Below are 254451 nucleotides of genomic sequence, written 5' to 3' on the forward strand. Positions count from 1 at the left end.
ACGAAAACGACAATGGTTATCACCCATTGAAAAGGGGTAATCGATCTCCAAACTGTGACTACACTCGAAAAAAACGTTATGCTCTGTTTTTCTTTTATCTTTTTTTGTAGGATACGAAGGGTTTCGTCTATCATAAAGGGTTAAACCAAAACGAAAGAATGTGGAGAGGTCGTCAGTTTGAAGTATTGCTCAAAAATATGTAAAAAAGAAACAAAAACAGCGCCGACCATTGGTCAGTCGTAAAAAAGAGTTGCTCTTATACGATAATGCCATGACCATATATTGCCAAATTCTCTCAAGAAACTATTACAGCACTAAATATGGAAGAGTTTTGCCTTATCCTGCTTATTCTTCTGATCTGTCTATCATCTTTTTAGATCGTTGAAACATTATTTCGAGGGAAAATAGAAAAATTATACTGTTTCTTAACTTGGAAATCTAAAGAATTTTATGATCCAGGGATCAATAATTTACCAAATAAATTGGATTTTTGTGATCAAGTATTAGGGAAATTTTTTATCTTGGTTAAGTATATCAATTAACACCAAAGAAGCATCTATTTATTTCCCTTCTTGAAATGCGACAGGAGTTTCTTTCCTTGTGTGTGTGTAATATTATGGTGTTAATGGCGATATCCCATGCTAGGGCACTGCCGATACTTCGGCTGAGACCAATAAAAGATATACATATATATGCGCACACACACACATATATATATATATATATATATATATATATATATATATATATATTACATCGCAATCATAGGCGTTCCAATGGAATAGAAAAGATTATTACGTTGCCAAAAATCGTAATTTCGCCGTATGTGGATGTTTTAAACATCGCAGATTACCATTTCGAAAAAAAGAGGGGATATTTTTGCTCTCCCTTCTTTCTGTAATGTTTCAATTTTGAATTTTTTTCTCTCTATTTGTTTTAAAATGTTAACAATATGTTCGAAAAATCGTAGTTTCAGATATTTAAAACACAAATCCGAAAAAAAAATCTTCACAAGAAAGTCAAAGCTGAAAAATTACGAATGTGAGGGGAGCGAAAATACCTTCCACCGCCCCCACTTTTTTTTTCTCGTCTTGTCTGATTATCTACAAAGACTGAAACACACACACCCGAAGAAATTTCTAGTTTTTTGGTAGATTAGATAGGTTACTACTCTGTTCTGTAGGAACACACACACACACTCTATAGTTGTTCCCGGTTTCATTTCAGAAATATATTTTTACAACTATGGTAATATCAGGAAACATGGGTTACAAGCAGTAATTTATTTTTTTATCGAATTTCGTGGTGCTTGTACAATATACAAAATAGCCACGCATATCAGGGTCTGGCATCCACGACATTGTGGTTTTAAACATTATTTAAATAGTTGAAGGAGGCAATTATCGATAAAAGCTCGCCAGTTTATCAATAAACATTTGTTTGCACGGTAAATGAAATTATGACAATCGAAGAACAAATAATCTTAATGACACTCTCTCTTTCTCTCTTCTTCATCCTCTCTATTTCTTCTTCATTCTCTCCCCCTCTCTCCTTCCCTCTTCTCTTCTCTCTATCACTCTCTTTCTCTCTTCTCCCCATCTCTCTCTTTCTCTCTTCTCCCCATCATCTCTTCTTCCTTCTCTGCCCCCTCTCTCCATTCTCTCTTCTTCCTCCTCTCTATTTCTCTCTTCTCCCTATCATCTCTTTTCTTCCTCCTCTCTATTTCTCTCTTCTTCCTCCTCTCTATTTCTCTCTTCTTCCTTCTCTCCTTTCCTCTTCTCTTCTCTCTATCATTCACACACACAAACCCAGTTGTCTTCCTTCCTTCATGTCTATTTCCTTCTATTTATTAGACACAATTACATGATGTTATGTAACTGAATAAACGAGATGATGCTATAAATATACACCATCCACATTGAATTAGAATAAATGCTGGTGCTAACGTTTATTTCTGCTGCAACACTTCATATTTACTCATAAGGATAATAATAATAATAATAATAATAATAATAATATGCGCATTAAGCAACCAAATTTACAGTGAAATAGAATTATGAAGACCTAATATTCGTTGATGAAGTATATGAAAAATGAGTGTGTGCTCTAGAAGAATAATAGTTTATGTGCTCGAAAAATGTCTTTATGTGTTTATTATGATTGCCAATGGTTTTTAAGAAATTAAATAATAGTTTATTGCAAAGATAAGCAAAATCCTAAAAAGAATATAACGTGATGGTCATGTAACACGGTCCCACGTTGCATAAATTTAATGATTTGGTATTTTATTTATCATTACATCTGACTGGGGACAATTGTGAAAAATGCAATTTCTTGAACAAAAAATTCTTTAACAGAAGATAAACCACCCAATTCCTTGCCGTTTATCCTTATCCTCAAGGTATTGAAGGCTTATTCCGAAAGTCCATCCATCAGAAGATATTAATTACACTCGCCTTACAAGACAATAGTGAAAATTAATTTAAATGATTTCATTTTATTAAGTTGCATAAAACTATTTAATAAATAAACAAGATTAATTAACGATTATAAAATAATGAGAAACCGTTGTTGGACTTTTAGAAATCTTTTAATGATAATTTTTGTTTTATTGTATTCAGGTACAGGTACACTTATAACTCGTCGAAATTTATTAATATTTATTTATGAAGATGATAAAACCAACCACCATGCAAATATCCTCTTCGTATATGTATATAAGTATGTAAAAATACATGTGCGTGCGTGCCTGTATGTATGTACGTATGCATACATGTTATGCATGTGTGTATGTATCTATGTATTATGTGTGCGTGTATGACTTGTACGTTTTCAATGGATCTGCAAAACGTTTGCGCAGCGGGTTTAGTGAAGCATTATTAAACCTTAAACTTCAATTACATAACGAATCTTACATACCATCAATATATTGCTAAACAACTTATTCAGAAAAAGTATCGGTTGATACGATATATTTTTTCTCTCGCTAAGATGGCGCAATTAACAGATACATTCATACATACATATATATGTGTGTGTGTGTGTGTGTGTATGTATATATATATATATATATATATATATATATGTGTGTATGTTTTTTCATGTATATATATATATACACATACATATATAGGTATTATGTATGTGTATATCATGTATATATATATATATATATATATATATATATATATATTATATATACATACATATGTATGGAGTTATATATACATGTATATATATATGTGTGTGTGTATGAGTATATACCGGTATATATATATATATATAATACTGTAATACAAGAATAATAGTACTTCCTAAAAGAGACCGACTTAACATTATGGAAGAGATATATGTTGTGGGTGACGATCATTGCGTACAAAATATCTAAGTATATTATGAAATATAAAACGTGATATGTGCGCGCGCGCGCATGTACTTATAAGCGCGTGAGCGCGCGTGTGTGACCTCCGATCAAGAAAGACAGTGGTTGAGGATAGTTATATATATATATGTGTGTATGTGTAATGAGTATATACATGTATATATATATATCTATATATATAATACTGTAATACAGAATAATCTAGTTACTTCCTAAAAGAGACCGACTTAACATTATGGAAGAGATATATGTTGTGGGTGACGATCATTGCGTACAAAATATCTAAGATATATTATGAAATATAAAACGTGATATGTGCGCGCGCGCGCATGTACTTATAAGCGCGTGAGCGCGCGTGTGTGACCTCCGATCAAGAAAGACAGTGGTTGAGGATAATTACTAAAGGAAAATTAAAATATCCTTAATTCTAGAGTGCAGTCAACTCAGCAACATTATGTTTTTGCTGCTGCAGCCTAAAGGTGAAGTCGCACTGATAAAAAGAATTTTCTATACTTGAAATGGCAGCCAAAGTTTCCTGAAATTATAGCCTTCCATCGAAAAGGAAAGATGGTTTTATTTATAGTATATAATAATGTAACCTTGGTTGATGTTTGTGAGAAAAACTATTGTTACGGCTGGAAAACGTCTTTGATTTATTCTATCAAAAAGTATCTAGGTGTGGCGGGGGTTCACATAACTAGTCAAAACCTATCTCATATCATACCCGATCGTCTTTAAAAAGGAAGACTGACATAGACATACTTATATATAGGTGAAGAAAAAAATAAAACAGAACAGATGGTTATGGGTAGGACATATCTGGTGCCACGGTGAAGCTATTCGTTCATTCAGTCGTGTTACACGAACTACTCTAAAGCACCTACCACCATAAGTTCTGTTCGTGAGCAGTAATTTATTTAAACAATTATATTCTCATTCAGCAATTCTAAGCTTAGTTGTTGTTGTTTAACCCGAGGCCAGCTCTGACTGGGAAAACTTGTGATCTTTCTTTTAGATAGAGTGTATTTAGGACCGATTTATCTAATGCGTCCCTTCTTTTAAGACCGCAGTGAGAGATTAGAAGCTTTGATTACTATTTCTAGCAGGGTGAATGACCTCCGTTGTCTTTCCTTGTAAGCTACCATACAGACGAAACTATCCGGCAATTCTGGCAAATAGAAAGAAAAAATAAAATAAAGGCTGATAAAGAAATACTTTTCATTAATAATTCGAGAAGAAAAGTAATTATTTTTATAAGCGGCAGTACTGGAGCAGAAACAAAGACATTATTTTACAAAACAACTGAACAGTATTATAAGGTATGACGAAAATAACATCCATCCATCTATCTCTCAGTCAGGTGAGAAGAAAGTGCTTCTGCCTTTTGGAGATTCGGTCCGATTGCCTCTGCAAAGTCAATTAAGGAACCGGGTAATTGGTGTGAAACAGGGCAACGGATTAGATGTGTGTTTGTGTATGTATACACACACACGCATGCATATATATATAGTGAATATATATATATATAGGTGTGTGTATATGTATATATAAATTTTTACACACAATATATATATATATATATATATATATAATATATATATATATAATACACACACATACGTGTGTGTTAAGGAAGCACTTACAAGGTGAAGAAATATTTACATGTATTTCACCATAAAGCAAATAAAGCTATGATGTCATTTTTATAACCCGTATCTACGTATTTAATCAGCTATATTTATTTTGAATACAATAAAGTTTATTAAATATCGAGTTACATACGTAATCCCATTTCGTTGATAAGCATGTTAACAATGTAATATATAAAGCTACGTTTTAATCTTTTATTTTCTCCCTCCAAACATAGAAGCCATGTTGTTCCGGGTTTAATGAAAAGCCAAGGCTAAACGTTTTAGGTTTTGTCTGGGATTTACTTTTATTCCCACAACGGGTCAGATTCGAACAATTATTTTTTAATTATAAAGCAATCTTCACAGTTCGCTAAAATATTTCACAAAATGTTTTCAGTTGAAAAATGTCCAATAATCATTTAAGATATAATAAATCTTATTTTTAAAAAATTGCTTGAAATATTGGACAGTGTTACATTGCAACATCTAATATCGTGTAGAAATTATGCATTCACATATTTTCTTTTACTTATTCCAGTCACTAAACTACGACCATGCTGGGGCACTGCTTTAAAAAATTTTTAGCCGAATAAATCGACTCTTGTGCTTAATATTTGAAGTCTAGAACTTATTCTATCGGTCTCGGATCTTTTCCTTTTGAACGGCAGTTTGTAACATAATTTCTCGGTAACTAAAAAGTTTTAAACTTCGTATACTGGTAGAATGTGTTTGTAAAACATCATTTTCTCTTGGTTTTATTGAGAAAATTCTATAGTTTGTAAGATATTTCGTCTGAAAATCCGAGCATTTCGGCAATTTTAACCAATCGATTACCTCCATTCAACTAAAATCATTTGCTGCGTCTAAAACTGAGACAACATCCTGTAACTAACCCTAAACCTCCCCCTAACCCTAACCCTAAATTTTTTTTATTCTTAATTGTTGAATTAATTTAATTGTTATGCGTGTAAAAAAAAAACTAAAGCAATGGAAAATAATTTAAACAATTAACAAACAAAATAATTCTATAATTTTATACACACGCTTTCCGTATACGTGTAACAATTAAATTAAATTAACAATTAAGAAGAAAAAAAATTTAGGGTTAGGGGGGAGGTTTAGGGTTAGTTACAGGATGTTGTCTCGGTTTTAGACGCAGCAAATGATTTTAGCTAAAATTCGAAAAATTAAACTACGTTAAACAAACAAATTACAATTTTCCCAAGAAAGCCAAGAGAAAAAAATGTTTTATTTTGACACATTCTACCAGTATACGAGGTTTTAAAGTGTTTAGTTAACTAGAAATTGTCTGCCGTTCAAAAGGAAAAGATCCTCGGTCTCTTTTGCTAAGTTACGAGGACATAAACACACCAGTTATCAAACGGTGGCGGGGCAGATGCACACACATATATACATATATTGGTGCATGGTTGAGTGGTTAGGGTGTGTTGCATTCACGATTGCGAGATCGTAGTTTCGATTCCCAGACCGGGCATTGAGTTGTGTTCTCGAGCAAAGTATTTCATTTTACGTTGCTCTGCCATCATTTTGTCATCTGACATGTGGCACACAGTGCATCTGTACCGGTAATGTCAATTTGATGGAGGTAGTGAGATTATGTGAACACAAACATTCGATCACTATAAGCAAATCATCTGTGTAGTTGTTCGATCCCTCAAGCGTCATCTAACAACGGGAGAGTCCATGATATATATATATATACAACGGGCTTCTTTCAGTTTCTGTCTACCAAATTCACTCAAAAGGCTTTTTAGCATAGACTTGAGTGAAATTCCTCTCCTCTCTATTATATATATACATACGAATGTAGTGGAGAACAGCTAGCCTTTGGCCGCATTTTGGACCCTGTTATGTCCACTACTGTGATTGGTTGGTATTGGTGCAATTTGTCTCTTACTCTATTGTGCACCAATATGTAACCCAACCACTCACAGCCTTCAAATAAGGTCATGTGTGACAGCCTGTTTATACCCAGCTTTGAGCCTATAATTTCTTATAAAACTTCAGCTTTTACATCATCTCGATGTCTTTGGTTCCAGACCTTTTAAGGTCTAGCCACTGACCACACAAGACACAGCCAGTTCCAGTGAAAACACAACAGCAACCACGTTGAGACTTACGAACTTCGTCCAACAACATTCAGCAACCTCAATCTCCGCTGCTACCATTTGTCCTAACATCAACATCTCTCTACATATACAACTCAACAAGCAACACATCCAGGTTACAACACCGCACTGTTCGTGATCTGGCAATGTTTCTACAGCTGGATGCCTTTCCTAACATCAACCATTCTGAGTGTGTAGTGGGTTCTTTTTATGTGCCACTGGCACATGAACCACTCAGGGGGTAATGACATTGACCACATTTGGATGGTGCTATTTACATGTCACCGGCACAGGAGGCAATGGCATCAACCACCTTAGTTACCAGCATAGGTAGGAGCTCCCTGAACTTTGCCCAGGCCATTCTTATTCTAGCAGCTACGCTCTCAGAGCATCCACACACAATACAGACTTGGTTGCCTCGGCAGCAGAAACTATTAACAACTTCTAGATTTTCCCCCTGGCACGTGATGGAATCTGTTTTTTGTACATCTTTGGTGTTTATTGTCCCTGTGCATCTGCCACACACAAAGACTATCTTCCCGGTTAACCTTCCTTTGATATTGCTGCACCTCTTATGAGTCCATAACTTACACCAGACATCTTATGGAATTTCTAGCCACACCTTTTCTACAGATCAAGCAGGGCCATTTACCTGACGGGGTTTGTGATTTGTCTACCTTCCTATTTACTAGGACTTTGGTTTTTGCTAGGTTGACTCTAAGGCTCTTTGATTCTAGACCATGCTTCCACACCCTAAACTTTGTCTCTAGTTCTGGTAATGACTTGGCTATTAGAGCAAGGTCATTGACATAGACAAGCTCCCAGGGGCAGCCTGTCTTGAATTCCTCTGTCATTGCCTGGAGGACTATGATGAACGAGAGGGGGCTGAGGACTAATCTTTGGTGAACCCCTACTTCTACCCAGAATTCTTCACTATATTCATTGCTAACCTTCACCTTACTGACAGCATCCCTGTACATGGCTTGTACTGCTCTCACCAATCACTCATCTATCCCCAGTTTCCACATTGACAACTAGATAAGGGTTCAGGAGTCCTTGTCAAAGGCTTTCTCCAAGTCAACAAAAGCCAAGTACAGAGGTTTATCTTTGGCAAGATATTTCTCCTGCAGTTACCTTACCAGAAATATGGCATCAGTGGTGCTTCTGCCTGGCACAAAACCAAACTGTATCTCATCTAGGCTAACTCTCTCCCTAATTAATTGGGCTATGACTCTCTCTGTAACTTCCATTACCTGATCCAATAATTTGTCACCTCTGTAATTATTTCTTTCTAAGGCATCACCTTTACCTTTGTAGCAGTTGACTATGGTGCTGCTACACCAGTCATTGTGTCTGACTCCTTTGTGAACCAACTGATTTACAATACAGGTGACTAGGCCATAACCCACACCGATGGATATTTTAAGCATCTTAGCGGTGATTCCTGATGGGCCAGGTGTTTTCCCTGTCATCATATCCTTAATTGCTTTATCTACCAAGGTACTGTCAATTTGGGTAGCTGGTCCCTTAATTGGGTCAACCTCTGGCAGACTCTCCTCCTCCCATTCATTCTCCACACAGGAAATCAACTTTCTCAAATGCCCCGGAGGCTCCTTAGAGGTAATAAATACTTTCTGTTAATTAGATGTGGAGGAAGATGCTCTGAAAGTACTATAGTTTCCAGAATAAGAATAAGTTCTGGGAACTCTTTCTTCTACTGGCAAGAAAAGGTCTGTCTGTCTCTTTCTCTCTCTCTCTCTCTCTGATCAAAAGGCAGATTGTATGATGCCTGTGTATGAACAGCAATATTTCATAGTAGTGAAATGTGAGCCCTGAACACAGAGGACATGTGAAGACTAGAGAAGAAGAAAGCTAGTATGCTCTGTTAGATATACAATGTTAGTATGCATGTATGACAAAATGTATGTTGAGAGAAAAACTAGGCATAAGAGGCATCAGACGTAGTGTGCAAGAGAGGAGACTGTGCCATAAGTGGTGCATATGGATGAGACTGTAGCATTAAAAGAAGTGGTGGTCAGTTAAAATGGATGAAACTTCTGGTAGAGGGAGACAGAGGAATACATGAGATGAATTAGTGAAGGCTGACCTCAAGATGTTGAGTCACACATAGGAGATGACACACAAGACAAAGGTGATCAGGGATTCAAGTGCTCAAGAAAGCCCAACCATTGCTGCATAAAATGAGATCCTAAAAGCATTTTGTTCATGCTTATACATGGTGGGCCCTGCCCTTACACCCATTTTACCCCATGAAGCACTACTACTATATCTCACCCCCATTAACATTCATCCCTCTATCATTCCTGTATGTATGGCACTTCTCAGCTATAGTTATCACTTGAGAGTGGGATTGGTAAATATTACATTTCTCCCATCATTATTTGTGTTGCTGGTTACTTCCTTTGCCTTTCTCTTGAATCACTGCCATCTCTCATTGTCAATATCATTCCTTTTCCAATTAATTTCAACAATCACTTCCTTTCTGTGTCTTCAGTTCTCCCCTACTTCTCTCTTTCTCTCTCTCTCCTTTGCCATACTTCATCTTAACCCCTCTCATATCTGCCATTGTTCTTAAAGCCCTCAGATCTTACAAGTAACAAATGAGTCAAAACACTCTTTGTTGTAAGGACGCAAATTACTGTAAAACTGGTGAATGTTAGATTAGCTTGATGCACTGAACTCAACTCCATGCAGAGATAAAGCTTAGAAACAGAAGGGAAGTGAAAAGGAGGAAGAGGAGTGGCCCCTCTACAGTATTTAAGGCTCAACATCTATTGTAATAAATGCCAAAATGAATTTCTGTGTCAGTATGTCACACTTTGACCCCTTCTCTCGCTATTCAATGACACTTCTACTATTGCTCATGTTGGGGTGAGAGTAATAGTAGGAATAGAGACGGTGAGGGCAGTAGTAGACTGAATGTTGTGATGGTAATGGAGCAATAGTAATAGTATGAGCTGTAGTTGTGATAGAGGCGGAGGCGACAGTGATGATGATGGTGGTGGTGGTAGCCGAGGTGGTCAGGGATGACAGTGATAGTAAATGATGTGAAAGACAGTGGTGATGGTGGTGGAGGGGAAGTTGGCCAAGTCAAAAGTATTGATGGTGGTGGTACAGGTGATGATGATGATTAAAAACAATCAACAGAACGAGAGAAAGAGAGAGAAAGAAAGAAAGAGGTTAGATAGAAAAAAAATTGTACTGACCCCTAAATGGAAGACAAAAAATGTTTATCATGCAGCTTTACAATAAGTTGCAAGTCGACAAATTATATCATTGTTTTGATGAAAATTCTTCATTGCTTGAAAAATATTGGTCAATTTAATAAAATTTAATATGTACTCAATGTACTCTTGAACACTGGGCCTCACAGAGACAATGACAGGAGACTGAGACCTTTGGAGATATGCTGATTGAGAAGACTCAGCAACTAAAGTGAGATTGTAGCCAGTGTTGCATGACCAGCCCATTTAAGAGTACCTCTGATGCATCAGGCAATATGATATGCTTGAGAAGATCTGTTGAGTCAAATAAAACCAAAATTGTAGCTGTGGCCAGTGCCCCCTGACTGGCTCTTGTTCCGGTGACATGCAAAATGCATTATCTGAACATGGTCAATGCCAGTGTCTCCTGATTGGTTCCTGTGCTGATGGCATGTAAAAAGCACCATCTGAAAATGAATGATGCCAGGCCCACCTGACTGACTCATGTGCACGTAAAAGGCACCCGCTACATTGAAGCCTGATACAAGTGCTGGCTCTCCAGACCATGCCAGCATGAAAACAGACGTTAAATGATGATGATGATGATAATTGACTCGCTCATGTTCTTTAGGTACACAAATGGTGCATAAAATCTTGAGAATGACATCATCATCATCATCATTGTTTAACGTCCGTTTTCCATGCTGGCAAGGGTTAAACGATTTGACTGAGGGCTGGCGAACCAGATGGCTGCACCAGGCTCCAATCTTGATCTGGCAGAGTTTCTACAGCTGGATGCCCTTCCACGCCGAGAGTGTAGTGGGTGCTTTTTAAGTGCCACCAGCACAGGGGCCAGTCAGGCGGTACTGGCAATGACCTCACTCGAATCTTTTTACACATGCCACCAGCACAGGTGCCAAATTCCCCATAATAACTGGAATTTGCATTATTGATAAAAACATACATCTTCCTTTTTTTATACGCTTAATCATTAAATTTACAGTGGAACTCCAAGGCTGAGAGTTTCATGCAACAGCACGTTCCTTAAAAACCAATATGCTGTTTTATTTTAGAGTGATTGATGACCTGCTATAGGATACGTAAATTTGGAAATATACCAAGGAAGTATACTATGGGTCATTTAATAAAAATTAAATTATAATTATGGTATACTCTTTTACTTGTTTCAGTCATTTGACTGCGGCCATGCTGGAGCACCGCCTTTAGTCGAGCAAATCGACCCCGGGACTTATTCTTTGTAAGCCCAGTACTTATTCTATCGGTCTCTTTTGCCGAACCGCTAAGTGACGGGGACGTAAACACACCAGCATCGGTTGTCAAGCAATGCTAGAGGGACAAACACAGACACACAAACATATACATACACACATATATATACATATATACGACAGGCTTCTTTCAGTTTCCGTCTACCAAATCCACTCACAAGGCATTGGTCGGCCCGAGGCTACAGCAGAAGACACTTGCCCAAGATGCCCCGCAGTGGGACTGAACCCAGAACCATGTGGTTGGTAGGCAAGCTACTTACCACACAGCCACTCCTGCGCCTATGTATACCATATTTTTGGATATTATTCGTGGTGTATTGCTTTTACTGTAGTAGTTGTAGCGATATATTTAATTGGAACAGTTTTTGTTATAAATTTTTATTTAGAAAACACCCAAATGAGTAATGCAAAAACTAATAAACAGTTTACTTGAAAATACATTTAAGGATAATATTCATTACAATATTAACTAACAGAGTGTTTTTTCAGTTATAGCTAACTACTGTCATTTATTCCCTCTTCTCTTCCTCTCCCTTCATGTTTCTCTCTTACCGTGTATGTGAGTAATGTCACTTTACTCATTGCCTGCATCCAAACCTAGTAAGGGCATTCATTCTGCGCCTTTCATGTAAATTCTGTATCTCTTTTAATCAACCAATCGACCAACGTTTCTATCAGCTATTATTAAATGAAAATGCCTGGAGAAATGACTGAAGATTAGGCAACATATGGTAGAATAGTATGTCTTTCTTCTTTTTTGCTTTTTCCTTAAAAACTAGAAAATGGGGCAGGTAAAACATTTTCCCTAAACTGTTTCTGTCAACTTGCACTATAAAAAGTTGATAGAAATGAAGAAGAGGTTTGCTGATTTGAAAACCGATGTCATTGAATTAAAATACTGGACTCAGTTATTTTGCAATGGGACACGACTGATGATAGAGAAAATGATGTCAGAGGTTATCGAGGCTACCATTCTTTCTGAATGTGGATAAAATTATGACATCTTCATTCCAAGAATTCCTCTTACTCCATCAGGCACGGAAATCCCATTTACGTTCATAAGACTGCAATTCCCTCTTCGTGTCAGTTTTGCCATGTCCTTTAACAAATCTCAGGGTCAAACCCTCTCTGTGACTGGTCTTCTCTTGGAAGAGCCCTGCTTCTCGCATGGACAACTGTATGTTGGCTGCTCAAGAGTGGGATGTAATTTATATCATTATATGATTGAACACCACGCATCCATTTCCAAGTAAGTTTTATCTTAATAATTCTGATGCATACTCTACAACTCTCTCTATTCTCCCTCTATTATTCATCATTCTTTCTGTTTTTCTTCTCCTACCCCTTCACTGTTCTCTTTCTCTCTCTCCCTCCCTCTCTCTCTCTCTTTCTCACTCTTCCTCCTTGACTCTCTCGTTGCTCACACGTGACCAGTGGCTATCTTCCTTTTTCCTCTTGCTTTACAAGAGATAAGACATGCTTTTGCCTGTCTCCTGTCAAAGCTTGTTTCTCCAGCGTTCACCATTTCACCTCGTTATGGCTTAACAGCCTTTACCATTTCTTTTTACTGTTTTGTTCTTACTGTCCTGTTTTAGTTACCACTTTAACCCTTCGCAAATCCCAAATTTTATTTAATTTGCTTTGCGGGAACGACTGTTTTAACGAAGTCGCGTCTAATCTCAACGTACGAAATGTGGAGTAGATGATACAGAGGACAACTGATGAAGGGATTGTTCTTTATGTTGCCTGTCTCGTTTCTCTGTTTGTTTCTTTTGTTGTTCGAAAAAAATTCGTTTTCCATGTTTTTGTTTTTTTTATGTTCTCATTTTTCATTTTGTCCACGTTTTTTGACGTCCTGTACCCATATATGCATATACATATATTATTTATGTTGTTGTTGTTATTATCATTATTATTTTTATTATTATTATTATTTTACATACATATATACGTGCCAGGGGCACGTAAAAAGCACTCACTACACTCACGGAGTGGTTGGCGTTAGGAAGGGCATCCAGCCATAGAAACATTGCCAGATCAGACTGGGCCTGGTGCAGCCTTCTGGCTTCCCAGACCCCAGTTGAACCGTCCAACCCATGCTAGCATGGAAAGCGGATGCTAAATGATGATGATGATATACATACATATATACATATATATATATATATGTGTGTGTGTGTGTGTGTATAATATATATATATATATATATATATATAAATACAAAATGGGACAAGAACACAAAACATCCGGTCAGCTAGGTGATACAAAAAGGGACAACAAAACATTCAGATAGACGATACAAAGAAAACAAGGACGGGTCATTCGAAGCCCTCTATGCTCAGTCAAGCACCAGATTATCCTCGCAATTTCGGCTGATTATTCTTGAGATTGCTCCAATCTGGCCAGCCCCAAGGAAAAACTAAGCTAAGAGCATTAGATTTCTTGGAAGAAAGCAGCGAATGTATACAAAAACAAGGACGGAAAAAACGGACAAAGTTCCACAAATATAAATACAATAATAAATGCAATAAAACTAATAACAGGACATAACAACAGGTGTCTTTCGACTAAGGACGAATTGAATTAAGCTGGCGTGTATGGAAATAATGCCTTACAGCAGAGATACAAAAATTTCACAAACACAGGGAAGAATATCGATGTTGCACAGATGGCGGTCAGACCAAGAAAGAAAGAACAGGCTAGGCTGACCGGCGGTCACGTGGAAAGAGAGAGAAGTAGAAGCAGAGGGACAGAAGAATTAAGGAGGGGCACAGTGAAGTGAAAAGTGGAGGGAAAGTGAGTACTTGCTGACTAATGTTGGTATGTTTACGTCCCCATGAATTAGCAGCTTCACAAAAGAGACCGATAGAACGAGTACTTGGGGTCAATGCTACTCAATTCCTTTATGTGAAGCCTACAAGATTTAGTATGTGTGTTACATGGTTTTGATTCAGTAATTATCGACCACCTTTAATTCTATTCAATGTTAGACTTGTAGTGAATCTAGCATGCATGAAGTAGATTTGAATCCACCATAGCCAAATTTAAATTAACACTGCAACAGAACAATGGTTTTTCTCTGACAGCAGTTTTACATTTTCCAGATGCCTTTAGCTAGACCGAAATAATGTCTTCACCACTTGACCCTTTCTAACCTCTTCTACTTCACCAAAAGCTAGAATAGAGATAACAAGACCACCAACTAAATCTATTGTTCTCAATGATATATCTATCCTTCTGGATAATTATATAAACAAGCACACCCCAAGCAAAAATCAGTTCGTCACAGTCATGACGACTCAACGGAGTTAGTCACAGTTGGTGACGACTCAACGAGGTCTGAGGGAGAAAGCAACTGTGAGACAACACCCTACAATTCTCTCTAGCTCTAATTCTGTTCTCTTACAACATCATTCTATCTGTCTCAGCAATTACTACTAAACAGTGAAGAGAATCCAAACTCAAACTTTACTTCGCATGCTTTTGGATTTATCATAACCTGCCCGTCGAGGCAAGCTAATTGTAACATAACAGTAAATAAATACTTTCTTAAAACATCGTGCATTGTTCATCTTTCACATCCTACAGTTTACCGTAATAACAACAAATTTTTATCGTCCCACCAGCTGACTCAGACAAATCAATAATAATGTTTACCAATAAATTTCTGCCGTTACAGACTCTTTGAGGTGTTTCATGTATGATGCTAATAATGTCTTGAAACCTTTGTTATTGGGGTGAATAAATGAATTCTTGTGTCCCCTATATCTTAAAATCAATAGTACTGCCTATATAAATTTTCCTATGTCACGTAGGACTTACTGATCTAACTTCGCATATATACATACACACACACATATATATATAAACATATATATATGCCCAGTTAACTTATAAAATGAAGAAATGGAGGTAATAATTATATGCCGTGATGCTGTACCAGACTGGCTCTCATGGCTCCTGATCTTAACTGATTGAAAGTGTTATCATGTACATGTTTTGCCTAAGTGTAAAAGATGAACTACAGCAAATATTCTACTAAAAACTGCAGTTTTTCTTGACCTTAAGCAGTTGAGCATGTCCCTTCGTGGATGACAATATGTGCATCTCTGATCATGAGCAGGAGTAGTGGGGGAACATCATATCCATGCACTGAGAGGAATTCTTTGGGGTTTGAATAATTCACCTATGGAAATATTGATGTTTCATTCACCATCCTTAAACAACCCTTATTCAGGGATCTTTTGAATAATTTTCTCGACCCGAAGAAAATTGTAACTGGGCCCCGTCTACAAGGTCACGCGATGTTTATCTCGATATGAGGTCACTATGTTGCGCACATATGGTTGTAATGCATGTGCCTGGCGTATCCTTATCAGATTGGAGATTCGTGTATTTGTACCCCAGCGTTTCTTTGATGGCACGTGCTACTCTCTCACTCGATAATAACAATAATAGAAGGGCCATTATTGATGCTAGTATATTTTGAGGAGTTTCTTTTACCGACGAATTGTTAGTCTCTAATTATTTGACTCGTTCAAATTATTGATAAGCCTACAAATTGTAGAGACTTTTATTATAGTAATTTAGTCCTTCACAATTCCAAAATCTATTAATAAATCGCTTCATTTACATTAACGATGCACTTAATAACCAATTATTGCACAAGCTAATTCTGTACTTCCCTAACAGAAAACTTACGAGAATCAAATTAGTTGATTTCGAACATGTGAAGGGAAAATAACTAATCGAAATTTTACATATTTTTAACGAAAACTGAAAATAATTATATATGAAATATGGAAGGAATTGTATAGTACTCAAAGAAAAACGCAGATCATAAACAATATATTAAATAGTGCACTAAATGAAAGAAATTACTTCATTTATATGAATGGTAGTTTTTTTTTTATATACACAAAATGTTGATTCTAGTATTTTAGTTTTATACACGGCCAGTGTCACTGTTTAAACAATGATAAAGTTTTAATAAAATCCTAATTGAATATAAATAAATTGGCGATGTCCACTATTTATTAATTTTAACATATGGAACAGTATATACGAGATTTAAAGTTCATGAAGTCTTAAACTTGAAAACAGTGCAAATATGCTTTATTATTTCATATATAAGGCATTTTTGCCAATGATTTATTCCCAAATGGAGTTTAATGCAAATGTGTATTGCAGTCTATTTTCTGCGCAGTTTAAATGAATGGTAAGAAAGCAAACAAAGATTAAATTCTAGAAAAGATTCCTAATTTATATGAACAAGAGTAAACCGAGCCAGTCAAATAACTCAATAGTCCACTGAAATCCCACTTTTAAGATAATAATAATACAAAGTGCATCATTAATTCATTAATTCGCGATTCACAAATATATTTCTTTATTACCCACAAGGGGCTAAACACAGAGGACAAACGGATCAAGTCGATTATATCGACTCCAGTGCGTAACTGGTACTTATTTAATCGAACCCAAAAGGATGAAAGGCAAAGTCGACCTCGGCGGAATTTGAACTCAGAACTTAACGGCAGACGAAATACCACTAAGCAATTCGCCCGGCGTGCTAACCTTTCTGCCAGCTCAAATAATTATAATGGAATTTTCCTTATAAAACCGGAAATAAAAACAAAAACAATAATGTAATTGAAGCTAGAACTTCTTTCGACATGGAATTGTTTTTGTAGTTACACCGTTTCCGGTTCTTTCCACGTGGTGTTTGATGTGGGAATTATGTCGGCCAGCAAAATCTTCACGGGTTTCCGTGCTTTGGGTTATGTCAGCAATCATGTACCATTAGTAACCAGATACCAGGAGAAGGTGAAAGAACATTATGTCATAACCTGTGTCGGCAAGGCTTTTCATACATATAATGTAAGTGTTTTCATATATTTTCTTCCGTCCCAAATAAGATCTGTTTGACGAACCTCCTAAACTTTTCTCGAATCCTTTGATAATTTGAGTAAATAAACTCCAAGAAATAATCTGTTATTCTTATGTGTTTGCAACAAAAGTCACCATTTCGTGTACTCTTATTGTTAACATTCATTTCTTAGGGTTAGGGTTGGGGGAAAAGGGTTTCTTTTTTCGTCAGAAATGTAAATAAACGCACGTTTATAATTGGCAGCTATGGTACTTGTACCGAAAGCGGTCCCTACATTGTTACTTGACCTGCTCGAAATAGTAGCCAAACCGCGCTCAAATTACGATCGACCGTCTTCAAGCAAAATACATTGGAAGTGATATCAAAGACGGGAGGATTATATTTGGAAAGCTTTTAGTTAAACCATTGTTCGATTAATATTGATCTGAGCTAAGCAATATCCTATTAAAACCGAAATATGTGTGTTTTAATTTAGTTTTTCTTAATACTGTATTACTTTTTCTCCGTAAAGTAACTTTGTTTTAAAAACGCAAAAAAACAATTTTATTGCGTGAATTCTGTTTTGTTGTAACCTTTTCATTTAAATATATTTCCAGTGTTCCAAGCTTGGGATATCTAATATCAGTAAGTACATATATATTTATACATACAGTTATTTTATAATTTTATTTTCACTTTTCTGTTAGTAACGATGGAACGATTGTAAATGGTCTACATTTGTATAATTTTGGATGATATTTAATAGACAAACGGAAGCAAAAGCACCACGAGATAGAAGTAAAGCAACATTTTATTTAAACTGAAACTTCTAACTCAAGTCTGAGCATTTTTCTTTGAATTCCCACCTGAGATAGATATTATTTTATACTCTAGTCTTGACATCTTGTGTAAGCTAAAGTAAGATATTTTTAAAACTCTTTACTTTCGGACCATGCAACACATTAACCTTTCCATTGGTCGCTTATGTAATAATATACACATCATTTTAATTTCTCTTTCGAAATGAAATTTTCCAATAACATTATTAAACATTAGTGATTGTCTGAAGGGACATAACTCTAGATTAATGTTTTGCTGAATCAAGAGGCAATGGAAGTAGATTTTTATCTCCAGGATTGCCCATAACATTTAACAGAGGTAAAAACTGATTAGTGTTTTTTGCAGGCATATTATGGCCAGTGCCCCCTGACTGGCTCCCATGGCGGTGGGACGTAAAGTGCCAAGACTGCCTGACTGGTTGTTCCTGTGCTGGTGGCACGTAAAAAGCAGCCACTACACTCTTGGAGCGGTTGGCGTTAGGAAGGGCATCCAGCTGTAGAAACCTTGCCAGATCAGATTGGATCCTGGTGCAGCCTCCTGGCTTCCCAGACCTCAGTCAAACCGTCCAACCCATGCTAACATGGAAAGCCAACGTTAAACGTTGATGACGATGAGTAGTTCCTCGGAAATAATTTATTAATTTTAGGAGAAGTACTGCTTACAACGGGGATTTACCGTATTTTAACGTGTATCAGGAACCCCCTAATTTTGCGGGTTTAAATTTGGAAAAAAAAAGTTTTGTAAGGGATTATAATACTATCCATGTATAAGAAACTCCCATATTGAGATGAAATCATCGTAGATAGAGCTTTTCGGAGTGACCCCCGCAGCCCACGCTCTGGAGCAGGAGTGAAGAACAGCTTTTTCGAGAGGTTAAACTTTCTGCTCATGATGTTGTGAGCAAGAATGAGATCACCATGCGTCATCGTTTTTCGAGAGAATAAAGGTCGAGTGTCTTCAGCCTTTCTTCATAAGACAAATACTTGAGACCAAGAACCATGCGGGTAGCCAGCTTCTGGACTCTTTCGAGATGATGTATGTCTTTGAGGAGATAAGGAGAAGAGGCTTGAATCCCGTACTCCAATATGGGTCTCACCAGCATGTCATAGAGCGGTAGGAATATGGCTGCTGTGATCATTCCGAATGACTGTCGAATCAAAAACAGAACTCCGCGTGCTTTGTTGGCAGCATGGACGCATTGGGCTGAAGGCGAAAAGGAAGAATCCACCAAGATACCCAGGTCCTTTACTTGGTTGGTCTTCTCCAGCAGCAGGCAACCCGGCTCGAAATCAAGTTGAGTTGCACGAGAGGAGCCAACAGGCAGATGACAGCACTTTGACATGTTCAGACACGGTTCCATTCATTTGACCATCTCCAAACTTGGTGGAGGTATCGACGAAGATCATCTATATCATTGCGAGGAGCGACCAGATCTTTTTGTAGGGTTGGGGCTGGTATTTTTCCTTTTGAAAACTGCTGGACCAGAGGACCATGAGCAATACAGCTCAGAAGCCATTATTTTGTATTCCTTGGCAAGATGTATAACCTTTACTTGACATACTATGGTATCACTGAAAACTGATCCCTGCTTCCTTAACAGTTATTGGTGTTTAGCTCCATATCAATCCTGACAAAAGATCAAATGTGTTCCAGCCATCACAATCTTGTTTAAGTATTGTATATGTAGGATTTCCATGGCTAATGCAGTTTCACACCTCACTTGAAAATTCATTTTTTGTTTTTTGCAAAATTTTTTTTCAGATTCCTACATTTTAGATGTCAGATTACAAATATGCAACCCCGCCCATTTAAAATTTTGGACTTTTTCAAAACTTTTTTCTTTGTTTTTTGATGACAGAGATTCTGGATATTCAAAAAACCACATTTTGAAAGTTTTAAATTCAATGAGCATATAGATATGTGTATAAAGAGATAGATATGAATGTCTTCCTGGGGCTAAAAACAACAGTAACACTGTCTTCTTCTCTAGGACTACCATATTTAGTTGACAAATTTATTTTATGAATAAACCTCAGCATCATCATTGTTTAGCGTCCGCTTTCCATGCTCGCATGGGTTGGATGGTTCAACTGGGGTCTGGGAAGCCAGAAGGCTGCACCAGGCCCAGTCTGATCTGGCAATGTTTCTATGGCTGGATGCCCTTCCTAACGCCAACCACTCCATGAGTGTAGTGGGTGCTTTTTACGTGCCAGACGAGTTTGGCAAACGGCCATGATCGGATGGTGCTTTTTATGTGCCAGGCGAGACTGGCAATGGCCACGAATGGATGGTGCTTTTTACGTGCCACCGGCACGAGGCCAGTCTGGGCGGCACTGGCAACGGCACGTTTGGATGGTTCTCTTACGTGCCACCGGCACTGGTATCTCAGCTGCAATTTCCATTGCTCGATTTCGGTTCCGATTCTCACTTGCCTCAACAGGTCTTCACAAGTAGAATTTTGTGTCCCAAGAAGGGAAGGTATGCATAAGTGGACTGGCTACATCCCGTGTAGAAGGCCACGGGTTATGGTCTCACTTGTCCTGCCAGGTCTTCTCATGCACAGCATACTTCCAAAGGTCTCGGTCTCTAGTCATTTCCTCAGTGAGACCTAAAGTTCGAAGGTCTTGCTTCACCACCTCGTCCCTCTGTTGTGTCTGGGGAGAGTCATTTTCTTTTTGTGCCTTATGATTTAACACACTCACCGGTAACATTTCCACTCATTTCTTATTTTTATTTTCCTAAAATTTTCGTTGCGTCTTGCAACCTTTTCAATAGTCTTAACTCTGTCCGTTCAAAGACAAATAGACAGACAAATAAATGAATGAAAAGTTCAAAATTTAAAATTGGGGGAGGGGGTGAATTTTGAGCCCCTTGTTAAACTTTATAACATTAATTATTAAATATTAATGTGTGTTTCTCATAAAATGGTGTATATTTAATTTACATTCAATTATTATTTACGATTATTTAAGGCAAACACAAGTAAAATGCAAATTCTTTTCACATTAATGTTTTTAATTTCGATTTGCATATGTTCGTCAGTTTGCTACAATCTCTTTAAAGTAAACAAAATCAAAAATTTAAATTGGGGAGAGTGGGGTGAAATAAAAAAATTTTTTTTTTTGCGTATTTGTAATCTCTGATACCTAAAATGTAGGAATCCGAAAAGATTTTTAAAAAAAAATGCATTTTTCAAGGAGAGGTGTGAAACTGCATTAGCCCCGGATTTCCTCACATTTCTAGACAGTAGAGTGATTTGAAGGAATTTTCTCTGTTATTTCTAACACTTTGTGTAACCACATGGGTGTGTTTGCTGGTTTTTACTTTACAGTGTTATGGTCAGTTATAGGTCGAGTCAATGTAGAAAGATGACATGGTCCACCAAATTATCTGATATTGCTAAATCCTTCTCTCCCATAAAAGTAGAAAAACTAAAAGGCGATGGAGACATTAATAGTCTGTAAGGAAAAATTAGTATATAGTTCGAATTTGTTTTAATTAACTGGGCTGTATTTTATGATTTTATGACTTTTTAAAACTTTTCAGGTGACACCCATCCTGATGAGATCTCATGCCTTGCTGCTAATCATCATCAAGTATTTACAGCCTGCCAAAATATTATCTACTGCTTCCTACGGGGACAGCAGGTCAGTCGAAATTAACTAATATACTTTTTAATTCTTTTTAAGATGCAATTTTGGTTTTCACTTCTTTTGTTGATAATATAAAGTTAGAACACTCAGGCGTCAATGTTGATCCTTTACCCGACTACCTTCTCTCCGATGGAATTGGCAAGGAGACATCAACTTGGATTCCTCATTTCTGACTCTTATAACATTTTTGACAAGGATTCAAAGGAAACCACATGATTCACTTTAAATGAAATATGCAACTTCAAAATAGATTTTATTTTCATTTAACAAAAGAATCAAAGCATTTGAATTTCATTCCTTCTAATTTTCTTGTTCAAAAAGTCAACATTTACACAATCAGCAATGAAACCATCTCAATTCATTTTTGATTTTTCTATGTCACATAATTATTTTCAAGTCAAAGTTGTTGCCTTGAAACTAAACTCTGTCCCTAGTAAATAAGAGGCTTTTTTTTCTTTGGAGAGAGAATCTCATCTGAATGATGTAATGATTTGGTTGACATAATGGCTTGGATTCTTTAACCCTTTCGTTACTATATTTCTGACCAAAATACACCCCTTATGTGTTTCAATTAATTTCTAACGTAATCATAAATTTAGTCTGGTTTCATTAAACAACTATAACTTTTTTATTTATTAATATATTAACGTGAATTTTGGAAGATAATTTAATGAAATGTTCTCAACCAATTCTATACTATAATTTTTGTCACAAAGTGACTCTAATTGCAGGTAGATACAATGTAAATTCAACAAAATATAAAATTATTAAAATTTTGTTCAAACATCGCTATAGAAAATGGGTTTTTAGCTAATATTCAATTGGGTATACAACAAAATTTTACGATAGAATTTGTTATTCTGGGTAACTTTCTGATACCCATAATAATATTTATGGCAAAATGGTTTTAATTTCATTTAAGGTTGTGGGAAACCACTTTCTTTCGTTTTGTTTACATTTAGCGTAACGGTTCGTTTTCGCCGTAATGAGTTCAAATAGGCTCATTCGAAAAAGTAAAAAGAAATAGTCTAAGGCTTTACTCTCTTGGGAAAGTCTGTGGCTTGGTCCAGTTTCTTCAGAAAAATCACCGAAAGAAACAGTTTTTAAATTTTCACTCCATTCAGTGCCAATTCATTTTCTTTATCGCTGTTGGAGCTCTCGGATTCACTGTTTTCACTTTCGGAAAATGAAACATCAGATTCATTATCAAATACCACATGCTCTTTTTTTTTCAGTCATAGAGTTAGATTTATGAAGGTCTTCAGTAGAAAATCCTTCGAATTCTGACTCGCTGCTTGATATAATGAAATTCGTATCCATTTTTTGTCAGAATTAAAATTTTGAAAACACAATAGGAACAAATTTCGGAAAAAATCTCCCAAAATTCACGGAATAAAATTACACTTCGTTTTTGTACAAAACTGTAGTTGAACTGTTTACGAAGTATATACGATTTTCACGAATGTACTAAAGAGATTTGCTCTGATATTCTCATTTAACTTTTAATTTTGTTACAATTTTAGTCGCTATAAGTTAACGGTCGTTTTTCGCCCGTAATGATTTCAAATAGTCATTCGAAAAAGTAAAAAGAAAATAGTCTAACGCTTTACTCTCTTGGGAAGTCTGTGGGCTTGGTCCGTTTCTTCAGAAAAATCACCGAAAGAAACAGTTTTTAAATTTTCCACTCCATTCAGTGCCAATTCATTTTCTTTATCGCTGTTGGAGCTCTCGGATTCACTGTTTCACTTTCGGAAAATGAAACATCAGATTCCTTATTCAAATACCACATGCTTTTTTTTTCAGTCATAGAGTTAGATTTATGAAGGTCTTCAGTAGAAAAATCCTTCGAATTCTGACTCGCTGCTTGATATAATGAAATTCGTATCCCATTTTTGTCAGAATTAGAAAATTTTGAAAACCAATAGGAACAAATTCCGAAAAAAAAAATCTCCCAAAATTCACGGAATTAATTACACTTCGATTTTTGTACAAAACTGTAGTTGAACTGTTTACGAAGTAAATACGTATTTTCACGAATGTACTAAAGAGATTTGCTCTGATATTCTCATTTAAATATGAATAGGTAATTCGGGCGGTTTTGGGCGGCTTGGTCACATTAACCAAAATTTTTTCGGGTGGTTTGGTAACGAAAGGGTTAAGGAGAGTACAGGAGGCAGTCAAAAAAGCTAGCTTCTATATATGGCTGAAGCGGGAAGACCCCAGTGACTTTGAGGGGAGGGGATAGTCAATGCCATTAACCCCACTACATGACTGGTACATTATTTTATTGACCCCCCCCCCCAAATGCATGAAAGGCAACATTGACCTCTGGGATTTGAACTCAGTCTGAAGAAATACCACTAAGCATCTTGTCCAATTTGTTAATGATTCTGGCTGCTTGCCACCTTGCTGCAAGTAAATAATGGCTTTTGTTTTAAACCATTCTTCCAAATATAATAGTATTTATTTTTTTTGATTTGACTAATTTTTATTTTTTCTCTTTTTGCTTTAAATATGCCATAGCTTGCTCATCTTTACTATCAGCATCCATTAGTTTAATAAAATACATAAATTGTAGTTAAGATACCCATGCCAGTGATACGTTAAAAGCACCATCCGAACTTGGCGTCCGTGTCAGTGACACGTAAAAGCACCAACTGATCATGGCCGTTTGCCAGCCACATCTGGCCCCTGTGCCGGTGGCACGTAAAAAGCACCCACTACACTCACGGAGTGGTTGGCGTTAGGAAGGGCATCCAGCTGTAGAAGCACTGCCAAATCAGATGAGCCTGGTGCAGTCTCCTGGCTTCCCAGACCCCGGTCAAACCGTCCAACCCATGCTAGCATGGAAAACGGACGTTAAATGATGATGATGATTATGTAGTGTATAGAGGCTAGTGCCATACTTCTCAGACTTTTTGATGTGGCATACCAGCAGTTTTTTTTTCCCAATGTGCCAGGGATCGGCAATATTTCCTAGTAATATCAATTTATACCAGAAACAATATATATATAATGAATATAATAAAAGTTGACAATTTTTAAAATATTTATTTTGTAAACAAGTAATGAAATATTACATAAGCATTTTATAATGTTTCTTTCTTTTCTGGAAACTCGCCGCGTACCGGCAGCTGATGGCTCATGGACTGGCATCGGTCTGCGGACCACCACTTTCAGTAGCACTGGACTAGTATGCTAAAATGTACACTAGACTAGTTTCTTGGTAGCTTCACTTGTATTGAACAATATCTGATGCTTTCAAAATTGCAGATTTGCATTTGAAAACCATCATTATGTATCTGTTATTGATAATAATGATCTAATATTACTGATGCTGATACTAAGATATTAAGTTAAAAGAGTTTGAAAAGAAGAAATGAAAATTGTGAGAAATATTTTCTGAAATTCTTTTCAGGTTATTAGAAAATATATAGGCCACAAAAGTGCTGTTCATATTTTACTGACATTTTCTGCACATTTGATATCTGTTGATGAAGACAGCTTTGTACGAGTTTGGAATATCAAAAATAAGGGTAAGTTGTTTTAAAAAAGAAATAACTGTGTAATTAATAATTTCTACCTGTTACTTTTTTCAGTCTTCAAAGCATTTCTGCTTTGAAGTGTGTTTGTGCATTTATTCATAATTTATTTTGGAAAAAGTTCCTTCAGCTAATGCAATAATTTCAAGACAAAAAAAGAAATGTAACAGGAAATGATTGGAAGCAAATGTATTTAAAAAAAAAAAATTATTGGGACAATAATTAGGATACGGTGCCAGCGTGGCCATGTAGTTAAAAAGCATGCTTCTTAACCATGTGGTTTCTGGTTTAATTCCACTGTATGGTACTTTGGAAAGTGCCTTCAACTCTAGGCTCAGACTCACCAAAGCCTTGTGAATGGATTTAATAGACAGAAACTAGTATATAAATATGTTTGTGCATCTATGTATCTTTTATTCTTGTTTCATTCATTAGAGTGTGGCCATGCTGGATCACCTCCTTCAAGAATTCATACTTAATTTTTTAGAGCCTGGCACTTATTCTATCATTCTCTTTTGTTGAACTGCTAAGTTACACACCAAAACTGGTTGTCAAGTGGTAGCAGGGGACAAACACACACACACAACAGTCTTCTTGCATTTTTTGTCTACCAAATCCACTCACAAGGCTCTGATGGACCTGAGGCTATAATATAAGACACTTGTCTGAGGTGCCAGGCAGTGGGACTGAATCCCAGCATATGTACGTATATATCCCCAGCCCATCCAAAGTACCTTGGATTGCAGAACGACCTGCTGTGCTTACATTGGATCATAGGGCAACCTGCTGTGCTGGAGGAGACCTATTGAGTCAAGTACATCAACATCAAAATAAATATCAAATGGAAATTGTAGTTGTGATGCCGGTGGCACGTAAAAAGCACCATCCGAACATGGCCAATGCCAGCGCCGCCTTGACTGGCTTCTGTGCCGGTGGCACATAAAAAGCACCAACTGATTGTGGCCGATGCCAGCCTCTCCTGGCACCTGTATACATACATGCTTGCATGCATGAGAGAGAGAGTGTGTGTGTGTGATTATTGTAAATGGATCCTTACTATAATGGAGCTTAAGTTAGTAAATCCGTAAACGTAACTGAAACACTACCAGTCCCTTCTCTGTCTGCCTCTCACAATCCTTTCTAAGTAACAAACTCCTCATCTGTCTCTAAATGAATGAAAGAGTGAGTCAGGCAAGAATATTATCTTGTCTGTTTACTGTATTACTGTCTAATAATAATATTTCCACCCTTGTAGAGTGATGTCAGGGTATTTTGACTGGTCTCATTGCTTGATATGAGAGCTTCTACATGGGTGCCCGATCCATTTGCAGATAGCAAGCATATCTCCTTTAAATCTCTCCCTCCTGTCCTAAACATTGTAGTTCCTGATATACTAAAACATGGGATGGACATGACTGAAACACCTTCTGTCTTAGTTCCACTGGATTGAGATGGACCTGGGGCTAAGGAATAACACTTAAGTTTACTTGGACTCAATGAATGAAAGTCACTGTATGGTCCTTTAAATTGGTAAAAATAGCTATTAGCTTGCTCTCTACCACACCTTATTGAATTAGGAAAGGAAACATTGGACAGTGGAGTACTATTTATACAAAATGGCAAGATGAATCGATTGATCTGTCTGTCTCTCTTTTACTTGTTTCAGTCATTTGACTGCGGCCATGCTGGAGCACCACCTTTAATCAAGCAACTCGACCCTGGGACTTGTTCTTTTGTAAGCCCAGTACTTATTCTATCGGTCTCTTTTGCTGAACCGCTAAGTAACGGGGGAGATATACACACCAGCATCGGTTGTCAAGCAATGCTAGTGGGACAAACACACACCCACCACATATATATATATATATATATAAAACATTATGGTGAATTGAAGAAATGGAGCTGAACGCAGATTGAACAGAAATCGTTTATTTCATTTACACGTGTTTCGAAAGGCACAATTACCAAAATCCGATTGAATAATGGGACCATATTGTGTCTTTCTCTTCAGGAAGAAAATAGGAAATCCGTTGGAAAAACAAAAACAGAACAGAGGCGGAGCAAAACAAATGAACTATGCTCCTAAGAGCCCATGGCGAAACTGTTTCGCCATGGGCTCTTAGGAGCATAGTTCGATTTGTTTTTGCTGCCTCTGTTCTGTTTTGTTTTTCCAACGGATTTCCTATTTTCTTCCTGAAGAGAAAGACACAATATGGTCCCATTATTCAATCGGATTTTGGTAATTTGTGCCTTTCAAAACACGTAGAATGAAATAAAACGATTTCTGTTCAATCTGCGTTCAGCTCCATTTCTTCAATTCACCAATAATGTTTTAATTTCAATTATCCGCACCGACGCACGGTTGCAACACCATATGGTTGTACCTCCAACCGTGCTGTTTACTGCTGTGATTTTTGCTACTAAGGTATCGGTTAAACTTTTGATTAATCTACTACAAGATTATTCATCTTTCTATTTCACATAATATATATATACATATATACGACGGGCTTCTTTCAGTTTCTGTCTACCAAATCCACTCACAAGGCTTTGATTGGCCCAAGGCTATAGTAGAAGACACTTGCCCAAGGTGCCACGCAGTGGGACTGAACCCGGAACCATGTGGTTGGTAAACAAGCTACTTACCACACAGCCACTCCTGTCTGTCTATTAAACTAGACAAACATTTCCTAAAAGGCAGTGTTTTTCCTATTAGCTAAAATAGATATCTAAGAACATGTTGCATTGCAGATCTAACCAATTTATAGAAAAACAAACTACAAAATGATGTGCATTTTTTTTTTTTGTCTCCTCCTACAGAACTTTACTTGGAAATGTCTTTTGACAATAAACAATTTCAAGTTACTTCAGTGGTTCATCCTGTCACATACCTTAACAAAGTATTATTTGGAAGTGCACAAGGCACTCTACAACTGTGGAACTTAAAATCAAATAAACTTATTTATACATTCCCTGGGTGGAATTCCAAAGTTACCGTTCTTGAGCAGGTAATATAATTCATTTTTGTTTTTTTTCTTTTTGGGAAAACTTTCCCGAATTGCTAAATAGACTCAGTGTAAAACTGGGCAAACTGCTGTTCGTCTTTGCTTTCTGTTTACGATGTATATTTATTTCTAATACTGCTAGGCCCCTGCAGTTGATGTCATAGCAGTCGGCCTGGAGGATGGTCGCATTATTGTACATAATATCCGTTATGATGAGTCTGTGATGAAGTTTACTCAAACCTGGGCTCCTGTTACCACTATATCCTTCCGATCAGGTAGTTATTATATTTTTATATCCTTCAACTTGAAAAGTAAATACTTTATACCACTTTCACCTTGTGCAGTATTAACATGAGAGATGTTAGTGCAGCTGGTCTTGTCTTCATAATTGTTGATGGTATTATTATTATTATTATTATTATTATTATTCAGGTCACTGCCTGCAATCGAACCCGGAATCTTGGGGTTAGTAGCCTGCACTCTTAACCACTACGCCACAGGCATAGGGTGTAGTGGTTAAGAAGCGTGGGCTACTAACCCCTAGATTCCAGGCAGTGACCTGAATAATAAAAATTCATAATTGTTTGAATGTGTGATGTTTATATGAGTGAATGCTTGTATAACATCAGTAGTTGATGGTGGTGATGATGATGAGTTGATTGAACTGACTTTTGATCCTAGACTTTCCTCTGATTGATCCCGATTCAACAGATCTATGTTATTCCATTTTTTTCCCTTCCACCTACAAGACATTTAGAAATATATTACATGATCCCTTTTTGTAAGATAGAAGGGTGTGTTTTGAGAGAAAGTCGCCTGTTATTTCTTGCAGGTTGAGTGACTGTAGGGAGCCTCCTGCCCCTCACTCAAGCCAATGGTGGTAGTATAAGGTGATGCAGACACACAGACAGATTGAAACTACTTCAGAACAAATCATGTTACCTTTGAAGAGTGATTGGAGATATTTTCTGCTCCACTTGGTTATGAATTCCTTTCCTTACAGATGTATCAGGAATTGAAACTGTATTCCTGACTTTTATTTTAAATAAATTTATTTCTGTCATAAAATCTACAATATTGTCTTGGGGTTCAGTCCCACTCTACAGCACCTTGGGCAGGTGTTTCTACTATATAGCTCCAGGCTGACCAAAGCCTTTTGAATAGGATCAGTAGGAAACTGAAAGAAGCCCATCATATATGTATATGTGTACCCTTGTCTTGACATCATGTGATCATTGTAGGGTGCTAAGAGCACCATTCGAGCGTGATTGTTGCCAGAGTGGCTAACTGGCTTCCGTGCCGGTGGCACATAAAAGGTACCATTCGAGTGTGATTGTTACCAGCGTTGCCTTACTGGCACGTGTAAAATGATTCGTTACCAGCGTTGCCTTACTAGCACCTGTGCTGGTAGCATGTCTAAAAAGATTCATGCGAGATCGTTGCTAGTACCGCCTGACTGGCACCTATGCTGGTGGCACGTAAAAGCACCCACTACACTCTCTGAGTAGTTGGCGTTAGGAAGGGCATCCAGCTGTAGAAACACTGCCAGATCAAGATTGGAGCCTGGTACAGCCATCTGGTTCACCAGCCCTCAGTCAAATCGTCCAACCCATGCTAGCATGGAAAATGGACATTAAGCGATGATGATGATGATTGTAAATGAGCATGTTGTTCAATTCCAGTCTTTTATGGAGAACATGTCTGACCGAGGAGAAACATTTCCAAGTTTGGGAAGCAGATGAGAGTTGGTGCCAGGAATGGCATCAAGCCATAGAAAATTTGTCTCAGCAAAATTTCCAATCCATGGAAAAGTGGATGTAAGACAATGATGGTGATGAAATATGTTAATCTAAGCTTTTTATATATATTGAATAATTTTTTTTAAACATGAAATTTACTTGTTTCTAGATGGTCACCCTATAATGGTCAGTGGTAGTGCATCTGGACATATGGCGGTGTGGGACCTTGAAGAAAACCGTATCAAATGTCAAGTACGTGATGCTCATCGTTCGTCTATAACTGGGATGTATTGCTTGCCTTCTGAACCCTTAATGGTAACCTCTTCAGGTGACAACACTCTCAAGGTATGTTAATTAATGACAATATCTATTCTATAGAAGAGGATGCTGTTTTTATTTAAGCCTTCTGTATTCTCAAATCCCTTTGTTGTGATAGCATTTTGTTTATAATTTATGGTAAAACTAGCACTATGACCCGGCAATGCCAGGTCATAGTGCTAGTGCATGCATATACAGCTGCGTGCGTGCGCACATACACGCGAGTACCGTCCAAATCTCAGACCAATCACATACAACTAGCTGGCATTCAATTGGCGTATCAAGTTTCGGGCATTTTGATTGGGTTTTGGATAGAAAATTCACAAAAAAATCACTTCTATTAATTTTTTAATGGCTTTGCAGGGTGACTGGGGAAATGTAAAGATGTGCACGACCACCCTTGGACGGTTTTGAATGACCATTGAAAGTGCGAGCCCTCTAACTGAAAAATTCTGGATTTGTATAAAGGACACACACACAGACATTTTGCCGTTTATATATAGAGAGATGAGAATACTAATGGATGAATCATTCTGGTAGCAGACAACCAAGAGATTAATGATTAATATCCTGTTATTGGTTCTTTGTTGTTTCTCTAGCCAAGATACATAGTTTCACTCTTAAATTACAAAATTGAAAATATATATTTTAAAAGCTGGAAATTTTGGTAATCCAAAGAAAAAAAAAAGTTACGTGTGTGACCTCTGCTCCATGTATTGAGTGCTACTGAGCGTTGTTATAATGGGTCACTTATTGCTCAGCACTGAAATTATTCTGAACTTTAAAAAGAAGTTTATTGTTGTTGGTTAGCTGTAGGTCAGCCTAGCATATGGAGCAACTATAGAGGCTCCCATCATCATCATCGTTTAATATGTTTTCCATGCTGGCATGGGTTGGACGGTCTGACTGAGGTCTGCAAAGCCAGCAGCTGTACCAGGCTCCTATCTGATCTGGCAATGTTTCTACAGCTGGATGCTCTTCCTAATGCCAACCACTCTGAGAGTGTAGTGGATGCTTTTTATGTACCACCGGCATAGGACCCAGTCTAGTGGGCCTGGCATCGATCACGTTCGGATAGTGCTTTTTACATTCCACCAGCATGGGAGTCACTCAGTGGGTACTGGCATCAGCCACGTTCAGACGGGGCCTTTTACATGCCACCGGCACAGGAGCCAGTCAAGTTGGCCTGGCATTGATCACGTTCGGGTCATCGATCACAAAATCCCTAGAAGCTTGTGAGAGATGAGTTAATTGTGGAATGGGTAGTTATGTAGTTGCAGTCACACATTATAATTTATTGGAACTAGAGCCAGTCCACTTATGCATACCTTTCCTTCCTTCCTCCTTCTTGGGACACAAAATTCTGCTTGCGAACACCTGTTGAGGCAAGTGAAATTGAAATCGATCAAAAATCAATGGAAATTGTAGTTGTGATATCAGTGCCGGTGGCATGTAAAAGAATCATCCGAACATGGCCGTTGCCAGCCCTGCCTTGACTGGCCTCAGTGCCGGTGGCACGTAAAAAGCACCTACCGATCGTGGCCATTGCCAGCCTTGCGTGGCACGTAAAAAGCACCCACTACACTCTCGGAGTGGTTGGGGCTAGGAAGGGCATCCAGCTGTAGAAACACTGCCAGATCAGACTGGAGCCTGGTGCAGCCTCCTGGCTTCCCAGACCCCGGTCGAACCGTCCAACCCATGCTAGCATGGAAAACGGACGTTAAACGATGATGATGATGATGATGAGAGCCTGGATCCAATGGCAAAGTGTTGCTAACATAATCTGGAGATTCTGATCCGGTGAGGAGTACTACAGGGACTTCGACTGCTTTTCTGGAGAAGCTGAACAGCAAACTGTCAATTTGACAGTGCTACTGCTGCTTAGAAAGGAAGTTGTTCATCGTATTCCATACCTATTTTTCTAAGTTGGTGGAATGACCCTTTTGAAAACTTTGCCTGTCCACACATTAACCATTATGTGTTTTGTTCTGTTTTTCCCAGTTGATAGTTTTTCTTTTTTTTCTTTTTCTGGTAGATCTGGATTTTTGATTTGCCTGATGGAAGTCCTCGTTTACTGAGGAAGAGGGAGGGCCATAGTTCACCACCACTCAAAATACGCTATTATGGAGAAAATGGTGAAAATCTACTTAGTGCAGGTAAGAGAGCAGTCACTGATTATATAACCATTTTCCGGTTAGAAGTTAGGATTTTCTTTATGCTACCATTTTTTCATGTTTTTTTTTGCATTTTCTCATATTCCACACCATATTTAAAATTCTTAGTTCAGAATGAAGAGTGGTCTATACCTGAAGAATGTGTTTGGATTTTGAAACACATGAAACTATTAGTAGCGCCCGAAGACGTAGTGTGACCATTAAATAATATTTGACTCTCACCAGATGGAGTGCTCTCTTTGTTGAATTATACCCCAGATCAATACATTAATACACACACACACACACACACACACACACACACAGAGTTCTTACTCTATGCTTTTTGAAATACTGTCTACTAAGTGACCAACTTGGTCACTTAGTCATCAGATGCTGTTACCCTAGAAGTACTCTTGTAGGGTACTTATAGGGTGCCCTACAGTTATTTGAAAGGATCTATTTTAACAATGTCCTTACTGCTGATTTCTCCTACATATCTGCTGCAGACAAAGTTGTTTTCTGCCTGTACATCCAGTGCATCTCCTATGTATCCACATATAGGTACTTTCTGGGGGTACATGTTAAGTTTACTTTCGGTTCTGTTATGCTTCCACATTTGGAATTTCTTCTAATTCTTCGACTGTTCTGCTATGAGAAAAAGATTATCAGCATACTGAAGATCTGAAGGAGAATTAGTCTTAAACTCTTCTGTTACTACCTGGAGAACTGTAAGAAGCAGGAAGCGTTTAAGAACTGAGCCTTGATGGACACCACCTGCACACTAAAATTCCTCATAGAACTTGTTAATTTTCACCTTACTGATAGTGTTTCCTTACATAGTTTGTACATGTCTCACTAGCCATTCTTGTATACCTATTTTTCATAGTGACCACCTGAGTACAAAGTCGGGTACTCTAACAAAGACCTTCTCCAGCTCAATGAATGCTGGGTATAATGGCTTGCACTTCACTAAGAATTTTTGCTTATAGTTGTCTCACTAGAAAGAGAGTATCAATAGTCCTCCATCACAGCATAAACCTGAACTGCATCTCACCTTGACTGGTTCTTCTCCTCATTATTTGTTTCTGTCAATTTCCCTCGTCTGGCACCTGTGTCGGTGGCACATAAAATCACCCACTACACTCTCGGAGTGGTTGGCGTTAGGAAGGGCATCCAGCTGTAGAAACACTGCCAGATCTGACTGGCCTGGTGCAGCCTTCGGGCTCCCCAGACTCCAGTTGAACCGTCCAACCCATGCTAGCATGGAAAGCGGACGTTAAATGAGGATGATGATGATGAGGATGGTTCATTATTTCTAGTTGTATTTTTTGGAGCATTTCCTTAGCATTTAAAGAAATATGGCCACACCAGTCATTAAGAGTGACTCTTTCTTGCACTTCTTGATCAAACATGTGACCAGTGCCTCTTATATTTCACTGGATATTTTCAACACCTCATTAATCATCCCTTATAGTCTAGTTCCTTTTTCTGCTTTCATATCATAAATAGCCATTGCCTGTATGTTATTAATCTCATTAACTCTAAGAGCAAATTTAAACCTGTAACTGAAAGGTACAGTCCTGGGACTAATCGTCCATTTTCAATATTTGTCAGATGTGGAAAAATGTTAAAGCTTTGTAATGTTTTCCTTATTTGCTGTTAAACCTACTTTAATTTTTTTTAAAGGTCTTGACAGTACTTTGCGATCCTTCTCTCTTGTACATGATAAACACAATAAAAGTTTGGGACAAGCATCTTACTATAAGAAAAAATCTAAACGTGAAAAATTAAAAGATAAATATGTAATGCCACCAATCTTTGATTTTGCTGCAGGTAAGTGGAAAGTTTTCATTGGTTCACTTGTATTGAAGTCCAGCTTTCACAAAATCAGATCTGCTAGAAACCTAATCATTATCATCATCATCATTTAACGTCCGCTTTCCATGCTAGCATGGGTTGGACGATTTGACTGAGGTCTGGCGAACCAGACTCCAATCTGATCTGGCAGAGTTTCTACAGCTGGATGCCCTTCCTAATGCCAACCACTCCGAGAGTGTAGTGGGTGCTCTTACGTGCCACCGGCACAGGTGCCGGTAAGGCGACGCTGGTAACGATCACACTTGAATGGTGACTTTTATGTGCTACCGGCATGGAGACCAGATAGCCGCTATGGCAATGATTACGCTCGGATGGTGCCTTTTACGTGCCACTGGCACTCATCTCTTAGGCTTTCACCCTCAAGTTGTTGGCTGAAAGCATTGCTGTTGCTATTGACATGAGCAAGGAACATGGACATTAAATGATGATGATGCTCCCACATGGTTGCTGTTCTCCAGCTAAAATTAGTAAAAGAATCATAATAATGATGTCTTCTGGCATTCATCAAATGCAAACGAGAGCTGAACAACGTCTCAAACCGCTCTGAGTTTGACAGCTGTGCTGTATTATCAAGAACTTGGGCATCTTGCAAATCTTTTGAGTTTCATTTTGCAAAACGGTTTTATGTTAACCCTTCCGCATGCAGGTTCCTCTCTCAAATATAATGCTTATTTACATTTTGAATTGATCTTGTTGTATCTTATGGCTTCATGATTTTCATGATGTGATTGGTTGATTTTAGAATGACATTGTAGGATAGGTGTGAAAGGCTAGATCTAGCCAGTTTGAACATCAAACAGAATATTTGAGCTGGGTATGGTTAGTTTAAATGCTAAAGGCTTCAACATAAATGTACTCTCCTCTCATTCTTTTGATTTAAAAAATTTTCATTTTATTAGTAAAAATTTTTTTATTTCATTCTTTGAAAAAGCTCAGATTAAACCTTGTGAAATTTAATTATTTGTTAATCTTTAGAGGTTCGGCGTGAGAGTGATTGGGATAACATCGTGGCCTGTCATCGAGGAAGCCATTTGGTGACGACATGGAGCTACCTGCGTTCCACCATGGGTGACCGTAAATTTGATGTGTACAAACAAAGGAAAGAAGCCAAAGATGATGGTACAGATATAACAGCCACAGTGAGTTGGTATATTGTTTGTGTTTTCCTTTAGACATGTTGCTATGGTAACCCACATGCAGAATTAAACAAAATAATGTTTCTTTCAAGAGCTTAAACTGTTGTTTACATTATGGGGTTTTTAAATGATAAATTTAATTAACGAAGCCAATTTTTTATTTATTTTTTAGAGTGTAGCAATCACTTCATGTGGTAATTACTGCCTGCTTGGTTATAGTTCTGGCCATGTGGATGTATTCAACATACAGTCTGGAATTTACCGAGGATCATATGGTGAAGAGAAATGTAGGTTTTTATAAACGTTTTACTTGTACACACCTGCATGCACATACACACACATACACACATCAGTAAGACAGTCTGCTGATTCTTGGATAGGTAATGCTTACCTGGTGGGAATTATATAATAATTGAAGTACATGATGATGTAGTGGATGGTTTTTGTAAAATTTGTTGACATTGCAGATAACCTAGGGGGACCAGGCAACAAAATCGATTGTATCTCTGGCTGTATGCTTTGTCTGTAGTCATAATGTTTAACCCTAAACGGCCAAGTTCTAAATATATATATGGAGTGGCTGTGTGGTAAGTAGCTTGCTTACCAACCACATGGTTTTGAGTTCAGTCCCACTGCATGGCACCTTGGGCAAGTGTTTTCTACAATAGCCTTGGGTCAACCAAAGCCTTGTAAGCGAATTTGGTAGACGTAAACTGAAAGAAGCTCATTGTGTGTGTGTGTATATATATATATATGTTTGTGTGTCTGTGTTTGTCCCCGCAACATCACTTGACAACCGGTGCTGGTGTGTTTACATCCCCGTCACTTAGTGGTTTGGCAAGAGAGACCAATAGAATAAGTACTATGCTGATTTGCTTGACTAAAGGCGGTGCTCCAGCATGGCACAGTCAAATGACTGAAACAAATAAATGAATCTCAAGCAAGAATTTATCATTACAAATAGCAGTAAATAATAGCACTGTAAAACTGGTATGTGGTGGTGGTCATGGCCGACTCAAGATACTGACAACTTGGGTAGTCGCCTGGGACACCAAGGAGGCTGTGACAAAGACAAGGAAATTTTCACAACTGTTACCTTGTACATGTTGAAGTTCAGCTTGCCCAGGGTGCCAGCAACCTTAAGGCTGGCCCTGATGGTGGTGGTAGTGGCTAAATCACTTGCAATAATAAATATTATGTAGATGGCAGCCAGGAATAAAATGTAGGTAACAATAGTAGCAGCAATGATAACGAATGGAGATCAAAGCATAAAGTAGATATAATTATACCCAGCTCTGATGATAAAATTCATCATCGTTTAACGTCCGTTTTCCATGCTAGCATGGGTTGGACGGTTTGACCTGGGCCTGGGAAGCCAGGATGGCTGCACCAGGCTCCAGTCTGATCTGGCAGTGTTTCTACAGCTGGATGCCCTTCCTAACACCGACCACTCCGTGAGTGTAGTGGGTACTTTTTACGTTCCACCGGCTCAGAAGCCAGTCAAGGCGGCGCTGGCATTGGCCACGTTCAGATGGTGCTTTTTATGTTCCACCGGCACGGGGATCACAACTACAATTTCCATTTGATTTTCATTTTGATTTTGATGTACTTGACTCAATAGGTCTCCTCAAGCGCAGCATGTCGCCCTATGATCCAAGCTACTTTTGAGTGGGTTGGTTATGCGACACTGGTGTAGGATTCAGCTTTGAACTCATTTTATATGTTGGGTCATCCCAGTCACAGCATATCTCCAGAGGTCTTGGTCTTTTGTCATTACCTCTTTGAGGTCCAATGTTTGAAGGTCATGCTTCACCACCTCATCCCATGTCTTCCTGGGTCTACCTCTACCCCAGATTCCTTCAACTGTTTGGGAGTGGCACTTCTTTCACATAGCTCTCCTCATCCATCTATAGTATATGACCATACTAGTGCAAACGTCTTTTTTGCACACCACATCTGATGCTTCTTATGTCCAACATTTCTCTCAGGGTGCTTACACTATCATGTGCACACTGACATTACACATCCAGTGAATCATGCTAGCTTCATTTCTTTCGAGCCTCAGCAGTCACGGCCCATGTTTCACTGCCATGAAGCATGGCAGTTCACACACATGCATTGTACAATCTACCTTTCACTCTGATCGAGAGGCCCTTTTTTACCAGTAGGGGTAGAAGCTTTCTAAACTTTGCCAAGGCTATTCTTATTCTAGTGGTAACACTCTCTGAGCATCCACCCCACTACTAACTTGGTTACCTTGGTAGCAGAAGCTATCAATTACTTCTAGTTTTTTCCCCTGGAATGTGAGTATTATAAATATCTCCTTGGACAAGAATTTGTTGTTTTGAATACTCATTGTTATCATCATCATTTTGTAAATCTGAGACTACAATTTTTAAGATGAATGGTGTGATTTAAGGATGGTTTGGTTGCTATTTCAAGCAGGTCAAGCAACTTTATAGGAGCTTTCACCTGGTATATAAACTATTCATTTAAAAGGCTGCTACTCTGTTGTAATGGTGGCAGCAGTGGTGGTGACATGTACAAACTGAATGTAAATCTTGCCTCCTGACGGACAAATGTCAGCAAATGAGAAACACCAGTAAGAACTGGTTTGCTTTGATCAGCTGAGTGGGGTTGCTAGATTCCCTTGTTTGAAAATATAAGGACATAGATCATGTCGTATAGCCAGCTGGAGACGATGTCTCCTGGGGCTAAATTACAGCAACATTCGTCCTAAACCTGGACTGCCATGTTATGTTGGCAAACAATCTTTACTCCAGAGTCAATCATGTTTGTTATTTTCTAAATTTGTAGTTTGACTTGTTCCTCATTCTTGCATGCTAAACACAAACTCAACCATGTCTTCTGACATTTTAATTTTCTGTGATATTTTTTCCCTTTGTGTAGGTCATGTCTGTGCCGTGCATGGCATTGCTGTCGATGCCAATAACCAAATCACTGTCACGGCTGGAGCCGATGGAACACTGAAGTTCTGGAAGTTCAAGTCAAAACAACTTTTAAAAGAATTGAAACTCGACAGCTATATTGCCAAAATTTTACTTCATCGTGAAAGGTAAATAAACCACTGTGAGTGTGTATATGTGAGATTATTGAGAGAGGAACTGGAAGCATGGAGACAAGTTGCATGTGAACCGAGAGGTGCATGTCTCATTTGTAACACTTCACATGCAGATACAGGATTATCAACCATCTCGTCCACTCTGCTGAGAGGTTGGTGTTAGGAAGAGCATCCAGCTGTAAAAATCCTGCCAAAACAGCCACAGAAGTGCGGTGCAGGATTCGGCCTGGACGGCTCTTGTGGTACCGTCCCACCCATGCTAGCATGGAACATGGATGTTTAATGATGATGATGCTCCCATATGGCTGCAGTTCTCCAGCTAAGATTAGTAAAAGAATAATAATGATGTCTTCTGGAGTTCATCAAATGCAAGCGAGAGCTGAGTTTGACACCTGTATTATCAAGAACTTGGGCATCTTGTAAGTCTTTTGAGTTTCATTTTGCAGAAAGGTTTTATGTTAACCCTTCAGCATGCAGCTTCCTCTGCATCCCACCCATGCTAGCATGGAACATTGACGTTAAATGATGGTGGTGGCGGGGGCGGTTGTTACTGAAACTGGTTGAGATTTCCTTTTTTATTTATGAATGAAATGCCTCTAAGCATTTTGTCCAGCATGCTTACAATTTCTACCTTGATAATAATAATAATAATAATTCATTATAAGAAAACATTAAAAACTGCAGAATTATTAGTAAGAAAACAAAATATTTAAAAATGTGGTTCAGGGTTCTCATCTTTGGAATAGATTTACGATTGATTTGGTTCCCGTTGAGCTGCAGGAGATCAACATTTTCATCTTTTTTACAGTTGAAATTGTATAAGTTACTCTTTTGTGGATTGTGTTGTAGTTGTTTTAGCTTCAGGGGTTCCAGCTATGGCCATCTCCTTTATTCTTTGTCAGGTTGTGTTCATCCAGAACCATATATAGCGTGTCTTAACACATTTAAGACTTGATAAGATTTAAAGATTTGACTGCTATTTCTAGCTGTTTGGGTGACTATGAAGTGTCTCTCCTTCATTATGTGCTTGTTTGTACAAGATATTTTACTTGATTGTTGATATCTATTTAGTTTTACAGATCTGATGAAACCCTCTAACATCACCACTCACTGTACTTTGGAAATGCAGAAACACCACTTGGCTATTTTCCCTTTTCTACTAATGTCAGACACATTTTGGTGATAAACAAAATGAAAACTTTTTTTTCATGTGTTTGCCCTGCAATAATTTTGAAACTGCATTGATGGAAAAAGTTATTTTATTAAATGATACAAATTAGATATTTTTTTTTCAAATGCAGAATTGCTGCTAGAACAGCAGAAATAGTGGGTAAGTTACCCTTACAAGGCAGGAAAATTTTGTCAACAACCAGCCATGAGACTTGAACCCATATCTCTTAAAGACTGCTGTTCTAATGGCAAATTCTGTGTTTGAAAAACGAATATCATCTAATTTGTATAATTCAGTACACATTTCAATGCTTATAAAAACAAATGTTAGTTTGTTTCTGTTTATAGACATGTGCTAGTGGCACGTAAAAAGCACCATCGAAACGTGGCCGATGCCACTACTCTGTGACTGGCTCCCATGCAGGTGGCGTGTAAAACACACCATCCAAATGTGGTTGATGCTAGGCCCACCTGACTGAATCCTGTGCTGGTGGCACATAAAAAGCACCCACTACACTCTGAGTGGTTGGCATTAGGAAGGGCATCCAGCTGTAGAAACATTGCCAGATCAGATTGGAGTCTGGTGCAGCCTCCTGGCTTGCCAGTCTTCAGTCAACTCATCCAACCCATGCTAGCATGGAAAACGGACATTAAATGATGATGATGATGTAGTTGTTTTATTGTTTAACTTTCTTCTAATTGTGACAGTTCCCTGTTAGCAGTGTCTCTCAACAACCTCTCCGTCTCAATAGTGGATTTACAGACAAAGAATGTGATTCGAGTTTTCTCTGACCACCAACATCAAATAACAGATATGGTGAGTGAAATGTTTCTTATATTTCATATTATTATTATGAATGCTGATATTAAGTTGTAAAAAAGCACTTGTGCTGGTCTACATAAAAGGCACCCAGTACACTCTGTAGAGTGGTTGGCATCAGGAAGGGCATCCAGCCATAGAAACCATGTCAAAATAAACAACTGGAGCCTGGTACAGCTCTCCAGCCATGCCAGCATGGAAAACGGATGCTAAATGAGGATGATTATTATTATTATTATTATTATTATTATTATTATTATTACGAGGGTGAGTCAAAAAGTAATGCCATTTTGTTTAGGACAGGTATAATTACCAACACAGGAACAAAATGAAGCTGGTCCTCTGTGGATCAGATCCCTACTTCTCAACATAGTCATTGTTTCTCTCAATGGCAATGTTCCACCTTCTATCATTATCATTGCACTATCATCTCTTCGGCCCCATGAAAGAGGGTTTGAGAGGCAAACATTATTCCAGTGACGAGGAAGTGAAAACTGTTGTGAAGAAGTGGTTCAAAGAACAGTCAACATTTTACAGGGCAGGGATTCATGCTCTCATTCGAAGGCAGTACATTGCTATTGAGAGGAACGGTGACTATGTTCAGAAGTAGAGATGTAATCTACAGAGGACCAGCTTCATTTTGATGTATGATACATATTCCTGTGTTGGTAATTATACCTGTCCTAAACAAAATGGCATTACTTTTTGACTCACCCTCGTATATTGTTTGCAGGCGTGACAATTTCAATAAGAAGCTCATTTTGCAACATTGTGGTTCTAGTTCAATTCCACTGCATGGCACCATGGCCAGGTGTCTTCTAATTCAGCAGGGTTTCTACAGCTGGATGCCTTTCCTAACACCAATCACTTTATAGAATGGACTGACTGCTTTCTATGTGGAACCAGCATTTATGTGATTTTTTTCTTGCAGACTTTCAGTCCAGATGCTCGATGGTTGATAACATCTTCGATGGATTCACTTGTCCGAACATGGGACCTGCCGTCAGGAAGGTAAGTTTTTAACAAATACTCTTAGACTTAATGAGTAATTGATTGGTTTTTTTTCATTTGCTGAGCTTAATTTCGTCAGTGGAGCGAATCACTTATGATAGACTGGTTGATTTGTTCAAAAGGGTGTTTATCTCTTCTCTCCATTGAAACTAGAGATTTCAATGATGAAGTTGTTTATTTTTAGAATGACACTGTAGGGTGGGTGTGAGAGGCCAGATCTGGCCAGATTGAACATACAACAAGTAAAATATTTGGGTTGGCCATGGTTGGATTGAAACATTAAAGGGTTAAATATACCCTCCTAAGTCATTACACATAGGGACACCTTGTCTGATGCAGAGACTAATGGATATTTCTTTTACCTGATCATTAAAAGCAATTATTTGAACCTTGTGAAGTATCTAACTCTTAACCATTGTAGAGAAGGACATCATCATTTCATGTCCAGATGCATTGGATATTTGAACATTTAATTAAATTCTGAATAATTTGTTTTAATCGTTTTGTTAAGGTTGATTGATTGCTTTGAAGTGGACACACCTGTATCTTCTGTGAGTATGTCACCAACTGGAATATTCTTGGCCACATCCCATATTGATGATATTGGTATCTACCTTTGGTCTAACAAAACACTCTATCAACAGACATCACTCTCTGCATTATCTGACGATTTTGTACCAAAGTTAATCTCGGCACCAACAACTGGATACGCAGCAGAAGGTATTGTCCTCTTGTTAATATTTTAGCTATAAATTAAAATATTTTTATTAACTCCAATTACAGTTTGAACCTTTTTGGCTGTTATTATTTTACATGTTTGCCGTAGAGCACAATATTGGACGGGTGTTGATATTCCATCCTGGAAACGAATCCTGTTCTGCACAGTTGTAACTTCGCAGCATTACCTTATTATTGGTGACTCCTACCTTTTTGAAGACTTAAATGTTTCAGTTCTACAACCATGTAATTTCCCACTCGGCAGGTTAACAAGCCACATTTAATTAGAGATTGTAACTTTTTTTCCTTTCTCTGATGCCCTTGGGAAAGGCACACTCCTCCTGCAGGAAATAGAGCTGATTCTTTGTTCAAGAATGGTCAAACTGTTGTCTTTATTCCACTGACCAGTGCATGGAATGAATATTTATCACAAGAAGTATGTTTCCCAATCATATGGTTTCAGGATCAATCTCACTACGCAGCAACATTGACCAAAGCCTTTTGTCAGTAAATTTGGGAAACAGAAACTGAAAGAAGCCCTGCATGTGTGCGTGTAATGTATGTATATATATTGAAGTGGGTGTGTAGTTGAGAAACTTTCTTCCTAGCCACGTGATCTCCTGTTCAGTCCCACTGCACAGCACCTATAGCTCCAGCCTGACCAAAGCCTTGTCAGTGGATTTGGTTGACAGAAAATGAAAGAAGCCCATCATATCTCTATAACTATGTGTGTGTCTTCTTGTCTTGACATCATTTGGTGGTTGTAAACGAGCTTCACCATCATACAAGTGGTGTTGCTTGTTTCCAGTCATCATCATGATCATCATTTAATGTCCGTTTTCCATGCTAGCATGGGCTGGACGATTCGACTGGGGTCTGGAAAACCAGGAGGCTGCACCGGGCTCCAGTCTGATCTGGCAGTGTTTCTACAGCTGGATGCCCTTCCTAATGCCAACCACTCCATGAGTGTAGTGGGTGCTTTTTATGTGCTACCGGCACAGGTGCCAGGGGAGGCTGGTAGCGACCACAATCAGTTGGTGCTTTTTACGTGCCACCGGCACAGAAGCCAGTCAAGGCGGCGCTGGCATCGGCCACGTACAGAAGGTGCTTTTTACATGCCACTGGCACAGGGATCACAACTACAATTTCCATTTGATGTTGATGTACTTGACTCAATAGGTCTCCTCAAGCACAGCAGTCTTGTGTGAAAAACATATCTGGCTATTGGAAAATATTCCCTTTCTTAGAAACAGGCAGGTCTTGGTAACCATAAGGGCATCTGGCTGATGAAGTATCTGCCTCTCTAATATATTCTTCTAAACCCATCTTAACATGGAGAAACACATGAAGCAAACAACCTTTACATTCTTCTCTTTGATTTTAATATTAATTTTTGTTTCATGTTTTACTTTCATTTTATTATTTTTTTTTATTTAGCTTCTTCACTTCCTGAAGATGAAGAGGAGGAACCCATGGATGATGCTGAATCTCCCTTCAAATCACCTGACCAAATTAGTAATGAACTTGTTACACTCTCATTGATGCCAAACTCTCGTTGGAAGAATTTATTGAACTTGGATGTTATCCGAGTAAGTCCTGCATTTATCTGGTATTATTTGTTTTTTTACTCCCAAGAGTCAGAAAAGCAATCAAAGACTACCCACATTTTCTGCTTGACTGTTGGTAATGACTGGTAGTCATTAGTGGGGGATAAGCTCTATTTGAGGAAAATAAACTATTTTCCTGTTTCTTTTCAAAAGACGTTCTTGATGTGAGGTGGAATATCTCCAACTGGGAATCGAAATAGACTCAGTTTGCATGGCTCTTACGCCTACACTCTGTCCTCCCTAATATATGGTGATGTCCAGTCGTCTTAAATAGGTTTTTGGGTCAGCATTAAAGGCTTCCTGTTTGCCAAGCTTCACTCATTTATAAGTAAAATCTATGAAGTTCAGTTCTTTATTTAACCCTTTCGTTACCGTATTTATTTTGAGATGCTTTGTATTTCTTTCAATTAATTTTAAATATAACAAAGAATTTAGTAAAATAACTTAGTTATCATTAGCCACTGTTAGGAACATAAATTGTGACAAAGGTTTGGTGGAAGATTTTAATTCAAAACTTATGAAAACAAGACATTTGTACTCAAGAGCCAGAGCCGGTTTCAGCCGGGTTGGTAACGAAAGGGTTAAGAGATGAAGAATTATTTACATTTGACGGATATTTGTCCTCATCTTGTTTGTTGTTAACATTTCGACTGATATACCCTCCAGCCTTCATCAGGTGTATTGGAGAAATTTTGAATTTGGGTTCTCATTCCTAAGGTATTTTTCAATGTTATTATTATTATTATTATTATTCCGAGTTCGATTCCAGGCAGTGATCTGAATAGTATTAATAATAATATCGAAAAATACCATAGAAATGAGAACCCAGGTTCGAAATTTCCCCAAGACACCTGATGAAGGCTGGTGGGTATATCAGTTGAAATGTTGTGTTAACAACAAACAAAATGAGGACAAATATCCGTCAAATGTAAATAATGTAAATAATCTATGAAGTTGTTAGAGTCAGGCAAAGTATTGAGCAGCAGAAACCAAAAACGGGATGTATGAGTGAAATGTAGTGATGTTAGCCAGTTAATAGAGCAGAAAGTTTGAATAAGAATTGACATAGACCAAGGTGGTCCGTCTAATGCAGACCAGCATGAAAAATAGACATGAATGATGACAGCTGCTCTGGAATTCTGTTGACCCCTCAGGCAAGAGTTTGTTCCAATCCTGTTTTGCTGGACCACCCCCGACCATTTCAATTGAGAATGTCATTATTTGCATTAACCGTATGCTTGGTTGTGGAACATTCTGTTCTAGAAGATCATGAAAATAATATTGTCATCGTTTAACGTCTGTTTTCCATGCTGGCATGGGTTGGACGGTCTGGCTGGAGACTGGCAAGCCAGGAGGCCGCATCAAGCTCCAATCTGATATCAAAAAACTGTTTAAGGTTAAAAACAGGAAATCTTGCTTCAATTTATCCTTTCTTTGTTTTACATTTGAGTTTTCTTATTTTAAACAAGCAGTGTATCATTATCGAATAATTAATATTTAATTAGAAATGTCTAACAATGTTTATTTTTTAAAATTAGTTTACTTTTATCTTTCATGTCTCTCTTCCTATGAAGAGGTTCAGAGAGCAGGTAGTTGTGGGCCGATGGGGTTCCTTTTGGTAGGGCATGATTATTTCTTTAGTACTGGTTCTGCAAAAACAAATAAATAAAATGCATCCAATGTTCTCTGAAGAGTGGTTGATGCCAGCAGCCAAATGCAGAAGTCACTTAAAGTCCTCTGACCTCTTTGAGTAATCCGGAACCCCTGAATATAGGTTGCCATTAATTGTGATGCCCTATTCAACCCATGCCAGCAGCAAAAGCAGGCCTAAGACACTGACGATGTTATTTCTTTCTTTTTTTTTTTTTCAGTTGAGAAATAAGCCAAAACAACCTCCCAAAAAACCGAAAGCAGCACCGTTTTTCTTACCCACAATTCCTGGCCATGACATCAAATTTGCTGTTGAGAAAGAAAGAGATGAGGAGGTAAGTTTGTTTGGTTTTCCTTCTCCATTTTTTTTTTACAAAGTAAACGATTATGATAATTATTGAAATTTAAATGAGATTTAGTATTTCTTTTGCCTAGATATCCTTGTATTTTCAAGAAATTACGGTTATTTTTGTCAATTTACACATAATTTGACTTGTTATTTTAATATCAATTGTTGGATAATCATAGAAAGTTCTGGCTGTTGAGAGAGAATTGTATTTTTATCCTTCCTTATTGGAACATTTTGTTGTATTTTGTAAAGCCATGATTGTTGTTTTAATATTTATTCACTTCATTTCTTTATTGAAGATATGTGAAGAGCATGGCAACAAAATGATATTTTGAGTTCAGTCATACACACACACATAGCCCGTGCTTCACTTATTAGGTTGTCAAGAAAGTTCTTGTGGTTTTTAACCTTTAAGTTCAGGTGCATTTATCTCGGCTTAAACAAAACTTTATTAATCGAAATAAACACCATCAGAATCAACACACTTTTGCCAACGCGAAACAAGTTTACTTATGCCAATAACGTAGAAATCCTGCGTTCTGGTGATGATGAAGTTGTTGAAGGCGTGTTTGGCATCGGCTTGGGTTTTGAAGCATTTCTCACACAGAAAGTTGTTGAGATGCTCTAAAAATTGTTAGTCGGTAGGCGAGAGGTCTGGTGAGTATGGCAGATGAGGCAGAGTTTCATAGCCCAATTCGTTCAACCTCTGCAGAGTCAGTTGTGCTATGTGCGGCCGAGCATTGTTGTGGATAAGAATTGGTCCTTTTCTATTGACCAATGCTGGCTGTTGTTGTCAGAGTTTCTCATGCATTTCATCCATTTGCTGAGAGTACTTCTCTGCTGTAATGGTTTCGTCTGGATCCAAAAAGCTGTGATGGATGAGACTGGCCGCAGACCACCAAAAATCACCATGACCTTCTTTTGGTGCAACTTTGGCTTCAGGGAGTGCTGTGGAGCTTCAGCGACGTCCAACCACTGAGCTCAGCGTCACGGGTTGTTGTAAATAAACCACTTTTCATTGCAAGTCACAATCTGGTTGAGAAATGGGTTGCTCTTCTTGCGTAAAAGAAGGGAAGACGACACTTCGAAATGGCGTTTTTTTTTCTTTTTGGTTGTCGTTCAATTCGTGCGGCACCCATTTCTCAAGTATGTTAGTTTTTCTAATTTCTTCTGAGTGGTTGTAAATTGTCGTATATGTTACGTCTAATTCAGAAGCAAGCTCTTGAACAGTTGTGCGTGGATTGGCTTCGACTAAGGCTCTTAGTTGATTGTTGCCAACATCCGATAGCTGACCACTACGCTTATCATCACCAAGACTCTCATCACTGCTACGAAATTTCTTGAACCACCATTGTGCTGTACGTTCATTAGTGGTTCCTGGGCCAAACTCATTGCTGGTATTGTGAGCTGTTTCAGCAGCTTTTCGGCTTAGCTTGAACTGGAATAAGAAAATTGTGCAAATTTGCTCTTTGTCCATGTTTTATTCAAGATTCCAGAAAAATATGACCTAATTATTCAAAAAGAAAAAGAGTAACACGATTAGATAGAGCGAAAAACGGGCTTTAAAGTGATATATAAAGTCAAAGTAATTTAACGAAAATTAATTTGAAAATACCAAAATTAAAAATTCTGCGAGAACTTTCTTGACAATCTAATATCTACGCATGCATGCATGACAGTTGAGTTGAGTTTCTCCAAATGGTTGGTGACAACTGATACATTTCCACCATTTTTCGACCTCTGACCTCAGCACTGTGCATCTCTTGCACATTGTTCATACTTCACATTCCTTGTGCTCCCACCTTCTCCACCCCAAAACTCTCAATGCCTCCCTCAATGTCTACCATTCACAACCATTTCCTGCTTTCCCCCTCTCCTTTCCCAAACTCCCTAACTTACTTCACCGTCCACCCTGTTCAGTCCTTTGCATTCATCTTCTTGTAAACCTGAGGGTACACCTAAACACCCCTTCACCACCATCTCTATCACAACGATCCCTTTTCCTGTTCCTCTACCATCACCCAGTATAAAACCACCTTCCTTCGAGGTTTTGGGAGTTACTTGCTGACCTAACCGATGCCAGTGCCACATAAAAACCATTTGGTGCATTCTGCAAAGTGGATGGCATTAGGAAAGGTTCTGGAAACCCTGCCAAAGCAGACACTGGGGCTTCATGTAATCCTCTGACTCCTCGGTTCCTGCCAAGCCATCCAAACCCATGTCAGTATGGAAAACAGACATTAAATGATGCTGGTGGTTGTGTGTGTGTGTATTTGTGATATATTATGAGAGATACCGTAAGATTATTTGTCTGTTTGAATAGTTTCTTCATTTAAAATAATTTTCAGATTAAAAGTTGGGAGTAAAGAAAGAAACCGTTAATTGAATTCCTAGCTCTGGTTCACTTGTGAATGAAAATTCATGAATCAAAAACTTTTTTTTCCCATTACTGTATTTGTTGATATAAAATGTTTTTTTTTCCCCCACAAAAAAATGTATCCCCAAAAAATCACCTGTATCTTATGATGCAAACGTTCCAAAATCTTAATAAGTTTCTGCTTGTTGTTTGTGGTCAACAAGTGTTTGGTTGGTGATGGTTCTGTTGAATGAAGTTTATAACAATGTCTCTACATCTCATGGATTGTCTAGAGATACATGGCAGTGAAGCACGGGCTATGACTGTTGAGGCCATACGTAAGCTTAAAAGAAATGAAGCTAGTACGATCCTCTGGATGTGTAATGCCATCGTGCACACATGACAGAGTGTGAGAGCCTTGGGAGAAATGCTGGACATAAGCATCAGATGTGATGTGCAACAGAGACGACCATGCTGGTATGGTCATGTGGTGCTTATGGATGAGGAGAGCTGTGTGAAGAAGTGTCACTCCCTAACAGTGGAAGGAGACCCAGGAAGACATGGGATGAAGTGGTGAAGCACGAACTTCAAACACTGGGCCTCACAGTGGCCATGACAAGAGACCGAGACCTCTGGAGATATGCTATGATTGAGAAGACCCGGCAAGTAAAGTGAAATCACAGCCGTAGCCTATACCAGTGTCGCATAACCAGTCCATTTAAAAAGTACCTTTGAATCGTTGGGTGACACACTGTGCTTGAGGAGACCCAATGAGTCAAGTAAAATCAAAAATCAAAATAACAATCAGAATCTCAATCAACTCAAAATCAAAAATGGAAATTGTTGTTGTGGCCAACGTCAGTGCCACCTGACTGGTTCTCTGTGCTGGTGGCACGCAATAAGCAACATTCATGTGTCGGTCCTTGCCAGTGGCACATAAAAAGCACCATCTGAATGTGGTCGATGCCAGCACCCTTGCCCCGACTGGATCTTGTGCTGGTAGCATGTAAAAAATACCATCCGAATGTGGCTGATGCCAGTGCTGCCTGACAGGCTCCCATGCCGGTGGAACGTAAAAAGCACCCACTACACTCTCGGAGTGGTTGGCGTTAGGAAGGGCATCGAGCTGTAGAAACCTTACCAGATCAGACTGGAACCTGGTGCAGCCTCCTGGCTTAACAGTCCTCATTTAAACCATCCGGCCCATGCCAGCATGGAAAGCAGACATTAAACGATGAACAACATTCGTATTTCATTAGCAATGCAGTATCAAAGAATAAATGCTCATCTAGTTGGCATTTTGGGGTGGTCAAAGGGGTATTTCTAATCAGTGACCACTGTCCACAGAGCTTATACTCTTTCATCTTTTCTTTTCTATGTGTAGACAACGTCCCGTATATCTGTCGGATTGAAAACGCATTTATCAGAGACGGGAAAACTTTTACAGAATGCAAACAATGAAGATGATTGTAAGTATATTTATATCTTCACCAGTGTTTATTGTATTTTGATGTTTATTATTATTATTTCAAATCCCCTGTCATTTATTGATTATCCATTACTTTGGAATTTAAACTGTAATTTGAGTTTCCCTTTCTGAGCTGAGAAGACAAAACCCTCATTCTGTGTGATTCCTTGTTGTTAATCTCTGCTGGTCTTCCTCTCAAATCATAATCAACAGCTTGGAGCCTGGACAGATTGCAAAACTCTAAACTCGATGTTTTACAGTATCGTGCCTGGTTCCTGACATTAATGAGTTGATTTATTTTATTCTCAGCAATAGAAGGCTAGTGTAGCCAAGAAGAAATGTCGTTTGTGAATTATTTTCTGTTTTACATCTGCAAATCAATAATCTAGACCCAATTATTGCCTTGTTTTGATATGTTTGTCTCTGTTAATTTTGGTTGAACAGATCCGCAGTTTAACATCTTTCCATTCTTATCAGTTATGTGTTATCTCATCTGAGATTTAACTTATTCTGTCACTGTCTCTATTGATGTCAACTTATTGCCTGCTGTTATTCTAGGAATCTTTTTTACATTTTTTCTTGATGTCTGCAAGAGAGGCAGAGATTGAGATTGGTCGATTCAAATGGATGACATTTAACTTGCCAGGTGAAAATCTGCTGTATGCTGACTTGGATGGTGCCTTTGGCAGGTGAAGGTCAGATTTAATGCTGTTTAGTTCCACAGCCAGGATGGTCAAACGTTGTGTTGTACCTTTCTGCAGATCTGCTCAACTGAGGCTAATAGTTGGGGAAGACAAATATTAAACGACCAGACTCCTAACGATTGCCATCATTGCAGGTCAGCCTGTTTGTTGTTCCGTTGACCGTTTGCCATGTTAGACCAATGCCTCTGTTGCAACTCAGTCGTTCACAGCTAAGACAACGAGAAAGAAGCTGCCGCTTGTAAAACGGCAGAAATTTTATATTGATTCATGTGACTGGTATCTATTTTCACATCCTTTGATGTCGGTCAGAATAGTCAAGAGTTCTACAGTTGAATTTTACAATATTGGTCTTGTAGTTCAAGTTTTACCTGTTTTCATTCTCTCATTTTCTTTTACATATTCTCTGGGGTCAGTAATATTTGTACCAAATTAACTGAAGGGAAATAAGTTGAGTGTTTAAGGAGACTGGTTCTTTGATGGAGCAATTTGAATGACTTTTAATATTGAAAGTGTAACGGAAAATTCCGATGACAATGTTTTTTTTTTTTGTTCCAATCAATAAAATGGAAATATTGGGTGTAGTGCTGAGACTGATGATGATAGAATAATCCATCAAGCCAAGTGGAATCATAGTTGTGACAAGATTCTGGTGTCATACCAGTGGCACGTAAAAGGACCCATTGCACCCACAGAGTGGTTGGCATTAGGAAGGGCATCCAGCTGTAGAAACCCTAACAAATCAGACTGGAGTCTGGTGCAGCTCCTCAGCTTACCAGCCCTGGTCAAACCGTCCAACCCATGCCCGTATGGAAAGCAGATGCTAAATGATGATGGTGTCCAACCCATGCCAGCACGGGACATGGATGGATATTAAATGATGATGATAATGAGGGTGTCCGACTCATGCCAGCATGGAATGTGGGTGTGAAATGACGATGGTGGTGGTGATATTTAAATCAGTTCATTTCCAACATATCGTCATTCCTGTGGGATCGGGAGTTGTGGCAATTTGCTGTAATTGAGACGACGCATCAAGCTAAGTAAAATCCCTGTCTTCTATACACACAGGCTTGTCCTTTACAGGTTCCTGTGCGACGTAAAATGCACTCTGCACTGGTGCTGTGTAAACACACCTGTGTCTATGGCCGTAAAAAAACACCCGGCACACTCTGTAGAGTGGTTGGCGTTAGGAAGGGCTTCCAGCCATAGAAACCCTGCCACATCAGACAATTGGAGTGTGGACAGGCTCTCTGGCTGGCTAGCTCCTGTCAAACTGTCCAACCCATGCCAGCATAGCAAGCGGACTTTAAATGATGGGCACGATGATAGAATGTGTGTGTAACTTCAAAAAAGCTGATCAATGGAAATTGAACGAAGGAACAATTTGAACAAAATTTTGAATTACATAAGAACAACACACCAAACACCAACAGGCTTATCCAGCCCATAAAAGCAATATCAGTAAATTACTGGTATTTATGTAGTTATAATAATAAAGGTTTCAAATTTAGGTTCAGGACTTGCAGTTTCGGGAAATGGGGTCAATGTAATTGACCCCTCAACTGATACTTATTTTATCAACCCCAAAAGGATGAAAGGCAAAGTTGACCACAGCAGAATTTGAACTCAGAACATGTCTGCACACTGCCTTAATAATATTAATTTTTTTTTTTTTTTCAGACTTAAAAATATTGGATGCTTTCAAAGAAATGGGACCTTCTGCTATTGACCTAGAAATTCGTGGATTTGGTGTGGAAGATGGTGGTTCAGAGATTCTCATGTACCAGTTTCTCAAGTTTATAGAATATCTTTTAGGCTCCAGAAAGAATTATGAACTTGCACAGTCTTATTTGGGGTTGTTTCTACAGGTAATCCAGTTAATGCTTCTGTTTTCATTGAAGAAAAGAATAATTTATGTTAATCTTATTATGATCTAGAAAAGATTATAGGAAATATTATCATCTATCATCTTTTAGCTGTTTCAGTCATTAGACTACGGCCATGCTGGGGCATCGGCTTGAAGAATTTTTAGTTGAAGGAATTGACCCCAGCACTTTTTATTTTAAGCCCGACACTCATTCTATCAGTTTCTTTTGCAGACTTATACAAGGGCTGATTAAAAAAACCCAACTAATTCTGCTTCTGTTGCACAGAATGAAATTTCATTCCTATATATAAATCCAAAAAAATGGAACAAGAATGCAACAGATGACAATAAAACATCTGGACAGATATGTAAAGACGGACAGGAAAAAAAAAGGATGGGTCATTTACAGCCTTCTCTCCTCATTCAAGTTTCCAGATTATCCTTACAGTTTCAGCCAGTTACACTTGAGGCTGTTCATATCTGGCTGGCCCCCAAAATCTTATCACTGTTTTGCTATGTTAGTATCAGCTAATTTTGTCTGTCTGTGTGTCCAGTTTGACATAAGTTGTTAAATGACAAATGCCAACACAAAAAGAAAAAACTGAAGATTTTCATGGAAATTTATACACACCCACCCAGATGCAGTAAATTGTCACCTGTTTGTGATTATGTGTATATGTGGCCATGTAAGGTGGCGAGCTGGCAGAAATGTTAGCACGTCGGGTGAAATGCGTAGCCGTATTTCGTCTGCCGTTACGTTCTGAGTTCAAATTCCGCCAAGGTCGACTTCGCCTTTCATCCTTTCGGGGTCGATTAAATAAGTACTAGTTGTTACGCACTGGGGGTCGATGTAATCAACTTAATCTGTTTGTCTGTTTGTGTTTAACCCCTTGTGGGTAGTAAAGAAATATATATATGGCCGTGTGGTAAGAAGCTTGCTTCCCAACCACATGGTTCCAGGTTCAGTCCCACTACATGGCATCTTGGGCAAATGTCGTCTACTATTGCCTCTGGCTTACCAAAGCCTTGTGAGTGGATTTGGGAGACGGAAACTGAAAGAAGCCTGTCGTATATATTTGTGTGTGTTTGTCCCCCTACTTGACAATTGGTGTTGGTTTGTTTATGTCCCCCATAAGTTCAGCAAAAGATTTTGATAGAATAAGTACTAGGCTTTAAAATATAATGACTGGAATAGTAGAAGACACTTGCCCAAGGTGCCACGAAGTGGGACTGAACCCAGAGCCATGTGGTTGGTAAGCAAGCTACTTACCACTCAGCCACTCCTTACTCTTGTCTTGGGGATCATTTCTCATAATTGTTTTTCAGTTTAGTTGTATCCAAGTTTCTAGCAATTGTTTTTTTGTGTTGGAACTAATATAATTTAGATGTTTCCGAAGCATGATTATCTGTAAGATTTCTTCGTTCTTTCTTTGCATTCCAGATTCACTTCACCGAAATTGGAACAAATGCTAAACTTTGTGAACTCATAAAACAGCTTCACCAGCAACACGTACAGGTTTGGCATGAATTACAAAGACAATTTGCACAAACGAATTGCTTAATTGACTATTTGCGTGCTGCTAATTACTAGCAGCTGTTTAAACCTCTCAACAGAATAAATATGTTTATATTTTATAATTTTATATGTGAAAAATGTTTATTGATCTTGTGCAGATGTGTAGCTGGAATGGAGCAACTGATAAATTATATGAATATTTGGATTTGTAAAAACCTGCAAAGCATGGGAAAATCATCACGTATATTGTTTGGATTTCTTTACTGGCCTGAGTTGAGAGAAAGTCACGTCCATCGTTCTTCCTCTTGGTGTTTTGTCATCTTTTCAGTACAACTCTAACAGACTGAAATATCCTTTCAGTTCTTGCATTGTGTACTCTTCCTTTCCCAGAAATCCTCTTCACAAACATCACATGGCACTTTTGTTGTTGCTCAACTCTTTCTCATCCTTTGTCCATAGCAGATGAGAGACCTTCAGCTGGTTTACTCTTCACGACCAATTACTTTGTCAGCACACTTGTGCTCCACTTCTCACATAAATTAATATTATGCATGCAAAAGATCATGTCTCACTACCATGTAGCATCATCTTCTACATCATCATCATTTAATGTCCGTTGTCCATGGGTTGGACGGTTTGACCAGGGCTGGGAAGCTAGAAGGCTGCACTAGACTCCATTTTGATTTGGCATGATTTCTACAGCTGGATGCCTTTCCTAATGCCAACCACTCCAAGAGTGTAATGGGTGCTTTTATGTGCCATTTGTGTGACACCAGTATCTGCTACAACTGCAATTTTGCTCGGCTCTATGGGTCTTTTTCTCAAGCACAACATAATGCCAAAGGTCTTGGTTATTGCCTCTATGGGGCCCAACACTCTAAAGGAACTCGACCCCTTTGCCTCCCTGAAGCCCAACGCTCAAAAGGTGCTTTTTATGTGCTACTCACATGGCACCAGCATCAACCATTGACTATGATTTCACTTGGCTTGGCGGGTCTTCCTCTCAAGCACACCATATCGTCAAAGGTCTCAGTCTCTAGTCTTTGCCTCTATGAAGCCCATATCTTACTGGGTCTACCTTTACAACAGGTTTCCTCCAGTTATACACACAAACAGTACTATTAAGCTTGACTTGGCCTGCACCAAAAATGGGCAAGACATACCTATGTTATCTACCTACTTGCATAGCTACACACACACACACACCATCATCTTGAATAGATAGGACAAAATTTTGTTGAGGCAGAATTCTATGGCTGGATGCTCTTCCTGTCACCGACCTTCATGTTTCCAAACAAGGTGACATTTCCTCATTCTTCCTAGTCTATATTTCACCTTTTCAAGAGAAACCCTTTGTTGTCAACACCCTAAACATTTTCTCAAACTACCTGCTACATTTTTGCTATGTCTTGTGTTTGTTAAATTGTCTCATTAACAGAAACTGTCTCGTGGACTTTGTTTCATTGTGCTCTTCCAAAGTCTTTGTTGTGTGTGTGTAACCATTTGTGTATTTTACTGAGTGTTTACACACTGATATAAGGCACGATGCTGTGAAATTGTATATATATATATCTATCAGAGGCAAACAACATTGTTGTAGTGACTCACAAGAACAACAGATGCATTTCCTCTTTCATGGCCTTTGTCAAGGCCGTGTGTCTGATTGTCATCTGCTTAAGCAAAATTCAGACCAATGGTTAAAAAAAAATAAAAACACTTACTGCTATTGTGGAAGTTTTCCAGAGTGTAGAAAAACTCAATGTCTGCAAACGAAACAAATTAAAACGGCCACCTGTGTGTCATGCTAAACACATACACTTCATTAGAGGACATGATGCTGAGGAATAAGATCTCTTCATAGACTTGTTGAAAACACAATATATATATCAGAACTCCAAATAAGATGAGAAATAAAATTAAGTTTTGTAAAAACATTTAACAAATGATAATTTTTATTACAAAAGTTGATATAACTAAAATGAAGCTTTTTTTTTTTTAAGAATATATTTACAGTTTAGTCACTTTGTAAGTTGATTCTATGAGTCACTTTGTAACATGAGAATTTACCAAAAAATCTGTGTACTAAGCAATATTTTTTGAGGAAATATCAACAAAGACTGTTTTAAAAATGGATTCTATCTTTTGATATTCTCTTTTCGGTAAGCGAGAATCCTTCTTAAGAGTTGATTTGTTCTGTAAGTCCTTTCTCCACTGCTGTCCAGTCAATATGACTTGACAAAGAACAGGAACTCAAAGAAGCCACCACATCTATAGGATCCAGTTGTGGGGTGGAAATCACTTCATCGTAATAGTCAGATGCTGAGTTGGAACCTTCATCTGGGAATTCTTGCTCCGAAGTCTAAAATGAGATAACATTGAATTCATCTGTTTAGAAAAGCTTGCAGCTAGAGATTAATTTCAAAGAGACAAAGTTCTTGCAATTTAGATTCAACATATAGAAGACTGAATTCTGCCATAAATATACAACTGAGCTTTGTTTCACAATTCTATATTTAAGAGATGAGGAATTATATACATTATTTACTTTATTTACATTTGACGGATAGTTGTCTTCATCTTGTTTGTTGTTAACACAACGTTTCTGCTGATAGACCCTCCAGCCTTCATCAGGTGTTCAGGGGGAAATTTCAAACCTCGGTTCTCATTCCTAAGGTATTTTTCAATATTATTATTCAGGTCAATGCCTGGAATTGAACTTGGAATCTTGGGGTTAGTAGCCCGCGCTCTTAACCACTAAGCCACATGCCTGTGGGCATATTTCCCCAAGACACTTGAAGGCTGGAGGGTATATCAGCCAAAACATGTTAACAACAAACAAGATGAAGACAAATATCTGTCAAATGTAAATGGTGAGCTTTGTTTTACACATTAACAAGTCCTGTAAATCTGTTGTGTTGTATGGCCAACACTGGAGATCTTTCAGCGATTCGCAATTGGAATACACTGGAAATGTCTCTTATTGCTATTTTCAGTCCCACAAACTAATCAAACGTTTTTTTTTTAATATCAATTTATCTGAAAATATTACTGGTGACCAACTTGTCTCCTATTTAGCTAAAAATATTTATTTCTAATTTGTTTCTTCAAAACTTCAGAGATGGCATTTTACAAATTAGGAATATTTCCATTTACTAATTTTGATAGGATAAACTTATCAAGCCTAGAAAATTCCTTGCATCAATTTTACTCTAGTTTTTGTAGTTATAAAGTGATAGGTAAAATTTCTAGATGCAGTGCTTGCTTATAGCAGACAAATATTCGTCAAGAAGTTAACACAGCAGCAGGGCAGTGGGTGGCTGGTTAATTTTAGAAAGATGCGATTCTAGCAGTGACTCATCCAACCGTTATAATTGTTGTAATATGGTGACAGTATAAGAACTCCTGACGGTTTGTTCTCCTATCAATTTTGTTATGATTTCATTATTGTCCACAAGGGGCTAAACACAGAAAGGACAACACACACATGTGGGGACAATAAACACATGAAAAAATGAGATAATGAAATTATACAATGACAACGGGACGGCCACCCCGGCCCTGCTCTGGGGTGGTTATGTTATTTCACTTATTTCAAAAACGTCATTCACAGTTCTTTCAAATTAAATTGCTACTTACCACTTTCTATGGTTTTTAATCTCTTCAAAGTTCACCACTGGAGTGCCTGGTTTGAAATCCACCTCGGGGCCCCAGTGGGTTTATGTCAGAGGGGAAAGCCTCCTTTAATATTTTATACTTGTCATTTAAGATCTCCATAGATGAACTGAGGAAATGCAGCATTAACCCTTTGAGCCCTGACTCCTGAACCCTTTTTTGACCATATACCTGGCTTTCAGATGCACTCCACCAGTAGGGTGGTGCTATGGTATAGTGAAAAATAAGCCACACACCAGTAAACCTGTGTTACAGGTTCAAAGGGTTAAATGTCCCATTTGAGAACATCAGCATCAGATTTGGACTCACCATCAGCCAGTGGTACCTCTATGAAATAATAAACCAAACTTTTTTTTTGTTCACCAGTGAAATATAAATTGAGAGAAAAAAATATTTGAGTTGTTACAGAATTGCAAGTGAAGTGAAGAATCCCTGAATTGGTAGCTTTATAGGTGATTTGAATCAGTTTCAGATATTTTGTTAGTTTTCCAGGCAAAATATCTTTACTCTACACTGCCTCATTTCACCTTTCGGTAATAATACGACCATCACTCAGATTTGAGGGTGACTTAGTAGTGTGTCCCAAGGTTTTGCTAATTTTTCCATGTAGGTATCTAGTCTGGGGTGCTCTCTGCCTTGATCTGGCTGAACATCTAAGACACAACAGCTAGAGGGAGAGAGCGGCTGCTTCAGAAATTTCAGGTGAGTTTGTAGATACAGCAGGAAAAGAACTTTCCTCAAGGATCCAAAAAACCAGTTCCAACCAGAAACTGAACCGACACCTTTATGGTTGTGAGACCAATGAAAGAATTGGTAACCTACTGATGAAATAATTCCTTTTCTACTTTTATTTGGTCCAATTATAAACATTTTTCTAAGTAGCAAAAACAAGAAAACCCATGTAAACCACGAGATATACTTTATAACCATCCCTAGAGTTACTGCGATGGTAGCAGATATTCCATCACTGGTTTGCCTACCTTAGAATTTGTACAAAAGGTAAATTGTTGAAATCTAAGCCAATAACAAAATCAGTCTTAAAGAAAATCAGGCTCCATTAATTGAACTGAAAATACACCACTGTGATATTTAAGGGTCTGCTAACAGTTGTCTGGGTATACATGGTTACATTATGCTACCTGCTTCGCAATTACATAAAACTCTGTGTTTGATGTGTATTCAAAAATAAATTATAAATATTTAATAATTTTTTCTCTTTTTCTATTAGGTTGGCAACTTAAGTTCCTGCTGTTTTTTTAAATTTTGGAACTTTTTTTTTCTAGTTAATTTTAGTTTATTCTCAGATCATTAAAATGGAATGTCAAGTTAAGAAAAAAGAGCATTTTCAACACCTCCTTGTTTTTGCTTTTAATCAAGGCTCTTAGGCCACAAAAGCTGCTTGCGACATTTGTGCTGTGTATGGAGAGGGTGCCATAGCTGAAAGAACCACCCTGATTGGTATGCCAAGTTCAAAAATGGAAATTTTAACCTCAAAGATGCACATCGTTCTAGCTGTCAAGTTGAGTTCGATGAAGAGCGATTAAACCAACTTTTGCACGAAAATTCTTGTCAAACGACAAGGGAACTGGCAGAGAAAATGGAATGCTCCCACACTGCTATAGTGAAGCATCTTCACTTGATGGGAAAGGTTCAGATGTATGGAGGCATGGGTTCCGCATGCTTTAAGTGACAACAGCAAAGTTCAACGAGTCACAATCTCCGCTGGTTTGCTTGCTCGTCACCGCTCAACTCATGGACACAAGCAATGATTGCTTTACCGAATTGTTATTGGCGACGAAAAATGGTGCCTGTTCATCAATATGTAAAGTGTGAAACAAGATCTTCATCCGCGTAAAACGATGTTGTGCGTATGGTGGAACTGGGAAGGGATTATCCATTACAAATTGCTTGAACGAAATCAAACGGTCAATGCGGAACTCTATGTTCAACAGATGGAACGATTCAACATGGCTATTCAAGAGAAAAGCCCTAATCGGCAGCATGGAGTTCTGCTGCACGACAACGCTCGCCCTCATATTGCAAATATGACCAAGGAAGCCATTCAAACGCATGGCGGGGAAGTGCTGCAACACTTGCCGTACTCTCCTGATTTGGCACCAACGGATTTCCACCTCTTTCGATCTCTTTCAAGTATGCACGGAGTTTCGTTCAATACTGATGCAGAATTGAGAGCTTGGTTGGATCCATTTTTTGAGTTGAAATCAGGTGATTTCTACCAACGAGGTATTGAAAATCTCGTTGAACGTTGGGAAGAAGTTTTAAACAACAAGGGTAAATACATAATTGATTAATTAGCTGTTATTTTTTATTAAACCTTTTAAAAAATGGTGGGAACTTAATTGCCAACCCAATACATCATTTAAGCCCTTACACATTTTTGGGAGACCCCTTATAGAAACAACAAGCCTTTTAACTCTACCTTTTTGTCTTCATAAAGAATGCTTTTGATGCGGTCATCCAAAGACCATTCACTGACATCGGATAAATAGTCATCAGGACTCTGATGGGAATCTCCATATGGATGATGTCGGACAGGGGTCTTGTCCTGCGTCATTTTCATTCTGTGTTGAGTTGGGACTGAAGAATAAAGCAATAATTAATATTAAACCAATCTCATTATGAAAATGTTACTAATTGCAATTCAATATAATAAATATCACACATGCAATTTCACTACATAGAACATTGGCAAAATCTTCAACATTGTTTAGCTTGAGCATGGCTGTGTCATTAAGCTCGCTTTGCAACCCTGTGGATCAGGGTTCAATCCTCCTGCAAGGCGTCTTGGACAAGTACCTTCTACTATATAGCTCTGGGTCAGCCAATACCATGTGAGTGAATTTGGAAACTGGAAGCCTGTCATGTATATGTGTGTGTGTGTGCCTCACCACCACTTAACAAGCAGTTTGTTTACATCCATGTAACTTAGCAGGGAAGAGACTGATAGAATAAGTACATGACTGAAACGAGTAAAAGACAAATGATTCACAAAAAATACCCAGATGCAGTTGATTATGGTATGTTGGTTCCCAGATTCCATTCCATCAGAATATTGCAAATTTAGTTGGCACAACAACCTCCTCGATTGCTTCATGTCTAAATTTTGGATCAATCAATTTCTATTCTTGAAATGAATAATTGTATTTGTCTTTTTTTTTGTGATGCCAATAACTTAATTGTTTCCAAAGGATCAATCACTGGTTTACTGAATATACAATGGCAACGGTGATATGGGATTACTTATGCAACATGGAGAGAACAAATATCACAAAGGACATGTATTAATTTTCTTTGTTGATGTTTACATTTTTTGCTGAAAGATATACAAATACACTAAGTTTCTGCATAATTTCTGTCTACTAAATTCCACTCGCAAGCCATTTCATCCTAACCTTGGGATGTCCAAGAAATATCATTGCAGACATTTGCAACAGTACTGTATGTCATTGTCATTTAGTGTCCGTTGTCCATGCTGGCATGGGCTGGATGGTTTGACCAGGGTTGGTAAGCCGAGGGGCTGCCGCACCAGACTCCAGTTTGATTTGGCAGGGTTTCTATAGACAGCCTACCTAATGCCAACCTTACCAAGTGTGTACAGTGGGATCAAACCTGGAACAACAGAGCCATGTCTGTTCAAAATTTGGACGGTGTTTTTGGAGAAGAGATTATGAGATATGAATACTTCTGCAATATATCAACACTGCCTGTCACGTCCATTTTATGCTGGATTTTCTTTTGTAGTCATGGTCTAATTTTTTTACGTGTATCAGGTCCCTGTATAAACTACTCCATTGATTTACAGCACAGATATCCCTAGTGACTCCCCCACCGTATGGAACAAATATATATTCATTCTGTGCCATGTCACTAGTTCTACACATGTTAATAAGTGTTAGAATGTCCACAATGCCTCCATTTATACATTTTTCCCCTGACCTATTGAGTTGAGTACATCAACATCAAAAAATCAAATGGAAATTGTAGTTGTGATACCTGTGCTGGTGGCACGTTAAAAGCACCATCCGAATATGGCCAATGCCAGTGGCACGTAAAAAGCAGCAACCGATCATGGCTGTTGCCAGCCTCCCCTGACCCTGTGCTGGTGGCATGTAAAAAGCACCCTCTACACTCTCGGAGTGGTTGGCGTTAGGAAGGGCATCCAACTGTAGAAACACTGCCAGATCAGACTGGAGACTGGTGCAGCCTCCTGGCTTCCCGGACCCAGGTCGAACTGTCCAACCCGTGCCAGCATGGAAAGTAGATGTTAAACGATGATGAGATTATATACTTTTGTGTGCTGTACATTTCCTAAAATTCAAAAAAATGTAGTTTGAACCAAAGTAATATGAGGCTTCATTAACAAAAAAAAAAGAAAAGAATGGGAACTGGGAATCTAGTGTGTCGCAGGGGTAGGCAAAATTTTGAAATAGTCCCAGGAGATAATATTGGTTTCCCTGTCTGATATTGGTTGTTGAAAACTGACTGACAAAAAGCTGCAGGCAGACAGACAGGCTTGCCGTTCTTTATTGCTTAAAATTGTTTGTTTCATACAAAATAGCAGAGATATATGTTGGGAAATTTTGCTTCAGACATAGAGATGCACTGCATGAAATAATGGATGAAACCTACTTTGCTGCTGTGGGTGGTGACCATTGAGTGTGGCTTTTTTAAGTGTTACTGTGTTATTTAGAAATCCTGTAAAATAGGAAAGAACAGAAAAAGAAAACCTTGTTAATAACGATTTTGAGAAGGTACAACACAAATTTGATTCACAAAATAGTGTGCGTGTGTATATAAATACAAAATGGGACAAGAATGCTAAACATCCAGAAGACGATACAAAAAACACGGATGGGTCATTCGAAGCCTTTAATCTTCAGTCAAGAACCAGATCATCCTCACAATTTTGGCTGATTAATCTTGAGATTGCTCCAATCTGGCCAGCCCAAAGGAAAAACTAAGCTAAGAGCATTAGATTCCTTGGAAAAAAAAGCATCGAATGTATATATATATATTCTTTTACTTGTTTGTCATTTGACTGCGGCCATGCTGGAGCACTGCCTTTAGTTGAACAAAATGACCTCAGGACTTAGAATAAGTACTAGGCTTACAAAAACTATCGGTTTCTTGTTCCAAACTGCTAATTTACATAAAAACACCAACATTGGTGTCAAGTGATGGTGGTGGGGATAGACATAAATATATAAACAACTTATAAATAAGGGCGAAAGAAAAAAATTTCTATGACAAGAAATAGACTTTAAACCGTCAATAACCACATATAATTCATCACTATAAGCATGCATCTTGAAGCAAGCTGACAGAAATTTCTAAAATCTTCCGTTATTACCGAATCGGTCCAATTTCTGAGTTAAGTATTTAATTTATTTCTTAATGTATTTACCGCTGATGACGAGAAAATTCTTTATGAATTAACTCAGAAATTGTACCAATTCCTTATTAACGGAATCCTTTAGAAATTTCTGTCAGCTTGCTTCGAGAGGCAAGAGTGATGAATTATATGTGGTTATTGACGATTTAAAGTCTATTCTCAGCATATTTGGCATAAGAATTTTTTATTTTGCCCTTATTTATAAGTTTCCCCTTTAAAAGTTATTTTTTAAATATACTGGCCACTGATAAAATTTTTTGAAAATTTTATCCTATATTAGACATATATATGACGAGTTTTCAGTTTTTGTCTACCAAATCAACTCACAAGGCTTTGGTCAGCCTGAGGCTATAGTAGAAGATATTTGCCCAAAGTGCCATGCAGTGGGTCTGAACCTGGAACCATGTAGTTGGGAAACAACCTTCTTACCACACAGCCACTCCTGTGCCTATATATATAAAGTTCATTGAGGTATTAAGCAATTCCAAAGACATTCGATTAGCGGACAAAACTAGAACATGGAGATCATTTGTTGTGCCATGCAAGTATTTATAATGATAGATATTACAAAATGGAGGAGGCAAATCATTTTACTAATTCAATTTGCCATCTAACCATGCGTATGGTGATGATGAATTTACAATTGTTTCGTTGTACTTCAATATAATCTATCTTACATCATTATGCAATAATTCCTGATAATATTGATTTATTACCATGTGCTATTTAGCCATACCTGTCCTTAAATGATCATTTATTAATCATATGTTAATATATCAACATTTAACCAATGGGAAGAAATAATTAAATAATAATTCATCAAGAAAAAAATAGATGTCATCCACAAAGAGAATATTGTGTGAATTCAAAATCTCCACTCCTTTATATATTTTTGTGATGCTACATGAATCAACTGTACTACATTCAATATACAACATATTATCATCAGGGTTGTATATATATATATATATATGTATATATATATACATTATATGTATATATATATATATATATACATATATATACATATACATATGTGTGTGTGTGCATGACATAAGAGTGAAAAATATCCTACCTTTCGAGGTGTAGGTACCTCTATTTGAGAGTTGTCGAAGTCTTTCGGTATAAGAAAGTGGTTTGTGCCTTGGAATTCTTTGATGGAAAGTATAAGTTTGTTCATATCCTGTTGAATTATCAAGATAGATACATATATATGAAATGGTATAATAAATGTGCGTATGTATGTATATATATATATATGCATACATACTTACATATATATGTGCATATATGGGTACAAGACGTCACAAAACGTAAACATGAAATACGAAGACAAGCTTGGGTTTGCAAACAACAAGAGAAACAAATGGAAAACAAGACAATTAACAGTGGTCTTGCTAAAGGGGTGGGGGTTGAGAGTCTAGAGAGGACAGCCCTACTTGTTTTCATCATTTAATGTCTGTTTTCCATGCTGGCATGGATTGGACAATTTCACAGGATTTGGTAAGCTACAAGGCAGCATCGTCCTCATCTTAAATGCCAACCATTTTACAGTGGGTACTGGGTGCTTCGTCTATTAATAATATAATTCACAAGAAACCTAGAAAAAGGTCAGCATTCAATGGTTAAGAGATGAAGCACAGAAGAAAAGCCAAGTAGATGTGTTGGATACATGTGCATGTATATCATCATCATTTAACGTCCGTTTTCCATGTTGGCATGGGGTGGATGGTTTGACTGAGGTCTGGAGAACCAGGAGGCTGCACCAGGCTCCAATCTTAACTAGCAAAGTTTCTACAGCTGGATGCCTTCCCTAACGCCAACCACTCCGAGAGTGTAGTGGGTGCTTTTTACGTGCCATCAGCACAGGAGCCAGTCAGGCAGACCTGGCATTGATCACATTTGGATAGTGGGTTTTACATGCCACTGGCACAGGAGCCAGTTGGGGAGGCACTGGCATTGACCATGTTTAGATGGTGCTTTTTACGTGCCACCAGCACAGTAGCCAGTCAGGTGGACCTGGGATTGATCACAGAGTCCCAAATTCAAGGCAGATCAGTTTGTATATAATACTAATATTCTCTGTGAATAACATTTTAAAAGAGATTTATGGCTAAACTTGAATGAAGTAAGGCAGAACTAAAGTCTGCTCTTTTCCTAAGTAATCCAAGATGTTTGTCTCCCTAATCATGAGGGTACATTGGAAAAAATTAGTTTGTAAAACAAAAAATATGTAAATTAGAAACTGCCATGTTATGTTGGCAAACACTCTTTACTCCAAAGTACTGTTGTTGAACATCTCTTGTGAGATTTAAAAATAGTAATTTTCTAATTTATAGATCAGTGACTAGTTGTCATTTTGAAAACTATATATTTTAAACTGGAATTTGGTAGCGCCACCTCTAGCTGAACAATTATTCTGTGCTGATGAAGAGAAATAACCCAGAAATCGTGATACACAGATATTGTTTTGAGCTGAGTGAGGGTGCCAGATTCCTTTGTTCGAAAATATAAAGACACAGATCATGTCGTATAGCCAGCTGGAGACGATGTCTCCTGGGGCTAAATTACAGCAACATTTGTCCTAAACGAGGACTGCCATGTTATGTTGACAAATAATCTTTACTCCAAAAAAATATGTAATTTTGTTTTTGTTGTGGGTAGGGTGAAAAAGTGCATTATTTCTTATTTATTTTGGAGTAATTAAAATGTTTATCAGGTGTCAAACTGTCCAGCATGGTCAGGTTACAAGAGCAGAATTGGCTGAGAGTTTGATTATAACTTTTTTTCAATTCATTTTTAACTCAGAAAGTAGTTTTGTTTCCTCAGGGAAGGATTATGTTATACCTTTGTTGCCAGTGTCACCAGACTAACTCCTGTGCAGGTGGCATGTAAAAAACACTGTTTTCAAGCGTGTCCGTTACCAGTACCGCCAGACTGGCCCTCATGCCAGTGGCACATAAAAAGCACCCACTACACTCTCGGAGTGGTTGGCGTTAGGAAGGGCATCCAGCTATAGAAACTCTGCCAGATCAAGACTGGAGCCTGGTGCAGCCATCTGGTTCACCAGACCTCAGTCAAACCGTCCAACCCATGCCAGCATGGAAAGCGGACGTTAAACGATGATGATTTATGACTTTTCTCTAAGAATAATATTGACTCAAAGAATTATTGAGAAAGTCGGGGAACCTTACTTTGATTGTGAAGAGGATTGGAGTTGTTTCCTTTCTGCAAATGTTCTTTTTGGTTTTTTGAAGAGTTGCTATGATCCGTTGGTATTTTCTTTACTCCTGCAAAAAGATGAATGAAATATTTTAGCTCTTTACTCTTTTACTTGTTTCAGTCATTTGACTGCAGCCATGCTGGAGCACCGCCTTTAGTCAAGCAAATCAATCCCAGGACTTATTCTTTGTAAGCCTAGTACTTATTCTATCGGTCTCTTTTGCCAAACTGCTAATTTCTGGGGACCTAAACACACCAGCATCGGTTGTCAAATGATGTTGGTAGGTGGAGGACAAACATATACACATACATATATATATATATATATATATATATATATACGACGGGCTTCTTTCAGTTTCTGGCTACCAAATCCACTCACAAGGCTTTGGTCGGCCCGAGGCTATAGTAGAAGACACTTGCCCAAGGTGCCACGCAAGCTACCTACCACACAGCCACTCCTGCGCCTATAGCTATTTATATATCGATAGGTTTTTCTAAAGGCACAGAAAACATCTTCAAATATTTTTTTAAATTCCAGAAATCATTCTTAAACTTACAAAATATGGAAACCGTCTTTACAAAAATCCGTTTGATGACAATTTTTGTCTTATGTTTAATTCACTTCAGAGTACTGCTTTTGTCCTGGGTATCACTGAACTGCCCCCAGTAAGGAGGAGGAGGGGGTAGTTCCAGGGTTTTGAGGAGTATGGAACCATCTCTCAGCCTCTACTGTTCCCAGATCTATTCTGCCCTGGAAAAGTAACACTTGTCAGGGTCCCAGCTATGGCAAGTCACAGGAGACGGTCACTCTCACACCCCAGATGAGGCCCTTCAGCTCTTGAGCTGCTTATCTAAAAAGAGGGTAACTCCATAAAAGTCCTGCGTCCTGATAACTGCAGAGCTTGGGACACTTACTGCACCAGACCAATACAAGTTTGAAGAAGAAGAGACTGGGATTGGCGCTGCACAAACTATGCCCACAATGGTTGTAAAACCTTGCTCCTTGTGAAGTAACTTGTTGAGCATTTAAGAAAAGGCTAAGGGAGTACAGAAAACCGAGAGGGAAGGGATCTGAAGCAGATATGTATCAGCGTTTAAATCTGCCTTCCATGCTGGCATGGTTGGAAAGGTTTGACAGGAGCTGGCCAGGCAGAAGCCTGCACCAGACTTCTGTGACTGTTTCAGCAGGGTTTTTACAGCTGGATGCCCTTCCTAACACCAACCACTCAGCAAAGTATTCTTTTATTTGTTTCAGTCATTTGACTGTGGCCATGCTGGAGCACCACCTTTATTTGAACAAATAGACCCCAGGACTTATTCTTTGTAAACCCAGTACTTATTCTATCGGTTTCTTTTTGCTGAACTACTAAGTTACGAGGACGTAAATACACCGACATTGGTTGTCAAGCGATGGTGGGTGGGGACAAACACAGACACACAAATACATACATACATACATATATATCATCATCATCATTTAACGTCAGTTTTCCATGCTAGCATGGGTTGGATGGTTTGATTGGGGTCTGGTAAGCCATGGAGGCTGCACCAGGCTCCAGTCTGAATTTGGCAGTGTTTCTACAGCTGGATGCCCTTCCTAACGCCAGCCACTCTGTGAGTGTTTTTTACATGCCACCGGCACAGGAGCCAGTTCAGGCTGGCAAACGGCCACGATCAGTTGGTGCTTTTACGTGTCACCGACACGGACGCCAGTCAGGCGACGCTAGTAACTGCTACGCTTAAACGGTGCTTTTACGTGTCACCAGCACAGGTGTCTTAACTACAATTACCATTCGAATTTTTGATGTTGATGAACTTGACTCAACAGGTCTCCTCAAGAACAGCGGGTCACTCTACGATCCAAGGTTAGCACAGCAGGCTCTCCTGCGAGCATGAACTCACTTCATTTGTCGGGTTCCGACAAATGAAGTGAATTGACAGGCTTCTTTCAGTTTCCTTCTACCAAATCCACTCACAAGGCTTTGGTTGGCCCAAAGCTGTAGTAGACACTTGACCTCTGTGCCATGCAGTCAGACTGAACCCGGAACTATGTGGTTGGTAAGCAAGCCTCTTACGACACAGCCACACCTGTGCCAATATCTTGCATGGTCTGCAACTCCACAGATGCTATTAACATATTGATTAGTGTTTTTTTTTTTGTGGAGAGGAGATACAAAGCATACTTGGGGTTCAGACACTTGCTTCTGGAAACAGTCTGGGCACAGCAGATGTGGTCAAATTGTAATACCATTAATTAGGATGGAAACGGGCCAACAGCTGCATCAGTGATTTTGATTTAGATGAAAGCTGGATGAAGACAGGACAAGCAGGGACACCTTAATTACTGTGTTTTCTTCTTTAGTTTTAACAACAAAATATAAAAAGAAGGAATGCTCAAATCAGGATTGCTAATTCCATCCTTCCTGTTTGTGTCTCCAAGCTGAAGCTGACAGTTGCCAATAAAGCTGAAGGTTTTAAAAGACAATTCTCAATAGAACTGATTACCAAATTAAAATAACCTGGAAATTCAGCTGGCATCTGTTTCCCTCCCTATACTAAATAATGAATGTAATTAAAAAATTTCTTTATTAATAACTAGCACTATGACCCAGCAACTCTGGGTCATAGTGCTAGTGCATGCATATACAGCTGCGTGTGCGCGCACATACACGCGAGTACTGTCCAAATCTCCGACCAATCACATACAGCTAGCTGGTATTCAATTGGCGTATCAAGTTTCGGGCATTTTGATTGGGTTTTGGATAGAAAATTCACAAAAAAGTCACTTCTGTTGTAAAGATGTGCATGACCACCCTTGGACGGTTTTGAATGACCATAGAAAGTGCGAGCCCTCTAACTGAAAAATTGCACACACACACATTTTGCTGTTTATATATAGAGAGATTTCAATGCTTGAAACATTATGGCAAATGCTTCCAGTTATCAATATAATATATGCAAAACACAATCTCATGGTTCCTATGTCTTGGGAGACCTGTTTCTCTCTTTATGCTCACAGACAAATATGGTTTATAGCATAAGTTCTTATGCAAAATGCCAAATGGAATACTTAAGGAAGAGTCCAAGAATAACTTAAAAATAAAGAGGAAAATGACCAAATTACTGACCATAAAGTTTTGGTTTGTCGTGAACTTTTGCTGATTGAAGGTTTCCTTGTTTGATGTCTGCAAGGCGTTGAATGTAAGGCTTGGAGTCAGCAACGATAACTTTTCTTGTGATCTCAGGTCGCTGGCATCGTACAATATCTTGATATGGTTTGTCTGATGAGAGAACACGACTAATATCTTTGGTTTTCGATGAATTAGGTTTATCAGAAACCGTTGCAACGTAATTAGAAGAACTTTCAGTTGGAGAATTTGGTTGCGGTACCTTGTTACGTGGATGTTCTAGACTGAAAAAACTTTGGTTTGCAGACTGCAAGTGTGGTCTCTTGCTTTCTTGTACTCTTGATGTGTTATAAGCTTCTGGTGTATGAATAGTTCTGGTTGTCATTAAATTCTTTGAGTGCAATGATGATTTGGAGGAATTTGGTGAGACAATAGTTCTTTTAGAGTGACTGTATGAAGGCCATTTTGGAAGAGAATACTGCTGCTTGATCTTCGCTTGGTCAGACTGAAAACTCTGGATCAATTTTTCAACATCATGAAGTCGTTTTTCTTGAGTTTTTGTAAATCTCTCAGACCGTTGCTGTTCGCGGGATTTTATGGCTTTTTCGATAGCTTTAAAGCTCATTGACTCCTGCATACACAAAAAAAGTTTTCTACTTAAGATTTAACAGACAAAAGTAAAATATATAATTTCTATTTTCCAAATAAAATAACTTTAGAACGAATGTTTAAAAATATATTAAAAAATCACATTCCAAAGCTAATCAATGAAAAAAAGCAGCCTTTTTTCTTTGTTTTTTAAATACTTTTTTACTTGTTTCAGTCATTTGACTGTGGCCATGCGGCAGCACCGCCTTTTAGTCGAGCAAATCGACCCCAGGACTTATTCTTTGTAAGCCTAGTACTTATTCTATCGGTTTCTTTTGCCAAACCGCTAAGTTATGGGGACGTAAACACACCAGCATTGGTTGTTAAGCGATATTTGGGGGACAAACACAGACACACAAACATATATATATATATACATATACACAATGGTTTGAATGAGCAAAATACAGCTGAGGATTAATGAATACCGATATTTCAAGATTTCTAGCAGAACTCATTTTTTTTTTAGAGCTCAACTTTGTATCCATTCAACCATAAAATACAGTTTGTTTTTTTTACCTGTTTGCCATTATTAAATGGTTTCCTCTCCTGATGCTGCAGTTCTGTCTGTTTGTCTCTGAATTCTTTCTGCTGTTTACTTTTGTGGTCCGTCATCCACACTTGCTTGGGAATACTGCTCATCTCTTCTCTTTCGCTGGCCATTTGGGCAAACTTCTCAAAACTCATTTGCATCATGTCTCTTAAACTTGAAGATAAAGAAAAACATATTTCACACACATATATCATCATCATTATAACCCATTATTTTTATAACAGAGCAGTAGAGCAATTTATCTTGTTGTTTGACATACCAGAAATAGCAGTGAAATCACCCTCAAATTACACACCACCACCTTTAAAAGGAAGCACCACACGAATAATGTAACCCAAGGTTATGGCTGCAAAATCGTTGATCCGAGATTTACTTAGTGCTCATCTTGAGTAGAACATCAACCATTATTATTATTATCATTATTATTATTATTATTATTATGATAATCAAAGTGGTGAGCTGGCAGAAACGTTAGTATGCTGGGCGAAATGCTTAGCGGTATTTTTATCTGCCACTACGTTCTGAGTTCAAATTCCGCCGAATTCAACTTTGCCTTTCATCCTTTTGGGGTCGATGTAATTGACTTAATCCGTTTCTCTGTCCTTATTTGTCCTCTCTGTGTTTAGCCCCTTGTGGGTAGTAAAGAAATAGGTATTTTGTCAGCCGCTACGTTCTGAAGTCAACTTTGCCTTTTGGGTTCGATTAAATAAGTACCAGTTATGCATTGGGGTTGATGTAATCAGCTATCCCTCTTCCCCCAAAATTTTCAAGGCCTTGTGCCTAGTGCAGAAATTATTATTATTATAATTATTATTATTATTAGGTAGCAAAAGCTGGCAGAGTTGTTAGCATGACGGGTGATATGATTAGTTGCATTTTGTCTGTCTTCAAGTTCTGAGTTCAAATTGCACCAAAGTCGACTTTGCCTTTCACCCATTCTGGGTTGATAAATCAAGTACCAGTGATACACTGGAGTAGATGTAATCAACTAGTCCCCTGCCCACCCACCCCAAATTTCAGGCCTTGTGCCTTTAGTAGAAAGGATTATCCTTATTGGTGTTAATTAATGAAGGCAAGACAGTTTGAAGAAGAGAGGATATGAAAATGACAGCCTCTTGCAATCCTAATTGATGCCAGTTGAGAAGAGAACCTTGATGATTCCCGGATGTTTGCAGGTCTCCTTAAAGCACAACAAATGTCCAAAGGATTTGCAGTCAATACACCTTAAAAGCTTCATTCCACAATTTGTGTCTGTCTCTTTCCTCTGCTTCTCATTTTTTATAAGGAATCGGAACACAGCACTGCAAAACAGTGGAACATTGCTCAACTTTAGAGGTGTGCCTATGCGTTAAGAAGTTTGCTTCTTAATCACATAGTTCTGGGTTCAGTCCCACTGCGTGGCACCTTGGGCAAGTGTCTTCTACTATAGCCATGGGTTGACCAAAACCTTGTGAGTGGATTTGGTAGATGAAAATTGAAAGAAGCCCATTGTGTGTGTGCCGCACATTTGTTTGTTCCCCAAATCCGCTTGTTAACTGGTGTTGGTGTGTTTACATCCCTGTAACTTATCAGTTCAAAATATGTCAAGTCCATCAGCATCAAAATAAAAATCGTATGGGTATTGCATTTGTGATACCCGTACCGGTGGCACGAAGGGCCTCACAGAGGAAATGATGAAGATCGAGACCCCTGAAATATGCTGTGACTGTGAAGACCCGACAAATGAAGTGAGTTCATAGCTTGCAGGACGGCCGCTGTGCTAACCTTGGATCGTAGAGTGACCCACTGTTCATGAGGAGACCTATTGAGTCAAGTACGTCAACATCAAAATAAAAATCAAATGGAAATTGTAGTTAAGACACCCGTGCCAGTGACATGTAAAAAGCACCGTCCGAACGTGGCAGTTGCCAGCGCCACCTCGACTGGCTTCCGTGCCAGTGGCACATAAAAAGCACCAAACGATTGTGGCCGTTTGCCAGCCTGCTCTGGCACCTGTGCCGGTGGCATGTAAAAAACACCCACTACACTCTTGGAGTGGTTGGCGTCAGGAAGGGCATCCAGCTGTAGAAACTCTGCCAGATCAGACTGGAGCCTGATGCAGCCTCCATGGCTTACTAGACCCCGGTCGAACCGTCCAACCCGTGCTAGCATGGAAAATGAACTTTAAATGATGATGATGATATAAGAAGGGCATCCTGCCGTAGGAGACCATGCCAAAGCAGATAGTGGAGCTTGGTGCCGTTTCTGTGGTTTGCCAGCTCCTGTTAAACCATGCAACCCATGGCAAACGACAATGAAGATCATGAGGATCATATTCTTAAAAAGACTATTGGAATGACAATGATCATAGGCCTGCTTGATCCAGGAATGGCCTGGGGTTATAATATACATTCATAAACAAGAAATTCTTCTTCTTTAGTGTTTTTTAAATTTTATTTTGGAAACTAAAATGTTGATATGAAGCACCACAAATATCAGTACCATTTGCAGATAATAAACTGTCGTATCTTACACGCCAGTACAATTTATATCACATTGTTTTTCATCAAAGCTATCTTTTATCGTACAGTTATCCCTTATCTGGTGGTTGATGTGGAAACTGGGGATTGACGAATGGTAAATAAGGGCTGTACAGGCCCTTTACAGAGAGGCTGTTAGTAAGGTTAGGATTGGCAATGAGTATAGTGGAGAGTCAAGTACTTTAACATCAAAATAAAAATCCAATGGAAATTGTAGATGTAATACTCGTGCCTGTGGCACGTAAAAAGCACCATCCGAATGTGGCCGATGCCAGCACCGCCTTGACTGGCATCCGTGTCGATGACATGTAAAAAGCACCATCCGATCGTGGCCGTTTGCCAGCCTCCTCTGGCCCCTGTGCTGGTGGCACATAAAAAGCACCCACTACACTCACGGAGTGGTTGGCGTTAGGAAGGGCATCCAGCTGTAGAAACACTGTCAGATCAGACAGGAGCCTGGCACAGCCTTCTGGTTTCCCAGTCCCCAGTCGAACCACCCAACCCATGCCAGTATGGAAAACGGTCGTTAAACGATGATGATTAGCTTTTTTGAAAGACCCCCCCCCCCATATGGTTATACTTTATCTCAAGAAGGAATCATTTGATAAGAGGTGTTTACAAGAGCAAGAATTTGATGGTTTCATTTCTTCAACTTCTCACTTTTTATTTATGTTTAAAATGAAAGGCTCAAAACACGTGACATTTTCTTTTTAAGAGATATTATATCAAAAATGTGAGAATTAGGTGATGTATCAACATAATCTTATTTTTCAACTAATCAGAAGTTTTATTTTCAATACTTTGCACTGTCTGAACCACGGCATTCCCAATACAAACAAGACACCAATGCTCAATAGCATAAAATTAAAACTACTCAATCACCGTAATTTAAACTAGAGATAATAAAACTTCTTTCTTCAATGAATGAAGCACAAACATTTATGACAAATGAGAGCTTAATGCTTTAAGACATATTTTTCCCATTTTAAAATCTAAATTTATTATTTTTGTGACGCATGTCGTAACACATCAATGTACCATGACAGTCACTTAACCTGCTAGCAATAACAGCCAAATCCCTTTCGTTTTAAAATGTGAAAGCCATATTAGACAATGTAATGCAAGGTATATAAAGATGGGATGTGCAAGGCTGGACTGGAGTGTCTTTGATCATAGGTCTGTTGACAAGGATCAACTTTGAGCTAAACAATACAATCTTCACAACAAAATATGAAGCCCTTCCACAGAAATCAGGAAACTGATGAATGGATGGCAGGAGGTGTACACCAAAGTAGAGCAGAGTCTATTATATGAACAGACTTATGGATGGAAAAATTAGGGGGAAAAAATGATGACACGTTCTAATATGAATTAACTAAAGCTGATATATTGATCATATTTAGGGTAAATTTTAATGCTTTCACCCGCATGATTTTTACTATGTAAAAAAAAAAAATCGTTTTTTTTTTTTGCATGGAATCAAGTACCTTGACCTCCTAATATGCTGCAGATCCCTTATATTTGTTTGGAAAAAAAAAGGGGTGGGGAAACAAGACTCCCCCTATCCCGGAATCATTGGGTATTTTTTTTTGCTGAATGAATTACGGTGATTCCAATGATTCCGGGAGGGTGGGTGTCCCGTTTCCCCACCCAGCCTTTTTTCCAACAAAAATAAGGGGTTTGCAGCATATTAGGTTAGGATACTTGATTCCACACGAAAAATCCGACCTTTTTTTTCTTAGTAAAAATCATGCAGGTGTACTTCCCGAGGGGAGAGGGGGGATTTCCGACGGAATCATCCCACCCCATTTTCCGGACTAAAAAAAGGGTGAAAAGACTTCCGCCCGGTTTAGTGGAGTATTAGGTCGCCGTAATTCAGTCAACGAAAAAAAAAAAAAAATTCCAATGATTCCTGGAGCCCCCCCCCCCAACAAAAATAAGGGGTTTGCATTATATTAGGAGGTCAGGGTACTTGATTCCACGCAAAAAATCCGAGTTTTCTTTTTCTTTTCTTACTGAAAATCGTGCGGGTGAATGTATAAAAATTTACCATATTTAGTATAATGTTTCAACTCGTCAGATATTTTAAACGTTTAATAAGTATTCGTTCCGATTAAAATCTCAAACAAACTTCGGTTAATTTAACGATAAATTTATGGACTGCTAAAACAAATGTACTTATGTGAAAATACGGAATTTATGTGCAATCGGAATCGTTAAACAAGGCTGAGATTCGTTCATAGAACTTGCATTCTGCAACGCCAAAATAAACATAAATGCTGTAAAGGTAAATAATAACAGAGACAAAAGAATATAAAATGCTGAAAATTACAAACAAGAAACGTTTGCGTTTTAGAGAAGAAAAATATAAGAATCGATGAAAGAGAAAATGGTTTGAGGAAGAAGTGCCAATAGGACACATTTAAAAGAATGGCTTCACTATAAACTTAATGGTATCTAACAATCACACTTTTAAAGCAATGAAAAACTTCATTAAAACTTGATAAGTCTATTTTGTTTAATGAAGATGCAATTCTTAACGAACTTTTTCTCATCCCCAACCAATCCATCGATGGCTGTGAGTGATGTTGGTAGAAAAGAGAAATTTTCTATCATAATTTTTAAGTAACTTTTAAAATATTTATTTGTCCATAATGTTCTTATTTCCAACTTAATCATTTTTAATGAATTAACTTAATTAGCAACAAATTTTGTTCTTTATAATTAATAAAAAATAACGATTGGAGAATTAGATATCTAAATAGTGATTAGAAAATATATTCTTTAGCAGAGAAACGAAGATAGCATACATGTTCGGCGAAATTAGCACAATTTAAATATGGGTTAAATATTAAGGAATTAAATACCTCTTTTTTGTTTTTTAAGATATAAATTTGAGAGCAGTAGCAAGAAATGGTACTTGCTGAAGTAGAGACAGGGTGTTCACCAAGTAAATATATGACGTCTACACTTTGCTAATGAGAGCATAATAAGATCGAAATATGTTCGAAGTTGTCTCTCGTGTTTGCCGAAATAATTACCATATTAGCCAATGAGTAATACTGTTTTTTCGTCACTGCATAATTATTTCTTGATAGTCTTTTCATACTCATGGTTCTAAATATGCTAACACTTACTTTTCGTGCGGATGGCGTCTCTAGTAATTTATTCTCTAAATAATTTTCTCTCTCTTTTTTTTTTTTTAACAACCAATCGGTGTACATTTTTTGTATATTTTGCTTAGTAATTCTCTCAAAACTTTTTGATAAATACGGTTCGACTGAAGAAGTTATAATGATGCAGAACATGCTCGACTGAAGAAGTTATAATGATGCAGAGTTGTATCCCGCTCTTTCTGAACCAATTATCTCGTTTTTTTTCCCTTCCATAATTATTCCTAGTTAGCTTTTTGATGCTCTCTGCATTGTTAACACATTTTTATGCTGATGGTATCCCTAAGTTAATAAAACGGGACCTATTTTTGTAACAGAGTGGAAAAAAGTATATTTTTTTATATCATACATGCATAATTTATCCACCTTTAAATAATGCGAATTAGCGTCCAGACTGGTTGCCTATGATATATGATTTTTAAAATCTTCATTTAGCACCAAACACCCATTTATGGTCTTATAAACGGTGTGCATGTGTGTAAATATTTACACACATACACACACAAGGGCACTAGATAGGAAAATCGGTAGAACATCAAGTAAAATGTCTTACAGCATTTAATCACGTCCCTTATAATTCTGATTTCAAATCCTGCCAAGGTCAATAAAATATGAGCCAGTCCTGTGCCGAGGCTCGATTAAATCGACTTGCCCTTCCTCCTGAGTCCGCGGGCTTCTTCCAATGTTAGAAATCATTATTTACACATATTATTCATATGAGGATAGTATACATATAGAATAGCGTCGGAAAAATTGAACGTTTGATAAATTAAAAGCTTCTCAGAAAAATGAAAGCGTCGCGTTAGAAGAATAACATTTTTAGCTTTTGAGCTCAATAACGTATTAACATCAATTTTCTCGCTTGAAAGCACGTAACGACATTAAAGATATTTTGACCTTATTCTCGTGTATCTGTTCTCTGTCGTTTTCAAAGAATAATACGCGCTGACGTTCAAAGATTTGAAAAAATTATCGAAGGAAACTTGCTAAATACATCGAGTTTTAAACTTCTCAATGGTTTGACTTTTACCTATTCTGTGCTATACGTATATTTAAGTAAACCATACGATAGTAGACACCAACAGATATGTGACAACCGTCAAAAGGAAAAGGCGGTTTAGTTGCTCCGTTTTAACGACAGAAATAGTATTAATTGATAACCGTCGACATATTCAAACTTATTTTATTACTTCCTCCAATCACATCTTTTGTCGAATGAAAAAAAAACAATTTTTGAAAGCCCGCAATATTTATTCATGGCTGTTCGTATAACTTAATTCGTGGCTTTGATCCAGCAAATTTACTAAGTGCATTAAATCAGTGCGCAAGCCAATGAATGTAGAATTTAACCACTAAGATCGTACTTGGTTGAAATACAAAATTCTATTGATGCAGTTGAAAGAAAGAGCGACAGACCTCTCTGTTAAAAAGCATAGATTATTCTGTCGTATTTTACCGAACGTCCATTACAGGACACAGTGAGTGTTTAAAGAATGTCTTTGTTGCTTTCAGGAAATGATCAATGTGGTTTCTCTTGACAGAAACTTACCTCTGTACCAACGAGTGGGTATATTTCTATCTATGTTACTATGTAGTCACTCAACTTACTAAAAATAGTAACCATTGGACGACATTATCGATTACACTGTTAGTAAAACGTCCTTCAATATAGATGAAGTTAGGAAAGATTAAGCAAGGGTTAAACAATACACCCACATTCCCTCTATGTTCTAACTAGAAATAGCAGTAAAACTTCTCTCATATTATACGTTACTGATTTAAAAATGGAAGGACATATCGGATTATGTAGTCCAAGACTATGTTGGGGAAAATAGATGGCGGTAAGGGGTCACAACGGGGTTATTTTTGATCGTAGAACTACTTGATCAGGGCTGACATGGATCTAACAACTAAAACAAACCCAACACGTGTCTTTAATTTGGTATAAATCCATGTTCTGATGAAGTTCCTTCTGACCACTGCTTTATATTGCTTTCAGAATTTCTGTAATCTTATTTTCTTTTACTTGTTTCAGTCATTAGACTGCGACCATGCTGGGGCACCGCTTCGACGGTTTTAGCCGAACAAATCGATCCCACTATTTATTATTTTTTTCAAGTCTGGTACTTATTGTATCGGTCTCTTTTTGTCGCATCGCTAAGTCAAGGTAACGTAAACAAACCAACACTGGTTATCAAGTGATGTAGAAGGGACAAATACAAAATCTCTCTCTCGCTCTCTCTCTCTCACACACACACGTATACTCGACAGGCTTCCCCACAGTTTCCACCTATTAAATTCACACACAAGGCATTGGTTGGCCCAGGACTCTAGTAGAAAACACTTGCCCTAGGTGCCACACTGACGAACTGAAACCAAAACCTTCAGGTTGCAAAGCAAGCTTCTTAATCACACACCTGTGCCTCAGGTATATATTGTTAGGTATTCTACACAATTTCGCTCTAATTCACGTGGCTTTCAACTATGGACCCAAACATCATTTATTGTACAAAGCAACTCATCATCATTGACATCATGTCCCCCTTTTTCACCCCTTGGAGATTTACCTGAAAACACGGAATCTTACAAAAGAGATGACAGGACAGAAATATGTGGCACTCGACCCACCCACCACAACAGAATTGAAATCCTAAAACCAAGATTCCATGTAAAAAGCACTCTGTGGAGTAGTTGGTGTTAGGAAGGGCATTCAGCTGTAGAAGCCAAGCCATAACAACACTCTGCAACCTGGTGTGGGCCCTGGCCTTGTTAGGTTCCTGTCATACCAACTCATGTTAGCATGGAAAACGGATGTTAAATGTTGATGATGGTGATGACTTGCAGGAGATGGATGGCTCTCAATACATCTAGCTTCCTATTGCAGTTCCTTATCATCTGTTATAAACAGCAGCAGAGATTTTTGCCAGGTTTTCTTTTGGTTTTAATGGCTTGATAACTTTTCTATCACTACAACATAGTCTGGGTACATTTTACCGTTTCACTGGCACTACAGAGGTTCTCTACAGGGAAACTAAACAGATTCCTCAACTCTGATTCAGTTTTTATTTGGTGTTCATGACTCTTTCACCTTTCCTTCCTTTTGGGGTTTCCTTTTTTTTGCTGCTAGAGATGCCCTTTCATAATAATAATAATAATGAAATTATTGTATACAGTGCTCAGGTGCACCACAACTTGTCTAAAGTGCATATAAAGCATATGCAATAATGTACAAATGTCTGGTAAGTGAACAGTGTATGAGTCAGATACATGCTTGCTTGTGTGTATGGAGGGGAGAAGATCAGGTGTAGTGTTGGCGAATCTCAGGAAGCATGGAAGTTTTGAAGGATGTAGTGCTCTGACGACTAACAACTGATGCCGACAGTTCCATGCTTCAGCAACTCTTACCGTGAAAAAATGTTTCCGAAAGTCATGGAAGGAGCTGTGCTGTTTTCTGACTTTGTAAACATGTCCTCGGGTGTTAGACAGGTGGAGTTTGAAAAGGTGCTCAGAGTTATTGTTAGTAAGATGGTTAATAATTCTATGGGTGTCTGTCAAGTCAGCTGTCAGATGTCGGAGTTTCAATAATAAACTATGACAAAGAAAAATGGTGTTTAACCAGTCCAAGGGGGTTTACAGTTTTGATCCTACCACAGGTGTTATACAGTGCCCCATAGAAAGCAGTTGAGCTGCCAGTCTATTCAACTGTGAGCTGGTTTCAAAGAAGTTAGTTTGTTGTCATTGAGACAATATTAGTGAGACAACACTGTTGAAGTGTTTTGTCAGTTTGTTGTTGCACGCTTAAAACTGTCCATGGCTACAGAGCAGTGAGGGCCTGGAACTGTGTCTGGTGGAAGACAGATATCTCTTGTCTGTGAAAGTTCCTCTTGTTGTTGTTTAGTTCCAGATCAACCTTGATTGAGCACAATCTATGATCAAAAGTATTCTGTCCATCCCAGCTTTTTAGGGACATCTAACGTTATCTAATGTGTTCTTCCTTATTTAAGACACATCAAAGAAGAGAAACCTGGCTTTCTTAAAAGATACTTGCCCAAGGTGCCACACACTTGGACTGAACTTAAAACCAAGTGTTTGGGAAGCAAATTTCTTTCCACACAGAAAAAGAGTGAAAAATGAAATTAGTTTTGATTAGCCTCCATTTAAATGTTGAAAACATATTTAAATTTTACATGCTGGGACCACTTCAAAAGCATTTGTGCTGGTGTCATGTAAAAAGCTGCTATGCTGGACCACGTAAAGCGTACCCTAGTACACACTGTAAAACAGTTGGCATTAGGAAGGGCATCCAGCTGTAGAAACCATGGTAAAAGAGGGTGGCGAGCTGGCAGAATCGTTAGCACGTCGGGTGAAATGCTTAGTGGTATTTCTTCTGCTGTTACGTTCTGAGTTCAAATTCCACAAAGGTTGACTTTGCCTTTCATCCTTTTGGGGTCAATAAAATAAGTACCAGTTACACACTGGGGTCGGTGTAATCGACATAATCCGTTTGTCTGTCCTTGTTTGTCCCCTCTATGTTTAGCCCCTTGTGGGTAATAAAGAAATAAGAAACCATGGCAAAAGAGAAAATTGGAGCCTGGCTAATTCTCTAACTGACCAGCTCCAGTCAAACTGTTTGACCCCTGCCAGCATGGAAAATGGAAATTAGATAATGATGATGATAGAAAAGAAAGAAAGACTAAAAATGTAAGAATAGGTTGTCATTTCAAGCCTCCCCCCTCCCCCTCTCTCAGAAGTACTTTGTACTTGCAGAGTTTGTTTTGTTTAAAAGCAAAACCAAAGTATTAAAAATATTTACCTAAACTCTTCCTTGTTTTGCAGATCAAAGTCCTGTTCAGCTCCGACATTGGTGGGGTTGATGTGTCCTTGCTGAAACAGGTCTACCATGATATCGCTGACGCTGCTGAGTATAGACATGTCTTTCAACCTGTCAAAATAACAACATTTATTCAGAGGTCTTCATTTATTAAATGTTGCACAGACATGATTACAAGCCAGATATAAATAAACAGGTAATCTGCCCCCATTAATTCCAAGCTTAATGAATCATACCTGCTTTCTTTTGTCCACATATTGGGAGGACAACCATTTGCTTTTCAATGTTCTTCTTTTCTCTCATTGTGTATCATTAATTCTATTATATTCAATAAAATAGGCAGCAGTCAAGTGTTGGCAATCTCCTCAAAACAAATGACTTTTTGCCATTATTAGAAATCAGGGTGGTAGACACAAAATACCTTGTGGTATTTAGTTACTTTCTAAGCTTAAATTATGCTCAAGTTGATTTTTTATACTTTTAATCTTACCCTAATTACATTTATAAAATAGTTGCAAGTCAAAAGATTTAATTAGTCATTGCTTTTCTCCAAAACTGTGACCTTCTGCTCTATGTTAAAAATCATTATTACTATTCATCATCAGCCAGTGTTTTAAATCCGGGTTTTGTCTCCGTTAATGAGTGGTGACCGGATCTACTTCAATGCCATACCAACCGAGGTAGGCAAGTGCAGAACACCCAGACCTTTAGGTTGGCTGGTGCCCATTCTCCTTTGCTATCATGAGGCTTTTTTGGAGCTGGATTTTCTACGGGGAGTATGCCCTTGCTTAGCCCCAACCTCAGTTTCTAGACATGAGTGATCCCAAGACCAAGGCCTCTGCCATGATTTTAAAGAAATGTGGTGGAAAACCACAAGAAGGCAGGGATACTATGCCCTGAGACCCCTTTTGGAGCACTCCTACTATTATAAACCACATAACTATTATAAACCACATAAGTAATAATAATAAATTGATTTCAAATTTTGGTACAAGGCCAGCAATTTTGGGGGAGGGTGTAAGTTGATTACATGAATCCCAGGGCTCAACTCATACTTTATCGACTCTGAAAGGATGAAAAGCAAAACTGACCATGGCAGAATAAACCCAGGACATAAAGACAAGCAAAATGCTACAAACTATTTTCCCCAACCTGCCAACAATAATACTGCAATAATATGATTATTACCATTAGTGTAATAACATATCACTATTATTGCTTTATACCCTAACTTCCTGTGGATACCTATTTCTTCAAATCCACTCTCTCTCTCCCCCTACACTCTATTTAATACTTTAGACCAGTGGTTCCCAAACATTTTCGGGCTATTGCCCCCTTGACACCATGTCACATTCCTAGCGCCTCCACCCCAATTAGCCATCACAAACATAGACCTCTTTCTGAAGCAAATTCAAAACAACTGTATTTCACAAATAAAAGTTAACCTAATGAATTCGTTATTTTTACATGAATCATTATCCCATTATTGCCCCAATTTTTACAGCATGTAAAAAACACCTTTTGAGTGTGGTCGTTGCCAGAACTGCCTGACTGGCCCTCGTACCGATGGCATGTAAAAGCACCCACTACACTCTCGGAGTGGTTGACATAGAAACTTTGCCAGATCAGATTGAGTCAGGTGCAGCCTTCTAGCTTGCCAGCACTCAGTCAAACCATCCAACCCATGCCAGCATGGAAAACGGACGTAAAACAATGGCAATGATGATGATACCTCATTATCGCCCCACTTTTTACATGAATTACTATATCATTATCGACCCCCCTCCCCTTTCTTCAACACCCCCCTTGGAACTTTCCACTGCTCCCAGGGGGAGGGGCAATACTGCCCACTTTGGGAACCACTGCCTTTAGACATAGAATACTTAAGTCATAAGAGAATATTATTTCGAGCAGACTAAACAACTATTTAGAGCAGTGGTTCTCAACCATTTCTCCCCCAACCCTTGTGAATCCCTTTGGAGTGGAACCCTCACAGCCATTGGATGCCTAAAAACACCCCATTATATTTTTATGATTATTAAGAATTGTATTAAAATAAACTGTTTAAATATTTTGTGGCTTGTGGAAGTGGAAACAATTTATTAAGCATAAATTTTTACAAGAAAATCTCATGTGGAAACCCCCAACGGGCCACGCGAACCCTGGTTGAGGACCACTGATTTAGAGGTTGCCTTCTTGACTACCAATAGAGTATATAGTTTCCTACAGGTATCAGGAGCGTGAAATAGCTGACCATTCCCTCAGAAATAGTTCCGACAGGCATTGCACATAGTTACAGTAACGTGGATTGCAAGGTATTTTTTGTAATGTCGCATAACAGCCGCAGCCCACTCAAAAGTACCTTGGATCGTAGGGTGACCTGCTGTGCTTGAGGAGACCTATTGAGTCAAATACATCAAAATCAAATGGAAATTGTAGTTGTGATACCCATGCCGGTGGCACATAAAAAGCACCAACTGATTGTGGCCGCTGCCAGCCTCCCCTGGCACCTGTGCCGGTGGCATGTAAAAAGCATCCACTACACTCACAGAGTGGTTGGCATTAGGAAGGGCATCCAGTTGTAGAAACACTGCCAGATCAGACTGGAGCCTGGTGCAGCCTCCTGGCTTCCCAGACCCCAGTCGAACCGTCCAACCCATGCCAGTATGGAAAAACGGACGTTAAACGACAACGACGATGATAATTTAAAAGAGAATGTTTCAGAAAATGGAATGGTTAAAACATAAATTCACAACCGTTGAAGAATTACAATTTAGGAACAGAATAGTTGTAAAAGGGGGAGGTAGAAAAAAAAAAAAAGGACAAAACAACCTGAATTTGATAGAACCCGTTACAGTAAATAAACTAAATGAATGCTTAGTGTTATAATTATAATTGGATGCTTTATTAAGTAGAGTCCAATTAAAACAAATGTTGAAAAATATTTACTTTAGGAGGTGAAAATAGATGAAATGAAATCAGTGCAATTTTGTTTTTATTGCCAATTGAGATCAAGAGTTTTATAAAGAGACTTGTAAAGTAGCAAAACGAGGATAACAAACAATCTGTGTGTGTGTGTTTGCAATTAACAAATGGAAGAAATGTACTCAATATATAGTGTAGAGTATAATAAATGCGTCCTTTTAAAGCCTAGCCAGGCTCATGGGCCCGGTTTCCCAGTTTCAATGGCGTATGTGTTCCTCAGCTGGATGCGACACCAGTCCATCGCAGCGTTACTCATTTTTGCCAGCTGAGTGGACTGGAGCAACATAAAATGAAGTGTTTTGCTCAAGAACACAACACGTCGCCCGGTCCAGGAATCGAAACCACAATCTTACGATCATGATGCTGACACCCTAACCACTAAGCCATGCGCCTCCACAAAATATATAGTGTAGAGTATAATTATTTATTTGAAAAAGCACCGTCCGAACGTTGTCGATACTAGTACTGGCTCCTGTGCTGGTAGCATGTAAAAAGCACCGACTACACTCTCGGGTTGGTTGCCATTAGGAAGGGCATCCAGCTGTAGAAACATTGCCAGATCAGACTGGAGCCTGCCAGTCCCAGTCAAACCGTCAAACCCATGCCAGCATGGAAAGCGGATGTTAAACGATGATGATGATGATGATGAATTTCATGTGAACAAATGTGAACAGTGGGAGACTGAGTATGGTAGCAGCTGCTGTAAGTTGACATTGGGAGAGAGTTGATGAATGTATGTGATTCTGGGTCATCTGACGTGAACCCAACACCCAACCCTATCTTCACACTGAACTAAAATTAAGACTATTGATACACTGAAATAAACAAGAGACAGATTTAGACACAACAGCGAATCAATGACAGAAAGAAAGTCTTTGTCAAAACAAAAGATTATAGAATCAATCAAGTAAATAAAAGCTCCAAAATGCTGTCTAGGTCAGGCTTAACGCAGATTATTTAATGGAGCTTGTGGAATCCATTTTGAGAGTATATTTTACTTGTTTCAGTCACTGGAATACGACCATGCTGGGGCACCACCTTAAAGAATTTTAGTCAAACAAATCAACCCAAATACTCAGGTATTTTTTTATATATACAAGTTTGTCAAGCAATTGTGACAGGGGACAAACACTGACAGACATGTGCACATGTGTGTGTGTGTATTTACACACACAACAGGCTTCTTCCACAGGTCCCACCTACCAGATTCACTGATGAGGCATTGGTCGGTACTGGGCTATAATAGAAGACACTTGCACAAAGGGCCACGCAGTGGGACTGAACTCACAACCATGTGGTTACAAGGCAAACTCCTTAACCACACTGCCCCACCTCTGCCTAGCTATTCAATACTCATCACCATTGATATTTCTTTGTCTGCTTTATCCATTCTGGCACCAGTAGCATGAGATTTATGGAGAGAGTATTCTGCAGTCGGGTGTCCTTCCTGACGCAAACTCTTGTAGCAAAGTACTTTATTCCACAATGCTGAAACACCATGCGGCCACATTGTGGGACATAAACATCCATTGTCCAAGAAATGTCAGTGCAAAGATATGCGGAAATAAACATGCACACACACACACGGCAGGCATCTGTAAGGATTCCGTCTTGGAATTTCCCTCACAAGGCATTAGTCATCTGGATTCTATAAAAGGAGGCACTTGTCCAAGATACCTTGGAGTGGGATTGAACCTGAAGCCACATGGTTTCTTTAACCAGAGAACTGTCTCTTGCCTACATCTCTGCATTAAATAGGGTAACAATAACCTATTATTTTGCAGATACTCTTTACCCTTTTATTTGTTTCAGTCATTTGACTGTGGCCATGCTGGAGCACCACCTTTAGTCGAGCAAATCGACCCAAGGACTTATTCTTTGTAAGCTTAGTACTTATTCTATCGGTCTCTTTGCCGAACTGCTAAATTATGGGGATGTAAACACACCAGCATTGAACAAACAGACACATAAACATATACACACACACATACATATATATATAAATATATACGATGGGCTTCTTTCAGTTTCCGTCTACCAAATCCACTCACAAGGCTTTGATCGGCCCGAGCCTGGTGTGAAGCTGAGGTCATCTACAAAAGTTTACAAACAGATCAGATTTCAGGTTCAAAAACAACCTCCCCCCCACTTCCCCCTGAACCCTAACCAATAAACAACTGACAGAATTCAGTTTGAGCCAAGCTGGACGAAAGATCCTGAACAAAGCTGCACAGAAAATTATGCCCAGATGCACATGCAACTGCACATACTCTGCACAGTGAAAACAGGTGTAGGTTGTAACCATAAAAATATGACATTGAAGAAAAAAAAGGAAATAAATTTTGAGGATGTACCAGTCACCATATTCTCTATCGTTATAATTATTGCTTATATTTATATATATATAACACATACACACACACATGGTTCCTTGAGAGTTGAGAAAGGTATCAGATTTATATTTTGATACAATATGCTATTTTAAGAAACCATCGTGTTACATAAAAAGAATTTTAAATTTTTATATAAAATACAAATGAGATAGGTTCAAATTCCATCACTATTCTTATGTTAGGAAATTTACATTACTTATCTATCAATTTAACTCGTTATAATGATTTATATAATTAATGAATTGATCCATTGATATAACATACCTTCCTCTAGAAAACATCTACTATGGAGAGCTTCATTCACAATTATAATTTATAGTGTATGACATAATAACCATACAGATGGCAGCCAATCATACAGACATACATTAAACATAAAACAGTTAACAAATATGGACAGATATAAGTACAGAGTAACATGTAGATATATACACAACCAGACTAACAGAAATAAATGACATAAAAAAATATTTAACTGGGTAAAATAGAGTTTGGGGTGTAAAAAGGCCAAAATATAAACATTTAACTAAATTCTTCACAAACACATAAAGTGAGAAATCAAACCATTGTTCATGATGTTCCTTTGATTTAGATGTTTCTGTTGTAATTCTGTCTTCAAGAGATTCTTGAATGAGAGAGTCATGGTCTGCAGATGGTTGATCAAGTTTGTCTTCCTAGAAAATGTTCATGAAATGGTTAATAGTTTAAGCTAAGAAGAAACAAAATTCAAACTATTAATAATGCTAGACATTACTAATTACTAATATTACTAATTACTAACCTCTACTGAGAAATTAATTACAGAAACAATTATTTTGAATAAACATTTCAACATTAATGATGAATCAAAGAGTAGACTTGGTGATCCAGTAACTAAATAGCAAAGCGTCGAGTTGGTGTGGGTGGTCATTTCTCTGATGCCATTCAAAGAGCGACAAGTGAAACAGATTCATTGTCATCATCGTTTAATCTTTTATCATTCACATTACTCAAACGTCAAACGTTCTGCTTATTCACATTGTCTTCAGTTAATCATAACAGAATTTTGTAACTTTAAGATTTCAATGATATGATTGTTTAGTTTCAGAAAGACATTGTAAGGTAGGTGCGAGTGGCCGATAGAATATTTTGGCCACATATGGTCAGTTTAAATGCTAAAGGATTTATGTCCATCTTCCATGCTGGCATGGGTTGGACAATTTTATAGGATCTGGTAAAGCAGAGGACTTCATCAAGTTCAAATGTCTGCTTTGGCACAGTTTCTATGGCTGGATGCTCTTCTTCCTAGTTCCACAGTGTATTTGAGATTTGTAAATGTAAGGACAGCCATGAAGTTAGCATATTGGATGAACAACGGAGAGAAGATTCATGGTTTGTATCTCATCAATGTCACCATTTTGTATTTGTTGTCAAGATATTTGAGCAGTCCACCAGGTAAGCTGTAGCAAGATTATAAAATGAATAAATGTTTTATTAGGTTACAGAGCAGAGTTTAATTCTATCTGTGAGTACAACTTGAAGAGGGACTGGCTCCCATAAACTGGTGTAACCTAGATACACTACACAAAGAGAAAATCTTCAGAAGTTACCACTGGATCTAGGAATTCTATCATGGGTTTTAAGTTATTCTATAAAAACTGAAGACATGTCTGTTATTCTGTAACTCTGGGTCAACTCAAGCCTGAGAGAGATGAACCGAAATCAACAGCATTCTAGCCATGGTTATCTCATCTATTCGATGAATATTTATAGGTCAGCCTTATCAAAAAATTTAAAAGTACTATGACTAAAGGCATTCCATTTGTGACCATCCCATCTTCACAGAATGATTTCACAAAAATTTACTTACTATTTCAAGCAGGTCAACTCACTGCATAAAAGCTCTCCCATTAGAGGTATATGAGACTATGTTATTTACAGAGTCTTCTCCTTATTTAAGATGGTGAGACAAGCTTTGAGAGAGAGTTGGCTACTATTTCTAGCAGGCTGAGTGACAATGTAAAAGTTATTTCAGCTTGAAATGTAGGTTGTTGAGTCAGGTGATAAAATAAAACCTGAGATCGTTACCAGAACAACAAGCTGGCCTTCATGCCGATGGCACGTTAAACACACCATCTGAGTGTGATCGTTACGGCGTCGCCTTACTAGCACTTGAGCTGGTGGTATGTGAAATATTCGAGCGAGGTCATCGCCAGTGCCACTGGACTAGCTTCTGTGCAGGTGGCACATAAAAAGCACCATTTGAGTGTGGCTGTTGCCAGTTCCACCAAACTCACCCTCGTGCCGGTGGCACGTAAAAGCACCCGCTACACTCTTGGAGTGGTTGGCGTTAGGAAGGGCATCCAGCCATCCAGCTGTAGAAACTCTGCCAGATCAGATTGGAGTCTGGTTTGCCAGACCTCAGTCAAATCGTCCAACCCATGCCAACATGGAAAGCGGACGTTAAATGATGATGATGATGATGTATTCAGAAAAAAAAAAAAAGCAATCACTTACTGGTACATCTAATTCCCCATAAATGTCAATCTCAATGTTATGTGGTTGTTGATGCTGTTGACGTTGTTGCTGTCTCAGGAGTGCTATATATGGTTCATAGTCTTTGACAGCTGGCTGAGGTTTGGAGTGATGTCGGGCATGGTCTACTGGTACATCTAATTCCCCATAAATGTCAATCTCAATGTTATGTGGTTGTTGATGCTGTTGATGTCGATGTTGTTGACGTTGTTGCTGTCTCAGGAGTGCTATATATGGTTCATAGTCTTTGACAGCTGGCTGAGGTTTGGAGTGATGTCGGGCATGGTCTACAACAATTGATGAGGATGGAGTATTTTGAGAGACAAGATTCTTTGTTTGGTTTCCAGCCACAATGGATGTCGATGGAGGATGTTGTACCTGTTCGAAGTCATCTTTCGACAACAGACTGTCGACATCGTAATGGTGTTGCTGAGCAATTAAGGAGTTAATTTCTTCGTTAAACTGGAAACAATATAAATAGACCACAAAAAGCCAGTTAAATAATTAAGAAAACAACCACAAAAATAACAGTGATTCTACTAATAATCTTTGACATTTTCTCAGCAGATTTAATCTAATTAGAAAGCAGCTTAAGAGAGACAAGTGAAATCTATGTCAACTGTCGTCACCACCATTCGTCATCTTCATCAGGTTGGACTTAATATAAAAATATTATTGATTTCTACCTGGAACTCTGTTGGTTATGATGAAGAGTGTTCCAGTTGATCTATTCAACAGATCAGCCTGCTTGTGAAAGTACAAGTGGCTGAGTACACCTCAGATATATATAGCTTTGACATAGTTCTCAGGGAGATTCAGGTATGACACAGAATGTGACAAGGCTGGCCCTTTTGAATTACTGGTACCACTCATTTTCGTCGGGTGAGTGGAGTGGAGCAATGTGCTCAAGGGTGCAATGTACTACCAGGAATTGAACTCGTGATCTCACATTCATGAACCAAATACCTGGACCCCGAAGCCTTCACACTGATTTCTGAAAACGAGTAAAATCCAGAAATTTTCATGGAGGAGCTGATTAGATAAACCCCAGGTATTTTTTGCTTATTTTTATCAACATCAAACAGATGAAAGGCAAAGTCAACCTTGGCATGTGTTTAACTTAGGATAAAAAGATCTGTAATAAAATAACAGAACGCTTTTTGTTCAGTGTATATATGCAATGGGCTTCTTTCAGTTTCCGTCTACCAAATCCACTCGCAAGGCTTTGGTTGGCCTGAAGCTATAGCAGAAGACACTTGCCCAAAGTGCCACACAGTGGGACTGAACCCAGAACCATGTGGCTGGGAAGCAAACTTCTTTCTACACAGCCAACCTACAACAACAACAAACCAAACTACATCTCTTCCTCACATTCCTGCTTCATGGACTCTGATTACCTCCCACTCCCCAATCCTGTCCCCTTGGCCTGGTGCCACTGTATCATTGCTCCCCCAACCTGTGTGTTCTACCCACACACCCTGTCTCACTGTATTATTGCTATCTGCTTGCCCTCGACCTGTGTGTTCCACCCTTATGTAACAAGAAAACTTTTCCCTCACCCTACCCCAACAAACCAATCCACATCTCTTCTCTTTCTTGCATTTCCTCCTTCATACACTATGCCTACCTCTCCCTCCCCAATCTTGTCCTCTGTATCATTGCTAACTGGTAGCCCACCCCCCAACTCTATATATACCCAGGTTTTTTTACCATTTACTTGCACTCTTTAATCACACTTCCTTCATAATATCCTGCCGCTTACATTATGACCTCCCAACCTCAAGGCTATTCCCTGGCACTTGCCACCATCTCTATCTCTCTCTTCCTTTACTCAACCATCCCATTTACATTCTGATCCTCATTCCTTGTGAGTATGCCTGGCATTTTGCCATCATCTCTATCCTGCTGTCTCTCTTTCTCTCTCTCCTTCTGCACTTCCCTCAGGTTAGGTAACCATGTATTTCCTTTGCAGCAGCACACCTGTTTCTGTCTTCATTCCTGATCTCTCTCTCTCTGGCCAGGTAACCTTGTATTTCCTCTACAGCAAGACACCTGTATCTGTCTCAGTAAAACCTTTTCATCATCCAACGCAAGATCACCTCCTCCAATGCCCCCTCTCCACTTGAAAGTTTTTGTTTTTTTTTTGTCTTGCAAGTACTCGGTGACCCTGTCAGTGCAGGTGCCACTTAAAAGCACCCGGTCCACACTGCAAAGTGGTTGGTGTTTGGAAGGGCATCCAGCTATAGAGACCTTTCCAAAACTGACCTCGCTTGTGCTTGTGCCACATGAAAAGCACTAAGTTCACTCTGCTGAGTGGTTGGGGTTAGGAAGGGTTGTAAAGATCCTGCCAAAATAGCCACAGAAGACTGGTGCAGGCTCTTGTGAAACCGTCCCACCCATGCTATTATGGAAACCAGACGTTAAATGATGATGATGATGATGAGTATGTATGTATGTATGTAATATATATACATATATATTCATCGTCATCGTTTAACGTTCGCTTTCCATGCTAGCATGGGTTGGACGATTTTGACTGAGGGCTGGCGAACCAGATGGCTGCACCAGGCTCCAATCTTGATCTGGCAGAGTTTCTACAGCTGGATGCCCTTCCTAACGCCTACCACTCCAAGAGTGTAGTGGGTGCTTTTTACGTGCCACTGGGGGCCAGTCAGGCGGTACTGGCAATGACTTCACTCAAATCTTTTTACACATGCCACTGGCACAGGTGCCAGTAAGGCAGCATAAATTGATATCTATATAAATATCGCTAATAACCTATATCTTAATAATAATAGATCTTTACTCACCAGTCTTGTCTTTCTACTTTCCTCTTCCATTTTCAGAGAAAGTTTATCCAACACACCAAGTTGATGACTCATTTTCATAAGATTTGTCTTTAAGAAATCTTGTGAAATATTTCTTGGAGTCTTTTGTTGAGGAACCAAGTTTTTAAAGCTGTAAAAATGAAATCGTATGAAGAGAGATTCCCATTATTTTAGTTCAGGAAATAATTTATTATTAGCAACCTCTTGCTTCTTTCTCAACATTTATGCATATAAACTCTGGTATTAATTCAACAGAGAACAGACAAAAAATTCTTGTACACTCTAATATCATTAGCATTGACAAGAGCATTTTACAGAAGTAATTCTAAACTAACACATTTAGAATTGAGTGATGTTAACTTCAACCAGCTCATGCTAGTACGGAATAAGGGATGGTGATAAGATTACGTTGTTCTGTGTTACCATTTATTTGTTAGGAGAGTAATTTTATTACTTCCTCCTCCAGCTGGATTAGTATCCATTTATTTAAAAAACACAATACAGGGACTGAGAAAAATATTAATCCATCAACATCATTTATGTTTATTTTTCCATGCTGTCATTAATTAGACAGATCTAGTTGACGAGCAGGCAGAATCGTTAGCACATCAGACAAAATACTTTGTGGTATTTCTTCTAGCTTTTTACATTCTGAGTTCAAATCCTGCTGGGGTCAACTTTACCGTTTGCCCTTTTGGAATTGATAAAATAAAGTACCAGTCATGTACTGGAGGGGGGGGGGGCAATATAATTGTCTTGCCCCTTCCCCTCAAATTGCTAGTCTTGTATCAAAATTAGAAAGGTCTGCTGTATAAACTGTATTGCGTCGTCGTCGCCGCCGTCATCGTCATCACCAGGTCTGTAAGATCAAACATGTTTTGATCCGAATCCATCACTTCTCACATTTTCTTTGTCACATTACATATGTTGTTTAGCCCGAGGTCATTACTGATCCAGCAGACCTATGATAAAAATCATTCCAGCCATGATCTTTTTGTCTTTTTAAGAACATATAGGACTACATATCTCATGTGTTTTAACCTTTTTTTTAAATTCAAGATGGTTGGGTGGGATTAGAGTGTGATTTAACTGCTATTTCTAGCAAGTTGAACAACCATATAGAGGATCCCTCACTGGTTTTTAATGCAGCATGCTTCCCCATATATTTGTTGTCCATTCACAACACAATATCCACCCAGTGCAACCACCTCTTCGGTCTATTAATGTCTTGAAAGCTCAGCTCATTTCTTAGTTGTGCTCCAGCTTTCCTGCAAGTTAACATCACTCATCCAATGGATCACATTCCACTTATTTCTTTTCAACCTCTCTAGGTTCTCTGACAGAACCCACCACCACCAAAAACACCCAACCCCCAAATTCTTAAATATCTATTTACCTCTGGAGATTAACATCTTCATTAAAAGAGGCCAGTTCAGCTTGGTCACAATTTCTTAATAGTCTGTCGGATGAGTTTTGCTGGATTAATGGTTCGTCTGGTGATACTTGGGAAGTCTGAGGTTTGTCTGGGAAGTTTGGTGAAGAAATTAGTTCAGAAGCCAGTTCTTCAATAGAAGAAACTCTTTGATTATTAAATGCTGGCAATGTATGTTTGTCTTGAACAGCTTCTGTATAGCTCAGGTTATCGGATGGCTGTGAGATATGGTCTGGTGTTTCAGAAGACTGAATTGAATCTTCATTGATAGGCGAAAGAATTCTATGTTCAAAGACTATTGATTTATTATTACTGCTCGGTGTTGGTGTTTTTTCTTTTCTTTCAAAAAGTCTACTGTCTACTTGGAATGGCACAGGTGAAAGCTCACTATCATACTTGAAATCTTGAAAAGAAAAAAAAAAGAATATATATAAATATGAATATACAATTCCATATTGTGTTTTTAGGATTAATTTTCAAACGTAAAACTTTATGGACACAATTTCTTGACTGGCTTCTTTAATTTTATTCCTTTAAATACAACAATAGGCTGTGGCAGGATTTGAACCTATAACCACTATCTCTTCCCGAAGATAATAAAAAGATAGAAACTGCTTCATTATTAAGAGAAATGATTCAATTTTGAAACTAAAAGTATGAATGGGTATAAGATATTTCGTAGTTCCAGCTCCAGGTCAACTGAAGTCTTGTGAATTTGGTAGATGGAAACTGAAAGAAGCCTATTGTGTGTGTGTGTGTGTCCCATGGTCTGGATATTGTATGTCACCATTTTACAAGGTTGTTTATTTACAATCTGACTAATGGATGCCTTAGACAGGTACCACTAAAAGAAGATAAAGTCATTGCTGGATTACCTGTGACCAAATGTCTGATCAGGGTTAATCTGGGATTAAACAAAAACAATCCTGAAAAACCTCCTATAAGTCGAATTATTCATAAGAATTCAGATGTTAAAATTGTTCTAAGTATATCATACATACATCCTTTTGTTTTCTTGAAAAATAGCTTTTTAAGTTTTGTCCTTTGTACATTATATCTTTTTTCAGATCCTGAGTAACCCTTTAGCATTTACTTCACTTTGTCCAATGAAATGCTTACTTATTCTGTCCAATACAATGCTTATTATTAATATGTAATGCTTATTTTTATGAATTAATCATGCATTAACTTGTAAGCTTTGAGATTTCGATTATCACCATCATCGTCATTTAACGTCCACTTTCCATGGGTTGGACGATTTTGACTGGGGGCTGGCGAACCAGATGGCTGCACCAGGCTTCAATCTTGATCTGGCAGAGTTTCTACAGCTGGATGCCCTTCCTAACGTCAACCACTCCAAGAGTGTAGTGGGTACTTTTTACATGCCACCGGCACGGGGCCAGTCAGGCGGTACTGGCAATGACCTCGTTCGAATCTTTTACACAGGCTACCGGCACAGGTGCCAGTAAGGCGACGCTGGTAATGATCATGCTCGAATGGTGCCTTTTAAGTGCCACTGGCACTGAAGCCGGTTAGCCGCTCTGTCAATGATCACACTCGTATGGTGCTCTTTGCACCCTGCTAGCACGGACGCCAATCATCGAATTTGATTTTGATTTCACTTGCCTCAACAGGTCTTCGCAAGCAGAGTTTTATTGTCCAAAGAAGGAAAAGGTACGCATAAGTGGGCTGATTACGCCCCTGAATATTTATTTTTAGAATGGTATTGTAGGGTAGGTGTGAGAGGCCAGATTTAGCCAGTTTGAACTTAGAACACAGAATATTTGGGGTTGGATATGGCTGTTTAATTGCCAAAAGGCTAATGCAAAATTTCACAAAAAGAGTTGTACTGGAACTGTTAAAGAATTCCTTCAGTGTTAAGAATTGTGGTTTCCTGGTTTAACCATTCCATTGAGTTTTGAATGTGGAAAAATCACATCAACATTGAGCTAACCATCAACTACAAAATGCAGAGTCATTTGTGAGATGAATTCATCTTCATCATCATCATCATCGTCGTTTAAAGTCTGCTTTCCATGCTGGCATGGGTTGGACCTGGTTGATAAATACATTTCCTCATTTTAAAAAGCTTCAGGCACAGATATCACTCGATTTTTAAAATTAGCAATCATATGTTGCTTACTATGGCTGGCCATGGCAACAAAAGAAACAAAAAACAAAAAAAAGGCAAAACAATAAATGAAAAATTCCATGATGGCATGAAGGTATGTAGAAGCATGGGAGGTAACTCTGTAAACACTTGCTGCAAAAGACAGTGAGAGAGAGAGAGAGAGAGAGAGAGAGAGAGAGCAAGTTCTTAGAAGAACTGAAAAGCAATATCCACGATGCTTTCTCAGCATAATCAAGCGATGGCATTGCTTGGAAATGTGTTACAGTCATCGTGTGTACGTGTGTGCTTTGTTATTTATCCGAGTAGGTACACTCCAAGATGTTTTGTTTGTTTCTGTCACTGTTAACCTAATCATCATCATCATCGTTTAACGTCCGCTTTCCATGCTAGCATGGGTTGGACGGTTCAACTGGGGTCTGGGGAGCCCGAAGGCTGCACCAGGCCAGTCAGATCTGGCATTGTTTCTACAGCTGGATGCCCTTCCTAACGCCAACCACTCCGAGAGTGTTGTGGGTGATTTTATGTGCCACCGACACAGGTGCCAGACGAGGCTGGCGAACGGCCACGCTCGGATGGTGTTTTTTATGTGCCACCGACACAGGTGCCAGACGAGGCTTGCAGACGGCCACGCTCGGATGGTGTTTTTTATGTGCCACTGACACAGGTGCCAGACGAGGCTGGCGAATGGCCACGATCGGATATATATATTTATATATTGTGTTGCTCATGCAACAAAATAAAGTAAATCTTGATCGTCATCATCATCCTTATAGCAATAATTATAATAATTAACAAACGCAGTAGCAAGCAGAAACAGTAAACATCGTACGGCTGAAAGTTTGTCTTCAACCAACAATATTAGAGATTCTTAATGGCCTCTTTGGAATTAATAAGCACCAGCCAAACACTTTATTTGACGCAAAGATCCCTGCCACCACTACCACGGAGTGAAACAAAAGTTGTATGATGTATGTGTACGAACAACAGCGCTACATGGTAGTGAGAGACGTGAGCTTTGAATGTAGAGGACATGCGAAGACTAGAGGGGGAAATGAAGCTAGTATGCTTCACTGTGCAAGGTCAGTGTACTTGTGTAACAGAGCGGAACACTAGGTGCATTTGTGAGATAATTCATAAATGCAGTGTGCAAGAGAGGGGACTGCGCTGGTTTGGTCATGTGATGCGGTTGGAGGAGGGCAGTTGCATAATGAAGTGCCAATCACTTACAGTGAATGGAACCCCGGAAGACAGGGGACAAAGTATTGAAGGCTGATCTCAAACTGCTGAGCCTTACAAAGATGACAAAGGACCAAGATAGCTGACACATTGCCATACTGAAGAAAACCTGCCCACTACAGCAGAATTGATATCCTAAAACCTCCTTAGTAATGCTTGCCCATGAGGGGCTCTGCCCAGTCAACCTTCCCTACCCCTCACACCCATCACTTCCACTATCACCTGAGACTAGAATAGGCACATACTACATCCCCTCGCTTACTTTCTTTCCCGCCCCAAACCACTTCCACTTCCCATTATCTTCTCCCACTTACTATCTCCGTCAATCACCTCCTTTCTGTACCTTCTCTCCCCTGTGCTGTTCTCCATCATTAACACCTCACTTACCTGCTTCATCTCCAATGCCCTTGCTTTATCTTCCACTGCAATCCCTGCCCTCACCCAAGCCTCTCCAATATTTCTCTTCATTTCTATCCTGCCTTTCCACCCGGTCTAAACCTCCCGATCATCTCACCAACTTTTACCCTACGGCAACCAGCGTCCCTCGAGCGCATGTCCTCACACATCTTTACTATCATCTCTCTCTTCATCTTACTCCTTTACTCACTCATCTTTCCTTTCAAACTGAGGTATCCATGTCTTTATAGCAGAACCCCTATCTTGCCTTGTTAAAAGAAAAAAGAAAACAATACCAACAGGTTAATAGCTTGTGAAAAATTAACCCTTTCATTACCGTATTTATTTTGAGATGCTCTGTGTTTCCTTCAATTACTTTAAATATAACAAAGAATTTAGTAAAATAACTTAGGAACATAAATTGTGACTAATGTTTGGTGGAAGATTTTAATTCAAAACTTAAGAAAACATGACATTTGTACTACAAAGCTAGAGGCAGTTTCGGCCAGGTTGGTAATGAAAGGGTTAAATGCTGCTTTAAAACTGATTAACTATTATCTTACCAGAAAGAAGTGCTTCTGTATCAATATATGGTTTATAAACATTCACTTCTTGAGTCAACTTTGCATTCATTAAGGGCTGTGAAATGACAGGAATTGTTTCAGAAATAGCATCCATCACAGAAGATGAAGACACATCAATGACATTCAAGAATGTATGACTAGAGTCTTCTTTCTGAAATTATAGAATAATAATAATAATAATAATGAAATTATTGTATACAGTGCTCATGTGCACCACAACTTGTCAAAAGTGCGTATAAAACATATGCCGTAATGTACAAATGTCTGGAAAGCGAACAGTGTATGAGAATATGGAATCGTACCTTTTTCAGAGTTGGAGATCTGGTTTCTCTAGTATGTTGGTCGTTTAGAAGCAGGTCGTTGTAGTGTAGATTTAGGAAGATATCAGGAGTGAGAATATTTCCTTGGTGCCCTTCAGTGCCAGCAGTCGCCAGTTCAGTGACTGGATCGGAACCTGGTTTAAGATGACACGTAAACAAAATCAGTTTTTTTTTGTGTGTATGAGGTGGGGTAATTGATGTTAGAATATTACCAGTACTTACACCATGTTTACATCTTTCATTCACTGACACACAAACAACTGACTTCTGGATAGTTATTTATTAAATTCCAGTCACAAGACTTTGTTCGATCCAAGTTATGGTAAAAGACAATTTTCTAATGTGTCATACAGTGGGATAGAACCTGCAACCCTATGAACCACACATCCAATCCTTCTCTAAAATGTTCTACCTCTGTATCAATGTTAGACATTAATATATTCTTAACCATAAATAGTCATTTTGAAACTAATTACCAATTCTACATAAAAAGCAAAGCCAACAAATCTTTTGCCATTTGATGTTTCACAAATACTTCCACTCCAATTTCTCTAACTGATGATGATGATGATGATGATGATGACATCATCATTTAATGTCCATTGTCCATGCTGGCATGGGTTGGACGGTTTGATCAGGGCTGGTAAACTGAGGGGCTGCACCAGACTCTAGCCTGATTTGACATGGATTCTTTGGCTGGATGCCCTTCAGAATGCCAACCACTCAAAGAATGCAATGGGTGCTTTTATGTGCCACCAGCACAGGTGCCATTTATGCGACACTGGCATTGGCCATGACTGTGATTTCACTTGGCTTCCTCAAGCACAGCACATCACCAAAGGTCTTGGTCACTTGTCATTGCCTTCATGAGGCCCAACATTCAAAGACCATGCTTCACCACCTTGTCCCATGTCTTCCTGGGTCTATTTCTTCCACAGGTTTCCTCCACAGTTAGAGATCAACACTTCTTTACACGGCTGCCTTCATCCATATGCAGCACAGTCATCTCTCTTTCACACCACATCTGATGCGTCTTATGCCCAACTTTTCTCTCAAGATGCTGACACTCTGTCATACATGCACACTAACATTACACATCCAACGAAGCATGCTAGCCTCATTTCTTTCAAGCCTATGCATGTCCTTGATCCTTGGTGGTCACAGCCCATGATATATTTAATAAGTTGACACTGATAAGATTGTTATCCATTTCTGAAGTGCAATAAGTAATTAGAAGCTGGTTAAGTGCTGAATTCTCACTTCTAAGTTAAAAGTTTATATTTTACTGTTGTTATGCTGTCAGGCAATATATATATATATATAAATATATTTTATATATAGAGATATATACAAACCTACATAGTAGATATACATGTTGCTCTATAGATTGAAGAAAAAAAGATGAATATCTTTAACAGGTTTCCAATACTTATTAGAGTCTCATTAGGTGTTTACATCACTTGACCAATCTGAGAGAAATAAGCAGCTAATCTGTTTATTTCCACAACAAATCCAGTGGCTTCAGATGACTGGGTCTGCCAATTTGCATAATAAAAGTATTTAGAAATTCATTTAATTTCAGGGGCCTTCAACGGGGCACCCAGTCCACACAGTATCAAGGTATGATATATGTAAACCTACTATCTTGGTTTACATATAATTAAGTATTTAATTCTACTTACATAATTAAATCAGTTTTATGAACACTTGGGTTGGGGAATCCTTGAATGATGGTGCTTAGCTCAGGTTTACATGAAATACCATAAAAGAGAGGAAGTCAGTTTGCTGCAGCTGACCTGAACACGTTCCTAACAACCAGGTGGACAAAGCTTCCTTGAAACAACAAATTACCAGCCAGAAATTTGAGCAATTACTTCAATATTTTATCCATTCACCATCTCACTTGTACTTTCTCAATTAAGACATAATTAAAGTGTTAATTAATTTACCCGTGTCTTTAGTGATGGAAGTAGCAACATCAGTCATTTGTTTTATTTCTTCAATCACAGGATCAGTCACAACACTCACATCAGACGTTTGTTTCTTTCGCTTCAACTGCATCCATCTGAAAATACATCACAAGAAACACAAACCAGGTTACTCTTTTTGTGTTTTTTTCAATGGTGTCAGTCATTCAATTGTGGCCATGCTGGGGGCACTATCTTAAAGGGGTCTCTTTTTTGTTGTTGTTGCTGGTTATATGTTTGTATTAAGCCTGGTACTTTGTCTAATGCCTAATTTAGCAATTACATAAAAGAGAACATCCATAAAAAAAGGCTGAAATGGAACCAAAGGGTCTTTGGCATTTTGGTTTGATGCTCTGATTCTGGCATTCTTCATGGATGCTTTATCATTTGGGTCAGACAGAGTTTGTTGAGGTCGATATTTTATAGCTGGATGCTCCTCCTGTCACCAAGCCTCACCCGTTTCCATTTAAGATAATATTTCCCTCCATGGCCAGGCACGTTTTCATGGAAGATTTGTTGTTACACTGCTTGTGCGATGGTGATGCTCACTTTCAACAATCAACAGTCAAGACAAGGAGACACAAATACACTCATGCACAAGACAATGGGCTTCTTTTAGTTTCCATCTACCAAATCCACTTACAAGGCTTTGGTTAGCCTGGGGCCATAGCAGAAGTCACTTGCTCAAGGAGCCACACAGTGGGACTGAACCCAGCACCATGTGGTAGGGAGACGCAATCACACAGCCATACCTATACCTGTTTATACTGGTAAAGGTTTAAGCTGCCAATTCTGTACAAGACATTGTAGATCTTTAGCTGGGCTAAAAAGTCACATTCGATCACAGCACCAATAACAGTTAAAGCTTCATGCAATGGCCATACTCGATAACGAGGGGGCAGCCATCATATATATATATATATATATATGTACATATACAGCCATTCCTATGCCTGTTTATATATGTGTGTGTGTGTGAGTGTGTATGTACATACATATTGGCCTGCCTGCCTGCTTCCTGCCTTGCCAGTGGGATGGCAGCATTTAAGAGCTAAAACACTGCTAAACACATTGTGATCAGTGGGGTATAACAACATCCAACAGCCTGGTGAGGTTATGATTATATTATCAATCGCACATACTCAGTGTATGTTTGTTTCGTTTATACACAGAATCAGCTGCGGAATAGCATCCTGGAAAAGCTCTCTAAAACAATGTTGAGGGTTAAAGAAACAGACTTCATTCCATTTGCATAGAAGTCAGAGACCAGCAATTCAATTCCTTTCAAGATGATCTGGGTACATGGTAGCTGTACAATGGGATTGAACCTGAAACCACGTGGTTGTGAATGAACACTGAACCACAGCCCTATCTATGCCCCTTCACCAAAGGAAAACAGTTCTTATAGGTTTTCCTGAGTAGTCCCAATATTCATCAAGAAAATTATCATTTACATTTACTGTTCAGTCTACAGAGGAATGGCAGTAGGCATGGTTCTTGTAGAACCAAACTTATTTTTAAAAGTACATACATAGGCACAGGCATAGCTGAGTGGTTCAGAAGCTTGCTTTGTAACCATGTGCTTTCATGTTCAATCCCCCTAAACAGTACCTTGGGGCAACAAATGCCTTCTGAGTGAATTTGGTAGACAAAACTACATGGAAGCATATATATAATAATAATAATAATGAAATTATTGTATACAGTGCTCAGGTACAACACAACTTGTCAAAAGTGCATATAAAGCATATGCAGTAATGTACAAATGTCTGGGAAGTGAACAGTGTATGAGTCAGATACATGCTTGTGTGTGTATGGAGGGGAGAAGATCAGGTGTAGTATTGGCAAATCTCAGGAAGCATGGAAGTTTTGAAGGATGCAGTGCTCTGACGACTAACAACTGATGTCGGCAGTTTGTTCCATGCTTCAGCAACTCTTAGTGTGAAAAAATGGTTTCCGAAAGTCATGGGAGCTGTGCTGTTTTCTGACTTTGTAAACATGTCCACGGGTGTTAGACAGATGGAGTTTGAAAAGGTGCTCAGAGTTATTGTTTGTAAGATAGTTAATAATTTTATGGGTGTCTGCCAAGTCAGCTGCCAGACGTTGGAGTTTCAATATATATATATATATATATATATATATATATATATATATATATATATATATATATATGTATGTATGTATGTGTGTGTATGTATATATATATATATATATATATATGTATATATATATGTATATATATATGTATGTATATATATATGTATGTATATATATATGTATGTATATATACATGTATATATATATGTATGTATATATATATGTATGTATGTATGTATGTATGTATGAAAGAGTAAGTATCACACTTCAAACAAACAAACCCAAGTACTGGGTTTGATTTATTTGATTAAAAACCCTTCCAGGCAGTAATCCAAAAGACAATTAGGAAAACCAGAAATGTAATTGTAGCATAGGAAAAAGTAATATAAAATTGTTATTAGGTTAATATTTACCTTCTTAGATTCAAGTCTTAATTTTTGGAGTTTTGTTGCAACATCATATTGAATTTTGGAGTAGTTGCTTGTAGGAACCCCTAATTCAGCTCCCAATTTTAGGAAATTGTCAAAAGAACCTATTGAAAGAGAAAAAAAAAAAACACAAAAAAAGTTCAGAATAATTACCAACATGGTTCCGGGTTCAGTCCCACTGCATGGCACCTTGGGTATGTGTCTTCTACTAGAGCCTCAGGCCGACCAAAGCCTTGTGAGTGGATTTGGTAGACGGAGACTGAAAGAAGTCTGTCGTATGTGTATATATATATATATATATATATATATATACGTATGTGTGTATATGTTTGTGTGTTTGTCCCCCCAACATCGCTTGACAACTGATGCTAGTGCTTTTACGTCCCCGTAACTTAGCGGTTTGGCAAAAGAGACCGATAGAATAAGTACTAGGCTTACAAAGAATAAGTCCTGGGTTCGATTTGCTCAACTAAAGGCGGTGCTCCAGCATGGCTGCAGTCACATGACTGAAACAAGTCAAAGAGCCATATTACACATACCAACACACAAATATATTTGGGTTTGGCCTGTGTTTGTAGTGGATTGACTTTATACAAGCGACTGGAAGAGGGAACTTATGGGGTACAAGGCATAATGTAGAGGTGACAGCATGAAAGATGGCAGACGACATAAGGAGAGGGAGGGTTAGCAGCTACACCTGCATTTTCTGACAGTAAGCTACAGAACAATCTAAAGAAGGATACTGTCTTGGAATTCTTGGGAGATGAGGGAGGATGAGAATTTAAGTTGAGACAAACAAAGAGAAGGCAAGGGAAATACAATGACAAATATGGAATGAGGTTGTGACAAGGTAAGAATGGATGTGACCTGTAAATCTACCGGACCAAGACAAAATACATGCAGATAATGCAAACGCCATAGCACACAGGAACCAACATTGTTGAGATGCAGAAAAGGCCATACCAATGCAAAAGGCAACAATAATATAGAATACTACAAACTGAAAATGAAACAACAACAACAAAAAGGATGTTGAAATATGTGAAAGGCCTTTTGCTTTTGATTCTGAAAGTCTTCGTAAAGATCAAAGCAATCCCATTGACTCTAATTTAATTGTAAAGATTAGCTTTCCTTACCAGGGTTGAAAATAAAATCTTTGTGAATCTTTTCTGGTTCCAATTTCTTCTCTTCTGGTTTCTTCAATGAGACTGAAGATTCCATTTGATCTTTATCCTATAATAACAAGGTTTTCTTTATTAGCCACAAAAGGGGTTTACATTAAAAAGCAAAAACATTAAGGACAGCACAGGACAAAACACCGAGAGTGTGTGTGTGTGTGCGTGCATGTGCCCATGTGTGTTAGGATTTTGTGTGTAAACAGGTTTAACAAAATAAAAAAGTAATAATAAAATTTTAACAATGAATATCCCTCAAAAGGGAGGAGAGAGTTGAGGGCTGCTCATGGAAAAACCCTGGGTGCCATTCCTCAGTTCTTTATCTCTGGTTTAATAATAATAATAATAATAATAATAATCCTTTCTATTATAGGCAGAATCAGCAGCCCCCCAGATGAAATGTTTAGCAGCCAATTTGGCCCAAATTCTGCTGGGATTGGCTTTACCTTTTATCCTTTTAGGGTCAATGGAATAAAAACCAGTTGAGCATTGGAATTGATGTAATCAAATTATCCTTAAAATTTTTGGTCTTGTGCCAAAGTTTGAAACCATTATACAAGTGATGGAATATCAGGAATTCTATAATATCAGAATAACTGTCATGTCTGATGTTGTTCAAATTCCTCAATGTTCTAAATTTAAATTCTAAGCAACATCCAATTTGCCTTTCACCTTGGAAGGATTAATAAAATAAGCTCAAGATATTTATTGAAACTGATTATAACACCTTCTGCCTGCAATTAACCATTTCCTTATACAATTGTCTCTTACAAATTATTAACCAGGCACCAATAACAGAATCATTACTTTTTCAACATTCCTCAGAGGCAAAATCTTTCTTTACCTCAACTTTTCTCTGTGTTTTTTCCAAACTTTTCTTTTCTTCTTCCTCCTCCTTTTTCTTTCTTCGAATGCTTCTATTGGCAAAAAAAAAAAAAAAAAAAAAGAAAACCTTCAACATAACTTTAATACAGTTTCCATATTCAACAAATAGATTACATAACAAGTTTAACTGAATGGAACACACCATCGTCGTCATCATCGTTTAATGTCTGCTTTCCATGCTGGCATGGGTTGGACGGTTTGACTGAAGACTGGTGAGCCAGGAGGCCACACCAGGCTCCAATCTGATCTGGCAGAGTTTCTACAGCTGGATGCCCTTCCTAATGCCAACCACTCCAAGAGTGTAGTGGGTGCTTTTTATATTCCACCAGCACAGGAGCCAGCAAGGCGGGCCTGGCAATGATCACATTCGGACAGTGCTTTTTATGTGCTACCGGCACAGGGAGCCAGTTAGGATGGTGAGTGCTGGCATTGACCATGTTCAGATAGTGCTTTTTACGTTCCACTAGCACAGGGACCAGTCAGGCGGCACTGGCAACAACCCATGCATAAATAGTGCTTATTGCATGCTACCAGCACGGGGAACCAGTCAGGTGGCATTTCCATTTTTTATTTTGATTTGATTGAGATTGTGATTTTGATTTTTGATTTTACTTGACTCAATGGGTCTCTTCAAGCACAGTGTGTCACCCAATGATTCAAAGGTACCTTTTAAATGGGCTGGTTATGTGACACTGGTATAGGCTACAGCTGTGATCTCACTATACTTGTCAGGTCTTCTCAATCACAGCATATCTCCAAAGGTCTCGGTCTTTTGTCATTGCCTCTGTGAGGCCCAAAGTCTGATGGTCGTGCTTCACCACCTCATCTCGTGTCTTCCTGGGTCTCCCTCTTCTACTGTTAGAGAAGGACACTTCTTCACACAGCTCTCCTCATCCATATGCAACACATGACCATACCAGCGCAGTTGTCTCTCCTGCACACCACATCTTATATCCAACATTTCTCGCAGGGCACTTATACTCTGTTGTGAGTGCACACTGACATTACACATCCAGCGGATCATGCTAGCTTCATATCTTTCAAACCTACGCATCTCTTCAGCAATCATGTTTCACTGCTGTGTAGCATGGCAGTATGCACACATGCATCATACAGTCTACTTTTCGCTCTGAGTGAGAGGCCCTTTGTCACTAGTAGAGGTAGGAGCTTTCTGAACTTTGCCCAGGCTATTATTAATTTTTTTTGTTAATCCAGTTCAGTTATGAGTGTTTCTAGGAATTGGATCAGAGCAGGAATGGCAGTGTCATACAATATAACAATTAGAACTGTGAGGAATTTACTAGACACATATCCATTAATACCCCATTTCTTCATTTCTTTCCCTTATTCTAACTGCTTCAAACAATTCTTCAGAAGGAGTTTAAGACCTTTGTTGATGATTTCAATCAAATTCTGCTGAAAAACTTCAGAAGATCAAGACAGGACTGCGTGGGCAGAAAAAGAAACCCGAAGCATTCGGGAAGTGACTTTATGTCGTGTTTAGGAAGGGAATAGACAGGAAATCCATCTATTCAAACACTGAGCATATATAAAGGGTTATGTAGGGTCTGTAGTGGACTGACATGAAGAAAACAGCTAATGGTACGGACATCCAGAGTTTGAACGTGTTGGAATGCTTACAAGGATCTTTAGAAATGGTCGGTAAATTCAGTTACCTTGAGGATAATCACTACTAAAGATGAAGATAATGGTAAAGTCTGAATGTGAGGGAATAAAGTTCAGAGAACTGCAAAAGAGATTTTGGAATCTCTGTGTCCTGAGGTTGGTGCCTGTTTTCAGCATTCATTCCGCTGAGGTCGACTTTGCCTTTCATCCTTTCAGGGTCGATAAATTAAGTACCAGTTACGCACTGGGGTTGAGCTAATTGACTGGCCCCCTACCCCAAAATTTCGGACCTCGTCCCTTGAGTAGAAAAGAATAATAAAATTTCCACACGAGGAGGACACTGATCTATTATAAGAGACTTTTCTTACTAAGGCAACTAAACACGATAATTATCATCTAATTAAACATTTGCTAATTATACCAAACCAAACACTGCTTAGTGTAATACATTTTATCACTCTGTGGAACCTATTTACAGTGAGATGGATACTTTGCAAAGTTGAGTATCTGGATCATAAATACAGCCAAGTGTTATAGACAGAACATGACCGACTGACCATTAAATTGGCCAGTCTCGTTCTCTTCAGACAGTTTCTATTAATAAATATCATTTGCTATATTATTAACCCCATTTTTGCCTTTGTACTAAACACAAGGTTTTGACCAGTCTCTCAGAGTTCTTAGAACAGGTGCTTCATATACCTGCTTGTTGAAAGAGGTAACTAAAGAAGGAAGAGGGGAAGAAAAGACATTCAGTTGTAAAACATTAGCTCAAAAAGTCTCATTCAACCCATGCCAGTATGGAAAAACATCCAGTCCATGCCAATCTTAAGTCACCTTCAAATGTCTTCTCTCTAAATATATACGTTTACCTTCATTAATAATAAAAGCCCTGAGTTCAAACCCAGACCAGGACACCTGGAGATGAACAGACACTGGCTTGACAGAAATGTCATATAAAATGCAAAAGATGGTATTCATGGTTCAAAAAATTTCTAAACTGGTCAGCAAAAGGTTATGAAATCCTATTTGATTCTTTGCCCTCAATACAATCCCAATCACTTGGTTATAAACATTAATAATGGTAATCACACCAAGTTCTGAATCTCAGACTTTGACCGCTACTTTTTCTCCTCTGCAGTATTTAGAGCATTTCTTGTAACCATTAGCAGGATGAAGAATCACCAATGAAGTCTTTGTCCAAAGAGCGTTAAGAAAAAATGAAGATTATGAAGTCTAAACCATTCTAGTTTATTAAATGTAGCTGGAAATTGGAGGAAGAAAGTGAAATGAAATGATTCCACCAAGAATCAAACAAATGTTGCCAATATTTATTTTAAACCCAAGCCGTATGTTCAACGAACCACAAAATCTGAATGGATCATCATAATTTAATTAAGCAGAGTATCATTAAAAAATGTTTTTATGTTTTAGTGAAAAAAAAAACCTTTTCCAGGGCCACAAGATGAGTGGGAAAAAGGGAGGAGGTCATTGTCAGAGTAAAAGCCTGGTATAAAAGCTTGCAACAGAATGAACTCTGCTTGAGGTACCCAAGGGACAAAGGGGTGGAGGTTAAACCAGATGACTGGTTTAGTCCATCACTCACTGTCATCAGTCACTCTTTTTATTTGATTAAAAACATAATCAATGACTTACCGTTTGAGATTGTTTACATGAGAGTCTTTATAAACTTTGGATTCCGTTGATTGTTCATCTTCTCCAGAAGATGGTTGTTTCATCCTGAGATACTGAAATTCCAATGGAGTCGGGCTGCTTTTCTTCCCCTCTTCCTTCAGTTTCTGTAATTCGTTTTGCTGAAACTTTATAAAGTTTTTCTTTTTATTTTCAGTTTTCTCCAGAAGTTTCTGCTTAAAGCCAACAATGAGTTCAGGTGGTATGAGCTGATAAGACAAATGAGGGCTGAGCATCTCTGATTTGTCTTTGGGGATTTTTAGTAATGGCATCGGGGAAGGTTCTTCTGGTTCTTCCAGATCAGAAGAATCAATCAACAATTTAAAAGTTTGTTTCGGAAATTGCATCGTGTTGATATTAGTATTAGTAGCATTGTGGTAATTTACAAATTTACTGCTGCCAGAATTTGCCGATTTCTGGGAGGAAGAAACTTTATTGTTAATTTCCACAGCTTCTTGCCTAACTTGGGGAATACATAAATAAGGTTCTGGAATTTTAAAAATATTGGGTTGTTTCTTTGTAAGACAAAGCAAAGGCATTCTGACAGGGTTCTCTGGGTTTGATTGCTGCCCCTCCTGGTTGTTAACTGCAGTGGGTTCTGTTACTGAATTAAGTTGTGGCAATGACATCAAAGGTGGAGATTCCGAGACGACATTGTCGAGATTAAATAAACGGTAGTTCTGATGTGAACCTTTATTGGTCACACCACCCGTCATTGCATCAGTTACTCTCCTGTTATCATTAACAATCTGTTGGTGCTGGTAATTTTCTGAAGGATCAATTCTTTGATTGTAGTTCTTATTATTCAAAGGTTTTGAAATCAAAGTTGAAGAACTTTCTTTTGTAGTCTGAGATATTTCTTGAAGATTCTCCAATTCCTTTAAGACTCCTCTAATATTTCCAACTGAGCTTTTAGGATGTTTTAGGCTTCTTAGTCTGAAGGATGAGGTAGAATCTGGTGCTCTGATATCAACTTGTGTCTTTTTAGAAGATATTGTCACAGGTGGTCTTTGATTCTCAGACTCTGAATCGGAACTAAAACTATCCTCGGCCACACTGGAACCAGCTGGAATTTTATTAATGCTGTCTGCTCTCTGGTTTCTTTTGTTCTTTACCTTTTTATGAGGTAACAAGGCATCTATAACAGACTGGAATCGGTCGTTTTGAACCTAAAAAACAAAGAAAATACAAAAACTAAAACATTAAAAATAGCAAGGCATTAATAAACTGTAAACAGAGGGAGCTGGCATTGACCACGTTTGGATTGTGCTTTTACATGCCACTGGCATAGGAGCAAGTCAAGGCAGCAGTGCCATCAGCTATGTTCAGATGGTGCTTTTTATGTGCCACTGGAACAGAAGCCAGTTGGGGTGAGGGGCTGGCATCGACCACGTTTAGATGATGCTTTTTACATGTCACCGGCATGGGGAGCCAGACAGGTGGGCTAGCATCAGCTACAACTACAATTTCCATTTGATTGTGGGATGTTATGAGAATTATACATTATGATAATTATCATTATTTAACATCCATTTTCCATGCTGGCATGGGTTGGACAGTTTGAGCAGAGCTGGCAAGGCTGGAGAGCTGCACCAGGCTCTGATTGTCTGCTTTTGTATGGGTTCTACAGTTGGTTGCCCTTCCTAATGCCAACCATTTTGCAAAGTGGACTGGTTGCTTTTTTTAAGTGGCACCATCACCAACAGGGTCACCAGGTACCTTGCAAGACAACAATCCTTTAATTGGGAGTGAGAAGTAGGACTGAAGGCGGGTGGGGGTGCCAGTTGAGAGATTAAAAGTATAAAGGGGTCAGAGATAGGTGTCTTACTATAAAGTAGACACTTGGGAACCTCAGTCGGAGAAGAAAGGAGAGTGAGTTAGGGAGTAAGATAAGGAGAGTGACAGAGAGAGAGAGAGACGATGGTGAAGAAGGAGGCTGATGGAGGCAGTAGGAGGAGGAGCAAAGATAATGGGAAATGGAAGTGGTTTGGGGCGGAGGAAGAAAGGTAAGTGAGAGAAAACCGGGGAGACGTAGTGTGTGCTGATTCTGGTTTCAGGTGATAGTGGGAGTGAGAGGTGAGAGAGAATGAAGGTGGGGAAAATGATAGGAACTGAGATGTTGCTCAATGACTTCTTCCCAAGATGCAACCCTGTAGTATTGCCTTCCTGCTATATTTCCCTTACATACCTCAACTTAACTCAATATCAAACTGAGTACCAACTACCTCAAAATCATTCGTACTTCCCTCCTCCTTTGATTAACTAATAATAATAATAATTATTATTTTAAATTTTGGTGCAAAGCCATCAATTTTTGTGGGAGAAAGTTAGTTAATTACATCAGCCACAGTACTTGATGGTACTTATTTTTTAACCCCCAAAAATAAAAGGCACAAGTCCGAGGTTTATTCCTGTACTTATTTCAGTAATTTTGACAGCGGCCATGCTGGAGCACCACTTTTAGTCGAACAATTAGACCTCAGGACTTATTCTTTGTAAGCCTAGTACTTATTCTATCAGTCTCTTTTGCTGAACCACTAAGTTACGGGGACGTAAACACACCAACATCAATTGTCAAGTGACGATAGGGGTGACAAACAAAGACACATAAATACACACACACACACACATATACGACAGGCTTCTTTCAGTTTCTGTTTACCAAATCTACTCACAAGGCTTTGGTCAGCCTAAGGCTATAGTAGAAGACACTTGACCAAGGTGCCACGCAGTGGGACTGAACCCTGAACTATGTGAATAAAACGAAAACAAATTCTATTCTTTAAATGCAGTTCTATTGTTGAGAATTAGATGGTTGCAAAATAAACTAAATCTATTGTTGTTGTTGTTATTAATTTTCAGAAGCCTGGTGCAGGCTTCTGCCTGGCTGGCTCTTGTGAAACCATTCCACCCATGCCAGCATGGAAAGTGGACGTTAAATGATGATGATGATGATAAGAAGAAGAAGCTGATTGACTTAGTTCTGGTTAAAAAAGTGATGAAATTGTTATTGCACGTCAGACTCTTTCACTAGTTTTAGTCATTGGTGATGGCCATGCTGGGACTCCATACTCTAAGCTCAGCTCCTGTCAATCCCACCAATCCATGAAAACAGGGTTGTGACGAGATTTTCCAAGAATGTTATACAAATTTGACATCATCATCATCATTTAACGTCTGCTTTCCATGCTAGCATGGGTTGGACGATTTGACTGAGGACTGGTGAACCTGATGGCTGCACCAGGCACCAGTCTGATCTGGCAGTGTTTCTACAGCTGGATGCCCTTCCTAATGCCAACCACTCCGAGTGTAGTGGATGCTTTTACATGCCACCGGCACGAGGGCCAGTCTAGCCGTACTGGCAATGGACATGCTCGAAATGGTGTTTTTTTTCATGCCACCTGCACAGAAGTGCCAGATATTACAAATGGAATACATTAAATCCAAAATCATATTTGGTTTTTACATACTTTTTATGGATTGAATGCATTTGTAGATTTTTGAAGGAGTTGAGGAGAGCAAGAGAGTACAGGATGTATTTCTTTAACGGCACCAACTGGAATGGTAGCTTTTTCTTTCTGATGTTATAGAATAATGAATTTCATTGCTTCAGTTTAACCTATTTAGAGAACAATGCTGCTTTCAAAATTTAATGAGTGCTTCTTAAAAATAAAGAAACTAGGCAATGTGTTTGTCTATGATGTGTACTCGATAGCCATATGAATCTCAACAAGAGTCCAGAAGCTGGCTACCCGCATGGTTCTTGGTCTCAAGCATTTGTCTTATCAAGAAAGGCTGAAGACGCTCGACCTTTATTCTCTAGAAAAACGACGATGCCGTGGTGATCTCATTCTTGCTCACAACATCATAAGCAGAAAGTGTAACCTCTCGAAAGAGCTGTTTTTCACTCTTGCTCCAGAATGTCGGCTGCGGGGTCACTCCGAAAAGCTCTATCTGCGACGATTTCATCTCAATCGAAGGAGAGGGGCTTTCTCCATCTGGGTTGCGGATCCGTGGAATAAGCTGCCGGACGAGATAGTGAAGATGCTGAAGACCACTCGGTTCAAAGTCTCCCTTGACCACAAATGGCCTGAACTCTTTGCATGAACACCACCCTGTACATAACTCCATGTCCCCCTACATGACCTTGCTTTTTGCTTTTTGAGCCAAAAAATTAACTTAACTTAATTAGAGAAGGGGTTTAAAGGGAGAAAATAAACGACTTGCTTACATCGATCAGCTTTTGGATTTCCAGTTGGATAACATCCATCACATCCTGTTTTACATTTTGCTGAACTTCAGAAATTATACTTTCTTTGTTGAGTTCTTGTCTTTTAGATTTGGTTTGGTTACCTAAAGAAGAATGTGTTTCTGATAAAACATTATTTTTGGTCTTAGATGCTGTTGATTGTGAAGTCTGAAGAGGTTTCTGGTTTGGAGAAATTTCTACATCATCCAAACTGTCTGTCGTAAATGATGATGTAACAGAAACACTCAGAGGATCACTATGGCTTCTGGAAAATAAAACGAAACTTCATTTAATAAAATGTTTTGAATTTTCAATCTGCTGTTCCTCAACCCTTTCATTACTGTATCTATTTTGAGAAGCTTTATGTTTCTTTCAATTTCTTTAAATATAATAGAGAATTTAGTAAAATAACTTGGTTATCATTAAGCTAGCGTTAGGAATATAAATTGTGACTAAGGTTTGGTGGAAGATTTTAATTAAAAACTTATGAAAACAAGACATTTGTACTGAGAGCCAGAGCTGGTTTCAGCCGGGTTGGTAACGACAGGGTTAAGGGAAACTGCAGAAACTGGTGAAAAATAAACAGAATATGATTTGATATTGAAGATATTAAGCATATGAATATTAGAACGGTGAGCTTAAGAGTGATGAAATTAGTCTCAATAATAGAAAAGTGAAACTCCATTTTCATTTCTACATTATTATACATATGTGGCAAATAATAAATGAAATGGCTTTGCCTCTATGCTACACGGCCGGGTTTGAACTCTTAATCTTGCAATCAGTGGATTAGTAGAACCAGGAGTGCATCAGAAAAAAACTTCTTGCAATGTAAGTTCAAATCTTTCTGAAGACAATTTTATCTTTTATTCTTTCTGAGACTGATAAACTAAGAAACCACCCAAATATTGGAGTTGATTTAATCAAGTTTATCTCCCCCACCCCAACACCCCCAGTCCCCACTTCCACCAGCCTGACTGTAGTATTGCATCCATCATAATTTTAATGTCCACTTTCTCAGGCTTGCATGAGTCAGACAGAGTTTATTGAGGCTAATTTTTCTATGGTTGGATGTCTTTCCTGTTGCCAACCTTGACCTATTTCTGCACAAAGGTAATATTTCCTCATGGCTAGACATGTTTTCTTCACAGAAGATTGGAAATGAATGACATTGCTTGTCTGACAGGAACTCTCATTGTCAAGACAAGAATACAAACACACATGCACACAAATACAGAGGATGTTTAGGCCAAATCTGGTGGCTTCCATAAAGGCAAAAGACAACACAATATCCCACCCAACAAAAAAAGTATTTTTAAAAAATCAAAAAATATCAATTCGATTATGGCTGGGAGAGGAGTTTACTCAAAGTAGCTGCTCTTAGTTTCCACCACAGCCTCAAGACAGCTTTGGAACCTAAAATGCATTCCTCACCATGTCTCGTGGAAGATTTTTGAACACTTCCTTCAACTTGGCCATCAGCTCAGCCTTGGTCTTGCAGGCAGAGTGGTTGGTATCCTTCTGAACTGTACCCACACAAATTTAGCCTGAACACCTTATGTATTATAGGCTTCCTTCAGTTTCCATCTATGGAATCCACTCAAGGTTTTGGTTAGCCCAAGGCTATACTAGAAGGCATTTGCCCAAGGTGGGACTGTATCTGTGTCAGGAATGAATTATTCCTGTTTCTTGAAGCCATTTCTCTCCTGTCTCATATGCCAGATGTCCAAATTAATGGGGAACCAGAGAACCAGTTGAGAAACCAGAGTCTCATATCCTGTTATCAGCACATTAGTGTGACCATGGCTGTAGCACTTGATTCTCCATGATTGGAATCACCTGGATTCAAGTAGGTGCCCCAGGATGGTAGAGATCCCTGCTGTAGGCAGTCACTCTACTGCAAAACTGTCAAGTGATAAGTTGAGTCTTGAAATGCTGAATTCAAGTCTGTTCATTAAGAAAGTTAATTGTTTCTACAGGAGATGATTTATCTTTCAACCAGATTTGATGACTGGCACCCATGCCAGTAGAGTGCTAACAGCTCCATCCGAGCAGGATCACTGCCAGAGCAGCTGTCTGGCTTCCATGCCGGTGGCATGTAAAAAGCACCATTTGAGTGTGATCGTTACCAGTGTCGCCTTACAGGCACTTGTGTCGGTGGCACGTGAACAAAACATTTGAGCAAGGTTGTTGCCAGTGCCGCTGGACTGACTCCTGTGCATGTGGAATGTAAAAAACACCATTTGAGCATGGCCATTGCCAGTACTGCCTGACTGGCCCTCATGCTGCTGGCACGTAAAAGCACACACTACACTCTCGGAGTGGTTAGCGTTAGAAAAGTCATCCAGTTGTAGAAACTCTGCCAGATCAGATTTGAGCCTGGTGCAGCCATCTGGTTCGCCAGTCCTCAGTTAAATCATCCAACCCATGCTAGCATGGAAAGCGGACGTATGATGATGATGAATATTCAATTCTACAAAAATCAAAAATAAGTAGAATATGGAGGTCTGAGAAAGGAAAAAAATATTTCCTTCTGAAGAGCAGAGAATTAGATTCAAACAGATGGTAGATAAATCTATGGAAGGATAAATACAGATAAATTTTCCAGGAAGATTAACTTATTTTACAAAATTTCTGCAAATTTGAGTAAATTAATAAGGCACCTGCAGTTGGTGTTAGGAAGGGCATCCCGCTGTAGAGACCAAGCGAAATCAGACTGGAGCTTGGTGCCGCTCTCTGGCTTATCAGTCCTAGCCAAACCATGCCAGCATGGAAAACAAATGATGATGATGATGTAAATAGGTTGAGAAAAAAAGATATTCATTTATGCTTGATGGAAAACAAACCATCATAAAGATAAGATGCTTCCACTTAAAAATATGGATATAACTGGTTTCCTTTGCCTCAGGCTTTTATATACCAATTTTTGTGTTAAGAAAATGGTGTAGTCTCAAAGTCTAAGGAAACAAGCAGGATTCAAAGTTATGAATCCAAGTGCCAGACATGCCAGGACCTAATCTACTTCAGATGGTTGCTTAATTTACAACATTGGGTGTAAGACTTTGAAATAATTAAAAAAACTTAGACAAGAATTGACTCACTCTTGGGTCTGTTGAGTCTCAGAAACTGCTGAGACATTGCTGAGTTCTGTGGCAAAACTCCCTTCATTGATACTGAAAAAATATGCAAATAAAATTATGTATAACAAAACAAAAGTTTACACATCAGCATCATTTTATATGCAATCATAAAAAAGAAAATCTTGAATTAAATAGTTTTACATTAGTTTAGAATTGACTGAAGATATTTATATTGAAACCACCAACATTTCGTAGAACTTACATTAAATTTCTTCAAGCAAAACCATAAAGTAAAAACAAAACCAAGTATTTTGCTAAGATAATGAGGGCTAATAAGAGGTAAAGGTGGGGAGTAGAATAGATTTCTGCTGGAGCACCATTCAAGCATGAGTCGATGCCAGGGCTGCCTGACTGGCTCCCCATATCGGTGGCACATAAAAAACACCATCCGAACATGGCTGATGCCAGTTCCCAACAACTGGCTCCTGTGCCGGTGACACATAAAAAGCACCATCAAAATGTGGTTGATGCCAGTGCCGCCTGACTGGCTCCCATGCCAGTGGCACGTAAAAAGCACCCACTACACTCTTGAAGTAGTTAGTGTTAGGAAGGGCAGTCAGCCATAGAGACCTAGCTAAATTAGATTGGAGCCTGGTGCAGCCTCCTGGGTTGCCAGTCCCCAGTCAAACCGCCCAACCCATGCCAGCATGAAAACCGGATGCTAAACAATGATGATGATGATGAATGGGATAATGATTAAATTTTCAGGTATTAAACATAGTAGTTTACTCAGTGGTTATGAGTCAGTCAACCAGTGTGTACCCTGGTTCAAATTCAAGTGGAATGAGCCGGTGACATCACAATTAGGGGATTAACTAAAGAGAGCCAGATTTAATAAAGAGAGCCAGTGAGGTGGCACTGGCAACGACTATGCTTGAATGGTGCTTTTTATGTGCCACTAGCATGAGACCAGTCAGACGGCACAGGCACCGACCACATTCGTATGGAGCATTTTATGTGCCACTGGCACGGATGCCAGTCTGCTGGGACTGACATTGCCACGCTCAAATGGTGCTTTTTATGTACCAGTCAAACGTCGCTGGCATCAGCCACAACAATGATTTCACTTGACTCAACAGGTCTTCTCAAGCACAGTATATTGCCCAATGATTGAAGGACACTCTTAAAGGGGCTGATTATGCGACACTGGCATAGGTCACGGTTACGGTCTCATTTGGCTCGCTGAGTCTTCTTAAGCACAGCATATCTCTAAAGGTCTCAGTCACTTGTCATTGCCTCTGTGAGGCCCAACGTTTGAAGGTCGTGCTTCACCACCTCATTCCAGGTCTTCCTGGGTCTACCTCTTCCACAAGTTCCCTGTACTGCTAGGGTGTGACACTTTTTCACACAGCTGTCCTCATCCATATGCAACACATGATCATACCAGTGCAGTCATCTCTCTTGAACACCACATCTGATGCTTCTTATGTCCAAGGTGCTTACAATTTGTTGTATATGCACACTAACATTACACACATCCAGCGGAGTATACTACCTTCATTTCTTGCAAGCTTACACATGTTTTCAGCAGTCACGGCCCATGTTTCACTACAGTGTAGTAGGGCTGTTCATACACATGTATCATACAGTCTACCTTTCAGTCTGAGCAAGAGCCCCTTTGTTACCAGCAGAGGTAGCAGCTCTTTGAACCCAGGCTATTCTTACTCTAATAGCTATGACTAGATAACGGAAACTATCAACTACTTCTAGTTTTTCTCCCTGGAATGTGATGGAAGCTGTTTTCTGCATATTTTCAGTGTTTATTGCCCCTGTGCATTGCCACACACAAACATTATCTTCCCAGTTAGCCATTCTTTGATATTGCTGCACCTCTTATGTGTCCATAGCTTACATCAGGTACATCTTATGGAGTTTCTACCTACACCTTTTCTACAGATCGAGCTAGGCTATCCACCTGTAGGGATTTGTGGTTTGTCTGCCTTCCTACTTATTAAGACTTTGGTTTTTGCTAGATTGACTCTAAGGCCCTTCAATTCTAGACCTTGCTTCCACACCCTAAATTTCTTCTCTAATTCTGATAGTGATTCAGCTATTAGAGCAAGGTCATCAACATATAGGAGATACCAGGGGCATCTCATCTTGAATTCCTCTGTTATTGCCTGGAAGACTATGATGAATAAGAGGGGCTTGAGCACTGATCCTTGGTGAATTTCTACTTGTACCCTGAAATCTTCACTATACTCGTTGCTGAGCCTCACTTTACTGACAGCATCCCTGTACCTGACATGTACAGCTCTCACTAACCACTCATATATCCCTAGTTTCTAGATTGTCCACAAGATAAGGGATCAGGGGACCCTGTCAAAAGCTTTCTCCATGTCAACAAAAGCCAAGTACAGGGGTTTATCTTTGGTTAGGTATTTCTCCTGCAGCTATCTTACCAGAAATATTGACATCAGTGGTGCTTCTCCCTGGCACAAACCCAAATTGCATCTTGTCTAAACTAACTCTCTCCCTAATTAGTTGGGCTATGACCCTCTTTATGACTTTTATCACCTGATCTAACAATTTGACACCTCTGAAATTATTTGTATCTAGGGCGTCACCTTTACCTTTGTAGCAGTTGACTATGGTGCTGCTACACCAGTCATTGGGTGTGACTGCTTCATGTATCACCTGATTGACTATACAGGTGACTAGACAATAGCCGACACTGCCAGATATTTTAAGCATCTCTGCAGTGATTCCTGATGGGCCAGGGGCTTTCCTTGTCTTCACACCTTTAATTGCTTTATCTACCAAGGTACTGTCAATTTGAATAGCTGGTCCCTCTGTTGGGTTGACATTTGGCAGGCTCTCTTTCTCCCATTCATTCTCTTCCTTTAGCAACCTTTCATAGTGGCGTCTCCAGGTCTTTCTCCTAGCAGCCTCATTTAACGCAAGTGAGCCGTCATCCATGCAGACACATTTCTCTCCTATGACATCTTGATTCTCTGTCACACACTGTCTTGCAACACAAAACACCTCAAGTCTTTGGCCCTCGCGATGCAGAACACTGGGAAAATATTTTCTTATCTGCCTCCCCTCTTGCTAAGTAAACCTATCTCTCCTAGCTTCTCTTCTGGCAATCTGACACAGTTCCCTGCTACCACTGTTCTTCCAGTCCTTCCATGCTTGTTTCTTTTCTCTAATGGCCCTGTCAACTACATTGTTCCACCACCATGTTACCTTAGACCAAGATGGGACTTTGCACCATCCCCAGATCTGGTCAGAAGCCCTCAACAGGTTGTCCCATAGGAACCTCCAGTTGTTTTCCACATTATGTGATGCTATGTCCTCCTTTTTTTCATCAAAAGCTTCAAGTAACACGTCTCTAAATCTCTGTCCATTCACAGGAAATTTGTAAACACTACTAAATTTACTGCAACTTGATTAAGTTTTCAATTCACCAGGGCTAATTATAATGTTTGGACTAGTTACTAGCATCTAAAGTGTTTTGCAGTAAACAGATCTTCCCATACTTTAAACTCTTCTCCTAACAAGCTGCTCCCTTGGGTTTCACAACCTTGCAAGCTGCATGGCGACCTTACTAGTGTCAGTGGCATGAAAAAAAGCATTCAGCACATACTGTAAAGTGACTGCCATTAGTAAGGGCATCCAGCCATTGAAACCCTGGAGTACAAGGCCGTGTTTGAGCCCAGTGAAGTCAGTTAAACCATCCAACCCATGCCAGCTTGGAACATGGACATTAAATGACGACGATGATGATGATGTTTGGTAATCACAGCTGCAAACACAAAGTTACTAATTAAGTCAGTAAGGGAATCTTCACATGGTCACTTAACCTGCAAAAAATAGCAGCCAAATCTCTCTCTCTCTCTCTCTCTAGCTTAATCAGGAGGAAGGACTCACAACCAGCTGTTTTAAAAGGATAAGCATACATGTTGGATAATTAGTTTTACATACACAATCATGTCTAAAACACAACAGGATAGCCATCTTTGATCAGAGCCAATCAAAGACTAATTAACAACAACAACAACAACAACAACCAATTTACTCACGTGTGGAGAACGTATTCGTACGCTTGATTCACTTCTTCACGTTCTTCTTGTTCTTCCTCTTCCAGGTTTTTAAATTTGAGAGGTTTCATCGTTTCCAAAGGATTCCATACCACTTTCTGTTTTTGTTTTTTCTTTTTTTTATTAGTTTTGCTGCCAATTTTATTTGATGTCAAAGACTGAGTTTCCTGTTCATTTCTGGCTTCAATTCCATTCTCTGAACTTCTCAACCATTTTCTAAATTCTTCTTTGTCAAATGAAAGAGCTGGAGGAAGCGAAGGCTCTTTGTCTTTTGACAGAGATGAAGAATCACTCTTTTTCTTTCTTTTCTTCTTTTCTAAGTGACTTCTGGAACTCTGAAAAGTCAGTTTCTTGGAGGTTTCTTTTAGACTGGAAGCAAACTGGACTGAATGGTTATCTGTAGTTGTATTAGTTAAAGGATAATACTTCTGTTCCAAAAGCCACAAAGCAAGAACCAACAACTGAGGCTGGACAATGGCATGCATGGCAGAATCTCCATCTTTTTGTTCCTCTTCAAGTTGAGAAATGAGAATATGGTTCTTTTTAGCCCACATAATCAGCCAATCAACCAACTGGTTCAGTTTCAAATACTGAGAACCAAAATCAATATCAAATGACCACAGAATATTTTGTTTGTCTGAAATACTATCCAAAGATTTTGATCTGTTACTCCGTGGCATCGTCGTTTCTCTACATCTGTCCTGCCTCCTTTTAGCTTGGCTCCACAACTGTCTTTTCTCAACTGCAGTCATTTGACTAACAGGACTTGTAGCAGAGTAGTGACATGAGGCATCGGCTGAATGACTCCGATTAAAAAGACCTTTGGTTTTTTTAGGAGTTTGTTGATTAACTGAACCAAAACTTGGATCCAATATATTACTGGAATCTTGGAAATTGGTCGCTTCTTTGCATGGCTTTGATAAAATAAGCAGACTCTGTTTAGGATGTCGACCTGTCATTGTTCGAAATGGCATGGATTCCATTTGCATGGCAACAATTTCTTCCGTGAATACATCAAGCAATGGGGAGAATGACTTTGATTGTGATCTCTCTTCTTCCAGAAGTTTTGAAAAGGAAATGTCATAAAACATATCCAAGAATTTACCATATGATTCACATGTTTCAAATGGGAAAGAACCAACATTAATACTATGTTCTGTGGCGGTTTTGGAATCAAACATAAACTCACAGTAATTTCCAAAGTAGTTCTTTTTTTTATCCATAGTCTTCTCCACAGAACTGCAATATTCTTGGAAGTATACTGACAAAGACTTCTCAGATGAAGAACTTCTTCTGATAATGCCACTTTTTTGCTTAATACTTTGGACCTTGATAACTGGAAATGTTTGCCATCGTTTCAACAAAATTTCCAGTTTTTCTTGAACTTCAGAATCAAGCTGTTCCACATCGTGACAGAAAGTTGCCAGGATTTGAGCTGTATAAACTGAAGGTTCCAATTCTGATAAAACTGAGAGAAGAACTTTGTAAGACCATTCTTCATCAGCTAAATAATGGCTGAATGGGATGAAATGAACATTCCAGGTAAGACAAACTTCACACAAAGCACACCATTCTTCATCTTTTAATGTAGATGGTTTCTTAAAAAGTAAATAAAATGAATACAGAAAATTATATTTAATGCTTAGCAAACAAAACAGAGTTTTTTTTATTTCTAAAAAATAAATTAGGGAAAAAAGTAATTTTAATATGTTTAAAGGGAGATTAGCAAGTGTATTCTAGTTTTAGAGAAGGTAGATTCTGTTCCTGCAAGTTGTAAGAGGCAACTAAAAGGGTTGGCAACACAAAAGGGCATCCAAGAACACAGGCATCCTAGAAGACAGACCCAGTGAAACCAGTTGACCGATGCCGGAATGGAAAAGTGGACATAAAATGGTGTTGAAGGACAGGGATGCTTAACCCTTTTGCATTTAAACCAGCCCTATTTGGCCCAAATAGTCTTCCAGTTTTATGTTCAAACTGAACAGATCTGGTCTCTCACACCTATCCTACAATGTCGTTCTAAAAATAAACTATCACATCATCAAAATCTCAAAGTAACAGGTTAACACGAGATTAACTCAAAACAATTTGAATAAATAAACATTACATTTAAAAGTAATCTGAATGCAAAGTGGGGTCAAAGGGTGAAACTGGGGGGGAGGTATTAAATGTACCGTGGACTGACCAATAGAAGACAGGAAAAAAAGATGGCGGTGCAAGAAAAAGTGGTCTCAGTTTACTTTGCAGCTCTGTGGTTATGTGACACTTTGGATAAATGTCTTCTGCTCTAAGATTTCACTTGACCAAGCTCATTATTATTGTTTAGGAGACTTTATCCCTTGCCTGGTGCCTTTAATAGGGGTAATGTCTTCATTCCCTAAACCAGTGGAGGCTAAAGTCATTGCTGTCCGAGGCTGAAACTCTGTACACATCCATGTAGGCGTGGTTAAGTGACCACAGATCGTTTTGGAACCATGTAGCTTTGTATTCCATTCCTTTCTAAATATCCGGAAGCTAATACAGGATGGGGATTATACATGGATAAACCAAAAATAGAATTTCAATGCCCGACACTTGGATTGAAATCGCTGCACAAGGGAGGAAACTCTACACTCACTGCTTACTTGAGTAAAAATCTGGTTTAATGAAAAGTACATTTTACTCTTTTACTCTTTTACTTGTTTCAGTCATTTGACTGCGGCCATGCTGGAGCACCGCCTTTAATCGAGCAACTCGACCCCGGGACTTATTCTTTTGTAAGCCCAGTACTTATTCTATCGGTCTCTTTTGCCGAACCGCTAAGTGACGGGGACGTAAACACACCAGCATCGGTTGTCAAGCAATGCTAGGGGGACAAACACAGATACACAAACACACACACACATACATATATACGACGGGCTTCTTTCAGTTTCCATTAACCAAATCCACTCACAAGGCTTTGGTCGGCCCGAGGCTATAGTAGAAGACACTTGCCCAAGATGCCACGCAGTGGGACTGAACCTGGAACCATGTGGTTGGTAAGTAAGCTACTTACCACACAGCCACTCCTGCGCCTGTAAACAATTTGCAAAATTGTAACCAATTTGAAATTTAGTCAGTAAATGTAAAAATTACATATTAATTCGCTAAATGACATGAAACACCGACCAAATTATACCTTTCTGATGATGATTTGTGCCAATTATTATACCTCTAAAATTACTTATCAGTAATTGTGCTTGAGGAGACCTATTGAGTCAGGTACATCAACATCAAAATAAATATCAAATGGAAATTGTAGTTGTGATACCTGTGTTGGTGGCACATAAAAAGCACCATCCGAACGTGGCCGATACCAGCACTGCCATGACCGGCTTTCGTGCCGGTGGCACATAAAACGCATCAACTGATCATGGCTGTTACCAGCCTCGCCTGGCACCTGTGCCGGTGGCACTTAAAAAGCATCCACTACACTCATGGAGTGGTTGGCGTTAGGAAGGGCATCAAGCTGTAGAAACATTGCCAGATCAGACTGGAGCCTGGTGCAGCCTTCTGACTTCCCAGACCCCGGCTGAACCGTCCAGCCCATGCTAGCATGGAAAACGGACGTTAAATGATGATGATGATGATGATATTTCTAGTCTTCAGTCAAAAAATTCAGTGTCAGGCACTCATTTGTGATTTGATATCAAACCAACTGAGACATAATATGGATACGTATATTGAAATTCTACACTCTGCAGATTTCATTAATGTTGAAGTTGATTAAATCATCCATAATGTGTGTCAAATATTTATCAGCCTTGGAGGCGATTGGCAAAGTTGGCCATCTTAGAGTTTTTACTCAGAATATATCATCGTCACATTACGTTTCTTTTTTTCCTCATTTTGGCACAGCATTTGTTGCAGGCTCTTTGTCATTTCCATTGGGAAATCTAAGACCTGTAATGAGACTTCAGCACTTCTTTGATCATTTATGCAGGCTCCTTCCACTTTGGTCGCCTGAGACTTCTTCAATACCTCACGTCATCTTTCACAGGCATCACATGTCCATAACGGTTCAGCAGTCTTCTCTCTTGTACTCTACAACTAATTTATCTGATGTTCTTTTTCCCCTCTTACCTCATCCCTGCTCAGTTCTCCATACACACTTACATTACACAATCTTTCTTTTTTCCTTGCGCCCTTTTCAAGCCTAGCCAGGCTCATGGGCCCGGTTTCCTGGTTTCTATGGCGTATGTGTTCCCCCCAGCTGGACGGGACACCAGTCCATCGCAGCATTACTCAAGAAACAGGAAGAAAGAGTGAGAGAAAGTTGGGGCGAAAGAGTACAGCAGGGATCGCCACTACCCCTGCTGGAGCCTCGTGGAGCTTTAGGTGTTTTCGTTCAATAAACACACACAACGCCCAATTTATTTATTTACACAGAAAAACTAAATAGTCAGACAACTCTGGGGAGATTTGAACTTAGATTTGAAGAGAGCCAAATTTAAAATATTTCTGTGAGGCATTTAGTTTAGCAATCTACCAGTGACGATAATGAAATTAGTAAAAGATAGGAACACTTACAATGCGCTGCCTTTCTATGTAAGATCTTCGCAATCTGTTATGCAATGACAGCTGGTCACGGACATGTAGGAACCAGGTGAGTCCACAAAAGTTCCGAAACGAAGAGAATATTGGTAAAAATTTGGTATTAGTTGTAAATGATTGAAGATTAGATTTCACACTTCCCAGATGCAAAAGTATATCTGGAAATTCCATAATTGGACCATCAAATTCTTTCTATATAAAATGAAAATGGAAAAAATAGAGAGAATATGGTTAAAAAATTTCCAGCACTTTCTACAATGGATACGTTTTTTTTTTATAATTAAAAGTCATTCTAAGACAATCACATCATCAAAATCTCAAAGTAACATGTTAACACAAGATTGACTGGCTCCTGTGCCGATGGCACTCAAAAGGCACTGTTTGAGCATGGTTGTTGCCAGTGCCACATAAAAAGCACCCATTACACTCTCTGAGTGGTTGGCATTAGGAAGGGCATCAAGCTGTAGAAACCTTACCAGATCAGATTGGAGCCTGGTGCAGCCTCCTGGCTTGCCAGTCCTCAGTCAAACCGTCCAACCCATGCCAGCATGGAAAGCAGATGTTAAACAATGATGATGATGATGATAATAATCTTCTGTCACCAATACTTTTTGGGTAAAATTTCGGTGAAAATTTTCGAAAAGTCTTTGGGGAAATTTTCGGCAAAAATTTTTGAGTAAAATTTTCGGTGAAAATATTCGGTAAATTTCCGAAAAATTTTTGGGGAGAATTTTCAGTGGAACTCTTCGAAAAGTTTTGGGGGAAAATTAACGGCAAAAAGTTTTGGGTAAAATTTCGGTGAAAATTTTCAAAAAATCTTTGGAGAAAATTAACGGCAAAAAGTTTTGGGTAAAATTTTCGAAAAATTTTTGGTGAAAATTTTCGGTAAATTTTCGAAAAATTTTTGGGGAGAATTTTCGGCAAAAATTTTCAAAATATTTTTGGGAAAATTTTTGGTGAAAATTTTGGAAAAATTTTTGGGTAAAATTTTTGGGGAAAATTTTCGAAAACCCATATAACGAATATGCTCCATATGCTGAAGTCTATAAAAGTCGATATCGTCATAGTTGTTAAGTGTAAGGCAGAATCTGGTGTATCGGGGATGGTGAGGCATCTTGACTGTAATATTAAACCAGAATTCACTCTATACACAGAAAAAAGCAGCAAGAGCTACATAAAAATCTATTTTTAGCCATAACATCTATTTTTAGCTTGGGTAAAATTTTCCACAAATTTTTGGGTAAAATTTTCGTAAAATTTTTGTGGAAAATTTTCGTAAAAGTTTTGGGTAAAATTTCGGTGAAAATTTTCGAAAAATCTTTGAGGAAAATTTTCGGCAAAAATTTTTGGCTAAAATTTTCGGTGAAAATTTTCGGTAAATTTTCGAAAAATTTTTGGGAAAAATTTTTGGGTAGAATTTTCGGTGAAAATTTTGGAAAAATTTTTGGGTAAAATTTTCGGTGAAAATTTTCGAAAACCCATATAACGAATATGCTCCATATGCTGAAGTCTATAAAAGTCGATATCGTCATAAGTTGTTAAGTGTAAAGCAGAATCTGGTGTATCGGGTATGGTGAGGCATCTTGACTGTAATATTAAACCAGAATTCACTCTATACACAGAAAGCAGCAGCAAGAGCTACATAAAAATCTATTTTTAGCCATAACATCTATTTTTAGCTCGGATAAAATTTTTCGAAAAATTTTTTGGTACAATTTTCAGTGGAACTCTTCGAAAAGTTTTTGTGGAAAATTTTCGTAAAAGTTTTGGGTAAAATTTCGGTGAAAATTTTCGAAAAATCTTTGGGGAAAATTTTCGGCAAAAATTTTTGGCTAAAATTTTCGGTAAATTTTCGAAAAATTTTTAGGAAAAATTTTTGGGAAAAATTTTCGGTAAATTTTCGAAAAATTTTTGGGTAGAATTTTCGGTGAAAATTTTGGGTAAAATTATTCGAAAAATCACAAGGCCAGCAGTGCCAAAATCACAAAGTATAGAAGGCCAGCGGTGCCAAAATCAAAAAGTATGGAAAGCCAGCGGTGCCAAAATCAAAAAGTATAGAAAGCCAGCGGTGCCAAAATCAAAAAGTATGGAAAGCCAGCTGTGCCAAAATCAAAAAGTATGGAAGGCCAGCGGTGCCAAAATTAAAAAGTATGGAAGGCCAGCGGTGCCAAAATCAAAAAGTATGGAAGGCCAGCGGTGCCAAAATCACAAAGTATGGAAGGCCATAATTTGTGATTTTGGCAGCGCTAAAATTTTTAGGTAAAATTTTTTGGTGCAATTTTCAGTGGAACTCTTCGAAAAGGTTTTGCGGAAAATTTTCGTAAAATTTTTAGGTAAAATTTCTGTGAAAATTTTCGAAAAATCTTTGGGGAAAATTTTTGGGGAAAGTTTTCTATGAAAATTCTCGAAAAGTTTTTGGTGAAAATATTTGGTGAAAATTTTCGAAAAATTTTTGGGTAAAATTTTCGGTGAAAACTTTCAAAAGATTTTTGGGTAAAATTTTCGAAAAATTTTTGGGGAAAATTTTCGCTAAAATTTTCAGTGAAAACTGGAAAATTTTCCGTGAAAATTTTCGAAAAGTTTTTGGAGAAAACTTTTGGTGAAAATTTTCGGAAAATTATTTGGTAAAATTTTCAGTGAAACTCTTCCAAAAATTTCTGCGGAAAATTTTCGAAAAATTTTTGGGGAAAATTTTCGTAAAATTTTTGGTTAAAATTTTCGAAAAATCTTTAGGGAAAATTTTCGAAAAATTTTTTGGTACAATTTTCAGTGGAACTCTTCGAAAAGTTTTTGGAGAAAATTTTCGTAAAATTTTTAGGTAAAATTTCTGTGAAAATTTTCGAAAAATCTTTGGGGAAAATTTTCGGCAAAAATTTTTGGTGAAAATTTTCGAAAAATTTTTGGAGAGAAGTTTCGGCAAAAATTTTCAAAAAATTTTTGGGAAAATTTTCGGTGAAAATTTTGGAAAAATTTTTGGGTAAAATTTTCGGGGAAAATTTTCGAAAACCCATATGCTGAAGTCTATATCGTTATAGTTGTTAAGTGTAAAGCAGAATCTGGTGTATCGGGGATGGTGAGGCATCTTGACTGTAATATTAAACCAGAATTCACTCTATACACAGAAAGCAGCAGCAAGAGCTACATAAAAATCTATTTTTAGCCATAACATCTATTTTTATTTCGGGTAAAATTTTCGAAAAATTTTTGGTACAATTTTCGAAAACTTTTTGCGTAAAATTTTCGAAAAATTTTTGAAAAATTTTTGGGTAAAATTTTCGGTGAAAACTTTCGAAAAATTTTCACCAAATATTTTCACCAAAAACTTTTAGAAAATTTTCATGGAAAACTTTCCCCAAAAATTTTTGGAAAATTTTCGCCGAAAATTTTCCCCAAAACTTTTCCCAAAAATTTCACCAAAAATTTTCAAAAAATTTCACCGAAAATTTTCCACAAAAATTTTTCGAAAATTTTAAACAAAAATGTTTAGAAAATTTTCGCTGATAATTTTCCCCGAAAATTTTCCCAAAAATTTTTCCAAAATTTTCATCGAAATTGGTACAATTTTCAGTGTCATTACCTGAAGCGTTCTCATGTCAAAGTAATTAAGAAATATAAAAATAATTTATAGGGTTAAATGACAGGTAACTAAACTTACTCCAAATTTATTTGCAGATCTCTTGGAGACTGTCATCAGTTGCTGAATATACCATTGTGCCAATGGCAGAGACAATTTGGCTCCTTGAAGAACAATCAGTATAAGACGTATCAAAACTGAAGTCTTATGTCTCAGTTCCTTCTCTTGGATTAAAGCAGCAGACTTTATTGCTGAATCATTCTAGGAAATAAATGAAAACACAAAAAACAATACAAAAAATGCCACTATGAAAGAAGAAACGGTAAATGTGTACGTTTATAAAATCATGCCAAATATGGTAAAAAAGCTTAACTATTTTTGATGGAATGTGAGGAAAGAATGAAATTCTTTAACATAATTCCAACTCTCAAGATGTTGTATCTGACCGAAAAATTGACAGAAAAGAACCAAAAGAAATAATTTCTTCTTGACATTAATTTATTCAATTCCGGATCAGTGTCAAGTACGAACATTAAAATAATGAGGATATCAACAATAATAAATTCATGTTTTTTTTAACACGGAATGTTTCCAATAAATCCTTTATGATGTAACTGCTTGGTTATGATCATGGCTCTCATTTGAACTCATCCTCATCCTTTTAGGTTTGTTTTGTATGAATGGAACAGGTCATCACAGTCCACACCAGTCCTTAATCAGAGCTATTCCCTCTCTCTTTCAGGTTTTCTAGTTTTAGCTTGGTTTCTACAGATGGATTAGGATTAGTGTTAGTCCACTATCACTGTCAATGATGACCAAAGACGTGACCTGGCAGAAGAGGACAGGGAATGGCTGGTCAGTCCAGTGCACGCTCAAAAGCCTCTGCCATGGGTCAGGCCTTGCACAGTTTGCATTTGCTTTGTGCCCCTGCAGCTATTGTTGTACAGATGGATGGATACCCTAACCCTAACACCAACAACTTTGCAGCATACACTGGGTTAACTTTGCTGAGATACTAACTCTAAAGAGGCCAAGTCCTCAGCAAAACAACACCAAAGAGGCCTTTCATTGCTACATTGCTGCCACTTATTTGCCAACCATTTTGCAGAATGCTGTGACCAATTTAAAACATAAAAGAATAAGCATAATACATGTATAAAAAGGAAGTTATTATTTTTGTAGTAATGGTAGTATGAATTATTTCCAGTTTATATTCGGACTTAGGGTTTTCATGAATTATTCTTCCTTTGTCTTTCATAGTTACTCATAAATATTCTTTTATCACTGTTTATTATATGGAATGTTGGCTATTTTTGCTTTAATTTCGGATTTAGAATTCTTATAAAGTATTCTCTTCTTTTTTTTTTGCCTCTTCATCATTTTAATCGTCTATTTTATAAAATGGGAATATTTAAAATTTTCCATTTGCATGCACACACACACACACACACACACACACACACACATTTAATTGAATAACGATGATAAAATAATAATTGTTTAATGTATTGTATTATACTTGAAATAATATTTTCTATAAATGTACTATGTTTATTGTTCTTTTGTTTTACATTGGTCACAGCATTCTGCAAAATGGTTGGCAAATAAGTGGCAGCAATGTAAGGCCCCTTTGAAAGGCCCCTTTGGTGTTGTTTTGCTGAGGACTTGACTTCTTTAGAGTTAGTATCTCAGCAAAGTTAACCCAGTGTATGCTGTAAAGTCACACAGGAATTCACTAGTGCCAGTCATCATCATCATCGTTTGACGTCCATTTTCCATGCCAGCATGGGTTGGACGATTTGACTGAGGATTGGCGAACCAGATGGCTGCACCAGGCTCCAATCTTTATCTGGCAGAGTTTCTACAGCTTCCTAACGCCAACCACTCCGAGAGTGTAGTGGGTGCTATTATGTGCCACCAGCACGAGGGCCAGTTTGGCGGTACTGGCAACGGCCACGCTCGAAAATGGTGTTTTTTACGTGCCACCTGCACAGAAGTCAGTCCAGCAGCACTGGCAACGACCTCGCTTGAATGAAAAAAAAGCACCCCCTAGATTCTATAAAGTGGTTGGCTTCAGGAAGAGTATCCAGCCATGGAAACCATGCCAAAGCTGGTACTGAAGCTTGATGCAGTTCTCTGGCCCTTCAGATTCTGTCCGTCCATGCTAGAACGGAAGATAGACATTAAATGATGATGTACTGAATGCATTTTATCATGGCACCAATAAGTATATCATTAGTGAACAAAAAGATCTTTTGTAAAACCAAAATAATATCCTTTCACATAATCAATTTCTTTAATGTATGTCACCATCATCATTTAACGTCCATTGTCCATACTGGCATGGATTGGACAGTTTGACTGGGCTGGCATGCTGGAAGGCTGCGCCAGGATCCAGTCTGATTTGGCATCGTTTTCTATGGCTGTATAATATAATAAGGATCAAATATTTTATTGCGACAGACACGTAAAAGCACCCACTACACTCTCGGAGTAGTTGGCATTAGGAAGAGCATCCAGCTGTAGAAACTCTGCCAGATCAAGACTGGAGCCTGGTGCAGCCTTCTGGCTTGTCAATCCTCAGTCAAACTGTCCAACCCATGCCAGCATGGAAAGCGGACATTAAACGACGATGATGATGACGAAAAGAATAATAAATAAAATTTGAGTAACTAAAAATTACTTACCAAATCAGAAGGCTGCCATAAATAAAATGGAGGTGCAGGTAGATGGAAATCACTTGGAACACTGGCAGAGAAATTGCTCACCATATTTTGAAGAGATTCAACTAGAACAGGGAAAAGCCAAGTGACCAAGTCAACACCACAGACTATCCCGGTGGTCAATATACTATCAATGGCTGCGGTCAGCTGAATTTGATGATGGTCATCCTTCACTTCAAATACATCTTTCAAAGAGACAGACAATGATATGGAGGCATTAAATGTGATACACATAAATGCATTCCAGTTAAGGATGACATAGAAACATCACAATAAATTCAATAAAATAAGGAAACAAGTGGACAGTCACCTCCTGCCACTCACATATGAGAGCCAATGGCTGAACGGTCAAAATATTGGAACACTGATAATATCATTGTGAGTACAGAGCTTACTACAACTACCATAACAACATGTAAAACGGCCATCATCAGCATCGTCATCATTTAATGCCTGTCTTCCATGCTGGCATGGATTGGACAGTTTGATAGGAGCTGCACCAGTTTCCAGTTGTGCGTTTTGGCATGGTTTCTATGGCTGGATGCCCTTCCTAATGCCAGCTGCTTTACAGACTGTACCAGGTGCTTTTTTTACATGGCACCAACACCAGTGGGGTCATCAATTAACTCGCAAGACAAAGACCCCCCCTGGCTGAGAGAGGGAGTAGAACCGAAAGAGGTGGCTTTGTGCTGGTTGAGAGGTTAAGGTATAATGGAGGGATTCAGTGACTAATGCTGTGGTCAGAAAAGTGATGGAGGGGGATGGGTGTGGGGAAGAGACATGCCATGAACAAACTCGGTGTAGAGAAACAGACATAAATGATATGCTTTTAGGACCTTCAATTGTCCTGATATGGATGGGTCTTCTCAAACAAAGCAAATTACCAATCATCTTAACCCTTTGGCATCTCCTTCATGAGACTCAACATCCATAGGTCAATCTCACCTACTTTTTCAACTAAACCTATTTCAATCAACTAAAGCTACTTTTTAAAATGTGACCACTACCCTAGTGGTCATCAGATCACATTTTAAATCATTGTAACGTCATAACAACAACAACAACAGGGCAAGCCACAGTGTAACACAGATGAATCTGTGTATGATTACCTTTATATTCGTTACAAGTGGAAGACATTGTATTTGGATGTGTAGGTAACAAAACAGACAGTTTCCTCTTCAAGATTTCAGATGGATGAAGATCTTCTGGAAGGCTGAGTTCCAAAGAATCTCTAAAAAAAGAGAAAATTATAATAAAGAAACGGTACATAGAAATTATTTCAATGTTTAGGAAAGAAACCAAACTATTATATTCACTTTTTGGTTCTGACAGCAAGAAGGGAAGGAGGAAATAACCAGCATTGACAGAGTTTGGGTCAAAGAGTTATCATCATCATCAGCGTGTAACGTCCGCTTTCCATGCTAGCATGGGTTGGACGATTGACTGTGGGCTGGCGAACCAGATGGCTGCACCAGGCTCCAATCTTGATCTGGCAGAGTTTTTACAGCTGGATGCCTTCCTAACGCCAACCACTCTGAGAGTGTAGTGTGTGCTTTTACGTGCCACTGGCACAGGGCCAGTCAGGCGGTACTGGCAATGACCTCGCTCGAATCCTTTACACATGTCACCGGCACAGGTGTCAGTAAGGCGATACTGGTAACGATTACACTCGAATGGTGTCTTTTACGTGCCACCGGCACGGAGGCCAGATACCTGCTCTGGCAATGATCACGCTTGGATGGTGCTCTTAATACTCTACTAGCACGGGGTTCAAGTGCCAGTTCTGTTGGTATTTATTGCAATGAGGAATTCTGAAAATAGGTGGAGTTGATAGACAAGACCGTAACTAGGTGGTTCTTGTGTCAGACAGGAGTGAAAGGTTTACCAAAGCTAAGAGCAACAAAACTACATGTCTCAAAGTTCTGAAGAGTCAAACAAAGGCATCAATTTTCAAAGAAACCAATGTGAAAACAACATGGAAAGAAAAAGACCATATTAAGCATACTGTCACCACCACCACCACAACCACAACCACCACAATTATCTGTAAATGTGTAAACATAACCAGCCTTTCATAGAGCAGAGGAAAGATTGTCCTGTGTTTCATGAGTGCAGCGGAGATTGTAAGAGCAGCTTTCCAGTCACCAACTTTGTTGGAAAACCAAGCAGCTTCTGGGACAAGGCCACTGAGTAGAAGATATTCCAGGCATCGACTGACTGTCCATATATCTTCCAGACCACTTGAGCTGATGACTGAAGTCACATCTTGCTGGAACTTTGGTATAATTCGTTCTTCTAAAATTCACACAGAAATATCATAGAAAAGCAACAATTAAAATATACAAATGAAAAAAAAAGTACAATAAGAATTTCAAATTTCATAATTATATTTCTAAAGAAGACTAAATAATACATCTTTGTAGATTATATTGTTGATATTTGAAAGTCTTTGAAATGATTAACTGAACTAGCAAAATTTTTACAGCAAGACTAGCTAACTTTAAGTGAGTTTTGGTTAAAGATCATATGATCTCTATGCTTCATCAGGAAATGAAAAATGAAATTTAGGAAATATTTAGTAATATCTGTTTTTAAACTAAAACTTGGATTATACCACAAATTATGTACGGGTTGGATGGTTGGATATCATCATCATCATCATTGTTTAACGTCTGCTTTCCATGCTAGCATGGGTTGGACGATTTGACTGAGGTCTGGCGAACCAGACTCCAATCTGATCTGGCAGACTTTCTACAGCTCTTCCTAGCGCCAACCACTCCGAGAGTGTAGTGGGTGTTTTTACGTGCCACTGGCACGAGGGCCAGTTAGGTGGTTCTGGCAACAGCCACGTTCAAATGGTGCTTTTTATGTGCCACCTGCGCAGGAGCCAGTCCAGCGGCACGGGCAACGATCTCACTCGAATGCTTTTTTCATGTGCCACCAGCACAAGTGCTGGCCTGGTGACACAGGTAACGATCTACCTCGAATGGTGTTTTTAACGTGCCATCGGCACGAAGGCCAGCTTGTTGCTCTGGCAACGATCTCACTCGTATGGTACTCTTAGCGCTCCACTAGCACGGATGCCTGTCACCAAGTTGGATTTCGATTTCACTTGCCTCAACTGGTCTTCGCAAGCAGAGTTTAGTGTCCAATGAAGGAAAGGCATGCACTAGTGGACTGGTTACACAAATATATATTGTTTTACTAAATTAACACACACACACACATATGTATACACACACAAGTGTGTATGTTAATAAATATATATATGTGTGTGTATGTATGAAATGGTAGATGAAGGTATAAGAAACTGCAAATAGATTAATTCCTTACTCAAGGTATGTGGAGAGGCATGACATAAATGAGGAAGTGGTGATGGCGAATTTGGAGGGAAAATAAACAGCTGCATGTTGCAAAAATACATGGCCATGTAACGTGCAAGAGTCTGCACTACTTGTCGGATTGCTGGATTCTTGATGCAAGGCACTTTTTGCTGAAGAGCGAGAAAGAGAAAGAGATATTTGAAGGAGTGAAACAAAAAAACAATTAGCAAAATAAGTAAGGCAAGGCCTCTTTATTAAGGGGACAGTGCAGTTAAATCAAGGGACAAGAAACTAGGAAGACTACGAAAGGTCAATTCCTTGAGTGGCAGAAAGGGAGAATGGAACTAAATACCTTTTGGTATTTACCTAAATCCTTTTGCATTCCAAATTCAAATCCTTAACATTATAATTCCTTTGTTAATAATAAGAACAGTAACAATAATATTTTTTATTATAAGCACAAGGCCTGAAATTTTTTGGCAGGAGAGGCCAGATGATCACATTCTTTTCTACCCAAGCCACAAGTCCCAACATTTTTGGAGAGGGTGCTAGTCATTTAGATTGACCTTAGTACACAACTGGTACTTAATTTATCAACCCCGAAAGGATGAAGGACAAAGTTGACCTCAGCAGAATTTGAACTCAGAACATAAAGACAGACAAAATACGGCTAAGCATTTCGTCTGGCGTGCTAATGATTCTGCCAGCTCACCACCTTTGATCACATTGACCCCAGTGAACAGCTGGTACTTTGACCCTGAAAGCATGAAAGACAAAGTTGACCTCAGTTTACACTCAGAACATAAAGACGGACAAAATGCCTAGCGTCATTTTGTCCGTCTTTATGTTAACGAGTCTACCAGCTCATTAAAGGTGGACAGTGGGACAATCCCCAGGATGAATTCAATCAATAGTTGCATTCATCTCACATGTGATAACAGCTATTTGACATAACTCCATAAATTGGCAATGCTTGTACACTGGACAAATGCATGCAGAATGGTTTCACTGCTTTGTGCACAACTTAGACAGTCCTGTTTTGGCAGTGATTCTATACCTGTACAACTTATCTTGAACTGACAGTGATTCCACACTTGCAGAGCTGATCTTGAAGTGGCAATGCTCCTTGCTAGCACTGCCAGACCAGGGATTTCTGGAAGTTGTTCACGGGAGCACCAGGATTGAAAGTTCTTTAAAACAGATCAACTCATCAATGTCTAAAGTTTCTCAAAAAAAGTCTCACTCTTATCCACCACTAGATTTCTATATATCATTAATGTAGAACTTCTACCGACTGCACTGCCCAACTGAGAGAGGGCAGTGTGCACCTGATGACATTCTAAGGCCACAAATTTGGAGGCGAAGTCAACTGAACAACTTGACCCCAGTATTTTTATTTTATCAACTCATACTTGACTGAAAAACAAAGTTGATCTTTTGGAGGAGGGATTTAGTGGATTAAATTGACCCCAGTAATTCACAGGTATTTTATTTTATTGAGCTGGAAGGATGAAAGGTGAAGCTGACTTTAGCAGAACGTAAAGAACCAAAGATTACCAACAATAAAGAAACAAATTTTATTGCGGGAAGGGTTTTATACAGCCATGAAAAACTTAACTGATATTTATTTTGCAACTTTATAAAAGCCAATTTAAACTCATAATGCAATGATACAAGTTTAAATACAGTTACAACATTAATTTTCCTGAACCTATGGTTCTAAAGCTATTCTGGATAACTAATTTTTCCATGCCATGAGTGGTCACTTCTAAATGAAACAAATATTAAATTTACTTAGATAATTCAATGAAATACAGGTTCTTCTTCTACATTAGCGCAATTAATATAAGTTTACTAATGCAAGATGCTGTGAAACTGGGCTTCCTAGTGAACTAGTCTGGTGGCCACTGGAATTTGAGGTTCTTGCTTGTAGATTGGTGGGAATTGTAAGAGTTCCCGACTGTCAGAATCCAGAAGGTCATTGTTGCATTTGTCCTGCTGAGCATTTAATCTGACATCGGATGGATTCTACCACTCAAAAGAACAGCTTCTTTCATCAGCTCAAGGCCACCCATTTGTAGGGGAAGAGTATACAGTCAAGAATTAATCTTAGTACTGACAGGACAAGTCCATATTTTATTATTACCCAGCAAGATAAAAGCTGAAGAAAATATCACCAGAAGAAATTCAAATTCAAAATATCAAGGCATGAATCTAAATATTTGTAAGAATTTTTAGAAAAATAAAGAATAAACAATAAAGCTGGTCTGAAGAAGTTTTCAATAATTGTACCTGAGCTGATATGGAAGTGTTCATGATGGTAAGAAACGATGGTGGATTCAGATCCTGTGAATTCCCGATTTGATCTTTTGAGATGGCCTTGATGTCATCTTTCAGAACTAGAGTCTCCACCATTTCCATGGCTTTTGCTAACTGACCTCTCAGTAAATAAGTGTAGAGGAGGGCATGAAGAATACAGGAAGAAGTGGTATTCGAGAAATAAGTTGCATCTGAAAGAAGAGCAAAGGAGGTATGATAGAACCGTGGTGCCAAAGACCGAAATGTGTTTGTATAAAAACGTGTGGGTGTGTGTGTGTGTACAAATACAGAGACATAAGAGTGTGTGCGTATACATACATACATATATATATGTACGGATATAGAGGTGTGTGTGTAAAAAGATGGCTGCATGGCTGAGAAGTTTGATTCCCAATAATGTAGTTTCAGCTTCAGTTCCATTGCATGGCACCATGTATGTATGTATGTATGTATGTACGTATGTACGTATGTATGTATATTTATTTATTTATTTATGCACACACACACACTCTGTAGTCCTGGGTTAACCAAAGTCTTGTGGCTGGATCTGGCAGATGGAAACTGAAAGGAGCCTATAGTGTGGGTGCAATGTGGCAGGATATATGATTACCAGTCAAAGAGTTAACTAAGATATATCAAAGTGTTATACCCAATGACTAGCATAGCAGTATCATTGTTGATTGCTACAAAGGTAAAGGAGATACCTACAAAGGTAAAGACAGGTAACCTTAGAGGAATCAAAGAATCCGGTTATGAAGATCATGGAGAGAGCCATAGCACAATTGATACGTGACGGTACATCTCGATGAGATGCAGTCTGGAAAAAGTGCCTTGGATGCAATCTTCCTAGTGAGGCAAATACAGGAGAAATACTTGGCTAAGCGTAAACCACTATTCCTGGCCTTCATTGACCTGCAGAAGGCATTTGACAGAGAACCACATACAATAATCTGGTGGACACTTAAGAAACTAGGGGTTGATGCACCAGCTGAGCACAAAAACGCAGGAAGTGAAGTGAGAGTTAACAATGATTTCAGAGACAAATTAAGCGTGAAGGTAGGAGTTCACATCAAAGTTCAGTTCTCAGTCCTCTGCTGGTCATCCAAAATGCTAATGATCTGATTCTCATTGCTGAATCTATAGTGCAATTATAGAAGAAGAAATTCTGAACGCGGAAGCTAAGCTTAGAACCAAAAGGTCTTAAGGTAAACTTAACAAAAGCGGAGGTTTTAATAAGAAGACAGGGCTTGGCCCTCTCATATCTTCCATTGATGCCGACTGTTTCTTCTTCACTATATCCGCAAGGATTATGTACAAATTCCATATACTGCATCCAATGAAAGCAATGGACACAAAAGGTGTAGTGAAACCACAAGCAGTCTATCTGAGAATGCAAACTTCAAATGTGGTAGGTGCGATGGAGCAATTCATACTTTGAACACACCATAAATAGAATCTCCTCTACGTCCAGATGACTCATTAGAAGTAGTTGAGAGTTTTGTTACCAAGATAATGAAAATTAGCAGGGGAGGTGGTTGTTCTGAAAGTAAAGCAGCCAGAGTAAGAATGGGCTGTAGAAAGTTCAGGGAGCTACTACCACCACTGGCTATAAAGGGCTTTTACCCCTCAGAGTGAAGAGCAAATTATATGAAACTTGTGCTAGAACTGCAATGCTGCATGGTAGCGAGACATGAACCTTGAATGCAGAGGACTTGAGAAGACTGGAAAGAAATGAAGCTAGCACTGGACATGTAATGTAAGTGTGCTTGACAGACATGGCACAAAAAAGTACTGAGAGGAAAATGGGGCACGAAGGGAAATCAGATGTAGAGTACAAGTGACCAGACAGTATCAGTTTGGACATATAGTTGAGGACAGCTGTACAATGAAGCAAAAAACTTTAACTGAGAATATGCATGTATTTAGTGGATAAATGTCCTCCTATATATGTTTGAAATCAGAAAACAACAAGCAAGGTACATAACGCCAATAAGTCCGTAAAAATTTAAAGATTTAAAAAAAAAGATCCACTCCAAGCTGCTTATTTTTATTTCTCAAAAATTTCAATTAGCTGAGCTTACTGAAATTAGCTCCCTTACTTTTAGATTTTAAATACTCGTGTGAGCATTTGTCTCCAATTTTCAAGGATAGTTACACAAGTTTTTCAACTTGCTGTACTACATTACTAAAAGGGCATTCATTATGTGGAACCCCCACCATCGATTGCCCATATTTACACCAGAATTTGCATTTTTCTAAGACTTTTACAGACTTTTGTATCATTTAATCTTATGATTTGATTTTCAAAAGAAAAACAAAAGACACACACACAGACACAGATACATAAAATCCCCCAAATGTTGTAAGCCTTACCTTTTAATTTAGCCAGCTGTTCTTTCCAAGCATCCTCAGCCAAAGTATGTCTCGATTCTAAACTATATCTCTCACCTAAGATTAAAAAAAAGAAAAAAAAAGAAAAATTTTTAGGCTAAAACTGCTGAAGAATTTAATCAATTACTATTGAATCTATATTATAATTATAGTATAGACTTTAGCGTATTTAGGAACACCCTATACAGTAGAATTAGTATGCTGTACAATATGTACAGCATACTACATAAAATCTTGTCAAGAAAGAAATATGAAATTATCTAATATTAAAGTTTTTCTCTCAAAGGCATTAACAACATAAATGAAGTGAAACAGCTTGAACTAGGACAGAAAACAGCCTTAGGTGTGGTTTCATCTAGAGTTTACATTACAACTGAAACCACTAAACAGAACACACACACACACACCATGATCATGATCAGTTAACATCTGTTTTCCATGCTGGTATGAATTGGATGGGTTGACAAGAGCTGGCAAGTCAGAAGACTGTACCAAGCTCTACTGTCTACACACACACATGCATAATGTGTACACAGTAGCATCACAGGCAGATGAAAAGGGGAGTTCGTATAGAGAAGAGACAGAGCAATAGTCAAGAATATGAGTATCCAAAACCTGAGGTGGCTATTTAAGAGTAACTGACAGTTTCTCAGTGACCCAAACAGCAATGGTGCAAGGTTCTGTGTAACCATAGTAACCAGAGTAAATACAGAGAGGGAAATGTTCAAGGAACTATTTGCATTGGTTCACTATAAAGGAATTCTCTTTGAGCGAAGGGTAGTTTGTATGAGGCTTGTGTTGGAAATGAGATGCTGCAACGTCGCCTTACTGGCATCTGTGCCATGTATAAAAAGATTCGAGTGAGGTCATTGCCAGTACTGCCTGACTGGCCCCCGTGTCGGTGACATGTAAAAAGCACCCACTACACTCTCAGAGTGGTTGGCGTTAGGAAGAGCATCCAGCTGTAGAAACCATGCCAAATCAGATTGGAGCCTGGTGCGGCCGTCTGGTTTGCCAGCCCTCAGTCAAAATCGTCCAACCCATGCTAGCATGGAAAGTGGACGTTAAACGATGATGATGATGATGTGTAAAAGAGAATGGAGTTTGGTGCGGTCCTCTGGATCACTAGTCCTGTTGGAGCATCCGACCCATGCCAGCATGGAAAACAGATGTTTAATGATGATGATGAAGATGATGCATGGAGGCTGACTAGAAATACAGCAAACATTCTGCACTTGGTGTTTAATGCTGATGGGTATGAGAATGATGCAATGAGGTCAAGGAAAAAAAATAGCAGACAGCTTCAATGGCCATGGGAAAAAAAACTGAGCTAATATAGAACATGTGGTGCACATGAAGGATAAGAGGAAGGGTGACAAGTGGCAGGCAATCCAGCCAAAAGAATTGGAAGAACAAGGAATACGCGAGAAGAACTGCTAAGGAAGACCTGCCTAATCTATGGATACACAGGGAAAAAATGGACTGCTGCTGCTGCTGATGGTGATGATGATGATGATGGTGATGATGGTGGTGATGATGTTGGTGATGATGATGGTGGTGATGAATTCCTGAAAACAAATGGACTGAAGATTGCAGACTGTAATTGAAGTGAAGACACTCCAGAGTGGCTTAACATCAGGCTTTATCTGGAGCTAAACAAATAATTGTTATGTAGATCTTCTCACGAGGCTTATTTAAAACCATAAAGATTTAAACATGTTTATGAAGGATGCAGTGAAGAGTTTGCAATAAGACAGAACCAACAAATGGACCAGCACCTTATTGACTCTTCAAGCTGCAGATCCTGGCAAAATAAGAGACTCTAAAAATATATATTATAATAATAATAATAATAAGGAAATTATTGTATACAGTGCTCAGGTGCACCACAACTTGTCAAAAGTGCGTATAAGGCATATGCAGTAACGTACAAAAGTCTGGGAAGTGAACAGTGTATGAGTCAGATACATGCTTGCTTGTGTGTATGGAGGGGAGAAGATCAGGTGTAGTGTTGGCGAATCTCAGAAAGCATGGAAGTTTTGAAGGATGCAGTGCTCCGACAACTAACAACTGATGCTGGCAGTCTGTTCCATGCTTCAGAAACTCTTAGCGTGAAAGAAATGTTTTTGAAAGTCATAGAAGGAGCTGTGCTGTTTTCTGACTTTGTAAACATGTCCACGGGTGTTAGACAGGTGGAGTTTGAAAAGGTGCTCAGAGTTATTGTTAGTAAGATGGTTAATAATTCTATGGGTGTCTGCCAAGTCAGCTGCCAGACGTCTGAGTTTCAATGTGTCCATGCCCAGGGAAGTAAGGCGCTCAGAATATGGCAAATGCCTGATGGAGGGTATTCTCTGGTATATTGTATTCTTACAAACTTTATTACTTGACTAAAATACTCCTCCTTTGACATCCATGTTGGAATGGGTTGTATAGGTTTGCAAAAATTATTACTCTTCAGTCATCTCCATCCTTAACCAGCTCTCTACTATCTGTCATTATGCAGAAGACTTTATTACTCATCTCTGTTCTATATCTCTACATTTGAACCTATCTTCATACATACCTTTGCTGATATTACAAGGTCTTTCTTTGATGTCTTGTGTGCTGGACAGATTGGAGAAAAGAAGTGTGTTGAGGCGCTGGAACAATTCCCTGAGTATTTCTGAGAACTCACTTTCCTGCTGGCGTGGTGACTTTTTTTGTCTTTGTTTGAAGTCCTCAGCTGCAACCATCTCAGCATGTTTCATCAACAACTTCCAAGTTGGTAACAATCTGCACAAAAAAGTAAAATAAAATTCACAAGGAACAAATTCAAGCTTATCAGGTTTTGTTTCAGGTTTCTCGAAACTGTTTCATATTGATTCTAGTGATTGGATACTTAATCATATTGATTTTAGCAGTGACAGGATTTACAACTAATATGTTTTTAGGGATGCTACAATATCTTGCCTGAACAATTAATAAAACTAAAATAAAAGGAAAAAATGACCACCAGCTGCCCAAAGATAACTTAGATGAGTTAGATAAGAACTTATACTCCACAGTTCTAAATAAAGTAAATATAGGTGCAGGAGTGGCTGTGTGGTAAGAAACTTGCTTCACAACCACATGGTTCTGGGTTTAGTCCCACTGCGTGACACCTTGGGCCAACCAAAGCCTTATGAGTGAATTTGGTAGATGGAAACTGAAAAAAGCCTGTTGAATATATATATATATATATATATATATATATATACAAAGTAAGACAGGGGTTATGGGTGTAACCCACTATGGGATAGTATTTATCCAATATACTGTTGGTAGAGTACCCAGATTCTTAATACATAAATGTTTTTAATTGCAATGCAATTAACTCATTTATTGTATTAAATGGGTGAAGGTAAATATTCTAATATCCGAAAGTTGATGAACAAACTAAATTTGTTTCTCCATTTTCTTATTTATATATATATATTTGCACGTGTGTGTCCGTGTTTCTCCCTGTACCATCACTTGACAACCGATGTTGGTGTGTTTACGTCCCCGTAATTTACCGGTTTGGCAAAAGAGACCGCTAGAATAAGTACTAGGCTTACAAAGTATAAGTGCTGGGATCGATTTGTTTGACAAAAGGCAGTGCTCCAGCATGGCCAGCAGTCAGATGACTGAAACAAGTAAAAGAACAAACGAATCAAAGAACTTACTCTTGTAAAGAACTATTTTGGATTGTTTGCTCAACATTGGGTTTCTTTTTAGGAACTTTCTTTCTTGAATTCGAAGTCTTTGAGCAATTTCTTGAAGGTTCATACCAACTATTATCTTCTGATTCTGTGTTTATTTCCAGAAAAGGATCTTCCCTTCCCCTGGCTTTTGATGGTGGATATTTTGAAGACCAGGTGTAAGTCTTGCTAAGAATTCGGTTAGTAAAGTTGAGTAAAGCTTCACATCCCAGAAGTGTTTTAATAGCAGGATCAGATTTGGAAAGGTTCTTGTTATTAAGTATAAGTTTAACAATTTTATGAACAAAACAAATGATGACATTGAGATGTCGTTGATATAAGAAATCAAAATGAAGAAGATGCAGAAATTCCCGAAACATTCGAATCAAATGAAAAAGAGAGGATTTATCTGACATTTCATTCTTTAAAGACTTGGTTAATGATGACACCTCAAGAAAAAGCTGGAATACCTTGGAGGTATTCACTAAAGTCGCTTTGGTAATTTTTGCTCTTGTTGGATCCCAGGTACAACCTGATGTCACCTCAAGTTTCCAAGCTAAGAGCAAACTGAGATAAATATTTTTCAAAATTTCTGAGTGGGTTTTAGAAGTTTTTGGCTGTGATTTGCAGTTGTTGGTTAAAGGAACACCAAATGTAATGACTCCAGCATCTAGATTATTAAGATGATCCTCTTGAAGAATGCTTTGGTCACTATCTTCTGAATGTGTTCCCTCTTCAAAGTGATAGGATCTGGGAGGTTGCAATAAAGTAAGGCTGCTAATGTTTTCCTTGACAAAAATTCCATCAGCAGAGCTCTGTTCGGAATGGGTAAAATCAAGTTTGTATTCTTTACTTAGTAAAGAAAGCTTCTGAGAGGACCAAGAGACGAGGTTCTGAACCAGAGACAAACAGTCCAAATTGTAAGGCAGTTCAAGAACAGTCACAAGAAAGCCGTCACTACAAATAATAATTGGTAAATGTGGATGAGTACTTATTGAGAACTTTTGAGAATTGAGAATCTCATTTCGTTGATTTGCCTCGGCTTTTGATATATTTTCATCTCTGTGAAAGAATAAAAAACAAAAAACAACCTTAACAATGACTGAGAAACAAAAATTACAAAATCATTAAATAAAATAATTTTTTATATTTTTACTTCAATAAAATAAAAGTTTATTTATTAATGTATAAAATAATGTGATAAAAATATTTGAAAGAGAGAAAAATACAATAAATAGAATCTAAGGAATTCAATATCTTTGTGATGATATCAATTTTAGGTGAAAACAACAATTTTCACCTGAAAAATGTGAAATCATTGTTTAACGTCCGCTTTCCATGCTAGCATGGGTTGGATGATTTGACTGAAGACTGGCAAACCAGATGGCTGCACCAGGCTCCAATCTTGATCTGGCAGAGTTTCTACAGCTGGATGCCCCTCCTAACGCCAACCACCCTGAGAGTGTAATGGGTGCTTTTAAAGTGCCACTGGCATGAGGGCCAGTCTGGCAGTACTGGCAACAGCCATGCTCGAAAATGGTGTTTTTGAAATGTCTTTTAAATCAAAGAAATTTTAAGGATCAGAACCTAGCTTCCTTGTCATGGTGTTAAGAGGATGAGAAAAATTATCTCACGGAAAGGACATTGGTCAGTCACAAGTAACATTCCCAGATCTGATATTATTGGCAACAAGGTGAACTCCAGGTGCATAGAAGTATGTGTTTGTTAAGAAGCTGGAATAATTGCAAAACTTTTGAGCTGGAATGCCAATAGCTGACAAATCTTTCCTGTTACAACAATTTGTGGCTAATGCTGACTGGCACCTGTGCTTGTGGCATGTAAAAAGCACCATTCAAGTGTGGACAATGCCAGTGCCACCTGGGTGGTACACAAAAAGCACCATTTGAGCATGGTCAATACCAGTGCCGCCTGACTGGCTCCCATGCTGGTGGCACATAAAAAGCACCCACAACACTCTCAGAGTGGTTGGCGTTAGGAAAGGAATCCAGCTGTAGAAACCTTGTCAGATCAAATTGGAGCCTGGTGCAGCCTCCTGGTTTGCCAGTCCTCAGTCAAACCGTCCAAACCATGCCAGCATGGAAAGTGGACATTAAACGATGACTGAAGAAAGGTGGATTGAAAAGTAAAACTTGTTGGGCATCAGTCATGTTTGTCAATGTGCACAATAGGAGGAGGAGATGAATGAAATGAAATCTGTGTTGGGGGAAAAGTGCCATGAGCCCTTTGGTGGATGAGGATCTAACAGAGAAGCAAAACAAACAAACCAAAAAATGTTTGAAGATGGCAAAGTCAGATGTGAGAATGGTACCATGATGACAATTGTTGAATAGTCCTAAGTAACAAATGGACAAACAGATTTGAAGATGGAAATTATGATGATGATCACCATCATCATCATCATTATCTTCATGCTCTCCCCCACCCCCCCACCCCCAATGATTGTTAGGATGATGATGGATTGGAAAGACGGAGCTGTGTTTTTTTAAAATTTTATTTCATTTGCCAAGCTCTGCTAGTTTTATTCAGCTGACAGGAAGGAGTTTGTAAGGATTCTTGGAGTATTCTGAACAAAAAAAAAAAAAAAGATTGCATTAATTACCTTACAATAATAACAGGATGAATTGGCAGGAAGAAGGCTGGTCCCATTTCTTGGGACAATCCATTGGTCTTCAAAAGTACAGGTTCACCAAGACGAGGAAGAATACAAACAGAGCCAGAGTTGAGTATACAGACGACAAACAAGTTGTTGTACGTCCATTTCATAGAAGCGATCCAGTAATAACTGCCAAAATGAAAAAAAGATAAAAATAACAACAACAATAATAATAATGGTTTCAAATTTTGCCACAAGGGCAGCAATTTTTGGGGAAGGGAGAAGTTGATTTCCTCAACCCCAATATCTCACTGGTACTTAATTTATCAAGAACGAAAGGTAAAGTCAACCTCAGACGAATTTGAACTCAGAATGTAGCAACAGGTGAAATACCACTAAGCATTTTATCCAGTGTGCTAACAATTCTGCCATCTCCCTGCCTTAATAATAATAATAATAATAATTATGGAGATGTACTTGCATAGCAAGTGACCTGATCTGAAATCATGTGCTGGAACAAAAACAATTGCAGTGTGGAAGATGTTTATAAGCCATTTAAAAACACACAAAAACCATTAGATTCACTTCAACATTTAAATATAATTTGCCAAAATATTTCCATCACTTTAAGACTGCAACCTGTTCACTGACAAAATTCTGGGCTGCATCTCAGATGCAACATGGAATTTTGTCAGTAAACAGGTCACGGTCTCAAAGCGACGAAAAATATTTTGACAAGTTAAATTTAAATGTTGAAGTAAATCTAATGGTTTTTATGTGTTTTTAAATGGCTTATAAACACCTTCCACACTGCAATAATAATAATAAATTTCATTTCTTTACTGGCCACAAAAATTGGTTACACAAAAAGGATAACAGAATATGCAACAATGTTATAATAAATGAATAAATAAATATATGAAGAGAAGATCAAAACACTCTGAACATTATACTGAAATAGGTTTTAAATTTAGTAAAAATAAAGACAAATAAAGAAGGTATGGATGAAAGTCCCCACCTAGATGTGATCAAGGGATGACCATGACTACCTTCATTCAGATCACCTTCTCCAAACTGGGTCCTCTGAAATTGTCAGTGAGTTAAAACATAAAGAATGCCCAAACTTACTGAGCAGTGATCCCTTATTTATCAATAGTTCCCTGGTTGTTTACTGACAGCCACCTCTTACCCTGTGGGGGCAACTGGTATTTACCTCTTGTCCTCAGTCAGCTCAATATTTGTTTTGTCCTCTTAAGTTCAATACCAAATCAAGCAAGTAGATAAAATTGTGGACCTCAATGTGGGGTCATCTCTTCAAGGAGGGATTTAAGCCTTTTCTGTGAAATTATCTTGAATTTTTTTCTTTTTCTTTTTTTTAATTATTCCTTTTGTTTGCCTTTAGTTAAGTTCAGTTCCATTGCATGCATTCAAAGCAATCTTCTGGTCTGAAGGGTTTTCCTTACTTACCCCTCACTAGGCTTAGAGAAACTACAAAATAAAGGTCACAAGCACTGCCCTTCCTTCTCTCACTAAATCTTTAAATAGTTCTGTTAATGATGTTGTTTGGTTACCTGAAATGAGTTGATGAAGATTCGTTAGTACCATTTCCTTTCATGTCTGTCACAACAGTTGTATTTGTAAAAGGAGACAAGAACATTATTTTGTTTTGGTTGGCAACAGTCTTGTTGATGGCAACGGCAAGTATTTGGCCATCCCTGGAGTAGGCAGCCACTGGTTTGTCATTCATCTTGTTCAGTGCTATGTCAGTTTGGTTGTAGCTAACAGACATCCAATCAAAGTTAAATGGATAGAAGCTGAAAACAAGACCAGAAATGAATTTAGATTACAACAACAATGCTACCACCAGCACCAACACCACAAGCCATCAGGGATTTTAAAACTTATTTCCACGTGGAACCTTTTATATGATTTCCAAAAATTAGTGAAAGTCTAATTCTACCTGCTTAATTTAACAAAACATTAAATGAAATAATGATTGTTTTAAAGAGAGAATTTATAATAATAATAATGAAATTATTACAGTGCTCAAGTGCACCACAACTTGTCAAAAGTGCGTATAAAACATATGCAGTAATGTACAAATGTCTGGAAAGCGAACAGTGTATGAGTCAGATACATGCTTGTGTGTGTATGGAGGGGAGAAGATCAGGTGTAGTGTTGGCGAATCTCATGAAGCATGGAAGTTTTATGGAAAAGCAACAAGTAATTGGCATGAAAATTGGTATGAAATCTAATTTTGAAAAAAAAATTCTTTTATAAATTCTTTTTCTCCTGGAATTCCAGAATTTTCTTTGGAATTCATTTTGGAAAATATTGTTTGACCTGCTTGAAATATCAATCCAATTGGATTTTTAAAAAATGGTTTGCAAACAGGCTTTATGAACTCTGACTATTATCCATGTGTTGACCATTTCTAGAAAACATTCTTCATAGGTTGTTTCTGACAAATCAACTCAGATGGGACAGGGTTCCAAGAGAGACCCCTTGTGGCATAAGGCTTTGAGGCAGAGGCCAAACAGAAAACCAACAACAGAAGATAAGAGAGGAGCATGATTAAAATCATTATGGGACATAAAAATGGAATATTTCAGACTCAGTTTGGACTGGCAGTATCTGTTCAGACTACCTGTGCTCTGGGTTCAAATCACATTGAGGTCAGCTCTGTCTTTCATCCTTCCAGAATTGATAAAATAAAATACAAATCAAGAGCAGTGGACTGACAGAATTGCCAGACAAAATGCCTCGGGACTTTTGTTCTGGTTCATTGCATTCTGGGTTTGTCCGAGACAACATTGGTATTGGGCTGTATCAGCCCTCGCCTTACCCTGGAGCAATACTAGTGAGGGGGGTATGGAGAGGGAAGACTTGCTGCATGAACAACTATCAGTTTCCATTAAAAAAAAATGTTTAGTCCAAGTCAACCACCTTGAAGAGGAACTTTCAAGGTGGTCGACTTGGAAAATTCCTATCCAGATCAACCTTGTTGACCCAACTAATGGAGGCCTTAAAATTCATTTGGGATAAACACTTGCATGCTAACAATGCTGGTTGTATTCTGTCTCCAAATGCATGAACTGATGTCTCATCAGGTGGTGAAGCAGCTCTGAAGAGGCTTTGGCCCCTTCCATTGTGATACAAGAGTTGCCCCAGGACACCCACCAATATAAGCAGTACCAGAACTGCCTGGAGTCACCTACTGATGTACTCAATACTAGAGCTGCCTGGGGTCACCTGCCGATGTAGATGACACAACTCCAGCGTAACAATCTCAAGCTGTTATGCAAGAGTCTTGTTAAAAAAAATAAACGAAAAATGTCAAGTTAGAAAAAGAGAAGCAAAATGAGTTAAATACTGGTCGATATTATTTGTGAATCAATCTCTATAAAGCTGAAATGCGAAAAAGTTGTTTGATTTCTTGGTTATTTGTCTCATTTTGGGATGGGAACGGTTTAAGGGGTGGTAGATGGGGTCGGATTGGCACCAAAATTTACACTGGGGGATAAAATGGGGTGGGCAATGGTGTGAGGAGAGTTGCAAGTCACTCGGGACTACCGTTTAGTTGCCATAGTGAGGAATATGGGAAAAACTGAGATTTATGGGATAGACAGGTTGCACTGTTTGAATAATGGTGGCTTTTCGTGTTGCTGCAGCGGCTAAAGGCGGTTATGTTTAATTGTGGGTGTAAAAATTTGGGGGATTTTGGGAAGTGGAGTAAAGAAGAGGGCAATAAAATAACCAGGTAAAGAAGATGAACAAAAGAAGAAAGGGAAAAGGAGACAGCACTCATAAAACAACAACACCACCAAAACCCGAGCGAAGCACGGGTCAAAATTGCTAGTCTAAATACATTAAAAGTTAAATTGAAAAAAAAAAAACCCAAAGATTATTTAAAAACAGAGTATCTTACCTTGATGTGGGAGGTAAAGCAGCAGATAAGAAGTTAAGGTAGAGTGTAACGATGGTGAAAGCTTGTTTGTCGGACAACAAGAAGGAACAATTGCAACAGCAGCCAACAACCTGCAACATATAATTTATAGGAAAGTGAGGGCTAATATGTTCCATGTGGTAAGCCATCATCATCAACATCATTATTTGATTCCAATCAAATTCAATGACTGGCACCCATGCCAGTGGAGCGCTGAGAGCTCCATCTGAGCTGGATCACTGCCAGAGCAGCTGTCTGGCTTTTGTGCCAGTGGGCACGTAAAAAGCACCATCTAAGCATGATTGTTACCAGCATTGCCTTACTGGCATTTGTGTCAGTGGCACAAGAACAAAACATTCGAGCGAGGTTGTTGCCAGTGCCGCTGGACTGACTCCTGTGCAGGTGGCACGTAAAGAATACCTTTTTGAGTGTGGCCATTGCCAGTACTGCCAGACTGGCCCTCGTGCAGGTGGCACGTAAAAGTACCTACTCTCGGAGTGGTTGGCATTAGGAAGGGCATCCAGCTGTAGAAACTCTGCCAGAACAGATTGGAGTCTGGTGCAGCCATCTGGTTCGCCAGTCCTCAGTCAAATCGTCCAACCCATGCTAGCATGGGAAGTGGACGTTAAAGGATGGTGATGATGATGTTTTCCATGCTGACATGGATTGGATGGTTTGACAGGGTCCAGTGAGCCACAGAGCTATGGTTGAGCTCAGATGTCAGCTTTGACAGGATTTCCATGATTGGATGCCATTCCTAATACCAACCATTTCACAGTGTATAGCAAGTGCTTTGCTTCTTTTTTCTTTTTGTGCCACAGGGTGCAAGTGATGTTGCTGAGTAGCATTTCGTAATGAAGAAAAGGGAAAATAATTATCTGTGTGACTATTTTTAGTCAAGAAAAACAGAGAAGAAAACCATAGAATTTAAATTAAAATTCTTAAAACATAAAGAAGGCGTGCATTTTCAATTACAGTAGTTTTATGATTGGTGAGAATGCATGGCCAATGATAAAACTGCATTTCTTCAAACCCAAAGTCAAACTACAAATAACACTCATGCAAAATGGAGACAGAGATACTTACCACATTGCTATAAAAGATGGCTGTTATTACAGATTGATTAGCCAATCTAAAAATATCTTGAACGCTTTCAGAAATATCAACTGGATACCAGCAACCAATGACATTTTGTTCCTTGATTGAAACTGAAGGGACTGATGACCAAAGCCAAATATAGACACTGCCATCACTGGCAGCAACCAATATTTTCGTGGCATCATCAGATACGTAAATGCTGTAACAATCTAAAGACGAAACAAAATTAGGCAGGACACAACAAAAACAAAAGAAATAACAAAAATAAGCTTTTCTGATTTTGGTGCCATAAATTTTGAGGGGAGGGAAAAATCAATTACAGCAACCTCAGTATTCAGCTGGTACTTGCTTTATTGACCTCCAAATGGACGAAAGACAAAGTCAGCCTCAGTGAAATTTGTGTTAGGGTTAGAATGTAAAGAGCCAGAAGAAATACCAGCATTTGCTCCTAAAACTCTAACAATTCTGTCAAATAATAATAATAATAATTGGAGTAAAGATTGTTTGCTAACAATATGGCAGTCCTGGTTTAGGACAAATGTTGCTGTAATTTAGCCCCAGGAGACATCGTCTCCAGCTGGCTGTACGACATGATCTGTGTCCTTATATTTTCAAACAAGGGAATCTAGCACCCCAACTCAGCTCAAAACAATATCTGTGTATCGTGATTTCCGGGTTATTTCCTGAACAATTATTCTGTGCTGATGAAGAGAAATAACCCAGAAATCGTGATACACAGACATTGTTTTGAGCTGAGTTGGGGTGTTAGATTCCCTTGTTTGAAAATATAAGGACACAGATCGTGTCGTATAGCCAGCTGGAGACGATGTCTCCTGGAGCTAAATTACAGCAACATCGGTAATTTTCTTGTCCTCTACTTTACCAGATGTAATAACTTGGCCTGTACTTTTCCAGGTTTCCCATGTAATCCATGATTTTTCCAGGCTATGATATTATGCTAATTATAATGTGTCAAATGTTTCTTTACCTCAATGGCGTCGGTGACATATATTAAAAGTTCCTTTATAGAACTATATTCATAAAAAAGTATAGAACTATATTATCACCTTCAAATTTGAGAAACACTCATAACTTTTTTCTTTTAAAACTTCATTACATGAGATTGATATCTTGAAATTCCTCAAATTGAGCTCTATCATTTAAGCTTAATTAAAATAGTTTGTTTTTAAAATAAAAAAGTTAATTATACTTAAATCCAATTTTTTGCCTTACTTATATTTTTTTCATGATATTTTACCTCACAACTTTTTTGATACAAATTTTTGCTGCATGGGATCAAAACTATGAAATTCTTCATGCCTTCTTCTATCACTGAAGCTAAGATAAATATATTTTGCTTTTAAAATAAGAAATTTATTTAAATCTAAACTTGATTGGAGGCGTTACTCTCTTATAACATTGCTACAAATTTTGATGTAAACCTTTTTTCTTCTGGACCAAATCTGAAATTTTTTATGCCAAAATGTAGCTAGGAACCAGTCCTCTTCAAAAATGTTAACAGCTTTAAATTTTGTTAAGAACTGAATTAGCGACAAGCTCTGAAAGATGCTGGGTGTGAATAAATTGTGGCCTTAAGAATATCATTCAACTACTACCGTAGTTGAATGATATTCTTAACACATGTCAGTATGGACAATGGATATTAAATGATGATACACACACATATATAAGCATGGCTGTATGGATAGTGAGTTCACTTTGTTATTATCTGGTCCCAAGTTCTGTATTACTGGATGGATGGAGTAGATAGATCAGACCAGATTAGACAGATATATTGTGTGTGTGTGTGTGTGTGTGTGTGTGTGTGTGTGTGTGTATGTGTGATTGTTCTGATAAACAATTTGCTACACATTTACAATTAAGTTAGAAAGATTACATTAAAGATAAAAAAATGTCCTTTTTTCTTCCATACCTTGGTTTGTTCCCCAATTTGAAATATACTGAGGAAGCCCTTCAATCATCCACACTTTGTTGCCATCTTTTTTCCAAAGAAATACTAACCCATTCTGGAGCAAACCAGCTAAGTACAATCCTGAAGAGTAAAAAAAAAAAAAGAATTTTACACACACACACACATATATATAAGAATAGAATCAGGAGATATGAGAAGTGAATACAGATTTATTATCTCCATGTGATTACAACTGTTTCAGAACCTTCTCCATATTGTATAAATTTTAACATTCCAAATTAGATACATACATTTTACATTAATATGTACATTTAGCATTCTATACTTATTCTTTACTCCTTGTGGAAATATATACTACTTTATAGCCTAGATTTTAGGTTGCATGGACAAGTAAAACTACATCATAATTCAATTACTCTATGAACTGATAACCAGTTTCTAGCCGGAATGCTTACTGTGAATTCTGTTTGATACTCATCATCATCATCGTCATTGTTTAATGTCTGCTTTCCATGCTAGCATGGGTTGGACGATTTTGACTGAGGACTGGTGAACCAGATGTTTGCACCAGGCTCCAATCTGATCTGGCAGTTTCTACAGCTGGATGCCCTTCCTAATGCCAACCACTCCGAGAGTGTAGTGGGTGCTTTTACATGCCACCAGCACGAGGGCCAGTCTGGCGGTACTGACAACAGCCATGCTCAAATGGTGTTTTTTACATGCCCACCGGCACAGAAGCCAGTCAGCTGCTCTGGCAACAATCATGCTTGGATGGTGCTCCTAGCGCTCCACTAGCACGGATGCCAGTCATCAAATTTGATTTCGATTTCACTTGCCTCAACAAGTCTTCACAAGCAGTGTTTAGTGTCCAATGAAGGAAAGGTACACATAAGTGGGCTGGTTACACCCCTGGCATAGGCCATGAGGTTATGGTCTCACTTGGCTTTCCAGGTCTTCTCAAGCACAGCATATTTCCAAAGGTCTCACTCTGAATCCAATTTTCTATTTCATATATATTTTATGTATATTATCTAAAAAAAAGACTATAACTTGAATTCTGGTTATATGTATTTTCCTTGTTTTTAGAGCAAATTATCTAATGTTATGGTAAAATACTTCAAGTTTTTGATGTAAGTTCTTGAACATTTAAAAATTTCAAAGGAATCTGCCCTTAGAAACCTAGAAAACAAAAGAATTTTGTTCATTATTTTACCAAAATGTAAGGAATATTTTCTGCCAATTCTGAATGACATGGAAATGAAAAGACTGCATGAGCAGTACTTCACAGACATACGGAGACAACACATACATACAACACTCAGTCACAAAGATATGGACTGAAATATTTGCAAAAGATTTGAACCCACGATATCCAATATTGTTTCAGTTTGTCTGGATCATCTGGGGATTTTATCAGCAACAGTCCAACGTCTTATCCAGAGTGAGAGACTTATTGCTCATCTCCTTCACACCATGACATCAGCTTTAATGTTGTGTGAATGCCAAGATTTGAATTCAAAGCAGTGAAGATCCAACCAGGACAAAATTAATCCAAACCAATAAAATAAACTTCTATTGTCAAATGTCTTCACAATGGACATTTCAAAATATGATCAAGCTATCTTTTCTTGGAGATTATTTCAACAAAACAAAAGAAATGTCTTTAAATGAACTTTTACCATTGTTTGAGCAATTTACAGAAATGCTGTCAGCCACAAGGGGTGATACTTTAGCAATAGTTTTCTTTGTCTTCCCATCTGGAAGGTACAGCAGACTTATTCGTTTTGGATCCAAAAGAACGAGGCTTTCTTCTTCCTGCAGAAGGAGAATAAAAGGTAAAAAAAAAACATTAATTATTTCTAAATTCTAAAATAATCATATCTTTGAGGAAGCCATGTATCCATCTCTTCAACACAACACCTGCTTCTGTCTCTGTCAAATTTTCATATCCCTTAACCCTTTTGATACCAACCTGACCAAAACCGCCTCTGGCTCTGTAGTACAAATGTCTTGTTTTCATAAGTATTGAATTAAAATCTTCCACTAAACCTTAGTCACAATTCATGTTTCCAACACTAGCTTAATGATAACTAAGTTCTTTTATTAAATTCTTTGTTATATTTAAAATTAATTGATTGAAACACAGAGCATCTCAAAATAAATATGGTAATGAAAGGGTTAATATTATGCTTCACTCTGTTGAGGGGTTTTGTCTTGTAGGAACTTGGCCACTTCACCAGTTCTGGTACCACACACACACAAAAAAAAAAAGAAAAAAAAAAAGAAGCACCCAGTACACACGGTGAAATAGTTGGCATTAGGAGGAAAGTGGTAATAACCATGCCAAGGCAGACACTGAAAGTTGGTGCCGCCATCTGGTGCCTCTGTTCATGTCAAACCATCCGGACCCATGTTAGCATGCGGAAAAGAGACATCAAATGCTGATTTTAGACTGATTTTGTAAAAACAATTTACCTTTTTTAACATTGATATATTAAACTAGCATTTCATATATAACAAAAGGTTCTTCTATAAATAGGCTATAGAATTTGTCTCAGAAATACTTTAATTGCAGGTAAATACAAGAAAAATCTATCTGTCTATCTGTCCATCTATCCACCCACCTACCTACCTATCCTTCTGTCTATCTATCTACCTACCTACCTACATGTCTATCTATCTATCTATCTACCTACCCGTCTATATCTATCTATCTACCTACCTACCTATCCGTTTATCAATCTATCTACCTACCCATCTTTCTGTCTTATATTACTGTTCATTATTATATTCAGGCAAAATAGCCTTATTTCATTTGGTCTGTCATTGTTTTTTTCCCCTCTTTCTTCCCATTTTTCATATCAATTAGTCTTTCTGTCATTGAATTAGAATAAACAAGAGTAAATAATAAGTTTTGAGTGATTGGGTTTGGTTTCCTCTGAAAATTTTCAAAGGGAAAGGATTTAAAAAGTGTTCCCTATAAGTTCAAGGTATGGCTACGTGGTTAAGAAGCTGACTTTGTAACCACATGGTTATGGGTTCAGTCCCACTGCATGGTACCTTGACCAACCAATGTCTTGTGAGTGAATCCTAGTATAAAGTTCCTGCTCTTCGCTTGAGGTTAGTTACTTGGTGACCTCACTAGAGCTGGTGGTAGCAAAAAGCCCCTGTACGTGCTGTGAAGCATCAGGAAACCATGCCAAACAGACACTGCAACACGATGTACTTCTTGGGCTCATCAAATCCTGTCAAATTGTTCAACCCATTCCAGCATGGAACAGGGCTGTTAAACGATCATAATTAAACATCATTTGATCATCATCATCATCATCGTTTAACGTCCGCTTTCCATGCTAGCATGGGTTGGACGATTTTGAGTGAAGGCTGGTGAACCAGATGGCTGCACCAGGCTCCAATCTGATCTGGCAGAGTTTCTACAGCTGGATGCCCTTCCTAATGTCAACCACTGAGTGTAGTGGGTGCTTTTAAAGTGCCACTGGCACGAGGGCAAGTCTGGTGGTACTGGCAACGTCCACACTCAAAAATGGTGTTTTTTACGTGCCACCTGCACAGGAGTCAGTCCAGCAGTACTGGCAACAACCTAGATATTGATTAAGTTGGTAAACTGGCAGAATCATTAGCATGCTGGGTAAAATGATTAGCAGCATTTTGTATGCTTTTATGTTCTGAGTTCAAACTCCGCTGGAATTAACTTTGCTTTCATCCTTTCAGGGTTGATAAAATAAGTACCAGTTGTGTGCTGAGGTCAATGTAATCAACTTACTCTCTACTTTGAAATTGCTGGCCTGGTGTCACATATTTCAAACCATGCGTATCCTTACTAGCACTTGTGCTGGTGGTACGTGAAAAAAAACATTCTAGTGAGGTCATTGCCAGTGCCGCTGGATTGGCTCCTGTGCAAGTGGCACAGAAAAAGCACCATTTGAGCACGGCTGTTGCCAGTACCACCAAACTGGCCCTCGTGTTGGTGGCACATAAAAGCACCCACTACACTCTCAGAGTGGTTGGTGTTAGGAAGGGCATCCAGCTGTAGAAACTCTGCTAGATCAGATTGGAGTCTAGTTCGCCAGACCTCAGTGAAATCATCCAACCCATGCTAGCATGGAAAGCAGATGTTAAACGACAATGATGATGATTATCATCTCCAGATATAAGGTGTTCATCTGGCAGAATTGTTATTGTAGCAGACAAAAATGGTTAGCAGCATTTTTTCTGGCTTTTAAGGTTCTCGGTTCAAATGCTGCCAGAGCCGACTTTGCCTTTCATCCTTTTCCTGAAAGAAGAACCAGCTGAGCACCAGAATCGATGTAACTGACTTAGACCCCCTCAAAAAAACTGCTGGCCTTGTGCCAGAATCTGAAACCAATATTTATCTGTAGATATATTTTATATATTTGCATGGTGTTATATAAATAAAAACGTTTCACCTCTAAACATAAGGTTTACAGTAAAAAAAATTATAATCAGAAAAAAAAAAATGGTTTTCCATTTATGAGAATTTGTGCAAAATAAGATGACAGTTCAAATTATAAAAATTACAATGCAATTTTTAAAATTTAGGATTTAATGTCAATTTTAGCAGAGAAAATATGACATTATTGATTCTACACATTTCCATGAAATTCTACCAGAAATATATACATAAGAACCTTTCCTAACAGCTAAAACCTGGCCTGATTGTAGGCTAGAATCATTAGCATTTTAGGGTCTGATTTTCTTATTGGTACCAGTGCCCATTACAGCATTTCCTCATTCCTCTCCATCCTGGATAATCTCTTTCATTTAATTTCAACAGAACAGAACTTAAGTCACAGGAACTATTCACCATCAGAACATGCCACCCCCCCAGCCCCAGTACTGTTGTCTCTCCTCCTAAATACAAACTGACAGCAAAGTTAATCAAATGCTTTACCTTTCCAATCCAAAGAATCTCTGACCATGGTTTCTTTCTTTTAATGTTTGTAGAAGCAATAACATTCAAATGAAGAGTTAGGTCTTCTACCATATTGACTTCGGCTCTTAAATATATATTTCACATTTTACTACTGGTTTCCTACCTGTTAAAATAAAGAAAATATAATTGCCATATTACATATATATATATATATAAAATCAAATGGAAATTGTAGTTGTGATCCCTGTGCTGGTGGCACGTAAAAAGCACCATCCGAATGTGGCCAATGCCAGCGCCGCCTTGACTGCCTTCCGTGCCGGTGGCATGTAAAAAGCACCATCCAAATGTGGTCGTTGCCAGCCTCCCCTGGCACATAAAAAGAACCCACTACACTCACGGAGTGGTTGGCGTTAGGAAGGGCATCCAGCTGTAGAAACACTGCCAGATAAGACTGGAGTCTGGTGCAGACTCCTGGCTTCCCAGACCCCGGTCAAACCGTCCAAACCATGCTAGCATGGAAAAACGGATGTTAAACAATGATGATGATCATCATGATATATATATATATATATCATTTCATACAAGGTCTCCTGAGCATAAATGCTCTTTCTTTCTTTAATATTTCCACAAGTAGAAAGCTGGCAGAACTGTTACCATTGCCAGACAAAATGCTTAGCAGCATTTCATCCATCTTTATGTTCTGAGTTCAAATTCTGCTGGGGTCAACTTTGCCTTTCATCCTTTTGGGGTTGATAAAATAAATACCAGTTGAGTACAGGGGTCAATGTAATTGACTAGCACCTTTCCATAAATTGCTAGCCTTGTGCCAAAATTTGAAACCAATATTTCCCCATTTATTGGGAATATTGCAATTCTGTGTATTGAGAGTGTTGTTTGGAAATGATAATCTTTGGTATTGTTGATTTTTAATGGATGCAGAGGGGGGGGGGATTTGGAAGATGCTGGTCTATTGTTTTTTGCACCAGATTTTGAAGTGGTTGGAAGAATTGTATAAAGGAAAAGTGGACTATGGGAACATAATCATCATGGAGATATAGGCCAAAAATGGTAAACCACAAGAATCTTGGAGGATAGATCCTTGGAGTATTCCATTCAAAATTGTTGCTTCTATGTGTGTTGTTATCTACAGACAGGGCAACCAGGAAAGTAATTTGCGGGCCAGCATTTATTCATAATCATCATCGTTTAATATCCGCTTTCCATGCTAGCATGGGTTGGACGATTTGACTGGCGAATCAGATGGCTGCACCAGACTCCAATCTGATCTGGCAGAGCGGCTCACAAAGGACTTGGTGATACTTCATGACAGTTGCTGTTGTTGTTTGTGGTGAATGGTGGGTGTGGTGCAGAGGATGAAGCATCATATATTTTTTTACCACATTTGTGAAAAGTGTGGTGGATTAGAGTTTGGCCTGAATCAATGTTGTAATTTGGAGAAAGACTTGTGTGGGTTTATGACATGAAATGTTGCAGGGTGAGAATAAGAAAATTATTGGTTTGTGATGCTGCTTTGCTTCTAAAACTGTTGATTTAGAGAGTAATCATGTCAGTGATTATATTTCTTCAGGTTCCAGGTCCTATGTTTTAGGGGTAAATTCTTCAGGTCCCAGGTCCTATGTTTTAGGGATAAATTCTTCAGGTCCCAGGTCCTATGTTTTAGTTTTAAATTCTTCAGGTTCCAGGTCCTATGTTTTAGGAATACGTTCTTCAAGTTCCAGGCCCTATGTTTTAGGGGTAAATTCTTCAGGTTCTAAGTCCTGTGTTTTAGAGGTAAATTCTTCAGGTTCCAGCTCCTATGTTTTAGGGGTAAATTCGCAATTTTCTCAGGCTCTGAGGCTTTTGTGTTTCATTGACCCTAGTCCAAGACGCTAGTTCCAGAATGAAAGAAACATGTCGAGATAGAACAGTATTTGCCTTACGCTTCACTTTCTTGGCACATTTATAAGAAGCTGGTTTTCAAAAGGTATTTTACGTAAGACTTTGCTTGCTGTGTGTTATCTGAAATTGCTATTGTAACATGAGTGACCGCACCACACCAAAGTAATAATTGTAAAGTGAGCTGGACGAAGGAGCTTCTGCTTAGTGGTTTGACACACTAGACATAGTAGCTAAACTGCTGTAGAATAACAGCTGGCTATTTTAAAGAGATAATATATTGGCTAATGTAGTTCTAGAAGAGTTACTTCGGAAAATGAGAGGGGACGGTCACGGTTGCACAAACTTGGATCGTAGGTCTGTTCGATCAGGACTGAAACCGGTACAAAACAACTCTAACAGTTGCTAAACAGGCACTGGAATTTGGTACATTTCAGCATTGTAAGGTTTGAGAATGTTGTACGAAAAAAAGTGTTTCATTAAGTTACAAACCTTCTTCGAGTCTGAACATGTTACTGAACAATGGACGCTTTCAAGCTAACTTGCGGTCGATACACAAAAGCCTAAGTTAGCGGCTTCTCCCAAAATATGTGGGCGTGTGTGCGTATATACGTTATATACATATGTGTGTGTACGTTATTTATATGTGTATTATGTATGTTAGGCGTGCGAGTGTGTGTGTGTGTGCACTTCGAAAGTTTTCTGGGTAAAAACAAATTTATAGTTTTTTAAGCATGAAATAATTTCAGAGATTGTAGTGTAGCAACCGAAAAGAGAACTTCTAATTTTGTTTCAATAACTTATAATTTTCCTTTAAAATCAATAAAATAAAATAAACAATGTGTATATTTAAACCATATCATATCACATATATATATATTCATATCTGCACATACACACATTGAGACTTCGAGTGATGGTTCTTAGCAACAGAAATACAAAGCTGTAATACAATGTAGAAAATGTGGATTTAATGATTTAAGAGGCGTTTAAAATATCTATATGCCATAAGAATAAAGAGAAAGTTACAAAAGTAAGCCTAACAAGTTAATATGATTGAATAAATAATATCTACGGCTGTTTCAAATAAAAGAAACAAAATATATTAAAAGTCAGAAATAGTTTGTAGTTACTTGCCAACCGAAAGTAAACAATGTCTCGCCTCCATATTTAAATCTCTACAGGTTCTCCCGTCATGCATCCGAAATAAGAGTTATTTCCCCTTTTTGGTCCCTTGGTTAAAGTGCGCGACCGACTTTGGATTCTTTCCGCTCTTCGACTGTTTCCTTTGTGTTACGGTTGCCCGGCAATCTTCGTAAGCATGTTATTATCAGACAATAAAGGCGGCGAGCTAGCAGAACCGTTAGCACGCCGGGCGAAATGCGTAGCCGTATTTCGTCTGCCGTTACATTCTGAGTTCAAATTCCGCCGAGGTCGACTTTGCCTTTCATCCTTTCGGGGTCGATAAATTAAGTACCAGTTACGCACTGGAGTCGATGTAATCGACTTAATCCCATTTGTCTGTCCTCTCTGTGTTTAGCCCCTTGTAGGTAGTAAAGAAACGGGTTATTATCAGACAATAAAACTGAAAAGAATGAAGGGGAAAATATCTGCCTCCCTATAGCGTCTTTGTTTTCAATCATTAGACCGCAACCATACTTCAGCATCAACTTGAAGTATTTCTGTCGAACGAATTGACCCCAGGACTTACTGTTTTAAAGCCTGGTACTTAGTCTATCGGTCTGTTTTAACGAACAACTACGTCATGGACACGTAAACACATGCCTATGAAATCCACTTATGGGGGACTGAACGCGGAACCATGTGGTTGTGAAGCAAACTTCTTACCACTGAGCCACACTTGCGTCTGAAATTAATTTTCACGAAAATTTGTGCTTTTTAATGCTCTTTTCTACAAATACTTTTCTGATGGTGAAGATTACGATAGTGGCTTTGCACACACACATACTGACACATTTTTTTCAAAATTTCTTCGTTTTGCGTGTGTGTGTGCACATGCGATGTGGGATCTTTTCGGTTTGAACGTGAGTGTAGTGGGTGTTTTTAACGTGCCACCGGCACAGGGGCCAGAGCAATGCAATATTCTTGTAATTCTAAGACGGTGATCTGGCAGAAATGTTAGCACGCTGGGTGAAATGCTTAGTATTTCATCTGTCTTTACATTCTGAGTTCAAATTCTACCGAGGCCGACTTTGTCTTTCATCCTTTGGGGTCGATTAAATAAGTACTAATTACGCACTGGGATCGATGTAATCGACTTAATCCGTTTGTCTTCTCTGTGTTTAGCCCCTTGTGGGTAGTAAAGAAATAGGTATTTCGTCTGTCTTTATATTCTGAGTTCAAATTCCGCCGAGGTCGACTTTGCCTTTCATCCTTTCGGGGGGCGATAAATTAAGTACCTGTTTCTTTACTACCCACAAGGGGCTAAACACAGAGGGAACAAACAAGGACAGACAAAGGGATTAAGTCGATTACATCGACCCCAGTGTGCAACTGGTATTTATTTAATCGACCCTGAAAGGATGAAAGGCAAAGTCGACCTCGGCGGAATTTGAACTCAGAACGTAACGGCAGACGAAATACGGCTACGCATTTCGCCCGGCGTGCTAACGATTACGCACTGGGGTCGATGTAATCGACTTAATCCGTGTGTCTGTCCTTGTTTGTGCTCTCTGTGTTTAGCCCCTTGTGGGTAGTAAAGCAATAGGTATTTCATCTGTCTTTACATTCTGAGTTCAAATTCCACTGAGGTCAATAAATTAAGTACCAGTCGATCTAATCAATTGGCCCTCACCCCAAAAATTCCAGGCCTTGTGCCTAGAGGAGAAAAGATTATTCTTATAATTCTGAAATTGTTCATGGACAGGATCAATGCAAACTGGAATGAATCATTAAAAAAATCTCATGAAAAATTAATTGACAATCTTAAACTCAATAAATATTAACAACATTAAATGTGAAATGTCTTTTAAATGCACAGAAAGTGTGCATTGCCTATCAACTGTAGAAACTGTTAAATAGAATCATTGTTTAACGTCCGTTTTCCATGCTAGCACAGGTTCGACGATTTGACCAGGGTCTGGGAAGCCAGGAGGCTGCACCAGGCTCCAGTCTGATCTGGCAGTGTTTCTACAGCTGGATGCCCTTCCTAATGCCAACCACTCTGTGAGTGTAGTGGATGCTTTTTACATGTCACTGGCACAGGTGCCAGGGGAGGCTGGCAGCACTCACAATCAGTTGGTGCTCTTTACGTGCCACCGGCACAGAAGGCAGTCAAGGTGGTGCTGGCATCGGCAATGAAAATGAGGGAAGTCAAAACTAAAGTCTTCCAGTTTTCTTTGCCTTCACTTAAATGACTGAGATTGTACTGAAGACCTTTATGTTAAAAAAACAAAAAAATGTCATATTACAAGGAATTCCAAAGTGGCAAGGTTGCTAGTGTAATAGGATTTCTTGTAGAATTGTTTCTAAAGATAGTATTAGGTTGTCAGGCAATCAATCATGACTGGTCTGTGGACATCTTATAAAAATTTACTTTTGTAATATGTCATAACATTAAGGCTGCGAGCTGGCAGAACCGTTAGCATGCTGGGCGAAATGCTCAGCGGTATTTTGTCTGCCGCTATGTTCTGAGTTCAAATTCAGCCAAGGTTGACTTTGCCTTTCATCCTTTCAAGGTCAATTAAGTAAGTACTAATTACGTACTGGGGTCGATATAATCGACCTAATCCGTTTGTCCTCTCTGTGTTTAGCCCCTTGTGGGTAGTAAAGAAATAGGTATTTCGTCTGCCGATACGTTCTCAGTTCAAATTCCGCTGAGGTTGACTCTGCTTTTCATCCTTTCGGGGTTGATAAATTAAATACCAGTTGCATACTGGGGTTGATCTAATTGACTGCCCCCCACCCCCCAATTTCAGGCCTTGTGCCTAGAGTAGAAAAGAATATGTTGTAACGTTATTTTCCCAGGGAACCCATTTTTGCTCTTGCATTCCAACGGAGGTGGGGAGGGATGAAGTATGTGCTAATTTCGCTCACTGATGATAACAACAGCTGAGAAGCGTCATAGTTCGAAGAGGGATGGGTGTCACGGGAATGAGATGGGCCAGGGCCTAGCATGTATAGGCATAAACAAAATGCCCATTGGACTTCATTTTCATAACAGTTGGATTTTTCCTGAGCACAGCGAATTGCCAATCATCTCCTCTGTGAGGCACAGCATCTTTAGATCAGCTTTTACTACCTTGTCCTATTCTCTTCCTGGGTTTCCCACTTTCATAAGTGTCATCCACTTCAAGTAACTGCTACTTCTTTATACAACTGTCCTCATCACACTCTTCTCTCTTGCACATTACATCTGATTCCTCTTAGGCATAATTTTCTTTCAACACATTTGTACTCTATTTGTTCTACACTAACATTGCACATCCAATGGAGTAAACCAACTTCATTGGTCCTCTGCATTCATGGGCCCATATCTCACAACCATGTAGCATTGCTGTTTGTACACAAGCATCATACAATCTGCTTTTCACTCTAGGAGAGAAAGAGAGACCTTTTGTTGCCAACAGAGATAATAGTCCTGCAAACTTTCTTCATCATATTCTTATTCTAGCAACCATACTCTCAGTATATCCCCCTCCACTGCAAATTAGGCCATCTAGATAACAGAAATTATTTGTGTGTGTCCTACTACAAACTGTGATGGCTTCAGCCATACAAAGCTTATAAAATTTACAACTAAAGCACAAAAACCAAAACGAAGTCCAAAACACGTTCCGTATTCACATGACACAGATCTACAATTGTCCTCACAACAATGACATTTTAGTAACATAAATGTGATTTCATCATCTCTCTATATATAAACGGCAGTTTGTCTGTGCGTGTTTCTGTGTGTCTGTTTGCTTGTACCCTCACCCTGACCACAGCTTTCAACCGATTCTGATGAAACTTGACACACAGATAGCCCAATGTCATAATTCAAAACTAACGCAGCGAAAATTTTGAAAAGTTCCCCCAGTTCTGAAAAAAATCGATAAATTCGACATGGGGTCGAGAATCAGAAACACAAACCGGATAATTTACCATCATTTTTTTCCATTTTTTTGCTATAACTCTCTAAAAATGCTTTATAGTTATTTCCCTTACAAACCCGAGCAACGCCGGGCGATACTGCTAGTAATGTAATAACTGAACCTGTTTGGGTAACAAAAGATCAAATTCATTCCACTTGTTAATGAATCACCTTTTATTCAGCAAAGTTGAGACATTTGTATGAATGTACTCACTGTATGGGTTGTAGTAGTAGTAGTAATGTTGTTGATGTGGTTAAAGAAAGGTTTCACTAGAACACTACTCCTACTATGAGCGTAATCAAATTTGCCGAGTTGAAAATATTCATTCTCTCTCCTTAATGGTTAGGATGTTGCGTTCATCATCACAAAATGGTTTTGATTCCCAACACTGGGTGGTGCATTGAGTTGTTGAGCAAAACCCTTCATTTAAGCATTGTTCCAGTTCACTCAACTGTGACTGACTGGTGTCCCTTTCAGAGGGGTAAATGTTGTGATCTCGGTCACTTTTACACCACGGCAACTGGTCCAGTCTTACTCATGATAGAACTTACTGCTCTCTTGGTACTGTCTCCACGCCATATACTGCTGATGCTGACTATTCAACATACATCTGAATGTGGTCAATGCCAGTGGCACCTGATGGGACCCCATGCCAGTGGAGCATAAAAAACATCATTCGAGTGTGGTCGATGCCAGTGCCTCCTGACTGACCCCCGTGCCAGTAGCATGATACCAGTTCCACCTGACTGGCTTCCATGCTGATGACACGTAAAAAGCAGCATTTCAGTGTGGTTGATGCCAGTGCCCCCTATGCTGGTGGCACATAAAAAGCATGATGCTAGTGCCTCCTGACTGGCATGTAAGAAGCACCATTCAAGTGTGGTCAATGCCAGTGACCCCTGACTGGATCCCGTGCTGGTGGCACATAAAAAGCACCATTCGAGTATGGTCATTGCCAGTGCCCCCTGTACTGATAGCACATAAAAGGCACCATTCAAGTGTGGCCATTGCCAGTGCTCCATGACTGGTTCCTGTTCCGGGGGCACATAAAAGGCACCATTCGAGTGTGGTCAGTGCCAGTGCCTCCTGATTCACCCGTGCTGGTGGCACATAAAAAGCACCATTCGAGCATGGTCAATGCCAGTGCCCTCAGATTGGCTCCCATGCTCGTGGCATGTAAAAAGCACCCACTACACTCTCGGGGTGGTTGGCATTAGGAACGGCATCCAGTTGTAGAAACATTGCCAGATCAGACTGAAGTGTGGTGCAGCCTCCTGGCATGTCAAACTGTCCAACCCATGCCAGCATGGAAAGCAGATGTTAAACGATGATGATGATTAGCTGATTATGATAAGTGTATTCTATAGTGATGTCGATTAAATGACATCCAGTAGAGGGACCAGCTGTCCGAATAGACAGCTCCCTAGTAGTTAAAACAATTAAGGGTATGTGAAGCCAGGAAAAGCCCCCGGCCCATCAGGAATCACTGCTGAGATGCTTAAAACATCTGGTGGTGTGGGCTATGGCCTAGTCACCCCCATTGTAAATCAGGTAGTTCATGATGGAGTCATACCCAACGACTGGCATAGCAGCACCATAGCCAACTGCTACAAGGGTAAAGGTGATGCTCTAGATAGAAATAACTACAGGGGTATTAAACTGCTGGATCAGGTGATGAAGGTCATAGTCTATCTCATTAGGGAGAGAGCCTGCTTAGATGAGATGCAGTTCGGTTTTGTTCCGGGTAGAAGCACCACTGATGCCATATTCCTGGTTTGACAACTGCAAGAGAAATACCTAGCTAAAGAAAAACCCCTCTACTAAGCTTTCTTGTACTTGGAGAAAGCCTTTGACAGGGTCCTCCAATCCCTTATCTGGTGGGCAATGCAGAAACTGGAGATTGACAAATGGCTAATAAGGGCTGTAGATGCCCTATACAGAGAGGCCGTTAGTAAGGTTAGGATTGGCAACGAATATAGTGAAGAATTCCGGGTAGAAGTAGGGGTCCACCAAGGTTCAGCCCTCAGTCCCATTTTATTCATCGTAGTCCTCCAGGCAATAATAGAATTCAAGACGGGTTGCGGGTGGGAGCTCCTCTACCAGAACTAGAAAAGAAATTTCGGGCGTGGAAGCTAGGTTTAGAATCAAAGAGCCTTGTGAGAGTGGATTTCAAAGTACAGAAACTGAAGGAAGCCATGGTGTGTGTGTGTTACTGTCTCCTTGTCTTGGCATCATGTGATGGTTGTTTAGATGTGCTGTGGCAGAACCATCTAAATAACAGCTCCACTCAGAAGATATTGCTTTGTCAAGAAAGAACACCGTGTGCATTGAACATCTGAGAACCAAGTTGCAGTTTTTTTACTCACGACTCTCAGATATGTACAAGTAGAATAAGTTATACAAAACATTTACAAGTGAAGACCTTGTTCATCTTTTGTTGAATCCAAGTCAGGGTGGCTTAATGTCTATTTGCTGTTGCTTGTCCCATGGTTGTGCATCTCTCCAACGTGAGATTAAGAACTGAGGCAGTCATGTCTTGCTCCTGTCAGCCACAGTGGAAAAGAGAAGTCCCGGAATTCCAAAGTTACAAGCTACTCCACCTAGCTGCAAGCTACTGAGACAGCTACCGTCAGGGGAGGTAACTGCACCTACAGTTGTAAACCAATATCACTGTTTGGTCAAGGGGAAATGTTACCTTATTTGGAAACAGGTGAAAGTTCATTATAGAAAATTTGCTGTAACAAATTCCATTTGAGAAAAGAAAAAGGGGACATTAAAGCAATCATGAACTTTATGTATGAATGAGTCAGAAGTTTCTTTAGCAAACTACCCAACCCTTAAATGTTGTGTACTCTTACTTTTTTTTTTTGATATGTCTGGCTGAATTCAAAGTAGGACAACGCTGTGCTGATGATACTCTTTGAAGCAGAAACATGTACACAAGTCTTATTATCTCCAGAAAATCAAAGCAATGGTATATTCATTCAAAAGATTAATTGTTGATTACTAGAGATTATCTCTCCTTCTTAGTTGTACCTGCAGCTGGGGGTTTGCATACCTTCTCTTGAAGCATTATTTCAATAAATCAAGATTCTATCTTGTCAGATGTTTATTACCCCTTTCTTCATCTCTCTTATCTAAATCGAAGACACTGGCCATTCTATTTTTCATAGTTAATTTTTGCTGTGTGTGTGTGTGTGTGTGTATATATAAATATGCTGTGCTTGAGAAGACCTGGCAAGCCAAGTGAGACCGTAACCTCGTGGCCTATGCCAGGGGTGTAACCAGCCCACTTATGCGTACCTTTCCTTCATTGGACACTAAACTCTGCTTGTGAAGACCTGTAAGTGAAATCGAAATCAAATTTGATGATTGGTATCCGTGCTAGTTGAGCGCTAAGAGCACCATCCGAGCGTAATCGTTCCCAGAGCAGCAAACTGGCTTCCGTGCCAGTAAAGAGTACCATTTGAGCGTGATTGTTACTAGTGTCACCTTACTGGCACATGAAAAAACATTCAAGCGAGGTCATTGCCAGTGCTGCTGGACTAACTTCTGTGCAGGTGGCATGTAAAAATCACCATTTGAGCGTGGCCATTGCCAGCACCCACTACGTTCTCGGAGTGGTTGACATTAGGAAGGGCGTCCAGCTGTAGAAACCCTGCCAGATCAGATTGGAGCCTGGTGCAGCCATCTGGTTTGCCAGTCCTCAGTCAAATCGTCCAACCCATGCTAGCATGGAAAGCGGATGTTAAACGATGATGATGATATATACATTAGATTGACAAGTAATTTTAGTCTGAAAGAAGTCTTTTTTTCCTTCATACAAAGAATGAACTTTAATCAATTACATTTTTTCCACTTTTCTGGGAGCTTCATGATTCTGCACTCATAGAACTTCTGGTCCTTAGCCAAAAACTGAAGCAAGTGTGATTTCAGGTGATCATCATTGAAAGTTTTACTATTCAAAGAATTTTTCAAACTCCGAAATAAATGGTAATCTGATGTTGCAAGGCCAGAGTTATGGTGGATGTGAAATCACTTCTGAACCAAGCTCCTATAATTCTTGTGATCAGCTTTCATTTGCCTTCACGGCCACCAAGAAGGCAATTGTACAATTTTATTCTGAGAAGATAGTTTTTGTGTGTGGCAGAGCACAGGGGCAATAAACACCAAAAATGTACAGAAAATAGATTCCATTACATGCCAGGGGGAGAAATGAAAAGTAGTCGATAGCTTCTGTTACCTAAGTGACCAAGTCTGCAGTGAGTGTGGATGCTCAGAGAGCGTTGCCACTAGAATAAGAATAGCCTGGGCAAAGTTTAAAAAGCTCCTACCTCTGCTGGTAATAAAGGGCCTTTCATTCAGAGTGAAAGGTAGACTGTATGATGCATGTGTGTAAACAATTATGCTACAAGGCAGTGAAACATGGGTCATGACTGCTGAGGATATGCATAGGCCTGGAAGAAATGAAGCTAGTAAGATTTGCTGGATGTGTAATGTCAGTGTGCATACACGACAGAGTGTAAGCTCTCTCAGAGAAAAGTTGGACATAAGAAGCATCAGATGTAGTGTGCAAGAGAGATGATTGCATATTGATGAGGACAGCTGTTAAATATCACACCCTAACAGTGGAGAGAACCTGTGGAAGAGGTAGTGAAGTACGATCATCAAACGTTGGGCCTCACAGAGGCAATGGCAGGAGACCGAGACCTTTGGAAATATGCTTTGATTGAGAAGACCCAACAAGTGACATTGCAGCTGTGGCCAATACCACAGTTGCATAACCAGCCCATATAAAAGTACCCTTGAATCGCCAGGCAACATGCTGTGCATGAGAAGACCTGTTTGAATCAAGTGAAATTGTGGTCACGGCTGGCTCCCTGTGCCAGCAGCACATAAAAAGCACCATCCAAATGTGGTCGATGCCCACTGACTGGCAGTTACAACAATGCAATACTACACTTCATACAATTTATTCTTCTCTCAAAGTGAGAACCCCAGCTGGCTCTTCACCTCTTACTACCAATGAGGTCACCTAAGAAGAGTTACCAACTGTTTCTATGGAACTTCTGAGCAACTGGTAGCTCTCTTTGTACAAGTGCCTCATGAATTTGTGAACGTCCTGCATTTACATTCAGGCACACTCCATGGATTTATCTACCCCACTTCTGCATATCAATCCATTTCACTGATGGTAGCAAGTCTTGTTATACTAAATAAAACATTTCAACTTCAGTCCCATTGCATCTAACCCTACGACCAATATATTATCAGCAGAATCATCATTTAACATCTGTTGCTCATGGATAGTTTTGAGTCATCTCTATTTGAAGTTTTGCTCCCACATTTGGAAATACTTCTCAAAATCTTCGATTCAACAATCATCAGCATGCAGTTCACAGACAACCAATCTTAAGATTCTTCAGTTATGATTATAATAGATATCTACTGAGTATCAAAATGCTGATTGCCCTGTACATGTTGTAGGTCACATAGAACTTGTTCATCTTTGAGCATAGTTAACACAGTTCTTAAATAATTCATCCAATTTTCTTAAAAGCAACCAGATAGTAGAGGACAGTGCTGTCACCAAACAGTAGGCAGCACGTATTTATCTCGTCCAAGAACATCTGTCTAAGAGACACATTTGGGGTTTCATTCATTAGAAACCAGTTAAGTTACATGTGAAGTAACTTAAACTTATCTCAGTTATTCCACTCTTTTCCATCTCAACAATGTAGCTGGGTCAAAGGATAAAGAAATCCAAGATGCTACATTAATGCCATAAAGCTAACTAATACAAAACTAAAACATGAAAAGCTTAAAGAACATAGAATGATCTCTTGAACCCAAGTTCCAATGGAAAAGCATTTTCAGATAAACCAAATTAATGTTCTGAACTATGATTCAACCTGTGGATAAAACTATAAAGCAAAAAGAAAAGGTGCTGCTTCCATGCTAAGACCATTCTGCTGCTGTAGAATTATATTCCAAAAAGATACTTGCATATTTTCAAAGTGCAGAGAATCAGTTTTCCTTCCTAATGAAAAACACAAACTTCTGTAAAACCAGGTTCCGGTGGGAGCTGGATGCTTTTTACATTGCACTGGCACCAGACTCTTGAAGACCAGTCATCTTCGCCAGGGGATGAGAGAGATGTTCTTGCTTAATTGCCATCATCGCAATTCTTCTCACTCAGCAGTGAGAAAGAATGAAATAAATGTAAACAATGCAAAGAAAGGGTTGGGTGGGAAGAGAAGAGTCAATATGTCTGGTACCAGTGAGGATCTCTTGCATCAAGTACACCTTAACAAAAGTAATAACAGGTAAGACATGCAAAATGTGACCCATGACCCAGTTAGGAATCGAGTAACTCTCAACAAGAGTCAATAACAACCCATCAACCCCAAATCAACTATAAAAAGCCAATGCACATCAGTTATTTTTTCGGCAAATTAACGCATTAATGGGCTAAGCAAGTAACAAACAACAACACAAGAATAAAATTCACCCTTTATTGCAAAATGTCCATGATTTATGCATCTGCAATTGTAACTTCAACTTCAACACCAGGTTCAATGCTGATAGATGTCTGAAAGATCTTGTTAAGGAAAACCATTATACACAGAAAAGAACAGCAAAAACTCTCTTGATGACAGTAAACCTAGGCTCACTTTATCTAATATGTCCCTGAAAGGACACCAGGGTAGCTTGGAGGAAGATTTCACAACTAGTAAGCCAAGCGGGCACATAAAAGGCTCCTTTGCACCAGTAATTAGCCTAATGTAGCTGCCATCACAGCCAATTTTTGAAGTTGACATTAGAAATAAGATCAAAAAACACTCTTGCAAATTGCACAAACTATTCTAATGAAATAAATCAATATTAATTAACCGACCAAAACCTTTGTGAGTGGATTTGGTAGACCTGACAAAACAAGTACCTGCAATTAACAAAAAAATTAAGTGCAATGGTCAATCATTCAACTAAAAACTTCAAAGCAGCATCCCAGCCTAATGAGTGAAACAATGTCACAAAATGATTCTGAGAGATGTGAAAGCTAAAAGCAATTCTATCAAGCTTTTTCATGAGCAAAAGTGACAGGCAGACTGGGATTGAAGCATTCTCACATACAAGGAGAATTAAAATTGTCAGTAACTGAGAGACAGACGTGTATAGTATTGTACGAGAAAGGAATAGACACACCTAGAGATCACAATATATTACCAAAGCACAAAGATGGCCAGTGTGAAGCTTACCAAAACTGTCTAATTTCACAACATGGCTCTATGCTTGGTAAAACATCACTACAAGGGATGGAGGGAGAGAGAAAGAAAAATTGATAACTTATTTACTATTTACATACATCAAGGCCAATACAATGTACTAAAATCAATGACTCAATATGTCAGAAACAATAAAATTGTGCTGCCATCAACTAAAGTAAGTTGTAAAAACAACCACTGTTTAGTGATAGCAAGTTTATATTTGCACCGTATACCACTAAATACTAATTATTAGTACACAGCCGGCTTAGTTAGTGCAGTGATGATTATTGAGTACTTTCTATTTAAACATTTGCTCCTCATCCCCTTTACCTTGTATGAATAGGAATTTGACGTTCACACCACAACCCAATGTAAATCACAGACACCCAACAATAACTGGCATTCTTTTGTTTTGAATCGAAAAATCATAACATAGAACTTGGTAATTTCCGTGAACACGTGTTATCTTGTTAACTGTTAGTTGACATATTGAAATGGAAAGAGAAAGCTAATGGGTGCCTGTTTCTGCGTGTGTGCATGCACGTCTATTTCTGTGTTTGAGCGCGCTCTTTTCTTCAAGTTTAAAACACAACATTATCAGTGTAATTTCGTTATATCTACACTTCACAACACAGAGGGACAAACACGCATGCACAACCCATTAGCTTTCGCTTTCCATTTCGATACATCAACTGACACATAACAAGGCAACATGTGCTCATGGAAATTACTGAGTTTTGTTATGATTTTTCAAGTCAAAACGGAAGAATTCCCAATAATTTAAACCCTTTCACTCCACCAAACACTGTTTATAAAACAAAAATACAAAAAGGATACAATCTGTTTTACTATCTCTGATGGACTGTGTAGATCAATAATTCTTTTGTGAATTCTCATCTGGTACCTGTCCCATGTTTTGGATCCTTCTCCACAAGGGGTCTTTCTTGTAGTGATACGGAGAATCTTAGTAGGCATACGAACAGGACCCTTAACTTTTAGTTGTTTCTCTTTGGCTCCTCTGATCAGATCAGCACACACTAAGTTGAAAGAAAAGGTATTTAAAAACATTAACCACCAGGCAACATATTTGATCCAGCAAATCAGAATTATGCATATACATCCTCTTTACAGATGACAAAATGTCAATAAACAATTAAACACAAATTCCATCAAAAAACAGAAATCACCTTCAGGCCGTGCTCACTTTGCATTGTCGTACAATATATTTCTGCTAATATATTCCAATAGGCACCCCCCCCAATCTTAATTTACAGAAATACTCACCCTTTTCTAAGCTTTTTACATTCCTACTCGTCAAGGTGATGCGGATTCTGTGAACTGGAACATCTTCAACTGGAGCCTTACCAGTGTCTTTAGCGCAATGAGCCTGAATTGAAAAATTTCAATCAATTGAATAGAGTGAGAGAACAAAAGCACTAACAATTTGGATGGTGAATTAAAAGGGTTTCAATAAGTAACAGTTTTAGTTCAGCTCAAGTCCAGTGTTTATTGAACAAAGATACTCCACACACAAACTCCATTCAATCCAAAGTATCAAAGACGGCATGGTGTGTGGATGAAGATCGATTTGACAATTTATAAGCAAGGGGCTTCATTGTCTCATCGCTGTACTAATGTGAAATGTAAACTGCCCACAAGAGCCAAAGTATGTGGGCAAACATGTAAATACAGACACACATCACTAATCCATGAAGGTGATCAGCAGAGCAGACAGAATATTCATTCAGTGCAACAACCATGCGTTTGATATTTTAAAACTCCAATCGTCTACCGTAATTTTATCAAAACAAAAAAAAATTTCTAAACTAAAACTGTTGTACTTCATTTGAAACAGGGTCAGAAAATAAAAAGGTTAGATCCGACATCAATGTAATGCTGACAGCTAATTGCAAATTGTGAAAACAACCACTGTTTAGTGCCAGCAAGTTTATATTTGCACCGTATACCACTAAATACTAATTATTAGTACACAGCCGGCTTAGTTAGTGCAGTGAAAACAACAGGTTATGTAGGCAGATATGTACAATATAAACAATGAGGAAACCAAGCACATCATTTCCATATTTTCAGAAAATACAATATCTATGTAAATCATTCGTATACTCCTAAATAAAATAAACCAGGTTGATATCACAAAATTATCCTCCAGTTTCTTGACCTACATCAATAATTATGAACAGGCAAGCACTCTCCCAATAGTTATCAGTTACGGAAATTGGTAACAACAAAGTCGGAGAGAACTCGCGCCAATTATTCTTCGTAGAATTTATAAGCACAAATTGTAATCTCGCCACAATTCTAGAAATAAATCCTTGGATAAATCTGTAGGAAACATCAACCTAATCATGTCCTATGATGCCGGGAAATCTTTTAAAGAGTGACATATATATATATATATACTATTTAAGGGATACTGGAGCAGCTGTGAATCATAAAAAGCGATTGACCCTAATTAAATCAGAACCTATATAGACAAAATGCACCAAAGCTTCCCATAATACATAGCACATAATTAACCACATGTTGACAGAGCAAGCCAGATTGATTTGGCGATCTGGATCTCATCGATCTCGTGACCTAGATCCGATCAGGATTTACCAGAGTTACACAACAAACAAGAATAACTTCTAATATGGGCAATTATTGAAAAATTAGTAGATTATAATGAAGAGATAAATAATTATATTTCGACAATCGTAATGTTTAACGAATTGGTGGTAAGTGGTAAAATGTGACTGAGATGGGTACTACTTGAGAAGTGGTCCCGGTGCGCGCACTCGCTAGTCATGACTAGTCGATCCTTATTTACTTTGTGTAAAAAAATTATTTATTTTGTGTTTTATTTACTTTGTTAGGTAGTCGTAGGATCGACTAGTCATGACTAGCTAGCGCGGATGCGCGACTACGCGCACCGGGACCACTGAACTAAAGTAGTACTCTGGGATGTTTCCTGTGTAACTCTTCTCCAACGGTATGACCCTTAAAGGTCCGAGAAACTAATTTCTCGGACCGAATGAAACGTGTACAAATAGTAACTCCCACCCCGACCACAACGAAATAAGTGATTGCTGTGGAGTCAACGTTGGGACATTTGCTAAAACAGATCATAAAGGTTAAGACGAGAATATGAAGAATGCGGAAAGCGATGAATTGAATCCATTTCAAAAGAGCCAACATCATAAAAACCGATGAATTTAATAATAATTTCCTTTAAAGACCGCATGGAGATGAAACATGGCGCCCACATGCTGGAATTTAATTGAGGACTTTTCAAACAGAAATTACTCATTAAATATAACAATTGTAAACAAAATGGAAAATATCAACATAAATTTAATTTCTACATACCATTTTTAAGAATATTCTATGCCGGCCGACTTAATCAAAGACTTTCTAAGATCAGCGGTGAGCCAGGAAACGTCTTTTACGAGCGAAGCTCACTTGGGAAAGAAAGAATAGTAGCTGCGCAGTTACTAAACTCGGTACCAAAAATGGGGGTGAAAGGACGTCAGATTTATTTCTTAGCTTTCAAATATTATAAAATGCATAGATATCACTTATAACATGACAATTAAAACATTTTAAAAGAAATTTAAATTTCATTCGCTCTTTTTGTATCAAATTTGAAGTATTTATAATATATTTTATTTAACTCTGCACCCTCATGGACGAGTCCATTATGTATCCCTTTTGACGTTATATTAAAAAATATTAAATACCCTCAAAAGGATCTAAACTCGAAGGTTTAAACACAGAATTAAAAAAATACACGACGATGATAAAATTAAATAAATTTTAACGAACAAAGTGAATAATTTTCTTCCCAAATACCGGTTGTGACGTCATATGTACCACGTTATAGTCAAGATGGCAACCAAGGTAGGAAAAGTATTCGTCAATATATTTCACCCAAATCCGATTGCGTTTATTTTTATTCCACTCTTTCTTCGCTTCCCCGATCATGTTTCTAACTCATCTACGCTATCTTTTAATTATTTCTGCTGACAAGCTTGTCTTTTAACTTTGACCTAAAGCTGACAGTTAAACGAAAATCAACAAGAACCAGGCTACAATAAATGTTTGTAGCTCGTTTCTCTTCCAACTTTTTATTTATGTCCTAATTTTTACCTCTCGCTTTTTATTCCTGTTTCCAATTTCCCAGTTGTTTCATGTTTCTCGTTGAATCTCCTCAAATTAGCAAACAGATATACCTTCATACATTCACACATGCATCTTGGAGTCTAATATATTTAATGTGCTAAACATTTAATAATATTCAAAGTCTTTTATTTTGACAGTTTCCTGATCCATTTTGGGGTTGAGCTTTTAGGGTGGGGACCTGCTCGAATTTTGTATGTTATCACGGCCAAAGTTCACAAAAACTTAAGGTGCTGAATTTTGCTTGTCTTATGTGAATACCTGTACATTATTTAGATGTTCACTGTTCAAAGTGAAGTATTTAACTTAAAATAAGTAAAAATACAGGAATTTATTAAAAAAAAATTACAATTTATCTTTTTATTTTTGCTAGAGTTTACCTTTAGGTGGTCCGTATTTTTTTCCTTTATAGATATCATTTTATAGACATTTCAGGTAAAAAAAATACACTCCACATAATCATCTGATTTGCCAATGTTGAAGTGAAGTTTTTACTTTAAGTTGCCAACAACTTCGCTTTATTAAAGAAAAATTAAAAAGTCGAAACGACGTCCGACACATAGACGTCTTTTAATTAATTTCTGCTTTTTTTTTTCAAGTTGTGATGTGGCAGTTTTATTATATGAATCGGTTATAAACAATTTAAGTATTAAGTCAAAGGAGACTATTTTAAGCTTTCTCCACTAACGTTCGCAATTTCAACTCGTATGTTCCATATATTTCCCTCTGATTTGAATGTTTCTTGTTTATTTTATTCGTCTGTGTAAGAACGCATTATACAGCAGACAAACAACAACAACAAAAAAACTTATACGCGCTGCAGTTCATTTCAAATTGAAGATGTTTTGGCTTCCTCGTCGAAGGCTCGAATCGAACTTTAAAGTAGTTGTTCCTCGTAGGACAATAACACTTTTGGACAGAAGAGGCCGTCGGTGCTCTTATAGGTAAACCCGTTCGGATACGTTCCGACCGACCTCAGTAATCGGAGCAGACTACTACTATTACTACATTGTTTCAGTTTTATTTACCACCCAGGCTCATTCATTCTTGCATCAAAGCGTCTACAGTGTTACAAAATACATGGGGATACGCAAAAGAAAGTTATAGAAAAACGAGGAACAGTAAAGACATTATACTAGACAAATTGGCATGTTAAAAAATTAAGGAAGACGTCTCCAAAGAAATTACACTAGTTAAATGATTGTACATATACACAAAAGAGATGGAATTTAGGAGAGATTCATTCCCTCCTGGGTGGGATCAAGTTTTTCCACATCATTGAGCATCTCCCTTTTGCATTTCTTCTACGTACTGAATACTATTTTCCATGAAAATACCCGTGTTGGAATAGGCAAGAAAGGGCCTACGTCTCTTGTGATTGTTGTAACCCACAAACGATATTTTTTATGAGCAGCTTATCTTCAAGTTTCGGCATTCTTTCGATATAACTCGACAAAATCAAAACATTTCACTTCGCGTATTTCCGTGGGAGCAAATGACAGTTCGATTCTGTTTTCTGCTTGGAAATTTGCGGATTTTACATACACACATGAAACAGGTAACAAATATGCAAGGCTTTTTTTTCTTCAAGTTTAAAATGAGACATTGCTGGCATAATCTCGTTATATCTATACTCCACAACCCACGGAAATACCGAAAGTGAAATGTTTTGATTTTGTCGAGTTCTATCGAAAGAATGCCCAAGTTTCCTATCTTCCATATCTGAGCGTTTTCTTTCCCTAAATGTTCCTGTTATTTAAGTCCTTCATCAGTTCTTCATTTGCTGTGCAAAGAACTGTCTTCATTTATTATACAAAGCCCAGTGAAAATCCTAGGACATTTTGCCAGTCTTTCCCATAAGTTCACTTACTTTTTTTTGGCGGGGGGAGCGGCGGATTACTTTTTCCCTTCGTCTTTTTATGGTCTGTGGAAGTTTGCACCACCTGTTCCTAGTCTGTCTTGTTACAAGATGATGGCGTAATACAACTGGAAGCAGACTCCTTGGCTTCTTTATTGCCTTCTGTGATTCAAGGCAAGATGAATTTCTTTGGCTATCGTTGGAACTGTGACCAGTGGTGCCCTGGAAGTAGTTTCTAGGATCTGCTCTTCTTGTTGGCTCTATGGCTGTCCACTACTTTCTCCCTCTCTTCTGGCTTTTGCAGCTCCAGAATAGCACAGTTGTCTTGGTGGGGGGGGGGGGGTGTTATGAATTGTATGGCCATTCAGGTCTGTCCTGCTGACCATATACTTTTAGTCCTGGTACTCACAACCAGCCCACACAAGGGTGGTGCCGAGTCTAAAATCACCAATGCCCTGAAATATGACCCTTGTGTTCTGCTGGCCCCTATTTAGGGACACTGGTCTGAAGGGAAATGTGTGGTGCACCAACTCTGCCTGTTACTTGCGTTGTCATGAGAGGGTAAATTTCAAAGACAGAGGGAAAGAGAAATAAAGGATTATTACTATTTATAGAGACATCATTCAGTAACAACCAAAGGATTATTGTTAACCGTAGAAGGACAGTCATTTTCTGAGATTTTATTTTTAACTTTGCTGAATAATATTTTTTCAGTTCAATTATAAAACTGTATTTACATTACAGTTGAATTAATCACAATCACGAGTAAAGATTAATTGTTGACAAAGGTATGTGATTTCTTTTTACATTTAGATTTACACAAACAGAGGATTAATTCATTCTTTTTCGACATTTCCATGACTAACCATAATAGTTCAACCACCACTGACCAATGCCTTAGTTGTAAATTGTAGTACTTTTATATTTCATGGTCTGTCTCTGTGACTTATGTCCTGATGAGGTTCAATACAATGGAGCTATAAGTGTTATGATACTCTGCCTATAGTTAATAAATGTATGACTGCCCACCTTATGTTCTTTTCCTGCTACCAAAATAGAAGTGTTAACTGAGTTGATAGTATCTAGAGAATGGCTTGTAGTATTTGTTACAGCATTCAAATATCACCATGGTCAACTATGCCATTATCTTTTATGGTCATCAAACAAAGAACCAACTTGCCTTTTACTGTGGTAGATTCTTGTCTGTCTGCCCCCCTCTCTCTCTGTACATATATATATATATATAATATATATATATATAAGTTCAGCAAAATTTAGATTCAAATGAATATGGTACTTAAGTCAGAGGCACCAGAATTTTGTATGGTATTATCCATATAAATCCATGGGGTGATTATAATCAAAATAAGTATATGTATTGTCCGTTTGATAGAAGACTTCTATAAATGGCTGAAGATTGCTCAACATTTTAAAACTGATGTAATACTTAAAATGTTTAATAAAATGAAGTAGCATGAAATGATCGTACCAAATTACTGAAGATATACTTGTTGCTTATTTTGATTATATATACTACATGTATGGGAAATTCGGTCTGTGGGTGTGTTTGTGGAGTTGTTAGCTAACTCCTGCATCATTTTGCCGATTTTGATGAAGCGTGACATGTGAGTAGAACTCGTGTCTGGAAACCACATGTCATACTCAGATAGTTGGAAAAAAAAAATCGATAATAGGGCCCCTGGAGGGGATCCTTATATATAGCCAAGGAAAACAACCCATTCATTTTCCTAAATTAATTGAGTATGCTTATCTCTTAGTATTTGAACTGTTAGTTATTTTCACAATTTATCCAGTATAACACTTAAACAAGTAAATAGCATTTTCCTAAACGATAGATCCACTTATTTCGGTTAGTGACTTATTCACGAATATACCAACACCAGCGCCCCTGAGGGTAATATTCTCTGGGAATACACAAAAGTCCTTTTCAGAGTTATTTACTTTGAATTGTTATTATCTCATATCTGATTAGCCTGTTATTACGTAACATGCTTCACAATTTTTGTATATGTACCTTATTAGTATTCCCTCTTATGTTCTATATACTCTGGGAACACATTAAAGCCCTTTTCAGGGCTACTTTATTTGAATTCTTACTATCGGGTAACTAATTCCATTTTATTACAGAACTGACTTCACAATCGGGTAGTCATAACTTATTAGGAATTCCTAAAAACAAGATTCTGTGCAAGACCGTTTGATATTCTCTGTAAATGCACAAAAACCGTTTTAAGAGCTACATACTTTGTATTGTTGTTATTGGAATAGTGAAACAATTATGAGAATGGAACCAAGAATTACCGGGTACATCAACATATATATATCACCATGATCACTGTGACCGACCAGGCTATCAGATGTTGCTACACATCGCTGGTCACAATGTTCTTCGCATTGTTTTAGCCTTCAAATGACACCACCCCACTGGCTAAGCGAGCAGGCCAACAGAAGAAAGAATAAAAGTTGTGGTGAAAGAGTACAGCAGGGATCGCCACCACCCCTGCCAGAGTCTCATGGAGCTTTAAGTGTTTTCGCTTAATAAACACTCACAATGCCCGGTCTGGGAATTGAAACCGTGATCCTACAACCGCGAGTCCACTGCCCTAACCACTGAGCTATTGCGCCTCCACACACACACACACACACATATATATGGCAGGTTTACAAAAATAAATAAAAGACGAAGGCAGGTGGAGTACAAACAAACATATATATATATAAATAAATGTAGCTGTGTAAAGAAATACCTGCATATGGATGAGGACAGCTGTGTCAAGAAGTGCCAATCTCTGTGGAGGGAACCTGTGGTAGTGGTAGACCTAGGAAGACATGGGATGAAGTGGTGAAGCATGACCTTTGAACTTTGGGCTTCATAGTAGCAATGACTAGTGACTGAGACCTTTGGCGATATGCTGTTCTTGAGAAGACACGCCAAGCCAAGAAAAATTGTAGTGGTGGCTGATGCTGGTATCACATAACTGGCACCCATGCCAGTGGCTCGTAAAAGGCACCTTTTGAGTGTTGGGTGTCACAGAGGCAAGGTGGCTGATGCTGGTGGCACATAAAAAGCATTTTTTGAGTTGTGGGCCTCACAGAGGCAATGACAAATGACCGAGATCTTTGGCATTTTGCCATGCTTGAGAAGAAGGTCCATGAAGCCAAGTGAAATTGTAGTCATGGCAGATGCTGGTGTTGGTAGCACGTAAAAGCACCCATTACACTCTTGGTGTGGTTGGTGTTAGAAAGGGCATCCAGCCATAGAAACCATGTCAATTCAGACAAGAGTTAAACTGGTTAAACTGTCCAACCCATACAGACATTAAATGATGATGATGATATATATATATATATATATATATATATATATATATATATATATACATACTTGTGCCTGGGGAGAGTCATTCTCTTTTAGTGCCTTATTATTTAACACACTCACCGGTAAAATTTCCACTTATTTCTTATTTTTATTTTCTAAAATTTTCGTTGCGTGTTGCAATCTTTTCAATAGTCTTGACTCTGTCTGTTATTTACACTGCGTTCCCTTTTGTTTGTTTGTCCACGTGTGTGTGGGTCATATATATATATGAATGTATGTTTGTGTCTGTGTTTGTTCCCCCCAACATCGCTTGACAACTAATACTGGCGTGTTTACGTCCCCGTAACTTAGCAGTTTGGCAAAAGAGACCGATAAAATAAGTATTAGACTTACAAAGAATAAGTCCTGGGGTTGATTTGCTTGGCTAAAGCCGGTGCTCCATCATGGCCATAGTCAAATGACTGAAACAAGTTAAAGAAAAAAGGGTTGCGACCGACTTTTTGTGAGCTGGCGTCAAGCAGGCGAGTAAATCCTTCGTCCCGTCAGATTCTGGAGAGAGTGATGGCTTTTGGGGAGACCTTTGGCCTTGTGCCGGTCAAAGAAAGTTCGAGGAAGCTACCCTATAAAAAGCGAATGAGCTGTGAGTTTAAAACAGTCGGCCAGCAGTTCTGGCAGAGACGGGAGTGATACGACGGCGGTCAGTTGAGAAAGACAGACAGACAATGTGAGGGATGACAAGTGAGAGAATGACAGTGAATGTGAAAGAGGAAGACAGGTAGATAGTATTACGGAGCTAAGAGAGAGGGACTACGGTATGAGGGCACTGGCTATTGTAGTAGCTCGTAACGGTATGTTTATTTATGTTTTGATATGTGTTAACGAAGGAAAAAGAATTGTTGAAATGTAAAAGAATTGATGTATTGAAAAAAGAGAAAGAAGGAAAGAGGAAAAAGAAAGAACTGTGTAAAGACATTGTGAATTAAGTAAAAGAGTTGTTGAAAAGAAAGAGAGGAGGAGAAAGACTTTAAAGAACTTTGAACTGTATCGTTAATGTACAACTGATTTGTCTCTGAACTATAATGTGAACGTTATTTGTTTTAAATTGATCTGAGCATTAATTGATCTGAACTGTACCTGCATGCTTTGATTTGTTGTTTTCATGTATCACATTTTATTTGATGTAATAATTGTTATAAACTACTGTTGTTAAATGTAGCCAATTGCTTTCCGCCTTCTCTCTTTGTGTCTCTTCCTGTTGTTGTTGTTATCTCCGGTTGCCGGGTTCGCCGCTGCCACTTTCCCCCACCGAATTCTCTCTCCGGGTCCGTGGCAAGTTCATCGATCGATCGGGCCGGTCAATCGTCGTCGCTTGACTTGGTAGGGTCCCGGGTTTTCCGAAGAGTTTGAGCGACGGCAGGTGGATTTCGTAACAATATATATATATATATATATTTATATATATATAATAACAAAGGGTGAAATTAATTAATTAAGAAATAATTAGTAATTTCACCAAGTAGAATTCTGCATGAAAAAGACCATTTTATGGTAAGTTTAAGTAATACTATATAATTAAGGTTCAGCAATGATTAGCTTCACCACACACCGAAGTTTAGAAATAGCAGTCAAAATCTTAGCTATTCCTTCTACTTTAAAGTTTTGGTTTTCTGGGAACTCCCTTTAAAGTAGAAGGAATAGCTAAGATTTTGACTGCTATTTCTAAACTTCGGTGTGTGGTGAACCTAATTATATAGTATTACTATAATGGCGTTAGGAAGGGCATCCAGCCGTAGAAACACTGCCAGATCTGACTGGGCCTGACGAAGCCTTCCAGTTTCACAGACCCCAGTTGACCCGTCCAACCCATGCTAGCATGGAAAGCGGACGCTAAACGATGATGATGATGATGATGATATATATATATATATAGATTTGACTTAGACATTAGGTTTCATCTGTTGAAGGTTTGTTGACATAGTTGAATGAATTGCCTTATGAAATCAATATTATCAATAAATTTCAGAGTAGATAATACAAAAAGTACCAAAACCAATAGATATTTTTAACAGTCTCTGTATTGATTAACACTGTCAATCACTGCTGTTCTCAATGACCTCCCGTGTCTTTCATCATTATCCATTTATTTTAGTCTCTTATGTACCCCTATATCTCCTTCTTCGTGGATTCTACACTTTGCACGTCATTCTATGGCTTTCTCTTTTATTTTCCTTTCCGATCCACTCCTATATCTCCCCCACCTGACCCTTCTGGTATATCCCGTCATCTGCACGCCCACCCTTGTTCATTACTCACTACATTAACCTCTAACTCCCCCTGTTTACTCCTCCCCATTCTTGTGAAAACATTCCCTCCTTCCCTCCCTCCCATGATCCACCATGATCACCTTCTTGTTCCTTGAGACTTTGCTACCTTCCTCTTATCTCCTTCAGCCATATATCTCTATTGCAAGACGTATGCACTTGTCTTTCTCTCTCATACTTTTGCCCTTCAACACCTGGCCTACAGCCACCACCCTCCAGCTTCTCCCAAATACTTCCTCTTAGTATTTCGGAGCTTTCCCCCCTTTTCCTCCGTTCTGTTCTGTGTTGCAAGTTACCTGGCAACCTCATCAGTGCTGGTGACACACTTTGTACAGTGGTTGGTATTAAGAAGGGCAACATCCAGTCATAGAAAGAAACCATGCCAAAGAAGACATTGAAGCTTGGCACAGCTTTGCAGCTCCCTGCCAAGTCATCCTACCCCTGTACCAGCAATCTAGAACCTTGAGAAAACAAGATACAGAATGTTTACAGTCAACAAACACATCAAAAGTGTCCACCATCAGCAAAAATGCTGCTGAGGATTCAACGGAGGCGGGAGTGAAACATTAGCACAATGTGTCCAATATAGGCAGAACCATTAGCACACTGGGCGAAATGCTTAGCAGTATTTCGTCTGCCGCTACATTCTGAGTTCAAATTCCGCCGAGGTCGACTTTGCCTTTCATCCTTTCGGGGTCAATAAATTAAGTACCAGTTATGCACTGGGGTCGATATAATCAACTTAATCCCTTTGTCTGTCTTTGTTTATCCTCTCTGTGTTTAGCCGCTTGTGGGCAATAAAGAAATAACAATATGTCCAATATGTCTGCACGACTGCAGTGGGCTTCACAGCACCAACATTGCAGGAAGTCAGTGGTCTTCTATGATGAGAGTCGGTACTGTGTTTCCATCTTGGATGGCAGTGAGGGTGTGGTGTAGGAGGGGTGAATTGTACAGAGACGCATGTGTCCTAGAGAGAGAGACATGAAGTGGCCAAAGCATCATGGTTTAGGGTGCTATAGACCTGAATCAGGGAATTGGGCCCCACGTGTTCCAAAGTGTTGGTGCAGGCAGAGGGAATGGCATCACAGAGCAGCACATTGTTGACCAGATCCTAAGATCTTATACTGTGCCCTTCTTCGTGCATCACCATAGTCACGAGTTTCAGCAGGACATGCTCCCTCCCACACAGCCAGGGGCACCATGGACTTCCTGCATCAGCACATCATCAGAACCATGCCATGGCCAGCTCTCAGCCCTGATTTGAACCCAATTGAACACCTGTGGGATGAAATCCAGAGATGGCTGAACCAGGTGGTCCCAAGGCTGACAATTCGAGTGGAACTGGAGGCAGCTTTCCTCAGGGTGTGGGCACAGGTACCAGTGGCTTTTGTGAACCACCTCATGCACTCCATGTACCGATGGTGTATGGCCGTTTTGAACATCCAGTGAATTCATACATGATATTGAACATCATGCCCTACAATCTCGATGACAACGACCCGTAGACTGTGCTCAAAGTGCATCCAAGAAATTGACTTCATCAGACTTATCAAAATTTATCTCTGACATAATCATCATCGTCATTTAATGTCCACTTTCCATGCTAGCATGGGTTGGATGATTTGACTGAGGTCTGGCAAACCAGACTCCAATCTGATCTGACAGAGTTTCTACAGCTGGATGCCCTTCCTAACGCCAGCCACTCCGAGAGTGTGGTGGGTGCTTTTACGTGCCACCGACACAAGGGCCAGTTTGGTGGTACTGGCAATGGCCATGCCCAAATGGTGCTTTTTACGTGCCACCTGCACAGGAGCCAGTCCAGTGGTACTGGCAACGACCTCGGTCGAATGTTTCACGTGCCACCAGCAGAAGTGCTAGTAAGGCGACGCGGTAACGATCACGCTCGAATGGTGTGCTTAACATGCCATAATGAAATTAAAATGTATTTCACAGTCACACACGTCTCGCATTTCTTTTGCAGTTCAGTGTACAAATGAATAAAACCTGATGAGTTCTTTAATACTGCAGATCCACACAGGAAACAGGCAACAGTTGCTTGCAACTTAGCAACAGTTTGCCAGTTAGGCTTTTAAAGATGTGCAAGAATCTTTCCCCAAATTTCCTTGTATCTGGAAAACTTACAGAACTGTTAAAAGAATACCTATTTCTTTACTACCCACAAGGGGCTAAACACAGAGGGGACAGACAAGGACAGACAGATGGATTAAGTCGATTATATCGACCCCAGTGCGTAACTGGTACTTATTTAATCGACCCTGAAAGGATGAAAGGCAAAGTCGACCTCAGCAGAATTTGAGCTTAGAACGTAATGGCAGACGAAATACGGCTACGCATTTCGCCCAGCGTGCTAATGGTTCTGCCAGCTTGCCGCATTACTCAAGGTGCTGCATAATGAAACTGGACTTGAAACCATGTGGCCAAGAAGCAAGCTTCTTCTCAGCCATTGTCATGTCTGAGAAAGAAATACCTGAAGAGTAATCACCATTTATATAGCACAACTTGCTTTGACAATGATTCCAACCCTCTTGATTCTGTCTTCTGGTCTTATTGCATCAATGAGAGAAAAATGCTGTTTAGTTTGTTTATGGTTTGTCAGCTTGCAGTTTCTATTCTTGGTCTGGGCTTTTTACTTCATCTTAGAACAAGATATGTTTGTCTCTCTCTGTGTCATCTGAAAGCAATTCTCAAAAGAAATTGCCTATGCTGTCTTGTAAGCAACATTGGTGAATTGATTTGTTATAAGAACTATTTTACAAGGAAAATGTTGTATTTTGCGAGACAGCTTGCTGTTTGTGGTGGTAACAGTGGTAAGTCTAGCACTTGATCCAGTACATGCCTTGGTATTTAGGATATGTTCTTTTATGTGTTGTTTATTACTGTAGTATATCAGCTCATATGGGGGGGTTAATGTCATCTGCATTTTCTTTGTTGCCATGATTTAGACAGATTCTGACAGCAGCAGATGGTTGTCCCGATGCAGGTCTTGTCATTATTTTTCTATGTATCATTACATCTTTGTTTTGACTGCAATTGAAAGCTGCTAAGTCATCATCATCATCATCATCGTTTAACGTCTGCTTTCCATGCTGGCATGGGCTAGATGATTTGACTGAGAACTGGTGAACCAGATGACTGCACCAGGTTCCAGTCTGATCTGGCAGAGTTTCTACAGCTGGATGCCCTTCCTAACGCCAACCACTCCGAGAGTGTAGTGGGTGCTTTTACGTGCCACCGGTATGAGGGCCAGTCAGGTGGTACTGGCAACGACCTTGCTCAAATGTTTTTTTTCATGTACCACCAGCACAAGTGTTTGTAAGGCAATGTAAGCTGACTTGCAGGCCCCTGCTACATAGTTTCGCACTTGTCATGTGTGGATTATTTTAAAGAATACAAGAGTCTGGAATATCACTGACATTATAATTCAATGAGTTGGTAGTTCAGTTGATTGAGCAACTGGATTCCCTTCACCAAATCTATCATGGGATTCATTTACTTTTATTATTCTGTGTGTGTGTAGCACGTATATCAGTGAAGTATACTTAAGGTGTACTTGGTGTATTCCTTTAAAAATAAAAATCATGAAATAAATCATTTACGGAATTTTTATAAATCTTCTGTTTGCAACTTGTTACTGTATCATTTTACGTTCACTTTTTATGATGTTTTGGGGGTAGGCCATCATGGTTCAAGGCAGTTCTTAACTGCTCTCTCTGAGAGACATTGAAAATAACTACCCTCCTAGAGGATCAGGGGGCCACATCTTGCTTGTGTATTCTATTTTGGTATAGTTTCTATAGCTGGATACTCTTCCTAACACTAACTGTATCAAATTGGGTTCTGGGTGTGTTTTACTGCAATACCAGGGTCATTCCCGTGGTAAGATCAAGTTCTTTTCTATCCTGTATTATCTCTGATTGTCAATCTCTACATTTCAATTGCCCTAGTATTATCCGAGTTAAGCTGTAATCACCAGATAATCTGCACAACTTTTACTTAAAATAGAAGTGTGTGACATTGCATATAGTGAGGAGGGAAGCATGAAATTAGAAGTGGCAACTTATAACCGATAACTGCGCTTGCTGGGTCTTGAATTCATTTATAATACTTGACAAGTCACAACCAGCTAATTAATAGAGATCGTTAAGATGGTTAGTAGCTTGGCATCATAAAGACAATATTTGTGGTTGATTGTTAAAGAAGAAATGAGGAAGATTAATCTTAAACTGTTTTTGAGTTTTTGTCTGACTATTCATAATCTGCAGCATTCATCAATGAGTGATTAAAGCTTGAGTGATTAAAGCTTGTTGAGTTTTGAAGACAGACGTAAAAGTGTATCATGGTATTTGTTTTTCCTCAAGTGTAATAATGCTATATTTGAAGTTAACCAAAGTAATATGAGGTCTGATCAATTAGTATCCGGACTGTTGCCATAGTAATGAAGCTAAAGCATGCAGAGTGAAGCCACTTGGTCCAGGTTGACCATGACCTCTGCTGTGCATGTGCACTAAGTTTTAACATTCTAGCTCACTTCTGCTGTTTACAGCAGTGCTTGGAAGGAACGTGTGTAGCGTGTGACCATCGCATTGACTACAACAAAGTTATCATAGCGATACCTGCTCAGGGGCCTATGCAGAGTTGCAGGAAGTGTATAGAGAGAAGTGTATGGGCTGCACACAAGTGTACGAGTGGTTCAGATGTTTCCAAGATGGCCGAAAAAATGTCGATAGTGATGAACGTTCTGGAAGACCCGCAACCAGCAGAACTGAGATAAACATCGCAGCTGTGAGGGGAAATCGTTGAATCACCATCCGTGAGTTATCAGAGGATGTGCAGATTAGTTACGGTTCAGTTCAATCCATTATCACTGAAAGTTTGGGTATGAGAGGCGTGTCTGTCAAGTTTGTGCCAAAACTGCTTTCAGCTGACCAAAAGGACACTCAGGTTTTAGTTGCACAAGATCTTGATTGTGTCGAGAAGGGTGAAAACTTTGCGCAGACCCCTGAGTAGGTATCACCAAGCTTTTGGCAAAATTTGATGCAGATTTTCTGCTCAACTTTCTCTGTCATGGTCAATGCGATGAACACACGCTACACACCGTCCTTCCAAGCACTACTGTAAACAGTGAAAGTGAGCTAGAACATTAAATCATAGTGCGCATGCACAGCAGAGTTCAAGGTCAATCTGTGCCAAGCGGTTTTACTCTGCTTGCTTTAGCTTCTTTACTATGGCAGCAGTCTGAATACTTATTGATCAAGCCTCGTGTATATAGCTGGGAATTGAAACTGGGTTGTAAGATTTAGCTCTCAGCATTTTACCTTTATGGTTTTATATATCTTTGCATTTCCAAAAGAGTAGAGTACAGCTGAAGCTTCAATTTGTAACAATAGAGAGTTTCTTGTTTTTATTATTTTTATTGTGCATTTGTGAAGGTGAAGAACAAGCTCTGGAAAACTTTAAGATAAAAGACTGCAAAATCAGCTTAAATTTATATCAGCATGGCTGTGTTTAACAAGCTTACTTCTCAACCATTTTGTCTTGGGTTCAGTCCCGCTGCATGGCACCTTGGGCAGGTGTCTTCTGCTGTAGACTTGAACCAACCAAATATATATACAACGGGCTTCTTTCAGTTTCTGTCTACTAAATCCATTCACAAGGCTTTGGTCAGCCTGAGGCTATAGTAGAAAACACTTGCCCAAGGTGTCACGCAGTGGGACTGAACCCGGAACTATGTGGCTGGGAAGCAAGTTTCTTACCACACAGCCAGGCCTGTTGTATATTTATGATTTGTCTGTTTTGTTGCGTCCATCCTTTCCGTGGTTCTCCATAGATGTTCGAACCAGCACTGTAAGCTCTCCAACCAAGATTCATACTTCTGGCTCGTCACTAATTCCTTTGAGAAGACATAACACAGTGTTGATTTAACCTGTTTCGTTAATCTCTGAAATCAATAAGGGTCATTATGCTTTGATAGTTGTGTTGGTTTGGTTCACAGAAAAGTCAGATTGTTTCCTTTCTTTGTTGTGTTTGTAGAAGTAGAATAAATATTAGTTGTGTGTGTGTGTGTGTGTGTATATATATATTTGTGTGTTTGTGTGCATGCGTGTAATCTTTTACTTTGTGTGTGTTCATTCTTATAAATTTTTTTCTTGATGATTGTAACATACAGAAAAATGCTCGTGTGTGCATACATGGATATATATATATATATATATATATATGTATGTATGTGTATGTATATGTATATATATGTATGTATATGTATGTATATATATGTATGTATATATGTATGTGTGTATGTTTTTATTTATAGTTGTTGAAGAGAAATTTGAACCAACTGAAAAGAATAAATCTTTAAAAAAAATTCAAATTAAGTGAATAATAAAAATACTTGTAACCTTCACTGAGGTTTTGTTTATACAATCAATAAGTTGACATCTGTTACTCTGCATATATTTTCCTCTGACATTCAACTATAGCATATCGACACAAAAATGTATGTGTGTGTGTGGAGAGAAGTGAAACTTTTTTTTCTTGTCTGTGTAGATATGGAGATTTGAGGCAGAGGCATGAATATCTAACCTGATCAAGATTTTCAAGTTTATAATTTAATAAATTCTGACCAACTAATCCTCAGCCACTCGGTCTTTATGGATAAACTGCTGGCATTCTGTTGGTTATGATGACGAGCGTTCTAGTTGACTTGATCACTGGAATAGCCTGCTCATGAAATTAACATACAGGTGGCTGAGTACTCCACAAACATGTGTACCCTCAATATAGTTCTCAGGGAGATTCAGCTTAATACTGAATGTAACAAGGCTGGCCCCTTTGAAAACCAAGTGTAACTTTTGCCAGCTGAGTGGAGTAATGTGAAATAAAGTGTCTTGCTCAAGGAATCAATGTGCTGCCTAAAATTGAACTCACAACCTTACAATTGGGAACCAAGTACTCTAACTACTAAACTATGTGCCTTCACAACAAATAAAATATAAGATTAAAACAAACCACATGGTTCCGGGTTCAGTCTCACTGCGTGGCACCTTGGGCAAGTGTCTTCTATAGCCTTGGGCTGACCAAAGCCTTGTGAGTGGATTTGGTAGAGGGAAACTGAAAGAAGCCCGGCGTATATATTAATATATATGTGTTTGTGTGTCTGTGTGTCCACCCCACCATCGCTTGACAACCGATGCTGGTGTATATATGTCCCTGTAACTTAGAGGTTCGGCAAAAGTGAATGATAGAATAAGTACTAGGCTTACAAAGAATAAGTCCTGGGGGTCGATTTGTTTGACTAAAGGCGTAAACTAAAGACTGAAACAAGTAAAAGAATAAAAAAGAAAGAATAAAGAATTAAACCAAAGCAAAGTTCTGTGGATATTAGAATGTGATCATTCGAATTGTTGCAGAAGTTAAGATGTAGTTTGTTTCTATTTGAAGTGTGTTTAGTGCTGTTGCATGTTTGTCAAGGTCATTCAGGCATTGAAACAAAAGACGAAGATGTTTTGCTCTTGTTGCCTTCTTTCATCATCATCATCATCGTTTAACGTCCTCTTTCCATGCTAGCATGGGTTGGATGATTTGACTGAGGTCTGGCGAACCAGACTCCTATCTGATCTGGCAGAGTTTCTACAGCTGGATGCCTTCCTAATGTCACCCACTCTGAGAGTGTAGTGGGTGCTTTTACGTGCCACTGGCATGAGGGCCAGTTTGGTGGTACTGGCAACGGCCATGTTCAAATGGTGCTTTTTATGTGCCACCTGCACAGGAGCCATAGTTGTTTGTTTTCTATTATTTATCCCCCGCCCACAATAGAAGTTGCTATGTTTAAATTTAGTTTAGCTTCACCTGCTAGAATTAGCAGTCAAATCTCTTTCCAATCATACCCTTCGTTCATTTATTCGATTCTCGTTGTGCCTTGTCACCCCAATTCCACAAGACAACGAGAACTGAATGTATAAACGAAGGGTATGATTGGAAAGAAGATTCGATTGCCAATTCTGGCAGGTGAAGCTAAACTAAATCTAAACATAGCAAACTGTCCTAAAAATAAATCCCCAAAAAACGGTGGAGTCAGTGTCCTAGATATTGTGCATGAACAAACAAAATAAATGGATTATCACTGGTGAAATGTGTTCGGTAAGTCTGCTTTATCAAGCATGACAGGAGACTCAACAACAAGTTTTAAAAGCTCAAACTCCTTCCCATTCTCCTCCCCCTTATCATCATCATCGTTCAATGTCCGTTTTCCATGCTGGCATGGGTTGGATCGTTGGACTCCAGAGCTGGCAAGATGGAGGGCTGCACTAAGCTCCAGTTTGTCTGTTTTGGCTTGGTTTCTACTGATGGATGCCCTTCCTAATGCCAGGGTGGCACTGGGTGCTTTTAATATGGCACCCCTGCCTCCTTTGCTTGCTATGTGGCTCCTTTCTTATTCATTATTATCTTTTTAAGTTCATAGGAATGGTTAAGGCAGGATGACTTTGTGGTATTCATCATCATCATCATCATCATCATTGTTTAGCGTCCGTTTTCCATGCTAGCATGGGTTGGACGGGTCAACTGGGGTCTGTGAAGCTGGAAGGCTTCGTCAGGCCCAGTCAGATCTGGCAGTGTTTCTACGGCTGGATGCCCTTCCTAACGCCAACCACTCCGCGAGTGTAGTGGGTGTTTTTTACGTGCCACCTGCACAGGTGCCAGACAGAGCTGGTGAACGGCCACGAACGGATGGTGCTTTTATGTGTCACCGGCTCGGGGCCAGGCGATGCTGGCAACGGACACGAACGGATGGTGCTTTTACGTGCCACCGACACGGGGCCAGACAGAGCTGGCAACCGGCCACAAACGGACGGTGCTTTTACGTGTCACCGGCACGGGGGCCAGCCGAGGCTGGCAACGGATGCGAACGGATGGTGCTTTTACGTGCCACCGACACGGTTGCCAGACATGGCCTATTGAATTCTTTGTTTGATTTGAGCATGAGAACTAGGTTGTTTGACCATCAGACTTCTAGCAGACAGCTAGTTTTGAACTTCTGGTTTGACCCAGAGAACTATAAAATCAGAACACAGTTGGGGGTTGAACCTTGGTGGACACTTACCTGCATACTGAGAAAATTGCAAATTTCAGAAGGAAATGAAGTGAAATGTCTTAACCAGGAATTGAACTTGCATCATATACTTTTACCTGTCGTGGCATTTATACTGAGTGACATGGTGTAACAGTAAATTATCGACATTTTGTTCATGCGTAATATTGGGGACATTATCTAACCCTATTTCAAGACATAAAGGTATGATTGGAAAGAGATTTGACTGTTAATTCTAGCAGGTCAAGCTAGACTAAATTTAAACATAGAAAACTGCTGCTGTGGGGGAAAGCAATTGATATTTCAAACAAGCATTTCATTTATAGTTCACATCAAATTTTCCCATTTCAGAATGGTTGACAGGGATAATTTCTTGTTGTAAATTTAGACATGTTGTAGTAGTTGTTTTATGTAGACAGGTGCCCCTCTAATAACTGCTAATTATTTGGGTATATAAAGTAGGAATGAATGATGCGAAAACGGTTATATACATTCCTGCCAGTACCATATTAGTGACTGTTGTAAAGATCAAACTCATGTCTATAGATTAAATTTGTTCCACACCTTAATATCGAGCGTGGTCGTCGCCAGTGCCGCTGGACTGGCTCATGTGCAGGTGGCACATAAAAAGCATCATTTGGGCGTGGCCATTGCCAGTACCACCAAGCTGGCCCTCGTACCGGTGGCACGTAAAAGCACCCACTACACTCTTGGAGTGGTTGGCATTAGGAAGGGCATCCAGCTGTAGAAACTCTGCCTGATCAGATTGGAGTCTGGTTCGCCAGACCTCAGTCAAATCGTCCAACCCATGCTAGCATGGAAAGTGGATGTTAAATGATGATGATGGTTGCATTTAAGGTCTAGATTATCACTGAGTACCTGTTACGATTTTAAAAATGTGTTGGAAAATTATCGAAGTTTAATACTTTAAAAGTTTTTTTTTTTTATAAATAATTAACTGTTATTAAATCTTTATGAATGACTCTTGAAAATTGATGCTTTTTTGTGCATTGGGAGGGATAAAGTGAATTGAATTGACTCAGATACACATGTTTGCTGCTTATTTTATTGAGTCTAGAACAAATAAATGAAAGTTTAACCGAATCTCCATGGAATTTGAACTCAGGACAGCTGAAAGTTAACCGTGCCAAGTGCTGGAGTCTGATAATCCACTTGTCCTATCATTTTATTGATATTAATGAATATTAAGTTTTACTCAGCATTTTTTTTTCTTTCTTTTTAATTATAGATGATTACCATATATATACTATGGAGTTTTGTTGCTTGTTCATTCTTCTACGTAGCCCAGGCTTTCTATGTACCTGGAGTGGCTCCAGTTGAGTTTCACAGGGGTCAACCTGTAGAGGTCAAGGTAAGTTTTCTATAGTTCTTGTCTTTGCTACAAACCTTTGTCACAAAGGTTTTGTCTTTCTTGTCTTTGAGATGTTGGTATGATATGTTTTATTGATTTCAAGAAATACCATCCAGTCATACCTTTTCTTTTAATGCAGCACTCATTTTATAGGATAGTGATTCTATGGCAGTAAGGTTAGGGTGGTGACATACTTACCACATGGTCCTATGTTCACATTGCACCCTCAGTTGTTGTTGTTGTTGTGTTGTCCCCTTGAGCAAGGCACATTGTTTTGCCCCCCCCCCTCTTTCCAATTTGCTTGATATGTAGGTTTAATTCCTCTTTTATTGTCAAGTAATTTTAGTGGTAGAAAGGACATGTGCGCTGTCTTTTTAAAGAGACCTGAAGGAAAGCATCCCTCAACATAGACACTTTAACTTGGTATCTTCCAGAAGTACCAAGATACTCTTTGTCTTACATATCAAAGAAACCTCTCTCTCTGTATCAGGAGTCCCCAAACTTTTTAGAACATTGACCTCTTCATAGAATCCTTGACTCCTTATTGACCTCCCCCCCCCGCCGCCAGGCATGTACAAGAAAATGAATAAATAATACTAATATCGACCACTTTGGAGACCCTTGTTCTATATAAAAAGCTCACAATTAAAGCCTTCAAATTTGTTGCAAATGATAAACCTTACAATCTTTGATGCTTCCTCATGTCAACCTTACATGGATCACCTTGCCAAGGCTATGTGCAAAAGATTATATTTCCTTTTCTGGGTTAGGAAATATTTAAACTCTAATAAGTTTCTAACATTCTACAAAGTGTGACCCACTTGCTGGGGCTTCTTCTAGAAGGTTGTTCACATATTTTGGACACTTCAGCAATTAAACAAATACTTGAGAGCTGTGTTTAAAGGAAGGTCTTCTGAGCTTAATTCACCAATATGTGGGTTCAAATCTGCTGTGAGTGTGCTGTTGCTTCTGGGCACAAAGCATTCTACATTGTTTCAACCATTTAATATGCAACAGCTTATCTCGAAATGCGTCCAGGAAGAGATTTCATGGTGATGGAACCGGAGAGCCAAGCACTTAGCTCTCATTAATCTCACAAAAGATAATGAGTTATTTACATCTTGAGACATGCTGAAGAAGCCATAAGGTACAGAAAGCTCTCACGATAGCTCCTCTAATTCTGCTGGCACTTAGAATAATTGTCTTTGAAAAGGTTAGCAAGCAGCCAGCCATAGAAAACCCTGCCTGTAGATGTCTTGAAACAGTGTTGGGAATGACAGCAAAGGAAAGTATTCTCATTGTTTCATTCAATTATTTTTATTGTATCTTTTTTTTTCAGGCTGTGAAAATGACAAGTGTAAAGACACAGTTACCTTATGAATATTATTCTTTACCATTCTGTAAACCTCAAGGTGGAGTGGTTTATAAAACAGAAAACCTTGGTGAGTACAGATGACAGATATATTTAAAATAACTCAGCAAAGTTGTGATAGTTTTGTTGTTGTTATAATTGTGTTTAAAGAGGTGAGATAATGGTGTTGTGGCCTATATATATAAGTTCAGCAAAATTTAGATTCAGATGAATATGGTACTTAAGTTAAAGGTACCAGAATTTTGTATGGTATTATCCATATAAATCAAATGGGGTGATTATAGTCAAAATAAGCAACAAGGATATCCAAGGTAGAGTAGTAAAATAGTTTCATGCTACTTCATTTTATTAAACACTGTATTACATCAGTTTTAAAATGTCGGGCAATCTTCAGCCACTTATGGAATTTTCCAATTAAACGGACAATGCACATTCTTATCCCTATTTCATTTGCCAACATTATAAAGAGGGTAGATATATAGACAGAGAGGTTGATTTCATTCTTAATATATATACTGGGTGCAGTGGGTAAATTGTTGTCATATTTTTAATTTTGTGCATGTGCATCTTTTGTTTTTGATTTTGTTGACTACACAGTATAGTCGAATCAGTTGGACACCGTCTGTGAGAAAAACAGCACCATGATGCAATTCACTCTGCCAGAAATTTGGTAACAACATGCTGTACTGCTTGGCATTTGCACTGGAAGCTCCAATATGAACATTCTAGTGCTTGGGTGTCAGCCTGAAGTCAGTGCTGAGGATTCAGAAAGAGTCGGATGAGTCTAATGTTGATTATGAAGGTACAGCAGCTTTGAAACTCACTCTAATTGTTCTGATAAGAAAAGAACTCTTGAATTTGTTGGTGAGATCCAGGCCATGATTGACTACAATCCCTCCAAGTCAATCAGGTCCATTGCCAGGGACATAGGAGTGTCTGAGTTTCTTATCAGGCAGGTAATGCATGAAGACATTTGATGGTCTTCATACAAGATGAAAAAGGGTCAATTTTTATCCCAAGCCATCAAAGACAAGAGGAAAGACTGCGGTATGAAGCTTTTGAACAAACTCAAGCATCCTCTCCAACCAAACATGCTTTGGTTTTTCTCAGATGAGAAAAATTTTTGCCAGGATCAGATGGCGAACGCACAGAACAACCTTTGGTTTGCCGTGTCCCCAAAACATGTACCAAGTGTGATAAAAATCAAACATCCAGTCAACATCATGGTGTTTAGAGTGATCACTAGTGATGGCAACATTAAGATTCCATTCATTTTCCCACATGGCTACAGACTCAACTCAGAGGCCTACATCAAGTGCCTAGAGGAGGTAGTGCTGTCCTGGGTGAAGAGGGTGGCTGCTGAAAGACCCTATGTCTGGCAACAGGACTCTGCACCAATGCCATACAAGCAGGAGAACCCAGTCATGGCTGTCAGACAATTTTTGCAATCACATCACCCTAACGTCTGGCCACGTAACTCCCTTGATTATTATGTGTGGGGCACAGTTGAGAAAGAGACCAACAAAACTCTTTGTAACACCAAAGATGAACTGAAGGTAAGGATTATAACAGCATTCACCAACTTAATCAAGGAGATCGTCCAGAAGAGTTGCAGGAGATTCTGAAGTCGTCTGAAGGCTGTGGTTGAAGCCAATGGTGATTTTATTGAATAAATTTAAACATTAGTTTTTCAAATTATTTCTACGTAAGTTTGGTAAATATATCTGTTAAAATGAGATGTCATTGTTATTTCCATGTTAATTCCTGTTAACTTGATTTCCACGTTTCAACACACTGTGTATTTATAGTGAAATATATATATATTATATAGAGGGCACTATTATACATAGATGCCACACGCTGGAAGGGACTCTTAAAGTCAAAACTACTAAAATAAATAAACACATCGTACCGAAACCAATTCTTGAAGCAGGTCATTTTTAAATGTGTTTATTTTAGTAGTTTTGACTTTAAGAGTCCCTCCCAGCATGTGGCATCTATGTGTAATAGTGCCCTCTATGTAATATAAATAAATAAATTTAAAGGGAAAAAATTGATGGCATTTTTTCTTTTATGAGGTTTTTCACTCTAACTACTTGATAAATTCTTATGAAGATTTTATCCTATTTTAAAATTGTATATATATATATATATATATATATATATATATAACAATTGCAGCGTGGAAGGTGTTTGTAAGCCATTCAAGAAACACACAAAAGCTATTTGATTCACTTCAACATTTAAGTTTAATTTGTCAAAAAAATATTTTCGGCGCTTTAAGACCGCGACCTGTTCACTGACAAAAATCTGTGGTGCATTTTTGTCAGTGAACAGGTCGCGGTCTTAACCCTTTCGTTACCAAACTGCCCGAAAAAAATTTTGGTTAATGTGACCAAACCGCCCAAACCCGCCCGTATTTACCTATTCATATTTAAATGAGAATATCAGAGCAAATCTCTATAGTACATTCGTGAAAACATGTGATTATACTTCGTAAACAGTTCATCTACAGTTTTGTACAATGATCGAAGTGTAATTTTAATTCCGTGAATTTTGGGAGATTTTTTTCCGAAATTTGTTCCTATTGTGTTTTCAAAATTTGTAATTCTGACAAAAAATGGATACGAATTTCATTATATCAAGCAGCGAGTCAGAATTCGAAGGCTTTTCTACTGAAGACCTTGATAAATCTAACTCTATGACTGAAAAAAAAAGCACGAGGTATTTGATAATGAATCCGATGTTTCATTTTCCGAAAGTGAAAACAGTGAATCCGAGAGCTCCGACAGCGATAAAGAAAATGAATTGGCACCTGAATGGAGTGAAAATTTAAAAACTGTTTCTTTCGGTGATTTTTCTGAAGAAACTAGACCAAGCCACAGTCTTTCCCAGGAGAGTAAAGCCTTAGACTATTTCTATTTACTTTTTCAAATGAGCCTATTTGAAATCATTATGGCGGAAACCCCTCATTCTGTGTGTGTGTGTGTGTGTGACAACCTAAGTGCTGTGTCCTGGATCAGTTAGCGATTATATTATTTATTTAGAAATTCATATATTCTGGTGCACTTATTGTTTCTTAGTTATGATGGGGAAGCATCCAGGGTTTTAAGTCAGTTCTGTCAACCCCACTATGTCTGGGACTTATTAAAGGGTTATGTTTATCTTGAATTCTATCCATTTTAAGGATATAAATACCTCAAAGAATTGATACCAGTATACGCAGACGCTCGTATATAATCATCATCATTACATTGCTCAGTTGCCCTTGCTTTCAAGGGTCACACAGAGTTTGTTGAAGCAGATTTTGTACAGCTGGATGCCCTTCCTGTCTCCAGCCCTCATCTGTTGCTAAGCAACGCAATATCTCTCCATGGTTTGATATTTTTTGGTGGAAGACTGGAAACAAACAACATCACTTGTATGGTGGTGATGCTTGTTTACAACCATGACATGATATCAAGACAAGGGCACACACACACACACACACACAATGGGCTTTTGCCAGTTTCTGTCTACCAAATCCACTCACAAGGCTTTGCTCATTCTGGAGCTATTAATGTAGACACTTATCAAAGGTGCCATACAATAAGATTGAACTCAAGACCCCATGGGTAGAGAGCAAGTTTCTTCATCACAGCTACTTATTTCGTATATTTCTTTTAAAAATATGATGTTCTCAATGTTAAAATTAACTCTTGCAAATATTGGGTAAAGTTTGTAATTATTTTTGTTGTTGTTGTTTCCAGGTGAAGTCTTACGCGGTGATCGGATTACTAACACACCCTATGAAGTAAGGAAATGTTCTTCTCTTCTTTTCTCACTTTCAGCTGATTGACTTCAAACCTTTGGCAGGATTATCCTGTTTCTAACTACTCAAAGACACTGTTATAAAATCCAAAAATGTAGGCGTAGGAGTGGCTGTGTGGTAAGTAACTTGCTTACGAACCACATGGTTCCGGGTTCAGTCCCACTGCGTGGCACCTTGGGCAAGTGTCTTCTACTATAGCCTCGGGCCAACCAAAACCTTGTGAGTGGATTTGGTAGATGGAAACTGAAAGAAGCCCGTCGTGTATATATATATATATATGTATGTATATATATATATATATATATATATATATATATATGTATGTATGTATGTATGTATATATGTATGTTTGTATGTGTATGTATATATTTGTATCTGTGTTTGCCCCCCCCAACATCGCCTGACAACCGATGCTGGTGTGTTTACATCTCTGTAACTTAATGGTTCGGCAAAAGAGACTGATAAAATAAGTACTAAGCTTACAAAGAATAAGTCCTGCCTGGGGTCAATTTGCTTGACTAAAGGCTGTGCTCCAGTGTGGCCACAGTCAAATGACTGAAACAAGTAAAAGAGAGAAAAAGAGAGTCTTATAAGCTCTTGATTTGCAATCATTTGTTCTACTCTGACTTGCACCCCCTCCCTCCACTCGTCTGTTTTTCCTCTGAAATTATTCCGTTGCTTTAAGTGATGAGGGATACTTAGTTGCTCTGATTTGTTGAAGCCTCTTCTAGACCGGTGAGGTTGTTGATATTCAAAACAATGCCATGTGAATGAAACTTGGTAAACGTAGACACTGTGGAACCCTGTTGTGTGTATGTGTGTGTGTGTAAATATATAATCATCATTGTTTAACGTCCGTTTTCCATGCTAGCATGGGTTGGACGGTTTGACCGAGGTATGGGAAGCTCGGAGGCTGCACCAGGCTCCAATCTGATCTGGCAGTGTTTCTACAGCTGGATGCCCTTCCTAACGCCAATCACTCCGTGAGTGTAGTGGGTGCTTCTTACGTGCCACCTGCACAGGTGCAGATTGGAGTCTGGTGCAGCCACTAGCTTTCCAGACCTCAGTCAAATTGTCCAACCCATGCCAGCATAGAAAACGGACATTAAACGACGATGATGATGATATCATCATTTAATATCTTTTCTATATTAGTATGGGTTGGAAAGTTTGACAAGAGCTGGCAGCAAGCCAGGGAGCTATGCCAAGTTCTGTTGTCTGTTTTTGGTGGTTTCTGTGGCTGGATGTCCTTAACACCAACCACTCTACAGGGTGGACTGGATGCTTCACACCAGTGGGGTTACCAAGTAACTTGTAAGACAAGACAGGATAAAGTCCCCTAGACTGGGGAGATTAGTAGGGATCTTGTTGTAGAAAAGATACAAGGGTATGTATGTAAGGGTCTTCCTATGATGCTGACATGCAGTATCTGTGCAAGATCCTGCCTCAGTAAAGCTGGACTCAAGAGTCATCTTCATAGTCATAAAGCGAGACAGATGAGTGACAACCTGGCCACTAGTGGTGGTGTTACACACCATACTAATCATATCTGCTAGGCATGTGGAAGAGAGTGTAATTCGGCAGGAGGACTTAAACAACATGCAAAGGTACATGAAGCCCAGTTACAACTACAGCCGGCTACTGCCGGTAATGGTTTTAGCTGCCAGTTCTGTACAAGACATTGTAGATCTTTAGCTGGGCTAAAAAGTCACATTCAATCACAGCACCAATAACAGTTAAGCTTCGTGCAATGGCCGTACTCGATAACGAGGGAGCAGCCATCATCATGTATAACGTGATGGTGGAACAATGTTGTAGGCAGGGCTATTAGAAAAAAGAGACAGGCTTGGAAGGACTGGAAGAATGGTGGTAGCAGGGAATCGTATCAGACTGCCAAAAGAGAAGCTAGGAGACAGGTTTGTTTAGCCAGAGCGGAAGCAGATAAGAAAAAAAATTGCCAATGTTCTGCGCCGTGAGGACCAAAGACTTGAGGTATTTCATGTTGCAAGACAGTGTATGAGAGAGAATCGTGATGTGGTAGGAGAGAAATGTGTCCACATGGATGATGGTTCACTTGCACTAAATGAGGCTGCAAGGAGAGAGGTTTGGAGATGCCACTATGAAAGGCTGCTGAACAAAGAAAATGAATGGGAGAAAGAGAGTCTGACGATTGTCGTCCCAACAGAGGGACCAGCTATCCGAGTTGACTGTACCTTGGTAGTTAAAGCAATTAAGAGTATGAAGACAGGGAAAGCCCCCGACCCATCAGAAATTACTTCAGAGATGCTCAAAATATCTGGCAGTGTCGGCATTAGCCTGTATAGTTAACCAGGTGATACACGAAGGAGTCATACCCAATGATTGGTATAGCAGCACTATAGTCAACTGCTACAAAGGTAAAGGTGACACTTTAAATACAAATAATTACAGAGGTATCAAGCTCTTGGATCAGGTAATGAAGGTCACGGAGAGGGTCATAGCCCAACTAATTAGGGAAAGAGTCAGTTTGGATGAGATGCAGTTTGGTTTCGTGCCAGGGAAAAGCATCACTGATGCTATATTTCTGGTTAGACAGCTGCAGGAGAAATACCTAGCCAAAGTTAAGCCCCTGTACCTAGCTTTGGTTGACATGGAGAAAGCCTTTGGCAGGGTCCCCCGATCTCTTATCTGGTGGTCAATGAGGAAACTAGGGATAGATGAATGGTTAGTGAGAGCCGTGCAAGCCATGTACAGGGACACTGTCAGTAAGGTGAGGGTTGGCAACGAGTACAGTGAAGAATTCCGGGTAGAGGTAGGAGTCCACCAAGGTTCAGTCCTCAGCCCCCTCCTATTTATCATAGTCCTCCAGGCAATAATGGAGGAATTCAAGACAGGATGTCCCTGGGAGCTCCTCTATGCTGATGACCTTGCTCTAATTGCTGAGTCACTAACAGAACTAGAGGAGACGTTTCAAGTGTGGAAACAAGGATTAGAATCGAAGGGCCTTAAAGTCAACCTAGCTAAAACCAAAGTCCTAATAAGTAGGAAGGCATGCAAACCACAAATCCCTTCAGGTAGATGGCCTTGTTCGATCTGTAGAAAAGGTGTAGGTAGAAACTATATAAGATGTACCCAGTGTAAGCTATGGACACATAAGAGGTGCAACAATATCAAAGGAAGGCTAACTGGGAGGATAGTTTTTGTATGTGGCAGAAGCTCGGGCACTCTAAATAACACTGAAAATATCCAGAGAACAACTTCCACCACATTCCAGGGAGAAAAACTTGAAGTAGTTAATAGCTTCCGTTACCTAGGTGACCAAGTCAGTAGTGGGGGAGGGTTCACTGAAAGTGTAGCTACTAGAATAAGAATAGCCTGGGCTAAGTTTTAAGATGGGGATTTCTAACCTAGCCCACTGGCATCCTCACCTCATTTTACATGTCCCTGTAAATTTTGGAGTCAATCCGATGGGATCTAGTGGCCTTTAACCCGTTCTCAATGCCAAAACCAGACAAACAAACAAACTTTTCGCATTTCAGATTTATAATATAGAGATATATATATATATATACATAGAGAGAGAGCTATTAGTGAAGGATTATCAATCTGTTATGTTCTCTGTTAGTTAAACCTGGCTAACAATATTGTTTAGATTAGTAAATAACTGTGTGTTCTTGTTGAAGGGTCCCAGATTATAGTTCATCACCTTGCTGTATTGTCAATCCAAGGTTGTGTTCCAGTTATGCTGGTTTTTACAGAGTGTGATGTACAAGACAAGGTATAAAGAACAGTCATTACATACCTCTATATTGTAAATGACAAAAGTAGCATTGGTTTTTTTGTTTTTGGGTCATTCAATTTTTCTCAACTGATCAATGGGCCAATTGATTAAACCTCTCAGTAAAAAACCTATAATGACTACTGGAAACAGCTGTAAGTCAAATTTACTACAATAAAGACATACACACACATATGCATACACATACTTACTCCTACACATTCACATATACTTATGTATGTCTATAACTTTGGCTGATGTATTTCAGTAAAAAATGCAAATATCATCAACAAAATATACTGGTGTTTTCAAACAAAACTAACTTGTATTTGTTCTGCCCAAGTTGCACAGATACTCCTTTGACAGTGTCTCCATGCTAAATCCAGTGAACCATTGATTGGTTGTTGGAAGCCTTTAACTTGTGATATTATTGTTTGGTCTACAAACTGTGATATCAGATGAATAATCCAAATAGTTATCTGGCTTTTAGTTCAGTTGTGGTCCCTGAAATTCCTATATTATTTCATTAAATAGAACTGATGGGAAATAAAAATACTTTATTTACGAGATTGAAAAATCTCTTATGTCACTGAAAAAAATTACTTATGTGTTAGTTGCTTATGGCTTTAAAATTAAAAAGGTAAAAATCGAATTAATATGTAAGGGGAAGTAAATATTAATTATATAGACAAAAAGTTTACACCTATACTTATATATGTGAAATATACATAGACACATATGTATAATTATATCAAAGGAGCGAGGGTGAAAATGACCTCTCTCCAGCTTGTTTGAAGTGCCAATACCTATTTCTTTACTACCCACAAGGGGCTAAACACAGAGAGACAAACAAGGACAGACAAACGGATTAAGCCAATTACATCTATCCTAGTGTGTAACTGGTACTTAATTTATCGACCCCGAAAGGATGAAAGGCAAAGTCGACCTCGGCGGAATTTGAACTCAGAACGCAGCGGCAGACGAAATACTGCTAAGCATTTCGCCCGGCGTGCTAACGATTCTGCCAGCTTGCCGCCATTTAGGGTTAAGGTTGAAGTGCCAATACCTTAAAAATACCTTAAAAAGAAACTACCAAAAACTCCAGCTAAATATACACATAGCTGAAAGTGGGCTAGTGAGAGAAAATTCAAAAGACCTCATGTTAATTGTGAATTGGTTTCAATTTCTGGATTAAAGCAAAAAATAAGCTTTCTTCCTTGGTCAACACAATACATGGTGGGAAAATATATGCTCAAATAATTGTACATACAGTCCAAAGCAAGTTCACATGTCTACATACAAATATTTGCACATATAGATCCAAGGAAAGTCAATTTTTAAATCCCCTCACGGCAGCCAAAGTGTATATTATAGGAATAGTCAAGCAGTAAATGCTCTTCCGGTCAGGAGTAAAAACAATTAAATTATTTATTAATTCATTCTTTAATACACATGTGTTTATAATCTAAAAACTTACTCATCAAAATACAGGATCAGATACACAACAGCTTGGGTTTCAGGGGACCACAGCTCTTCAGTATCCTTCCTAAATGCCTGAGAGACCTGCATGTTGTGGATGTGGGTTTCTTTAAAACTAAACTGGATCTCTTCTTGTCAGGGATTCCAGATGAACCTACCTCTTGGCATGAGACACAGACGCGGGCAGCGGCGTCGAACTACCTTGTTGATCAAATGCCACGTATCAGAGGTGGTTTCACATACTAGTGTAGCTCATTCAACAGTGGTGCCCCAGCATGGCCGCAGCCTTCGGGCTGAAATATTTTTAAGGATTTAGGATTTAGTTTATACTCAAATGAACATAAACATATGTACCCATATTTACATAGTCTCCTTTGGCTCCTGTGCCGGTGGCACGTAAAAAGCACCATTCGTGTGTGGTTGTTGTCAGGGCTGCCTGACTGGCCCTCATGCTGGTGGTATGTAAAAAGCACCCACTACACTCTTGGAGTAGATGGCATTAGGAAGGGCATCAAGCTGTAGAAACCTTGCCAGATCAGATTGGAGCCTTCCTTAGTGATCTATCACCCCTTCCTCTCATTCATAAACACAAGAGTATTATTATAGTAGATTATCTCAGTAACCATGGGTGCTATAAAAAAAGTACAAAGCCCAGCAACACCACCAGATCGTTCTATACATCTGCGTAATTTTTCGCTCAATATTACCCAGCTGTTTGACTATGAATCCCAAGACAAGAAAGATATATATATATATCATCATCATCAGAAAGATATATATATATATATCATCATCATCGTCGTCGTTTAACGTCCGTTTTCCATGCTAGCATGGGTTGGATGGTTCGACCGGGGTCTGGGAAGCTATGAGGCTGCACCAGGCCCCAGTCTGATCCGGCAGTGTTTCTACAGCTGGATGCCCTTCCTAATGCCAACCACTCTGTGAGTGTAGTGGGTGCTTTTTACGTGCCACAGGCACGGAAACCAGTTAGCCGCTCTGGCAACGATCATGCTCGGATGGTGCTCATATATATATATATATATATATATATATATATATATATATATATATATATACACACACACACACACACACACACACACATCATCATCATCATTGTTTAACATCTGTTTTCCATGCTGGCATGGGTTGGATGGTTTGACTGACAGCTGGCAAGCCAGAAGTCTGCACCAGGCTCCAATCTGAACTGGCAAGGTTTCTACACCTGGATGCCCTTCCTAATGCCAACCACTCTGAGAGTGTAGTGGGTGCTTTTTACATGCCACTGCCATGCGAGCCAATCAGGGGACACTGGTGTTGACCATGTTTAGATGTTTTTTTTTACATGCCACTGGTAAAGGAGCCAGTCAGGGGGCACTAGCATCGACCCACACTCAGATGGTGCTTATTATGTGCCAGTAGCATGCGTGCCTGTCAGGTGGCACTGGCCATGACTACAATTTGATTTTACTTGCCTCAACAGGTCTTCTCAAGCACATCATATCACCCGACACTTCAAGGGTACTTTTAAATGGGTCGGTCACGTAACACTGGCATCAGTGAACTCACTTCACTTGCCAGGTCTTCTCAATCACTGCATATCTCCAAAGGTCCCAGTCTTACCCAACGTTCGTAAGTCGTGCTTCACCACCTCATCCCATTTCTTCCTGGGTCTCCCTCTTCCATGGGTTCCCTCCACTGTTAGGGTGTAACACTTCTTCACACAGCTTTCCTCATCCATATGCAGCACATAACCATACCAGCACGGTCATCTCTCTTGCACACCACTTCTTATGTTCAATATTTGTCTCAGGGCGCCTACACCCTGTCATGTGTGCACACTGACATTACACATCCAGTGGATCATACTAGCTTCATTTCTTTCAAGCCTACATATGTCCTCAACAGTCACAGCCCATGTTTCACTGCCATGTAGCATGGCTGTTCACACACATGCATCATACAGTCTACTTTTCACTCTGAGTGAGAGGCCCTTTGTCACCAGCAGAGGTAGGAGCTTTCTGAACTTTGCCCAGGCTATTCTTATTCTCACAGCTACGCCCACTACAGACTTGGTTGCCGAAGTAGCAGAAGCTACCAACTACTTCTAGTCTTTCCCCTTGGCATGTCATGGAATCTGTGTGTGTGTGTGTGCATGTTTATATTTGTTTCCTTGCCACCATTTGACAACTAGTGTTGGTTTGTTTACATCCCTGTAACTTAGTGGTTTGGCAAAAAGACCAATAGAATAAGTACCAGGCTTTAAAAAAATAACTATTGGGGTCAGTTTATTTGACTAAAACCCTTCAAGGCAGTGCCACAGCATGGCCACAGCCCAATGACTGAAACAAGTAAAAGATTATAAAAAAAGGTATTTTGTCCAGTACCATAGATCATCATCATTGTTTAATGTCCGCTTTCCATGCTAGCATGGGTTGGACGATTTTGACTGAGGGCTGGTGAGCCAGATGGCTGCACCAGGCTCCAATCTTGATCTGGCAGAGTTTCTACAGCTGGATGCCCTTCCTAATGCCAATCACTCCAAGAGTGTAGTGGATGCTTTTTATGTGCCACCAGCATGGGGGCCAGTCAGGCGGTACTGGCAATGACCTTGCTGAAATCTTTTACACATGCCACCGGCACAGGTGCCAGTAAGGTGATGCTGGTAACGATCACGCTTGAATGGTGTCTTTTATGTGCCACCGGCACAGTGGCCAGATAGCTGCTCTGGCAATGATCACGCTCGGATGGAGCTCTTAGTACTCTACTACCATGGGGCTCGAGTGCCAGTAAAGTGATGCTGGTAACAATCACGCTTGAATGGTGCCTTGTAAGTGCCACTGGCATGGAAGCTGGTTAGCCGCTCTGTCAATGATCACACTCGTATGGTGCTCTTTACACTCTGCTAGCACAGACGCCAGTCATCGAATTTGATTTTGATTTTGATTAAAAACACTTTTCAAATCTCTTGAACATTTTCTCTGTGATGTAGAAACTTACTAAGCTTAATTAATCCCAACATTTTATATAGCAATGTTGTAAGTCACCACATGTCCAGTTCTCTGTGGGCTTCCTTTTAGTTTCCCCTTTTCTGACTCTTCCCTTCCAATACTTGTTCTCTCCCTTTTTTCTCTGATTATAATGATTTTTCCTTCCTTTTATTAATCTCATTACTGTTTTAACCCTCTCAGACCTGGGCCCCTATGTCTAGCTTTACTCACCACCTGGGCTTCTGAGCTTCAAAATAAATAGTTGCACACACAGCTCATGAATGGACAGAATCGGCAGCTGACCAACGGACATAATCGGCTGCTGCTTCTTCTATTTCTATATGTTGCTCATTACTTCTTTACCAAGATTCCAGCAGAGATAATGTTTAACCTCTTCCTGCTATAGCAGGAATATGGTGTGACAGTGAGAATGTCTCCAATTTCTTTGGATTCCACTGTTTTTACTGTAAATGAAATAATTTCAACTTCTTTTCTAATCCTTTATAACAACAGTTGACTTAAATGCTATTTTTTCTTTTGTTTTGCTTTTTTCCCCTCAACTTTTAGGTTACTATGGCTGATAGTAAAGGCTGTGAAATTCTTTGCCATAATGAGAAAGCTGTTACTATGATGATAGAGGATAGTAAACTCATGGCAGAAAGGATCAGACATGCATATTATGTCCATTTGTAAGTAAAAACTGAATCTCTACTATTGTTGTTGTTAATTAAACTGGCCGAGTGGTTACTGTGCCAGGCAAATGCTCTGCAGTATTTTGTCTGTCTTTATGATCTGAGTTCAGATTCTGCTAAAGCTGACCTTACCTTCCATTCTTTCAGGCTTGATAAAATAAGTACTAGTTAAATACTGGGGGGGGGGTGGGGGGGTCGATTATACCCTTCCCCCAAAATTGTTGGCCTTGCGCAAAAACTCTACATCATCATCATTAGTGTCTGGGTTGGACAGTTCAGCAAGAGCTGGTAAGCTAGGGGACTGTTACTAAACTTCAAGGTCTGCTGCTTTGGTGTGGTTTCTGTGGCTGGATGCCCTTCCTAATGCTAACCAGTTTACACTACTGGATGCTTTCTACATGCTGCATAGTGACCATTGAGGTCATCAAATAACTTGAGTAAAACAACAAATGGAGTGGCAGTCAGAGGCAGCTAACTGCAGGCAAACTGTGGTCAGCTCTGAATTCACCAGTATTTCGATGGAAATGAAATAAAATTTTTATTGTAAATTATATTTATCAATTTCACACACACACATACACAAAAGAGCATATATGTTACATACAATAAAATGATTTCATCAATCTAAAAAATGTAAACAAACATGTGGATGCACTTACACACATGTATGTATGTATGTACATAAATAGAGATATGAATGTATGAGTGTATATACATACATACATATATAGACACACACACATATACATACACACACACATTTTTATTTTATTATATTATATATATATATATATAGAGAGAGAGAGAGAGAGGAGAGATGTGGGAAAGATATGTCTACAAAATAAGAATGTATGTATGTGTGTGTATGTGTATCTATCTATATAGATACAAAATTTAGAGGACTGACCACTAAAAATGGACAGCCTGTATGCTAGATATAGATGTCAAAATCGCCATTTTCCACGAAGGCGATTTTGACGTCTATATCTAGCATACAGGCTGTCCATTTTTAGTGGTCAGTCCTCTAAATTTTGTATGTAAAAAAATTTTTAATCTTTGGATTTAAAAAAAAAAATGCTAGGCCACTGGTTTTAATTGATTAATATCAATTTCTACCCTTATTTAATAATATATATATATATATATATATATATATATATATATATATATATATAGGTATCTTCTGTAAAAGCCTTGGGTCAACCAAAGCCTTGTGAGTTGATTTGGTTGAGAGAAATTGGAAGAAGCCTGTTGTGTGTGTGTGTGTCCTTGTTTTGACATTGTGTGACAGATGTAAATGAGTGTCACTGTTCATACAAGCAGTGTTGTTCACGTCCAATTTCCTGTTGAAAATGTCTGACCCTGGAGAAGTATTGCAGGGATTGGAAAATAGGTGAGGGTTGGTGACAGGAAGGGCATCCAGCTATAGAAAAATCTGCCTTAAATGAACTCTGTCCAACCCATGCAAGCATAGGAAAGCGGATGTTAGAAGATGATGATGATGATGGAAGCCTAAAATTTAAAAAAGTACCTCAGAAAATATAAGAGGAATTGGCCACTTGTAATTGATTTAATTGATGTAGTGGCTTAGATCAGGTTAAGAATTATTTCTGTTATAAGAAGCTGAGAGGAGAATGTTGGTGTTGAGTCATTCATTCATCTGTTTCGTTTGTTTATATATTTCTAGGTTGGTTGATAACTTACCGTGTGCTACTAAATTTGAAATGTTAGGGACTCGAGAAATACAATATGAACATGGATATAAGCTAGGTTTTGTCAAAAATAATGAGGTAAGTAGAAAGTACACCTATTAAAAAGTCTTTTTTTTTACATTTTATGAACCAGTGTCTGAAATTTAAATATATTTTCAATACATTTATTTTGAAACAGTATCTGATATATTAATGCTTTTGTGTCTTGTTTAATTTTATGATAAAAGTCCTCAAATTTTCTTATTTGCTACCCCTCCCCCATCAGATTTACTCTTGGGATGTTTTATGCCACCTTTTGTCTTCTTAGTCATGATTGATCATTTGTTTTTTTATTCCATTACTGGTTTCAGTCATTGGACTATGGTCCTACTGATGCCCTCAATTCCTATATAGAGATGGTGACTAGAATGTCGAAGGGCATCCCCAAATAATATAAGGGGCTTTTGTTAAATGCCATGCTGATTCTACCACCCTTCACCTATATCCATCATCATCATCATATCATCCACTTCTTCATGCTTGCATGGGTCAGACAAAATTTGTTGAGACAGATTTTCTACTACTGGATGTGCTTCCTGTCACCAACCTTCATCTCTTTCCAATCAAGATAATATTTCCCTGTGGCTGGGCATGTTTTTCATGAAACACTGGAAACGAACAACATCAAACATATGACAGTGATGCTTATTTACAACACCATCATGTGATGCCAAGACAGTTGTAAATATAAACACATACGTTTACAACAGGCTTCTTATAGTTTCCATCTGCCAAATCCACTTACATTTTGGTTGGCCTGGAGCTATAGTAAAAGACACTTGCCCAAGTTGCCACACACTGAGATGGAACCCAAGACCACATAGTTGGGAAGCAAGCTTCTTAACTACACAGCCATTGCCTCACTGGTCATGTGATGTGTATGGATGAAAATAGCTGTGTAAAGAAGTGCTGATCTCTAACTGTGGCAGGAACCAGTGGAAGATGTAGACCCAGGAAGACATGGAACAAGGTGGTGAAGCATGATCTTTGAATGTTAGGCCTCACGGAAGCGATGACTAGTGACTGAGACCTTTGGCAATATGCTGTTCTTGAGAAGACATGCCAAGCCAAATGGAATCATAGTCGTAGCCAATGCTGGTATCCTGTCTCTGGCACTTGTGTCTGTGCCACATAAAAGCACCTTTGAGCGTTGGGCCTCATGAAGGCAATGTGGCTGATGCTGGTGTTGTATAAATAGCACCTGTGCTGGTGGCATGTAAAAAGCACTTTTCGAGTGTTGGGCCTCACGAAAGCAATGACAAATGACGGAGACCTTTGGCAATATACCATCTTTGAGAAGAAGACCCATCAAACCCAGTAAAATTGTAGTTGTGGAAGATACTGGCGCCATGCAACTGGTACCCATGCTGGTGGCACATAAAAGCACCCGCTACACTCTTGGAGTAGTTGGCATTAAGAAGGGCATCCAGCTGTAGAAACTCTGCCAGATCAAGATTGGAGCCTGGTGCAGCCCTTCAACTTACCAGCCCTGGTCAAGCTATCCAACCCATGCCAGCATGGACAACTGTCATTAGATGATGATGATGATGATGATATATATAGAGATTTATTTATATCTCCAGCTTTTCAACAGATTTTGTCTTGCAAATTTCAGTTACAAAGGTTTCATCAAGACCTGTCCCTAAATCTTTTTCATTCTGTGATTTGCTTTTAGTCCCTTCTACTGATATTCTTAACAGATTCCATTAGTCTTGGAAGACTTTGTTCACAGACTAATTGAGATTCATTCCATCTGAGATAATCTTGTAGTTATTTCGTTTTTATTATATCTTCTGGACCCTCATCATCATTTAATGTCCATTGTCCATGCTGGCACGGATTGGCCAGTTTGACCAGGCTGGCAAGCTGGAAGGCTGCACCAAACTCGTCTGATTTGGCATGGTTTTCTACAGCTGGATGCCCTTCCTAACACCAACCATTGTGAGTGTAATGAGTGCTTTTACATGCCACCGGCACAGGTGCCAAATATATTTGCTTATAATGTCTTGCCAAAGAATTGCACAGAGGCTACTAAATGATGTAAAATAAAACTCCTTGCCTGTTTTCATTTTCCTTACCCCATTATCATCATCATCATCATTTTCACGTTGACATAAGAAGGAGGGATCTACAGTCTGGCATCTCAGTGCTGTGTCTTCTCATCTGTCGTTAATTCCAATTCTTCATTGATTAAAACCAATCACGTTATCGATGCATTCTTAGGATTATCTCAGCCTCACCTTATAAATATCATCTCATGCCATTTTTGCCTCCCAGTGTGTATTGTCTGTCTGTGTTATGCCTCATATACATAATATAGCTTAAGCTACATCTCAGAGATTAGCTTTTAAGACTGGATAGCAGAAATTATTCCCGTTCTGGTCAGCTCTGACAAAGCTCAAGTGAAACCCACTATAGAGTACTGCTTCCACATCTGGGATTAGTAGTACTCTATTTTGGTGCTACTATGACCATAATTGTTGTTCACCTTTTTCAAAAATTAGGTATTCAACTGTTGTTACAGACATGTCACCTCCTCACATTGTCTTTAACTATTACAACTTCAGCTTGTCAAGGCTACCTTGTTTCATAGCATCTCCATTGAAGTGCTCTCAACATCTCTCTTTCATCAGCTACACTGTGGTGTCTCATCCCCCATGACCTCTCCACAAACTCTCTACAGTTCCATTGTGAGCCAAGTTCTTCACAAATGACAGCTTACAAATATTAAAATTGAACATTGATTGTATCAATCTCACCAGTCTTTTAATGTCCGTTGTCCATATTGGCATGGGTTGGACGATTCGACCAGGGCTGATAAGCTGGGAGGCTGCACCAGACTCCATTTGATTTGGCATGGTTTTCTATGGCTGGATGCCCTTCCTAACACCAACCACTCTGAGAGTGTAATGGGTGTTTTTATGTGCCGCTGGCATGGGTGCCATGCGAATGGCACCAGTATCTGCCACGACTAATTTCGCTTGGCTTGATGGGTCTTCTTCTCAAGCATGACATGATGCCAAAGGTCTCAGTCATTGCCTCTGTGGGGCCCAACACTCGAAAGGTGCTTCAAAGATTTTAGTCATTGCCTCCGTGAGGCCCAACGCTTGAAAGGTGCTTCAAAGGTCTTAGTCATTGCCTCTGTGAAGCCCAACACTCGAAACAAGCTACTTCTTGTATATGCGTCTACTCAATCCATTTTACTAAGAAAAGCTGATATTTCTCAAATATTAGTAATGGAGCTTGTTTAGGTTTTAGGACTTTTAAGAGATTTAGTGATAATATCAGAATGCGAAGCAAGTGTTTAAAAAAATCAAAACTGAATGCAGTATTGTTTGAGTTATGGCATTATCATCATCATCATCATCGTTTAACGTCAGCTTTCCATGTTAGCATGGGTTGGATGATTTTGACTGAGGGCTGGCGAACCAGACGGCTGCACCAGACTCCAATCTTGATCTGGCAGAGTTTCTACAGCTGGATGCCTTTCCTAACGCCAACCACTCCGTTTTGTAGTGGGTGCTTTTTATGTGCCACCGGCACGGGGGCCAGTCAGGTGGTACTGGCAATGATCTTGCTCGAATCTTTTACACATGCCACCAGTACAGGTGCCAGTAAAGCGATGCTGGTAACGATCACGCTCGAATGGTGCCGTTTTATGTGCCACTGAAAGTAACTATTCAATTGGTGCAGATATAAAGCTGCTTAAGTTTGTAAAGGAATTGGAAGAAGTATTTCCAATGTCTTGAACAGAGTTTTTCTATGGAGAGAAGAATAAGGATGGATTTGTCTTTGTTCCATGGGAATTATAGTCAAGGAAATGGCAGGAACTTAGTTATTGGGCGTGGATGGGAGGGAAGTAACTAGGGAGAGAAAAGTGGTGCGAGATAGAGATGGGGAGAGGTGGGAGGAGAAGATAAGGTGGGAGGTGGAGGATGAAAAAAAGTGAGCAAAATGAGGAAGAGAGCTGAAGAGGATTGGTAATTTTAAGGCAAGGAAGATATTAAAAAAAAATTTTGTTGGTTATCTCTGCAACAGAGGCAAGAAGTTTGTCAATATCATTCTTCACATGGAATCAGGATGCTGGCAAATTGTTCACACATAAATTACTCTTAAGAGTTTGTTTCTTCTTTATTGTGTTGTATCAAGGTATAGGGTTTGTCAATGAGTTCAAAGTCGTTTGCTTTCCTTTCATCTTTTCTTTCAGAGAAAAAGAAGAAAAAAACCCATATTAGGCTTACCAGACTTGTTTTACAAAATATTCATAATACAGACTGCTTGTGTACCTCTTCTAAATATTTTGCATGGTGTTTAGATATAATGCTTTGATTGGGCTTTCTGCACCATACAAGGAAGGAATTTTTACCTACTATTTATACGATGTTTTTCTTTTTCTACAGGCTTTCATCAACAATCATCTTAAAATCATCTTGAAATATCATACCGAAGACGAGTAAGTTATTTTAGTTGGTTTAAGAATGGTTTTTATTCCTGTCTTTGAGTTTGTCCGAAATATTTATCTTAACAAGTCTCATTTTAAATGAGACAAATGACAAGTCTTCATCCTATGAATGTAGAAATTATTACAACAGGTCTGAGCAATAACTGGATAACAGAAAATTGTGACTGGACATGATAAATATCATCTTTGTAACTTCTTTTTGAAGGTTTAAATATATTCTTGTTTGAATCAGTTTTAATTTTTAGTGACTTTTTCCTTTTCTTGTGATTGAGATTTTATTTTGTTACGGTTATTTCTACAGATATTCTGTAGAAATTATAACCAGCACTGATTTTTTGCTACAACATTTCGTATCAAGATGTCAGATGTATCACAGACAATGTGATTCATCATCATCATCATTTAACGTCCATTTTCCATGCTAGCATGGGTTGGATGGTTCAACCGAGTTCTGGTAAGCCATGGAGGCTGCACCAGGCTCTAGTCTGATTTGGCACTGTTTCTACAGTTGGATGCCCTTCCTAATGCCAACCACTCCGTTTTGTAGTGGGTGTTTATTACGTGCCACCGGAACAGGGGCCAGGGCAGGCTGGCAAACGGCCACGATTGGTTGGTGCTTTTACGTGTCACAGACACGGACGCCAGACAGGTGGCGCTGGCATCTGGACAGACAAAAATAGGTAATGCGTGTATATGCTATATTTTGGTGGGGGTTTTTGTCCCTTCATCAGCACTCATCCATTCCTGCCTCCAAGCACATTGTTTATATAGCCACCACATACAATGGTGTTGAGTTATTGGATATACCAATTTACATAATGAAATGCCATGTATCTACAAATGTTTAGTAATTAAGAGAGAAAGAGAGAGAGAGAGAGAGCGTGCATGTGTGAATGTGTGTAAGCTCATTTGTGTATTTGTATTAGTTTGACAGCAATAGTTGTTAGCAGTGATAATTCAGTGGAATAAAGAAATTAAATAGTTAGATGCTAATAACAAACCAGAAACCAGCATTCGTTCCACAATTAGCAAATGTTTTAAGCATATGTATGTGTGTGTATGTATGTACACACACACACACATACATACATACAGGCATACCTCACCCTATGTCGTTAATTGGTCCCAGGAGACACCACTTAAGTTGTTTTTCGACTTAAGTCTAGGCTAGGCCAGGCTGAATTTACATGTTTCTATGCTAGGCCAATAATAACCATTCCTAGTTCTCTACACTATATCATCCTCCTCATCATCATCGTTTAATGTCCGCCTTCCATGCTAGCATGGGTTGGACGATTTTGACTGAGGGCTGGCGAACCAGACGGCCACACCAGGCTCCAATCTTGATCTGGCGGAGTTTCTACAGCTGGATGACCTTCCTAACGCCAACCACTCCGAGAGTGTAGTGGGTGCTTTTTATGTGCCACCAGCACAGGGCCAGTCAGGCGGTACTGGCAATGACCTCGCTTGAATCTTTTTACACATGCCACCGGCAGAGGTGCCAGTAAGGCGATGTTGGTAACGATCACACTCGAATGGTGCCCTTTTATGTGCCACCGGCATGGAGCCAGTTGGCTGCTCTGGCAGCTATCACGCTCGGATGGTGCCCTTGGCACCTATACTAGCCTGGGCACAAGTGGCAGTAAGGCGACACTGGTAATGATCACATTCGAATGGTGCCCTTTTATGTGCCACTGACACGGAAACTGGTTAGCTGCTCTGTCAACGGTCACCCTGGTATGGTGCTCTTTTGGTGCTCTTTGCACCCTGCTAGCACGGATGCCAGCATTTTCAATAATATATGGTTAATAAAAACTCTGTGTTCTAAAATCTTGTCCTTACTATGTACAATCGTTGATACAGTTGTCCGACTCATCCCAAAATATCATGCAATTACTACGACTTCTTAACCTTTTCCATGGCGTTTTATCATAGCCAGTTTATCTTCCAGTGTGACGCTTAGCACTTTCATTATGAATTTTCTTAGGAGCCAGGGAATCAAAAAATAAAGTCACAAATGAATGAGAAAGTAGCTGATAAACAGGAGTAAACAAATCTGAATTCAAAACAATCATGGGAATCACAGTGATGGCTAACGGTAGATATTGGAACTACAGTGCAATATGAGCTCTGAAAGACCAATAAATAAGGCAACACAGCTGATTTAATGATTTCATTTACTAAGCTACATTACTTTATGGTGTGTATCTTAACATTTACTGTACATATTTTAATATGATTTTATATGCTTTTATTCTTATTTATTGTACAGTAACAAGATTTTATGTGCTTTTAATGGTTTTCTAGGGATTTTACAACTCCAATATTTGTGGCAAACAGGCATAAAGTCGAGTAAAATGACTTAACTTCATTTTTATCTTTCCATACATTATTTTTGAAAACCGATGTATAATAAAAAATGACTTAAATTGAAACAACTTAAGCCATGGTATACCTGTATATATATGTGTGTGTGTTTGTGTGTGTGTTCTCATAAAAAAAAAAAAGAAATGTATTTTCTAACATTCATCCCTCAATTCTCCTATTGTTTATCAGGTCCAAATACCGAGTGGTTGGTTTTGAAGTGGAAGCTCAAAGGTAAATTTATTTCTCATTCTTTGAAGTTTCTTGGTCTAAATGCATCCCGATTAAAGCACAATAATTTAACTTTATAAGCTCAGAAAGAGGTTTCCTTCAATCTTTCAATTAGAATGAAAATAATGCAGGCTCTATCATAGTTCTGTGGGAAGATATTTGACTGTGTGGCACCTTGGGCAAGAGTCTTCTGCTATAGCCTCGGACTGACCAAATCCTTGCGAGTGGGTCTGGCAGTTAAAAACTGATGATGCTAATGATATGATTTCTCTCTTTGGCAGCTAAAGTTTCTGAGAGGAATGTTGTCAAATTCTTGTATAAAAAAATGTCTTACTTTTCACCTGTGGGTGTGGGGATTGTGGTGGCTGTACTTGTGCCTTAAATCTTTTAGATTTGTACAAATGTAAGAAGTAAGAAATTGTGGTGGATTGGTAGAATCTTTCAAGTGGTTTTTGTTCTGGTTTTATATGTTCACAGTTCAAATCTTGGTGAGGTCAATGTTTGCCTTTTGTCCTTATAGGGATCATCATCACCATTTAATGTCCATTTTCCATGCTTCATAGGAGCTGGCAAGGCCAGGGTTGACACTGGGTCCAAAGTCTGTTTTGACTTGGGTTCTATGGCTGGATGTCCTTTCTTATGCCAACCACTTTACAGAATGTTCTGGGTGCTATTTACAAGGAACCAGCACCAGTATATTTTATGTGGCACCATGGTTTTGAGGAATTTCAACCGTGTTTTGTGGTCTGCTCATTTATAGGATCCAGTTAACTCAAGACATCATCAGGAGGAACCACGTCCAGTTTCGGCCCCTACTCCTCTACCGTTTTGATGTGGTGCCCCCCTCCTGGAGGTTTCTTCAGCTCTGGTGTTGGGTGCATGTCTTCTTTCTTCTGTTCCCTGGCCTCTTTGATGTAGCGTCAACAAGTGTCAGCGAGCGACTGACTGCTTTGTGAAGCCAGATTTTCGAGCTTTTGTTCATCGTCGCCTTTGAATTTGGTGGTCATTCTTGCTACCTTGTTGTAAAATTTTTTATAACTCGCTGCATCATTTGCTTTCGGCCCCTTTGTCCTCTTCACGCATGTCACTCTTTTGGACTGTCTCAATTCAACAGTGGTGGCCACGTTTTCTTGCGTACAGCAGTTCACCACGTTTTCTGATCCTTTGCCATCTCCTTCATAAGGGCTTCATAAAAATAAATTAGCTGTCAGTGTTCTCAAGTGACCCCATCCCTTCAGAATTGCTGACTTTGTTCCTAAATTAAGAAATAATTATTTGCAAACAAATTGTTGTTGTTCATTTGAAAATTAATTCTCTCACTTTTGTTATTGTTTAGCATTGATTTCTCCGAACTTACAGTCCAAGCTAAAAAATGCACTGTCAAAAATAAAGAACCAAAACCACAAAAAATAAACGAGAAAGGTAAATATTTTGCAACTTTGGAATATTTTCTTCAGCATTCTTTGTTGTTTTTGTTTTGCTTTTCTTGTTTTCTTCAAAATTTATTTTTCAAATTTTAGATTTATTAGGCACAAATGTGGTTGTGTGGAAGAGAAGTTTGATTCCTGACTGCATAGTTTTGGGTTCAGTCCCATTGCATGGTACCTTGAGCAGGTGTCTTCTACTGTTGTTCCAGGTTGGCTAATGCCTTGTGAGTTGATCTGGTAGATGGAAACTGAAAGAAGCCTGTTGTGTGCGTGTGTGTGTGAGACATTAAAATTCCATCCACCCTATATCAGCATGGAAAATGGTTGTTAAATGATCACACACACACACACACACACACACATGTGTGTGTGTGTCAGAGAGAGAGAGAGTGAGTGTATGTGTGTGTGTGTCAGAGACAGAGAGTGAGTGTGTGTGTGTGTATGCTGATGCCTCGTCTTGACATTCCATGCTCATAGTAAACGAGTGCCACTGTCGTACAAGCAGTGTCACTCATTTCCAACATTCTGCAAGAACATGTCAGACCATAGGGAAATATTGTCTTGCTTGGAATCAGGTGAGGGTTATCAACAGGAAGGGCCCCTGGCTGTTGAAAATAAACTCAGTCTGACCCTTGCTAGCATAGAAAAATGGACATTAAAGCAATGATGATGATTATAGATTATTAGATTGTTTTTATCAGATAATACTCTTGTAAACATCAGAAATTCTGTGGCTGGGGTGATTTTTTTTTTAAATAAAGAGATTTTATTATATATTGCAGGAAAATGTTTTTAGCTTTTTCCAAGATTTTGATTTCTATAAGATAGTCCAGAATCGTAAACATTGAACCGTTATATGATGTCAGTTCTTTTCTTGAACTTCTGGATATACATATACATCTATAATATGAATTGGACATGGGTGTTCTTTTGTATTCTTTCTTGTCTTGAGGTTCACAGCCAAACGGCTGGGTGGATTCAAGTGAAAAATAGCACACATGTGGAGACGGGGGCATAGATTAGAATCATCATCATCATCATTTAGCGTCCGCTTTCTATGCTAGCATGGGTTGGATGGTTCAACTGGGTCTGGGAAGCCAGAAGGCTGCACCAGGCCCAGTCTGATCTGGCAATGTTTCTACGGCTGGATGCCCTTCCTAATGCCGGTATGCAGTTTGTATTTTTTTTTTCCTAAACCGAAAATTATCACAGCCACATCATCCAAACAGACCGGGTGAAACTGGGCTTGGCTGGTAGTACATATATATATATATATATATATTTATTGTCCACAGGGGACTAAATATAATATAGAGGGGACAAACAAGGATAGACAAAGGGGTTAAGTCGATTACATCGACCCCAGTGTGTAACTGGTACTTATTTAATTGACCCCGAAAGGATGAAAGGCCAATTCGAACTTGGCGGAGTTTGAACTCAGAACGTAACGGCAGATAAAATATCGTTAAGCATTTTGCCTGGTGTGCTAACGTTTCTGCCAGCTCGCTGCCCTACAGATATATATATATATATGAATTTTTTGTGTAATAAGATAAAAAAAACAAGGCTGTATAGATATTAGAGAATTTATAGATTTTAGTTGTAAGACCTTCTATCTATAAATGGTCTAATATCTATACAGCCTTGGTTTTTTTTTATCTTATTACACAAAAAAATTCTTATATACACGCTGACATAGAACCAACATTGAACATTTTATTTACAAAATTACCGAATCTGGAACTTAACTATGGTCTGTCTATAGCACTTATTCAGCATTACCTGACACCTTTGGGTCTCAGTGACACCAGAGGCAGGTGAATTGAGCAGATTTTGGTGAGGGTGTTGATAGCTTATTGTTTTAGAGGAGTTTAGAGAACTGTTGTTGTAATGGTAGGTGGGAGAGAAGCACAGAAGATACAGCATTATGATCATCATCTACATTTTCATGCTTGTATGAGCCATATAGGGTTTATTGAGGCAGACATGTTTCTCACAAAATCACTGCCATCTCTACATACAGGTTTCTCCTTTCCAGGTGCAGGTGCCACATGAAATGCACTCGTGCCAGTGCTGTGTAAATGCATCCATGCTGGTGGCACATAAATAGTACCCAGCACACTCTCTAAAGTGGTTGGAACGGCATCCGATTGTAGAAACCATGCCACAACAGACACTAAGAGTCTGGACAGCTCCCTGGCTGGCCAGCTTCTCTCAAACTGTCCAGCCCATGCCAGTATGGAAAACGGACGTTTGATGATAATTGGAAATGAAAGATATTACAACAATGTGATGTGAGGACAGCCTGTTGGAAGGATAATGGTTTTAGTGTGTTGGGGAGTGAAAGTTTGCTAACCAATTTGGATGTGCTATAAAATGCTTGTGTGTGGATGTGTGTCTCATGGCTGCCTTACCTCAGGTTTGTAAGCAGTATTATGTGGGATTCACTTGTCCCTTATTGGGGTCCATTCATCCAATGCTGAATTATTTACTGGTTTAAAGAAGGACATAGCCTTTCAGATGAACTTTTGGCTTATCATTGCTATATGGTTGCCATAAAAAGTCTTCAGAAATTAAGGTTAGGTTTAGCATTCATGAATTGTGAATGTTTTAGTGTTGTCACTGAAGAAGACAGCTGCCGTGTGTTGTGGTGGTGACTATTTTGTCATGGTTGGTATTATTGGGGTATGTTTTTATGGTCTCTGTTCATGGAAGTAATGCATGCTGGGAAGATTTGTCTAGCTTGTGAGTGGGTGAATGACTGTTGGAAAGATTATTGAGGACTGAAGCATGTAACTAGATCCTTTAAGACAGGTGAGTAGGTGCCATAAGACATATAGCTGGATGCTTTAAAGCCAGGTGAGTGGGTGCCATAAGACATGTAGCTGGATGCTTTAAAGTATTCTATTCTGTGGTCTACCATTTTGTTATTCTACTAAAATGAATTTATTTTTTCTTCTTAGGAGAAACAAAAGTGATTTTCTCATACTCTGTGGATTGGCAGAGCAGCCATATCCAGTGGGCTTCCAGATGGGACACGTATTTGGCCATGAGTGATGTACAGATCCATTGGTTTTCTATCATAAATTCAGTTGTTGTTGTCTTCTTCTTATCAGGTAAGCACATAACAATTATTCAACACTCAAATAATCCGTTGAGTATTTTAATAAAACCAGTGATTATTGCCATCTTACTTTCAGCTGCAAAGCATGCAAATAACCCAATGGTTTGTGTTGAAACTGTCCTAAAGGTTGTTTCGCATCATGTTAGTCATTCTCATCTCCTACATTGACTTGTTTAAATCTAAGAAATTAAGACTCTTTACTTTCTTGCTACTAAATCTATAATATAAATTGGACATAGGCGATTGTTATATTCTTTCTTGTCTTGAGGTTCACAGCCAAACGACTGGGTGGATTTGCATGAAAAATGGCACACATGTGGAGACGGGTCCATTGATTGGAATGCAGTTTGTATTTTTTTCATAACCCCCATACTTACTGAAAAATTGATTAAAACTTTTTCTAATAGAATTTCCCTCTTCTGCCATTAAAACAACCAGTTGCCTAGAAGCTGTTTTCTGACGGGGTGGGGTCAGGAAATTTTCAATGATAAGGTTGACATGCTGTTATAGATTATGCCTGACCGAAAATGATCACAGCCACATCATCCAAACAGACCGGGTAAAACCGGGCTTAGCTGCTAGTATCCTCTAAGTTTGGCATAGATCAGATTTAATTTTCATCAAATACTTTATTGGTCACAACAACATATGCTTCCTTCCCCGTGTCTGTAAATTAATTTAACCCTTTAGCATTCAAACTGGCCATATCAGGCCAAAATATTTCACTTGTTTTACATTCAAACTGGCCAGGTCTGGTCTCTCACACCTACCCCACAATGTCATTCTAAAAATAAACAATCACATTGTCGAAATCACTAAATTACAATATAATGCATGATTAATTCAAAACGATATAAACAAACAAACATTACATTTGACAGATTAATCTGAATACTAAAGGGCAAATCATAGTGTTATATAGTTATGTTTCATATTTAATGTATATACACCATTGTTAGGCTTGTTACTGCTGTATTTGTCCTGAGATAACATCACTTATGGGATGTGCTGCATTAAAAATACAATAGTGTTATATATAATTTTGACTGCAGATGTTGGTATTATGCTGTCATAAGCAAATATTATATAAAGATTTTGCTTTTCCTAGTTTATATCCATTTTCCATAACTTAGCATATAAGTGAAATCAAAATGGCTGACGTGGTCGATGACAGTACCACCTGATTGGCACTCATGCCAGTGGAATGTTAAAAGCAACATCTGAGTGTGATCGTTGCCAGGGCCACTGACTGGCTCCCATGCTGGTGGGACGTAAAAGACACCATTCGAGTGTGATCATTGCCAGCATTGCCTGACTGGCACACGTGCTGGTAGCTTGTGAAAAACAACATTTGAGCGTGGTCATTGCCAATGCTGCTGGACTGGCTCCCGTGCAAGTGGCACGTAAAAAACACCTTTTGAGCATGGTCATGCCAGTGCCGCCTGACTGGCCCACGTGCTGTTGGCATGTAAAAGCATCCTCTACACTCTCGGAGTGGTTGGCATTAGGAAAGGCATCCAGCTGTAGAAACTTTACCGGATCAGATTGGAGCCTGGTGCAGCCTTCTGGCTTCCCAGACCCCAGTTGAACTGTCCAACCCATGCCAGCATGGAAAGCAGACATTAAACGATGATGATGTTGATATATAATTAGGATAATTTTCTGTATTGGAACAGTTGTTTTTCAACTGAACTCTAATCCCACCATTAACAACTCCTCTGATCAGGACCTCCTTTATTTTGCTTGTCATGGGAAATGGTCCAAGCAGTTAAGTGCCTTGCTCAAGGGTGCAAAATACAATGGTTCTACTAAGATTTGAACCTGTCATCATATGGTCAGAACTTCTTGCTATTGTTCTATTTTTTCATATTAAAAGAAAAAAAATTCTTTGTTTATTTTTAGAAGTATTTAATTTCTTTTCTGAGCATTGAAGTAACTTCTTCATAAAATATGCCAAGTTCCTGCCAGGAACCCTTTTTAAAATTTTTTTTTGCATTTTTACGTCTTTTTTTTTTTTTTTTGCAATAGGAATTCTCACAATGATTATGGTTCGTTCATTGCGCCGAGACATTGCAAGATATAACAAAGATGAAGACATCGTAAGATATTCCTCATTATTTAAATTGCTTAGTGACATTTCTTTCAGTTTTATTCCAGTAACTCTGAGGTCAACTTTATCTTTTATCCTTTTTGGGGGTGGGTCTCAATGTAATAAAATACCAGTCAAATACTGGGGTTGATGTAATCAACTTGCCCTCTCTCCTCAAAATTACTGGTCTTCTGCCAAAATTACGATTAAGGCAGCCAGCTGGCAGGGTCATTAACACACTGAATAAAATGCTAAGCGGCATTCTGAGTTCAAATCCTGTCAAAGTTGACTTTGCTTTTCGTCCTTCCAGGGTTGATGAAATAAGTATCACTTGAGCCCTAGGATCAATGAAATTAACTGTCCCCTTCCCCACTAAATTGCTGGCCTTATCTATATAGTAGAAAGGGTTATTATTATTATCATTATTAATATTGTTGTTGTCGGTGATAAAGGTGCTGATAGCCAAAAATGGTTCAAGTGTCAGCTCTCTTTACATTCTGAGTTCAAATCCTGCTGGCCTCAGCTTAGTCTTTCAACCCTTCAAGTCAAATACTGGTGTTGATATTTTGGTATCGTACCTCCTTAGCAATTGAATTAAATAATTAAAAATGACTTTCGAACAATTTAATTATGATTGAAATCATAACCTTTTAAAACACCCTTTTATTTATTATATTCACTTTTGTTTTATTTTGGAGAGAATTTTGTAATATAAAGTGTTAAAAGAACTTCATCAAACATCTATGACAAGATCACAGGCACAATTCTACTGTATGCATAACTCTTTCAACCCATGCTAGCATGGAAAGCGGACGTTAAACGATGATGATGATGATATCACCGTGACCGACCAGGCTATCAGATGTTGCTACACATCGCTGATCACAATGCGCTTCACATTGTTTTAGTCTTCAGATGACGCCACCCCACTGGCTAAGCGAGCAGGCCAACAGAAGAAAGAGTGAGAGAAAGTTGTGGCGAAAGAGTACAGCAGGGGTCGCCACCCCCTCTGCCGGAGCCGTGTGGGGCTTTAGGTTTTTTCGCTCAATAAACACTCACAACGCCTGGTCTGGGAATCAAAATCGCGATCCTACGACCATGAGTCCGCTGCCCTAACCACTGGGCCATTGCGCCTCCACACACTCACACACACACACACACACACACACATAAAGCATAACAATTGAGGAGATATGAAAGGTGAATGTATTTATTAACGACATACCATTCTTAGGACTAGGGCTGTTTTGCACCCTTCTTCATGTAATGATGATTTCAGTGTACAATAAATGTGTCTCCTTGTTTTGTCATTGTGTGTTTGTTGGAAACGAGTCATACATGCAGTGTTGTTCATTTTCATTATTTTGTTGGAAACACATCTGATGGTTTCTGTTCATGTTTCAAGTTCAAATATCACCCTGTTCAACTTTGTTTTTCATTCTCCTGGGGGTCATTAAAATATGTACCAGTTATGCATTGAGGTTTATTCAGTCAGCGATAACAGCGATACTGATTAGTATGAAGTCATTCTAATTATCATCAATGTTGTGGTTTTTCACAATTAGGATTAATTGTAAAAGTCTTCTCTTGAAATACTTTGATATGTTGTAGTTTTAAAATTTTGTTAAAATTAATTTTATTTTAGGAAGAGACACTTGAAGAAACAGGCTGGAAATTGGTTCACGGTGATATATTTCGTCCTCCCCGCCATCCTAAGTTGTTGGCTTCTTTAATTGGTGCAGGAAACCAAATATTTTGTATGTCACTGATCATCATATGTGAGTAGTATTTTGCATCAGCTGTCTGTTATGCTAAAACGATGGAATGTTTCAAGAGGTCTCTCTCTCTCTTACTTTAATTGAACTTTGAGCAGACTGACAGTTGTAATTAATCTGAGGGAGAAAATTACTATTTTTAAATCTCACATCGATTGTTTGCCGACATAAAATGGTAGTCCTGGTTTAGGACGAATGTTGCTGTAATTTAGCCCCAGCTGGCTATACGACACAAATTGTAAGGACACTGATCATGTTGTATAGCCAGCTGGAGATGATGTCTCCTGGGGCTAGATTACAGCAGCATTTGTCCTAAAACAGGACTGCCACGTTATGTTGGCAAACAATCTTTAATCTGAGGGAATTAAGAAAACAAATGTCTTGTGTCATAACTGGTAACCTTGCAGCCTGACAAATGATAGATTGGTGGTTCAAGTTCTATCTGTCAATATGTTTCTTTTTTTTTTTTATGCAAAATTGAGAATTTTATATAGTGTTTACTATCATTCAATAATTTCTTTTCTGAGCATTGAAGTAACTTCTCCATAAAATATGCCAAGTTCCTGCCAGAAACCTTTTTCTTTGCCTTTTTACATCTTTTTTTTGCAGTAAGAATTCTCACAATGAATATGGTTCTTTCATTGCTCTGAGACATTGCAAGATATAACATAGATATATATAATTATTAAAATATATATAGATATATATATAATTATTATACTCTTTTATGGGCTAACTCAAAGATAAGTGGCAATGACCTCATCTTTGTTCCTGGAGATTTTAACAGGAATGTTGGGCGGGAATCTGGTATCTTCACTGGTGTACACGGGCCATGGTATTGGTTCCCGGAACGATGAGGGAACTAGGCTACTGGAGTTCTGTGATGCATGTAACCTTTTAATCTGCAACACTAACTTCAGGAAGCCAGACAGCCACCTGATAACCTATCAATCAGGGGACTCTGCAAGCCAGATTGATTTCATCCTCACCAGACAGCGGGGTGCAGGGTTGCTCTTAAATACAAAGCCCCTCCCAGGTGAGGAAGGCATGCCCCAGCATAGACTAGTCATTAGTGACTTTCGACTTGAGGCCAGAAGGATGCCTAGAAGCAGACCAATCCTGAAGAGAAGGATTTGGAAGCTAAAGAACCCTTCACATGGTCAGAGATTTAGGGACATCCTTACCAAGAAATTTGATGAGAGGGAGGAGGAACTACAGTCCTTGGGCATAGAAGGTAACTGAAAATTCTTATGAGACAGCTTACTGAGTGCCTCAGATCAAGTCTGTGGATGGTGCAAAGTCCCTTCCAGACCTAGAGTAATGTGGTGGTGGAATGATACGGTAGACAAAGCCATCAGAGCAAAGAAACAGGCCTGGGAAGCCTGGAAGGGTGGGGATAGCAGGGAACCATACCAGATAGCGAAAAGGGAGGTTGGGCGACAGGTATACATAGCCAAGGGCAAAGCAGAAAAGAAGAAGTTTGCCAATGTCCAGCGACATGAGGACCAAAGAACTGAAGTATTCTGGATTGCAAGATAGTGTGTGAGAGAAAATTGTGATGTCACAGGAGAGAAATGTGTCCAGATGGATGATGGTGCACTTGCTTTTAATGATTCTGAAAAGAAAGAGGCTTGGAGAAGCCATTATGAAAGACTGTTGAACGTGTAGAATGAGTTGGAGGAGGAGAGCCTGACAAATGTTGATCCAGTAGAGCGACCAGCTATCCGAATAGGCAGCACCCTGGAAGATAAAGCAATTAAGGATATGAAGTCAGGAAAAGTCTCTGGCCCATCATGAATCACTGCTGAGATGCTTAAAACATTTGGTGGTGTGGGCTTTGGCCTAGTCACCCGCATTGTAAACCAGGTAGTTCATAAAGGAGTCATACTCAATGACTGGTGTAGCAGCACCATAGTCAATTACTACAAAGGTAAAGGTGATGCTTTAGATAGAAATAACTACAGGGGTTATCAAATTGCTGGATCAGGTGATGAAGGTCACGGAGAAGGTCATAGCCCAACTAATTACATAGAGAGACTGCTTAGATGAGATGCAGTTTGGTTTTGTGCCAGGTAGAAGCACCACGTATGCTATATTTCTGGTACGACAACTACAGGAGAAATACCTAGCTAAAGATAAACCCCTATATTCGACTTTTGAGGACTTGAAGAAAGCCTTTGACAGGGTCCCCTGATCCCTTATCTGGTGGGCGATGCGGAAACTAAGGATTGACGAATGGTTAATAAGGGCTGTACAGGCCCTATGCAGAGATGCTGTCAGTAGGGTTAGGATTGGAAATGAGTATAGTGAAGAAATCCGGGTAGAAGTAGGGGTCCACCAAGGATCAGCCCTCAGCCTCCTCTTATTCATCATAGTCCTCCTCTATGCTTATAATCTGGCCTTCATAGCAGAATCACTACCAGAACTAGAGAAGAAACTTCAAGTCTGGAAGCAAGGTTTAGAATTGACAGGCCTTAGAGTCAATGTAGCAAAGACCAATGTTCTAGTAAGTAGGAAGGTGAACACATCACACACACCTTCAGGTAGGTGGCCCTGCTCAATCTGTAGAAAAGGTGTAGATAGAAATTACATAAGATGTACCCAGTGTAAGCTATGGACACATAAGAGGTCCAGCAACATGAAGGGAAGATTAACTGGGAAGATAGCTTTTACGTGCAGCAGATGTTTTCACTTGGGCACTGGTGCCTAAGGGGGCAGCAGGTGGGAGAGGTAGAGAAAAAGGAGGCATTAGGAGGAAGGCAGTGGATTGATTGGGGGACGCTATGAATTTATTATATTATTATAGTATAGTATACAAATTATATAGTATTATATTAAATATCAAATGATTCATAGTATATATAAATTAGTAAAATATAAAATATTTATTTATACATAAAAATAGGGGTGGGGGCGCTGAGGGTATTATGTGGCCATGAGGTGGGGGCGGTGGCCCAGAAAGTTTGAGAACCTCTGTCGTAAACGAATACAAGTAGAAGTATAATCCATAACTAATGTCTCATTTTGTTTTTTCTTTTTTCTTGTAGTTTTTGCAATGCTTGGTATGTTATCTCCAGCCTCACGAGGAGCTCTGATGACAGCTGCCATTTTCCTTTTTGTCTTCCTTGGGTAAGTTTCTTGTTTTGCCGTTGCTTTTGCTATTTCCTTTGCAAAAACTCTTTTTGTTATCGTTGATGAATTAATATTTCTTGGAAGGTGGTGAGCTGGCTGGAATGTTAGCACGCTGGGAAAAATACTTAGCGGTATTTCATCTGCCACTACGTTCTGAGTTCAAATTCCGCCGAGGTCGACTTTGCCTTTCATCCTTTCGAGGTCGATTAAATAAGTACCAGTTACGCACTGGGATCGATATAATTGACTTAATCTGTTTATCTGTCCTTGTTTGTCCCCTCTATGTTTAGCCTCTTGTGGGTAGTAAAGAAATAAGTATTTCGTCTACCTTTATGTTCTGAGTTCAAATTCCGCCAAGGATGACTTTGTTTTTCATCCTTTTGGGGTTCGATAAATTAAGTACCAGTTGAGTACTAGGGTCGATTTAATCGACTGGCCCCCTCCCCCAAAATTTCGGGCCTTGTGCCTAGAGTAGAAAAGAATATTTCATGGTATATTTTGATGTTTCTAATTACTGGAAGTTAAATGATGATGATGATGATGACCCTCAGAAGCCCTTCAATTCTTAGATGGTTCCATTGCTTGTAATACTTGTTTGGTTTTCATCTCCAGCCTTGTATACCATTGTGATGGCCAAGTTATTTTTTTATTCTTTTACTTGTTTCTGTCATTTGACTGCGGCCATGCTGGAGCATTGCCTTCAGTCGAACAAATCAGCTCCTGGACTTATCCTTTGTAAGCCTAGTACTTATTCTATCTGTCTCTTTTGCCAAACCGCTAAATTACGGGGACGTAAATACACCAACATTGGTTGTCAAGTGATGGTGGTGAGGACAAACACACACACAGCAAATTTTCTATGGCTTCAGACTTTTAGGCCACTCAGCTTGTCTCTCTCCCTCTCGTTGTTCTTTTGGAGGAACATTCTACTGTTAATGAAACTGGTTACAGTTCATTCCTCTATTGATAATTAGTCCATTAATTAGCTTGTTTGCCATAAATATTTTCATCACATATACTTGTGATCTCAGTTGACTTCCATTCCACAAATGATTTTTCTCCCCCCTCCTCCTCTCTCACATCATCTTGTCTCTCTCTTTTCCCTCTTTCTTCTGCCCACCTCTCTTATACCTCCATCATACTCCTTTCAGCCTGGTTCTCTCCTTAATCTTTCTCCTCCTCCTCTCATTCTCACCATTCCTGTCATTCTCTCTTGCCTCTTTTTATATTCTCTTGCGCTCTTATCCATTACTTTCTCCTCTCTCGCCACCTCACCCCTCTCACACTCTGGATGTCTTCTATCACCCACTGTTTCTTCCCTGACACCACCTCTTATAGCAATGCATGATGATGTGATAGGGAATATCTCTTTCTATTCACTCAAATCATCATCATCATCGTTTAACGTTCGTTTACCATGCTAGCATGGGTTGGACGGTTCAACTGGGGTCTGGGAAGCCAGGAAGTTGCACCAGGCACCAGTCTGATCTGGCAGTGTTTCTAAAGCTGGATGCCCTTCCTAACGCCAACCACTCTGTGAGTGTAGTCGGTGCTTTTTACATGCCACCAGCACAGGTGCCAGGCGAGGCTGGTGATGGCCACGATCGGTTGATGCTTTTTATGTGCCACCGGCACGGAGGGCAGAGAAAGGAACAAATGAACAAAGAGAAGAGCTGTTGTTCTTCCAGGGAATGGTGAATGGTCGAAAGGAGACAAATGACGATAGAAAGGTCCGTTAGACAACTTGTCTGCAGCTGGTGCCATGACAAAATGCACCCAGTTCACTCTGTAAAATAGTTTTGTGATAGGGAGAGCTTCCAGCTGGCCCATTTCATAGGGTAGAAGGGTAGACTTGAATGGACTTCGAAGAACTGTCCAGCATGGTAAAGCGTGGTAAAGTGGATGTAAAATGATGATTTTATATATATATATATATATATATATATATATATATATATATATATATATATATATATATATATATATATATATATATATATATAAACTGTAATGTGTGACAATTATTCGGTAGCCATGATAAAACTCTGAGTTTCGGATGTCGGGGTAGAAATCCACACTGACATCTCTTCAGTTATCCGGCCAAATATTACATTTACAAATAAATTCCTCTATTTACATATCGAGGTCTCTTTCATTCTTTTGTTATATTACCATTTCTATCATATATATATATATATATATATATATGCTGGATGGGTAATGTCAGTGTGCATACATGAGAGAGTGTAAGTGCCCTGAGAGAAAAGTTGGGCATAAGAAGCTTTAAATGTGGTGTGCGAGAGAGGCAACTGTGCTGGTATGGTCATGTGTTATGTATGAATGCAGACAGCTGTGAGAGGAAGATATAGACCCAGGAAGACATGGGATGAGGTGGTTAAGCATGACCTTCAAACATTGTGCCTCACAGAGGCAATGACAGGAGACCGGGACATTTGGAGATATGTTGTGATTGAGAAGACCTGGCAACTAAAGTGAGATCGCAGCCATGCATGCCCAGCCTTGTTAAGAGTACCCCTGATGTGTCAGGCGATATGATATGCTTGAGAAGACCTGTTGAGTTAAGTAAAACTAATATCAAAGCTGGGGCCAGTGCCCCCTCACTGGCTCCTGTGCTGGTAGGATGTATACTGCACCATCCGTCCATGTTTCGATGCCAGGTCTGTCTGACTGGTCCCCATACTGGTGACACGTAAAAAGTACCAAATGAACGCGGCCGATGCCAGTACTCCCAGACTGGCTCCCGTGCCAGTGGCATGTAAAAAGCACTATCCAAATATGGTTAATGCCAGGTCTGCCTGACTGGCTCCCGTGCTGGTGGCACATAAAAGGCACCATCAGAATGTGATTGATGCCAGGCCCACCTGACTGGCTTCCGTGCTGGTGGCACGTAAAAAGCACCCACTACACTCTCAGAGTGGTTGGCATTATGAAGGGCATCCAGCTGTAGAAACCTTGCCAGATCAGATTGGAGCCTGGTGCAGCTGCTGGCTCTCCAGATATGTCAAACTGTCCAACCCATACCATCATGGAAAATGGACGATGATGATATACATATACAGGGGGTGCAAAAGTAGGTATACACTTAAGAAAATATACTCATTTGTTTTTATCTAAAACTTTATAAGTTACAATAAAATTATCATTATAGTTATAATAAATATATTATTATAATTAATGACACTGAAAATATCAAAAAATGAGGCTAACCAATTTAATGTGTTAATAATTTTAATGAATTAAGTATTATAACATTGGTGTGATACTTACTGTATACCTACTTTTGTATGTATATATATATATATATATATATATATATCCCGAAGCTATAGATGTCGTTATATTCGGGATTAATGCATTCTCAGTTTCACTATCATAAACATGTTCTTCTTCAGGTTAATTGCTGGCTATTTTTCGGCTCGGCTCTATAAAACCATGAAAGGTAACCAGTGGAAAAAAGCAGCATTTCAGGTATTGTTGTTTTTTTCTTCTTTATCTAAAAACTTGTGCGTAAAAGGTTAAGTGTTTTTAATATTAATTAATGATAAGATTGCAGGCTCGTTAGCATAGTAGTATTTTGTTTGTCCTTAGTGTTCTGAGTTCAAATTTCACTGATGTCGGCTTTGCCTTTCATCTTTTCTGGATCAATAAAATCAGCATCAATCAAATACTTGGCTTGATGCAGTTGACTCCCGCCATCCTGCTAAAAAGTTGCTGGCCTTGTGCCAAAATTTGGAACCAAAATTAACTGGTGCATTGGCAGAATTATTTTGGCTGTGGTGCCTTGCAGTTTTTATGTTCTCACTTTCAAGCCCTACCAAAGCAAGCTTCACCTTTCTAGTGTTGATCAAATAAGTACCAGTCATATACTGGGATTGTGCCTATTGATTGGTCCTTTCTCAAAACTTTGTGGTCTCTGGCCTATGCTTGAAACCTGTATGAAGCTGATGTAAATTCCAAACCTTACACCTAGGTTATAAATCAATATTGAGGTTATGGCTCCTACATTTTGTTCAGTGCTGGTACATATACACACACATGCATGCACACACAGACACACACACACACAATACATATAAAATATACACACCACAAAGTTATCAACCACCTCACCAACAACAACACTGAACACCTTTTTGATCTCCATGTGTCTAACACACGTGGACATGCCTACAAAGTCAGAAAACAACACAGCTCCCATGACTTTCAGAAACATTTTTTCACGCTCAGAGTTGCTGAAGCATGGAATAAACTGCCTGCGTCAGTTGTTGACTGCCATGACACTGCATCCTTTAAGGCCCTCATGCTTTCCGAAATCCGCCGAAACTACACCTGATTATATATACACTTTAGATGAGTTGTAGTGCACCTGAGCACTGTACACAATTATTATTATTTTTATAAATACATATAATTACATAATGATGTATATACATATAAACACACATACATATGCATACAAATATATTCACATACAAAAACATACACATATATGTCATGTATAAATATACATACATGTTTTTATCCAAAATGGAGATGGACACCATTCTTCTGTGTGATTGGCTTGAAAAATTGTTAAGGTATTAAGATATCTTCCTGTTTTTCTTAACATGAAGCCAATGGTAGCCTTAATACAAAAATAAATTCTATCCACCAATGTGCTGTTGAGCACTCATTTTCACCATTCAACATTTATGTGTATGTATATATATATATATACATATACATATTCACAGGTGTGTGTGTGTGTATAATACATATATGTACTTACCTGTATACACACATACATGTGTATATATATATGTGTGTGTGTATGTATAATACAAATATGTACTTACCTGTATACACACATACATATACTTACCTATAAATAAACAAACATATACACACAATGTATGTGTGTGTGTATGTACACACACACCTATACAGGTGTCATCTCCAAGAACTGAATTAGAATTCCGATCATCACAATATACTTCCTCTGTCTCCTCCCCCTACTCCTTTGAAAATATCAGCTGAATTCAAGATTAACTTCTTGAATTGCAATTTAATGTCAATGAGTTCACCAGATTTTTTTCACTTTTCCCAATCCCAAAATGTAGATTTGCAAATATGCTAATAATGTATATAATAATAAGAGAAAAGGAGAGAGAGAGAGAGATGTTTTTGAAAACAAGCTTCATTATTCTTGATTAAATCAATGGGTTGACCTCATTCATACAATTGGAAAGAAACCGCTCTCTCTCTCTCTCTCTTTCTTTCTCTCTCTCTTTCTCTTCCCTCTCTCTCTCTCTTTCCCTCTCTCTCTCTTTCTCTCTCTCTTTCTCCCCCCCCTCTCATGATATTTATATATTATCATCATCATCATTTAATGCCTGCTACTATGGCTAAGGTGGTTTGACTGCATCATGTTCCAGTCTGTTTTGGCTTGGTTTCTACAGCTGGGATGCCCTTCCTAATGCCAGCTACTCTTGAGAGTGTAGTGGGTGCCTCCATGTGTCACTGGAGTCAGTGCTTTTATGTGGCACTGGCATGGAAGCTGTTATATGTCACCTGTACCAGCCCCAACTATTTTCAAACGATTTCACTTGGCTTGACGAGTCTTCTCAAGCACAGCATATCGCTAAGGTCTCGGTCACTAGTCATCCCCTCCATAAGGCTTCACCACCTCATCCCACATCTTCCGGGATCTATGTCTTCACTTCCTCATCCTACATCTTCCTGGGTCTATGTCTTCCACAGGTTCCCTCCATGGTTAGAGATTGACACTTCTTTACACAGCTGTCCTCAACCATACACATCACTTGACCATACCAGCACATTCGTCTCTTTCACACCCCATCTGATGCCTCTTATGTCCAGTTTTATACTCTCAAGACACTTACACTGTTGTACATGCTCACTGACATTGCACATCCAGCGAAATATATTAGATTCATTTCTTTCAATCCTACGCATGGCCTTAGTGATCACAGCCCATGTTTCACTGCTGTGTAGCATAGCTGTTTGCACACAGGCATCATACAATCTACCTTTCACTCTGTGGGAGAGGCTCTTAGTTGCCAACAAAGGTAGAAGCTCTCTGAACTTTGCCCAGCTCATTCTTATTCTAACAGCTACACTCTCAGAGCACCCAACTCCACTGCTGACTTGGTCACCTAAATAACGTATGCTATCAACTACTTCTACATATCCCCACTGGCATTTGAGGGGTCTATTTTCTGTACATTTTGTAGTGTTTATTGTACATGTGTATCTGCCACACACAAAGACTATTTTCCCTGTTAACCTTCCTCCCATATTGCTGCACCTTTCATGTGTCCATAGCTTGCACCAGGTACACCATATGGAGTTTCTACCTAATGCCTTTTCTACATATTGAGCAGGGCCATCTGCCTGAATGGATTTATAATTTGTCAGTTTTCCTTCTAAGTACACATTTATTTATTTAATTATTGCTATGTTTTTACTTTTTATCCTGTTATCTTTTTCAGTCTTTTCTTTTTTTTTTTCCTTTTTATCTCTTCATCACTTGCTTTTTAATTGGAACATACAATGTACGATTTTCATTTTTACAGACAGGAACATTTTATCCTGGAATCCTTTTTGGAACTTGTTTTATTTTAAATTTCTTCATTTGGGGAAAACATTCATCAGGAGCAGTAAGTAATGGAAAATATTTCTATTTTCTTTGTTATTTGAGTCCATCAAACATTAGCATTATCAAAATTCTGTTGAGAATGTTTTAGCCCGTTACATACACCATACAAGTTAATAGAATTTTGATTGTACCTTTATATTAATTTGTGTTTTTTTTTTTGTCTTGCAAGGTACTTGGTGACCCTGTCAGTGCAGGTACCATTTAAAAAGCATCCAGTTCTCACTGTAAAGTGGTTGGCATTTGGAAGGGCATCCAGCTGTATAAACCTTGCCAAAACTGACCTCACTTGTGCTTGTGCCATGTAATAAGCACTCATTCCACTTTGCTGAGGGGAGTGGGGTTAGGAAGGGCATCCAGCTTTAAGAACTCTGCTGAAGCAGTCACAGAAGTCTGGTGCAGGCTTCAGCCTGGCCAGCTCCTGTCAGACTGTCCCACCCATGCCAGCATTGAAGGAGGACATTAAACGATGATGATGTATGGTTGTTAGTGTTAGGAAAGGTATTCGGTTAAGAAAACATTATTTGCTCAAACAATTCAAAATAAATATTTTACAGACATAGATCGGTTTATAAGAGGCCAGTGCACCTGTTTGCTCATTACTGCATGCATGCACACAATACTGAGGTATAACATGAACCAAATATGGTACTAAACATAAGAGTTTGAAGTGAATTTAGGGAATTTTAGAGGAGAGTATAGAACGTGTAATAATAGGAGTGTTGGATAAAATATCTTGTGCTATTTAGTTCTAACACTTGTTTTCACTTCAAATCTTACTGAGTTCAACTTCACCTTTCATGGACATAAACAATTGTTCTTTGTCTGTTAGAGAATGTGGCATACAACCAAGTGAGAGGTTAGGGGTTCATATCCTCCCAACGACACTTTAAAATAAGAGACTCTACTTTCAAAGAGTTGAGTCCTTTCAGCTGTAAAGAAACACTACAGGTTAAGCACAAGTTACATTTGTAGACAGCTTTTGGTCCTTAGAGTTTGATCTCTCTTACATTAACTTGCAGTGTTGAGTTTGGTTTTACATCCAGACAGACTGGAGGAATCTTATACAAGAGAAGATCTTGCATCGGTTTGTTTTAGAAACTCAAGATAAACTCGTCTGATGACCAAAAAGGTCTGTCGAAAGACATTCACACCAAATATTAAGGCTTAAGCCATCTTGTGCATGATCCCAGCATACATTTTCCATTCTAGAGAATTTACCTTCTATCTCAAAATGTTTGTTCTGTTTTCTTGTTTTATTACTTTTTTTTTATTATAAGATGTTCCATATTAATTTGACCATTGTTTAATTCTTACAGGTTCCATTCAGCACAATGGTTGCACTATTATGTATGTGGTTTGGGATCTCACTTCCATTAGTCTTTTTGGGTTACTATTTTGGTTACAGAAAACAGGTGAGTGGGGAATATTTTGTCTCCAACAAATTTCTATCATTTCTCAAATTTTTCACTTTGGTTTATGATTCGTTTGCCTCAGTTTCATTATTTACAGTGAACTGTTTTTGTTTATTTTTCCAGCCATACCAACATCCTGTACGAACTAACCAAATTCCAAGACAAGTTCCTGAACAGATGTGGTATATGAACCCTATATTAGGGTCTGTATGATTTATTAATATTATGAATTAGAAAATTGATAGCCTTTTTAATTAATACAGAATAACAGTCACTGAATCTAAAGTACTATATTTGACAGCGATTAAGAAAATGTCTAAAAAAAAACATCCCCTCAGTCATATATGTGAAGTTGGGCTTTCCATAAGCTGCATTGCACTAAGATCTCTTTCCCTTAAACACATGCTGTTGAAATTGGGGTGCATTGAAAATACCTGTGTGTCTTTTTTGCTATCAAATACAGTAACTGTTTAAAAAAAAATTATTTATTTCAGTTTTGTCTTTGAATTTCCAGTTTTTTTAAGCAAAGGAAAAAAATGGAAATGAAATTCAGAACAGTTGGTGCTCTTGTCTTGACATTTTTCTCATTCTTTATTTGGTTCCCAGTTCTTCAATCAATCGATCAGTTCTCTCTCTCTCTCTCTGTCTCTCTTTTGCCAATGTTTAAAATCTCTAACTTTCGCATTCACTGTTTTTTTTTTGTTTGTTTCTTTGTAGTTGGTCCTATGTTGAAATGTTCTTTAGTTTTATACATAATATATATTCTTGCACCAGACAGCTAAATGGCTGGAATTCCTAATTTCAACATCTCTTGTGCTGTTTTTTTAAGGAAGAAACCACTATTTTCGTAGTTAGTGGGTCTCCCACAATTAATTGCTTAATGAGGGAGTTGGCATGGAACCTGTTTTTATTTTTGCAGTCAAGCAAACCGGAACAAGAATATTTAAAAAAAATACATTAATTGAAGAAATAACTCATGAATTAACAATAGTTACGCTAATATATGCAGTGCAGAGAGTATAAACTCATCATTTAACATCTGTTTTCCATGCTGGCATGGGTTGGACAGTTAGACAGGAGCTGTACCAGGCTCCATTGTCTATTTTGGTATGGTTTCTACAGCTGGATGTTTTTCCTGATGCTATCTAGGATGCCTAATCCAAAATAATTATGTGGTATGGAAAAGACATTTGCTCAGTATCTAATAACAGGCATTCAGCTAACATTGTCTTCCTTATCACATAATTATTTTATATTAGCTTTATCTATGATTATCACATAGGCATAGGCGTGGACGACATGGTTCTAGGTTCAGTCACACTGCATGGCACCTTGGGCAAGTGTCTTCTGCTATAACCCTGTGAGTGTATGTGGTAGACAGAAACTGAAAAAAGCCTGTTGCTATATATCGCCATGTTGATTCGCTAGCCTCTGCATGCATATTTTTTTTCTCTCCTTCTTTCTGTGTTTTTTCTCTGTGTATCTTTCTGCTGAAGAGCGTAGGCTCGAAACGTTAAAGACTTGTTTTATTTATATTTCCTGAGCGCCATACTAATACAATTGTTTGTTTGTATTCCACCTGCCTTCGTCTTTTGTTTATTTCCATAAACCTGCCTTCGTCTTTTGTCTATTTTCATAAAGCTTCCCGTTATATATATATATATATATATATATATATATATAAACATTCGAGCGAGGTTGTTGCCAGTGTTGCTGGATTGGCTCCAGTGCTGTTGACATGTAAAAAACATCATTTGAGCATGGTTGTTGCCAGTACCGCCTGACTGGCCTTCATGCCGGTGGCGCGTAAAAGCACCCACTACACTCTCAGAGTGGTTGGCGTTAGGAAGGGCATCCAGCTGTAAAAACTCTGACAGATCAGATTGCTAGCCTAGTGCAGCCGTCTGGTTCGCCAGTCCTCAGTCAAATCGTCCACCCCATGCCAGCATGGAAAGCGGATGTTAGATGATGATGATGATGATATATGATATATTATATATATATATATTTATATGTAGGTATGTGTTTATGTATAGCCTTGTCTTGACATCACAAGATGGTTGTGAAATTAACATCAGCGTCATACCAGCAAGGTTGTTGGTTTCTACTTTTCTGAGCAAAATGTGTTTGGCCATGGGAGAAAAATTAACTTGCTTGGAAACAGGTGAGGATTGGTGACGAGAAGGGCACCTGGCTGTAGAAAACATGAGTTGGTAATGGTGATGATGGATATAAAGAATTAAAAAAACAAAGTAAAACAAGAGATTATCATTTTATATTCCTATAAAGCCCTATTATATACTTAATGCTTGTCCTTAATTTGTTAATGCTTGTGTCTGGATTTATGTGTAACTTGACCGTTTCTTTATTTTCTTTCTCTTCTGCTGCAGGACACTAATGGCCGGCATTCTGCCATTTGGAGCTGTATTCATTGAGTTATTCTTCATTTTCACTGTAAGTATAATAAACGATCCTCTTAACACTTCCAATTACCATCTCACACTGGATAAAAGTTTCTGCATTTAAACAGTTCAAGAATTTTTCTCTCAGTAATGAGCAAACAAACTTGGGAACCTGTGCAGTTGCTTGACCCACTAGAAATAGCAGCCAAATCTCCATCAGGTCTCTCCCCCCCCACTCGTACGCCTGAACAAAAAAGGTGGGCTTGTCATCTAGGTTTGCTTGATCAGGACTGATCTTGGGCGAATCAATGACATCAATCTCTCGAGAGAGTCAACACCAACAGGTACCAGTAATATATTGAGGCTTATTGGTATCAGCTATAATCTTTCTGCCTAAGAAACCATTATATTTAGAGGAATGTTGAGTTAGCAGAAACATTGGCTGCCATTAACTGCCCTATTTTCATTAATTGCCCTATTTTCTGAGTTCAGTGATAGTGCTCTAATTTTTTGTGGTTGACAGAATAACATGAATGGTGTTTCATGAAACTCCTCTTCACCATCCCTTCCCTTCTCTTCGCCCTCCCTCCCCTTCTCTTTGCCCTCTCTTCACTCCTCATCGCCCTCCCTTCACTCCTCATTGCCCTACCTTCACTCCTCATTGCCCTCCATCACTCCTCATCGCCCCCCTTCACTCCTCATCGCCCCCCTTCACTCCTCATTGCCCTCCCTTCACTCCTCATCGTCCTCCCTTCACTCCTCATCGCCCTCCCTTCACTCCTCATCACCCTCCTATCACTCCTCATCGCCCTCCTATCACTCCTCATCGCCCTCCTATCACTCCTCATCGCCCTCCCTTCACTTCTCATCGCCCTCCCTTAACCCCTCTTCACCTCCCCTTCTCTTCACCTTCCTTCTCTTTGCCTTCCTTCCATCCTCTCTCCATTCGCCCTCCCTCCCCATCTCCCTCCTTTCCCCTCTCTTCACCCTCCACTTCTCTTTGCCACCCCTCCCCTTATCTCCACCTCCTTCCCTTCCCTCCTTTCCTAGAAATGTTTTTTTTAAAAAATGTATTCAATATGAATCCCAAATTGAAAACGGTTTCACCAGTTCTTTTATTTATAATGTTTTACACATTTTCATTTCAATTGCTCCTAATATCCCCTGATGGGGTTGTTTATTAGTTATACGAATATTTCAATTAGAATATTAATAAAAAAATAATTTCAATATAAACCAATCGTTTTCTTTCAAATATTCTTTTCCTTTTTCTTCTTTTGTAGGCAATTTGGGAGAATCAGTTTTATTATTTGTTTGGATTCTTGTTCTTGGTCTTCATCATTTTAGTAATTTCAGTGTCCCAAATTTCCATTGTGATGGTATATTTCCAATTATGTGGTGAGGTGAGTCATTCAAAAGTTCATGTTTGTGTATCTGATTGTGCTTAAATGTTTTACGTAAACCTTGTCCTAACAAATGTCCAACTTAGACACCACCAGCACCTTGTCTTTCCGGCGGTTTCTCTGTTGTAAGCATTCAAATCGGACTTTGAGGTTGAGCCTAACTGTACATGTCTTTGAATCTGGTGCTTTTTACCTGCATTCCTTTGTGTGATGGCATTGTTTGTGAGAAGTTATTTGATGAGGAAGGGTTCGCTGCAGCACCCTGCCACCACAAGTTTGATTGCACCTTTCAAAGGTACCTGGCCATATACCTTTATTAATAACCAGCAGAATCGGTAGAGCAACCAACAAATTACCTTGTTGTATTTAGTTACATTTGAAGTCCAAATCTTGTTGGAATTAATAAAATAATGGAGCTGTAAAAATGAGTGTTAGAGATCATTATTACGATTTTTGTTATAGCTATAATTATACTAATTATACTAATTATTGTACGTGATTTACTTTCAGGATTACCATTGGTGGTGGCATTCTTTTGTTGTGTCTGGTGGTTCTGCTGTCTACATGTTTGCATATTCTATCTTCTATTTTGTTACAAAGGTAAAATGAATATCTTATATTTTTTATGTGTTTGTTTTCTGTGTGTCAATCTTGCTTTCGTTCTCTGGATGCTGTTTCATATCACGATGGTTCCCTGCTGTATCCTACATCCCTGCAATGATCTGCTGGTTGGGTTCAGTCGACACTTGACACATTTTCAGTAGAATGTCAGTCTTAGATTTACAGCTGTTTTATTTTTAAAAAAAACAAACAAACAACTTTACATCTGATGAAGATGATTGGCTGATGCAGCAGAACATCAGGCACATGCCGCCTTTCAGTGTTTGTTCTGCTCCAAGGCCAACTTTCATTCTTTCTGGGTTGGATAAAAACAAAGAACCATACAAGTCCTCCTCTGCCCTAAATCTCTGGTTTTGTGCTTAGGTTAGAAACTATTATTGGACCTGGCAGAATCGTTAGCAGCGTTTCTTTTGACTTTACAATCTGGGTTCAAATTTTGCTGACTTTGCCTTTTGTCCTTTATGAGATAAATACCAATCATGTACTGGGGTGGCTGTAATCAATTAGCTCCCCCTCACCCTGCCATTTCAGGCCTTGTGCCTTTAGCAGAAAGGATTCTTATTATTATTATTAAGGTGGTGAGTCTGGTACATCCTTCCAGCTTACCAACCTTGGTCAAACCATCCAACCCATGCCAGCATGGACAATGGGCATTAAATGATGATGATGATGATGATGATGACGAGCTGGCAGAACCAGTAGCATGTTGGATGGAAGGTTTGGTAGGATTTTCATCGGAGTTCAAATTCTGCTGAGGTCAACTTTGCTTTTCATTCTTTTTGGGGTTGATGAAATAAGTACCAGTCAGGTATTGGGGTCGATGATATAATCAACTAGTCCCTTCCCCTAAAATTTCAGGCCTTGTGCCTCTTGTGGAAATGATTATTATTATTACTGCATTGGATAGCAGAAATAGTGGAGCCCCAGTTTCAATCTCTAATAGCATTCATTACCATCACATCATCATTCGATGTCTGTTTTCCATGATGGGATGGGTTGGATTATGGCAAGCTGGAGAGCCATTCCAGGTTTCAGCTTGGTTTGGCCTGGTCTCTACGACTGGAAGCTCTTCCTAATGCCAACCACTTCACAGAATGAGCTGAATTCTTTTCACATGGCATCAGCATGGGTGCTTTTTATGTGGGCTGGTGTTGAGTGTTCTTTACATGGATCGGTATGAGGGCAAATTTTGGCACAAGGCCAGCAAATTTGGGGTGGGGGTGGGGGCCTAAGTCAGTTACATTAATCTCAGTTCTCTGATGGTAGTTATTTTATTAACCCTGAAAAGGACGAAGGGCAAATTCAACCATGGCTGATACTGGTGTCATGCAAAAGGCACCTGTGCCGGTGGCATGTAAAAGCACTCATTACGCTCTGTAAAGTGGTTAGTGTTAGGAAGGGCATCCAGCCGTAGAAACCATGCCAAATCAGACGAGTTTGGTGCAGCCTTCCAGCTTTCCAGTCCTGGTCAAACCATCCAACCCATGTCAGCATGGACATCATCATCATCGTTTAATGTCCGCTTTCCATGCTGGCATGGGTTGGATGGTTTGACTGAGGACTGGTGAGCCAGAAGGCTGCACTAGGCTCCAATCTTATCTGGCAGAGTTTCTACAGCTGGATGCCCATCCTAACACCAACCACTCTGAGAGTGTAGTGGGTGCTTTTACGTGTCACTGGCATGAGGGTCAGTCAGGCAGTACTGGCAACGACCATGCTCAAAAGATGTTTTTTACGTGCTACTTGTATGGAAGCCAGTCCAGCAGCACTGGCAATGACCACGCTCAAATGTTGTTTCTCACAAGCTACCGGCACATGTGCCAGTAAGGCAATGCTGGCAATGATCCTGCTTGAATGGTGCTTTTTATGTGCCACCGGCACGGGAGCCAATCTGTGGCCCTGGCAATGATCACACTCTGATGGTGCTTTTAACGTTCCACTGTCACGAGTGCCAATCAGGCCACATCAGCCATTTTGATTTCACTTGCCTCAACAGGTCTTTGCAAGCAAAGTTTATTTGTCCAATGAATAAAGGGTACTCATAAGTGGGGCTGGTTATGCACGCGGACATTAAATGATGATGATGATGAAGCGGGATGAAATATCACTAAGCATTTTGCCCCAATGTGCAAATGTCTCTGCCATTTATTTTTCAGATTGAAATCTCAGTATTGACATTTACCTGTCATTGCTCAGGAATTGTTAAAAATGAATACCAGCAAAGTCCTGTGTCAATTACATTGACTAACCCCACCCTCCCAACTCCTGAAACTGTGTGAAATTATCTGATTATGAGTCATCGTTATTAGTTTAATTATATTCTTTATCCTTAAGGTGGCGAGCTGGCAGAAATGTTAACTGGCTGGGCGAAATGCTTAGCGGTATTTCGTCTGTCTTTATGTTCTGAGTTCAAATTCCTCCGAGGTCGACTTTGCCTTTCATCCTTCCGAGGTCGATAAATAAAGTACCAGTTTCGCACTGGGGTCGATATAATCCACTTAATCCCTTTGTCTGTCCTTGTTTGTCCCCTCTATATTTAGCCCCTTGTGGGCAATAAAGAAATATATATTCTTTATCCTTTGCTGTGCCTGGATAATCTCTATTAATTCTGTCCTTTTTTTTGTTGTTTCCAGCTTGAAATCACAGAATTCATCCCAACTCTTCTCTACTTTGGTTACACATTGCTCATGTCTTTCACGTTTTGGATCCTGACTGGCACCATTGGCTTCTACGCAGCATACTTTTTTATTCGACGAATTTATGCAGCAATCAAAATTGACTGATGGATTCCTCTCTACTTAGCTTACTTCTCTTAGGATCTACTTCGACATTTACTTTTAACAACCACACTACTACTACTACTACTATAACTACTACTAACAACAACATCAACAGCAACAACAATAATAATAATAAAAATATAAACAACAAAGACTTGACAGATTGGTTTTATCAGTATTTAATGAAAACTGGAAAGTGGACTGAGAGATAAGAACCGCAACCATTGTCAAGAATCATAATGTTTTACCATCATCATGCTCTCTTCTTATGTTTTTTTATTATTCTTATTCTTCTTCATATTATTATTTAAATTGTTATTTTGCCAAAAGAGTTGTTCCACACAAATATTGGGAGATCCAGGGTTGAGTAATTCGGAGAAAGAAAACTGGGGAAGTTTTAACTAAATTAAAAGAGGAAAAGGGAAAACAATTATATCCTTGCAGATGAGGGTGGAATCTAAATTATGAAAAAAAAAAAAAAAAAAAAAAAAATAAGAATCATAAAAACAAAAAAAACAACTTTACGGAACTGTTTTTGGTGAATTACATTTAAAGAAATTTTTCTTGTTATTTTTATTATTATTCTCCTCTTCTTGTTTAGGCAGCAAGCTGGCAGATTTGTTACCATGCTGGGTAAAATGCTTAGTGGCATTTTGTCTGTCTTTACGTTCTGAGTTCAAATTTCACCAGAGTTAACTTTGCCTTTCATTGTTTTGGGGTCAATGAATTAAGGACCAGTGAAACACTGGGGTCAATGTAATTGACTAGCCCCCCCCCCTCCCAATTTCAGGCCTTGTGCCTTTAGAAGAAAGGATTATTATTATTATTCTCCTCCTTGTTTAGGCAGCAAGCTGGCAGAATCGTTTCCATGCCGGACATCATGCTTGGCAGTGTTTCTTCAAACTCGCTGTTCTGAGTTCAAATGCTGCCAGGGTTGACTTTGCCCTTCATCCATTCAGGGTCAATAAAATAAGTACCAGTTGAACACCAGGGGTCGATGTAATTGACTTAGCCCCTCCCATCAAACTACTGGCCTTCTGCTAAAACTTAGTACCATTATTATTGATGGCAGAATCAGAGTACTTCACAAGATTCCTGGTGGCTAGCTAAATCTCTGAATTGAAACCTTGCCAAAGACTTCCTTACCATCCATCTGTCTGGAATCAATAAAATAGGGACCAGTGAAGCACTGGAGGATCTGTTAAATTCGTTGGACCCTCTTGCAAATTGTTGGTCCTTGTGGTAAAGTTAGGGATCTTCTTCTTCTTCTTAACTGGTTGATTATCAGAATTGTTGGACAATTGCTTTGCAGTATTCGTTCTGGCTCTGATTCGGAGTTCAAGTGTTGCTATGGTAAGCTTTGTGTTATTCTTCTGGAGCTGATAAACTAACATACCAGTCATACGCTGGTTAGATGATATAAATGACAGTTTGCTCCTACCAAATTTCTGGTGGCAGATTGGTAGATTCAGCAGAGCAATGGGCCAAATGTCTTGCAGTTGTTGTTCTGACCTCTTACTTTTCTCCAAGTGTTAACTTTGCCTTTCACCATTCCAGGCTTTTATAATATTATGAAACGGTCGAGTACTGAGGGCAAGGATTTAATCAATGAACTCCCTTTTCATAAATCTCTAGCCTTGTGCCTGTCTTAGGAACCATTAATAAGGTGGTGAGCTGTCAGAATCGTTATTGGACAAAATGCTTAGTGGCATTCAAATTCTGTCAAGTTTGATTTTACTTTTAATCCTTTCAGAATTGATGAAATAAGTACCAGTCATGCACTGGGGTCGATGTAATTGACTATCCCCCTTCCTGCAAATTTTCAGGCCTTGTACTTATTATAGAAAGGATTATTATGATGGATGCCTTGTGGTATTTAGTTTATATTTTGTGTCTCCTCCCCAAGGGTCATCTTTCACTTTTGTCTCTCTCGAGTCAATAGGAATAAAAATACCAGTTATGTTTTGGGATCAATCTAATTGACCCTGCCTCTCCCCCCAAACTTTTTGGCTTTCTGCCAATATTAGTTGTTTTTTTTTTTTTTTCTTAGGTTGCTTTTTTTGCTGTTATAGAAACATTGATTTTCTCCTTCACTATAAGACAATTGTGGTTTTTTTAATAATTTATTTCTGTGTGGGATCTAGATTTCAACAATCTCATTTTTATATGTTAAAGCTATTATAATTATTATTATTATTACACTTTGTTAATAGACTTTTCAATTTTCTTGAAAAGTTATGTCATCTCAATGTTTCCATGTATATATGTGTGGCTATGTATGCGCGTATGTGTGTGTATGTAATCACATATGTACATATCTATATATATATGTGTGTATGTATGCATTTACAGAGTGTGTGTGTGTGTGAACTTAAGCTAAATTTCTTTCCATGTTTTTTTTTCTTCCATAACAATGTGTTTCTTTTTGTTATGTTATAATAAAATATTTTTATTTCATTCCATGAAAAGCTAACAGTCCCTTTTATTGTGTGCAAAACTGAATTTCTTCCTTGAAAGGCTAAAAGTTGCCATAAATAAAAAAAAAAATAACTAGAGAAAGTATTAAAAAAATTAGACAAAAGACTAACAAGAAAAAGAAATCCTGAACGTTTTACTAAAACTATTGATATTCATTGGAATATAGGTTTTATTTTCTTATCTTTGCTCCTAAATCTGGTCAGCTTTTGAAAGATTAGAAGTTGATTGCAAGAAATGTGAAAATCCATCAAGTGAAACTGAGTGGTTCTAATCAGACATGGCAGATTGAAAGAAAAAAATTGAAGAAATTTTTGCATTACTCCTTCAACCTGTTTAATTAAAGAATTATTAAAAAGCATAGAAGCATTCTCTAGTTGTTTGTCACCAATATGTTGAGGGAAAACTCGGCACTCGTGCACTAAGGTGAGTGAGCATTGATGTTAGACTGCTCTAACGAATGTCTGTTAACGATGTAATACTGACCAAATCTCTTTTCTCATTGTCACAAGTATTGTTTATTCCTAATTATTTATTTACTCTTTCTCTCTCAAATGTGTCTGAAACGGTACCAATCTATGAACCCTAAAGAAATCTCTGTTCACTAAATTTATGATAAACCCTTTAGCATTTCAGATTCCGCTGTCAAATGTAATGTTTATCAGTTCATATTGTTTTGAATTAATCCTGCATTATCTCTTAGCTTTTAGATTTCGATGATGTGAGTGTTTATTTTTAGAACGGCATTGTAGGATAGACGTGAGAGGCTGGATCTGGCCAATTTGAACAGGAAAACAAGTGGAATATTTGAGCCTGGTATGGTCTGTCTAAATGCGAGCATTGTATTGTGTGAGCATGCACCCATTTACATGTGTGTGTGTGTGCTGAAAGTGAACTGGGCTTTGCTCTACTTTCTCAATCTTTAAAGTCTAGGGAGGCCATTTTACCATTGTTCCATCTTTGAGAATACTTGTGAGATATAGCTTGGATAAATTGAAATTATTTCAAAGCCTTGGTTGACAACAGTTTCTCTTCTTTTAAAAAGAAAATTCATTCTGTTGAAGCATCTCTGTTTGTATATTGAAGCAAGAATCCCGTTATTCTATAAATTATAAGGGGTGGCGTGAACTGACAGAATGGTTGGAATGCTGGAAACAATAGAGCTTAGCAGCATTCTCTCTGGCTTTGAAACTCTGTGTTCAAATGTTACTGAGCTCAACTTTACCTTTCATCTCTACCTGCAGTCACTAAAATATGTACCAGTTGAGCATGGGGTGGTGATGTAAACAACTACCCCCCCTCCCCAGTCCACCCTAATTTCAGGCCTTGTGCCTCTAGCAGACAATTATTACTATAACTTATAATGGTAGAAGCTTCATTATCAAATATTGGTAACAATGGTAGTCTGTTTAAATGATAATTTGAATATTTAACGAGAACAAGTTTTATAGTCACACCTGTGATAGGTAAATACAGAAAATGAAATAGCAACAGCATTAGATATTGATTGTTATATGATGAGGCCAGGCATGTTCCTCTTCAGAATATTGGCTTGAATCCAGCTTGGAGGACAACTTCCATTTTTATGTCTTTGAATTTTATTTTGAGAGAAGAACCAATTCATTGTGTCCAATATTTCACTATCTTTCTGTCATCTTTCAGCTCATTTTCCATCTTTTTACCTGTCTGTATGATATTTAAAAAAAAAATTAAATTAAAAAGGCCAAAAAAAAATGACAGAAGGCAGCTTTTGTTTTGAAAGAAAGCTGTAATTTCTATAACTGGAAGTGGAACAAACTTGGATGTGAAGAGGAGGTGGAGGTGGGGAAATGAAAATGTGATAAAAAATGTTTTCTATGGAATCAGTTTTAATGTGAATTATACCAAGAGATATTTCGGAATATTTCAGAAGGATTGGATTATTTTCTTGGAACCTTAAAAAAAGATCTTCATTTGGAGGTCTTTGATTTGCCATTCTTTGTCAGAATTTATCACAACTGAATTATAAAACAAGGATAATGAAAAATCATTTTGATTTTATGTTGAAAAGCGACAAACTTTTGGAGACTGTAAAACCATTTAACCATTCTCGTTTGTGAATTATATTTTGTCAGTTGATGACGTTTGTTATTCCTGTCTAATATCAAATCATGTCTGCATTTTTTTGCCATTTTCTGTGTGAAAAGAATCTGTCTATAATTGTTTGTTGATGTAGGTTGGATAGGTCTGCAATGATTAGGATACACTTTAGCAGCTGGGTATCAGGATTTGTGTCATTAACTATATTATGATGTGAGTTTATTTATTTTATTTCTAAAATTTTCATTAATTTCGTGATGAATAACACTTTCTACTCAAGCACACAATGCCAGAACTGTGAGAGGGTTTTAGAGAGAAAGAGTCTCTACCCCCTTAATTGCTAATGAAAGGACACCCCTAAAATATCTGCTCCATAACATAGCGACCAATTCCACTTCAATCAGCATGGAACTATTAACCATTCTTTCTTGTTTTGTTAAGTTTTTATTAATTATGGTTTTTACTTTTCAATCGGAAGAAGACACAGAAAAAAAAAATGTAGGTTTTGAGGTATTCAATGTGAAATATTGTCTCGTAGTGGTTTTGTTTAACATGTTTAGTTGTACATTTTGTTTGCCTGACTTGAGGGACCACCTTGGTAGAACAACACTTTATTTTGCGACCACAGATTAATAAAATTAAACAAAATCCTCAAAAATTCTGAATATCTCTTGAATAAGCAAAAAATAAACAAGTACTTTGGTGTTCACTGCTGCACTTTTGGGACGGATTTATGATGGCTCAGAATTTATGATTTTTATGAAAAAGGAGTGGAGGAAGTCAGCCACACATCATTTTGGGGGATTGAAGGTTTTCATTTGATTTCATTAATTTCTTTCTTTTATAAATACAAAAAAATTTTTTTTTTGAAATTAGTAAAGCTGAAATGACTTGAACAAATTTAAAAGAAAAATGTTTTTTTCTAAAAATTATGGAAATATTTATTTCTTTTTTATTTGTGTGAATGGAATAAAGAAAAATAAATATTTTTCTTCAAAATGACCTCCTCATTCATCTTGGGATGTCTGAGGTTTATGTAATATTTTGTTTTGATGAATCTGCTATTTGTTCTAATTTAACCACTTCAATAATCTGTAATAAAATACCAAAAAAAAAAAAATGGGCAATATGTTAAAATGACATAAAGACAAACAAAATTCTGTTTTCATTTTTTAAATTTTATTTTCAATTTGGAAATATTGAGCATCTTCTTGGCACATATAATTTTGGTTGAGTGAATAACCGTTCATTTCAGTTGGATGTTTCCTTCCATTGAACAAAAGTCAAGCACGTACACACACACACACACACAACAGGAATTTCTGCCTACCAAATTCAATCAAGGCTTCAGTCAGCCTAAGGCTATACCAGAAGACACTTGTCCAAGGTCTACTCAGCCACACTGTGGCACTTTGAGCAATTGGTGTATGGTATTTAATTGTTGCTGCTCAGTCCAGCCTTCTTCTCCATAGCTCTGTCATATTTTCTGCCTTTAGCACGAAGCTTCACATTTTAGGAATGGTCAAATTCATTCCAGAGTTTTTCACTAATAATTCTGGTCACTAGAATATTCACCATAGAGAGACGAAAAGCAAAAATCAACTTTGTGTTTGAATTCTAAATGTAAAGACAGGACATGTCTAAAATATTTCCAGGCAGTCTTTAATGCACCATTCTCTCATTTCGCTGCCCTTAAAGGCTAGACTAATAAACCAAATGAAATGCCGGCATTGTTTTGAAGTGCTCTCACTGATGGATGCACCATAAATTTCAGTTTTGACTTCTCATAACTTCATTAATTACGGCAGTTTGAGCTTTCTTGTTTCAAAATTTATTATTTAGTAGCTTTTGAACAGAAGTATTTTCATGTAGTAAAGAGTGTTTACCAACATAACAATTCTGTCAAATAATAATAATAATTATGGAGTCCTGGTTTAGGATGAATGTTACTCTAATTTAGCCCCAGGAGACATCGTCTCCAGCTGGCTATACGACACAATCTGTGTCCTTATATTTTCGAACAAGGGAATCTAGCACCCCAACTCAGCTAAAAACAATATCTGTGTATCATGATTTCTCTTCATCAGCACAGAATAATTGTTCGGCTAGAGGTGGTGCTGCCAAATTCCTGTTTGGAATATATAGTTTTCAAAGGGACAACTAGTCACTGATCTATAAATTGCTACAAAGTACTGTTGCTGAATATCTCTTGTTGTGATATTAAAAAAAAAAAAAAAAAAAGAATTATTCCTGTTAAAATATTCCTTAGAAAGTTAAAGCTTTCTTTGCAAAATATTACCGTTGTTAGTGTTGTTACTGTTTGTCTTTGGATGGTGGGGTGGGGTGGTCAGGGGGCCTTTTTTCATGTCAGATACTCTGCCCGATATGCCCACCTTTATATTTACCTCTTACAACATAACTGGGTGTATCTTTTTAAAAATAAAATTATAAAACCACACAACAAAAAGCAACTTGTTCCTTGCCCATCTTTTGCATCACACCGACACCCTGTGATGCTGAGAACAATTTTGATAACACAGAAATCAAATCTTGGTTAGTACAATGTATAGCCAACAGAACTATAGTCCATGGCATCAATGGAATGGAAAATCAAGTTGACATCAGTTAAAACACAATTTTAAGACTTGTTATGTTATAGCTTTTAACGAAGAAGAGTAGCATCATTGATCCCTTTTCAGGGCTTTGAAGAATCCTGGGGTGAAAGTCACGATGTATAGTTTGACCTCAGACTAATTCAACAGTGTGCACTCAACTCTGGCAATAATATTTGAAGGTCAGGGGTCAAGGATTGGGGTTAAATCTGAGAGAAGAGTTTAGTGTTCCATCCAATCACAAATACAGTCCGTTCGAAGGATTTCCGCTCCATCTCTGGGAATTTCATTTGAAATCAAGTTGATCTTAAAGCACTACATTGAACTCCATCGAGACTTGGTAAGGAAGTCGGGCTACTCAACAGAATCCTTCCAAAACTTATTTCATCAACTCTGAGCTGTTATGGTACAGTGCAAAACTTCTTAACACTCGCCATTTTGTTTCAGTGCAGTCCAGGCTTCAAACTAAAAGTCAAAAGAAATAGATAAAGAAAGCAACAAATAAATAAAAACAGTCAACTGTTTCTAGTCGTGTTTTTAGTATTGGTGATGGGGAGGGTGGCGTTGGATTTGAAATGCAGACCAATGTAAATGAATTCGCTGCCAGGCGAGATACTGGTGGGTTATGTCCCTTCATAGGAAACACATACTTTCAGAGTTGTTACCCTTACACTCACCATTTAGTCTATTATTACCCATAACCTATTTCTTTACTACCCCTTGTTATTATTTTTGGCCTCGTCTACTATTCCTACACATATACACAAGCATACACATCTAGTACTGCAGATGTTTAAATTATAAATGTCACAATTTCTTGGGGGTTTATAAGTCATTTCTGATATAGCTCTTGTATCAGAAGAATTTGGGAAAGCATGAGACAGACAGAAAACGTTTGGAGAGTAAAGCGAAGACACCTGTATCACAGTCTATAAGAATTGGTCAGTAATTAATCTGACCAAATCTTGTGAAATGTTATTGGCCACGTGGCGAAATATTTTGATACCTGATAACATAAACTATTAGAAATATATATAAAAGTGAATACAGCAATGATAACGAGATTTTAACAGCTACAAATATTCTGCAGCAGAAAAAAAGTTACATATGTTTAAACAGATTTTTATCTGATTACAAATCTTTAATTCATATCTGAGTTAAGACAGCACGCGGCACAATTTTGAATCAACAAAATTCATTTTACGTGTACTTTAAATTTCCGAAAGTAGAGACAACATCAACTGTACTATATCGATTACTCTAAACATTCACTTGTTTATATTTCTATTTACTTAAAAATAACTGAAAATTAATTCGCGCTTATCACCTTGATACTTGTATAATAACGAAGACTTATGAATAAAGAATAGAAATTAATGAAATAAATAAGGAGAAAAAAGATTTTGAAATTTAAAAAAAAATTATTTATTCTATAATACAAAAGTTTATGACAAATTAAAAGTAATGAAATGTTAGTTGTAAATCTGAATGGTTAAAAATAAAAGTAAAAAACTCACGATTTATATGGAAATAATTAGCAAATTAAGAGTCGTATAAAAATTGATGAAATATAATAAAAATGAATGAGACGTCGATTGAGATGATATAGTGTTTGTATGTAGAGGAATGTGAGTGTAGAACATTGAGAATTAAAGAGAAATGTTTCCATGTTCAACTGTGTAAAGTTAATATGAATAAAATACATGTGAACTGTCGCAATAAAGAACGGTGAGAAATTGATGTCTATTTACATTTTATATACATTAAAACACACCTGAATGTAGCAGCAGGTTGTGTTACATATGCACAGCCATAGAGAAAAAGTTCAATTCTTACTTTACTATGTAGGAAACAGTATGGACTTCGCTCACTATTATCATTTGTTAGGTTTTCTGTGTAATTTCTATAGAGTGTAGAAATATGTTAGTCAGTTTTCAGCGCGTTGTCCGTGTTACTTGGCGACACGGATTTGTTTAAAAAGGGAAACTGTTTCTTGAAATCTGTGTCTGTGTTGTGAAGTACCTCAAGGAAATCAACCACTAATTCATCCAATAATTGTTCATTGAGAGAAGTGTCCATATAAAAATGCCATGGATTTTGTTGGGAAGACAACGGAATCTTCCAGTTACCCCATTCAATAAACAAATGTATACAGATAGATGCGATAGTTTTTGCCGTATATTTGAGAGAGAACTTCGTTAAAATCAGACAGCATGTAGCAAACTGGTTAATTATTTTCACTAATTTACCTTCGAGTTTGATTATGTTACATACTTTGATAATATGAGATTGGGGTAGTGTAATGCGAAAATCGAAGTTTAAACAAACTAAAAGGGCTTCTTCATAAAGGAAAAAGTCTTTGGCTATCCGATTAATGGTAGTTTTGTTTTTTTCTAAATGTAGATATTGTTGGAAATATGTTTGACTTTCGACAATCACTTGCTCAACAGCAAGCAATTTATCATCGAATTTAGCAGCGAAAAACAAACACACGGGTCCCATGAGTTTATAACTAAACTGGTGGAAGGAGTTATACATATAGAATCGGTGCATATAAACTACGGCAATGTTTAGTATATATTCGCTTAACATCAATCGTTGGTTAATGTATAACATAAACATACCTGTTTTCTGACGATAAAGTAATTCGTTTTCATAGGTAAAGTTATCAGGTTGATATTTTCGCTTGAAAATCTCAACAATTTGTTCTTCGCTGAAAATCCAGTCTGTTTTTCGTGGCGCATTTCCATTGGAGCTTTCAGGTAAATCATTCATCGGAGTTTCATTAGTTTGTTGATTATCAGCAATTTCCACCTGTAAGGAATTCTCAGTATTCGCCATTTGATCTATGTAAAAATAAATCTCGTTCTTTATGTCTTTTTGAGTTAATCGATAAAGTTTCGGCTGTTTGGCGTCTGAAATCAGTATTTTCTTGGAGAGTTCGGTTGGAAAAATTGCTTTCGTGGTCAGTGGGTATTGGCGAAGCGGAAGCAGCGGGAGCAAAAACTTGACTGTCCCCTGTCACGGACCCTCTTTCTTATATATACCCCAACAGGTGTCGCCTGCCGAAAGGGGTGAGCGGAAGTGGATCCCGGGAATCTAGCCTAATTAAAGGTGCGTCATAAACGCCGATGGAGTGTAAACTCACCTTTAAGTAAAATAGCCTTTTAATTGAATTCATAGAAGATAGAAATTTATAAATTGAAGTTCACCACATCTGTATTAGCAAAAGTAGAACAGATTTATAAAATATTTAAAAATTATACTTTCATTAATTTTGTTATATTTGTATTTTAACATGTATATTAAACCTTTTTCTGAATATCGACAATTAACTGCTAAAATTTTTTATTTTATCTGCTTCGTATTTTGCTTCATACAAACAAAAATACATATCGTTGAAATCTGTTTGCTTTTCCAACATAAATAAACAACAATAAAAAAGATGTTTATGTAAACGACTTAACCACGACGTTGCACACAAACACACAGAGAAATACCCACAGCTACGCATGTGATGAATCGCTTTTAATGAAAACCACTTTTATTGTGAAAAAGAACCAGGAGAACTTATAAAAATGCATCTTTTCTGTGTGGTTCACAGTTACTGATATTTTAAAATTGTCTGAAAATTTTCAAACTTGGTATATTAATGAAATTTCTCACACTGAATTTGGTGTTGTTATTCAATTGTTGCAGAAAAATTTGAGAAGCATGTTATAGAGGCTTAAAGGTTGATTATTTTCATCGAATAATGAAGTAGGATTTGAAAAGCCGATAGCAACACGACAACGTTAGACAAAACATTACGACGACGTCGACAGAAGTTTTAATAAGTTTTACTTTTGAATATAATCTCTACAGATTTATGTGAGACCGTCTCCCTCCGTGTCATTAATAAATTTTAATGAATGAAATCATGCGAAATGTTGTAAGAGGCATGTAAAGAATATAAAAAGGCCAAATGGTGAGTGAGGTGGCGACAGGACAACAACACAAGTGTAAAGTAGATCTGCTTGGAAAGCAGACACTACCTCGACTTGTTACCATGGAAACTGGCACCGATGTGTTTGTGGTTTTCGATTGGCTAAAATTACTCAAAATTTACAAATTTTAAATGCTATTAACATTATATTTATTTTTTTTATGGCGAAAAGGAATTTCGTTTCTATAATTGGCATAGAAAACGTACATCAATACTCAGAAATTGCAATGAATTGGACGAAAATTAAACGAAATGAAATTTGTGAGTGAAAAGATCCATAAAAAGTATGTTGCAAATGGAAACTGTATTATCGAACGTGTCGTTGCGAAGCGTCAGGATACTCTGATGTAGTTGTTGAATGGCCAAAGGCTTTCCAGGTACGACGACCTAGCAGAATGCAGCCGGGAGTGGACTATACAATGTCTGGTTTTATTTGTAAGACGGGAGGCTTTGAGCTGCTGAGGGACGATTGGCTATTGCCTATTTAGATGACAATGGAAATTTAGAGGAAATATTGTGTGATGTCTGGTGTCTGACTGGTCTTGTTTGGTTTTCTATTTCTTATGTGTAGAAAATAGCACATAAGGCCCAATCGAGGGCGATTGTCT

The 254451-nt window shown here is 38.6% G+C and overlaps 6 protein-coding genes across 10 annotated transcripts; 2 read left to right on the top strand and 4 right to left on the bottom strand.

Annotated features, from left to right (window-relative positions):
- The first annotated feature begins 17307 nt into the window (after positions 1 to 17307).
- Positions 17308 to 54235, top strand: LOC115215210 (WD repeat-containing protein 36). The gene is made up of 20 exons (XM_029784419.2): positions 17308 to 17535; positions 18142 to 18169; positions 21911 to 22011; positions 25436 to 25553; positions 28380 to 28567; positions 28707 to 28839; positions 30473 to 30648; positions 32657 to 32777; positions 34464 to 34610; positions 35631 to 35794; positions 35964 to 36078; positions 38702 to 38867; positions 40752 to 40860; positions 41795 to 41874; positions 42386 to 42594; positions 44029 to 44180; positions 46070 to 46183; positions 49938 to 50022; positions 52406 to 52593; positions 54034 to 54235. Exons 1-20 carry the CDS (start codon positions 17395 to 17397, stop codon positions 54181 to 54183), a joined length of 2685 nt encoding a protein of 894 aa, XP_029640279.1. The 5' UTR covers positions 17308 to 17394; the 3' UTR covers positions 54184 to 54235.
- A 1807-nt stretch (positions 54236 to 56042) lies between these two features.
- Positions 56043 to 77242, bottom strand: LOC118764492. 2 transcript variants are annotated; one of them, XM_036505251.1, is made up of 8 exons: positions 76993 to 77242; positions 70714 to 70900; positions 69547 to 70177; positions 66388 to 66483; positions 64269 to 64376; positions 62431 to 62496; positions 60221 to 60378; positions 56043 to 56467 (listed from the first exon to the last, which is right to left on the bottom strand). In XM_036505251.1, the coding sequence occupies exons 1-8, from the start codon at positions 76995 to 76997 to the stop codon at positions 56285 to 56287; spliced, it is 1434 nt and encodes a 477-aa protein (XP_036361144.1). In that variant the 5' UTR covers positions 76998 to 77242; the 3' UTR covers positions 56043 to 56284. The 2 variants fall into 2 exon arrangements, with proteins under 2 accessions (XP_036361144.1, XP_036361145.1); XM_036505252.1 differs by lacking the exon at positions 76993 to 77242 and adding an exon at positions 76134 to 76452.
- A 20842-nt stretch (positions 77243 to 98084) lies between these two features.
- LOC115214983 (ciliogenesis and planar polarity effector 1-like) lies at positions 98085 to 159646 on the bottom strand. Of its 3 annotated transcripts, none has more exons than XM_036505249.1 (27): positions 159534 to 159646; positions 156519 to 156663; positions 153265 to 153400; positions 151586 to 151705; positions 149641 to 149861; positions 148537 to 148646; positions 146180 to 146422; positions 144615 to 144797; positions 141980 to 143056; positions 140860 to 141068; positions 138279 to 138353; positions 135879 to 136096; positions 133597 to 133756; positions 132333 to 132558; positions 131373 to 131494; positions 130228 to 130448; positions 127622 to 127801; positions 123943 to 124158; positions 119374 to 120989; positions 115310 to 115381; positions 112191 to 112473; positions 107924 to 109128; positions 104601 to 104673; positions 103718 to 103814; positions 102567 to 102685; positions 100039 to 100154; positions 98085 to 98223 (listed from the first exon to the last, which is right to left on the bottom strand). In XM_036505249.1, exons 2-26 carry the CDS (start codon positions 156609 to 156611, stop codon positions 100119 to 100121), a joined length of 7311 nt encoding a protein of 2436 aa, XP_036361142.1. In that variant the 5' UTR covers positions 156612 to 156663; positions 159534 to 159646; the 3' UTR covers positions 98085 to 98223; positions 100039 to 100118. The 3 variants fall into 3 exon arrangements, with proteins under 3 accessions (XP_036361142.1, XP_029639943.1, XP_036361143.1); XM_029784083.2 differs by having other exon boundaries at positions 159530 to 159615; XM_036505250.1 differs by having other exon boundaries at positions 156519 to 156659; positions 159530 to 159550.
- Positions 159647 to 169993: 10347 nt separating this feature from the next.
- LOC115214948 (40S ribosomal protein S20) lies at positions 169994 to 174286 on the bottom strand. Its single transcript, XM_029784038.2, has 4 exons — positions 174130 to 174286; positions 172045 to 172147; positions 171598 to 171797; positions 169994 to 170084 (listed from the first exon to the last, which is right to left on the bottom strand). The coding sequence occupies exons 1-4, from the start codon at positions 174130 to 174132 to the stop codon at positions 170028 to 170030; spliced, it is 363 nt and encodes a 120-aa protein (XP_029639898.1). The 5' UTR covers positions 174133 to 174286; the 3' UTR covers positions 169994 to 170027.
- A 249-nt stretch (positions 174287 to 174535) lies between these two features.
- On the top strand, positions 174536 to 243184 carry LOC115215008 (transmembrane 9 superfamily member 4). 2 transcript variants are annotated; one of them, XM_029784121.2, is made up of 21 exons: positions 174540 to 174660; positions 192817 to 192939; positions 194279 to 194381; positions 198061 to 198104; positions 206916 to 207037; positions 208728 to 208830; positions 213192 to 213244; positions 215810 to 215851; positions 217185 to 217270; positions 220239 to 220391; positions 222428 to 222498; positions 224134 to 224266; positions 227311 to 227392; positions 230809 to 230884; positions 233992 to 234075; positions 235391 to 235486; positions 235610 to 235689; positions 237877 to 237940; positions 239172 to 239291; positions 239802 to 239891; positions 242546 to 243184. In XM_029784121.2, exons 1-21 carry the CDS (start codon positions 174628 to 174630, stop codon positions 242693 to 242695), a joined length of 1908 nt encoding a protein of 635 aa, XP_029639981.2. In that variant the 5' UTR covers positions 174540 to 174627; the 3' UTR covers positions 242696 to 243184. The 2 variants fall into 2 exon arrangements, with proteins under 2 accessions (XP_036361146.1, XP_029639981.2); XM_036505253.1 differs by lacking the exons at positions 239172 to 239291; positions 239802 to 239891; positions 242546 to 243184 and adding an exon at positions 238018 to 238091 and having other exon boundaries at positions 174536 to 174660; positions 237877 to 237983.
- An 8597-nt stretch (positions 243185 to 251781) lies between these two features.
- LOC115215125 (cyclin-T1-like) lies at positions 251782 to 252699 on the bottom strand. The gene has a single exon (XM_029784298.1). The coding sequence runs from the start codon at positions 252697 to 252699 to the stop codon at positions 251782 to 251784; it is 918 nt and encodes a 305-aa protein (XP_029640158.1).
- Positions 252700 to 254451: the final 1752 nt, after the last annotated feature.

This window comes from Octopus sinensis, linkage group LG8, assembly GCF_006345805.1.
Source record: "Octopus sinensis linkage group LG8, ASM634580v1, whole genome shotgun sequence".
NCBI classification, from domain to species: domain Eukaryota; kingdom Metazoa; phylum Mollusca; class Cephalopoda; order Octopoda; family Octopodidae; genus Octopus; species Octopus sinensis.

What these genes read in the sequence shown, in the direction of transcription:
- LOC115215210 (XM_029784419.2), top strand. Translation starts at nt 17,395, where the DNA reads ATGTCGGCCAGCAAAATCTTCACGGGTTTCCGTGCTTTGGGTTATGTC. An exon ending in TGAAAATCTACTTAGTGCAG is followed by an intron (nt 32,778 to 34,463) that starts GTAAGAGAGCAG and finishes TTTTTTTTAAAG; the next exon opens with GTCTTGACAGTACTTTGCGA. An exon ending in ATTTTACTTCATCGTGAAAG is followed by an intron (nt 38,868 to 40,751) that starts GTAAATAAACCA and finishes TAATTGTGACAG; the next exon opens with TTCCCTGTTAGCAGTGTCTC.
- LOC118764492 (XM_036505251.1), bottom strand. An exon ending in CAATCCTCTTCACAATCAAA is followed by an intron (nt 64,377 to 66,387) that starts GTAAGGTTCCCC and finishes ATAATTCAACAG; the next exon opens with GATATGAACAAACTTATACT. An exon ending in AGGTACCTACACCTCGAAAG is followed by an intron (nt 62,497 to 64,268) that starts GTAGGATATTTT and finishes CCTATTTTACAG; the next exon opens with GATTTCTAAATAACACAGTA.
- LOC115214983 (XM_036505249.1), bottom strand. Translation starts at nt 156,611, where the DNA reads ATGGTAGAAGACCTAACTCTTCATTTGAATGTTATTGCTTCTACAAAC. An exon ending in GCTTTACCTCCCACATCAAG is followed by an intron (nt 146,423 to 148,536) that starts GTAAGATACTCT and finishes TCTTGTTTTCAG; the next exon opens with CTTCTATCCATTTAACTTTG. An exon ending in CACTTGTAACGAATATAAAG is followed by an intron (nt 130,449 to 131,372) that starts GTAATCATACAC and finishes TCTCTTTGAAAG; the next exon opens with ATGTATTTGAAGTGAAGGAT.
- LOC115214948 (XM_029784038.2), bottom strand. An exon ending in TGTAAAAAGCTTAGAAAAGG is followed by an intron (nt 171,798 to 172,044) that starts GTGAGTATTTCT and finishes CTTTCAACTTAG; the next exon opens with TGTGTGCTGATCTGATCAGA. An exon ending in CAGAGATAGTAAAACAGATT is followed by an intron (nt 170,085 to 171,597) that starts GTATCCTTTTTG and finishes AAGATCTTTCAG; the next exon opens with ACATCTATCAGCATTGAACC.
- LOC115215008 (XM_029784121.2), top strand. Translation starts at nt 174,628, where the DNA reads ATGTACCACGTTATAGTCAAGATGGCAACCAAG. An exon ending in CATGCATATTATGTCCATTT is followed by an intron (nt 207,038 to 208,727) that starts GTAAGTAAAAAC and finishes ATATATTTCTAG; the next exon opens with GTTGGTTGATAACTTACCGT. An exon ending in AGTTATTCTTCATTTTCACT is followed by an intron (nt 237,941 to 239,171) that starts GTAAGTATAATA and finishes CTTCTTTTGTAG; the next exon opens with GCAATTTGGGAGAATCAGTT.
- LOC115215125 (XM_029784298.1), bottom strand. Translation starts at nt 252,699, where the DNA reads ATGGCGAATACTGAGAATTCCTTACAGGTGGAAATTGCTGATAATCAA.